This window comes from Phoxinus phoxinus (genome assembly GCF_949152265.1).
Source record: "Phoxinus phoxinus genome assembly, chromosome: 8".
Classification (NCBI taxonomy): Eukaryota; Metazoa; Chordata; class Actinopteri; order Cypriniformes; family Leuciscidae; genus Phoxinus; species Phoxinus phoxinus.
In genome coordinates this window covers 35,732,728-35,980,280 of record NC_136883.1, presented here as the reverse complement: position 1 = coordinate 35,980,280, position 247,553 = coordinate 35,732,728, and the positions used below count along the sequence as shown (strand labels likewise).

At 39.3% G+C, this 247,553-nt stretch overlaps 4 protein-coding genes and 1 long non-coding RNA gene across 16 annotated transcripts in view; 3 read left to right on the top strand and 2 right to left on the bottom strand.

Moving 5' to 3' along the window:
* The first annotated feature begins 5,448 nt into the window (after positions 1-5,448).
* lekr1 (Leucine-, glutamate- and lysine-rich protein 1) lies at positions 5,449-163,144 on the top strand. Of its 10 annotated transcripts, XR_013798682.1 has the most exons (16): positions 8,343-8,452; positions 8,949-9,031; positions 18,630-18,844; positions 31,378-31,467; positions 46,351-46,514; positions 55,346-55,510; positions 59,477-59,558; positions 76,270-76,335; positions 80,556-80,738; positions 90,151-90,244; positions 92,791-92,955; positions 94,834-95,067; positions 136,599-137,192; positions 141,898-142,074; positions 152,078-152,143; positions 153,025-153,382. XR_013798682.1 is itself a non-coding variant. In XM_079621609.1 (13 exons), exons 2-13 carry the CDS (start codon positions 6,359-6,361, stop codon positions 95,233-95,235), a joined length of 1,719 nt encoding a protein of 572 aa, XP_079477735.1. In that variant the 5' UTR covers positions 5,449-5,642; positions 6,312-6,358; the 3' UTR covers positions 95,236-95,572. The 10 variants fall into 10 exon arrangements, 3 of the variants coding, with proteins under 3 accessions (XP_079477735.1, XP_079477736.1, XP_079477734.1); XR_013798677.1 differs by lacking the exons at positions 8,343-8,452; positions 152,078-152,143; positions 153,025-153,382 and adding exons at positions 8,208-8,264; positions 163,060-163,144; XR_013798679.1 differs by lacking the exons at positions 152,078-152,143; positions 153,025-153,382 and adding an exon at positions 163,060-163,144.
* On the bottom strand, positions 97,832-110,532 carry LOC307002464 (uncharacterized protein). Its single transcript, XM_079620091.1, has 11 exons — positions 110,461-110,532; positions 109,673-109,723; positions 107,044-107,149; positions 106,627-106,697; positions 104,501-106,520; positions 104,234-104,314; positions 104,032-104,064; positions 100,313-100,366; positions 100,063-100,113; positions 99,921-99,953; positions 97,832-98,391 (listed from the first exon to the last, which is right to left on the bottom strand). The coding sequence occupies exons 5-11, from the start codon at positions 106,488-106,490 to the stop codon at positions 98,135-98,137; spliced, it is 2,499 nt and encodes an 832-aa protein (XP_079476217.1). The 5' UTR covers positions 106,491-106,520; positions 106,627-106,697; positions 107,044-107,149; positions 109,673-109,723; positions 110,461-110,532; the 3' UTR covers positions 97,832-98,134.
* LOC307003079 lies at positions 110,949-115,841 on the bottom strand. Its single transcript, XR_013798612.1, has 5 exons — positions 115,784-115,841; positions 111,808-111,928; positions 111,574-111,736; positions 111,232-111,424; positions 110,949-111,017 (listed from the first exon to the last, which is right to left on the bottom strand). It is a non-coding gene; the product is annotated as an uncharacterized lncRNA (long non-coding RNA).
* Positions 163,145-207,336: 44,192 nt separating the features above from the next.
* LOC307002877 (uncharacterized protein) lies at positions 207,337-228,088 on the top strand. 3 transcript variants are annotated; one of them, XM_079620822.1, is made up of 12 exons: positions 207,337-207,437; positions 214,729-214,770; positions 214,889-214,930; positions 217,253-217,274; positions 217,433-217,512; positions 221,853-221,990; positions 222,287-222,320; positions 223,791-223,816; positions 224,038-224,123; positions 224,246-224,466; positions 226,139-226,500; positions 226,583-228,088. In XM_079620822.1, the coding sequence occupies exons 2-12, from the start codon at positions 214,737-214,739 to the stop codon at positions 226,828-226,830; spliced, it is 1,293 nt and encodes a 430-aa protein (XP_079476948.1). In that variant the 5' UTR covers positions 207,337-207,437; positions 214,729-214,736; the 3' UTR covers positions 226,831-228,088. The 3 variants fall into 3 exon arrangements, 2 of the variants coding, with proteins under 2 accessions (XP_079476948.1, XP_079476947.1); XR_013798569.1 differs by lacking the exon at positions 207,337-207,437 and having other exon boundaries at positions 214,705-214,770; positions 226,583-227,027; positions 227,271-228,087; XM_079620821.1 differs by lacking the exon at positions 207,337-207,437 and having other exon boundaries at positions 214,705-214,770.
* A 12,220-nt stretch (positions 228,089-240,308) lies between these two features.
* cfap45 (cilia and flagella associated protein 45) overlaps positions 240,309-247,553 on the top strand; it is an 11,304-nt gene continuing 4,059 nt past the window's right edge. The window contains exons 1-10 of the mRNA XM_079621186.1: positions 240,309-240,625; positions 240,769-240,781; positions 241,723-241,842; positions 241,924-242,057; positions 243,843-243,987; positions 245,383-245,553; positions 245,636-245,814; positions 245,896-246,025; positions 246,112-246,258; positions 247,507-247,553. The exon at positions 247,507-247,553 is cut by the window's right edge and continues 67 nt beyond it. Coding sequence (XP_079477312.1) covers positions 240,779-240,781; positions 241,723-241,842; positions 241,924-242,057; positions 243,843-243,987; positions 245,383-245,553; positions 245,636-245,814; positions 245,896-246,025; positions 246,112-246,258; positions 247,507-247,553 — 1,076 coding nt within the window. The 5' untranslated portion in view covers positions 240,309-240,625; positions 240,769-240,778. The remainder of the gene's footprint in view (positions 240,626-240,768; positions 240,782-241,722; positions 241,843-241,923; positions 242,058-243,842; positions 243,988-245,382; positions 245,554-245,635; positions 245,815-245,895; positions 246,026-246,111; positions 246,259-247,506) is intronic.

Sequence of the window (247,553 nt, the reverse complement as noted above, 5' to 3'; positions counted from 1 at the left end):
GGATGGCAGCGTGGCAGTATTCAGATGAACTGCACTAACAGAGCAATTGCACCTAGGTTCGTTTTCGTCATAAATCGATTCTGATTTGAAGCTTTTGACATATAAATCCGCACATCAACCTTATCACTTTATTTAGCGATCATGTAAACACTGTGTTCGGATTCATAAATCAGAATTAATCAATTCCGATTGAAACAAAAGGTGTCTAAACGTAACGTAGCTATTGTCCCCTAAATGCATGTTCCTATGAAAGCCTGAATGCTAAGCTAACGTTAAAAGCCTAGCCAGATTCCAGGCCTGTGTTGAACAGATTACATGCCGCTGTGTCAAGTGTTGGCCTGCCTTGGTGTTGCTTTCAACTGTAACTTCCCTTAACCTGAGGGATCTCAATGCAGTCTCTAACGCCATAAAACATTCCTGAGTCTTAGTCAGTGGTAACAGCTTTCATTGGAGGCACACAGCACCTTATATAAACCCTCCACCAAGTGGAAAATGCATGACTTGCTTTGGACCACAGCAGATGTTGGTGCTTTTGAGTGTGTTGTTCGGTAACATTATAGAAAGGATTGTATCTTTAATCCAATCAAGCTTTGAACACGAAGGCCAAACAAGGCCGGCAATGGACACAGAAGAATTGTCTCCAAGTTACGACCTCAAATCCTATAATCATATTTCCAAAATATGGCTGAGGTTTTCCTCTCAGAGGAGTAGAAAAATAAAAGAGAAAAAAAATATGCATTTGTGTCTTACATTTGTTTAAAGCACCGCACGTGCGAAGCGACCAGGTGATAAAGTACAAACATCGGTTCCCTGCACTCACCTGATCATCAACATCTGAGAGCTCGCGCAGAACAAGCCCGGGCAGGTTGTCACGGCAACAGCGAGAGCACATAGTCTCACACTATACCTGCGTCACCGGAATTCAATGTATGTGTGTGTGTGTGTGTCAATTCAAGCAGAAGAAGCCTCTCTTGATCCGCCTTGGAGAAAAAAAAAGGCGGAGAACTTAAAATTCCCCTCACGTTCACGTCCCGATGTCGAGCTGGCGTTTTACTGCTATCGCAAGCAGTGTTTCCAGCAGTGCTTTAATTACGGATGCCGGGTTAAGTCTTAAACAATGGGTTTATTTCAGAACTTTCTGACACTGAAACTCTCTCAAAAGTTGATGGGGTCAAATAAATGTGCAATACACTCTAAAATGAAACTAATAATCCATGAAACTGTATTATAATTTGTTATATTTGTACACTCTAAAAAAATGCTGGGTTGTTTGACCCAATTTTGGGTCAAATATGGACAAACAAACCCAGCCATTGGGTTACATTTTTAAATTGCATTTTTAACCCAACATTTGGGTTTGTCCATATTTGACCCAAAATTGGGTTGAAACAACCCAGCATTTTTTTAGAGTGTACAAATATAACAAATTATAATACAGTTTCATATTTGTCATTTCCATTTGGCAGGAGATGTTGATTTAGAAAGTGTGGGCTTGAAACCAGTTCCTAATTAGAAACTAGAGTTTGAATTCAACCATGCACAACCGAAAACTAATCATAATCAACAAAAACAACTTAACCACATCATGGGTCACATGCTATGTCACATGGAAGCAAGTACTGTGAAAAAGTTTCATATGCAATGCTGACTTGAATGGAGTATATGAGAAGTTATGCATTGCAATGATACCGAAACCATGTCTAAAATAAAACTGGCTTGATTAATGTCAAATTACATGCAAAGAACCTTGTGAAATATTAAACTGAACTGTTTCGTAGATGCAAATGTACTCCTTAACGTTCACAAAGATAAACCTGTTCCACAGAAACAATCATGAAAAGTCTTTGTGTCCTGATACGATCAGTTATATTTAATACTGAGGCGCAAACTGAAACCTGCCTTCTCATTATGCATCATCACACACATTTAACTTCTAATCAGAGAGACACACACTACCACTTCCTTACTGTCAGCTTCAATCCATCCCTTTAATTCGCCCTTTCTCCCGTTTAAACGCTTGATTGGATTCTTTCCCAGCAGTCTCTCTCAGAGCTCATAGTAAACATGCACACAATAGCACAGCAAAGAAGGAGCTATTGTCGCTCAGTGTTTGCCTTCTCACAGAGGAATCTCTTTCTTTCAGGGCCGAGGGACTGCTTCTCCTTCATCAGGGGTGGTCTGGAGATAACCTCGCGGAGAGGCGCTGATAGAGATCACATTTGGGAGGACTGGCTGGAGAACGGCCCACGAAAACAGTCGCAGTTGAGAGAGAGAGATTTTAAAAACCCGATGAATGCTTATGAATGGAAAAAATGTTGCAGGGTTATGTTGTGGATTGATTATCTTAGATGATGAAACTCGAAAAAACTTAGTGCAAAGGTTCATTTATTTCAGTAATTTAACTTAAAAGGTGAAACTAATATATAATATAGACTCATTACATGCAAAGTGAGATATTTCAAGCCTTTATTTGTTATAATTTTGATGATTATGGCTTACAGCTTATGAAAACCCCAAATTCAGAATTAGAATATTATGAAAATAACAAATAAAGGCTTGAAATATCTCACTTTGCATGTAATGAGTCTATATAATAAATTAGTTTCATCTTTTAAGTTGAATTACTGAAATAAGGGATAGTTGGACATCTGATTGTTTAGATATAGCTTGACTTTTTTTAGCAATGAGAAAATGAACTACACTTGAAAAAATTATAATATTTTCATGATTTGTTATCACAACTTTTTATCTTTTGTCAAATCAACTTCGATAACTAATGTGTGAAGATAACATACTATTTTGAGTTTCTGTTTATTAAACCATTCTTCTTCATTGTATTAACTCAAATTTTTAATTACAACAAACTCAAAATTTTAAGGCAACAAGGTAACTTGGTTTTTTAAGTTAAACCAACATTTTTTTTTACTTGATAACTTTCCTTTAGCTCAAACTGTAGAGCGCTGGCGCTGGCGCTTGCAACGCCAAGGTCATGGGTTCGATTCCCAGGGATGCAAGAACTGATAAGAATTTAGCACATTTTTTTTAACCCTGAAATGTTATGAAAACCCAAGCACCAATTTTGCTTTTGCTGTGCTACTAAATTGAGTGCCAGTGCACTGTAAAAAATGTGTCTGCGATTAGTTAAAATTTGTTGAGATAACTTAAATATCCAACTTAACCAAACTAAACTAAAGTTAACTAAACTTAATATTTTAAGTCAAGCTTGAACACATACTTTTTGAAGTTGAAACAATGTTGGATTCTAAGTTGTGCTAAATAATCGCAGCAATTTTTTTTACAGTGTGTGAAACAATGAATGTAAATTGTATAAAAACTAAATAGTGCTTACTTTGGCTATTTAAACAGGCTCTGCATCCAGTGAGCGTTACTGACCTTTATATTAATATGCAAATAAGAACGTCAGCACAGGGTTTGCAACTGTAAAGTGAATATTAGAAATATCTAAAACATGGAGATGGGTTAACAATATCAGGTGTATTAAAATCCCCCTGTTACGGGTCATTTGAGATGAATGGTTATGGAGGGGCAGATTATATTTATATGGTTACGCATTCAGGAAAACCGCTTAGATCTTATCTACTCCAGACACACTCTGTCGATGATTAACAATACAATTTGAATCCACTATTTGACGTCATGCTTTAAAGTTTATCTCGGGTCACCATGTTGAGTCCAGACCTGTTGTTTAATCTTGTTTAATTACGTTGCTCAGCATGAACAGCAGCTCGGGTGTGTGTTGTCTTCTTCAGGGTCAGTGTGTTATTGGTGTCATGACCTGCTTGCATTCAACACTGATTCCTCCCTCATGTGATTAAAAAGCAAGAACTTCCGGAATTCATTATAACAATATAATATGGAAACTTTTTAACCATGTTTTAAAGAAGTCTCTTGTGCTCATCAAGGGTGCATTTATTTGATCAAAGATACAGACACAGTAATATTGTGAATTTTTTTTTATATTTAAAAAAATATAATTTATTCCTGTGATCAAAGTTGAATTTTCAGCATCATTACTCCAGTCTTCAGTGTCACATGATCCTTCAGAAATCATTATAATTTGATGATTTATTATTAATGTTGGAAACAGTTGTACTGCTTAATATTTGATTTCTTATTTTTAATCCTTTTTTCAGGATTCTTTGATGAATAAAAAGTTTAAAAAGAGCAGCATTTATTAAAATTATTTTTTTGTGTGTGTAATATATACACTAGGCTATACCGCACAAAAGTTTGGTGTCAGTAGTTTTTCTCTCTCTTTTTTTGAGAGAAATTAATGTGTTAAATTGACAAAAAAGGTCATAGTAAAGATTTATATTGTTAGAAAATATTTATATTTTGAATAGGCTAAATCCTGTTCTTTTGAACTTTTTATTCATCAGTGAATCCTTAAAAAAATATTACAGGTTATAAAAAAATATTAAGCAGCACAACTGTTTCCAACATTGATAATTAATCAACATATTAATTCTTGAGGATCACTGACTCTGAAGACTGGAGTAATGATGCTGAAAATTCAGCTTTGTATCACATATATAAATAATATTTTAAAGTATATTAAAACAGAAAACCATAATATAAATTGCAATAATATTTTACAATATTCCTGTTTTTTTTTCTGATCAAATAAATGTAGGCTTGATGAGCAGAATATACTTCTTTCAAACTTTTGACCTGTACTGTATAGCCTACTGTTACTGTGTGTATGTGTGTGTATATATGGCAAAATAATGACAAAAATATTTAAGATTCTGAATAATTTCTAATAAAACAAATTCCAAATAATTAAAATATTATACAAAATATGTTTTCTGTAAATGCACTAATTAACACCTAATGCAGTCCACATTGTTTTCTTTGTGGTGAAGAACTGCAGTATTTGTGGCAGTTGTGACGCAGTTGTGGAGGCCACGCCCCCTGCGCTTGATGCGTGACTGTGTTGTTCAGTGACTTCTTCAGTCAGTCTCTCTCTCAGCGGTTATTTGAACTGATATGGCGGGGGTTTGTCACGACATCCGCCGCTCAAATGTGTAACACAACGCGCTGCCGTGAGAAGAGCCGGCTCGCTTCTGCGTTTCTCATGCAAATCGATTCACAAGGGCGCCTTTAAATCTCCCTTCCTCCTCCATCCTTAAACACACAGGCACGCACGAGTACAGCTTGCTCCTTCAAAAATGCACGTCTGTTGCCTATTCTTAGTCTGGTGGTATTAATGTTAAATCATATTATGGGCCATCCATCTCACTCCTCAATTTCATTTAAACCAGGGTTTATTTCCGGTAACAGGCTGCTTGCATGTCAGGTGTCTTCTACTTTATAGCCCTCTCTCACGGAATTGGGACGAGAAGTGAGCAGCAGTCACGCCATTGCCTGATATGCGGAGCGACACACTGGCAATCAGCTTTAATTGATTCGCGAGATTGGGTTAACGCGCGTGTGCGTGCAGACAGCACGAAAAGACCATTTGGTGTTTTGGTTCCCTGGGAGGCACAAATCCCTCAGGGCTGAGCGCGAGGCTGAAAAGTTGTAGTGGAAACAAATAACAAACCTCAGCAAGCCTATTTATTGCACAAAGGAAAACATGCCCTGCTAGGCTATATAGAACAGATCGAGTAAACAACATGGTAAGCTATGTGAAAAATAATTAATGCACGCGGATATAGCCTACAAATAGACACATATGGCACACATTTTATGATATGAATTATTTAACCTTATGGTCTGTGCCTTACATCAGCTCCATGCTATTTTCAGACAAGAAATAACAATGCTGCTGGGTTGTTTCAACCCAATTTTGGGTCAAATATGGACAAACCCCAAACGTTGGGTTAAAAATGTAATTTAAAAAAATTAACCCAACAGCTGGGTTTGTCCATATTTGACCCAAAATTGGGTTGAAACAACCCAGCATTTTTTAGAGTGAATATTAAATCTGAATTGGTCATATTTCTATGTGTGTACTTTAAACATGAAAGCTTTTTATTTGTTTTCTTTAGGGCAAGAATTACAATTAATTAGTTATTGGTTCAATTAAAAATGACTAAATTAGAAAAAGACGCCAAATGGAGAATGATGATCCCACACGGCATGTACATCACGTGTTCTGGGGGTTTACGAGAGGGTTTGGTGAAAAACAAACCAAAATTATTGAAAGTCTTGTACTTATATCTGATGTGTATATGACTCAAGAGACTTATTGTGAGAAAGATGAACAAAAAAAACACAAAAAGAAAGAAGGGCATGGCATTAGAACAACACCAGGGTAAGTAAATGATGATTTTTTTTTATTTTAGGGTGAACTGTCCCTTTAAGCGGAAAGTGATGTGGCCTAGATGCTAACATGCAACATGGTTGGTAACATTATTTTGTTACATTTTAGGATTTTATCTTTGATTTTTCTGAAAAAGCATAATCAAGCTCCACAGTTCAGAAGATGAGCCGTTATCATTGTCACAACATTTTATTATATAGTTTGCTTGATCTGTTATAGCTGGTCATTTCTGAGATTTTCAATAAAAGGTTTTCAGCCTTCAATTAAAAACTAAATCTTACAAACATTGAAAAATAACATCCACAGACCACAATACAGGTCCGTGAGGTTGTGAGAAATACAAATACAGCAATACATCAGAGCATAAGGTAAAACATAAAGCATAATAGGAGCATATTCAATACCTCTACGTATTTACAAATCAATAAAACAGCTTGAGTGCCTTTTCATTTTTTTTATTGTAGACTCCACCCATTTCTTCCTACTCTCACGCCACAGCACGCACTAGGGATCGCACGCACACTCTCAGTCTAACGCACGCAAACACACTCATTCAGTGACTTGTCCTTTCGGCAAGGTTCTATTTACATTACACACTTCCCCACACACATAGCGTGCCTGGATGAACTCTATAAACGCAAGCTTCCCAGTCCCGCAGGCACGCTGCCATTAAACAGTGGTGGCTCTCTATTGGTTTAAAGGGATAGTTCACATAAAAAAAAAGAAAATTCTGTCATTAAATACTCACCCTCATTCATTCCAAACCAAGACTTCCATTCATCTTCAGAACACGAAATAAAATCTTTTTTAATGAAATCTGAGCTTTCTGTCCCTCCATTGACAGCTTCAAAAATATCATAAAAGGGATTGTAGCTAAAAGTAATCCACATGAATTGAGCGGTTTAGTCCAAATTTTCTGAAGAGACTCGATCACTTTATATGATGAACAGATTGAGTTTAGGCTTTTATTCACATAAACTTTCATCAAATTAAACAGAAGCTCAAGTATGTTCGCTTGATGCAATAACCAATGAGGTTCGTCCTCGTGTTACGCAGCACGTTTGAGCTTTAGCAAGTTGGGATGTTCGCTAATTAGCCTGTTTATATGTGAATAAAATCTGTTCAACATATTAAGCCATCATGTCTTTTTCAGAAAATGTGGAATAAACCGCTAAATGCATACAGATTAGTTTTACAATCTTTTAGGCTATATTAACTTTTTGAAGCGTCACATTTTCAGTTATGAATGAAAAGCTTTATTTCGAACATGTAAATAAAATAAAAATAAAAAAAACAAAACAAAAAAATAAAATAATAATAATTTTTTTTCCTTTAAAAAAAAGTTAGTTAAAGGTAATTTCGTAGACTGTTAATGGAGGGACAGGAAGCTCTCAGATTTAATTAAAACTATTTTAATTTGTATTCTGAAGATGAACGAAAGTCTTAACGGGTTTGGAAGGATCGAGGGAGTCATCATTAATGACAATACATAATTTTTGGGAGAAGTCGGAGAACTATCCCTTTTACACGACATACAATCAACCGATTAAAAAGCGGTGCAATATTTCATATATTAACTGCATTATGTAGGCTATATCATTATTTAATCATGACAGGATAAAAATCCAAAGGAGCCATTACACACAGAAAGAGCTTGAGAGTAAATCCCGTTGCGTGTCTTCCAGGGTTTAGCATAGAGATACACATAAGGTCGGGGTTTCGAGGATTTTCTCTGAAAAAAATCCCCTCAAAGCCCACTTGTTTTATTTTTATCACACACATCCGTGCTATTCTGCTGCAAAGGCGGATCAGCCATCACAAGGCACACAGAGCAGTCGAGCTAATCTGCGTTTTTAGACACGATGATTCACAATTCATCTCATTAACTCATACCAGTGTCAAAGAAGCGAAACATGGGCACGACAATATCCAGAGGATCCTTAAATAAATACAGTTCTGTCAGTGCGTGGGTTGGGTATGTGAATCATACATACCCAAGAATACCCAGCATTCTTCCAGTCTCTACGTAATTTGCGTAGAAACTTGCGCAGTCGTCGTGGTAACTACGTAACGCTGAAGTTTCACTTCTGAGGCGTGTTTTACACGCGCATTGATTTATCCGACTCAAATCTAAGTTTTTGTAGCAAACGGACACAATAATGGGTATGTAAGTACGTTTTTCCATGTAGTAACTAGAGTCTCTTCACTAAACAGTTGAAAGCAATCAGAAATCTCACAAAATATGTAAGTTTTAGTGTTTGAGCTAGCATGTTTTGTTATGCTTCGTTCGTTGCCTAATCTCTTTATGAGAAAATGATTTAAAATGAAAACAATACGACAACTAACTTAACCAAGCCAAATGTTTCGAAAGGATGGAATGAGACTAAACAATATTACATTTATTATTGTTCTATCCAATGTTTGAATGTGATGTTATTTTAGCATCAATGAGATACTATTATTATAGTTTTTAATAATATTATACATTTTTATGTATTTTTAAGTTAACGTTTATTTTATTATATCAGTAACAAAGATGTTTTTTAAAGTTTTAGTTAACTACAGTAACTTTGATGTGTGATGGTTGTTTGTATAATAGTCTCTATCAGTAAAGTCAGTAAAATTAGCATTTTTTCCCATTTTATTCTATATTCTATAGAGAAGATCCCTAGGGAGAGCGCTGATAAAGAGGAAATGGAGATACACACCCCCTCATACCCCCTACCCCTGGAAATACAGCAGGTAAATAACATTAATTTCACAGTTTTACACCCCTGCTGCGCAGATGTAATTGCATAGGTTCTCAGTTTTGTTGCTATTACCCTCCATCATAATTACAGACACTTCACATCTCTGCGTGATAGAGAGGGAAGTTTGATATTTTGTGATCCGTTTTGCCCCGGGGCAGCTGGCGAGAGATATGAGAAGACCAGCATTCATTCTGTCTGGTTTATCAGGTGCCTTTGTGTCCTAAAGAGGTCATGTTGCACTGGGTTGTTTATTATCAAAACCTTCTTTGAATAGATATAACATTCAGTCTTTCTACATTTGCCTTTTTCTTCCTGTCTTTTTCTCTCACAGCTTCAAAACAGGCATTTGTATTTCAGTATTTAACATTCTTGATAAATGTTTCATTGAGATCAACAAGATCAATGTTTTTGAAATGCCAAATTGATTTGACATGACATGAGAAATCAAATTTGACTCAATCTTTTGACATGGTCTTTGTACTATTAAAACATCCTGTAATTTTCATAGCTTAAAACGTCCTCCTCATTACAAACAAAGCATTTATTTAATCAAGCTCCAAAAATGGCTTGTTTGGATTTTGTGGGATGACGTCACATGGGCAAATACATTTGCATATGACTGCCTCCAACGCAATACATTGACGAATAGTTACACATCAACACATCATAGGCCCCGCCCACTGGCGTTCAGTCGCTTAACGGCCGATATTCGCCTACATTGGATATGAGCGTTGCGTCTAAAGCAAATAGAGCCCATTATTATCACTAGCCGCGTTTCCTTTACCCTTGAAACTGCGCAAATTTAAATTTAAAATTTAAAATACGCTCAATGGAAACACGTCTATTTCGCAAAAACTCCCATTTATCGCAAAAAGTTTTTATGCTCGCATGAGGTGTTTTTTCAGGCAATTCAAAAAAGGAATATTTTGCAAGACTGGAATGGAAACAGTTTTTGCGCATTTACAGGTCACCTGACGTAGATGACGTGGTGTGTTTGGACAGAATACACGCTACCTCTGGTTTCTACCGTTCACGCTACCTCTGGTTTGATGGCCTGACTTCTACACTGACCCGATAGAGAAACTGAGCGTAAAGAGAAACTGAGGGCATATACATCTTTACATGCTTATAACTATGTGCTGATAGTTATATGCTACAATACTTGTGGTACGACCCGGAGTTCTGCCGAGCCAGCGCCAAGGCCAGAAGACGACATTATAAAGAGTGACATTACGGTGCAATTTTAATTATGTGACTATTTTCTAGAAATAAAAATTCCAGATACAGCATATACATTTTTTTAACTATGTATTTGATTATTATTTCTTACCAGGTTCTTCAAAAAGTCTAGACACAATCAATCAAAACTACAATCATTGATTATTCACAAATAATCACAATAATTTAGAAAACATTATGCGATAAAATATAAAATTGGAGCCTGTAGTCCGTCGATTCTAGAACCCAACAACAAGTCAAGTCAAGTCATCTTCAAGTCATCTTCAACACAACAAGATGACATTTATTATTAATAATAATAATAATAATAATAGTAATTTAAGCTCCTTATTATGTAGTTGAATCTGTGCTGGTTTGTATTAGCCGCCACCAGTTTTCACTCTGTTTTGCTAGCTAGCGCCTGTGATGTCTGCGCAAAAGGGGTTTATAGAGGCGCAGTGTAATGGAGAGTTCGCAAAGAAAGTTTTGTTGTAAGATGAAGCAGCAACTGTATTGGGTCTGACAGCAGCTGCATCACAAACCGGTTAAATGGCAGTTTTATATGGATAATGTTTTCAAAACACTTCTCATGTGCAACAACGAGTGGGCGTTTCCTATGCATTGACGTTAGCCAATCATAACAGTGGCCGTTTACTGACAAGCCTTAAAGGAGCAGCGCCTTAAAACTGATCATTTCAGACTGAGGGTCAGAATGAGGATTGAAAATTAGCGTTTTCCCACAAATATATATTTTTTGTGTGCAAAAAAAACACAAAAAACTTTAAAGTAGATTTTAAAGTAAAACAACTTTTTATTTAAAGCCTCATAAAGGGACTGTCTACCAGGAACATCACAGCTATTTATATGCAATGCATAAAAGGATATTTTTTTGCTGTCTGGCTTCTCAAAGGAACTGAAACTCAACATGTGCTGACCATGTTTATCTCAGAAAATATATTTTCTGACATAAGTCACGTGTACACATTTTCACGTTTCACAGTTTATGCAACGTCTCTACATAGGGAGGGTCCCAGTTAAATGAACACCTTATGGTATTGTGTTCTTCGGCCCAGATTCATGGCGTGCCACTGAACACCAGCTCAAAACTATTATCCTTGGGCTATAAACAATTAATTTAATTATTTGTATATGTCTCGTAAAAAAGTGTCGTTCACACAAATCGTGTTTTTCTCACAGATGTCAAACAAAACGTAAATCTGACATTTACCAAACAGATACTCATACCCTTTCCTAGTGATTTCGGATTGAATTCCCTTCCTGTTTTTTTCCTCCCTGGCTTTAACCCACATCCGCCTGTTTTAAAATGCTCAGCCTTTCCACTATTCATTTTTGATGTTAGCGTGGCAAGTGGCTCCACTGTGACAAGAGAAATGATGGAGATCCCACTGAGTCTCACTATGGTGCCTCTCTCCAGCTCTGCTTCTCTCTAAATAATGAATGGGACAAAAAAACAGCCACATTTTCCAACCTTAGGAGACATGTGGGGATAATGGCGGCACATGTTGCGTGTTCAATGGCATGAAAGTATCCTCAGCTTGCCCTCTCCACGCACTAACAACCCTTCTCTCGCCTCTCACCTGTCTCTGCTGTGTGTGCATCACAGGCTGGGTCAAAAAACAAACTCCTCTGCAAGGATATATTGGCTTTGGTGTGCAAATTATACATTACATATAAGTTAATAGCTGGTAACTTTATCAGGAACTGCATGAAAGCATGCGGTTTAAATGGCAAGATGTTCTACTTTTACCGTTGTGGAAAATTTGGCATCAGAGGTTTATTGAGGATGTCTTAGGATTTTTTTCCATCCCGAAATCCATATGGCGACACATGACACACGACCAATACGTGAGTTTAAATGTTTTTTTTTATTAGAGGAAGCCTTTCACATAACGACTGGCTGGAGTTAAAGTTGAGTCTCAAATCCTTTATGGTAATAGGTTTCCTAGTTTTTATTCCAAATTTTTTAAAGGGAGATTTCCTTATTCATTGAGTCATGCATAAAATATAGTTAAAATGTAACTTTTTTCTTAAAAAAAAAAAAAAAGAAACTATTACTTTTATTCAGCAAGGATCATTAAATTGATCAAAAGTGACAGTAAAGACATTTGTAATTTTACGATTTTTATTTCAAATAAATGTCGATCTTTTGAACCTTCTAATCATCAAAGAATACACAAAGATAATTTGACGCTGAAGACCGCGAATAATGGCTTCTGAAAATTCAGCTTTGCCTTCACAAACATGTAGGCTTGGTGAGCAAAATAGTCTCTTCTTTTAAAAACATTACTAATGAAACATAGTGAAACATTTGAATGTTGTATATCTATGTTTTAAATGTGTTTTAGAGAACATTTACCTAAAATATATGATTATGTGAATGATACAATGACCTCTGCATTGCTATCATCTATATAATAATACAATATTTTTTACTCTCTGGTTCCACAAAGGAACTGATTTTATTTAAATATAAATAAATAAATATATATATTATTATTAGTATTTTTTTTTTTAATGAAAATACAATTTGACTAGTAAGAGAAATATTAATGGCTGACAAAATTTCTCAACATGTATTTTATTCCCATTGGCTTCTAAGTTATGTATAGATTATGGATTGAGTTGTGAGCTGAAATTTCCTCCTTTTAAAACTCAAAGCTTCATTGAAAAAGCCATTGCACAAAAAGAACTGTTCTTATTTCTCTTCCATAAGAACAATGGAAAGCAACGCTCCACCCCCATCACTTCCAGCTTGTTTGTCTCAGTGTGCGTTGGGCTGTGGATCAACATGCGGGCGAAGGTGATTCTTCCCAGCCACTGCCCTTCTTCTCCTTCCACGCGAGGAAGTGTGCGTGAAGGCGGAAGAGGATGGAGGGAATTGGGAGAACTCATCCAGGCGTCAAATTCACCCATGACTGCTGAAGGCCATCGTCTGCCCCCTCCATGCCCCAAGTCCTATAGTCTACATCCCCCTCCCCAATTCCCCAGTCAACGGCCATCCTGCTGTCATGTAATGTGTTGGCACTGTGGGTCCAGATGAGAATCTCAGCATTGGCTCATGGTACAGTGAGCACCACAGGGGGTCTTTATCACCATGAAAATCCACAAAGCTGCAGTCACGAACCATCCTCTCATTCACGTGCTCCACTCACTTACTCACAAACCCACTCACTTGCCCGGAAACATAATTTAGGGAATAACATGATCAGCAGTGTCCGAGACTATTGCATGGCTAGTAGGGGCAGAAATTAACACTGGGACCAGTTGTTCTGGGTTCTGGAGACTTAAAGGGATATTTCCCCCCAAATTTGTTATTCTTTTATATTTACTCACTGTCATGACGTTTCAAATAGGGCCGTAACCACCGTTGACATTGAAGGGGACAAGTCCCCCCAATAATCAGGATATGAAGAGAGTTTTAACCAGTATAACAAAAAGTGTTTATGAAAAACCCTACTTTTATAGTTAAATGGCAGTTTTATATGGATAATGTTTTCAAAACACTTCTCATGTGCAATAACGAGTGGGCGTTTCCTATGCATTGACATTAGCCAATCATAACAGTGGCCGTTTACTGACAAGCCTTAAAGGAGCAGCGCCTTAAACCGGTTAATGTCAGAATGAGGATTGAAAATTATTGTTTTCCCACAAATATATATTTTTGTGCAAAGGAAGAAAAAAAAAAGCATTAAGTAGAAAAAGCCTTTTTATTTAAAGCCTTATACGGTTTAAAGAGACTTGTCTACCTGGAACATCACAGCTATTTTATATGCAATGCTTAAAAGGATTTTTTTTGCTGTCTGGCTTCTCAAAGTAATGAAACTCAACATGCGCTGACCATGTTTATTTCAGAAAATATATTTTTCATTCATAAAACATTGCCTACCTTTAAATGTTACGTTTTTGGCTCTTCCTCAGTGGTCTAACCGCTCGACAATGGCAAATATTAACTACAAAATGTAAATATATATTTAAAAATGCTTGTGTCCCAAAATTAACAGTAGCATCACAAAAAAAAAGGTCTTAAATGCATCATTTCAATTCATTAGGTTTCTTTGTGTAGCGGTTGGAGGGAGTTTGGCGATTTGCCGAGGTATTGGGGGTATGTTGCGTGCCTGTAACACTGACCCATTTCTGACACGGGATTTGAGGGGGGTAGAGGAGAAGAGGGGAGGGGTGAGTAGAAAAAAAGATTAGGGGTCTGTTTTTTAAAGACTATGGCACATAAACCGCTCTTGCCTACCCGGTGTGCATGAGACGATAACCTCTGATGCTCCATGATGATGGCAGAAAGCTTCCACTTAAATTAATGATGGCTCTTTCCTTGATAAGACCTCCGCTGTTATTTTCAGCCCCCCTGCTATGTGTCATATGTTTAATTCATCTTGTGGCAAGTGCCATCATATCAATTAAAAAGACATAAAATAGGCTTGTTTTGGCTTTGATATGACCTTAAGTGGGAAGTGTGTATTTCTGATGAACTAATAGCTGACATCGATTTGTGTTCGTGTTTAAAACAACAGTGGTATACTTTGGGATGACCTGCTTGTCAGATGATAGAAAACAAGGGCTTGTCTGAAGTCATTATTTTTGTAATTCTCTTTTGTGCGGCTAATAGCACAGAAATTACACACTTCACTTGTCATTTGACTTCCCAGGCTATTTTAACATGTCTCACCGGCATAACCGCCCAGTCAAATAAGTTTACTGAATCTAAAAGAGTGATTTTTTTTACTTTTATGTTTTTCTTTTGAGAAGGGATGTAGAAGCAGGGCCTTTCCTGTCTTGAAGGATCCATCCAGCTCGGTACAAGGTATGTGTGTTAGCATGTGTGTGAGGAGGCCAGTGTGTTTGAGCGCTAAGTGGAAGTGTCAGTGCCAGGGGCAGAGGCCTCCCCGAGGGCCATCACTGTCACGGGAACACGGTCCTACTGGTGGCAGACATCGTCCCCTCAGGCCAGCATGTGCGTGTGTGTGTGTAAGCCTAGCATGCGTGCCTGTCTCTCAATGCGTGAGGGAGAGAGAGCGGGGGGATCAGGGCTTTCAGATTTCGTGCAAATGTCCACATTTCTCCGGGAGGCAGACGATTGCGTGTGCGTGTGTTTAGACAGTTAGGTAAGCAGGATCACAGACGGGCTTTAACTTAGACGGGGTCAGACTCATAGAGCCCAGTGTTTGTGTGTGTGTGTGTGTGTGTGTGTACGTGTGAAAAATCCAACCATGATCCTAGACACTGCATGATTGATTAAAGAAAAAGAGATTGAAAAAAAAACGTAATGACTTGTTCATGATTCCTGAAAATAAAAGACACTGAGGGGTGAAAATGACTGGTGAGAGATGCAAATAAATCATTCGTTGTGTCCACTCAGCGAGAACCTCTCTATTACTTCTCTTTTCACAAGCGCTATAATCAGAATGAGTCGCAGACCGTATATCTATTTACAGTAAAATGACTGGAACACACAGCTGCAGGTCCGGTCATCATAAACACATGTTTACAGTAAGTGTCACAGAAACTGATGCTGACACAAAAAATGAAACTGCCGTGCCTGACCTCTTCTGTTAATTTTTGCTTGTAGTCACAAATATAATGAAAGGGAAACGCATCGGCTACATTGTGCTGTTCAGATGGAGGTTTAATGGGCTTTGGTGTGGCATTTGCACTCTGACAGGCCTCTTTCACTCCGGGGAGGAGTAGCAAGGCTTGGTTGTTTGTCATTCTCAGACGGTCTTTATAAAGCTGCCACTGGATTCAGTGAAGTGTGACGAAGTACAGAACTGACTTGTATGATAGAGAAACATAATCAATGACTAATTTGTTCTCTCTGGACTCCTGGCAGTTTTGAGTGTGTGTGCAGCGGCAGTGCTAGGTTTGTGATGGATGGGTTGATAGATGGGTATATTTATTGATGATAGGAAGTAGGGGGGGGGGGGGCTAGATGGATGGACAGATGATAGATAGATGATAAGCAGGTAGGGAGGAAGGTAGATAAGAAGATGGGTAGATAGATGGATGATGGATGGATGGATGGTTGGTAGGTATATAGATTGATAGATGGGTGTATGATGGATAGATGGGTGTATGATGGATAGATAGATAGATAGATAGATAGATAGATAGATAGATAGATAGATAGATAGATAGATAGATAGATAGATAGATAGATAGATAGATGATGGATGGATAGATAGATGATGGATGGATAGATAGATAGATGATGGATAGATTGATAGATAGATGGGTGGATGAGTTAAATGAATGAAGGGTTGGTGGGTAGGTGGATATATAGATAGATAGGTAGATGGGTGGATGAGTCAATGAATGAATGAAGGGTAGGTAGGTGGATATATAGATGGATAGATAGTAGTGCTGGGCAACGATTAATCGCATCCAAAATAAAAGTTTGTGTTTCCATAATATGTGTGTGTATTGTGTATAATTATTTTGTATATATAAATACACACACGTGCATGTATACATGTAAGAAAAATTTGTTATTTATATATAAAATATTTATATTTCTATATAATATAAATTAAATATAAATCTATACACGGTATATACATGCAAATATTTCTTAAATATATACAAGCACGTGAGTGTATTTATATATACAAAATAATTATACACAATACACACACATATATTATGGAAACACAAACTTTTATTTTGGATGCGATTAATCGCGATTAATCGTTGCAGAGCATAGATAGATAGATAGATAGATAGATAGATAGATAGATAGATAGATAGATAGATAGATAGATAGATAGATAGATAGATAGATAGATAGATTATTATTGCACAAGTCATACATACATACATAAATGTTTAATTCTTCATTCATTACGTGCATGACGTGCATGAACGAACAAACAAAAAAGGAACAGGAAGAAGAAAATCTTATAATACCTGTCGCTTATTTGTGCACATCAAAAGAAACTAATAACAAAAACAAAACAAAACAGCTGCTTTATGAATTAATCAACCCCAATCCCCAATCCTCACCCCAAACACCAAACATGTTCAGTAATGCCTCTCTTTACACTTAATTATCATCATTTTAAGCATGTTTGTCATCATTTTTCTTGTAACATTCCTGTATTTTTTCCTTATACAATTTCTTAAATTTACAAACACCTTTGCAGCACTTCAGTTCATAATCCAAGGTGTTCCAAAATTTAATTCCGTAAATAGACAAAACACTTCTGTTTTTGTGTAGTACGTGCGAAAAGAGTTTTAAAATGATATTGCCTTCTATGGCCATCTTCCTCCGATACAAAATTGAATAAATTTTGTAAAACCATAGGCAGAACTCTCTGCTTAGCTTTCCACATACAAATCAAAATCTTCAAATCAACCAAATCTTTGAATTTTAGGAGTCCAGAATTTACAAATAAAATATTAGTGTGTTCTCTGTAGCCTGTCTTGTTGATAATCCTTAATGCTTTTTTCTGTAACAAAAACAAAGGTTTTGTATTACTAGGGTATGCGTTACCCCAGACTTCTGTGCAGTATCCAAAATATGGGAGTATTAGGGAATTGTACAACATATGCAACGAAGAATAATCTAAAACATCTTTAACTTTATACAAGACCCCAATACTTTTACAAACTTTACTCTTAATATAAACTACGTGATCTTTCCAATTCAACTTATCATCCAAAATAACACCTAAAAATTTTATCTCACTAACTCTTTCTATCTCAGTTCCTTCAATTGCTTCTTGAAGAAACAATGTAAGAAACAATTCTTACATTGTCGTTCTTTTTACTATTACCAAAAATCATGTATTTTGTTTTCTCCCAATTTGTTTTGGTCAAACCATTTCTTAATTTTTCCCATTTCTGAACTTATATTTTCTGTAATTTCTGACAGATTATTTCCAGAATGAAAAATTTTGGTATCATCGGCAAACATCAAAAACTGTAATACTTTAGACACTTCGCAAAGGTCATTAATGAACAAAATAAAAAGTAATGGGCCTAAAACGGACCCTTGTGGAACTCCACATATTATATCTTTTGACTCAGATCTTTGACCATTAATTTGAACAAACTGCTGTCGATTGTTGAGATAACTTTTTAGCCATTGATGAGCTGGACCCCTAATGCCATAGTTGTATGATTTTGACAAAAGCAGACTATGATTTATGGTGTCGAATGCTTTGCTTAAGTCGATGAAGTCAACACTGTGTGTTGCTTATTCTCAGTTGCAGATGTAATTTTTTTCTATGAGTTCAATTAATGCCAAAGCTGTTGATCTTTTGAGCTGTTGAGATACACTGTAGATGGATGGATTTGTGGATATTTGGGATAGATCATCTGTTTCTACTTGTGTTTGTGTTCAGATGGATCATTCAGAGAAGGCCTGTCGTTATTGTGGCGTGAGTTATTTGATCCTGCACGAGTTCCAGCGTCTGCAGGATCGTCTGTGGGAAGTGGAGAGAGAGCTGGAGCTGGAGAGAGGCGGTGTGGAGAGAGAGAAAACCCTGAGAGAAGAGCTTCAGGCAGCATACACTCATCTGGAGGAGCTGAGAACATCTGTGCTCCAACACGAGGAAACGTGAGTCTCATACCTGCAAACATCTGATGACATGAACATAAAACAGAACGTTTCGTTTCATCATGAATTTTTAGATCAGGGGGAGTGTTTAAATTAGGCTTTAGTTTTTGGGTATCAGGCATTTTCAGCTTTATTTATTCACTATTAGGCCTGTTGCACACATGCTGCTTCTGCGGCTCATGAGATTCACTTTGGCATCCCGAAGTGTTATGTTTGGATTCTTTGTTTTGAGAGGTCAGTGAATCCCTGCTGATAAATCCAGCATGTTGGTCCAGGCTGGTTTATGCTGGTTATAGTACTGGTCTAGCTGGTGAACCAGCATAGTCATGCTATTCTCAAGCAAAACTGAGCTGGTTGTAGCAGGTCCACCAGCACTCCTCCTTCCCATGATGGACCCAGCATGCAAAACACACCTTATGCTGGTATTTTCATATCATACCCTGGCTTGTTGAGGAGAGCTGTGCTTTGAGCCTACGATGTTCACCCATGACACTCCAGAATCATAATGGGTTTTGAATGGGTACTTATCACTCAGATTTTCTTCAGAAAGTGTACAAATCTTGTATCTATCATCCCATTGCAGTAAACCATCAAAGAGACTTTATGGCAAAGAGAAAGACTAAATGTTACACCAAATCCCATCGTCCCCTTAAAAGTGAAGTTATAACCTGTCAGTGCTGCAGAGGAACTATGATTTTATACCACCGATTTTCCTCTTGCTTCGTTTTCACACCGGCTGCAAAGTTGTTAAGCTCCCACTGACAAAGATATATGAATTCACTGATCTAGAAAATGTGACAGCCTCTGCATTACATACATTCAGTCTTTCACTTCATGCAGCATCCACCCACCTCTTACCCAGAGCGTTTACAGTTTGGATTTACACATCATCCTACAAGTCGAACTAGTTAGTGAGTCAGATCATGACTGAAAAACTAATTTTAATATATAGTCATCTGGTGCACAATCATATATATTGGTATGTCTGTTTGTAGACACATATAAAGCTTTTGCATATACAGCTGTCGTTAAAAGGTTCTGGTACAACATTTTTGTGGATGGAAACCTTTTTGGATAAAACATTGTCCAAGACAGTTTACAAAGGCCACTCATGTAGGCAAAGATATGTCTGGAGGCAATATATTAAAATAATAACATAAATGACATAATTATAAATTAAACTTTACTTTGACTTAGTGACGAAAGAATTGACATAGCTTTTCCAGTATTTCCTGATTACTGGTGAAGCCTTTTTTTTTTTTTACACACAAATAGCAATTAATCAGTAATATAAATATTTTAACATAAAACAAAAGTGAACATTATATATATTTATTTGTTCAGCAGCATGTTATGAGATAATTAACCAACATCAGAGAACCATTCATATGCGAACGTGTTGTTAAATTATTGAAATATAACTTTCAAATCTAAAGGGGTGCTTTAAGTAAAAATGTTTTGCTCTCAAAAACGTTTGGGAATCCTACAGGACCTCAGCAGGCCGGGGACTCCGGGCCCCTGATGATGGGTTGTGTGTGTATGAATGCACTTGTTAGTGCGATCACTTCGTGTTTATCTATTTGCGTATGTGTGAATAGTTCCTCGTGCTCTGAACTCTTCAGCTCCGGTTTCCCTCGTGAGTCACTGTGGGAAAGACGTGCATGTGTACGTCCTCTCTCCCAGCTGACGCGAATGCCAGGCATAATTATATACCGCCACCGCAATCAAAAATGAAGCTCTCAACACCTACGCCTCCGTAGTTTAGCTCAGACAGAAATTCAGAGAATGAGGAGAGAGGTGCGAAGCGAGTGTGTGATTGTGGATCCCGTTTGTGCGCTCCCTCCCGCTGTTGCTGATAATAATAGCAGGTTGTGTTCGTGTGAGCTCACGAGAATAACCCAACAGCGCAGCAGTCGTGCTTCTAGATCGGCCCACACCGATTCATTCATATCCAGCACATTCCAGATCCGACACGACTGAGCTGCGGGCGTGAGCGTGTGTGTTTGTTAAACGAGGACACAAAGTCACTTCTCTGCCTTTGGGCTTGTAAGTTCATGTTCTAGCTGCATTTCAAAATCAATTCAAGCTCTTTATTGTCATTGCATATATAATATATATATGTAAAGTCGGCACACCACGCCTCCAAAAAAATTCTTTACAGACTTTTACAAAGGTGACATTTCAAGCACAAAGACTCTTCATCACACTGACCTTGAATAAATTGCTATATTGTTTGAGCCGTGGTGTGCTGACTTGACACTTTTTCCTGTGCAAGTTATTTTTGGCCAAGCACCCACTTTGAGCAATGTGCATGCTTTTGTCTTGTGTATACATGGCATGTTATAAAGAAATTAGATTATAAAATATATTAAAATATATTTTTACTGTATTTTTTTATTTTCTACAAAACTATTAAGCAGCTGTTTTTAACATAAAGAAATGTTTCTTGAGCAGCAAATCATCATATTATACTGATTTCTGAAGGATCATGTGACACTGAAGACTGGAGTAATGATGCTGAAAATTCAGCTTTGATCACAGGAATAAATTACATTTTAAAATATAATAGAACAGTTATTTTAAATTGTAATATTTCACTATAACAATATTACTGGGTTGTTGTTTTTTTGTTTGTTTTTTTAAATGTAGCCTTGGTGAGCATAAGAGACTTCTTTCAAAAACAATATAATTATGTCAGGAATCCTGAACGAGAGAGGGCCCAAACGCAGAGATGTGTGAAGAATGTTTATTGACTAGATAAATTGGTTTAGACTAGATTGACTAGATAACGTATACACACTGGGAACTATATTCTCAGAAGCCGAAGCACTGGTACTTCTCCGGAGTGATTTGCTAGCAGCGCCTGACGCCCCATGGTGAGGAGACGAGAGTTCGCTCAGAGTGTCGCGCTATTCACTCCGCAGAAGTAATAGTGCTTCGCCTTCTGAGAATATAGTTCCCAGTATGTATACGGTTAGAAGATAGCTGTGTCTCATGTGACCTTGTTATTTGTACACGCTGTGACTATACAAATCACAACATGTAAATAGGAAAATGTTGCCGTTATTTTGTCACTTATAGGGAGCAGTATGCTAGCTGGAGCCATTTACCTCCAGTCTTTGTGCTAAGCTAGGCTAGCGGTGTGTGTGTCAGACAGAGTTACGGCACGCACGGACATGAAAAGGGTATGTATGGACTTATCTAACTCTGGGGGATGCGGCGAATAAGCTAAAGTCCCAAAAAGTCGGCGTGTTCCTTTAACATAATGACGGCAGAGTTGCGACAGTTCCGCGTGAATACCCTGCTACTTGAAAACAAAGACACTTTCGAAACGGCTTTGGCCGCGACTCTGGAGGACTTGGAGTTAAGCTTTTCTTTGAGAAAAGAACAAAGCACTGAAGTCATTCTTAAAAAAGAAAGATGTGTTTGGACTACGTCACCTTCTTCGTTGCTCTGGTTGGTTTTAGCGCTATCCTATTGCGTGCAGAGGGAATTTGAAAGACAACCGTTTATCCCGCCCCTCGGGTTGAGCCCTGCCAATGGTGAGTTCCCAGACTCTTGACGTGGGTCTGACTTGTCAGGCTAACAGATTAGCACATCTGATGCTAGATGAGTCAATCACAACCACCTTTAAAAGAACGGATGCTTTGCATACTATTTGATCTCGTGTTTCATAATATCTGTTCCGTTTCACTTTTGCACTCACTATTACGATCTTTTTTTCGAGGGAGCACTTCTCCCGAGAAAACAGTGCTTTTGCTCTTGTTGCTTCTGTTTGTATTTTGAAAGATTGCCTCCATTTTCCAACACCTAAAACTTAATCACACATATTTTAACAGTTCAAATCATGCATCACTGTGTGAAAAAGAATGGGGTCACAGCTTAATACGCTGATTGACAACAGCTCTAGTTGGGACTTTCGGTTTGACTCAGACAGTTTCGCGACCTGCTAGTGAACCCTCTGAGTGACGCAAAGCAAAACTCTTTGCTAGAGAAAGGAAGAGGCAGATGTGAGATGGCAGTAAATGGATCGTGGGAGAGACAGCATGTGGTAGATGTAGATAGTTCAGTGGGCAACAACATCCGGGAGAGAGGTGTGAGAATGGCACAGACGGGGTGCTGTGAATAAAGGCATTGGCTATAGGCTTAATGAATTCTGATGCAGGTGTTAGAACCTTTAGAACTTAGAATTAGAATTTAGAACTTTCAACCAAACAAAGGGAGGTGTGAGAATGGCACAGACGGGGTGCTGTGAACAAAGGCATTGGCTATTGGTTTGAAGAATTCTGGTGCAGGTTTTAGAACCTTTAGAATTTAGAATTGGAATTTAGAATTACAGCCGAATATGGAACTTTCAACCAAACAAAGGGAGGTGTGAGAATGGCACAGACAGTTTGCTTTGAATAAAGCCAGGCTTATTGAATAGACAGAATTCTGATGCAGGTTTTAGAATAACAGCTAAATAGGGAACTTTCAACCAAACAAAATGAAGTTAAAGGTGAAGTGCATCATTTTTACACCACTAAGCACATAGCTTTGTATGTGTGTGTCTGCGTGCGTGCGTGTGGCTTTCACAATGATATAAATGTATCGGGCGAACGGCACTGTACTGGATTTGGTTTTTTTTCACTTCCTCATCGTGCCTCTCTCTCGGCTGTACAGAGAACTTGATATCTTGGTACTTCTTGCACGCATGTTTACCAACTGCTGTGTGGCTGTGGTGAGCCTGTGTCAGCGTAGCTAGACCTCTGTCACTGTGAGGGTTAATGTGTTTGCATCATCCAGAGATGCAGCTGCCATATATGCACATGTACACGTACAGCATGAACAAAGACACGCTATTTGCCTGCGGTTGGCGCAGGAAGTGGAAGAGGGCAGTATATAGGTGTGCTATTTTTCACAGCATGCTTTTCTGCCCTGCAAATACACATAACACACACTTAGAGATTCTGAAATGTGATGAAAATCGTGTTGTAGAGGCACGTGAATCGAGCGTGCGCTTATTCCGATGTGACGTTCAACGTGTCGTATCAAGGTGTGAACATGCTTTATATGGCCGTACTTTATTTATATGCTAATGCGTGTTTGCGAGGTGATGGAAAAGGCTTTTGTTTTTGTGAAATTATGTCTGACAGCTTCAATTAGTTCTGAGATATGAATGTTGAAAGGGCCGAGCCGTGCTTAGCTTTGTTCTCAGCTCATCTAATAGAGATCGACAGGCCAGCTGTTGTACCTGCTTGTCAAAAAACATCCACAAATATTCAGATATCTTGTCTTTTCTAATAGTATTATTGTTAAAAGATTATTTTTTTAACTTCATATGCTTTGTTTGTGGTCGCCAAGCCAGTGAGCGGTAGAGCAGTTCCTGTTTTCTCTCTGCGTGAGTTCAGACAGAGGTCACAAACCGGCTTCTTTCATTATTGATAAGTGGTTCCCTTAGTCGTGTGAGTGTGTGAATTGAAACGACCCCCTGGGTCTCCCGGCAGGGCTTAAGTAAGACCCCATCAGCGTCATATCATTAATGGAGCTCTAAACAATGTAAAACCCCTGACTCATCAGTATCCATGTCAGATTTGCATGTCACGGGCAGGGTCGAAAGATCAACTGATGCATGATGGGATTGGATTTATAGATAGGTTTACAGAATAGATTCATCTAGTTCAGGTCTAGGGCTCTACAGGGGATCCGGCAGGTTTAAAAGGGAAGCGTGGAGAATGTAAATCAGACACTGTGGGCTGTTTGTGATGGTGTTCTTGATTTGCCAGAAAAAGAGGCAAACGAAGGGATTAGAGATTCAAATCAGGCCCGTGTCATGCCACTTTATCAGGGAACAGCGATGAGCCTTTGATGAGCGGCTGCAATGGGATTTTAATGCAAAACATCTGTTAGAAATGGAAAAGGAGGAGAAATGATTTTTTAGTGATTATGAAAATTACACTCCCTAATAATTACTCTGTAACACATAAACACTGCAAAGAGATCACTAATTATTCCTAACCGAAAATTACTTATTTTGATTTACCTTTCTATTAATTTCCCAAGTCAGAGTTTAGACAGTCAGTAGCGTTAAAAAAAAAGTAGGTTTTAATTATTAGTGAGGATCATATGCCAGATTAGTCAAAAGTGACCGTAAATACGTTTATAATGTTACAAACAATTTGTAATTCAAATAAATGCTGTTCTTTTGACATTTCTATTCATCAAAGAATCCTGAAAAAAAAAAAATGTATCACGGTTTCCACAAAAATATTAAGCAGCAAAAACTGAGATGTTCAGATGTTCCTCTCAGTGCTGGAGCTTTGACAAACACCATTCCTGTTCATCTTTCAATTCAAATTTTAAGTCAAATCGTCATGCTGATATTAATATAATTTGTATTGACGTTAGAAACAAATGCAAAATAGTTGAATTTTCACTCGTGGTCTCAAACTTTTCGACCCCGTTGTGCATTTACACATAACACTAGAAATCAGCACAAAGCACATTTGGGTTGAATTAGTTGAAATATACCAAAAGAGAGAAGGCTGTTGGAGGGATGTAGATGTTAGATGTTAGATTATACGCTTGTCCTGCTGTTACTGAGAGCAACCAAGCAAACAGAACTGAGTCAGCGCCAATCATGCTAATACACCCGCTCACACACTCACCCGCTCACACACACACTCCTTCCTTTCTTTCTTTTATTAATTATGATTTCTTCCATCTCCCATCTTTCGTCCATTCTTTCTCTTGTCCTTTCTTTCTTTCTTTCTTTCTTTCTTTCTTTCTTTCTTTCTTTCTTTCTTTCTTTCTTTCTTTCTTTATTTATTTTATTTATTATTTATTTGTTGTATCTTTTGTTGTTCCACCTCTTCTTTCTTTCTTTTTGTTTTTATATTTTTTATCCTTTCATTCCTTCATCCACTCTTTCATTCTGTTGTTCTTTCTTTCGTCCATTCTTTTATTCTTTTGTCCATACGTTGGCTCGCTCACTCGTTCATTAGTCGGTAAAGCGTGAGCTCTATTTTCCATCTTTTCTTCCCTCACCCCGTCAGCTCATCATCTCAAACCCCCGGCCCTGCTTGCTTTGCTTTTGCGTACGTCTGCTTACACTAGATGCGAATACAAAAGATATTTTGTGTATGCAAACCCAGAGGCCTCATTCACCCACCTGCACATAATATGCGTTTGATATGTGTCTTGCTTGTTTGGGAGAACATGAGTAGGCCACACATTTAGCTTCAGGCACACATTGAAGACTCAACGGTTGTGATGACAACGGCAACAACAACAACAGAGTAAACTGCAAAAGAGTAAACACGAATAAAGGCCTCCTGTTGTGGGTTTGCAGGAAAGGAGAGTGTCACAATGGTACATATGATTTTCATATTTCAGTCGAGTGTTTTGTGATCTCATTCAAGACCCAAATGCATAAACTTTGGTGAGCCTGGGGAAAAGCGGATGACTGAAACCTTTTTGACTGAAATAACATCAGAGGATCACACATCCCCGAGAGAGTGTGAGTGTGTGTGGTTTAGTGTGTCACCTCAGTGTTTGTGTGCATCTCATCTTGTTTGTGTTTTATGATGTTTGGTTTCCATGAATGATGCCATAGCAATGATTATAATCAAGGAAATACTTTAGGATGGGAAGGACAGGCTCTTTCTCTGTTTTACACATGCACTATTGGCCTTTTGAAATTTGCGTGCTACTTCTATTCTTGTTTTCACATTACCGCTTCATTTGCTCATCAGCGCCAAGTAATACAATTAGCCAGACCGTACATGTCAGTTCAGTTAATTAGGATAGGTTTTGTTTGTCTTTGCAATGATTAAAGCGTACTTGCATTACATTTCCAAAGGTTTGAGAGTGCATAGTCCACATAGCTGCTTCTCAGTAGCCTGGTTCTTTCAGTAAGACAGTGATTTAGACTGCCGCTCTTTGAACTTCTCGACTGATCGGGAATGTGACCATGAGTCACGTCTCTGTTCTGTGTTCATTACTCTAATGCTCCCCAGCTTCACACTGCTGATCAAAACCTCACGTTCAAGCGCTCACTGGGTCTTCCGGCACGCCGAAAGAAGCGGAAACGGCACATTCTGTTGGCATGATGCTGTATCGTACTAGGTAATCGTTGCATCATTGATTTGGTGTTAGATGTTGCTTCTGTTGATCACAATGACTGGCAAGAGACGGTTGGCAGAATAGACTTGAAAGCGAAAGAAGACGAAGAATGCAAGGAAATTATTTTTTAATTCAATAATCCAAAGGATACAGGGCAAAAACACGGGGTAACACATTCACTTAACAAAGAAGTGACCAGACGAAGACAAAACGGGGAGTATAGCCTATATACACTGACTAAATGAGGTAATTAACGAATGACAGGTGAACGCAATCATTAATCAAACACACTTGAAAACTGGGTCAGATTATAGGGCAAACAGGAACAGAACTAACACAAAGAAACTAAGCCAAAACTGAACATATGTGACGCTTATAAGTATATCTCCAAAAGATTGAGTACAGGTATAGGCCGAATATACTTTTCTGTCAATATAAGTCAAATATACTTAGTGAAATTTTTTGTTTATTCCTGAGAAGTACATAAAAAGTTGATTGAAAGTATATGATACTTTCATATTTTTAGTTTAAAAGAAGTATACTAATAGCACACTTGAATGAACTTCCTTTTTGTAAGGGTCTAGGGAAGGGAATGATTTTATGCATTCCAAGATGGCAAACATTTAAATTTAATGATAAAAATTGTTTAATGAACTCTTTTCCCGCCATTGATGATATTTTCCGACTTTCTGTGTTTTCACTGTTATACGGTAGGGGGCGCTGTTACACATCTTGTTATACGGTAGGGGGCGCTGTTACACATCTTCTGAAAGAGTAGAGAACCTCCTGATCAAAACACAGATGAAGAAGCAGAAACGAGTGATAGCATATGTAAGCAGACGCATATGTAAAATAACACGATCATCAACATTAAACGGCATATAAATCAAATCTGCCGAATGTCACTGAATGAAATGTGGAGCCAGGACGAGCTGCAGGACTGAAGCTTTGAGTGTGTGTGTATGGACTTGATCGACTCCATCTGTGTTTCGATCATCGTCCTGAATCCCATCCAGACTCGTTTTAGACAAAATCACCATTTTCTCAGCTTTTTGTTCAAATAGTGCTTTTTTTAATGAAACTTACCCATTGATAAAATAAGAATGCATAAAGCTTGAATAAAATGTTTGTTTGTTTTTTAAAGCAGAGGATCTGTTCTTTCTTTATTGCATGTTCAGATATTCATGCTACAAAATATTCTGTGGGCCGTGAAACTCCGTGAAACAACTTTTTTCAAAAAGGCTGGTGGGGAAAGAGTTCATTAAAATCTGACTATTTTAATGAATATTTGTAAGTTATGCATTTTTATGTTGTTAGCTTAGCAATATGGTAACACCATCTCTACTGAAAAATTGTGTGCTTCATATGAGGAGCTTATGCCTATGAAGAGTGTTCAAAATCACTCACTCGATGTAGGCTCTAGACAGCAAGCAGCTCACTTGGTATTGGAACGAAGCCAGTGACATAAATGTCTATAAGTAGCATAAAATCATTATAGTGATTCACCATTGCATGCACACTGATAAATGTGCGGAAGGACACGTGCACTCAGCCTCCCCGTAAATCACACATTAATAGAAAGAGCAGGTCGGTTCACCGGCTCGCTCACGCACAGCCAGTTGCTATCTGTTATCACGATTCTTTCAGCCTCCTACACACACACACACACACACACACACACACACACACACACACACACACACACACACACACACACACACACACACACACACAGTCCTGTAGACGAGAGAACAGCAGAGTCGTCTTTAGTCTGGGATTTGCAGCCCATTATCACGACTCTTGGTCCCCACACACACACACACACACACACACGCACACACACACACTGACGCTGTGCTCTAATTCTGATTGAGTAACGTGAGGTAATGAACCAGACATTGTGCACTATTGAACTGTCTCATTAAGCCTCGCTTTGAAACAACAAGACCCACATCTTCTACATTTACCCATGATGCAGCAGGACCGCTTGACAACGCTGACATAAGCCTGCGCTAAAGCGTAATGTATGGATTTATGAAATAGTCTGTAAGCTGCTCATCACTGCAAGCTTTCTAAATACCCATAAGCCCCGTTATTTACCTGTGTGGATGGTGGGAGTGTAAAACGCAAATAACAGAGACATCTGGAGATGAATATAATGTTTGGTGTTGCTCTCTCTCTCAATGCCCTTAAATAAGTGATGAAGAATCTGGAACCGGTCTCTCTTGTCCTTACAAGACTGTGGCGTGTGTAATTTTACAGACAGTACTGGGTACAGTGCATTCTGAAGCCATCTGTGGATACGCTATATATTTTAGCAGGGCTGGATCGTCTGACAGCAGAAGTGAAGCTGAGAACAGTATCTTCTCACTCTTCAGAATGATTTGTTAAGGGAAAAATGAAGAGTCGAAAGAGCCTCGTCTTTCATTTCCTTTGTGGGGTTTTTGAAGTCCTTATTTCACAGTATGAGCAGAGACCGTATATCAGATATGTCAGGCTAAGAATGTTAATCTGGAAGCAGTTTTTGCCACTTGTGCACTTTCAATTCCCATACACACACTAAAATAATATGAAAATAATAAAATTAAATTGATCTGGCAATTTATCATTATCCATAACAATAGAGTATATCCATTAGGAGAACTTTAAAAGAGTGGGTCTTTGTTTTTTTGGTATTTTATTGGAGTTTTCATAAAACCTTGCTTGTTGTGTGTGTGTGTGTGTGTGTGTGTGTGTGTGTGTGTGTGTGTGTGTGCGTGTGTGCGTGTGTGTGCGTGTGCGTGTGCGTGTGCGCGTGTGTGTGTGTGTGTGTGTGTGTGTGTGTGTGTGTGTGTGTGTGAGAGTGAATTCCCTTCTATTATCATCCATTTACGGTATCCTGTAATCCTGTCATTGTCCTTCACTTTACTGCTATTGAGATTTAAAGATCTTTAATGTCTTTAACGGGTTCATAACCCATTCTTGATTTTAGATATATGTGTTTGTGTGATAATATAAAGAAACATACTAGCTTTCATAAGATTTTTAATCCATTTATTTGATCAAACATACAGTAAAAACTATAATATTGTGAAATGTTACAATTCTAAATGTTTTCTATTTGAATGCGTTCTAATATGTAATTTGGCAAACATGTAATGATGGCAAAGCTGAATTTTCAGCAGCCATTAGTAACTCCAGTCACATGATCCTACAGAAATCATTCTAATATGTTTATTAGGTCACTTTATTTAAAGGTGTCATTGTTACAGTGTAATTATACATTTACGTACTGAGTAATATTAATTAACAACATGTACTTACTATATGTTTTGGGTAGGATTAGTGTTTGGTTGAGGGTTAGTTGCATGTAATTATGCATAAAGTACTGCTATTACTATGGTAAGTACATGTAACATATGTAACAAGGACACTGTAAAATAAAGTGTTACCATTTATTATCAATGTTGTGTATTTTTGTGGAGATCAACCACAGTTCAGCAGTCAGGAAGTGTAATGCTTTCAAGAACAGCACTGATTATTCCATTTAAAACCAGAGAAGTTTGAAGGGCATATCAATTTAATTAGAAGAATAAAAATAAATTTCTCTAAAGCAAACTAGTTTCTTAACTATTTTCCATTGCTATGGCTGTTAACTGAAGTGATTTTCTCAAAATGCAATTCAACAGCTGCTGCACACCAGAAGCTGTCGAAAACACAACACATCCGAAGCGTGTGCACAAACACTAGGCCTTTCTGACTTCAGCTACTGATTGAAGGGGAAACTGATCCATTGTAGATCTGCATGCATTCTGATTTTCACACACACAAGCAGATGGTGTGAATGAAATACATGACTTCGCTACAAGTACCCAAGAATCTGCAGCTGGGAATCTTCTGAAGGTCTAAATGTATTCATACCCATGTCTTTTACCAGCACAAACACAAACAATAACACACACGCGCACACACGCACGCACGCACACACACACACACACACTCTCTCACGCTCTTGTTCGACGCAAACACAATGGCGCTCCCAGTGATCTCACACTGATATACGTATCTATTGCTTCAGGTTTGATAATCCCCGTTCGTGATCTCCCATTGCAATAGCCACTATTTCTGTGTGAGATCCACAAAAGCCCATAATACTCTGCAGCCTGTATATATATATATATATGCCCTACATAAGTCTGTGTTTCATTTAGTCACACACACTCCACACACACAGCGCATAACGCAACCCTCCTGCTCTGTGGCTGGGCCGCTCTCCTGCCATTGAACTTTTATTGAGGGGAAAAAGAAAGGCTTTTTATATTTGGAAAATCAACAAGTGAAATGTTTCCACACAAGCAATATTGTTCCATATAAAGGAAAAAAACTCAATGTTATAATTATTGCGCCATTGCTGCTTTCTCTGTATCTCTCTCTCTCTGTGTGTTTTCCAGCACGAGGGCCCTTGACCTGCAGCTGTGCGTGGTCACGCGTGAGACGGAGAAAGAGCTGGACAACGAGCGCTCTCGCCGCCTGCACCTCAGGTAAGGAAACCAGGGAACAATGGTGTTAGAGAGACAAAAGAACGAGAGCGGCGGATTGGGTCGTGCGTGTGTGTGTGAGGAGTATTTGCAGTAGCCACTTCAGCCACGGCACGACAGGAAGAGATGCAGATGGGAAACAACTGTGTGTGTGTGTGTGTGCGTGTGTGAGGACACTTGTGGGTGTTTGCAGGCACAAGTGTGAGAAAAAACACAAAGTGAAAAAGGAAGGAGAACTAAAAAGAGAACAAGCGTACATTGATTTGAGCAGAATAGATTTCTGTGTAGTTGAATACTGGTATTATGTAAATGCTTGACCATTGAGTTTCTTATTTTAGTCACATTGCTCACGTAAAGACTTATTCGAGTTCCTTAAAGATATAATGTTCCAGCAAGTCTGCTTGATCAATCATCAAAGAAGCGTCAATATTATTCAGGAAAAGATTTTCTTGTCAAAGTAATACAATTTTGTGTTGCGAAAATGAGTATACCCTTCTGAAAGTCACATAAAAATAACATTTCTGGTGCAAATTAAAGGCATTTTTGATCCGTAGGTGAGTATGTTGAACTGAACGATTTAAATAAGTGTTATTTATTATTATATTTGAACTCGTGTTTCATGATTCATCACTCATCACACAACTTCCCATATTCTGTCCCATTCATTCAGTCTTTGATGTTTTTCTGAGACACCAGTGGCTTTTTTAAGTTGTGGATTTGCACTAATTTCCTGACTAATAGGTTGTGGTTAAGACGGTTTTGCCCAGGAGTGTGTGTATGTTCAGTTTGCTCGAGCTGGTTCCTGCAGAGATCTGCTGTTTGAGATGTAAACAGTTAATAATCAGATGCTGTGAAGTGAAGCTGTCATGAACGGCAGTGTCTCGGTTGACTGGCAGGTGATAATGGAGTCGTGAGCTCTCTGACAGGCTTTTCTATCTTCTCCAACCGTCTGTGGGCGGCACACACAAAGGCCATGATGGCGTCATGCTGCAAAGTGCTTGTCTATGAAAGGTGTGTGTCAGGGGAATGTAAGCGAGTAAAAGGAGTGTGTGGCAAAGTTGTATCTGTGGTTAGTGTGCATCAGCTCAGTGCCTGGAGTTACTTGAAAAACCTTTTTATAATTTGCTCTGAGTTTGCTCTCTTTGTCCCATTTTAAATTGGATTATTTCAGCTGACGTTTGACATCTGTGCAGATTTTTAGAAATCTGTCAAAAAGTCGTAGTTATAAGCTTTTAATATGCTGCCAAAACTATTACAATTCAACTTGATTTCCAGACTCAAGATCCATTGGAGAGAAAACTACATGCAAAATTACATGCAATACAAAACATTTAAAATAGACAATTATGCCAATACTTTCTCATAGATGACTGGTATCACACCACACTTTGCCTAGGGTTTGAGAACAGCATAATAATAGCATTCTGTGAGTTATCCAGCCGACAATTACATATATATACATCAAATTTCTCATTAAAGCCATAAAGGTTTTGCTCTAAAAAGGTTTATCTTAACCTAATCCGAACACATATAAAAAAATGTTCACCAACATATTAGCTTGGGCATATAACAATCAGCACTGGCTAATATACATATCGTCATCATCACACATTTCATCATTAATGATATGCCCCAATTATTTTGTTTTAGTGCATACGTTTAATACTTGCCCTGACGAATAAAAATCTGGAAAATTAAGGTCCTTATCCCTTTTTGTTCTACATATCATGGCAACACTTTTCTTTGCATTATATTGCACATCATATTTAATCCCATAATCAGAGCATACATTAGCAGCTGTTGAAAGCCAGCACTAAATGTTCTCCAGATTATCAAATATTACAGAAAAAACAATACTGAAAATTAACATAAGATCAAATTAAAGGTGCAATGTTTAAATGAACCCAGCAGCTGAATACAGTTGTCAGTCCTGTATTTGAGCCCTTAATACGGTTACGTTCACACACAGTTCAGTTATTTATGGGAGTGACAACCGCATTCTATAACCAACTCACACCTGTACATTTTCAGGACTCGCAACCGCATTCTCAGAAAACCCGCGCTGTGGGAACGGAAGCGGACTGGACAACTAGTTCAACCAGAAAGACTCGGGAGAATAAATACTGTGACAATTAAACATTTATTAACAGCCCAACAAGCAATCAAGTTCAGGGAAGAGACCATCCTGGTGGTATTGGGGAGGATGGAGGGAAGAGACCATCGGGTGGTGTTGGGGAGGATGGAGGGAAGAGACCATCCTGGTGGTGTTGGGGAGGATGGAGGGAAGAGACCATCCTGGTGGTGTTGGGGAGGATGGAGGGAAGAGACCATCCTGGTGGTGTTGGGGAGGATGGATTTAAGAGACCATCGGGTGGTGTTGGGGAGGATGGAGGGAAGAGACCATCCGGTGGTGTTGGGGAGGATGGAGGGAAGAGACCATCCTGGTGGTGTTGGGGAGGATGGAGGGAAAGACCTGTCTTGGTGGTGGTGGGGAGGATGGAGGGAAAGACCTGTCTTGGTGGTGGTGGGGAGGATGGAGGGAAGAGACCATCCTGGTGGTGTTGGGGAGGATGGAGGGAAGAGACCATCGGGTGGTGGTGGGGAGGATGGAGGGAAAGACCTGTCTTGGTGGTGTTGGGGAGGATGGAGGGAAGAGACCATTGGGTGGTGTTGGGGAGGATGGAGGGAAGAGACCATCGGGTGGTGGTGGGGAGGATGGAGGGAAGAGACCATCCGGTGGTGTTGGGGAGGATGGAGGGAAAGACCTGACTTGGTGGTGGTGGGGAGGATGGAGGGAAAGACCTGACTTGGTGGTGGTGGGGAGGATGGAGGGAAGAGACAATCGGGTGGTGTTGGGGAGGATGGAGGGAAGAGACCATCCGGTGGTGGTGGGGAGGATGGAGGGAAGAGACCATGATGGTGGTGGTGGGGAGGATGGAGGGAAGAGACCATCCGGTGGTGGTGGGGAGGATGGAGGGAAGAGACCATCGGGTGGTGTTGGGGAGGATGGAGGGAAGAGACCATCGGGTGGTGTTGGGGAGGATGGAGGGAAGAGACCATGATGGTGGTGGTGGGGAGGATGGAGGGAAGAGACCATCCGGTGGTGTTGGGGAGGATGGAGGGAAGAGACCATCCGGTGGTGGTGGGGTGGATGGAGGGAAGAGACCATCCGGTGGTGGTGGGGTGGATGGAGGGAAGAGACCATCCGGTGGTGGTGGGGTGGATGGAGGGAAGAGACCATCCGGTGGTGGTGGGGTGGATGGAGGGAAAGACCTGTCTTGGTGGTGGTGGGGAGGATGGAGGTGGATGGAGGCGTCAGCATCTGCGAACTCAGACGTGTGTATGTACCGATCTTTTATACCACAAGTATAATAATATGATTGGATAGATGAGAAGGTAATAAGTGACATAACAATTGAGTCTTCCTGGCAGAACTTATGCTAAATCTTAATTTTTCTGTCACACAGTGCGAGAGAGCCGCTCTGTGCTGCACATTCACGTGTCTACAGAGTGTTGCAGGTTTTCATGTGTGGTTTCGTTAACTTGCATCACCCGAGAGATGATGGTTTTAGATCCAGGCACTGTTCACCACCAGAGCTGCTCCCGTCTGTTTTGTGTTCTACGTGCGACTAATGCTCTGCTCGTCACCAGATATAAACGCTGCTGTCGGTTAAAGGGATAGTTCACCCAAAAATTTAAATTCTGTCATTTTTTTATCACTCTCATGTCGTTCCAAACCTGTAAGATCTTCATTCATCTTCGGAACACAAATTAAGATCTTTTTTAATGAAATCCCAGAGCTTTCTGAGCTTTCCAATGACAGTAACATCATTGCAACTTTCAAGGCCCAGAAAGGTAGTCAAGACATCATTAAAATAGTCCATGTGACTACAGTGGTAGTTGCGTACAAAAGGTATTCTCGTCGCTTCATAACGTTATATTTGAGCCACTGTAGTCACATGCACTATTTTAACGATGTCTTTACTACCTTTCTGGGCCTTGAAAGTTGCAATGACGTTGCTGTCTATGGAGGGACAGAAAGCTCTCGGATTTCATTAAAAATATCTTAATTTGTGTTCTTACGAGTTTGATAAGGTTTGATAAGTGATAAAATGATGACAGAATCTTAATTTTTTTTGGTGAACTATCCCTTTAATGACGATTTGACAGATGATCTAGTGGCTCGATTGGACTCTTGTCATGTCAAAACTCAAAAGTAAAAAAATTAAAATAAATGACACTTTTAAATGTAATGGATGTCGCCATCTTTGATATTACTTGGGTCACTGTCGCGATGGTTACTGGTAAGAGAATACGTGCTCGACTACCGTTGCATGTTTATATTGACGCTACTGTAAGTTTTTGTTTGAATGGAACATTTTTTTCAAGGAAAAACTTTTAAATATGTAATTTTGGTGATCAGTTTTAAGGGATAAAATGATTGACTACAGGGGGACTTTAAGACTGCACTCCATAGAGTCCTGCACAACCGGGACAAGACAAACAAAATCAGCGAGAGAAACACTTTAACTATCTTGAAACATTACAATACCTAACAGTACAGGAACACAGAATAGAACATTTTGTTTATCCAGGGATACATTTTGATGGGCTGCAAAGTAAGACCATAGAAATCAAATGTAATATTAACACACTCTATATACCACAACGTTTTTTTTAGATTGACAACCACATTTACTTTACTGTTTTCTTTCCTGTGAGTTTCGAAAGAAGTTCTTCATGCTTTAAAATAGCTCAGATGTAACTACCGTATTTTCCGGACGATAAGTCGCTCTGGAGTATAAGTCGCATTTATTTAGAAATTTATTTCACAAAATCCAAGACCAAGAACAGACATTTAATCTGGAAAGGCAAGTTATTCAGCTCCACAACAGCACACAGAACAACAGCTGAATATGTGTCCGGTATGTTAACGTAACACATTAACAGTTATTCATCTGCACAATAGCATAGAGAACATATACCTGGGAGGCTGAATAGGCTAAATTAACATTAGCCAGCGAGTCCAACAAGTTACCGGTAAGCAAGTTCACCAAGCTCCCGATCTCATTCCACAACACTGAATACATTGAGTTCTTCCTTGGTGTCGCTTCTGAACAACTCAGCCAACTAGAGCGCCCTCTCGCGGCTGTAGACGGTAATGTTTTCTCTTGGTTCATCTCAGTCAGTATGAATTAATTTTGATATATAAGTCGCACCTGACTATAAGTCGCAGGACCAGCCAAACTATGAAAAAAAGTGTGACTTATAGTCCGGAAAATACGGTATACACCCTTGTCTCATTTAGTATACGCTGTTCCATGAATATGCAAATGAGTCCCGCCTCCACTCACTCAGCTCAGAGATCCACTCGTTGACCATCACACGTTGATCTGATTGGTTACAAGTTGTGACGTCAGAAATACCAGCGATTTCAAACCGTGTTTTTGGTTCACTGTAGTTTTAAGGAGAAAATTTGTAGCATTGGTGTTGACATGAATTTGTGCATATTTTGTCTTAAAGGTCCAATGACATGGGGTTATTTTATTATTTTAGAATGTTTCCTTGGTTGCCCTTATAATGTTAGTATGTTTTTTTAGATCAAAAATAGTCATAATTTATAAATAAAAGGCATTTATCCTAGCCTGATTTTAGCCTCTGATTTGAACGCTCTGTTTGAAGGGGCGTGTCTGCTGTGAGATTCAGTGTAACCGGCCACTGCTGTGATTGGCTGACATGCTTGCATATGAAATAGCTATACGTATTGCATGTGAAACTCGTTTGAATACTTTTATTACAGCTATTATACGTTTTTACTATTACAGCTATCAAGATTAGCAAATCGTCAGAAGTTTTTAAAGTATTTAGATCTATTCCCATCACATAAAATGTTGTAGTTACACGAACAGTGGCGCAGTGCTCATTCAGTAAATACAGCTAAACAGATGTGTTTTATTAAAATGTGTCTTTTTTTTTTTTATAGCAACTAGAAATGTTTAAAAAACGTCTAACTCTGTAAAGAGCTCTCGAATGCCTCATAATCTCTTATTATTCATTTTTGATTTATTTGTTTGTTTCCAAGGCCATCCCGAGACGGCAGTTCACGAAGAGCATCCTGAGTAATTTCTTTTTCGGTAAACAAGTGACGGCTCCATTTTATCTTTTTGCACCGCAATTGCCAGGCTTTTAAGCTCCAGTACATGTTTTCACTGTTTACTGTGCATACTTCACACTTCCCTGCTGCCTGTCAAATCTTCCTTTTGAGATGTTAGCTAACATATTTCCACATGGATGTCAAAGCAGAGCGTGACCCTTGCGTTGATCAGTGTGTTGAAGCCGTCATGTGACCTAATGCACTGTAATAACAATTCGTACTACAGACAAAATCATGTGACTCATTTAGAAGAGTTAATGAGTTTGCTATTATTTTAATCAGACAAAAATGGAAATTATGTTATTGTTTACTCAGTAACGTTTGTCCATACAGTGAAAGTAAATGGGGTCCAATGATGTTTCTGACCCTACTGATCTTTATTGTATGTTCAAAAACAGTTAATTTTTTTCCAAAGTATCTTCTTTTGTGTCCCATTGAAGAAAGAAAGCCATTGATATGTCATGACCTGTTATATAGGAGTGTGTGGCGTTGTGGTAGCCTATATATTGACTTTCTCTAGGATGCCTTTCACACTTCTCAAAGCGTCAAGAAATAATCAAAGTGCTCTTGTGTGGTCTGACATTGCACCCTATCAAAATGTATCTCTGGAAAAACAAAATGTTCTATTCTCTGTTCCCGTGCTGATAGGGCTAGTAATGTTTCATGATGGTTAAAGTGTTTCTCTCGTTCTCTGTGTTTCTTGAGGAGAACTTTATGGAGTGCAGCATTAATGTGTCGTGCGCCAGTCAAACATTGAAACACAGTGCTCAACTTTCAAATCATTCCACTGATAATAGAAAGCCATGGTTGACTGATGACAGAAGTTTAGTTTGTGGGTAAACTATTCCTTTAAGGGTTTCACCCGGTGAATGATAAAACGAGTAAAACTTACATTAACACAAGGGCCTAAAGGAAGCTCCAAACATACTGTAGGTTTGGGAGGAGCCTAATAATTCAGTCCTGTCAATCATCATTACATGCGTATACAGGTGAAACTCGAAAAATTTGAATATTGCGCGAAAAAAGTTCATTTATTCCAGTAATTCAACTTTAAAGGTGAAACTAATATATTATATAGACTCATTACATGCAAAGTGAGATATTTCAAGCCTTTATTTGTGATAATTTTGATGATTATGGCTTACAGCTTATGAAAACCTTTTCACAATTTGGGGTTTTCATAAGCCATATTCATCAAAATTATAACAAATAAAGGCTTGAAATATCTCACTTTGCATGTAAAGAGTCTATATAATATATTAGTTTCACCTTTTAAGTTATATTACTGAAATAAATGAACTTTTGCACCATATTCAAATTTTTCGAGTTTCACCTGTATAAGCAGCAGTCATTTAGATTTCAAGTTATTTTTCCATTAAATATTAAGAGTGGATGGGCAGGCATATTTCTTACTTGAAATGGTGAAATCAGTGTGGAATCACTGTAAGCAACCGCCCAGAAACATGCTAAAAATACTTTTAACTCTATAGCAATGCTCTGGCAACCACCCACAACATTCTAGCAATATACGGTATTAAAAAATGAAATATTAATATCATAGTAATATTACACACACAATAGTATTATAAGTAAGCCAGCACTAGTAACTGGCCGACACTCCAAGATGCATGTGGGATTATTGCATCTTAATGCTGGTTTCCGCCCACCATAAAATGGGAAAAAATTTGGATGGAAAAGGTTGGATTCTGTAAAAAGGAAAGGGTGTTAGAATCCCAGTCATCAGTTAGGATTACAAACACTCTCTACATCTCCATACACTCATATTTTGTGTGTGATTCTTTGTTCATTTTGTGTTTTCTCTTATTTTGGGCCAAAGTTAAAGACAAATCTGACTGATTGTGTTATATTTTTGTCAAAATGTTAGATGTGTTAATGTTAACGTACTGAAATCTGATCTTGTGGCAACCCTACACCCCTAGCATTGTGGCGGACACTTGCATTGACAATCGTTACTCATATTTTCATCAGAAAATATAAAAATGTAGTTGAAGAAGAAGCCTTTCCCTGAAGGTCGGTAAAATGAGCGCTGAAGTACGCTTCCTTTATTCTCTACTTCACAAAGATATGAAGTAGATTTCAGCTCATCTTTGAACTGCCTCTGAACTGAAAATGAAATGGTGCGATTCTTAGATGTCTTTCCTCCTTAACCCCCGAGCCGTAGTGTTAGCGTCACTTTAAAAGCCCCTTTTCATGTCTGGTGTGTGTGTGCATATTTATCTTCTGGAGTGAAGTGTGCTCCACATATGGGCTTGTGCGTGTGTAGTGCGTGAGCTCCAGCAGTCTGTTCGGTCAGAAGGTTTATATCCTGATTATAGACTACGCCCCAGCGCTTCACAGGAACACACGGGAAGTATAAACCGTTTGATCCGTGATCACCCCTAGGAAGGTGAAGAGCAGCAGAATGCTGATAATGTTCATGATTTATAAAGACCGTTATGATGAAGTTAAGGATCTGAAACTGGTCAGGTTGGGAATGCTGGGAAGCATGGGAAAGGAGGCTTAAGCAGCTGGCCAGACACACACACACACACACACACACACACACACACACACATCAAAAACAGACCATGTGCTGTCCAGACACACTCCAGGAACACTTCAAACCCTGAGAGTGCAACGAGAACTAGAGAGAGTGCAGGAATGGGGAACAAAGACTGAAGAACGAAGGGTCAATCTGAACGGGTCAGCCGCTGCACTGCAGTCCAGTGTAACTGAGGAGCCAGATGTGCGTCCAGGACACACAGCTGTCTATCAGTTTAGTGATGAGCTTCTCCTCTCTTTTCTTCTCTCTGGTCTCGTCTCTTCTTTTCTCATCTCTTCTTTTCTCATCTCTTCTTCTTATTTCATCTCCTCTATTTATTTTATCTCTTCTTATTTCATCTCTTCTTTTCTCATCTCCTCTTCTTGTCTCATCTCCTCTTCTTTTCTCATCTCCTCTTCTTTTCTTATCTCTTCTTATTTCATCTCCTCTTCTTATTTCATCTCTTCTTATTTCATCTCTTCTTATTTCATCTCCTCTTCTTATTTCATCTCCTCTTCTTATTTCATCTCTTCTTATTTCATCTCCTCTTCTTATTTCATCTCTTCTTATTTCATCTCTTCTTTTCTCATCTCCTCTTCTTTTCTTATCTCTTCTTATTTCATCTCCTCTTCTTATTTCATCTCTTCTTATTTCATCTCTTCTTATTTCATCTCCTCTTCTTTTCTTATCTCTTCTTATTTCATCTCTTCTTATTTCATCTCTTCTTCTTATTTCATCTCTTCTTATTTCATCTCTTCTTCTTATTTCATCTCTTCTTATTTCATCTCCTCTTCTTTTCTTATCTCTTCTTATTTCATCTCTTCTTCTTATTTCATCTCCTCTTCTTATTTCATCTCCTCTTCTTATTTCATCTCCTCTTCTTATTTCATCTCCTCTTCTTATTTCATCTCCTCTTCTTATTTCATCTCCTCTTCTTATTTCATCTCTTCTTATTTCATCTTCTTCTTATTTCATCTCCTCTATTTATTTCATCTCTTCTTATTTCATCTTCTTCTTATTTCATCTCCTCTATTTATTTTATCTCTTCTTATTTCTCCTCTTCTTTTCTTATCTCTTCTTATTTCATCTCTTCTTCTTATTTCATCTCTTATTTCATCTCTTCTTATTTCATCTCTTCTTATTTCATCTCCTCTTCTTAGTTTATCTGTTTTATTTTATTTTCTCATCTTCTCTCATTACATCTCTTTTGACAATAGCAATTTTTCCTTGTTCCCTCCCTTGTTATAAAAAAATAATTCCCATGATTCTCTTCCACTCTCACTTTTTCTGCCTCTTTTACTGTTTACTGTCTGTCTCCTTTTCTCGTCTCGTCTCTGTCCTCTTATCTATTTTTTTTTTTTACATTTTCTCTTATTTTCTCATAACATCTCTTCTGAGCATCTTGTTTTTTCCTGCATCTCATCTTATCTCCTCTCCTCTCCTGTTCTTCCTTCTCCTCTCTTTGCATCTCCTCTAATACCACCTCTTTTTCTTACCATCTCATCCTTCTCTTATTTCATCCCATTGTCCCGTCTCCTCACCTTCTTTCATCTCCACTTCTATTCTCCTATCTTCCTGTTTAGTTTTATTTCCTATTTTTTTGTTCTTGTCTCGTCTCGTCTCATCTCATCCCTACCTGTCTTGTCTTTCTCATTTTGCCTTTTTACTGCAATTCTCTTTTTGTCTACTAGTCTCCTCTCCTTTGACAATAGCCATTTTTCATTGTTCCCTTGTTATGAAAAATGAATTCCCATGATTCTCTCCCACTGTGCCGCTCTCTCTTTCTCTGCCTCTTTTACTGTCTGTCTGTCTCCATGTCTCACCCTAACACTGGCATGTTTACCCGTTGCCATGACTGCTAGACAACTGGATGAGTGTGTGCTTGTGTATGTTTGTTTATGTGGTGACAGACTGGGATGGGGGGATGGATACTCATATGGTTGGTGTGTGGTCGCGGAAGAGGTTTCATACGTGTGTGTGTGTGTGTGTGTGTGTGGAGTTGGCGTCCTGTTTATCCACATTGAGACTTCTGGCAGCTCTTATCTGCCGCTGTCTCATGATGATGATGTAATGCTGGTGGGAATGAGAGGGGTGTGTGATGTAGTGCAGCCGATCTGACACACTTCTTCAAATCTACAAACCTCATTAAATCACCCGCCGCTGACACCCAGCCAGAAACTACGAGAGGCCAGAAAGACACAGACTGTCCCATTGAAAATGAATGCATTTCGAAATGAAGGTCCAGCAGGAGCGTGTTCATCTAATCCCGTTCATCACAACACTAGTGCGTACTGTATAAACAGCTGCTTACCAAATGTGTTTACCTTCAGCTCACTCAAGGATTATATGAAAATGTCAACTCATAACAAACGAGACGTCGCTTAAAATGAACAGGAGTACAAATATCCCACCCACCCACCCCCACACACACACACACACACACACACTGTAAACTCTATTTATCTAGGCTTATGTCTGAATATCTAGAGTTTTGTGTTCAAAGACTTCGGATCAAAACTGGTACACACAGCATGTCAAGGATTCAGAATGATTTCAACATTGATTTTTTTTAATCAGTATTGATTGAGCTTGTTAATCAGATCACAACTGAGACCTTTGTATTATCTCAATTGTTTCTCATGATTATCATTGAGATTGAATATTGAATGAATGTGCTCAGATTGGCAAAGATACAAAAGTGTGCAATAAAAAGTCACAGATTTGAATGTGTTCTTAAACGTCTTGATTTTTCTGGTCTCTTTGCTTCTATTCTCGTCTGGTCTCTTCTCTTCATAATTAACTTTATTATTCACGGCAAAAAAAGGTTTGAAATAAGTGAGCAGCGATGTTCGTGAATATCTCTATCCCTAGCACTTTATACAATAGATCGAGCAAACGTGTCTCGAAAGTTCACTCTGAAAAGATGTTTCGAACTCCCAGACTCTTCTTATTTCTCTTATTTCTTCTTAGACTCTGAACTTAGTTTTGGCCAGATTATGTTCAGAATAATGTCACACCGCTTTGTTGTCTTTAAAGTGAACTAAAATGCTTCATCTCTTCTTTTCTCATCAGCATTTAATGTCTCTCCTCAACTTTTCTTGTCATCTTCTGTCTTCTCTTCAAACTGAACTCAAATGTTTCATCTCGTCTTTTCTCATCTTTTCTCTTTTGTTCTCGTCGAACATTTGATGTAGTTTTTCTTCTGGTCTCGGCTCTTCTCTTTCTCTTTTCAAAATGAACACAAACTTTTAAAAGTCACTTTTCTTCTCTACTTGTCTTTTCTCTTTCTTTCTCGTCTTCTCGTCTTCTCTTAGATTGCCATATTTGTCTTTTCCTCAGCCAACATTGTTGTCGTGCACAAAAGCAGTGTAGTGAAGAAGTGTAGAATTCTTCAGTATAAAATATAATCTTTTGAGTAATCCTCATTGTGTGTGTGTGTGTGTGTGTGTGCATCTGTGCGTGTGTGTGTGTGTGTGCATCTGTGTGTGGGTGTGTCTGTCTGTGTCTGTTTGTGTGTGTGCGTGTGTGTTTGTGTGTGTGTGCATCTGTGTGGGTGTGTCTGTGTGTGTGGGTGTGTATGTCTCTCTGTCTGTGTGGTGTGTGTCTGTATCTGTGTGTGTGGGTGTGTGTGTGCGTATGTGTGTGTGGGTGCATCTGTGTGTGGGTGTGTCTGTGTGTGCATCTGTTTGTGGGTGTGTCTGTGTGTGTGTGTGTGTGTGTGTGTGTGTGTGCTCTTGTTTGTATGTGATTTATGAGGACACAAATTTGTATAATGATGTGTATTATAATGTGTATTTCACTGGTATTACAACTTAAACGTGATTAATGAGGACATTTCATGACTCCTCATAATTCAAATAGCTTAAAAAACATGTAAAAATGTAAAACGGCAGAATGTTTTCTGTGATGGGTAGGTTTAGGGATAGGGGCTGTGTGTGTGTGTGTGTGTGTGTGTGTGTGATGGGTAGGTTTAGGGATGGGGCAGTGTGTGTGTGTGTGTGTGTGTGATGGGTAGGTTTAGGGATAGGGGCTGTGTGTGTGTGTGTGTGTGTGTGTGATGGGTAGGTTTAGGGATAGGGGCTGTGTGTGTGTGTGTGTGTGATGGGTAGGTTTAGGGATAGGGGCTGTGTGTGTGTGTGTGTGTGATGGGTAGGTTTAGGGATGGGGCAGTGTGTGTGTGTGTGTGTGTGATGGGTAGGTTTAGGGATAGGGGCTGTGTGTGTGTGTGTGTGTGTGTGATGGGTAGGTTTAGGGATAGGGGCTGTGTGTGTGTGTGTGTGTGATGGGTAGGTTTAGGGATAGGGGCTGTGTGTGTGTGTGTGTGTGTGTGATGGGTAGGTTTAGGGATGGGGCAGTGTGTGTGTGTGTGTGTGTGTGATGGGTAGGTTTAGGGATAGGGGCTGTGTGTGTGTGTGTGTGTGTGTGTGTGTGATGGGTAGGTTTAGGGATGGGGCAGTGTGTGTGTGTGTGTGATGGGTAGGTTTAGGGATAGGGGCTGTGTGTGTGTGTGTGTGTGTGATGGGTAGGTTTAGGGATAGGGGCTGTGTGTGTGTGTGTGTGTGATGGGTAGGTTTAGGGATAGGGGCTGTGTGTGTGTGTGTGTGTGTGTGATGGGTAGGTTTAGGGATGGGGCAGTGTGTGTGTGTGTGTGTGATGGGTAGGTTTAGGGATGGGGCAGTGTGTGTGTGTGATGGGTAGGTTTAGGGATAGGGGCAGTGTGTGTGTGTGTGTGTGTGTGTGTGATGGGTAGGTTTAGGGATAGGGGCTGTGTGTGTGTGTGATGGGTAGGTTTAGGGATAGGGGCAGTGTGTGTGTGTGTGTGTGTGTGTGTGTGATGGGTAGGTTAAGGGATAGGGGCAGTGTGTGTGTGTGTGTGTATGTGATGGGTAGGTTTAGGGATAGGGGCTGTGTGTGTGTGTGTGTGTGATGGGTAGGTTTAGGGATAGGGGCTGTGTGTGTGTGTGTGTGTGTGTGTGTGTGTGTGTGTGTGTGTGTGATGGGTAGGTTTAGGGATAGGGGCTGTGTGTGTGTGTGTGTGTGATGGGTAGGTTTAGGGATAGGGGCTGTGTGTGTGTGTGTGTGTGATGGGTAGGTTTAGGGATAGGGGCTGTGTGTGTGTGTGTGTGTGTGATGGGTAGGTTTAGGGATAGGGGCTGTGTGTGTGTGTGTGTGTGTGATGGGTAGGTTTAGGGATGGGGCAGTGTGTGTGTGTGTGTGTGTGTGTGTGATGGGTAGGTTTAGGGATGGGGCAGTGTGTATGTGTGTGTGTGATGGGTAGGTTTAGGGATAGGGGCTGTGTGTGTGTGTGTGTGTGTGATGGGTAGGTTTAGGGATAGGGGCAGTGTGTGTGTGTGATGGGTAGGTTAAGGGATAGGGGCTGTGTGTGTGTGTGTGTGTGTGTGTGTGTGTGTGTGTGTGTGTGTGATGGGTAGGTTTAGGGATAGGGGCTGTGTGTGTGTGTGTGTGTGATGGGTAGGTTTAGGGATAGGGGCTGTGTGTGTGTGTGTGTGTGTGTGTGATGGGTAGGTTTAGGGATAGGGGCAGTGTGTGTGTGTGATGGGTAGGTTTAGGGATAGGGGCTGTGTGTGTGTGTGTGTGTGTGTGTGTGATGGGTAGGTTTAGGGATAGGGGCTGTGTGTGTGTGTGTGTGTGATGGGTAGGTTTAGGGATAGGGGCAGTGTGTGTGTAAGTGTGAGTGTGAGTGTGTGTGTGTGTGTGTGTGTGTGTGTGTGTGTGTGTGTGTGTGTGTGTGTGTGTGTGTGTGTGTGTGTGTGTGATGGGTAGGTTTAGGGATAGGGGCAGTGTGAGTATGAGTGTGTGTGTGTGTGTGTGTGTGTGTGTGTGTGTGTGTGTGTGTGTGTGTGTGTGTGTGTGTGTGTGTGTGTGTGTGTGTGTGTGTGTGTGATGGGTAGGTTTAGGGATAGGGGCAGTGTGTGTGTGAGTGTGAGTGTATGTGTTTGTGTGATGGGTAGGTTTCGGGATAGGGGCAGTGTGAGTGTGTGTGTGTGTGTGTGTGATGGGGAGGTTTAGGGATAGGGGCAGTGTAAGGGGAGAGAATATACAGTTTGTACAGCATAAAAACCATTACGCCTATGGAATGTTCTCACAAGTATAGCAAAACAAACTTGTCTTTGTGTGTGTGTGTGTGTGTGTGTATGTGTGTGTGTGTGTGTGTGTGTGTGTGTGTCAGATCGAGGTTCATACAGCAGCAGAGGCGTCTCAGAGAGGCTCTGGTCTTGCTTCAGTCGTCTCGTGGGGAGATGACGACTGTTAAGAGCCAGTTAACTCACTTCCTGGAGACATGGGACAACAGCGAAGCACGGATACTGCAGAGTTGCATCAGTGCTGACGCAGGTAATTACACACACACACACACACACACACACACACACACACACACACACACACACACACACACACACACACACACACACACTTCAGAAGACATGTGTATGTCTGTGCATGTCTATTGCACACGTGTTCTGAGCAGATGCAGGCAGTCTCATGCACAGAACACACTCCTACACGCCAAGGCTGACAATCACAATATATCTTGTCATGGTCTGGAATTAGAATAGAACACACTCTCCCTCGGCCTGTGGGTGTGTGTTGGTGACTGTGAGATGTAGGGCACACTGTTCCCGCTGTGCGGAGATAATTGCAGTATAATGATAATAGAGGATGTGAGACATTTAATATCAGGGAGCTGGAAGAGAGGAGTGTGTCAGTGGATGGCAGGGACAGTGTGTGTCTCACAGGACTGTGTGTGTTAATGGGAGTCTTGTGGGGCTGAAATGTATTAAGCAAATACACTCACCTGGACACTTTATTAGGTACACCTGTTCAACTTTCAACTTTTTGTTAATGCAAATATCTATTCAGCCAATCACATGGCATGTAGACATGTCGAGATAAGCTGCTGAAGTTCAAACAAAGCATCAGATTGGGGAAGAAAGGTGATTTAAGTGGCTTTGAACGTGCTTTTAATTTTCCAATTAATCGAATTATTCTGTACAGTTTTGAAGCTTTAATTTCAGAGTGTGGCTGTTCATGTTTGACTTTTTTTTTCTATAGTAAAACCTGACAGACATACTGTACACTGCCTTTTGGGTCAGGAATATTTGTTTATTTAATGCTTTAATCGCACTTTTGATCAAACGTGGCATGTATAATGTGAACGTATCTCGGTTTTCACAGAAATATAAACCAGCACGACTGTTTTCAACATTTATGATAATCAAAAATGTTTCTTGAGCATCAAATCATCATATTATACTGATTTCTGAAGGATCATGTGACACTGAAGACTGGAGTAATGATGCTGAAAATTTAGCTTTGATCACAGGAATAAATTACACTACTATATATTCACATAGAAAACTGTAAATTGTAATAATATTTCACAATATTTACTGTATTTTTGATCAAATAACCAGCCTTGGTGAGCAGAAACTACTTTTGAACAGTAAAACATCCTCTCGAAGAAAACCGCTTCATTAAAGGAGCTTAATGAATTTCTTCACATGTAAAAATAACTAAATGTGTGTTTGGGGTTAAAGGTTAAAGTTGGGAGAATCTGATGTTTGATGCTGTGGTTCTCAAACTGCGGTGGTACGCAGACTGCCAACATGTGTTATGCCACATAATGGGAAATAATAATAATACAAAATTATATATTTTTTGTGTTCCATGTTTGATTTATAATATAAACTTGATATATTTTAATATAGCTTAATATAGCATACAAGACTCTTGTATACTAATGTATCATGTATACTTCTGCTAGGATATACGCAGTTTGGAAAAGTATGGAATTTGATTTAAGTAATTTCCAGTTCTGGAAAAGTTTCAAGACTATTGCCCCTATTCAGTTTTCTAAAATATGAATTAATTCGTTTCTAAAAACATATTTGTCATACAAGCAGAATGCTTTCATGGCAAAAGTTTAGTGATTGTCGAACACGACTGAATTTCATTGCACAAAACTGTTTGTCTTTACCAAAAATCTACAGTCTACAGTTTGGAAATGTGTATTACTTTGAGAAAACAAATGAAGAATATATATATATATTACAGGTGACGGTACTATATACCAAATATAATGCTAAAATAATGCTGGATGAACCATTTATGATAAATAAGTCTGAAAAATGTACAGATTCAACGGTTTGGAAATTTGTGTCTGGAAAAGTATGGAGTTTTGAAAAGAAAATTCTGTACGGGAACCGTTTTCTGGATGCGAATAGGAATTCTTTTCTTCAAACTGTGAGCTGGCACAGCCACGCTGATCAAAACACCACATTTTTATTCAGTGCACGAAAAAGAGGAAACAAAAAAGCCACTGACAATCAAAACAGCATTATTCTGTTCATTTGATGAAGCGTATCCTTCAGAATGGCTTGTTTTGACACTGGATTCAGCGCTCCAGTTTGAGCACGGTGTCAGTAACCAGTCTGACAGCAGTTTCAAGCACTTCTTGGCAGATGTTTTTGTTACAAATTTAGTATTAAAGCAAATTTTGTATTATTGTGTTTTAATTAGACATTTAATCTTTTCAGTTCTGTGCAGTTTTGGTGCAAGTAAAATTTAAATAATGAATACAACTCTTAGCAATCAATACACCATATTCATAAATAATACTTTTTTATTGTACAGTAGATGTGCAGGGAAATTTACTGCCACGTGTCTCACAGGAACGTGTTGCCTTGTGGATGCATGATGCTTCACTGCAGCTTTGTTGATTCAAATGTGAGCAATCAAGTTTAGTTTACTGTAATTCTAACCAGACTGAGATTTTGTTCTGAAAAATACTTGGTGTTCCTTGATTCAAGACAACCGTAGTATGCTTGAGGGGTCGTGCGGATCTGCTTTTTCTGCTGTGTAATGGTTCCAGATTGGGCATGGGATTAGGGCTAGTTAGTTAGTTAGTTAGTTAGTTAGTTAGTTAGTTAGTTAGTTAGTTAGTTAGGGACATTCATGCAAATATGGTATATGTGTGTGTGAAAGAGTAAAGATGCACTTAGGCCTGTCATGATCATAATGTTTTGTGCCCACGATTAATTGTCATACAAATTGTTGTGATTAACAATTTAATTTTCTGTTTTGTTCATGTCACTTACAGTGTAGTACATTATTTGTCTATATATATTTTGTTTGGAAACCTATAAGGGTCTGTTTTGTAAATTGCTCAAATTAAACAAACATATCCTGTGACAGCTGTAATTTAATGCACAAAAAATGCACAGCCGTTTGCTTTTGTACTCTGCATCGATAATATATATGAATTAAAAAACAATGTTTTATTAAAAATGTAAAAATGCAGAATGTTTCCTGTGATGGGTAGGTTTAGGGATAGGGGCAGTGTAAGGGGAGAGAATATACCGTTTGTACAGTATAAAAACTGTTATATATATAAAAAAAATATACGAAATATATATAATTTTTAAGGCTTATTTTGTGGCATTGTTTTTAAGGCGTTTGATCAGTTAAATTGCCGTACAGATCGGTTACACTCACAGTGTGGATGAATCGTGTTTGTGTCGAAGACTGAGGATCTATTGAAGAGAACTTATGCGATTACAAAGCAAAAACTCTCAATTTTGACCGATTAATGAAAGTAAGCGATCTCATCAATGGATGACCTGCCATCATCAATGTGCCGTAAATAATTAATCAGGGCGTCTTCTCATAGGATGAGGATATAGGCCCATATTACAGTCCATAAAATAATATTTTAAAAGTTAAAATATTGTAAAGTCCACTTGGGTTCAAACTGGAACCCAAAAAACCCCTGAATAATATAATATAGTAGTCAACATTGGAAGTGGATCAAAAAAGTTCATCAAAGTTGTCCTGAGAATTCACATGTTGACTACTGTGTGTGTGTGTGTGTGTGTGTGTGTGTGTGTGTGTGTGTGTGTGTGTGTGTGTGTGTGTGTGTGTATTTACTTGTGTATATATATACACGCATATATATATATGTAGGATGTTTTTGTTGGTTTGACAATTACTAGTGAACGGATGACTACACATTAAGAGAGAGAATAGTTATAGTTATAGTTGTCACGTTTGGTTTGGGGTTTTGTTTTCACTTTTATGTTTCATGTCTATTATTTTGTAATTTGGCTTAGTCTAGGGTCCTGCTTCTGTCATGTGATTCCCTTCCCATCATGTGATCATGTCATGTGCTTTCTTAGTCTCTTGTCTTATTGGTTCATTGTTTTATTGTGTTCAGGTGTTTCTTGTTCATGTTCTCTGGTCTAGTATTGTCCGTGTAATCTCAGTTGGTGAGTTTTTTCATGTTTATTGACCATGTCAAGTCAAGTCTTTGTTTTACTCACTTTTGGATTAAAGTAAATAAACTACACTTGGGGTCAGCTGCACTTTCCCTTCAGAGGACTTATGTTCCAATAGTGAGGGCTAAAGTGTCAGGATTTTTCAGGTTTTTTTGACAGACATGTTTGTGCATGTAATTATGCTAAGAGATTGTTTGCATGTTTGAAGGCGTTTGTTCGGTTTACACATTGGCATGCAAATCGCTTCATGCATTGATACTAACGCATGCATACTTGTGTGTCGCTCAGCATTGGTTAGCAGACGATTCAGGTGCCGTAGGGTGACTTAACCTCTCGCTCACCCCATGGGGTATGTGTCTCCTCCCCACATAAAGCTGCCAAATTCCTGCAAGTGCCTGCGTGTGTGTGTCACTGAGAGGTGAATGAGTACAAAAGGCTCGAATCCTTTGAACCAAGAGACAGGTATTTTGTTTACAGTAGCCTAAGGAGTGTTGAGTCTTTGCTTTCCCTGCCTCCCTCTACCTGTCTCTCAGCATGTACGCGGAACACTTGCATTTTTGTAAATGTGCGTATGCTACGCTGTCTGCTTGTGTCGGTTCAACAGAAAGCACTCCTAGGATGTTATATTTGGCTGATTGTGTGCATGTAGGTTCTGATCTGCTCAAAAAGACAGCTTGTTTACAGTGTGTGTAAATGGGTAATGGCCAAACCGATATGGGTGTTGGCGCAACAATTATGCGCTGCTACCTGTCTGTCGGCTTTCACGGTCTTGAGACATGAGGGGAAGACAAGATGAGAGCAGAAAGTATATATATATATATATATATATATAAGGCAGGAGAAAATTAGAGAAAGGATGAATATAAATGTCTTGTGTGTTTTCTGCTGTTAGTAGGTTTGGTCTTACTTAAAGTATAAATAAACTATACAAATTAACCAGGTTTTGTATTTACCTACAAAATGAAGTTACCTGTAGGTCAATTACATGACATTAATTTTTTCTCGATTGATTTATTCAAAAATGCATACAAATTCCATTCATAGATATGACTTGAATCCAAATAAATCCTCATTAATTAATACAATTCTTGAAAAAGTTTTAGTGTGTTAGTAAAAGTAAGTCTGATGCAGAGCTCGTCTCAGTGCAGGCTTGGCAAAAGTGTGTATCACGCGCGCATGTGACAAACAAACGGTCTTGTGGGTTTAAAGGACACATGCACATGAAGGCCATTGTAAGTCCACAAATTTGTAAGCAAAAAAATTCAGTCATTAATTACTCACCCTCATGTCGTTCCAAACCTGTAGGACTTTCGTTCATCTTCGGGAACAGAAATGAAGATCTTTTTGATGAAATCTGAGAGTTTTCTGTCCCTCCATTGACAGTCTGCGCAACTACCACTTTGACGCTACAAAAAGTTCATAAAGAGATCGTAAAACTAATCCATAGTAATTGAGCAGTTTAGTTGTTTTATATGCTGAACAGATTGAATTTAGGCTTTTATTCACATATTAACATTCATCAACTCACACATCAGTGTGGTAAACAAAGCTCAAGCATGTTCGCTTGATGAGCGAGAACCAATGAGGTTCATTCTCGTGTTACGCAGCACGTTTGAGTAAAACAACAGTTGAACTTCTCCTTATATTCGCTGATCAATGCCCTGACCCAAATGTCCAGGTTTCAGAAAGATGCTCACATTTGCCAAGCCTGACGAGCTCCGCTGCAGACTTCTACCCAACAGTCAAAGCAGCATTACATCACAAAAGTGTGGACCCAGAGGAAGGTCGCGCGGGCGTTTGAGACGGGGCCTGTCTTTATTCTGGATGTTGGGTGTTTTTGTTGGTTTGTCCACTTTTTGCAATTACTAGTGAACAACTAAAGGGATAGTTCACCCAAAAATGCAAGTTATGTCATCAGTTGTGGTAAACGGTTTACAGAATTACTCAACCAAAACAACAACAACAGACATTTCTCAAAATGTCTTCTTTTATGTTCCACAGAAGAAATGCATACAGGTTTGGAAGGACATGAGGGTGAGTAAATGACCGCAGAACTTTCGCCCCTTTAACAGATTAGTAAAAAGTTGAATAAATTGTTTGGATAGTCAAGTCAAACTTTTATTAAGATCCCTTTTGGGCAATTTGGTTGCAGCACAGGTAAACAGACAAAAAAAACTGACACATACAATACATCATGATAGTAAATGACACATATTACAAAAAATAAAAATATAAAAACCTTAAAAATACCTTTAAGACTTATTTAATAGTCTAATTGCACTCGGAACAAAAGAGTATTTGTATCGATTATTTTTAATCTTTGGTAATCTATAGCGACGACCTGAGTATAAGACTCTGGGTATAAGAAGTGTCCACTGTCTGAAATCACAGAATGGACTCGACTCAAAACATTTCTGTTAAACAGAACTGTCAAGCTTCTTTGCTCTTTACCTATAATCTTCCCACTGTTTTTAGTGCATTTTTGTATTTCACACTAAGATTTCCAAACCAGCAGATAATGGAAAAGGACAACACTGGCTCTATATAAGACTTGTAGAATAATTCCATCAGAGTTTTGTCTTTGTTAAATGATCTTAATTTTCTAAGACAGTAAAGGCGCTGCTGTCCCTTTTTACACAGGGCCTCTGTGTTCAAATCAAACCTACATTTTTTATCAATAATTGTTCCGAGATATTTATAACTATCCACACATTCAACCTTATTGTTCTTAACAAATGTGTCTTGGGAAGGAAGTGTTTGTATTCTAAAATCAATACTCATGTCTTTTGTCTTGGATACATTAATCTGCAAACAGGCATCATCACACCACTTCACGAAATCATCAACCACTGGACCATGGCACGTTTCATTTTCTTCTAGAAGACTTATAATAACTGTGTCGTCTGCAAATTTGAAAAAGTACCTATTTTTATGTTTACTTTAAAGTAAAGTAAGTTGTTTTCACTGCTGTTTCTTGCAGGTTCAGCTGATATTTTCTCCACACTGCTGTTGTCTGTAGGAATACCTGCTATAAGCGCCTCTGAGGTGCACACGCCGTCTGCGGTGGTTTGTGCCAGAGTGAATGACTTCAACAAGACTTAACTTGTGCTCATGCTACATCCGTCATATACTGCACTACACTGACATTGAATCTTCACATTAGTGCTTGATCAGTGACCAGATCTGAGACTTGAACATTTGGTCTCAATCTCAGTATACAGTATTTGGTTACGATTTGGTGCTAGATAGCAACTCAAGTTACACTTTCTTAAAGATACAATAGTAAATAAAATACTTGAATTTTTAAAGTCGATATAGGTTTTATTCAGTAGTCTTTGCTACGGGCTTGCCTCCGCAGTTCACACAGCCTGGGAAAACCAAAAGCAAGTTCAGACATTTACACAGGGCAGGGCTTTAGATTGCACCCCCTATATGCGCACACACACACACACACACACACACACACACGCACGCACGCACACACATTATGCACTGGTATGGTAACGAGTTTCATCCAAAGCGTTCATTGAACCCTAACCCACGCTGGCTCAGCACTAGCAGCTGCTGTTCAGGTGCTTAGTCAGCTGAGAGAGACAGGTAGGGTGGGTGTGTGTGTGTGTGTGTGTGTGTGTGTGTTCATGAGACAGCAGGTTTGGAACCAAATTCAACTGAGTTGATGGTAACACCCCATGACCCGAAGTGCATCAATCAGCAGACCGAGGCTCGGCCTTTCTCTCTCTCTCCGTTCCGATCTGTTTATGTGCAAGCTCTTCATTGGTCCGGGTTGCTGACATGAGTTACTGCGCCCGCTGTTGTTGTTAAAAGTTCTCTGGTATTTTCTCACCATCAGAGCATTTCCTTTTGTAGTTGTCTTTGCTATGCCATGCACAAGCACTTTTCTAGAGTTATGAATTTGTATTGATTTACTTTGTGTGTCACTTACCTTACTTTATATGGATGGATCTCAAAGGATTCACACAAAATATTTTCTCAACCGAAAAAAAAGTGGAGTAAATCAGATTGACTATTAAAAATTACACTCGCGATTACAGTAACATTTAAAATATTGCACTTTTATATAATTTAAAAAAAACTCGTTCTATTGTAATATATAGTAAAGTTTCCTGTGATCAAAGCTGAATTTTCAGCATCATTACTCCAGTCTTCAGTGTCACATGATCCTTCAGAAATCACTCTATTAATATGATTTAGTGCTCAAGAAACATTTCTGATTATCAGTGCTGAAAACAGTTTATATTTCTGTGAAAACTGAGACATTTTCTCTTTTTTTTTCGGGATTCTTTGATGAAATTTCAAAGAACAGCATTAATTGGACATAGAAATCTTTTGTAATCTTATTTCCATTTTTGATCAATTCAAGGCACCTTTTCTAAATAATAGAATTATTATTATGTAATAGCATTAATTATTTAATTTATATACATTTGGTAGAAATATAGAGATTACTGATTAATTATTATTTATTTATTTTTTAAGCGTGGCCTACATGTCCATACTTTATAACAACAATATAATGGTATAAATGTTTTTAAATGTCGCATACGTGTCTATAATTTTTGTCCCATCGTGTGTATGTGCTTCAGCCCTGCCCCAAATATTCTGAACGCACCAGCATCCATTGAAACGTCCCGTTTACTGTGTCACACAGTCTGCTTTAGAGGGTGGGAACCGTGCTGACCGGATTCCCTGCACCTCACTGAACGCATTGTGTCTCCGGCAGGTCAAATTAGTCTACGCTCAGGCATCTTGTTTTTATCATTATGTTTAGCATTTGAATTAATCTCAGGAATACTTGCAGGACACAGGACTTCCACTACAAATGTTAAAGTTAGTGTGCATCTGACCTGATAAGTGTGCATGTATTTTCAGAGTGTGCTCGTCTGAGTCAGGAAGTGGATGGGTTGCAGGCGGAGCTGCCGGATCTGAGGTTATCCCGGGATACAGCCAGAGAACAGATGCTGCAGTTGCAGGACCAGGACCAGGCCCACAAACTACTGCAGAACCAAAACCTAGAAGCCCGGGCTCTCATACAGGGTGTGTAAACCCACACTTTAAAGGTGAAGCGTGTCATTTTAGCGCCGTTAGTGGCACCAAACAGAATTGCAATTATATTTAAAATGCTCAGGTTTCACTTTCATTCTGTCTGTTTCCTCCATGGTTGTCTGTTTGCCATCCATGGAAATCCGTGTGTGTGTGGGACAGGTGTTTTGGGGTTGCAGTCTCACACCATTTCAGTATCCAGACATGCTTATGGTGTGTTTCACTAGCTTTTTCAGTTCTTATGTGTGTTTGTGTTAGACAGGTGTTTAAACCCCCCTGCTTGTGTCTTTATGGAGCCTCTGAAACTCTCAGTGGTGCCGTTAACACTCTTGAAATGTTTCCCTTGTCAATAAGCCAACGGCTCCTAACCTCCATGAGCCGCAAACACAGCTTAAAGCTTAAAGAAAGAAAGATCACAAATGATTAACAAATGCAGTGGTTTCCCCTAGACAACAATGAGAATAAATGGAGACGTTCGTGTAAAGTTAAAGATTTACTGGTAACACTTTACAATAAGGTTCATTTATTAAACATTATTTAATGTATTAACTAACATGAACAATACATTTGTTACAGTATTTATGAATCTTTGTTAATGTTAGTTAATATGAATAAAGCTGTTCATTGTTTGTTCATGTTAGTTCACAGTGCATTAACTCATGTTAACAAGATTTTAATAAAGTATTAGTAAATGTCGAAATTAACATTAACAAAGATGAATAAATGCTGTATAAGTGCAGTTCATTATTAGTTAACGTTAACTAATGTAGTTAACTAATGTTAACTAATGAACCTTATTGTAAAGTGTTACCGATTTACTTTACACTCCAGAGAAAAAGTTTTGGAATAGATGATACAACACATTATAAAGTTGTTTATAAGGCATTATGCATGAGTTATAATGCATTAAGAATACCTTTTATAATGCATTATAAATACAGGCTTCATAGAAAGTGTTACCATCTTGATAACATTATAAACGTCTTTACTGTCACTTTTGAATCATTTGTTGTGTCCTTGCTAAATAAAAGCATTCATTTATTTTTCTAATCAATCATACCATCCCCAAACTTTAAAACGGTTCTCTATTCCAGGCCAAAATGATCTGAGCTGTGCCGTTCACATTCATTTTTTTAAGCTCTATCTCATATTGAATGCCAAAATGTGTCTTTTTCCCCACAAGAATTTGAAGAAAACCTCTGAGAAAAAAATGAATACCTAAATAAAATGCGGCTTAGAACTCCATTAAGTCTCCTGAACTATGAAAGAGCATAAAAATTGTCTTCTGAGAAGTACTTATTACCCTAGAATCATTATTGGAGCAGGTCGATTTTTCCTTCATGTGAGGCAAAAGAAAGGGGAAAAAAAGGGAGCAAAACAATGAGTGTGTATAAGTATACGTTGATCTCGCCCGGTCGTGTTACGGTGACCAGAGAGCAATTATCTACGCTTCTAAAGAGGAGAAGCCCCCCCTCCTCGGCACATCCAGAAAATGTCACGCTGACACGGGCAGCACAGTAGAGAGCACTTTCCCCAGAAGAAGCACGACGTCACCTTAACCGGTCTCAGCCTCTCAGAGCCAGCCAGACAGCCAGTTCACCAACAAACACACGAATAAAAGATCGAGCGTGTAGTGAATCGATCAGTCTTTATGCAGTTCTGGAATATATCCTGTTGTGCTTTAGCAGATCTGCTCGCCAACACAAGCAGCTTGAGGACAGAATGACCGCTTCCTCTGGGCTGTGGTTTCAGGTGTTTACGGCCTTGGCCCTCGGTTTCTTTAGATACGCCCCCCCTCCCGTAATTTACTGTGGTTTTACACCCCCTGTTCTCCATCTCTCTCGCTGTTTGCACACGGATGACGCAACAACCTAATTACGGTCTCGTCATTCGCTGAAGACAATGCTGTGGTGCTTTTCCTTTAGGAGATGCGCTTCAAAATCAGCCCCAGCGTCTTACTAATCATTTCTCCCTGGATCTCTGAAGTCTCGCAGCCTCTCTGGGGTATTTCTGTCCTGTGGTTTACGACGCTGATCATTAGGAGAGGTCAGAACGACCCGCTCTGGTCAATCTCATCGACCTCAGGACTCCTGACTGCGCTTACAGTACATGTGTGACTGACCGTGTGCTCCTGCTGGTTACATTCAATCATTCTTCATGCAAATTGGTTCATCTTATCTCTTGTGTGTCTTGTCTAATTTGTTTTCCGTTCATATAGGCACTCGAAAAGAGCCGTTTACCCATGCATTATTAATAACCTTTCATAACAGTCATATAACCACAACTCTGCATGTAGTTAGAATATAGGCAATAAGAAAATCATAATGATAGTACCACTATCCAAAGCTAGTATCACTTTAAGTCATATCTGTAATATTTTTGACAAAACATGTAATTAATGTTAGATTGTTTTTGTCACGATCTGTGATGCACTTGAGTTGGTGTTAGATTAGATTTATTAATTCATTTCAAATGTGGTTAAAAATGAGGGGAGTTTAAATCATACTTGTAATACAATTCATACATTTATATTACTTTAATGGCATTTATTTTAAGGATAGATAGCATGAGCAAACAACATTTTTAAGCAAAAAATGTCGTGATATAATACATATAAATATTACCATCTTAAATACATATTATTACCACCTTCTTTACCAGTGGATCTTTCCGGTCATTTTGATCAGGATTTTTAAAAATTATTTTAATTCTAATTGATTCAATAATCATTCAGGCCATTTTGTGAACCAGTTTGACCAATTTATTGAAAATGAACCACCTCAAAAGAAAAGCAAGCAAGTTTCACATTGCCGAGCTAAACTTTTGTGACTCGTTCTTTTCCATGATTTTTGACCTTTCCTCTCATATGATAAGGATTTTTTATTTTAAAGTTATTTGACTTCAGATCGATTTCATAATCATACAGGTCATTTTGTGAAAAATTCATTGATAATGAACTGCCTCAAAAGAACAATTCGCTCCCAAATCCAACATCAACAAACTAAGGTCTATATGAACAATAGCTGGTGAAATATGTCCAAAAACATATTATTCACAATAGAAATGTCCATATTTTTAAGCTCTTTCCAGGTTTCCATGACTCATGGAAGGTTTTTGTCCACGTCATTCTTCATACAGCCACTAAAAATCCCCTTGAGACCAGGTGGATATAAAAGTAATGCGAACATGACTAACGTGGCATTCGTTCTGAGAAAAGCTCTAACATCATTTGTTTGCAGACGCCTCTTGGTTTTGTTATCTAATTAAATGACATACATTTTTTAATATTAATGCTGCCATCAAACAAAACAAGCTGAAGATTGGCTTGTATGGCCATGTTTTGTGACTTGGATGTCCTGCGTGTCAGTGACTCCAGTAGCACAACTGTAAATCTGTGGCTAGTCCGACTCCTACGCTTTCCTGTCATCCTTCCTCCCTCTTGTCTTTAAAATGTCTCCTGTTTCAAGCCCTTGGCCGTTCGTCCTCTGTCAGGATAATGAGAGCGGGTCCGACTCCTGAATGCTGCGAGCTGAGATGATGAATGAGAATGCTTTCACTGGCCCGTGTTTGGGTGTAGAGTTCACCCTCAATTATGGCTTCTGGCAACCGATAGGCTCCAGATTATGCTTCAGTGCTTCATGAGAAAGACAAAGCAGAGAGAGAGAGAGGGGGGGGGGAAGAGAATTACATTTATTGGCAGGGGAGGAAGCAGATGAACGAGGAAAGAAAACCAGATGAACATTTATAGCAAGTGACAAAAGACAGTGAGACAAAAATCTGTTTGTAACTTTTGCCAACAGTAGATGTTGAGCCAAGCTGGATTTATTACCGTGAACATTTCACGAGTTTCCTGAAGCATTCCTTAGTCACCTGATCAACACTGTTAAGCCTGTTGAGGGCACACCGTGTCATGTTATGGATGTTTTACAGGGTACATCAAGGATTGTTTTGTTTTTACAGGCCTGAAGGAGGAGGTGAAGACTCTGAAAATAGATCTCCAGAACAGCATGCATGAAAAAGAGCATGTAAAGAAACTCCTAGAGTAAGTTATTTTTGAATAGTCTACACTTTCAGTGCATATTCAAATTAAAACATGGTAATATTTTGAGGATGATTACTATTTATCCATTATTTATATATATATTGTATATAAAAATATTTTATATTATATACATAAAAACATTGAAAAACAGTAAATAAATAAATAAAAATTATATATTATATATATATATATATATATATATATATATATAATATAATTTTTATTTATTTACTGTTTTTCAATGTTTTTCAAAGAAGTCTCTTTTGCTCATATATTTATTTTACTATAAATACAGTAAAATCAGTAATATTGTGAAATATTATTACAATTTAAAACATCTGTTTTCTATTTGTATATATTTTCAAATGTAATTTATTCCTGTGATCAAAGCTGGATTTCCAGCATCATTACTCCAGTCTTCAGTGTCACATGATCCTTCACAAATCAGTATAATATGATGATTTGATCTTTTGTAACATTGTAAATGTTTTTACTGTAATTTTTGATTAATTTAATGCATCCTTTCTGAACAAAAGTATGGATCTTTGAAAATACACACACACGCACATATATATATATATATATGATCAAATATGATTAAAGGACCGGTCACACTGAGATCTATAACTATAAAGATATTAGCATCACACCAGCGGATGATATCGTTCTGTTTATTCTTAGTGTGAAACTGCAGTTCCCTTTCGTAGTCACTTCGAGTTACGTCGAAATGACGACGAATGGGGTTCGCTTAGAAGCCTATCCTCTTCGAATATTAATAAAACGAGCCAATGGCAAGCAAATGCCATGGGTCTGCTGAATTTGCATAGCGTAACTCCGCCCCACAGTGTGGGTATATAAGGAAGTGAGCCGGCAACATGCAGATATGTTTTCGCTTTCGGAGCCAAGTTTATCCTTCACTCCACAAGCCATCCTGAGTATCATCTCTATTCCTCTTCGAGACGAGCTTCCCTCCAGGTGTTGGTGTGACAGCGAGTTCCAGCGAGTGCACATTCCCTGCGATCTGAGCAGTGATCTGCCAGTGTGTGTGTGTTCTCTCCCTGGTCGCTTCAGCATCTGCGGGGATTTCTCCTTCTCTCTAAAAGAGCAAAGCGCGTGGCACGTCTTTTTAAAGATGCATCGCCCGTGCCCTTCTGGTTGTGGTCACTGGCTGTCTGATTTAGATGGGCACAATCGCTGTTTTGCGTGTTTGGGCTTAGAGCACGCCAAAGCAGCGCTTGTGGATGACTCATGTTTTCATTGCGGAAACATGACCATCGCGACACTACGGTCGAGACTCAGTGATCTCGAAAGAGTGAGAGTCCCCTCATCCACACCCCGATCTACCCCCTCTAGTAATAGAGCTGGTACTTCGGCTGGTGGCCAGGGTGACCTGAGGGTGACGGTGTGGCAACAACAACCGACGATTCGTCCTCGGGCCACATCCCCCTCTCAAGTGCCGCAACCCGCGAGCCGACCAGATGATGCGCTCGATCAGTCCCGGCCAACGGTCGGCGGCGGACCGAGTGCGCCGTCTGGCGCTCCTAATGACGATGCTATGTCGATCACAGCATCACAAGGTGGGCAGGAGTCCTCGGGAGATGAGGGGTCGGCTGTGCTGCCGCCTCCGGGCGCGTCAGCATTGCCCGATCCTGATCCCGAGCTGACGGCCATGCTTTCCCGGGCAGCCGCGAGCATCGGGTTAGAGTGCAATCCGCCACCCTGCCCCGAGCGCTCGCGTCTGGACGATTGGTTTTTGGGCGCGGCCGCCGATTCACGTCGGCGTCCAACCCCAATGCCTTTCTTCCCGGATGTGCATGAGGAGGTCTCGAGGTCCTGGAAGACACCCTTGTCTTCCCGTGATCGCTCGGCGACCTCCTCCGCCTTTCCTCCTCTCGATCAGGCGGCTGTTTACGGGTACACTGGGGTGCCTATGGTTGAACGCTCTGTTGCGATGCAACTGTGTCCACAGAGTGCTTCTTCCCGTGGTGATCCTAAGCACCCCTCCAAGGCCTGTAGGTTTTCGTCGACCCTGGTGGCGAAGACCTATAGAGCTGCGGGGCAGGCAGCCGCCTCATTGCATGCCATGGCCACTCTGCAGGTCTACCAGGCCCAGATGCTCAGGGACATGCACGAGGGGAGGACTGACCCAGGGCTCTTCAATGAGCTGCGTGCCGCCACTGACCTCGCTCTCCGGGCGACGAAAGTGACCGCACGCTCCCTGGGCCAGGTGATGTCCACTAGTGTGGTCCAGGAGAGACACCTCTGGCTCAACCTGGCCGATATGAGGGACGCTGAGCGGACTCGTCTGCTTGACGCCCCCATATCCCAGGCTGGCCTCTTCGGCGGAGCGGTTGAAGATTTTGCCCAACAGTTTTCAACCGCCCAGAAGCAGACTGAGGCTATTCGTCATATTCTGCCCCGACGGCCCGCTGCTGCCTCCACCCAGCCGTCGGTTCAGACGCCTCAGCCTGCTCGCCGCCGAGGGCGCCCTCCCGCGGCTCCCGCCCCTCCCGCACGGCCCCAGCAGCAGCCTTCACCCGGGCCGCGTCGTGGAGGACGCCGCAGGCAGGCGCCCCAGCCCTCTCCAGCCCCGCGCCCCGCTAAACGCCAGGCCAAGCGGCGCTCCTGAGACGGGCTGCTCAGAGATGGCCATCAGTTCTTCTCAGGAGATGGTAGCAGGACCACTCCTTCCCCCGGTGGAGGGCCGGGGGAGAATCCTTTGTTCTCCACTCCCCGCTGCTCACCCACGGGTGGGCAGCACCCTAATGTGGTTAAAGAAAGAACTGATATCCCCATCTCTGAGCCCCCAGAAGGGAATGACAGTGCGCGCCGCCCACGGGCCCCGCCGCTCTCATCCCCTTCTGTCGCCAGACCCCTGCCAGAGCACGCCCCCGTGGAACGCTGGTCCTTCCCTGGCTCCCTCTGGCAGGACGCGGCTAATGACCGTGCCCCCACACCGGGCCGCTATGCCACCCACGTCCGGGCCGGTCATTCCGCTTCGCTGCACCCCCGCGGGGACGTCTGTCGTCCGCATGACCCCGCTGGCACAGTCCTTGGGAGCCTGGTTAGAGCTTCCCAACCTGTCCCGCTGGCTCGCGCGGACCATCAGGCTCGGCTATGCGATTCAGTTCGCGCGGTCTCCTCCCCGCTTCAGGGGAGTCCGCTTCACTATGGTCGGTGGCAATGCCCCTGTCATGAGAGCGGAGGTCGCCACCCTGCTGGCGAAGGGTGCGATCGAGACTGTCCCTCCAGCCGCAATGAGGTCCGGCTTCTACAGCCCCTACTTCATTGTCCCCAAGAAAACCGGTGGGTTACGACCAATCCTGGATCTGCGCGTCTTGAACCGTTCCCTTCACAGGCTTCCGTTCAAGATGCTCACGGCCAAGCGCATTTTCGAATGTGTGCAGCCACAGGATTGGTTTGCAGCGATCGACCTGAAGGACGCCTACTTTCATGTCTCCATTCTTCCTCGACACAGGCCGTTTCTACGGTTTGCTTTCGAGGGGCAGGCATACCAGTACGCGGTCCTCCCATTCGGGCTGGCCCTGTCTCCTCGCGTCTTCACGAAGGTCGTCGAGGCAGCCCTTGTGCCGCTACGGCAACACGGGGTTCGCATCCTGAATTATCTCGACGACTGGCTAATCCTAGCTCACTCTCGGGACCAGGTTTGCGAACACAGGGACCTAGTGCTCCGGCACCTAGTCCGTCTGGGCCTTCGGGTCAACTGGGAGAAGAGCAAACTTTGCCCCGTGCAGAGGATCTCTTTTCTCGGTATGGAAATCGACTCGGTCGCCATGTGCGCGCAGCTTACGAGCGAGCGCGCGCAGTCACTGCTGACTTGCCTGAGACAAATCCAGAGCAAGAGTGCGGTTCCACTGAAACTTTTTCAGAGGCTCCTGGGGCATATAGCATCTGCAGCCGCGGTAACGCCGCTCGGATTGCTTCATATGAGACCGCTTCAGCACTGGCTTCACGATCGAGTCCCGAGGTGGGCATGGCACCAGGGCAAGCTCCGAGTACCAGTTACTCCGACCTGCCGTCAGACCTTCTCCCCGTGGACGAACCTCAGCTTTCTACGGGCCGGAGTGCCCTTAGAACGAGTTTCCAGGCATGTTGTTGTGTCAACGGATGCCTCCTCCACGGGCTGGGGTGCCATGTGCAATGGACATGCTGCCGCGGGCTCCTGGACAGGACCCCACCGCCTATGGCATGTCAATTGCCTCGAGTTGCTGGCAGTACGTCTCGCTCTGCACCGCTTCCGGGCGCTGCTCAAGAACCAGCACGTACTAGTCCGATCAGACAATACCGCGACAGTAGCGTACATCAACCGACAAGGTGGTCTACGCTCCCGCCGTATGTCGCAACTCGCCCGCCACCTCCTCTTATGGAGTCAGAAGCATCTGAGGTCGCTTCGAGCCATTTATATTCCGGGAGACCTGAACTGTGCAGCCGACGAGCTCTCACGGCTTCAGCCTCTTCCTGGAGAATGGAGACTCCATCCCCAGGCGGTCCAGCTGATTTGGGATCAGTTCGGGGACGCACAGGTAGACCTGTTTGCCTCCCACGACTCGTCCCACTGCGCCCAGTTTTACTCCCTGACCGAGGGCACGCTCGGCACGGACGCTCTGGCGCACAGCTGGCCCCGGGGCCTCCGCAAATATGCGTTTCCCCCAGTGAGCCTTCTTGCACAGACCCTGTGCAAGATCAGGGAGGACGAGGAGCAGGTCATATTGGTTGCGCCGCACTGGCCCACCCGAACCTGGTTCTCCGAACTTGTACTCCTCGCGACAGCACCTCCCTGGCCAATTCCTCTGAGGAAGGACCTCCTTTCTCAGGGACGGGGCACCCTTTGGCACCCTCGTCCCGATCTCTGGAACCTCCACGTGTGGCTCCTGGACGGGACGAGGCAGGTTTGAGTACCCTACCACCAGCGGTGGTGGCTACCATCACTTCCGCTAGAGCGTCGTCCACTAGACATGCCTACGCGTTGAAGTGGAACCTCTTCGTCTCTTGGTGCTCTTCTCACTCAGAAGACCCCAGATCATGCCCGATCAGTGTCGTGCTTTCCTTCCTGCAGGATGGGTTGGAGCGAAGGCTGTCTCCCTCCACCCTGAAAGTATATGTTGCCGCTATCGCCGCACATCACGACGCAGTTGATGGTAAGTCCGTGGGAAAGCACGACCTGGTCATCAGGTTCCTGAGAGGAGCGAGGAGACTACAGCCTCCTCGCCCTCCTCTCGTTCCCTCTTGGGACCTCTCAGTGGTACTAACTGCCCTGCAGAGTGCTCCCTTTGAGCCTCTGCAATCAGTGGAGCTTAAGTTCCTGTCAATTAAGACAGCGCTCCTGGTTGCTCTGGCCTCCATCAAGAGGGTAGGGGACCTGCACGCATTTTCTGTAGACGAAGCGTGCCTGGAATTCGGGCCGGCCTTTTCTCACGTGATCCTGAGACCCCGGCCTGGATATGTGCCCAAGGTTCCCACCACTCCCTTCCGGGACCAGGTGGTGAACCTGCAAGCGCTGCCCCTGGAGGAGGCAGACCCAGCCTTGGCATTGCTCTGTCCAGTACGCGCCCTCCGTGCTTACGTAGACAGAACGCAATGTTTCAGGACCTCAGACCAGCTCTTTGTCTGTTATGGTGGGAAGCTGAAGGGAAGGGCTCTCTCCAAGCAAAGGTTGTCTCACTGGATAGTGGACGCCATTGCTTTGGCTTACCAGCAGCAAGGTCGACCGTGCCCCCTTGGTGTGACGGCCCACTCCACCCGGAGTGTGGCCTCCTCTTGGGCTCTAGCGCATGGCGCCTCGCTAACAGACATCTGCAGAGCTGCAGGCTGGGCGACACCCAACACATTCGCCAGATTCTACAATCTCCGAGTGGAGCCAGTGTCCTCCCGAGTACTCGCTTCAACCAGCCGGTGCTAGGACCCGCTCAGGTGTCTTCGCTTGCTCGCCATTCCACTCCACGGACTGGATACGTGCGATATTCTCCTCAGGTGAGCCTGATAAGCCCTGAGTTCCTCCAGCGCTGTTGACGTCAACGCCAGAGTTATGCCTCCGGCAGCTTTCGCGTTGGCTAGGTGCCACCATGTGCATGGTTCCCCCGCTGGGCGACCCCCACGTGTGTATTTCCACTGTAAGCCTCCTTCGAGCATGTGTCTTTCCCTTGGCAAGCCAGTCTGCCACCCCTGGGGTTGAAATACTCCACCCTACGGGCTGGACACCCCAGTGTTATCCGTATGCACCCCCCTCCGGGTCATATGTGTTTTCTTAAGTCCCCCCCCTTCGGGCGGGCACTGATTGCATATTTCCACTGTGATATGCTTCCCAGTGTACCTTGGTATTCCTGTGTTAAGTAGGAGTCCTTCGTCCGTGCTAGTCTCACGACAGGGAGCTCAGACTTACGCAGGGCACTGGAAGACAGCCGAGGTGGCGTGATTGGACTGGGAACCCCATTCGTCGTCATTTCGACGTAACTCGAAGTGACTACGAAAGGGAACGTCTCGGTTACGGATGTAACCCTCGTTCCCTGAGTAGGGAACGGAGACGTTACGTCTTCCTGCCACTTCCGCTGTACCGCTGGAACAGCCTGAGTTCAGCTTGGCTCCTTCAGCGAAGAAACATATCTGCATGTTGCCGGCTCACTTCCTTATATACCCACACTGTGGGGCGGAGTTACGCTATGCAAATTCAGCAGACCCATGGCATTTGCTTGCCATTGGCTCGTTTTATTAATATTCGAAGAGGATAGGCTTCTAAGCGAACCCCATTCGTCGTCATTTCGACGTAACGTCTCCGTTCCCTACTCAGGGAACGAGGGTTACATCCGTAACCGAGACGTTTTGTTGCTTTAAATGCTCGAGCTCTTTGAACCAGAATGTATTCTGATCCGCTGTCACTGTTTTTAATCATTCATCAGCTTAAAGTGATTCCAATGATATTGTTTCTCCGTTCTCCTAGTTTTTTACAACTATATCTTTATCGTTTTCATTATAGTTTTCGTCCTTGGTGTGAACGGACCTTTAAAGGGGTGGTTAATTATGATTTCACTTTTCTAACTTTAGTTAGTGTGTAATGTTGCTGTTTGATCATAAACAACATCTGCAAAGTTACGACGCTCAAAGTTCAAAGCAAAGGGAGATATTTGCTTTTAAAGAAATCGCTTTTTAAGGACTACAACAAACGACTGGTAGGAACTACACGACATTCCTCCTGGGTTAGTGACATTATCAACCCTAGAATTTACATAAACCCCGCCCCCAGAACTCGATTTATAGATTATCAAGACAGAATATGTTAATCAATGACTAGAAAATAACCACACATAAGCTAAATAAATTCACAAACTCAGAATGTTGTCTATGTCACTTCTTGAGTCTCTCCATCTTTCTGACTCTGTTTTGAACATAAAAGGCTAATAAAGGCAATGTGTGTGTGAGGTAAAAGGACACGAGCTCTTGAAGCTCCGCCCCTTGTGCCGGGAGCTGCAGCTCATTTGCATTTAAAGGGACAGACACAGCGTTTTTGCTCACCCACAAAAAGTGACAACTTTAACATGATATATAAAAATATCTGTGGGGTATTTTGAGCTAAAACTTCACACACACACTCTGGGGACATCAGAGACTTATTTTACATCTTGTGAAAAGGGCATTATACCACCCCTAATGTTATTTCAGAGGTTGACACACTTTAGGTGGAGTACTCTTAACAAGTGTTTCATCCTGATTTACCCAGAATTCAGTGTTCTATACTCTTCATCACACACACTACATCCAAACATCTCTGCATGTGCAGCTTCCACTACAGCTCAATACAACAGCATTATCTATAAAACACCCCCTCCTCACCCCGAGGATGATTTAATGTGTGGGGAAGAGCAGGAAAGCGCAGTGTTTTATGATTTGCTCAGTTGGGTAATAGCCATCCATCTTCCTCCCAGTCTGAGAGAAGCCGTTTTGTATTATATTTGCATACCAATGCACTGGCGTTCACACCAAACAAGAATATTTATTTAACCAAAGAGATGAGGATATCTTCCTTTGGAATATGTGATGTATCTCCTCATGAAGGGAGTTTATTTTCTTCTTTTGCCGGAGGTGCAGAAGGAGCGAAGACTCGCGAGCTCTGTGACCTGGCAGCGCTTGAGGAGGAAACATTTGTGTTGAGTGTCAGGTGTTGCTTCACACTCCGCACACCTCCCTCGGGTTCATCACATTACACACACTGACTCAACGTTGGCTCATGCTCCTTTTATAATCTATCCCAACTTCTGTTTTTCTGGCTGCTTTTTCCCCTTTGTAAGCGAAGGAGCCTCGCGGTGTGTGTGTGTGTGTGGATGAGCTGTCAGAACGCTCTGACAGGACAGTGTGTGTGATGTGACAGTGGGAGAGCTGGTGTCGCTGTCAGGGTCGCTCTGGCATTGATGTGTGTGTGTGTGTGTGTGTGTGTGTGTGTGTGTGTGTGTGAAGGGGCTCGTCGCGTGCTGGTTCTTCCTGCTGTCTGCGCTAATGTAGTTTGGAAGGTTGATAAACAGATTTGATGCAGCCAACATCTTTCCATCTTTGAAAAATTAACACTAAAGTTCAAAAGTTTAAAAAAGAAGAAGAAATGAATACTTTTATTCTGCATAGATGCATTACATTGATCACAGTTAAGACATTTATAATGTTACAAAAGATTTCTATTTTAAATAAATGCTGTTCTTTTGAACTTTCTATTCCTCAAAGAATCCTGAAAACAAAAATAAATCAGTTGCCACAAAAATATTAAGCAGCACGACTGTTTTCAAGATTGATAATCAGAAATTGTTTCTTGAGGAGCAAATCATCATATTATAAAGATTTCTGAGAAAATGCTGAAAATGCAGCTTTGATCACAGGAATAAATTACATTTGACAAGTGAATTCACATAGAAATTCATCTTCGAAACACAAATGAAGATATTTGAATTAAATCTGAGAGCTTTTTGTGCCTCCATCGACAGCTACCACTTTGACCCCTCAAAAAAGCAATCATAAAACTAATCCATATTAGCATAACACGAGAATGAACCTCATTGGTTCTCGCATGTCAAGCGAACATGCTTGAGCTTCTGTTTAACACAACTGATGTGTGAGTTGATGAACATTTATATGTGAATGAAAGCCTAAATTAAATCTGTTCATCATATAAACCGATTGTGGCTCTTTAGAAAATTTGGACTAAACCGCTTAATTCATATGAATTAGTTTTATGAAATTTTTCTGTTCTTTTTGAAGCGTCAAAGTGTCAGTTGCTCTCAGATTTAATTAAAAAGATCTTCATTTGTGTTCCGAAGATGAAGGAAAATCGTACGGGTTTGGAACGACATGAGGGCGAGTAATTACTGACAGAGTTTGTAGTTGTAATTGTAAAATTGGCAAAAGTGTGTATTTTTATTGGAATTTTAATATTTCACCCTCATTTCCTTTCATAAATCTATATACACAAAATAGTAAAACTTAAACTTTTCTTAATAGGCTTTCAATCTGTTGGCAAGGCTTAAATTTTTTTTATACAATTTTTATTTTATTTTTAACCAGATGGCTCCATTTTCTCTGGTTTGGCGTATAAAGCAAATACTCGCTTTATTCTTGTTTTCTGCTTCTGTTGTGTTATAGAGCCAATTGGATAAATTATGCAGCTATAATTGTGTGGGTGTGACGGTATGGATGTCAGAGTGTGGTGTGTGTGTGTGTGTGTGTGATGTTTGAGAGAGAGAAATTATACTGTACTGCAAATCAGTGAGGCTATGTTGGCATCTAAATGAAAAACTTCGGTAGTATGATCAAACAATCTTCCTGAAAGCTCATTTTTTGAGAAATCAACCTTAAGTTTGGATGCTGCAGTCTTCTGCAGAACGTAAAAGTATATATTTTTTTGTACATAAAATGGAAGTAATTAGGATCCAATGTTGTTTTGGACAAATGGACAAAAACAGTAATTCAAAATAAATTCTTAGATGTTCCAAAGAAGAAAGAAAGTTATACAGGTATTGAACGATGTGAGTAAATTATGACATAATTTTCATTTCTGTTTGAGCAATCCCTTTAAAACCTAAATTAAGTTATTCAAGCGAACAAGACAAGAATAACACCGGAATTATTCAACCGTCTTAGTAAAGACACTCCAATTACTTTTTTTTTTTTTTTTCAAGAAAGAACTTTAGACTTCATGAATTAGATTGCGTTCGGCAAATGCTGGAACAGCATGACATGTGTGTATGGAAACTTGTGCCAAAGCTTTGATATCTCCATATCAGGGAAGAAAGAGCAGTGTTTATATGCAGCATGTGTTCCCATGACAACTATGCAACCTCTAACCCTATTTCACACATATCACACACACACATCTGCCGAGCTGGTTTGTTTCCCTGGCTACGCTGATACATGTCAGGAATAGTTAGGGGCTATTTTAAATCCTCATGGAGTGACAGACCACCGATGTGATTAACCTGCGGGGAGAGAGAATGGAAAAGAGCAAGACTGAAAGCGATAAAGAGGATGAAAACTTTTGTAAATGAGCTGGACCTCCGCTCGGTGAGATGTGAAGTGATAAACAACAGTATAAGCTAAGAAATGTGAATATGCAAAACATTTCACTGGACCTTGTCAACGGATGAACTGAACTCCGTTACCTGGAGTGTAGATATCACACCCTGTTATATTCACAGTTTTTCAGTAGAAAAACATGATACCTGGTCTTGCATGTCTCTCAACGCTTCAGTAGTCTGAGTGTAGCGCCTCAGGGATGAAGCGTGTGTGTGTGTGTGTGTGTGTGTGCGCGCGCGTGTGTGTGGAACATCGTAACGCTCTCTAAGAAATAGACTCTTTCAGATTCCATCTCCATTTGTTACCCATTAATAAACCTCAAAGAGTGCTGTCCAGCCAAGCCGTCATTACAGGAGACAAAGAGAATGACAGGGAGAGCACATGTTATTATACCATTATTCTATTCTTGAATACCTTTTGCTTATATTTTTTTCATTTTGTATCTATGTGGACTGGAATGTATGGAAGCTTGTTTCCACCACAGAGTGAAAAATATAAAAGGTAATTGCGACTTTTTATCTCACAATTCAGACTTTTTTTCTCACAATTGCATGTTTATATCTCGCAATTCTGACTTTATAATACGCAATTTGGAGATATAAAGTTATACTTTTTTCAAGAAATATACTTGAAATTCTGACTTTTTTCTCAGAATTGCATGTTTATATCTCGCAATTCTGATAAAAATGTCAGAATTGCGAGATATAAAGACGCAATTGCAAAAAAAAGTCAGAATTCTGACTATAACATGCAACTTTTTCACGCAATTCTGACTTTATATCTCGCAATTCTGACATTATATCTCGCAATTCTGACTTTATAACACGCAATTGCAACTTTATTTCACGTAATTCTGACTTTATATCTCGCAATTCTGACATTATATCTCGCAATTCTGACTTTATATCTCGCAATTCTGACATTATATCTCGCAATTCTGACTTTATATCTCGCAATTCTGACTTTATATCTCGCAATTCTGACATTATATCTCGCAATTCTGACTTTATATCTCGCAATTCTGACTTTATAACACGCAATCGCAACTTTATTTCACGTAATTCTGACTTTATATCTCGCAATTCGGAGAAATAAAGTTCGAATTGCGAAATGTAAACTCGCAATTGTGTGAGAAAAAGTCGCAATTATGTTTAAAAAAATTTTATTCTGTGGCGGAAACAAGCTTTCATAGGAATGAGTGGCAATAAAAACTCATCCTGATTCAACTCATCTGAATAATTTGGGCCCTGTGGTTAATTATTCAAATTTAATTCATTGTAATGTACCAAGTTAGAAGGTTCCATTTATAATTTATACTAGCATTAGCTGATTTGAGTTTCTTTCATATGTGAGCAAAATATAACTGAAATATACCCGAATCATGAATGTGGCTAGATTCATTTCTTCAAAGTTTCTGCTTTTGGTTTGCCTTTTTCCCTGTCACATTTGAGGGATAATTCATATCTTTATTGCTTTGTGCCACAGTTCAGTGCGTATGGTTAGGTTAATGAAGTTAAAAGGCTCAGGGAAGATAGAGGTGGGAACAAACTTTAATCATAAAATGAACAACAAAACTAAAGTAAAGCGGCAGACCCTCACGGACGACTGCCGCACACACATAAACACAACACAACTTAAGCCCTGTCCACACCAACATGTGGTTTGGCTGTTCGTCCACACGCAAGCGCAGGATGCGGTCACTAAAACCGAACTCCTGCCAGGTTGAAGATATTCAGAAACTCCGGTTGTCGTGTAGACGGTGAAACCGGAGATTTTGCTTGTGACGTCGGAGTGCGCGCTGTTATCTCCTTTGTTTGACGTCCGATTGTGTGCCGCTATCTCGTTTGTTTACATGAGGCGCGTCTGTGCAATGGCGGACGTAGCCAAAATATTTCTGCTAATAACTGTGCTAACAGGGCTTATAACATGTATACAGATACATGCACAGTTCTCCCATTATATTCCGGAACAGAGGAGTCAGAGCAATATCACGTATGACAACATGTTGTTAGCCGACCTGAACCGGTAATAACCTTTTTTTCAGGCTTCTGCTGGCCAACGTGGCTTTAAGGTTAGGATTAAATCGACACCTATTGGTTTGGCATACTCTCGACAGCACTTTATAGCGTGTTTTTGTGTTTTCATGTGGACAGAGATTTCTTTAAACCGGTCTTGTGTGGACACGATTTTATTTTTTAAACGGAGGATAAAAATACCCGTGTACGTGTGGACTAGACCTTAAAGTCCAGGTCTGGTCCTCTCGTCTTGCACTGTCGTCACTCCTCCTTCTGGAGTTCCTCCGTGAGACTCAAGACCGGTGTGGGACGTACAGTAGATGTCGCTCATTTGCAATTGCTCCGTTCCCGCGGCTCTCGGCCCCGCCCTGCTTGCCACAATGAGCTAAAGTCAATTAAATCATTTATTTCTATCAAATCTGATTCATTCTTTAGGAGAGGCAGACTTCTAGTGAGCATGTGAGAGTTACAGATTGCGTTCTTGTTTTCAGGTCCACTTGACCTGACATCTGCCATGTTTTCATCCAAACGGAGACATCCATCTTTAACATGTTAATCCCATAATCACTTTCTCTTTTTCTCTCTCTCTCTCCCCTTTCCTCTCCCCCTCACTCTTATCTCTAGTGTCACAGAGATCCAGGGGAAATAAAAGGTTATCTTAACCCGCTGTCAGATAGCAGTGTGTCACAGAGCTCAGCGAAACCTTCAGGCAACCATAATAAACAAAGAAAGAAAGGTCTTCACCAAACCTCCATAAGACTCGACAACCATCCATCACGTTCGGCTCAGCTGCGAGACACCAACTCCCCAGTTTCTCCCGGACCGGCGTTGAGGGAGCCGATGGAGGAGGATGGGGAGTGTTGGTGTGAGAGGGTGAAAAATATTTGTGAGTTGGTCTGATGGGGGGATTCAGAAGGCTTAACAGTTGACAGACGACACCCGCGGGGAATCTGTACCGTGCCGACCTTGAGAAAGAATCGGAGAAACTAGAGAACGAGGGAATGAGACAGAGAGCGAGAGACTGATTGTTATTCAACGTTGCAATGCAGGGATTTCTCTGCTATGTTGTGCTTAACATCAGGCCCCAGGAGCAAGAGGAGAAGAAAGAGGAGAGGAGAGTTTCCCGTTTATTAGCAGCCGGGCTCAGACACGCAAGGTCTGTGCTTGTGTCCTGATCGACAGGAAGGTCAGTCTGAGAGCCAGAGGGAGAGTGTGTCCTGTGTGTGAAGTTATCTGGGTTGAGTGGGTCACATTTTACCTTCATCGCTGGAACGAGGGATGCACCGATATTACAATTCTAGCCAGGTCTGATAAGCCATGCAATAATTATTTTCATGTTTTATCCGATAACCAAATAGCCAAGGTCTATACTATACTATCTTTCAAAAGATTTTTTTCCCACAGGAGTAAATTACATTTGAAACTATATTCACAATATGAGTTATTTTACATGTTTATAATATTTTGATCAAAAACAAATGCAGCTTTGGTGAGCAGAAGAGACTTCTTTAAAAACATTCAAAAACTATTTAAAAATCATACCGACCCCAAACCTTTGAAGTTGTATTAATTTGTATAAATAAATTAAAGCACAAAAGACTAAAATCAGTCATTTCTAATGCAACATTATAATGTACAGTGTACAATTTTTTTTTTTTAAATAAAGGTACACTGTAATTTTGGGCCCTCTAGCAGTTAAAAAACAAAACTGCATGCATTTTGCGGAAGATGTCAACCTTTCTCACTCGATGTGACAACTAACCTCTGACCACACACACACACGCGCACACACACACACACACACGCGCGCACGCACACACACACGCGCGCACACACACACACACACACACACACACACATTTAGGGCTGTCAAAAGATTAATCGCGATTAATCGCATCCAAAATAAAAGTTTGTGTTTGCATAATATATGTGTGTGTACTGTGCATAATTATTTATATATATAAAAACACACACAATCATGTATATATTTAAGAAAAAATGGTTATATTTATATATAACATATTTATATATCATATAAATTATATAAATGTATATACAGTATATAAATGCAAATATGTGTGTGTATTTATACATAATAATTATACACAGTACACACACATATATTATGCAAACACAAACTTTTATTTTGATTAATAGCGATTAATATTTTGACAGCCCTATTATATTATATTATATTATATTATATTATATTATATTATATTATATTATATTATATTATATTATATATAATTCGCAAGTCCCGACCATGAAAGAAAAACTAGAATGTGGGTTTACATGCAGCAAATGTTTAGATGTTGCATGACACAATTGCTTGACTAGCATGCAGAATTTGAGAACGTCATGGTGAATTAATGAGTCAAAGCAATGACAGAGTGATGGACACACATGTAAACACTGTCTGGCACGCATTAAACGAAAGCACGCTCATGCACACACAGGCACATAATAGCCCCCTGTTAGCATATTAATAGTCTCGCTTAGCCAGACTTTTGACTGGCTGAAGTTTGGACCACTTTTCAGATTATTGTGGTTTGACATAAATGCTGTAAGAAATATATTGCTCATTATTAGTTTATGTTAGCTAATGTTAGCTAATCCAGTTAAAGGGGTCATGACATGGATTTTTTTTAAATCATTCTAATATATTCCTTGAGGTTCACTTATAATGTTAATAACATTTTCTGCACAAATTTTTTTTTTTGGAAAAAACTATTATTCTGACCCTCAGTCTGAAATGATCAGTTTTAAAGCGTTGCTCCTTTAAGGGTTGTCAGTAAACGGCCACTGTTATGATTGGCTAACGTCAATGCATAGGAAACAGTATCAACGCCAACTCGCTATTGCACATGAGTGAGTGTTTTGAGAACATTATCCACATAAAATGGCTTATCTTTTTTCTTTGGCTTTTAATTGTAGCTGATTTGTACATTGTGTCTGTTCTGTTCTGTGTTGTAATTTATGTTGCACATGGTGTCAAAGGTTAATGGTTTTTATATAATGTACAGCACCTTGGTCAACAATTGTTGTTTTTAATGGTGCAATATAAAATAAAGTTGAGTGGAGTTACAGACAAAGCAAAACAAACTTTCATTCACTGTTATCGATGTCAGAAGCTGAACACACATCTGTATACGGTATCAGTGTAGACAGCGTCAGTGATTATAATGGGTTCTTTTAGCTTTTGACGCTCACATCCAGTGTCGGCGAATGCCGACCGTTAACGCCAGTGGGCGGGGTCTATGGTGTGATGTATAATTATTCATTGAGAAGGAAGTCGTGCAAATGTATTTGCCGTCACAGATCCCGCAATATCTAAACGAGACGTTTTTGGAACTAGACTGAACAAATGCCTGGTTTATGAGAAGGACATTTTAAGCTATAAAACTTGCAAGATGTTTTAATGGTACAAAGATCTCTTGTCAAAAGATCAAGACAAATTCATGACCCCTTTAACAAAGACCTTATTATAAAATGTTAACATGATAAGTAAGTGAATCTGAAGAATATTGGAAATTAGCAGAAATGTGTGACTTTCAAATATTTGAATATCTTTCAAAAAATTGAATCTACAAGCTTTGCCAAATCCATTAATTATTTGTTCCCTCAGCAGAACTCATCATACTGTCACATAATTTCACTTGGCGCCACTGTTGCTTTCATTCTGTGTTTTATTAGACTCCCACATCCACACTTGTCACTTCTGTGCTCGCTAACCGAGTTTCATATTATTAGTCAAACAATAGCGCGATGTTACAAAAAAACACATAACACTTAACAGCTGCATGTCAGATTGTGTTACCATCTCCTTTCCACCTGCTTTCTTTTTTTCCCCTTCTCCGTCTCACTCGGGGAGATTTCAACACCCATTATACCCTGGATGGTACCTGCTAACATCACACGTGTGCGTGCCCTGGGCTACACTCGTTGTTTAGTTGCTCACGCTGAGATGCTGGTGTTGGAAGCGCATGCCAGAGGGACATGCTTGGGTGACTTTTTTGGGGAAGGGGAATTTTTTCAGTATCTTTTGCGCTCACAGGCAATAGAGGAAAGAGAGAACAGATGTTAGCGGCCGCTGCTTTAAATAAAAACACATCTCTGTTGTCTTTCAGGATAAAGTCCGTGGAGAAGGAGGATCTGCAAGCGTTGTGGAGCGAACAGACCGCCACCATAGAGAGGTACAACCGTAAGAATGAAAAATCACGACGTTTTGCTTCGGTTTGCCAAGATATCAAATTCTGGAACCAAAAGCAGAGATTTCAATATGAACTAAATGTATGTTATTTATACATAGCAGAGCTACTCCATCAAGACCAAATACATTAACATTGTAATATCCATTGCCATGCTAAATTCAGAGAGCTATCATGATAGAAATATTTTTTTAGAAATGAATTGTAACTTTAAAATGAATAATTCATTTATAAATGACCCGTAACAGATCTATACAGGTGGAGCTGGGGAAGGTGGAGGGTTTCAGAGAAAACTGCTACAGCAAACACTGGCCAACTATTCAAATGTTGAGCAGAAAGCTCATTGGCTCAAATGCAAAAGGAACCAATCAGCTTGTGGCGTGTAGTTAACGATGTAAATGTCAGCTGGTTGCGTTAAGGACCCATTAGCCTGTTGCATCTAGAGTTTCATGACGGAAATTTGTATTTAAACTATGATAGTTGTTATCCACATGTTGACAACTGATTCAATTTTTGTTATGGATTTTTATGTCAAACATAGAAATTAAAATTTGTCAAAACAATGACACTGCAACCTTGACAAATAATATTTTTCTCTTGGAAGTAGTTTCTCAGATACACACAAATACTGAACTCACTCACCAGGAAGTTATAAATAGGAGTATGTCAGGCATCTTTGGTCTCATTTTGTCTGTTTTGATTGATGTCATGGTCCACTAAACTGTGCACAACCATGAACTGTTGTGTATTTGTTTGACTAGGGTGTGATTATGTGTTTGTCCATGTACACGTGTGGTGAGTGTGTGTTTATGTGTGGCAGAAACAGAGTTTGTTAGTGTGTGTCAGTCATCTCAGTGGATTGATGCACATTCCTGCCTGTGGTTTGAAGTGCTGTGTGCTGTTTGTCACGATTGCTCACCAGTCTGAGATGGAGAGAGGAGACGACACGCAGATAAAGAAAAGCTGAAAAGACCTGAAAGCTTTTCACAGAGAGACCTTTGACATAAAGGCACACTGGCAAATACCACAAAACCCATTACGGGCATTAATCGTAATACAACACGTCATCATTTGGACTGTGTCTACAGCATGGATAGAAGACAAGTTAAATCTCATTTGATACATTTTTTTGTGCCTAGTACTCCAAAAGGAGGATAAAGGACAGAAGATGAGAGAAAGCGGACCTGATGAAAGAAGGCCTGATGCCTTTGAGCTTAGAAAGCGGCACGTATGTGCGTGATGATCTGTGTTTCGAGGTCTTACACCCTCCTCCTCCTCTCCATGTATCACTGCTCGGTTTCAAACCGAGTGATATTATTATATAGATATTAAATTCTGTAATGTGTCAGCAGGCTTAAGCTGCGTGTGAAGCTCTGTGATGGAAGATAGAAGCACTTCCCACTCACAGGGCTTCGGGTTTCAAAGGTTCCCGCACCTCACACACACACACACACACACGCATACACACACTTCACATCTCGGTTTTCAAAGCTCCTTTAATTTTCACCATCCCAGTGGAGCCACGATATCTGCAAAGTAGACTCGTATGTCACAGGCACTAATGATTTATTCTGATGACAGATATCAGACTGAATCTATTTTAACCACTTTAACCACGGTTCTCACTCTTCTGTACTCAAAAAGCTGAGTCCGTAGCGCCCACAGGGAAGCCCATGTGCTCCCCACACTGCTTTCATTTCGGATTTAGCTTTATAGTGAACATATGTTAAGCTTCAGCATTTTCTTAATTGTTTAGGCATTCCAAAGAAGCCAGTGTGTACTTTGGGGAAAATGTTTTATCCACGAGATTGAGGCATACAAAAAATCCACAGATGTGAGCGTTCCTGTGGGATGGCGCTTATCTTTTAAGGACACCAGCTCAGATCTAAGGCCATACCACTTCCCACCCCATTTTTTGGCTGCCTGGTTCCTCTTAGAAGGGCCAGAAGAGATCTTCCGTCTTATGGAGGAAACTGTCTGATCTTTAAGCGATAACTCTTGCTCATGGGAAGTGTGTCATTATCACACCTTTTCCCAAAGTGTCGTCCTCAGTCAGCGGGAGAGGAGGCTGGAGGCCAACAGATAAGATCGGCTGTGTTTGGGAATTTCCTAGTTTTGTCCTGCAGGGAAAAGATAAACAAAGAGAGATAAAAGGAGAGGAATAGAAATGTGACGGTTTCTCCAGGAAGTCCTTCTTCAGGCAGGTTAAGGATTTTTTTTTTCAGTGTGTGATAGTGAAGGAGACCCTTCCACCCCATTTTTATGTCATTGTACGTATGCCTATTCACTAAGGCATTCACTGCAGGATTGTACCATCGGAGTTTCAGGGCCACCGTAGTCCTAGGACCGCATTTCTAGGACACTAGTTGTTTTGTGACAGCGCCACCTACCAAATTGGATGTCTGAAAAAAGTGCAACCAAAGCAGTATTTCTACCAAATACTACCAACTTATTGTGCCAGATTTACTACATTTACAAATTAGAGTGACAGTGCAATTCCAGCCGGATAATTTCCATAATGACCAACACAGTCTACCAAGAGCAGCGCAAATTAGCGTCTGTTTTAAGACGTGCTTTTATTGGGCGTTAAATAATGGTGGAAATACCAGTACATTGAGGAGCGCAAACCTTAGTAAATCACTTTGCATGATTCATTTAAATACTCTCCTCCTATACATTTTGCGTCTGAAAGGGAAACTCCTACAAATGCATGTGCAATAACGTCAGCCGCAAAAATAACCTTGTCAACACTTTTTCAGTGCGTGTCTTTAGTAAATCCTGATAGTAGCTTTTTTAAACGCCAAGAGTGTTTGCGCTGGTGCAAATATGGGCTAAATCCGGCCCATTGTGTGGTAAACCCACGGTTTGTCTTGCAATTCAACTTGATTCCTAAGATGTCATGGTTTAAGTGTTTACATTTGCTGTAGTCTCACGAATCTAGATCTTCAGTCTTGCGGCAGATCGGCATCTCAGCTTTCATTGACTAATGACGTCTGAGGACATGTAACACAACCAATCACAGTTCGTTTTGTTCAGCAAATCTTTGTCTTCAAAGTCCAGTCATTTCAAAATGAATCCATGCAATCTGGAATTTGTGTCGAAAAGATTTGCTGCGTTTACCAACAGAAACCTTCTTAGTTTGAAAATGATTTATGAACTGTGCTTCATACGTCACTACACAATTGACAATAGAAAACAGACCTTTTTTTCCCACATAATTTTGCTAATATGACCACAGCTAAGGTCACATTCTGTACTCACACTGATTGTTGTCCATCTTGTATTAATGTCCTGAAACTGCAGCCTCTGGCACTGCAGACAGACCCTAATGATTTTGTAAGATTTCTTTAAGAGTTTGTTTGTGGACGAACACAAAAGCTATAGTTAGATGTCTACCTATCGATAGCATTTATACTCATCATAGGTGTGCTTTTTGGGCAGAGGTAGGTATTAACCAAGTGACTTTTCTGCAATTGCATGTTTCACCAGTAGGTGGCTGTGACGTGTCTTTGAGTTTGTCATTGAATAATTTTTTCAACCAATTCATTCAAACACTGATTCATTCACAAGCCAAACAAGTGACTGTTGCAATGAACCAGACATTAAATCATTCATTTAACCCGATTAATTTAAACAAGACTGGAGTAATGCTGCTGAAAATTCAGCTTTGCATGACAGAAATAAATTACCTTTTTAAATTATATTCAAATAGAAAACAGTTATTTAAAATATTTCATAATATTACAGTTTTTACTGTATTTTTGATTAAATTAATGCAGCCTTGGTGAGCAGAAGAGCATAAAAACAAAAAAATTTTACTTTTTGAACAGTAGTGTATTTCATTCAGTACTAAAACATATAGATAAAAATAATTCCATCTACTAATTATTTGACGCATTATCAGTGTGTGCTAAGTATGAGGTATTGTGTTTGCATAGCGACATGTACCAATGCCAACTTTTCCAATTTATTGGAATCAGCCATAAATATTAGCACATGTTAACCTGTTAGGATAACCAGTTTACTAGCATCCAAAACTCAACATATACTGGTCATTTCAGCACGGTATGCATGTAGGCAGTGAAACAAGACTCGTGGGTTCAGAACAAAGCTATTTATTGTGTGTGTTCAGATATCTAGCTTTTATGTGGTTGTAAACGGTTGCATGTGTCGTGATTTCAATGTGTTCACGCTTTTCCCCGAAGGCTGTCCCGAGACCTGAGGGAGGAGGAGGAGAGCCGGTTGTCATGTCAACGACGATGCGAGTCCATGCAGGAGCAGCTGTTGGCGTGGCAACAGAAAGAGGAGGAGGTAACCCGGAGACTGGAGCGGGCGGAGGACGAGATGAAGGACCTGAGAGTTGCCCAGTCCACTTTACAGCAGGAGAGGTCTGTTAGACAAACACACTCGCTAGTCAGTCACACTCCACAGCAGGAGAGAAGAAATAAAGTGTTGCTTTCTACACAGCCATGCTACAGCTGTACAGCTTTTTTTCTCTTTGCGTGTTGCATCCCTCCATCCCACCTGCTCCTCTCAGTAGGCCGTCGACACGTCGGGACCTGTAGGATATGACTCAGTGTTTGCGAACCTGTTTCCTCTCTATCTGTCTACATTTACAATTGTAAAACAAACCAACGAATGCGGTTATGCAGAAGCTGTGCTCCAACTAAAGCTGTGTGTTACTGGAATATTACCAGGATTAAGGGTTATTAGGCATGATGTGAAGCAGAATTAGGGCTGGTTCACACAGAACGTGATTAAAAACGTGAGACGCAGGGTAATTGAACGAGGAAAAACGCAAGGTCTCAAGATGCATTTTTTTTAAGTTGAACTTATTTTAACTTTACCAGGCGTCTATCTTCTTTGTGTGAACGACCCAGAACGTTTATGCATTCCACTGCGCTGCTGAACATTGTTTTTCTATGTAAGCATGTTATAGACAAATTTGACCACAAATGAAAAATGTCTTTATGCCATCCTGTATCATGCTTTTTGAAATGCACACAATTCCACTGCACTGATTTTCCATTGTTTCCACTGCTTTTTCAATATGTGCTTGACTGACATGGTTGACCATTGCGCTCACATCTCGCATCTTCACACATGACACATCGTTCTTAAAAAGTGACACCAAGGTAAAAGAAAGGGAAAAAATACCAACATCTTTAGACCTTGCACAAGGGTTGCCAGGTCTGTGTAATGAAAACAAAAGCCCAATCGATTATATCTATAAGCCATATGCACTAACTGCAAATAGCCTGTCTTGTTGGCAGAGGCTATTAACACTAACTCCGCCCAAAATGACAGAAGATGCTGTATTGTCAACATCAGCAATAGTGTAGAGGTTCGGCACACGACACACGGCACACGGCTCACGGCTGATGCAAATTAACCCGTGTTCGAATCCGCCTTTTGCCAAACTCGCTCTCCTCCCTTTTCCCATCACATATCATATCAGAAAGGCATTTATTTTCAATAAAAATATAGAAAATACTCAAAGTGGAAATAAAGTTTCTAACGTGTGTTTAATAATAAAGTGTTTATCGTTTAGGGTTAGAGATATGTGTAGGGAGGGCTTTATTGTCCCAATAAGGCAACGTCCATTTAATAATTTAATAAAAATAATAATTTACTTAGTTATTATTTCATGCCGTTTAATGTACAACAACAAGCCGCTATTTTATTAAGTATAAATAGCATCTAACTACCATTTACATTTATTGCAAAGAAAATAGGCCTACTGCTATTTTTACAGTGTCAATAGAATCTATCGCTATTCAAACTTAGTGTAAATATAACTATAACAATAATAATAAAAAACGCATTCTGTGTGTGAATGGCTCCTGTCCCTAAACCCCTCTTCTCCTCCTCTTCTATTGGATCTTCTATTGTTCTTTCCCACCTGTTCATCAGGGTAATTGCAAGTCAATTCACATCTGCCTTCTCCTTTATTAGGGCCTGGTTGTATCAATGGCCACCTGTGTGTTGAGTTTCAGTGTTTCTCTCTGTTAGTGGGCTTTTGTTACGTCCCAGCTGTTTGTGTGTTTGGATGTGTGATGTTGTTTGCATACACTCCTCCGTCCCTGAGGTCTGTTAGCAACCAACAGCACAGCCTTGTCTTCTCTGTCTTTTGCTTAGTGTTGTGTTATGTTCATCCTCAACTGTTTACACCTCAGCTGTTGCGTCGGCTAATGGTCTTGTTGCCATGCCACTCACTGCTCACATGTTGATGTCCAGGCTTGTCAGATCATGGTGTCGGGTGGATGCTATGGAATCGCTTTGGCATTTTGTGCGGTTGCTAAGTCATTGGCAATTATTTGGATCAGATCTGTGCAAGAAAATGGCTGATCAGCTCGTTGGTCATTTTCGAGAACAACTAGAACCTGTCACAGCAAGCATCACTATGTTTTATGAATGTTTTCAGTTGCAGTATGCAGTGTACTCTAGTAGTTGTCTACTCATGCCTGGCGTTCTTGTATGCTACAGCAAAGACTCCTTCTCAAAAATGCGTGTCACTTGGTCAAGTGCTATTCAACACCGTTCATTTCAGCCCAGGGCAAACACTTGCTTTCTAAAGATGTATTGATCTAGTCATTGAGCAGTAAGACAGGTGCTCTGTTCAGCAGGCTCATACTTGTGCTGCAGGTGAGGTGAGGTGGGGTCAGAGGTCGCTGGTGTTTGAGTAATGAGATGGTAAATGAGTGCTTAAGCTGTCGTCCTCTGAGAAACAGTGGTGTCGGACTCAGGCCAAAATAGCAAAATAATGAAAATAGCTTGAATGTAACTCGACACCCTTGCATCATTTAGTATACGCGGTTCTATGAATATGCAAATGAGCCCCGTCTCCACTCACTCACTCAGCTCAGAGATCCACTGGTTGACGATCACTTCAGTTTCAAGGAGAAAAAACTCAGCAATGGTGTTGACTTATGAATTTACACATGGTTTGTCTTAAAGCATATTAAAAACACCACATAGACATATAAACAACATTAAAAGCTTGATTTTCACCACGGGGGGACTAATGTTGTTAGCTGAGGCCAGATTTTGACCATTCCAATATGGTGGGCGCCTTATGCATTATTGTCTATAGAAACAGTTGCTAATGAGGAATTTATGTTTATATATATGTTCAACAACCCCAAAAATGGCGATTCAACTTGTTCAAACAGTGGAAAAAAGAGAGCCAACCAACTGCGACGGTACTGATCCGACAAAACCCGATGAAGTGCCGTCTGTCGGTACACTGTGAAATGGCTTTTAAAGACACGGCATTGAAAATCCAGCTTGCCCTCGGAAGCAGTAATAATCATAAATACTAGCAGTAAAAAGTGAGTCTACTAGACATAGACATGCACAATCATTATAGCCTTTCTTTTTTATTCCAGTTAAACTGAGCAGTTTTTCTATTATGTTTGATTTTGATTCTAAGCAGGGGTGTTTTGTCCGGGGAATAGAGAGGCAGTGCAGCCTCAAGACAATTTCCCAATAGAAATCCTAAAGAGTGGTGTGAATGTGAAGGGGATAATGAAAAAAAATGAAAAAAATAAAATAATTAATTTTGCCTTTAACCCTGTAAACATCAAACGAAAGCGGATTAAGAAAAACAAGAAGAGCGAACTGTGCCTTCCTTCACACGTCCACCACACACACCACTGTTTCTGAGGCATTGTGGGAAGGAAGAATAAACACTTTGTTAAAGTGCAAAGAAGTTAACAGAATGTCCTGACCATGTGCTTGAACTGAACGTGCTGTTTCAGTGCAGAGGAGCAAGCGCCGAGGAAGCACACTAAAAGGCATGTGCGTTGTATTCTCACATATTCACAGTCACAATAGCAGGGTTTTGCTGTAACCACGCTTTGCCAATTATCACAGTGCCCGCTCGTGCCTTTCCGAGCAGATTCTGACCCCTGTTCTGCTCTATAGAGGACATTTTGTCCCTCAACTCTCTATTCTCGCCCACCAAACAACTACTGCTTCAGCCTTTTTATAAGCACTGAGTCATACGAACAAACCCGTCTTTCATGCATCCGCATGGATCACAATGGCACTGTTGATGTTTTTCATAGACTCTGAGAGGAACACTTCACTTCTGGTCTCCCACACGCACAGCTCAGGGTCATACAACCACAATCACCAAACCCCTGACAACAACAAAACACACTTCAAAGAGAGAGAGAGAGAGAGAGAGAGAGAGAGAGAGAGGCAGGAAGATGACGCCAGCACTTTAGGCCATTTCAGAGACAACGTTTGGGGTCTCTATCGTTCAAAAGTTTGGGGTCAGTAAGCTATTTTTAAAGACATTAATAGTTTTATTTAGCAAGGATGCTGTTATTTTGAACTCCCTATTCATCACAGCCGGTTTGTGACTTCAGAAACACCAGCGATTTCAAACTGCAGTGAACTAAAGACAGTCTCAAAAACACAGTTTTAAGGGGAAAAAAATACTCATCAATGCTGTCGACTTATGAATTTATGAATCATTTTGTCTTAAAGCATATTAAAAACACCACATAGATGTATAACAACATTAAAAGCTTGATTTGTTTCACCACAGGGGGACTTTAAATGTTTTCAAATAGAGATTGAGATGGGAGAAAAAAATTTATTTCATTGCTTTTGCGTTCTCTCACAAAAGTTTCCCTGAGAATCTTTGTGTTCCCTTGCAAAACTTTTGTGTTCTTTGCGAGCGAACGCAAAGTTTCTGGGGGAACGCAAAACTTTTGTTAGAGAACGCAAAAGCATTGACATCCCATCTCATATTATTTTCTTTCAGCATGTCCCTTTAGCGGCTCCTGACAGATCATATGTAAAATGAAAAATGCAAAAATGTGTTATCAAGAGGACAACACTGAATCTTTTACCTGTTTTTTGTAATGTAAAATTGTAATTGTCACATTACGTGCCACATTTTTCCCCTCATGCCTGTGAGCGGTTACACATTTAGTAACGGTGACCTCAAAGCTGTATTGAAAACCCTAGTTACACTAATCTTCTCTCAGAACCTTTTTTTCCCCTCTTTCCTTCCAACTTCTTCCATTTTCAGAGCATTTGCTTTCTATCTGCCACTCCGATATTTTTCCATTGATTTGATTACACAAGTGCAGTGAAGTGTGCACATTCCAGACTGGGCTTATTTAGGGCCCGAGCACCGATGGTGTGAGGACCCTCTTGGAATTGCTCTGTTTATTATTATTATTATTATTATTATTATTATTATTATTATTATTCTTCTCCGCATTTAATCGCATTTTTGAGGGCCTAAACATGCACGAAAACTCACGAAAATTTGCATACGCGTCAGAACCGGCGAAAATTGACATCTGATATGCGTTTCAGAATTGGGCGGGGTAAAATGGCGCGATAGCGCCACCTATAAAGGTTCAACGGAGTGCGCCTCCCGCTACGTTTCACGTACGTGTACGAAATTCGGTACATACATGTAAGGACCCAATACCTACAAAAAAGTCTCTTGAAGCATAGCCTTAAACACAACAGGAAGTCAGCCATTTTGAACTTCCTCTCTGATTTTTGTGCCGTTTTTGCCATTTTCAGGCCTCGTACTTTAACGAACTCCTCCTACAGTTTTAATCTGATCATCTTCAAATTTGGTGAGTGTAATCTTAAGGCCTTTGCGACGTTAAATTGCGAAGATCTAGAGTTTTCGTCGAAGGGCGTGTCCTCGGCGGCCTGACAAATTTTGATGTTTCGCCATGAAACAGGAAGTTGCTGTAACTCAGGCAAACAATGTCCAATCTGCCCCAAACTTCACACGTTTGATAAGCGTTCTGTCCTGAACACATGACCATGCTCAAATTCAGTTACAGTCATAGCGCCACCTGCTGGCAACAGGAAGTGACATGTTTAACACTGTTTTGGACTCCTAATAACATATAAAAAATTGCCAGCAAGTGCTAAACATGTTAACAACATACTAGAAACATGCTAAAACATGCTAGCAAACATTAGCTAAGTGTTAAAGCATGCTATTACTGCAATTAAATAGGAATTTGCTGTAACTCAGGCATTGAATGTCCAATCTGCCCCAAACTTCACACATTTGATAAGCGTTCTGTCCTGAACACATGCCCATGCTCAAATTCAGTTACAGTCATAGCGCCACCTGCTGGCAACAGGAAGTGACATGTTTAACACCGTTTTGGACTCCTAATAACATATAAAAAATTGTCAGCAAGTGCTAACCATGCTAACAACATACTAGAAACATGCTAAAACATGCTAGCAAACATTAGCTAACTGCTAAAGCATGCTAATGCAATGAAACAGGAAGTTGTTGTAACTCAAGTAGGCAATGTCCAATCTGCCCCAAACTTCACACGTTTGATAAGAGTCCTGCCCTGAACACATCTACATGACACTTTTCAGTTATAGCAATAGCGCCACCTACTGGTGACAGGAAGTGACATGTTTAACAGTGTGATGCAGTACTAGCAACATATTAAATATGCCATTGAGTTATAAACATGTTAGAAACCTGTTAAAACATGCTAGCAATTCTTAGCTAAGTGCTAAAGCATGCTAATGCAATGAAAGAGGAAGTTGTTGTTACTCAAGAAGGCAATGTCCAATCTGCCCCAAACTTTACACGTTTGATAAGAGTCCTGCCCTGAACACATCTACATGACACTTTTCAGTTATAGCAATAGCGCCACCTACTGGCAACAGGAAGTGACATGTTTAACACTGTGATGCAGTACTAGCAACATATTAAATATGCCATTGAGTTATATACATGTTAGAAACATGTTAAAACATGCTAGCAATTCTTAGCTAAGTGTTAAAGCACGCTAATGCAATGAAACAGGAAGTTGGTGTTACTGAAGAAGGCAATGTCCAATCTGCCCCAAACTTCACATGTTTGATAAGAGTCCTGCCCTGAACACATCTACATGACAACTTTAAGTTAAAGTAATAGCGCCACCTACTGTCGACAGGAAGTGACACGTTTTACACTGTGATGCATTACTAGCGACATATTTAATATGCCATTGAGTTCTAAACACGCTAGAAACATGCTAAAACATGCTAGCAACTCTTATCTGAGTTATAACGCATGCTATTATCCCCATAATAAAGGACATTTTTGTAACTGACTTTGACATACTCCTATTTTTACCTACTTAAATGCACATTGCCCACCGTGCTCTGTCTTCCTAAAGCCACCGGGTGGCGGTGGCACGGGTGCGAGGGCCCTTTCATCGCTGCTTGCAGCTTTAATTAACACTTGTGTTTCTGAGAGCCACTTCTTCCAGACATCCCCCATTATAGGCCATCTCTCTGGAGAGCCATCACACAAGTGCTGTCAGAGAGCTGCGTGTCTGTCAGTCCCCGACCTATCTAACTTTAATAGTATACAGCCTCACGGCACGTAAACCCCGAGACCGGCGAGATGAAACATTCCCTCTCTCTTAGGGTGGAAAAAACGAATGAATACGCCTGGAATCTTTTGTGTGAGCGCCTCTGTCTCGGGGGAATTATGGCAACATCCATTAACACATACTAGGGTGAATCAAAGTTATTTTCAGTGCATTATACTCATATTTAAGGTCTAAAATATTCTGAAAGTCGTATTCAAGGCACGTTATAACTGAGAGGTTAGGTATGTAGGAATGCTGGTATGTGGCGATCTGATTCAGTCAGTCTGCTGTTGTTTTTGAGGACTTTGATGTTTCTCCTGAGCGGTTCGTGTTTGTTTTGTGTGTGTCTCAGTCCTCACCGATCCGGCATGGAAGTAGTCTGTCTGTGAAGTCGCAGTTTGGGTCTCGTGGGAGGAATGTTTGAGCCACAGAGGAATGTGCTGTAAAAATGGAAGTTGTGCCAAACTGTCTGTCTGTCTAGTCACCAGCGTTCCTCAAATCCCCGCTGTCTGTCTCGGCTAATAGCAGAAGAGCTGTTCAGAGGCGCCCAGAAGTACGGTTTAATGAGTCAAACTATAATCACGGTTTAAAAATGACGACAAACAGGAAGAGAGAAGCATCTCGGGCCAGGTCTGCTGTCTGTACATGACAAAATATCCTGTTCTCAATGTGGATTTTTCATCCTTATTTACAGTTAATGCAGTCCTTAAATTATTATATTTAGAATATATCTTTAATAAACACTCTAAAAAATGCTGGGTTGTTTCAACCCAATTTTGGGTCAAATATGGACAAACCCAAACATAAGGTTAAAAATGTAATTTACTAATTTAACCCAATGGCTGGGTTTGTCCATAGTTGACCCAAATTTGGGTTGAAACAACCCAGCATTTTTTAGAGTGTAAGTGTATTTTATTCCTCTTATATTTTATTTATACATTACTGTTTAAAAGTTTTGGGTGAGTACGATTTTTTTTTAAATATGTTTTTGATCGAAAGAAGCCTTTTGCTCACAAAAGCTGCATTTATATGATTAAAAATACAGTAAAAATAGTAATATTGTGAAATATGATTACAATTTGGTAATTTATTCCTGTGATCAAAGCTGAATTTTCAGCATCATTACTCCAGTCTTCAGTGTCACATGATCCTTCAGAAATCATTATGTTGATTTGCTGCTCAAGAAACATTTATGATTATTATCCATGTTAAAAACAGTTGTGCTGCTTCAGGAAGAACAGCATTTTTTAAATGGAAATCTTTGTAAAAGAACAATGTAAAAGTATTTTCTGTCAATTGAATGCATCCTTGCTAAATAAAAGTATTATTAAATCTGACTAACCTGAAACTTTTGAATGGCCGTTTATGTTTTTATACCTATGTTTTTTCCCTTATTTTTTTATTGGAAAACTCCGGAGCCCCTAAAGGGACACGGTGAAGAAGAAAAAAAAAGAAGATTATTTGGCAATGCTTTTGCGTTCTCTTGCAAATGTTTTGCGTTCCCCTGAGAAACTTTGCGTTCACTCGCTAAGTACAGAAAAGTTTTGACAGGGAATGCAAAGATTTTGAAGTTTCTCGGGGGAAACGCAAAACAATTGACTTATTTTTTTCTACATCTCATATTTAATTCCACCACCATGTCTTTAAGTGCTTCATAGAAAACAAGTTGAAAAAGACCAATAAACATTTGATTTATTTGCATTACACTGTTTATTTTTGGGGGCTGAAAAACAGGATATGGCGCAGATTCAAAGATGATAACTTTATGGGAAACAAACAGGTGCACAGTCTCGCCAGTTTTAGGAAGAATTAGGACTTTTATTTTCCTACATGTGTGTCTACTTGCCCCGCATGAGTGTGTGTGTTCAGTGTGAATGTGTGTCTTCAGCTGGGATCAGCAGTTGTTGTGAAATACTCATTACTCTGTCTGACTTTGTTGACCATGTTTTACGGCCAATTTCCTTCGTAACATTTTCTCGTCATCCCTGAGGCTGCAGACTAACATTAGTCATATAGTTTTATATAATAATGTTTTATGTCATGTGACAATTAACAAAAATAAGAATAATGTTTCCATAACAACTGTATCAAAATATTCTTGCTGGTAAATGCGTAACAGTAAATGTGTCACCGTGACTCTTTGAGGTCTTGTGCAGTTGTTAAAACACTTTGTGCCGTAATGGCCTGTACAGTATCTCTCCTGTCTTACCTGTAATATTAAACAGATCGATCATGTCGTAATGGTTTTAGATGATTCGAGTCCTGGCAGGTATGACAGCCTGAGTCAGAATTAGACCAGACATTTTGTGAATGATGCTTACGCCTGATAATTTGCTCAATTATGTTAAATGCATTTATGATATCCAATGTGTTCAGTTGATTTATATGTTTGGTGAATTCACTGAAGACTTTCTTTTCATAGGGAGGAGTTGAGAAGAAGTCATGTGGGAGAACTGGAGAGACTGGAGGAGAGCTTCGGAATAAGGCTGAAAGCTGCAGAAGAGCACAGGTCAAAGGTGAAGTCACAAATACAAATAAAAACCTGTTGAATGAATTCTCTCGAATGATTCATGATGGGTAATTTGTTCATAATAAAACACTTTTCAGTCATTTACAATATCAGAAGGAAAACATGGCCTTTGCACTATTCTGAAATTTCAGATTTTCACAATTCACAGCGTTCACATCATTGGACTTGTAGTTGGAGAATAACTGGTGTTAGTCACAGACGTCACACACACGCTGGCTGAACGGCTGGTGCATAAGACACACTAAATGGGAAACACTTTCAAAGTCGTCATCTAATTGGTTAAATTCTTAATTTCCTGGAGAAGCGTGTCTCGTTCTTTAACAAAAAGTCACTGTGAAGCCAAACCCCCTCATGGAAAAGGAAAGCCGTCATGTTTACACCTGTGACATTTAGCGCTTATCAGGATCAACTAAATGTATGTGAAGTTAGCGGCACCATTGTTGCTGTAAACTTGCACTACATTCTTGAATGAATAATTTATTAGATGCACGCCGGTCTGTTATCATGGGGACATCGACTTTACATGTTCACACGCTAAACAAAACAAACTTTACATGTCCTCAGACGTCATTAGCCAATGAAAGCTGCAGACCTTCTGCCGTCAGTCTGAAGATCTGATACGCAACACTAAACTCTCATAGAGCACTTGTGACTTTACTGAGGGATTATACAGTTACTGAGCGCCGAAGGAGGCGATGGTGATGGAGGAAGTATGAGATGAAATGCATTATTCACTAACATTTGACAACCAGAACATGCCAAAACCCTGTCTATTGTTTCATCATTTAAAATCTAACAAACTTCTTTTGTGTGAAATGTTTTGCTTGACAAATGTGCTTTGTGCTGCGTTTATATTATATATTTAGAATAAATGCCACTTGTTTATTCATTTATTCCTTTGGGCGCAATGTATCAAACTTTTACTGGAGAAATTCCCTTTGAACACTGAAGACACAAATATAGTGTGTTTATTCCGTCCATAGCGTCGCTACAGGCATATTTTCTTTATTTTCCTTCTGTCTGAAGTTTAGTATAGCTCTTTTTTTTGTTTTTATTATTTGAGTTTCATTGATTTTTTTTTTGTGGGTTGAGGTCTGCCCTCAGCATGCTAGTATTAAGAGGAATGCCGTTTGATTTAGTGCAAATTACATTTAAGACCCGCCGGTTTCCTGCCGTTAACACAGACATGCTAGTCTAGTGTCTAGTGGAAGTGGTCTCTTACTCACACACACACACACACACACACACACACACACACACACACACACACACACACACACACACACACGTCTGGTTTACTATCTTTGTGGGGACTTTTCATAGGCATAATGATTTTTATACTGTACAAAAGTATACTATATACTATATATTATCTCCCCTTGCACTAACCCTAATCCTATCCAACACACGCACACACACACACACACACACACGCACACAAACACACACGCGCACACAAACACACACACGTCTGGTTTACTATCTTTATGGGGACTCTCCATAGGCATAATGATTTTTATACTGTACAAAATGCATATTATCTCCCCTTGCACTAAACCTAACCGTACACAACACACACACACACACACTGACACAGACCCTTTTGTTTTCTCTCACACGCACACTGTCTGGGCTCCATGAAAAGCCTGGTGACCTTGGTCATGCACGAACACTAAAAATACATGGCATGCCACCATCACCCTCGTTGCTGTTTGTAATTGCTCTAACCGTTTTCTTCAGCTGCTGACAGCTCAATATTTCAACAGCCACAGTTGGTGAAAAGTCCTGGTGTTTGATATGAAGCGTATGGTCACTGAAAGACTACACACACAGCTTTATTTGCTTTCTTCCCACCACAGCAGGCCTAAATTAAACATAATGAAAGGAGATGAAATGGATCTCATAGCCATTCTGTCCTGTTTGCTGTTTTACTCTTCAGTTTTTTAAAGACAAATAAACATTGTGTTATGCAAGAACTCACTCCACATGTAAATGAGGCAGCATGTGATGCAAGTGTGCAGGTGTTCGGGGGATTTGCATGGGGCTTTCTATTTGGTTATGCATTGTCAATTTTTAATTTTTATTGTTTGTCCTTTTTGTCTATTTGGAGTATTATTTTAGTATTATTTATATACTATTATTGCATTTATTCATATTTTAAATGAGCTTTTATTTTTAGCTTGAGTAATGTTACCTGCTTAAGTATTTTATTTAGCTTAAATCAATTGTTGCAAGTTTTAGTTATTTCAGTTTAATAGTAATTTTAGTACTTCAACTAAAGGCAACATTTCTCATTTCCCTTGCTAAGTTTAAGTTTGTCATCTAATATTTATATTATATTTAATTTCAGCCTAATTTGAATTAACGAAACCTACTTTTAATAGTTTTAGCTCACAGTAACAACACTGCTCTTTTGTGTTGTGGCTGAAATGCACTACATGTGGTGTAATTAATAAATGCACTGAAGTTCAATTTATGCACAAATAATATTTTGATTGTCAGGAGATCTTCTAAACTTGGTTTGTCCCGCAGATGGAGGCTTTGCTCCAGCAGACACAGGCTGAGCAGGACACACAGCTGAAACAGCAGAAGACGGCGTTCAGAAGAGACGCTGACATTGAACTGGACATCCAAAGACAGAAAAACCAGGAGCTGCAAAAAAAATACCAGAGTGAAAACCAGCAACTGCAGAACAAGGTACATCTGGCTGACCTCTGACCTCCGTCTTGATCCTGGTTCAGTGCAATCAGATTAGTACAGTAGTTTTGTTTTCTAAAAAAAAAAATCTAATTTAGCTTTGCCTTTAATATAGTGTGCGTGCGTGCGTGTGTATACTGTACATACATACACACACACACACACACACACACACACACACACACACACACACACACACAATATATTATATATATATATACACACACACACACACACACAGAATATCGTGCAAAAGTTCATTTATTTCAGTAATTCAACTTAAAAGGTGAAACTAATATATTATATAGACTCATTACATGCAAAGTGAGATATTTCAAGCCTTTATTTGTTATAATTTTGATAATTATGGCTTAAAGTTTATGAAAACCTTTTCACAATATTCTAATTTTGAATTTGGGGTTTTCATAAGCAGTAATCCATAATCATCACAAATAAAGGCTTGAAATATTTCACTTTGCATGCAATGATTCTATATAATATATTACATATGTATGTATATATATATATGAAAACAACATGAATACACAGATTACAGGTCATCAAGAACATGGCACATGCATTTCAAACTATTTCGAGGAGTTTGCATCATCTTGGACACTCTTATTTGACCCTTTGATCTGAATTTGATATAATCCTGAGATGGAGAAACACATGTTTGACTTGCTTGGACGGTTGAATATGAGACTCAAATCAACGCTCTCAGTTTCCCACTGGACTCATTAATGAACCCTCTGATGCACGACTTATTAAACCACAAAGAAAAATATATCTTAGAGTTTTGTTTTACTGCACTTCAAAACAAGAATAGAATCATTCCCAGTTGCCCTCCACACTGTTGTCATCTGACCTTTGCAATAGAAGATAAGGGTCAATGTTGATATAATATATAATATGGTATAATATATATGTGTGGAATATAAAAATTGTCTATAGACAGAGGTAAGTGGCGGTTGATTGACATTAGACTTTTCATTTTACCGCACGCACGCACGCACGCACGCACGCACGCACGCACGCACGCACGCACGCACGCACGCACGCACACACACACACACACACACACACACACACACACACACACACACACACGTGTGTTCATGGCCATAAATGATGTCTGATCACTGTCTGTCCGGTGGAGCCTGATACACCCAGTGTGTGTGTGTGTGTGTGTGTGTGTGGCCAGAGTAAGATTGGTGGAGGCAGGTCTACTGGTCCAGAAGTGATGTTGAGAGGTTTTGTCTTCTGCATGCCACAGATGAGGAGTTGCTGATCACGGATAACATAAGGAGGGGATTTGGGAGTGAGGGGCGACTTTTTTAATGTTAAAGTTTTCCAAATATGTTTTAAAAAGAAGTCTCTTCTGCTCACCAAGGCTGCATTTATTTTATAAATAACACAGTAAAACAGTAATATTGTGAAATATTGTTACAAAATTTAAAATAGCTGTTTTTTATATGAATTTATTTTAAAATGTAATTTACTCCTGTGATCAAAACTGAATTTCAGCATTATCACTCCAGTCTTCAGTGTCACATGATCCTTCAGAAATCAGTATAATATGATGATTTAGTGCTCAGTTATTATCAATTATTGCTCAGTTATTAATAGTGGTACTTATTATCAATAATGAAAAAGTTTTTGCTGCTTAATATTTTTGTGGAAACTGAAAAGTTTTTTTTCTTTTTTGATAAATAGAAAAACAATAGCATTTATTTTATATAATTATAGTTATCGTCCTTGGTGTGAACAGGCCTTTATTTATGGAAACGCAGACAATGTCATTAGTCATAGTCATCAGCACAAATGTTTTTTGGTATGTTTTTTTTGCAAACTATATTAGTCTATCTGTCCCTGTAGATTCCGTCTCTGGTTAGTTCAGCCACACAGGAGCTCCAGGAGGAGTTGGCAGTTCTTCAGAAGCGTGTTCATGAACAGGAGGAGCAGATCCGTGAGAGCGCCACCCAGAGGCAGCAGCAGAGACTGCAGGAGCAGAGCACAGGAGAGGAGCTGAGGCAGAACACACACCAGCTCGACCTCGCTCAGAGGCACATACAGAAGCTCAGAGGAGAGAGAGACGCCCTGGAGGAAGAGGTGAGGCACGTCTCTACACATCTCACTGGGAAAGCTGGGAGTTTGAGGACGGTCATCGACATTTACATCAATCTGAGAACTGCTAGAGACGGATATAGTTTCTACATGGACAAATTCATGCTGGGAAATTATCGTTTCACTTCAACATCACACACGAGTTACAATTAAAAGGGGGCTTTTAAGGAAAGCATTTTAGGGATTACCTGTTAAAGTCTTGGGGACAAACATATTAAGCAGCACAACATTAATCATTTCAACATTGATAACAATATTAAATGTTTCTTAAGCCCCAAACCAGCTTATCAGAATGTGACTCTGAAGACTGGAGTAATGATGGTGAAAACACAGCTTTGCCATCACAGGAAAAAAAAAAAAAAGATTTTAAATTATAATAACATTTTACAATATTTCTGTTTTTACTTTAGTTTGATCAAAATAAATGCTGCCTTGGTGAGCATGAGACACTTTCTCTCAATAAAATAAATAAAAAAAACCTTACAGAGCCAAAACTTTTGAATGGAAATGTACATTTTTAACATTTCAAGTTATAGAATCATATACATTTTTAAATGTATATGAAGAACTATGGATTCAAGGGGTCATAATGGATTTTTACAAATATTTTGAAGATACACACACACACACACACACTCAAAATAGCTATCAAACTTGCAGGATGGTACAAAGACTTTGTATTTGTCAAAAGATCAAGGCAAATTGGATGTCATGACACCTTTAAACAATAGTACATTTATGAATTTATACATTGTCCATTTTTAGTCCACGATAACTAATGCAATAGCTAATGTGAACCGTATTATAAAATTACCAAATGAAGCTGGAATGAGTTCTTCCTCCGGCCAGCTGGCCAGCACAAGAAAAAAAGTTTAAAGTGTGAATCTTTAAAACTAATATTAATTTAATATTAATTGGGCATGATTGTATGTAATTGAAGTTTGGATATTGTATTTTTTACTAGATAAGCCACATTGAAGCAAAATTGATTTATCTGATTTTAAATGGTGTTTTATCGACCCCTAGGGGTAAAAAAGTGAAGAGCAAGAACTCTGACACAATTCTGCTGACACACAGCAGACCATTAATAATGAAGGCTAATAATAAATGGAGATACTAACAAAACAACCCGCGTGTGTTTATAACGGATGATGACCGAGACAGTCGGCAAACCTATTATATATATCATGCTGCAAAAAAAAAAAGTTCAGCAAGCAGCTCCAGACTCAGCACACACACACACACACACACACACACACACACACACACACACACACACACACACACACACACACACACACACACACACACATACTGGTTTTTGTGAATTACCAGGACACTGCAGCCCAAACAGGTGTGTTGGTGTATTAGGGGGACACCCCTTTCCACTTGCTGTACAGAGATGTGGTGAAGATCAAAAAATCTATTTTGACCCATACAACACAGATTTCACTTTAGAGTTTGTTTACACAAAACACAATCTATAATGTAACAACCTGAAAATATACACAATTATGAGGACAATTTATAATTTGATACACAAGCCCCACCTATGACACAAAACGTTATTATAAGGACTAAAGTGATTTCTGAGGACACTAGATATACAACACACAAAAGTGTCATTTGAGTGTATTAAAGGGACATACCTGATATATGAGGACTAATGGCTTAACACATACACAATAGTAAAGACTGTGTATTAAAGGGACATACCTGATATATGAGGACTAATGGCTTAACACATACACAATAGTAAAGACTGTGTATTAAAGGGACATACCTGATATATAAGGACTAATGGTTTAACACATACACAATAGTAAAGACTGTGTATTAAAGGGACATACCTGATATATGAGGACTAATGGCTTAACACATACACAATAGTAAAGACTGTGTATTAAAGGGACATATCTGATATATGAGGACTAATGGCTTAACACATACACAATAGTAAAGACTGTGTATTAAAGGGACATACCTGATATATAAGGACTAATGGTTTAACACATACACAATAGTAAAGACTGTGTATTAAAGGGACATACCTGATATATGAGGACTAATGGCTTAACACATACACAATAGTAAAGACTGTGTATTAAAGGGACATATCTGATATATGAGGACTAATGGTTTAACACATACACAATAGTACTGTGTATTAAAGGGACATACCTGATATATGAGGACTAATGGCTTAACACATACACAATAGTAAAGACTGTGTATTAAAGGGACATATCTGATATATGAGGACTAATGGCTTAACACATACACAATAGTAAAGACTGTGTATTAAAGGGACATATCTGATATATGAGGACTAATGGTTTAACACATACACAATAGTAAAGACTGTGTATTAAAGGGACATATCTGATATATGAGGACTAATGGTTTAACACATACACAATAGTACTGTGTATTAAAGGGACATACCTGATATTTGAGGACCAATGATCAGACTCAGAACATGGTGCACGCATTGTGCAAGTATGTAAAATATTTTTGTATAGTGCTGTAAATATGCTACCTTACCTTTTATAGTGTGTATTCAAGGATGTACTATTTGGGAGTGACATAAGGGATTGTCTGTCTGTCTGTCTGTCTGTCTGTCTGTCTATCTATCTATACACATAATGTAAATCTAGCCGGTTGTTTGCAGAAAAACCCAGAGTGGGTGATCATATTTAAGCGAAGAAACAACATTCAAACAAGCGGTGCAGACATAACAGTATGCACATTCTGTGAACAAAGAGCAAAGTTTATTTTGTTCTTGTTTACAGCAAAATTACTGTAGTTGCCCTTAATATTTTACATCACAAGATCATTTTGTGTATCAAGAAACATCCTGTGTGTACTGTGTGTAATGAAAAAACAAACGCTCTTACTGTAAGTGTAAAGAGAACAACTTAAATATTTTAACTGTTCCTAAGCATAACAGCTAAACTAAACATTGCTGAAAGCATACTGAATCCATGAACAAACTTTAACAGCAGAAGAATATTCTGCTTACATATAAACAAAAAGTAAAAAACAAAAACACCTAATGAGACTGTTTCTTTTTTAGGGTTAAGCCGCGATTCCTGACAAAATCCCTAATGTTTTGGAGCGTGCGAGTAGCCAAAGCTGGATGCTCAGCATTCTTGCACTGCTGGCATTCAATTTTAGTGGCGAGTTTACCCCTTGCTATGTGGTCGCGGAAATGCCTCTGTACTGCTGCAATTTCAGTTGGAGACCAGGCTTGTTTCTGCTTCCTTTTAGCATCATCCAGATTTTTTTCAGCAGAATTTTCATGATTCCCTACAAAAGAGGAAAACAGGTTCCTGAACCCTGGGTTGAACACTATGATGGCCAGAGCTCCTCTCCCTCTTCTCCCAACCAGCCACACTCTTACCAACCCTTGTCTTTAGTCAAGTCTCGTTGTATAGGTCACTAATCCGTAAGAGTAAAATTGGTTTTAACTGTTGGCCCAATGTTACATTCCTCATACATCAAATATCAAATTGTAAATAAAAGAATAAAATTAAAGACCTGACTACATGGTTGCTTATTTCCTAATATAGATTTAGGCCTGTCACTAGGGATGCAACGATAAACTGATTTCACTATTAACCGTGCTTTAATTCGTCACGGTTAATTAATCGTTAAGGCTTCTCAACACAGCGTTTCTTCTGCACGGAATAAAACTGCTGCAACTAAAAGTTTTTCCAACTGTGCGCTAGCTTAAAGTTCAGAGGTCAAGACTGAGCACTGAGAATGTGAACATGCTTACATTTCTGCACTATAATATGAACAGAAAGGACTGAAGATAAGTGTGCAATTTGAGGGCCATGTTGTATGTGGGTCCTGCAGCTTTTGACTCCTTGTTTTGTTCCAAAAGGATATGTATAGCTTGCTAATATTCAATACCAGAGATGTGTTTCTTTTTATTTATTTTCACTGTACTGCATTATTCATTTTCAAAAGGAGGCTATATTGTTAAGTCAAAAGCCAGTTAGAGCTTTTTTATTTTCAATGTTTCTACTCTGGTCCAAAAAAAATGAAAATACCAAAAATATTTGTAATATAGTTGATCACAACTTAAAGTGCATTTAACTACATTTGTCCTCTTTAATAGGGAAATACTTACCTAATATTTAGCTAAGATTTTATATAGACAAATACTATTATTTTTTATTCTTATTTTTATTTATTTATTTATTCATTATTCTGTTATATATTTTCAGTGTAAAATTATTACAGGAAATGGACTATTATTTGTTTTAACTAATAGTGTTTTGAAATGAATTAATGAATAATAATTACTGTGATAACTGTGAAACCGTGATTATTCCTCAGACTATAATCGTACAGCCAAAATCTATAATCGCTGCATCCCACCCTGTCACGATAATCAATATATCGACTTATCGCACAATAAATGTACATGATCTCAATTTTTGCCAATGCAATACATCACCATTTATATTTACATAAAAAACACAATAACATAAAACATAAAAAAAGGAAAAATCTGTAGATGGAAAAATCTCCATAAAAGTTCTTCGTCCATTTGTCTTTTTTCTCTATGTAAGAAAATGATTTTTTTGATGATCTAAATCATTTATGAATTAAATGTTTGTTTATTAATAGAAAGTGTGTGGCCTTCCTGCATTATTATGCTGTTATATTATTATTTTACATTCACTGGCATAAAATGGTCTTAAAATGACAATAATATCACTTATCACAATTATTTTAAGGGGCAATATATCGACCAACAAAAAGTTATCATGACAGGCCAATATAGATAAGTAGTTCTCATTATACTAGTAGTATTCTCATCATACCTTGAGATGAGCCTCCAAAGGAAGTCTCAATATCTGTGAATAGACAAATAAAACACTATAACAAACAGTAGTATTGCTTGGTCTGCATGAATTGAATCAAACCTTAATGGATATGCTGGCTGAGTGAGGTAGATGCTCATACCATCTGAGGTGCCTGTAGGGTTCACAACAGGCCGCCTAGCTTTCTTCATTCCTGTGGTATGAATAGAATGGCTCCGAATAAAGGTTCTGATGGAACATACTCAAACATTTCATAAATTATTCTACACATTTAAGTGGAAACTGTAAATCTCTAGCAAAAAATCCTCCTTTACTATAAAACCAGCTAAAATGATTGATCTAGAGAATTCCCTAGTACAGTGTTCTTTCTTTATATGATTGTGTGCTTTTACCAGGTTGTTCATGCTCCTCCCTCCTGCTGTGATATTTGTCCTTCATGCAATGATCTTAAAAAAACAACAAAAAAACACATATTCAAAACATGGTAACACTTTATGGCAAGTGTGAATCTCATGAATTATCAGGAACTAACACAAGCTCAAAGTCTTTCATTCATGACTTCATGGATGAAAACACCTTAAGGCTATGTTCACACTTAGCGTCTTTTTTCGAACTACCAGCGTCTGTTCTACATTATAACCCTATGGAGTAAACCGTTTTTTCAAAAAAGTCCTGAGCGCTTTTTTAGACGCCACCGCCGGCGTCTTTTTCTGCAGCTCAGAGCGTCTTTTTAAGTTGAAAAAAAGTTCAACTTTTATGAAAAGAACGCCCTACGTCAAGCGCCTTTTTGACAGCTGACCAATGACAAGCGAGTAGCGAGACCTGTCGTTTCCATAACAACAAGAAAAAATGGAGACGGTGCCGGTAGATAAACGTATCGTCCTTGTTTCGGAGCACAAGGAGCTCCATACAGTTTCCTTTCCCGTATAATGTCGTGCACCCACAAACGTCTTTGTGAACCGACATTCTCCTCCCCGGTAACTTCAAAAGCCAACGCAAGAGCCAACTTTCTCTTTCTCAACATTTTTTGCATCACACAGCACTAGGATACTGTTGCAGCTGTTGTTATAGCAACAAAAGACGCGCTCGGCTGCTATTTGTAACCGAACGCTGCCAGCGTTTTCTTTTTTGCTAAAAAAACGGCATTGTCAACTTTTTCTTGTCAAAAAAGACACTAAGTGTGAACATAGCCTAAGACATTAAGACAAGTACATCATCATGATTTATGTTTATTATGCATGATCATGATGTTTTCATTGTTCACAAAAAACAAGGTATTTACTATACATTGTAGATAAACCTATAGTCATGGCACATGATTCAAAATACAAAAAAAACATTTTGTGCATGTAAGACTACTTGAATTATTAAAAGGAATATAGAAAAATAATAAATATTACCTCATGCATGCATACAGGCTAGAAGAGTATATCAATTAATGTCAGAACTCATGTTTTTCATTAAAGATGAGGTATCAAGCATGTTCATGTCTTCTTCATAGTAGCCTGTAGGAATATGGACAGAGCGCAACACTGGCCAATCACAGCACAGTGTGCAAAATTTGTTGACATCTCAAACCATTCATCACCACAGGCACTCACAAATCAGGCAACCAACTGGATCTGGTTTACACACGCAACTGCATCACAGACAACATCTTGGTGAGACCTCTCCATGTTTCAGATCATTTCCTCATCACTTTCAGTCTACAACTCTCTGCCCCTGCACCACCAACCCCACCACCAGTCACTTTCAGGCGAAACCTGCGCTCACTTTCTCTCGCCCATCTTTCATCTGCCGTGTCATTTTCTCTTCCCTCACCCCCACAATTCTCATCTCTGGATGTTAATACCGCAACGGATACCTTCTGCTCCACTCTAACCTCTTCTCTAGACAATATCTGCCCTCTTTCCTCCAGGCCAGCACGCGCTACTCCCTCTAACCCCTGGTTGTCTGAGGTTCTTCGTGAACACCGGACCGAACTCAGGGCAGCAGAGAGGAAATGGCGCAAATCAAAAGACACATCTGACCTGAGTATGTATCAATCTCTCCTCTCTTCCTTTTCCGTTGATGTTCATGCTGCAAAATCTTCCTACTTCCACAACAAGATCAACAGCTCCTCCAACACACGATCACTCTTCAAGACATTCAACTCTCTCCTCTGTCCTCCTCCACCACCACCACCCACCTCCTCTTTAACTGCTGACGATTTTGCGAACTTCTTCACCAACAAGACAACAACTATCAGCAGTCAGTTCTCAGCTCCTCACACACAGGAGCACAGACCGACCCCTTCCACAGCCAATCACCCTCTCTCCTCCTTCTCTCCGCTAACCGAGGAAAAAGTATCTACACTTCTCCTCTCCAGTCATCCTACCACCTGCCCTCTTGACCCCATCCCCTCACACCTTCTACAAGCCATATCTCACACACTTCTACCAGCTCTCACACACATCATCAACTCATCCCTCCATACTGGCACTTTTCCTACTGCATTCAAGCAGGCTCTGGTAACTCAACTGCTGAAAAAATCAACACTTAACACATCACTTGTAGAGAACTACAGACCTACCTCTCTACTTTTCCTTTCAAATTACTAAATGTAAATGTAAATCCAAATACAGTAGTCTTACATCCAAATACAGACTGTATATGTCACTCATTGTTTACACAGTGCAGAGATTGTGAATACAACGGCTAAACAAAATTCGGTTGCAACAATCAGGATAAGCACAAGTAATTACCATTCTGATTAGCTGTAGTGACCACAATCACTCTGCACTGTATAAACAAATAAGTGACCTATACACAAGATAGAATACGACTATGCCAGAGCATGTATTTGGTTTAGTCTGTGCATGTTTGGGACCCATTGACTGCCATTATATCCCAGATGACACACGCAAGTCTGCAAGATGTCTGTTAAAGATCTCTTGATCTGGAAACATCCGCTGTCTAAAAACTTTCTTTCAGATGTCAGTTTTACATACATTCTAAATTATAAACATCTTAAAGACATCTAACAGACGTCTATGTGACATCTAAAAAGAGACATCCAATAGACGTATTGCAGATGAGCAAATAACCTAAATAATACATCTTGCAGATGTAAATGCAGACGTCAAATAGACATCTTCTAGATGTACGTGCGCTATCAGGGATATGACTGAAAGACTGCAGCGGTTTGAGTTAAAAATCTTTGAGTTCTACTGAAGAAACAAAGTCATCTACATCACTGACTCCTAGGGATTAGCAGTTGAACCTCACATTTTCATTTCTGGGTGAACTATCGCTTTAATAACACACTGTTTATCAGTATTTCCAGAAGACCAAGTTACCACTTTACTTGAGGGTTCACACACGATGAGGTCATAAGAAATTAATGCTTAGTTAATGATGACTACTGTATTTGGATGTCAACAGAATTCACATACTCTGTGCTGTGATTGGCCAGTGTTGGGGGTCTGTCCATTTACATGCAGGCTGCTATGAAGAAGACATACTGTATACGTGCTTGATAACTCATCATAATTAATGAAAAACATTAGTTCTCACATTAATTATTGTAACTGATATACTGTTCTAACCTGTATGCATGCATGAGGCAATGCAGATTTTTGTATATATTATTATAATAATTCAAGTAATCTTATTTGAGAAAAAAAATGTTTTAGTACATGTACCAAAAGCATAGCTTTATCCATAATGGATATTAAAAATCTTGTTTTCTGTGAAAAAGAAAACATCAAGATCATGCATAATAACCTATTAATCATGATGATGTATTCATCTTAGTGAATGTCTTAAGGTGTTTTTCATCTATGAGGTCATGAATAAAAGATTTTGAACTCATGCTAGTTCCTGATAATTGAGATATTAATGGATGAAGTAATTCATAATTCTTCATTAATTTATGCATTAATTCATGGTAATTCATGTACCCCTACTGTAAAGTGCTCCCCAAAAACTTGCATCATTTACACAATGTTATAATTTAAGCAATCAAAAGCAACCTAAACTGCATTTTAAACATTTCTAACAGTCATTTTGGTTTCAAAAGTATATATACACATGTGGGTTTGAAGTTAAAAAAGTTTTAGTATTGTCATACCTTTAGATGGGCCTCCTAAGGCAGGATCAGTATCTGTGAATAGAAAAATAAAATACTATAACAAACAGCAGCGGCGCTTGGTCTATATGAATTATGCTTCTGTGACATCTCTGAACTACTGTATAATGTTTTGGTGCATCATATGGTGCACTTCTTACACTGACTTTACTGATTTGATGTTTGTATGTTTATGTGCTTTTACCTGTTTCTGTTTGTGTCTGTGGATGCGCCTCCTCAGCATCACTGTCTTCACTATTTTCCGAATCAGAAAAGTCTAACTTGTCTAAAAAAAAAATTGAGTATCAAGTAAGCTTAACATTGCTAATGTTAGAGTAAAAATAGAAGACATAGTGATAACTCTAATATCTGGTGAACATTACATTAAGATCTACGTTAGGGATTATCTTTAGGATATGAATATACTTAGTTAACTTCAAAATGTCATTTGTAACAACTTTAGTAGCATTACCTTCAATTTCAATTTCTTCTAGGGTTTTGCCGTGGAGATTTGAAAGAGAATCTTTCTCCATAGCGAGGAGTAACTTTGAAATCTTGGCCAGCTGGGTTGTAGCCTCCGGAAGTCGATAAAATTCTCTGTGGACACGAATATCGTGGCCCAAGAAGTCCGCAACTTGGTCCAACTCGTGGTTTTTCAGGTTAAGCACCTGCGACAAAGTTGCCACATGTTTGCGCAGTTGGGTCGACCGGAGGAGTTCCGGGTTTTGTGCACCACACTCGTGTGCATAGATCCTCAGACAGTCTTGTCCTCTATAACAACTCAAACAGCTTGGTCGAGCAAACAGGAATTGGTTTTCCTCAGGGACTCCACATTCCCTTCTTTTGCTTATGAGGAGGGTTAAGGCATCAACCATCTCTGGTGACAGCAAAACTGCCACTTTTCGCCCTCTTTTACCCCTAAGTTCCACCCGACTGAAATGTGTACAAAGTTTTTGTTCAAACTTTGTTAGCCCAACAGCAACATCTTTGTGTAGGGGAGCTGTATCCCTCTCAAGAAAACCTTTGAGTTGCATTTTTGCAACCTCTCCTCCACGACGCCGGTTGAACACAATTATTTTTGCAAGAGTTGCTTTGCATAGGTCGCCATAGACTTGTGCTGATGGCATCTGTTTCAAGTTCTCAGAACGTAAATCAACAACCTTTTCAAGATGCTGGTGAAGAAGTTGTACATCCTCTGTGAAAGGGAGGGTAGACGGCTTGTTAAAGCGCCCCTCATTCAAGGTGGTCAAAGCTGTGTGGGAAACGAGTTCAGACCATTTAGCATCATACAGCTTTTTGAATGCTTGGGTTGACTTTATCCCCTCACCATCTTCTGCCATTAGAGCTCGGCAATGTACAATGTCACATATCTTATTCAGTGAGTGGCCCAACTTAAGGGCAAGGCTTGGAGTCTGGAATGAGTGTTTTACATCATCAAACCCAGATACCTTTTTGACAGCCTGGATAACCACATTGAAATTTTCAGGTCTCACAGCATCTTCAAGAGTCTGTACAGAAAATTCCTTTCTCAGAATCAGCAGAAGTCTTCCAACTTCCCGGAGCTTCTGTCGAATATAGTCAAATTTAGTGGGATCTTGCCCATGTTTATTGTAAAATGACTGGGCCAGCTGAAGAATACAAAAGTCACTCCGCACAGCAGCAGAGATGTCATCGTCTTTCATCACAGTTAGCAGTTTCCAAACACCTTGTGATATTTGTTGGCAGAGGGCTGCATTAGACATTGTTGCCAAAGACAAGACCCTAGTTCTTCCTGGCTCTGCCTGATCTTCCACTGGTTTGGAAAGACAATTTCTAACGTGTCTCCAGAGATCCCTTCGGAGAAACATTGCATGGCAATACATACAGTGCACGTAATCTTTTGAATCATATCTTTTCTTTGGCTTACGTCGTAGTTTTAACAATCCAGTCCCATTCGCTAAAACATCTGCATTGTGTTCATAGTTTCCTTTGTTCCGCAGTTTGTTCAGAAGTTTTTGACGCTCTTTGGAATGTTTTGGTAGAGCCAAAGCCCGAGCAACATCGACGTTTGAATTCTCATGTACTTTTAAGTGGCGTGTAAATTTTGACTGCGGTTTTCCACAAATGTAGCAGTAATTCTTCTTGCTTACTGAAGAGGATATATTTGAAGATTGTAAAGATGGATCTTCCCCTGTGCCTGTAATATCCTCAACAGTGCTTTCAGTATTGCCATCGCTGTGAACTTTCGATATTTGTACTTGTATGGCTTTCCTACTAGGCATTTCAAGCTGTGCTGTGCAGACTGGAACTTTTGGGAGTGAACCTATGACACTTTCTTGGCATGGTCTGCCATTTTGAATTTCTGCAGTAGATTTGATGCAGAACACTTCAGTATTTTTAATGTTTAAGAGTTTTTCTGGAGACGCTATGCTTACGTCTGAACCTTCTGAGACAGAATTAGGTACATAGTCCTCATCCGACATGTTCTCACTGGAAAATTCTACTTCGGAATCCTGAAATAGTAAACATATCTTTTGTACATACTCAGAAAGTTTAGTTCCAAGGAAGAAAATTGCTGAAAAATAAAACATATCTGACTATTCAATAAATCATACTTACGGATGTTGAGGGGTCAGGTTTGGGCTTCACATTTTTCTCGTAGCAAGTTTTATGCCAGAAGCGGGAACAAACTAGATTGAGCATATAATAAACAAGGTTGGTTTCATTTGAATAAAAGGTGATTCAAGAAAAGATGCTTTAAAAAGTGATAGATAAAGCAGTGATAGATGATCAGTGTGTTTGAAAGTGTGGCTATAAGATGGAAGAGAACAGAGAAAGGAGAAGACTAATATAAATATGAATCGATTACACAATTACACAGGCAGACAGACTGAGCAAGACAGAAAGAAAGAATGAAAAGTTAACTTTTTCAAGCTAATTTAAAGATGCATTTAGAACGTCAAGATTACACAGTTTTAGGGTTTCAATGGTAAAGCATTTTTAAAAGTATTAAAATTGTCTGAACAAAATACTTACCCTTACATCTCACACCAGCCCACTTAAAAGCGGAATAAGGACCAGTACAGCAATCACATTTATTCAAGCTTGATACTACTGTAGATATTATGACATGTTTACAGTTCTGTTGAAAAAAAAAAGTTATAATTGATTAGAGGAAATTATACTGTATTACTATAGTTAGGTGTTAAAGGCACAATAAAATGCATTAATACAATATTTAAATTGGTCTCTGATATCTATACAGAAGGTATGTGGCTTAGGTAAGGGCAAAAATGATTTAGAAACAGTTTTATCTTTCCATATTATTCAACAATGCCAAGGTAAATTTCAAGGTTTTTCATTATATGGCACCTTTAAGACATAGGGCTAAGGTTTGAACAAGTTATTTTAATTTCACAAATAACAAAATGTATATCACAAATGTACTGCACTGTAGTATGACAAAAGCAGTAAGTATGGGGACATGGTGCAGTTTGACAAAACACACACTGAACTTCTACCCATCCCCCACAACATGACAAAAGCAGTAAGTATGGGGACATACGACACACAAACCATGGTGCAGTTTGACAAAACACACACTGAACTTCTACCCATCCCCCACAACATGACAAAAGCAGTAAGTATGGGGACATACGATACACAAACCATGGTGCAGTTTGACAAAACACACCCTGAACTTCTACCCATCCCCCACAACATGACAAAAGCAGTAAGTATGGGGACATACGACACACAAACCATGGTGCAGTTTGACAAAACACACACTGAACTTCTACCCATCCCCCACAACATGACAAAAGCAGTAAGTATGGGGACATACGATACACAAACCATGGTGCAGTTTGACAAAACACACACTGAACTTCTACCCATCCCCCACAACATGACAAAAGCAGTAAGTATGGGGACATACGACGATACACAAACCATGGTGCAGTTTGACAAAACACACCCTGAACTTCTACCCATCCCCCACAACATGACAAAAGCAGTAAGTATGGGGACATACGATACACAAACCATGGTGCAGTTTGACAAAACACACACTGAACTTCTACCCATCCCCCACAACATGACAAAAGCAGTAAGTATGGGGACATGGTGCAGTTTGACAAAACACACACTGAACTTCTACCCATCCCCCACAACATGACAAAAGCAGTAAGTATGGGGACTTACGATACACAAACCATGGTGCAGTTTGACAAAACACACCCTGAACTTCTACCCATCCCCCACAACATGACAAAAGCAGTAAGTATGGGGACATACGACAAAAGCAGTAAGTATGGGGGACATACGATACACAAACCATGGTGCAGTTTGACAAAACACACACTGAACTTCTACCCATCCCCCACAACATGACAAAAGCAGTAAGTATGGGGACATACGACAAAAGCAGTAAGTATGGGGGACATACGATACACAAACCATGGTGCAGTTTGACAAAACACACACTGAAATTCTACCCATCCCCCACAACATGACAAAAGCAGTAAGTATGGGGACATACGACAAAAGCAGTAAGTATGGGGGACATACGATACACAAACCATGGTGCAGTTTGACAAAACACACACTGAACTTCTACCCATCCCCCACAACATGACAAAATGGGGACATACGACAAAAGCAGTAAGTATGGGGGACATACGATACACAAACCATGGTGCAGTTTGACAAAACACACACTGAACTTCTACCCATCCCCCACAACATGACAAAATGGGGACATACGACAAAAGCAGTAAGTATGGGGGACATACGATACACAAACCATGGTGCAGTTTGACAAAACACACACTGAACTTATACCCATCCCCCACAACATGACAAAAGCAGTAAGTATGGGGACTTACGACAAAAGCAGTAAGTATGGGGGACATACGACACACAAACCATTGTGCAGTTTGACAAAACACACACTGAACTTATACCCATCCCCCACAACATGACAAAAGCAGTAAGTATGGGGACTTACGACAAAAGCAGTAAGTATGGGGGACATACGACACACAAACCATTGTGCAGTTTGACAAAACACACACTGAAATTCTACCCATCCCCCACAACATGACAAAAGCAGTAAGTATGGGGACATACGACAAAAGCAGTAAGTATGGGGGACATACGATACACAAACCATGGTGCAGTTTGACAAAACACACCCTGAACTTCTACCCATCCCCCACAAAATGACAAAAGCAGTAAGTATGGGGACATACAACATATGATACACATGCTAGCTCAGAATGAACCATCATCCATATACCATTGTAAATTAAACAATTCCTATGACTGATGATACATGGGGCAACTTTATGAGCAACGTTGCGGGGCAACTTGGGTTAATGTTGGCATCAGTGGGCAACCAGAAGAGACACAGGGCCCATGACTGATTTAAAGTCTGAAAAATTTTTTTTTTACCCATTCTCAGTTGGGAAAGTGCCCAAGCAACATTGTTCAAAAAAAGTTGCCTGGCAAGATTGCTCAAAATGTTGTCCTGTGTATCATCAGCCTATCACTATCTTTTTTAATTCTTTAAGTTTGTAATTAAAAATCACTGTTGTTGCCAACTAAAGAACATTTAAGAAATAAATGCTTATTAAATGCTCATTTTTAATGGAAAGTACATTACCTGTTGAGTGTTGTCATGACATGTCAGCTGAGAATCAGACGTTGTTGAGATCTGAAAAGGTTTGAGTACTGAACATTCAATTTGGATAACACGGCAGTACATGGTGATGCTTTGAGTATCCAAAACAACTAATGTGAAAATGACATAATACAAGTGAATTCTTCGATCAAACAATCAGGGCATGTGAGAATTCATTGCAGCACACAGTCCTAATCGTCTGTAATGCTAAGGTAATGATTCTACATCATCTTACCAAAGTTAATGGAGATTTAACTACCTGTTGAGCATTAGAAACACACACTTACCTCCTTTGACCCATCTCCTGCTGCACAGCTGACCAAAGCATGCACCTGTTGTTCAATCTCAGAACAAACCTGTGAAATATGAAAGATTTGTGTAATCAGATTGACAAAAGGTCAAATATACTATGCTATAAAACACTTTTTATGAAAATGTTAAAGAAATCAATAGTTTATAAGGATTTTGCATCATCTTAACAAAGTTAATGGAGATTTAACTACCTGTTGAGCATTAGAAACACACACTTACCTCCTTTGACCCGTCTCCTGCTGCACAGCTGACCAAAGCATGCACCTGTTGTTCGGTCTCAGAACAAACCTGTGAAATATGAAAGATTTGTGTAATCAGATTGACAAAAGGTCAAATATACTATAAAACACTTTTTATGAAAATTTTAAAGAAATCAATAGTTTATAAGGATTTTGCATCATCTTACCAAAGTTAATGGAGATTTAACTACCTGTTGAGCATTAGAAACACACACTTACCTCCTTTGACCCGTCTCCTGCTGCACAGCTGACCAAAGCATGCACCTGTTGTTCAATCTCAGAACAAACCTGTGAAATATGAAAGATTTGTGTAATCAGATTGACAAAAGGTCAAATATACTATGTTATAAAACACTTTTTATGGAAATTTTAAAGAAATCAATAGTTTATAAGGATTTTGCATCATCTTAACAAAGTTAATGGAGATTTAACTACCTGTTGAGCATTAGAAACACACACTTACCTCCTTTGACCCGTCTCCTGCTGCACAGCTGACCAAAGCATGCACCTGTTGTTCAATCTCAGAACAAACCTGTGAAATATGAAAGATTTGTGTAATCAGATTGACAAAAGGTCAACTATACTATGTTATAAAACACTTTTTATGAAAATTTTAAAGAAATCAATAGTTTATAAGGATTTTGCATCATCTTACCAAAGTTAATGGAGATTTAACTACCTGTTGAGCATTAGAAACACACACTTACCTCCTTTGACCCGTCTCCTGCTGCACAGCTGACCAAAGCATGCACCTGTTGTTTGGTCTCAGAACAAACCTGTGAAATATGAAAGATCTGTGTAATCAGATTGACAAAAGGTCAACTATACTATGTTATAAAACACTTTTTATGGAAATTTTAAAGAAATCAATTCGTACAACCTCAGAACAAACCTGTGTGGGTTCAAAATCAAATACTAACACTTCTCCACATGTAACTGTAAACTGTGTCTTTAAATTAAAGTAAAAGGATTATTTCAATCTGTTAATACCTTTCTTCTCCATGGCCAGTCAGAATCTCCATAGTTATACGTTATCTCTTCCCCAGGACTTATGTCCTTTACTGCAAATAAGCACAGATGGGGCTTTCCGTCCACTCTGATTGTTTTCATTTTGCTGTTGGGAGTCACATGATCATCATTGACGATTCTCCCTAAAGAAGCATCTTCTCTGGCAGCATCAACCCTGAAACAGCAAGAACATAGTGCTATCTCCACGGTGTAATATTGACTGAATCATACAATAGGAAAGTTTCACAGAACAATAATAATAATAATAAAAAGTTAATTCTAGTTTACCACTGCTGCATCAGGAAATGCAAAGTTTATACATACCACAACTGTTTTCCATCACAACGAAATTCAAATAAAAAAACTTCAAGTGCAGCATGGTATACTCTGTGCCTTCTTTCATATTCTTTTTTAGATATGATTTCCCCTCGATATTCAATGAGGAAATCTCCCTTTTGAAAGTGGCGACAGCTGAACACTCCTCGACCTAACCAAGAGCAGATCAGTCAGGGTAGAAGTTAAAACAATACTTAAAACATAGACAATTGTGTTACTCACCTTTAAATGAATTTATGTATTTTATTTCAAATCCATCCTTATCTTTGAGCATGGAAGAAAAATATGCAGCTTCATCCTTTGGTTTTAGTTTGGCCCTCCGGGACCTTGTTCCTGCCATTTCCTGCAAAAGCCAGATGATGTATTTGGTCACTTGATGAAATTATAATAATTATATGTTTTTTTTAGACATCACTGACCTAATCAACAATGAGTTTATACTTTTATTTGCTGTAGAGGGCTTAAATATAAACAATAGGGATCATTATGTACTACTTGCAGGTCAGTAAACAGCACCAGTGAAACAGGAAAGCATCTTAGACCTTACAAATGTGTTTAGTATTTTTAACAATCTGAAACATGCTGCTTTTCTCCTTCTCAACTACACTGTGACTGTCACTAAAGAGAAACATTATGATTATGGCTATCAGACTTTTACAGGTCCTTCTCAAAAAATTAGCATATTGTGATAAAGTTCATTATTTTCCATAATGTAATGATAAAAATTAAACTTTCATATATTTTAGATTCATTGCACACCAACTGAAATATTTCAGGTCTTTTATTGTTTTAATACTGATGATTTTGGCATACAGCTCATGAAAACCAAAATTCCTATCTCAAAAAATTTGCATTTCATGAAAAGGTTCTCTAAACGAGCTATTAACCTAATCATCTGAATCAACTAATTAACTCTAAACACCTGCAAAATATTCCTGAGGCATTTAAAAACTCCCAGCCTGGTTCATTACTCAAAACCGCAATCATGGGTAAGACTGCCGACCTGACTGCTCTCCAGAAGGCCATCATTGACACCCTCAAGCAAGAGGGTAAGACACAGAAAGAAATTTCTGAACGAATAGGCTGTTCCCAGAGTGCTGTATCAAGGCACCTCAGTGGGAAGTCTGTGGGAAGGAAAAAGTGTGGCAAAAAACGCTGCACAACGAGAAGAGGTGACCGGACCCTGAGGAAGATTGTGGAGAAGGACCGATTCCAGACCTTGGGGGACCTGCGGAAGCAGTGAACTGAGTCTGGAGTAGAAACATCCAGAGCCACCGTGCACAGGCGTGTGCAGGAACTGGGCTACAGGTGCCGCATTCCCCAGGTCAAGCCACTTTTGAACCAGAAACAGCGGCAGAAGCGCCTGACCTGGGCTACAGAGAAGCAGCACTGGACTGTTGCTCAAATTTTGCATGTCATTCGGAAATCAAGGTGCCAGAGTCTGGAGGAAGACTGGGGAGAAGCAAATGCCAAAATGCCTGAAGTCCAGTGTCAAGTACCCACAGTCAGTGATCATCAGCTAGCTATCAGGAGATTTTGGAGCACTTCATGCTTCCATCTGCTGAAAAGCTTTATGGAGATGAAGATTTCATTTTTCGGCACGACCTGGCACCTGCTCACAGTGCCAAAACCACTGGTAAATGGTTTACTGACCATGGTATTACTGTGCTCAATTGGCCTGCCAACTCTCCTGACCTGAACCCCATAGAGAATCTGTGGGATATTGTGAAGAGAAAGTTGAGAGACGCAAGACCCAACACTCTGGATGAGCTTAAGGCCGCTATCGAAGCATCCTGGGCCTCCATAACACCTCAGCAGTGCCACAGGCTGATTGCCTCTGTGCCATGCCGCATTGAAGCTGTCATTTCTGCAAAAGGTTTCCCGACCAAGTATTGAGTGCATAACTGAACATAATTATTTGAAGGTTGACTTTTTTTTTATTAAAAACACTTTTCTTTTATTGGTCGGATGAAATATGCTAATTTTTTGAGATAGGAATTTTGGGTTTTCATGAGCTGTATGCCAAAATCATCAGTATTAAAACAATAAAAGACCTGAAATATTTCAGTTGGTGTGCAATAAATCTAAAATATATGAAAGTGTAATTTTTATCATTACATTATGGAAAATAATGAACTTTATCACAATATGCTAATTTTTTTGAGAATGACCTGTATACAGTATATGAAACCTCTACAGACACCTACAGCAAGGTTAAAACTAACAGCAGGTCTGATAAAACAACACCGATTACCCTTACTGTACTATTACAGGAATAACCTTCACAAAGAACTGTAAACAATAGAGCTCCGGACGCCACGTGACCTATTCTGTTTACCCCGCCATTTTGGCAGTAAAGAGGCCGTACGAGACGAGCGTGAACGAATGACGGCAGCATGAGTTTTAAGGCAACAGAGTTCACTGCGCACTTTAATTAAAAAGATATAGACCTGTACATTAGCCTGGGTTTCCCCATACTGCCTTTGCGTAGCGCGATTTTATTCTCGCTGAAAGGCAGTCTGGAAACCATGGACCTGATTTTCGCCTCGTTTAGGGAACCAATCACAGAACGGGGAGGGAGCAGCAAGACGATGACGACACAACTAAGCAGTTTGTTTATGGATTCAACATGGCAGCAGACGCGAAGCTACCTTTTGATGCAGCCTTAGATATTGTTCTAAGTAGTTTAGAACGCAAGTTTATTTCGAAAAAAGAGCAGCTTTTGGCGTCAGCTTTTGGCGTCTCTACATACGTCATCTGGTATAATGGAAACGATTGGCTATGAGCTACGTACAGGTGCATTTGATAGACATTCTAAGCACCCAATAAACGGCGCCGGGCATTCGTAAACCACGCCTCAAATACGAGAAAATGCGCATGTGGTTCCCAGACCCAAGTCTCAACGAGAATTGGGTCTGGCGTTAGCCAGGCTACCTGTACATAGCAAAACTTAATAGATTAAACATAACAGATCCCTATAATGCCCCCGGGGTGCTTTTCATGTACGTATTAATAAAGGAACTTATAGCTTTCCTGAACTGCAGTATCCTGATATAACGTTATATAACTAACGTTACTTCATTAACTTTTCCTCGGCCTATTCCGTAGACTCTTTAAAGGCCTACAAAAGCCTGTTTTTTTTTTTATGTTTATGGACAGTGTGTGAAAATGTGAGTTTATGTCCAATCATAAACCGGTGGGATAATGTATCTGATATATATATATATATATATATATATATATATATATATATATATATATATAAACAAACTGATATTAGTTTACACATTATCCCACCGGTCACAATTGTGACTGAACATTTCACACACTTTCCATAAGCATTTAAAATGCTTTTAAATGCTTTCCTCCACCTGTTCTGGAATCCAGGCGCACAGCAGCTGTCCACCATGTTGAAATAGTAATTGTTTTGAATTAGTATTCGACCCGACCGCTATCGATAACGCAAAAGCCGCTCTGGTGCTCTCCTGGTTGACTGCCAAAATGGCGGAGTTTAGATTGCATGACGTCAGCCCCCGGAGCTCTATTAAAAGGATCTGATCAGACACACAAATAGTTTACAACTAAACAGCTGTGTGCCCTGAAAAACCTCAAGTTCACCATTCCCATATGAAAAATACTGTAGTAGACTTCTGTACTATAGTAAACTAGAGTAATAATCCTAGATACAATAGGTTTTTTTAAACTTACCATAGTAAAAATTAAAGAATACTATGGTTTATCAATTCACTAATATTACAGGATACTGAAGTGCATTAACAAAGTGTAGTAATCACTATTATACTAACATACTGCAGTAAACTCCAATTTACTACATCAAACACTACAATATTTGTCCATTAGGCCTTTCATAGATTAACCCCATTATCACAACACTGAACTGCCCAGATAGCAAAATAAATATGATCTCAATCTGGCATCATGAGTTATTTAACCATTAGCCATTAACTTTTAAACCCAAAACATACATAATACAAGCGGTTTAGTTATTGCTTGTTTATTTGTCAGACTAACGTTAGTAAGTCAATAGTTAATTCCTTATATATCCTTATATTCCTTATATTTTGTGAGGAAACGCTAGATAAAAGCTTACAAACGTGACCAAAGCTAGTCTGTTTTATAACGTTAACTAATATAATATACTGTTTTATTGTTTATTGAGTTTTATCATCAATCTTACCTTAAGTGTCTTCAGGGTGACTTGCTGATTATCTCAGCCGGAAGAGACGCGGTCGGAGGTGGGGGAGGGGAGGGGAGGAAAATGATTCCAATGATATTGCTTCTCTGTGTTTTTATTTTTATAGTTGTGGTGTGGACTTTGTTATTCCTTTATATTTAGATCTATTTTACAAACATATCTTTATCGTTATTGTCCTTTGTGTGAATGGCTAAAACACAGTGGTTAGACAAAACCCGAATTTACAAGGACTTCTCACCTTTCAGCCAATCAAAACCCGCGATTCCATTCACAAGTGTGAATATTAATGAGGAGGTGCAGTACCAAGACCCACCTGCAGGAGCGCAGTTCCGATACACACTCTTAACACAAAGTCCGATGATTGTGAACTATAAGGACTTTTGGAGAAAATTTGAATTTGAGCTCCTCCCACATGTAGAAGCACTTCTACGTTGTCTGAATTATGAGGACACTGACACTGTCCTCATAATCCAAAATGTCCTCGTAGTGTGGCGTGTATTCATATAAAATGTCCTCGTAAATCACAAAAACCCACACACACACACACACAGTCAGTGGAGAGATGGGAATAAATATCCTGCTCCGAAATAAGAAACAGCAGAGGTGACATGAGCATGCGTCAGAGAGTGTGTGTGTGTGTGTGTGTGTGTGTGTGTGTGTGTGTGTGTGTGTGTGTGTGTGTGTGTGTGTGTGTGTGTGTGTGTGAGATGAGCGAATCCTTCTCGTCAGAGAGAAAGAAGAGTGTATTTGAGGCAGTGTTCTGTTGACACGCATGCCTGCGTCTCTAGGGGGCAGTCTGTGGTTTCAGTCACGACACTCTTGTCAGTTCTCTCTCTCTCTCTCTCTCTCTCTCTCTCTCTCTCTCTCTCTCTCTCTCTCTCTCTCTCTCTCTCTCTCTCTCTCTCTCTTACACACACACACACAGCTGACACACTCTTTTATGTGGCCCATAGCGCAGCGTCTCTCCCTCTCTCATCTCCCTCCCCGCTTACAAAGCAAATGGCTTTCTGTTGTGGGAAAGATTTCGCTGCATTTTAAGAATCCATTAAAGCTATCTAAGATCTGACTGTGATATAAAATCGATACCTAAGGGCATTTAACGCTTCACCTTTCATAAGAAGCACCTTCTTGATGTTCTTTTCCCTTCCTCCCCCTCTCGCTCTCTCTCTCTCCTTCTTTCATCTCGTCTTTGAACTGTGCCTGCGCTCTTCAGAGGCTTCTGGGATATTTTCAGACTTTGGTTGATATGTATGAGGATTTATGAGGTTGTTGCCGGTTCAAGAGCAGAAGGAAGTGGAAAGGACTGCGGCTCTGTTTCTAAATGAAGTTAGTTGCCTACCTAGGCAGTATTTTAAGACACCATAATGCTTTTGGCGCACGAGCTGTTCTAAGATAAGAGACCCTGCCAAGAGACTCAATTTTGGCCAGATTTAAAGGTATAATTTTGATCCGTAGCGGGTAGGCCAATTACAGCGACGAGTGAAATAATTCATTCAAGATGGCAGATGAGAAATAATTCAATCCAATTAGAAAATGACCAATTTTACTCAATATTTCTGTGTGCTATACATTTGTAGGCTTATCAGATGTTGCATCTTTAACTTAGCAACATGCTAATGTCGTTTTTGTGTCGTTAATGTCATTTCATAAAAAATAACGTGAGGGGGGGAAATATTTGCATGCATTCAAGATTTTATAATTTGGACAAGTGTGATGTGACCTACAAACCAGTATTATTATTATTATTATTATTATTATTATTATAGAGTGATTTAAATAGGCCTACTATTATATTATAATATATATATATATATATATTATTCAGGATTAATTAGTCATTTTATGTGCTTTTTGTCTTTTTACTATCAGACCTATTTGGTTTATTTTTATTTATTTATTCTCATTTTTTTTTAAAGTTTTTCATATTATATATATATATATATATATATATATATATAATTCTAAACAGGCTGTTAAAGTGATCTGTGTACTGCAGTGTCTCATTATGACCACTAGATGTCAGAGTTTCACCTGAAGACTGTATCTGGTGTCATCATGCAGATGCTCCTCATGGCCTGAGAACAGTTAGTGTAGGAACTCCCTCGAGCGTGAAGATGCTGGAGTTTCACACAAACATGTGAGTTTCCAACGGCATTCGTGACTCCTCGTGTGCTCACGTCAGCATCCAGCTGCTCCAGAGTCTTTCCAAGTGGACTTTCCCTGTTACACTTTCAAGTGAAATCATCTTAAAGGGGTGGTGGATTATGATTTCACTTTTCTAACTTTAGTTAGTGTGTAATGTTGCGGTTTGATCATAAACAACATCTGCAAAGTTACGACGCTCAAAGTTCAAAGCAAAGGGAGATATTTGCTTTTACAGAAATCGCTTTTTAAGGACTACAACAAATGGCTGGTAGAGACTACACGACATTCCTCCCGGGTTATGCTGGGCGTACACCAAAGGATTTTCACAGTCCCAGACTAAAGACCGGCAGTCTTTAGGAATCTTACTGGAGTCTCGGCGCGCTCCCGTCGTCTCGATCGTTAAATGTGAGGGGATAATCTGCAGTCGGCGACCCGATTTATGCCAGTCTTTCTCTAGTCTTTTATATCAAACAAGTCCTAGCGTAGTCATAGTGACGTAAAACAATCAACAACCAATAAATTTGTTCTCAGAAAATCGGAAACAGGAAGCCATCAATCACAACAAAGAAACATGTCGACGGACGTGGAAACACAACGAGCGCCAAGTAGGCGAAGATGGACCGTGGATAAAGAGGAGCGCCTTGTCGAGCACGCAAATGCTTCTCTAGCACGCTGCGCAGTGTGTTTATCGTGCAATTTATACGCGAAAATTAGATTTTACGTGGATATGATATGCAGTTTTGCGCGTGCATATGATACGCACTTTATTGCGTGATATACACACGCACCCCACACCACTAATCCTACCCAAGCGTATAATACACACACACCCCACCCTAAACCTACCCATGTGCTATCCATGTGTATACTATGCACGTAAAAACTAATTTTCGCGTATATATTACACGATAAACACACTGCGTGCTGTATCTATACAGACGCATTTGGTGTGATCGGGTTGGGGCAGAGCAGCCGTGTCTTTCTGATGTAAACTGCCATTTATACCACGACAGAGTGGAAAAAGAAAAGAAGTGATATTGCCGAAGCCATCGACATGCCTGCATTTAAAATTATACCCTTTCAAGACATTTAGTTCAAACTATTGTTCTCATCATATAATGATATAGATTCATAACCCCCATATACAGTCATGTGAAAAAGTTAGGATCATCCCATTAAATAGTCAACTCTTTATTAAGAGATGTTCACATAACAATGTCTAATTTTATTTTTTTCCTGGAAAAGAAAGTGATTTATTGTAAACAATATAAATAAACATATTTTACTCATCAAACAAAAAATATGCATAAAAATGCCTATTTGAATGGAGGAAAAAATGTGTTGTAATCTTGTAAATAGTGTCACTACAAGATTCAGTGTTTGTAAAATCTTTAGTCTGAGACTGTGAGTCTTTAGATGTGAGCTGATAATCTTATAAAGTCTTTTCTAAATCTTTTCAAAGTCTTTAGGTGTACAGAAGGCATTAGTGACATCACCAACCCTATAATTTACATAAGCCCCGCCCCCGGAACATGATTTATAGATTATCAAAACAGAATATGCTAATCAATGACTAGAAGATAGCTACACATAAGCTGCATAAACTCATCAACTAACCATTCAGAAATGTCCTGTTCTTCTACATGTTGTCACTTCTTCAGTCTCTCCATCATTGTCTGACTCCAGTTTGAACATAAAAGGCTAAAAGTTTTTGAAATGTTCAGTGCATGTGTGTGTGTTTGTGTGAGGTAAAAGGACACGAGCTCTTGAAGCTCCGCCCCCTGTGCCGGGAGCAGCGGCTCATTTGCATTTAAAGGGACACACACAAAACGGTGCGTTTTTGCTCACCCTCAAAAAGTGACAACTTTAACATGCTATATAAAAATATCTGTGTGGTATTTTGAGCTAAAACTTCACACACACACTCTGGGGACATCAGAGACTTATTTTACGAATAAGTTATTATGAGTAAGAAATTATCTTGTGAAAAGGGCATTATACCACCGCTTTAATGATGGATGATGTTTTTCTTTTTCTTTTATAGGCCTTTTGAGCAGATGATCAGTCAGTCATATTTTTTTATTTATAGAGCATATTCTTTTTTTTTTACTATATAAAACTAATAGTATTTATTTTAAGTAATGGTAACAAATTTCAGTATGGGTGCACTAATATAAATAAATAACTATATGTCAATCTAGTTCAGTCATGAAACTCTAGAGGGCGCAAGCTGATTGGCTTCTGCTGATCCTGCAGCCAATGAGATTGCTTGCTCAACATTTAAATAGTCTGGTTTACTGTAAACTAGTCTTTCAGATTTAATCTGAAATTCAACTTCTTAAGATAAGTGAACAGTCTTTATTATTCCAAATCACTAAACATTGTTGCATTATCTTCATATATCTTCATATATCATATATTGATTCATAAATGAAGCAAACAAAATCATGTCTGATGTTTTAGTTGTGTATAATGCAAGGGGTGAATCATTAAGCATATAAACAAGCATGAGAACATGTATTTTCAGTCAGCGCAAGAGCTCACCTTTTAAATTAAATTAACTTTTTTTATGAAGATATAATGTGCAGGTTTGCATGTTACCCTGTTTGTCCATAACGATACTTTTGGATTGGCTGTTTGACCACAGCAAAATATGAATAAATGCATGCATGCTTGCTCAGGTAACTGCTCTGGGTTATTTATCATATATATCAGCTTACAACATTATCTAATTTGTTAAGATCACACAGTGCACATTTTAATGATGTAATTTTGACCCATATTGGCTCAGGCACAACGAGCTGGTTTAGGTCAAACCTGAGGGTATGGCAACACATGGCTAAAGTCAATAAAAAATAACTTTAGGCCTCACACAAGTCAAACCACTAGATTTTTTGCCATTCGTAAAAGCGTGCCCGGGTACACACATAAGGCAAACATGTGGTTCTCGTGGCTCTTCTGAGTACGGTAGCAGCAGAACATACTGTATGTCTTGGCGGTAGATCTGCTTGTTTTGGGAGGCTGTAAGTCCTATTTCTAAAAAGTGACGTGGTGTGTAGCTAAGTATGGTGTCGCATACAGAATTTGTGCTCTGGATTTCACCCACCCAAGTGCACACACACAGAAGTGAGTGCCTGTCAAGAAGAGACTCGCTGATGACGTCTGAGTAACGCGCGCGCGTAGTTCGAGACACTGTGCGGAAGATGGCAGACCACTAAACGCTGAACAAACTATCACTTTCTACTCTCTTTTGTTGCTGTTCGTTTGGAACTATATTACACTTGAATTTACACTCCGCAACTGTTTTTTTTTTTTTATACCTCTCGCCACACTGGAAGAACTCGAGGACTTTATCGACTCACACTACAACAAATACTCCATACTGGAAGATCTTGAGGACTCTATCAGCTCACGCCACGAACAAAACATGTCACACGGATTATCTGCTACCGGTAAAGTTACCAAGAACACTCCTAAAAGAGCTCGCAATGAACGATCTATTTCGGAATCTCCAACACCTAAATGCTGTAACGAAAATAAAGAAATATTACTCTCCATTCAGACTCAACTCACCGGCTTTGAAGCCAGACTGTCACTCATCGAAGTATTACACAAGGAGATCCAAGCTCTACGATATAGCCTCGAATTCAGTCAAGAACAAATTGACACTCTCAAACAAGAAAACAAATCACTAACATTATCCGTTCAGTCACTCACAACACAACTTTCCAACAACACTGTTGACTTGAAAAATGTGAAAGCTACCATCTTAGACCTTCAAACACACAGTATGAGAGACAATATGATTTTTTCAAACTTACCGGAATCGACTCACGAAAACCCTGAAGCAACAATACGAGCGTTCATGTCCGAACAGCTCAAGCTCCCAGCAGAAACGGTGCAATCCGTCAGCTTTCATCGGGTACACCGTATCCAATCCAGAAACAACCGAAATGACCGTCCCAGACCCATCGTTGCAAAATTTGAACATTACAAACAAAAAGAACTGGTTCAACGTCAAGGTAAACATCTTAAAGGCACGGACTTTGGACTCAACGACCAATACCCAAAAGAAATACTACAACGCCGCAAGCAATTATTCCCCATTCGCAAGCAAATGAAAGAAGAAAACAAGAAAGCAGTTATAGTTGTCGATAAACTTTACATAAACAATCAGCTGTATCGGGACAAGATCACTACCCCCTGGCTGTTCTAATTCTCACACTGGTAAATATGCAACATCCATTTTTCATTTCTGTGATGTTTTCTCTTTCTCTCCCCCTCTCTCTCTTTCTCTCGTCTCCATCATGCCTATCTCTATATGATAACTATTGAAACAATAGCACAGGTCTTGTAACTACAGTTTACCTCCAGTAAACTTTGGCTACTATACTGTCATTTTTAATGTCTATGTTGGTGTATTTGTCTCCGGTGTTATTGTTATTGTTAGTTATATTATTGTATCACTGTCACTGTTATATTAAAGTATCACCAACTTTAGCAACCATGCTGTCATTATTAATGATAGATGTATTATTGTCAGGGTTAATCACTGTGTATAGCCTGGCCTATACACCTTCCCCACCACCACCTATATCCCCCCCTTGTTCCTCATTCTTTTTCATACTAACTTATGTTTTCATAATATATGCTCCCATGCATTCACAATCAATCATTAATAACATTTCATACACTCCCATCCACTCATGTTCATCTGTACATTACATTAAATTAGACAGAAATTATTACAGTTGAAGTATGACCAAACTGTCTTTCCTAACATGGAATATTCGAGGTATTGGGTCTCGGGCCAAGAGGGCCAAGGTGTTTGATCATTTAAATAAATTACAGGCTGACATTTGTCTCCTTCAAGAAACTCATTTGGCAAAATCTGATTGTAACAAAATTCAATCATCTCAATATAATCAGGTATTTTCTGCAAATTATAATACAAAACAAAGAGGAGTCTGTATACTGATACATAAAAAAATTTCATTCATTCACAATACTACAATTGTTGATACTGAAGGGCGCTATATTATCATTAATATCTCAATAGATAATAACCCAATTACAATTGGAAATATATATGGCCCAAACTCAGATGATCCAACTTTTTTCCAGTCTTTTTTTTCTGCCATATCAGATCTGACTGATTGCCCAGTAATAATTGCAGGAGATTTCAATACAGTCCTTGACCCTTCATTAGACCGTTCTGATAGCTCAAGAAAAAAACCAATATGGCAATCCACATCAACAATAAAACAATTCATGTCTGATTATGGTCTTGCTGACAGTTGGCGCTTACAACACCCATGCAGTAGAGAATACTCATTCTTTTCTCCAGTCCATCACTCATATTCCCGCCTGGATTTTTTTCTCACAAGTAACTCCATGATTTCTAATATATCTCAGTCATCAATTCATCCGATTATCATTAGCGACCACGCCCCTATCACAATTAATTGGACAATGACTCGTACACACAAAACAACACCTAGATGGCGTTTTAACACCTCTCTACTCCAAGATTCACAATTTGACGTCCTCATTAAGAAAGAGTGGACATTCTTTCTAGAAACAAATGACTCCTCTGAGTTATCGCCCTCTCTTCTATGGGAAACAGGAAAAACAGTACTTAGAGGAATTATTATATCATTCTCAGTCCACAAAAAAAAAATTGAACTGGAAAAAGAAACGCATTTAGAACAAAAAATTAAACATCTCGAAAATATTAACATGGCTAAACCAACAGTGGAAACCAAGAATAAATTAGATTTATATAAATTAGAACTCAATGGAATAATTAACAAACGAACCCAATTTCTAATACACAGGTTAAGACAGGAAAATTTTTATCATAGCAATAAATCGGGTAAATATTTGGCAAATCAAATAAAAAGAAACAAAGAAAAAACTATGATAACAGCATTACAGGACTCAGCAGGGAAGCTTACCCACTCACCAAGTGAAATCAATCAAATCTTCTATCAGTTTTACAACCAGCTCTACTCATCAGAAAAAGATCCAGACAATAAAGAAATTAACTACTTTCTTAAGAAAATTAATTTACCTAAAATTGACGAGAACCAAAAAAATGAGTTAGAAATTTCAATATCTCAAGCTGAATTTCAGGCTGCACTTATCTCAATGCCAAACAATAAAGCACCTGGTCCAGATGGCTTCCCAGCTGAGTTCTATAAACACTTTTGGTCAATATTGGCCCCACTCTTTATCCGAATGATAACCGAATCAATACACAACTGTAGGCTTCCGGCGACCTCCAACACAGCATCAGTTTCGCTTCTACTCAAACCTAATAAGGATCCGACCTTACCATCGAGTTATAGACCAATTTCATTAATTAATGTAGACACCAAAATCATGGCGAAGGCTCTAGCAATTAGATTAGAAAAGGTTATTCCATCCATAATTCATCCCGATCAAACAGGCTTTGTTAAAGGCAGACTAGCCGCAAACAATACACGTAGACTGTTCAATATTATGCATCAAGGTACAATTCAAGAAAATAACACAGTCATTGTCACATTAGACGCTGAGAAAGCATTTGACCGCGTCAACTGGAAATTCTTGTTTTCCACTTTAGAGCGGTTTGGCTTTGGGGAATCATTTATTAAATGGGTTAAACTATTATACACTTCACCGACAGCCACTATCACCACAAATGGACTGTCCTCACAAAGCTTCACGTTGCACAGGGGGACTAGACAAGGATGCCCACTATCACCTCAACTGTTTACTATTTTTATCGAACCTTTAGCAGCCGCCATACGCCAAGACATACTCATTACAGGCATCAGGACCAAAAATATGCATCATAAAATTAGTCTCTATGCAGATGACATACTACTATTCTTGGAGAACCCTCAAATTTCAATACAAGAAACAATCAAAATCATACATTCATTTTCCAATATATCAGAATACTCGATTAACTGGGATAAATCATCTGTTCTCCCATTACAATCCCAAAGCTGGGATGCAGCGGCCACCACATTACCTATACCCCTGTGCACTGACTGTATCACCTACTTGGGCATAAGAATTTCCCCCAGGCTGTCAGATCTTTTTACTCTAAATTTCACCCCCCTTCTAAAATCAATTCAGGAAGACCTCCATCGTTGGGCAAACCTTCCACTTTCCATCATGGGCAGGATAGCCACAATCAAAATGACAATACTACCCAAAGTAAACTATCTACTTTCAATGACCCCAATACAACCAACCACCGCCTGGTTTAAATCCCTAGACACAGCAATTATAAAATTCTATTGGAAAAATAAGACTCCAAGAATAAAACTATCCACCCTTCAGAAACCAAAGAGCCTTGGAGGATTAGAAGCACCAAATTTTTCTTTATACTGTTTAGCAAATCACCTGCAATATGTACACAGATGGATTCACCCCAACCAATCTGACGTTACCTGGCTAGATTTAGAACAAAATGTGTGTGATAACTTTCAGATCTCAGACCTGCCTTTTTTTACCCGGACAATTAAAAAACACTCCTGTTTCAAAGCACCTACAATCAGCTCAACTCTGACAGCCTGGTGGAAATTCCACAATATTACTAACACAAAGCTTTCCCATCTGAAACTCACCCCAATTTGGAATAACCCTGATTTCATTTGCAATAATAAAACACTCAATTTTAATTCCTGGAAAGATAAAGGTATTACTCATCTGCAACATATTTTCATCAATGGCAATTTCTCTACATTTGAGGACTTGGTCCAGAAATTTGGCATCACCGATAAACAATACCTACAATATCTACAGATTAAATCAACAATTAAATCATCAATTAAACCAACCACTAACACTCCAATGGTCAATTTAGAACTCGCTCCACCTATATCAAAACTAATTAATATTTCATCCTCAAAAAAACTACTATCTAAAATCTACAAAATAGTGATACAAACAGACATTATCATAAATCTCCCCACTGCTAAATGGGAATCGGATTTATCTATTCACACTGATGCCGATTTCTGGACTCAAGTCTGCAAAAACACTTTTTTCATGACCAAAAATACTAATTTACAGTTAATACAATACAAGACTATCCACAGGACTCACCTCACTGGACGGAAATTATTTCATATGGGCTCCACTTCAGACATCTGTTCACACTGTACTCAGAACTGCAGGGACACATATATTCATGCTCTCTGGCACTGTACTCCTATACAACAACTATGGGAAAAGGTTACAGGGATTTTATCCGCTTTCTTTGGTTGTTCCATCCCGTCGTCCCCATCTCTTTGTCTACTTGGAGACATCTCCACAATCAACCTAAATATCGTGAATAGTAAAACTCTGCTGGTCGCGTTAGCTGTCGCCAAGAAAACTATCTTCATAAATTGGAAAACAAAAAACAAAATTCATATCTCTATTTGGAAAAACCTACTTTTGGATCACATCTCAGTAGAAATATCAAATCACTCCCCTGGAAAAAACTCAATTGATTCACCATCCATTTGGCTAGCACTTTCTAAATTTCTAAATTCTTAGCTCCGTTGGCCCCCTCTGCCCGAGACTCAGTTTTCGAGACTCAGTTTTCGCGATTTCATTTATCACTCATCAATATTAGTAAACTTGCTCTATTGTCGTTTGCCATACCCCTTTACCACTTAGATAACTCATTTCTCACAATATAACATATCTACAGCATTAGGGACAAATCAGCAGGACGGGGATAATTTTTTTTCTCTCTCTCCACTACAAACCTTAAAACGCCTCCCTATATCCTATTTCCAGAATGGCACACCGACAACCTGTAATTTTCCTCTGTACGGCTTTAGCCTCCAGGGGCATGAGACTGGCTCCCTGGTGGGGGGTGGGCTGGGGTTACCTTGAGGGAGAGCATGCCTCACCTCTTAACCGCGCCTCCACGAACCTCCTCCTCCACTGTAACTGCTGGGGCCGGCTCCACTCTGCACACCTCACTTTTTAATGCTCCTCATTTTAGATGACCAACAATCACATACATATTTAAGAACTGGGATGTGCTGTGTGGAGGGCCTGAAGAAGCTCTGCACTGCTGTCCTCTACCTCTTTTTAATGCATCTCATCATACATTTAATCACACAATCAATAGGGAAAAGGGTGGTGCTTGGGATGGATCTGAATAAGTTCTACCCCCTGCGCTGCACCTCTTTTAATGCACTTACACCTCATTTAGACTTAGAAGGCACATATTACAGGGACAGTGGGGTGTGTAAATGAGCTGGCCCGTCAGTAGGACAACAACTGATGTTGGGAGCAGGGGAGGGCAGAGGTGGGGAGGATTTCTGGGTTTCCCCCATCCCCACGAAGCCCCACTCCACCCCTGGGTTTACTGTGTTCCTCGGCCCCGGTGAGGGCTGGAGCAGTCTGAGGAAAGATCCGTTGAGCCTGACCCAACCCAACCCAACTCATCCCCTCCTATAACTATGGGACAGTACTTTAACTTTAATTATAACAACCAATACTACACCCGTCCTGCTGATCTCAACATTCAAACACAGAACACTTAATCATACACAAACATACACGCACGGTCATGTTTATTCCTACGCACTCACACACACACACACACACACACACACAGGTTTATTCATACGCGCACACACACACACACACACACACACAGGCACTCGCACGCACATACACGCCCTCCTTTTCCACCCTTATGGTAACCAACCCCTTTTTTTTATTTTTATTTTTTTTATTTATTTTTTTTTCCTCTTTTCTTATGTTGAATGTGTGAAACATGCTCTCTCCATATTTTTCCATATAATATCAAACAATCATTGTATGTTGTATGTTTTATGTCTTTTACACTTTGTTTGGGTTTTGTACGTGTGAAGTTTTGCCAATAAAAAAAAAAAAAAAAAAAAAAAAAAGAAAAAAAAAAAAAAAAAAAAAAAAAAAAAAAAAAAAAAAGAAGTGAGTGTTGAACACACACACACACACACACACTGTGAATTATTGCTGATTGGTTGGTTTGCTCAAGGGCACATCAGTTGTGGGTAATGAGAGAAGAAGAGAGCGCTGTTCATTCACTCCCTCCACCTACATTTCCTTAAACTTGAACCTGTGACCTTTGGGTTATAAGTCCGACTCTCTATCCATTAGGCCACCACTGCCCCCCTTTCGAGAGTTTGCATGGTTTCTTTTCAGAAGACCACATGCCACTGCTCATGCCAAACATGTTAAGTATATAATGTTTACACAAGTGTACATGAGGCAATCTCCTCTAAAGTGGATTAATGTTTCCTCTTAATCCGTTAATAGCCATACATGCAGCGTTTGCCTGATGTGAGGCTGAAGTCCTGAAGTATTTGAGATGTTACATGCACCATTGCTCTTAAAATGACTCTTTAACCCCTGACTCTTTTCATTCATATCTAACATTTCTGTGTTTGTATAGTACGACAATTTTAGTATTTCTCCTTACACTTCATTTATTTGACAATATAAACAAGTGTCTTCTGTTTATCCATCCTTTACACACACACACACACACACACACACACACACACACACACACACACACACACACACACACACACACACACACACACACACACACACACACACACACACACACACACACACGTTCAGCAGCTATTACTTCAATGTCTCATGATCCTTTAATAATCATTATAATATGCAAATTTGGTTCTCAAGGAACATTTTCAGGATTCTTTGAGAAGAAACAACATTCATTTGAAATAGAATATTTAGTAACGTTATAAAAGTCTTTAATGTCACTTTTGATCCAATTAATGTGCCATTTCTGAATAAAAGTATTTATTTCTTCTTTTTTTTTAAACTGACCCCATAGAATGGTTATTTGCCATAAACTCTAAAATGGCCAACAGGAGTGAGCCAATGGGAATTATTAAAAACTTAATTTGCTTTACTTGATCAAATCTGTAATATGTGACATGTCTGACTCTTAGCTCTCGTCACTGAGATCATCATTCATCTCTCTCCATCCCCTCAGCTTTGCTCACGCTGTGATATCAACTCTCTGCGGCTTCATGTGTCAGACGAGCAGAAGTGAAGCAAAGGCCACTGTCTACACAAGATACACAAGCCCGTATAGCGTTTGACCTTTACACACACACACACACACACACACACACACACACACACACACACACATACACTCACTCTCTCTCACTAGTCTCTCCGGTACAGTTAGAGAGTGTATGGCTTGTTAAATGTGTGTGTGTTTAGATGAGCGGCATGCATGGCTGGTGTGTGTGTGTGTGTGTGTGTGTGTGTGTGTGTGTGTGTGTGTGTGTGTGTGTGTGTGTGTGTGTGTGTGTGTGTGTGTGTGTGTGTGTGTGTGTGTGTGTGTGTGTGTGTGTGTGTGTGTGTGTGTGTGTGTGTGTGTGTGTGTGTGTGTGTGTGTGTGTGTGTGTGTGTGTGTGTGTGTGTGTGTGTGTGTGTGTGTGTGTGGTTATGAGCTGCAGGGAAGAAATTGAGTGTATGTTTTTGATCAGCGCTGGTACATGAGCTACAGTCCAAATCAGGATTAACACACACATTTATTGTGTCTAGCATTATAATAACCTATATTATTTTGCCAAGCCATGTTATCAACATATATCTTTGAAATGATTGACAACAGACTATTACTGAAAATGAATGCACACAGAGATGCTGCCATGATAGGAAGAATATTTGCTCATTAGTTGTGAATGCATTTTTTTTGTATGTTTTTATTTGAATATGTTCTAATCAAAACAATCACTGAAACTGCCCTGCTTTTCATAGATGGACACAATATTTGCATACAAGTGTAATGTGACCTACAAACCAGTATTATTATAGAATGATTTAAATAGGCCTACTATTATAGTTAAAATAAAATAAAATATAAATAAAAGCTAATATAATAATATCAGCTAATAAAAAAAAGCTAATATATATATATATATATATATATATATATATATATATATATATATATATGTGTTTTTTTTTGTATTAGCTTATATTATTATATATATATAACCTGAAAATATAAGAATAAAAGCTGATATATATGATATATATATATAGGCTATATATATTAGCTTTTATTCTTATATTTTCAGGTTTAATTAGTAATTTTATGTGCTTTTTGTCTTTTACTATTAGACCTATTTGGTTTCTTTTGATTGATTGATTTATTTCCAATTAGTCATTTTAGTTTTGAAACTCATTTCCACTATTTGCCAACATTTCGCATTTTTGTTTTTCATATTATATTATATCATATTTCATATATATATATACAAAAAAAAAATTCCAGCTTTATTTCCCAAACAATTAAAATAGTTTGTTAACAATAATAACTTTAAAAACCTGTAACTGCTTCATAGCTTTGCAGTTATAGAACGTTTAGAACCTCTGTCAGCCAATCAGAAACCAGCGTTAATGAGCGCCATTATGAATTAATTTCATAAACCAGGCTGAGACCGTGGAAGTGATCTGTGTACTGCAGTGTCTCATTATGACCACTAGATGTCAGAGTTTCACCTGAAGACTGTATCTGGTGTCATCATGCAGATGCTCCTCATGGCCTGAGAACAGTTAGTGTAGGAACTCCCTCTCCCTCGAGCGTGAAGATGCTGGAGTTTCACACAAACATGTGAGTTTCCAACGGCATTCGTGACTCCTCGTGTGCTCACGTCAGCATCCAGCTGCTCCAGAGTCTTTCCAAGTGGACTTTCCCTGTTACACTTTCAAGTGAAATCATCTTAAAGGGGTGGTGGATTATGATGTAACTGGATTTAATGGATGATGTTCTTTTTTCTTCTATAGGCTGAAAAGATGATGATTTTGAGCAGATGATGACTCAAAACAAAACTTGATAAATCATTGTCAATGTTTAAATTTTTTTCGTTGACATTTTCGGTCCTTTTTTCACATACAGATGACAACATTATCAAAATGTTCACACAGATCTGCAAAAAAACAAACAAAAATGCTGTATTTTGCTGTTTTAGGCTATGCAGGCCAGTAGTTAGCTGTCACTTTGTTGAAGAAACATTATGTGCCTAAAGAAACACATAATACACATGCGTTTTTGTGGTTTACACAGACACAAAAGCTTTCAAACGTTTGTCTTTCAGGCCCAAAACGGTATAAATGAACAAAAAGCATTAAAAGTTTTTAGTTTTCTGAGCGAATTATATACACAACAACTAATGAGCTAATGAGCGACAGGTGTGAGAAATAACTCAAACAATTAATAACCATGACAACCCAAGACAAGCGGGAACATGTGAACAAAGGAGCCAGGAAACAAAGAGAAACAAACTAAAAGTCATTGAAAATGAAACCAAAACACGTGATGGGAAGAAGGGCGGTTATTTCTCAATTTACTGTACAACTTTTACTGTTCTTTCTATAGCTATAAAGGTTGCAAAAGCCAAGGCATTTTCTTTATCTTCAGATGTTTGAACATCGTCTGACATCTAACGGAGTCATTATTGGGTTCGGGTGAATTCTTCATTTAAACGCTGTGTTTAACATCTAAGAAACTGTTCTCTGCGTAGAACATGACCGTAACATATGGGTAACATCTGCCTTGGAAGCATTGCAGCGATCGCATGTTTCATCTGTGAACAGTTTAGCCAAGTTGCTTTTACTTTAATGAACTTTCATCTGACTCGGACTACAGCTTCATCTCAGCGGACTTTAGATATGCTCTCCGATGATGTGACAAACTTGAAGATATCGAGAGATAAAAATCAGTTTTTGAGGATTAAATTGAACAAGATTACTTTAATTAGCAAAAATATTACCAATAAAAAAGTCATTAATCGTAACTTGGCCCAAATGCTGCCATTGTTTGACAGTTGAATCTAGTTTGACAGCTGAGAAAACATGAGGATTTCATGTGGGAGTTTCCCAGGGAAAAGCCTTTTTTTTTTTAAAGGACTTTGGCAAGAGAATCGGCAGACTCTGAAACAAATACAATAATCTGGGTTTTTAACATTGATTTTACCAGCTAAAGACATAAAACACTCCACCCTCGGAAGTAAGTTAAATTCAAGTTTAAGATTCAAGGATTGTAATTTGCTTTAAACCGAGCAAGTAATATTAATTCCTAAGTACTTACATCCTGATTTTGACATACAAAAGGGCAAGTCTGTTTCCAAAATCTGAACGTCAATGGTTTATAGGGATGCAAATACTTTTAGTGAAGTTTAGTTTATAACGTGGAAAGTATTTTAATATTTTCACAACTTGAGAGACGTGTGATAGATTTTTGATAAGGAAACTTTATACTCGACACCCATTCTGTTCAGACCACCAATAACCAATCTGAGTGATGATATGGCTCTTTAGCCAAACTAAACAGCGAAGGGTTCAGGCTTTCTGTCAACAGTTTGTTTGGTTGATAAAGCAGGCGAGTCCAGGGAGTGAATTTTGAGCCCAATCCAAATTTGTCTAATGCAAATAAATATTTCCATTCGACTCTATAAAATGCTTTCTCGGTGTGTAGAGAAATAATCACTAATGTCTGATGCAGAAGAATACACAACATCAAGACGTTTTTAAGTAATAATGGAGTGACGTCCCTTAATGAAGCCCGTCTGGTCTTGTGAAATATCTGGTATTATATGCTCTTTTTTTTTTTAGCCAATACTTTAGATAATATTTTAACATCCACATTTAAAGGGAAAGTTCACTCAAAAAATTGAATTCTGTCATAATTTACTCACTCATCCAAACCTGTATGAGTTTTTATTCTTTTTTGGGTGAACTATCCCTTTAATAAGAAAATCGGCCTATAGTATACAATCAATGTCTTTATCTGGCTTCAGGAAACTGGGATATGGTCCTGTGTAAAGGCCTGTTCACACCAAGAACGATAACAATAAAGATAACTATATTAGCTAACAAAGGCGTGCTTGTCTGTCACTTTAAATGCTCGAGCTCTTTAAAGCAGGACGGATTCTGATTGGCTGTCAATGTTTTTATCATTCATCAGCTGGATAAAATCGTTCTGAAAGTCCAAGTAGTTTCCCTGTGCCGTTATTTTTATAGTTGTGGTGTGAACTATATTCTTTAATATTGAGAATGATTTAGAACTACATCTTTATCGTTATCTGTATAGTTATATAGTCCTTGGTGTGAACGGGCCTTAACACTTGATGGACTGTTCAAAAGAATAATTGAACATATTAAGAAGACAATTTTGAGGATAATTTTCTACAGATCTTGACGGGGAATCCGTCTTGTCCCGGGGCTTTACCGCTCTGTGTGGATTTGATTTAATCCTTTAATCTCTTGTAAGTTGTAAAGGTTTATCTAGATTTCTCTTTTGATCGTCTTTAACTGTGGGAAAGTTTACATTAGCCTGGAATGTTAACATAAGAGAATCGTTATGCGTAAATTAATAATAGTTTTGAAAAATATAATTAATTTCCTGGGGACCAATTGTAATTTCCTTTAGATATGTTCCTAATCTTCGGAATAAGTTGAGATGCTGATTTACTTTTTAACTGTTGTTAACCTAATCACACTGTTTTTTCTGTCAATAAAAAATCAAATGAAGCCGTTCGCCGGAGATGTGTTAAAAGAAATCGGAGTGCATTCATGATTATTAGGCTACCGGTATAATAATCCTCCTGGCGCTGGGTCTGAGTGAGTCATTTACTCTCTTACCTTTGTTCTTTGATTAACATTAATGACACTTTAAGACCAGCCGCTGCTGACAGAGACGCGATCCGACACGCGTCCCATTTTCTCTACGTTCATTTTAGACTTTATTTAAATCATGACTGCTCTTATGAGGATACTCGATAAAACAGGCATTTTGGCATAATTTGTGTGTTATGGTTTGTTCAAGCCCGAAAGAGAACTCAATAGGCTACTGACGCGGGTCTCTTCTGTGGGTCGAGTGTGTGTGTAATAGGCAGGACTTACAGCGCGGTCTCTTTAGTCTTGTCACGCTTGAAGGGTTTAAAAGCATTCACATTAATAATAGCGTGATCATACAACGCTAGTCAATTGCGTTCAATATTTTTAACACTTTAAACTGTTTTTATTTTTATGGTGCCGCGGTGGGCAAGTGATGAAACTGGTGTTGTGACTGAACACCGTGTAACACCGGTAACACCGACTATCGTAGCAAGCCTAGTGCTCGGTCAGATCCACTTTCAACAGCGTTTCTCAGAAATTGCTTACTGCACCTTTAATTAGCACTGAATAAGTAAAGTGTGTTATAATATAGCAGACCTCAAGTCAAGTCAAGCTTTTATTAAGATCCCTTTTGGGCAATTTGGTTGCAGCACAGGTCAACAGACAAAAAAAACTGACACATACAATACATCATGGTAATAAATAACACGTATTACAAAAAATAAAAATATAAAAACCTTAAAAATACCTTTAAGACTTATTTAATAGTCTAATTGCACTCGGAACAAAAGAGTATTTGTATCGATTATTTTTAATCTTTGGTAATCTATAGCGACGACCTGAGGGCAACATAGAGAACTCTGGGTATAAGAAGTGTCCACTGTCTGAAATCACAGAATGGACTCGACTCAAAACATTTCTGTTAAACAAAACTGTCAAGCTTCTTTGCTCTTTACCTATAATCTTCCCACTGTTTTTAACTAATGTTTTTAGTGCATTTTTGTATTTCACACTAAGATTTCCAAACCAGCAGATAATGGAAAAGGACAACACTGGCTCTATATAAGACTTATAGAATAATTCCATCAGAGTTTTGTCTTTGTTAAATGATCTTAATTGTCTAAGACAGTAAAGGCGCTGCTGTCCCTTTTTACACAGGGCCTCTGTGTTCAAATCAAACCTACATTTTTCATCAATAATTGTTCCGAGATATTTATAACTATCCACACATTCAACCTTATTGTTCTTAACAAATGTGTCTTGGGAAGGATGTGTTTGTTTTCTAAAATCAATACTCATGTCTTTTGTCTTGGATACATTAATCTGCAAACATGCATCATCACACCACTTCACGAAATCATCAACCAGTGGACCATGGCACGTTTCATTTTCTTCTAGAAGACTTACAATAACTGTGTCGTCTGCAAATTTTAAAAAGTACCTATTTTTATGTTTACTTACACAATCATTTGTATATAAAATGTACAATAAGGGAGACAAAACACATCCCTGAGGAGAACCTGTAGATGTTGTCAGGGGGGCTGAAAGACTGCCATTTACTCTCACTCTCTGAGTTCGATCGGTTAAAGCATGTCACTTAGAGCATTTTAAACCTGCTATCAATTGCAGGATCAATGACCTACTTAATGAATTATGAAAATAGGGCATTGAAATTGTAAACACAGAGGAAAGCATATAAACACCCTAAAACAAAAAGTGCACTTAAAAAAAAGGGTGCACTGAAATTTTAAATGTCTCAGGCCTGCCTATAGTAGTTAACATGACTCTTCTGAAATTCCCAACATTGCTGCAATAATATCAAGAGTTAGTCACGTGTAGCAATCCGTTGAGCTTCATCAGGCGTATTAAAAAGCAATGTTTCATCCTCCGTGAACTGGTAGTCGTACTGGAGGAATGGCAGCTGGAATCGGACATCCTTCAGCAACTGTTTGACGGGTTTAAAGCGAGATCGGCGGAGATGGACAGATCCTCAAAGAGTCTTTGTATTTTGCCTCATGTTGTCCGACCCATTCCATAGCGCTTTTTCCTTCTCCTTTCTTCTTCTCCGAATTTATGAAAGCACACATCGAGGCGAGGGGGAGGACCTTCCCGTGGGTTTGGGCACAAACATTGATTCCAATTGGGCCTTTCTCACCGTTCTCTAGACTGTTGATCCTGTGATCCGCTGTCGACCGGATTTAGAAGTCATCATCTCAATCCAGTCATGTCGAGTTTTGTCTTTCAGAGTTTTATTTCATCCGCAGCCAGCGCTGTGAAGTTATCGCCCGTGAGTGTGTGTCTGTGCCTCACAAGAGACACTGGAAACTTGCCCAAGTCTCCTTTAGACCAGTCACTGATTCTTGTAGAGCCACCATTGACTTGTGGATCGAAGCTGAGATGTTTTCTTTTATCGAAGCTTGTTGCTTTGCTCGCTCCTGGCTCATTGAGATGTGACCGGGCTTCTTAAGACTTCCCAGCACTATACCAGTTCTCGTTGTGGGCTGGGCGTTTTTGTTCTTACTCATTTCTTCTTGTTTTTTTATTTATTTTTGCTACTGTAACCCTAATAAACATGATTTAGAATATATATGATTTCGTGTATAAGAAACAGTCAGCTCTGCCGACACGCGTCTTAACCTCACATTGCCAAAAAGGAAGAATGCTGAAGTGTACTTCTTTTTATCAAGGGTAACCAACAACGTATACAAAACATATTAATTCAAAGGCATGAAAACTTAACTAAGCAGCAGAAGCATATTAGACACATTCGTTATAGACATTTGAATGAACTGCTTGCTAAAAGTGTCCCAAAAAAAATGGGTTACATATTTACTGTAAATTAAGGTAAAGGCATTTTATAAGTTTAAAGCTATTGTAGCTACTTTTCATTTAGTTTGATTTTTGTTGTATGTAAGGGTTTTATTGGCCTGTGAGAAGGTATGAAGTTTTCTGTTTCCATCCCTCCACCTTTTTTTCTCTCCTTGATTTGTAGAAGTCCCTTCTTGAGGAAACCGTAAGGCGTGAGTGTGAAGAAAGGGAAGAACTGACAGCAGCGCTGACACTGGCCAAAGAGCAGCTTCAGGAACTCAGACACTCCACCCTTAAACCACACGAGAGCCAGTCACACACCCGACTCTCCAGATCCACAGTTATGAACTCAGACCTCCCCGTCCCCAGAGTCAATCCCAGCCCTTCCCATCCTCCGATACGCAACCACAGCAGCACCTCATCCAGACTGTGTGTGGCTGGGAGTCGTTCTGCTAGCGTGGGAAGAAGTGAGGCGTCCTGGCATGGATCATCCCGGCCAACACCCACCCTGCCCAAAATCAGCAAAGAGAGAGTCTCTTCAGTGAACGACCTGTGCAAAAGCTTCGGCGGGGCGAGGAGCAGACAGGACAAGCTCTGATTCTCCCTAAACACAGATGGTGTGCTCAGTATTCTTCTAGGAGTCACGTCTGTTCATGTTTTGATGTCTTTTATTTTGTATATTGTCTAGTGTCATGTGACTCGTGTTTCCCGAGACGCCAGTAGTTTCGACATGGCGTGAACGCAGCATTTAGCCCTCATGTTTCCATTGTGCCTGTTGGTGAGTTCTGTTCAAGTTCTGTCTAGTCTGCTCAAATCAAGTTCTGTTTACTTTGTGTTTCAATGAACTGCATTTGGGTTTTCATCTCAGCTCGCCTGCAGTGGATTTCCGCTAGGCTCCGCTAGGTCCGATGTCACCGATTAGAGTGGTCCAGATTCTGATTGACAGTCTCTCAGACCCGTGTTTCTCACAGAGAGACTAAAAAACATCATTCTAAATGTTTTACCGATTCAAGACTTTTATTTTGAAAGTCGTGTGGGAAAGCTGGTGACTGTTCTGACCTCTGTAAAATCCATAGGGAGAAATAAATACAAAAATGTATTTGAAATACATTTGTTTTATGCGAAGTATACTACACATACATTTACATATATATGTACTTAATATAAATACCCTGCAATGGAAATTTTGGTATACTAAACTGATATACTTAGTCTGATAAATTGGAACAACTAATTTAGTGTTTAATGCACATTAGTTTTCCAAACACACGGTGTCATGAGGACAACACTACGATTCACTGAAGCGCCGTCGTCTTTGCGCATGCCTTTGGGTGGCCATTATGCTAATATTTCACCTTGTGACACAGACGTTTGAGAAAGTAATTATCTGGTCTTCGATCGAGGTATTTTAGGCAGGTCTGCTCTGTTAGATCGAATACATTCCTTTGTGGGAGACTGTGAGCTTTGTATCTTTGCAGATTGTACACATACAGTACGTATACAACCAGATACATTACACACTAAAGGAACACATTATCCAGCAGATGTGTTATCCAACAATACCTTTACCACGTCCATCCATCATCATCCTTGTCTTATGTAGTGCACCTCTTGACACATTCAAATGAATGTGTTTTATGTTTGTGAGAGAGATCAATGGTTTTCTGCATTCTTCATAACGGCACACACTGATGCCCCTCAGCCAAGAACACACATTCTCACACATATTTGAGCCACCCACAGATGTGCACACTCCCAGTCCATAAAGATTACCCACACAAACATTCCCATGAAATGAAGTCTCAAAAATGCTCGCCTACATCCACCCACACGGATCTACTGTATCTGGCACACGGATACACACACTCTGCTATTCCTCTTTCTGGAGGGATTCTTGCTGCTTTTTTCTCTAACTAACTTTGATCTCTTTGTACCAATGTTTTTTCTCTTCGGTCTGTCTATCCCTCCTCTGACAATGGCTGTGTGTGGCATTCATATCACTTCCTAAATCAAACTTAGTAGAGGAAGCACATGTTGAAAGATTTGTTGTACTTTATTCATCAAAGCATCACAACTGTTTGATGATGAAAGAAATGTCAGCATATTAGAATGCTTTCTGAAGGATCATGTGACACTGAAGCTTAAATTCAGCTTTGATCACAGGAATAATGGCATTTTAAAACGTTAAATTAGAAAAGTTATTTTAAATTGTAATAATATTTCAAAATATTATGTTTTACTGTATTTTGATCTAAACAAAGGCAGCCTGGAGCAGAAGAGACTTAAGAGAGACATAAGATTATTACTGTCTGATAAGAAATGACACAATTTATCAAGACGTTGAAGCAGAAGCAGACGTTGAAGCTCTCGTTGTAAGAGGCTTTCCTTGCCATTAATGCTTGGATAACATTACAAATAATGGCTGTGATGTACATAAACCTATAGGCTACCAACATCCGTTGCCATGATTTTTGGCAAAAAATACACACAAAAAAACACATTAGTCACATAACATCGGCGTCATTTTGCAATCATTTTATTAACATTTAGAAAATATCGTTAAAAGTTTTGTGCAAATTTGTAACGGAAACCAGGATATTTAATCGCCTCTGACTTGCTTGGGGACACTTAATGTTCTCTTGCATTGAAAGACTGATTATACAGAGATCATACTATCTTTATTAATAGTGATATTAAACACATTTTAGGCTTAATATTAAGAAATGTGCATTGTGCAGTAAAGAAGTACTCCAAATAAAGTTTAATTATAATATTTATATAAGTAAGTCTCAAGCGATATGTCAGTTAATGGTTTTGTAGTGTACTTTGTATGAAATAAATGTTCTTTTATTACTTTTTAGATGAAATGCACTAATTTAATAATTGTAGATCTTTACAACAGAAGTGAATCACCACATGACTTCAGCTGAACAACAGCTTTATTTCCCAGTTATGTAATGATGACTTGACCTGACATTGCTCTTAATCAGTCACTTTTTCTGCTGAGGTATTTTGGAGTGTATAGCTATATCCGTCTCATTCTTGGACAAGCATGATGTTTACTCCAATCTGACTGTCATAAGTTCAAGCTCACATCCTCTCTTCCTGCTGAACTCTTGAACCAGAGACTTTATTCTTCCCTCACAAAAAAAAGTTCAAGTGTGCTATTATACTAAATACAAAAAGCAGACTACACTAAAAAAAGTACTAAAATGAATTTGAAGTTAGCTTTATAAAACGTTTTTTTGTCATTAGCTGAGCTGTGTCCTGCGATCCTCCTTCACACGTCCTGCTTTTGCTCATCTAAACTCTTAAACTCTTTCTAAAGTGAATGGAAGTCTTTAAATGAGTGCCAACCGAAGTCACAGAGGAAGCATTTGTGTTTTTTTTTAGAAATGTCAGTCTCTTAACTCAGAAGTCAGGAAGCCGAAGAAGAATACAGTTTTGTATGATTTCATCATGTCTATGGAGGCGAACAGGATCTTAATGTATCTATAGATATTGAGCAGAACTTGTTCTGACAGGTTTTTTGTTTCATTTTTTTGGACTGTAAAGCAGCAGGAAATATTAATCTTCATAAAATCGGAAGGCAGTGTAAAATGTGAATGAAAAAAGAGTGCTTCATTTTTGTTTGGATGGATCTGTGCTGATAATAATTTGCAACTTTATATCTCACAATTGCAACTTTATATCTCACAATTGCATCTTTATATCTCACAATTGCAACTTTATATCTCACAATTGCAACTTTATATCTCACAATTGCATCTTTATATCTCACAATTGCATCTTTGTATCTCACAATTGCATCTTTGTATCTCACAATTGCAACTTTATATCTCACAATTGCATCTTTGTATCTCACAATTGCAACTTTATATCTCACAATTGCATCTTTGTATCTTACAATTGCAACTTTATATCTCACAATTGCATCTTTGTATCTTACAATTGCATCTTTGTATCTCACAATTGCAACTTTATATCTCACAATTGCATCTTTATATCTCACAATTGCATCTTTGTATCTCACAATTGCAACTTTATATCTCACAATTGCAACTTTATATCTCACAATTGCATTTTATATCTCACAATTGCATCTTTGTATCTCACAATTGCATCTTTGTATCTCACAATTGCATCTTTATATCTCACAATTGCATTTAGTATCTCACAATTGCATCTTTGTATCTCACAATTGCAACTTTATATCTCACAATTGCATCTTTATATCTCACAATTGCATCTTTGTATCTCACAATTGCAACTTTATATCTCACAATTGCATCTTTATATCTCACAATTGCATCTTTGTATCTCACAATTGCAACTTTATATCTCACAATTGCAACTTTATATCTCACAATTGCATCTTTATATCTCACAATTGCAACTTTATATCTCACAATTGCATCTTTGTATCTCACAATTGCATCTTTGTATCTCACAATTGCATCTTTGTATCTCACAATTGCATCTTTGTATCTCACAATTGCAACTTTATATCTCACAATTGCATCTTTGTATCTCACAATTGCATCTTTGTATCTCACAATTGCATCTTTGTATCTCACAATTGCATCTTTATATCTCACAATTGCATCTTTATATCTCACAATTGCATCTTTGTATCTCACAATTGCAACTTTATATCTCACAATTGCATCTTTATATCTCACAATTGCAACTTTATATCTCACAATTGCATCTTTGTATCTCACAATTGCATCTTTGTATCTCACAATTGCATCTTTGTATCTCACAATTGCATCTTTATATCTCACAATTGCATCTTTATATCTCACAATTGCATCTTTGTATCTCACAATTGCAACTTTATATCTCACAATTGCATCTTTGTATCTTACAATTGCATCTTTGTATCTCACAATTGCAACTTTATATCTCACAATTGCATCTTTATATCTCACAATTGCATCTTTGTATCTCACAATTGCATCTTTGTATCTTACAATTGCATCTTTGTATCTCACAATTGCAACTTTATATCTCACAATTGCATCTTTATATCTCACAATTGCATCTTTGTATCTCACAATTGCAACTTTATATCTCACAATTGCATTTAGTATCTCACAATTGCAACTTTATATCTCACAATTGCATCTTTATATCTCACAATTGCATCTTTATATCTCACAATTGCAACTTTATATCTCACAATTGCATCTTTATATCTCACAATTGCAACTTTATATCTCACAATTGCATCTTTGTATCTCACAATTGCATCTTTGTATCTCACAATTGCAACTTTATATCTCACAATTGCAACTTTATATCTCACAATTGCATCTTTATATCTCATAATTGCATCTTTGTTTCAAAATTGTGACTGTATATCTCATATTTGTGACTTAGGCTACCTCATAAATGTGACTATATCTCAAAATTTTGGCTTTGTCTCGTAATTATGACTTTTATCTTTCTCTCACAATTACCTTGTGTATTTTTACTAGGTGGAAACGAGCATCAGTCATTAGTGCTGACTCATGAATAAGTCACATCGATTAGAAAGTCCAGGACGTTTCCCTGCTTTTGGCCCGAGTCGCTGGAATAGGATTCAGCATCCCTGCGACCCTACATACGACAAGCGGTTTGAAGAACGGATGGATGGATGGATGGACATGGTAAAGGTATTGTTTGATAACACCTCTGTCTCCATCTGGTGGTCTAGTGAAATCATTACAGTTTCTCTTAAAAACCCCTCAGGATATTAATATGGCATTTAGAATTTGACTTAATTTGACTTTGTCTTTTTAACCAGCTCATCCATCCATTTTTTTTTAAACCAGCTCAGAAAGTACAAACTTCCATTTCAGCATATTAGCTCGTACTCATGTGAAATCCAAACAACATAATGTTAGGGAACCGGAGGTCCAAATAATTTACAAATGGCTCCCATTTTGTAAAAAATGTCCTTAGAGTTGATTAGACGTGAAGTAGACTGTCGGATCCGCTCCATTAAGTCACTCTATTAGTAGCATTAGCGCTAAGTGTTCAAGTTAAAGGGTAAATATCATGAAAATCTGACCTTATCTACAGCCTGTAAACTGTTCGTGACAATTTTAGAGAGGCTAGCAATAGCAAGCTAGCTTTGTAAGCATTTGATGCCATCCTCCCTTCAGAGCGCTTTTCATAGCCATGGCAAGGAAAGACTCTTAGGAGACCAGGGACAGTTGTAACGCTTTTAGCAATTTTTAGCAATACATCAAAAAACATTTATACTGGAATAACCAATTTATTATATTATAAACTTCAATCTGTCAACTGCTGAAACAATGTATTTAAGTGGTTTTATGAAATATGTACAGGTTGCAAAATTGATTTTAATACAGTCTCTCCTCTGTTACAACCGTCCCAGTGTACAGGGACGGTTGTAACACATGTCAGGGACGGTTGTTACATGTCTAAAATATACATAATGAATCAATCATATACGCAAAATGGAAAATATTGTTTATAAATCATGTTATTGTGACTATTAATTTCATGTTTTTAAGTAATGATTACCTTTTTTTCATACTACATGACAAAAAAAGAGGTGCAACCGGGAAATTATAATGCAAGAAAATGATTTAATGGGTAGAACACCTCAAAAAAGTTTACATTTAAACTTTTACATTTAATTTGCAATGCACAGTGCTCATTTTACTTTTAATTAGCAAATTAAAGGGAATTTTTTTTCTTCATGATTAGTTTTTAAAATATAGGCCTAAATGACACTTGGTTGGTGACACTGGGACAGTTGTAATGGGGCGTTACAACCGTCCCTGTAACACCAACCATGTTTTCATCTCATGTGAGCTAGCTTGACTGCAAGTTTGACACTTTTTATTTTTAGCTTACAAAACAGTGATTCTAAATAATACTTGTTTGAATTCATAGACATTTGATCTTATAACAGTATCCAAAAAAGTACATCAGAAAAAAAAGTTTTTCTTTTACTCAAAAACAACCTTTTGTAGATAACTCTGTCAGGAAGTTTCAAATGTGGCTCCCTTTTTGGCAAAAATGGAGGGAAACTAACTAAGCATGAGCACAGTGAGTGTCATCACTCTAGGTTGTTTCTGATGGGAGGAATTCAAGGTGTTACAACTGTCCCTGGTCTCCCCTACTATCTGTGAGCGGTTTCTGGGTGTTTCTCTCTCATTTCTGCTCCGAGGTCTTGATTGTGGCATTTCTTTGAGGTTTAGAATCCAGTATTCCTGTAATTCTTTTGTCTTTTATGAATTTAATAAAGAACTCTGTCTCGTATTCTGTCCAAACACACCGCATCATCTACGTCAGGTGACTGTAAATGCGCAAAAACTGTTTCCATTGCAGTTTTGCAAACTATTCCTTTTTCGAATTGCCTGAAAAAACCCCTCATGCGAGCCTAAAAACGTTTTTGCGATAATGGGAGTTTTCGCGAAATTGACGTGTTTCCATCGGGCGTATTTTCAATTCGCAATTTTAAGTTGCGCAATTTGAAGGGTAATGGAAACCCGGCTAGTGACTGTTTTGAATTGATTGACTGTTTCAAATGTTTAGTGGAAATCCCATGGCTATTTTAATATTGACATGAGATTCACATGAATGGGGTTTGAATGATCTCAGCAAGACACTAAAATATGTCGCACCATAGTATTAAAATGTAGATGTGGCATTAGTGACTGCTGCATGATATGTAAGAAAAGATAACAAGTGAATTTGTTCCTCCTTACTGATTTTCACAAGATTTAGTTAGTCATAAACATTAGACTTTTGTGCATATTGATATTGCAGATGATATAAATGTTCAAATTAAAAGAGCACTGGTCTAGATCTTGATCATCAGATTATACAGCTTGATTGATTTAAACTTCTAGTGGGACTGGTTTAAATCAATCAAGTTGATTATAAACACAACAGGTATAATAGAAAAAGTTGTTAGTGACTGAGCGATCCAAAACCATTTAAAGGTCCCATGGCATGAAAATGTCACTTTATGAGTTTTTTAAAGGGGTCATGACATGAGAAACCAAATTTGCCTTGATCTTTTGGTATATAAGAGGTCTTTGTGTCATTAAAACGTCCTGCAAGTTTCATAGCTTAAGACGTCCTCCCCATTATAAACAAATCATTTATTTAATCAAGTTCTAAATACAGCTCGTTCTGGATCCATGGTAAGAAGTGACGTCACGGTACGAAGTGACGTACCAGCGTTTGCATGTGACCGCCTCCAGCACAAGACAACTACGCTTTAAGCGCAAGACAACTACGCTCATTTCGTATCGCCGCGCGCCTCACAAGTGTTCAGTCGACGGACAGCGAGTGGGTCTGTGTACAGGGAAATTACGAAGCCGCAGATGTGCTGTTCCTGGCTGTGGACAAACAACATCTTTGAATACGCTGCGAAAGATCCAGTCGTCAGGGGAAAATGGATGCACTTTATTTTTTGCGGGCATCCCAGTCACGGCAGTGTTAATTTAAGCGTTTGTTCTATACATTTGAAGGATGACTGTTTTGAGAACAAATCCCAAAATGATGCTGGCTTTGCCAGAAAACTGTTGCTCAAAGATAAGTCCGTGCCGACTATTCTGGGCTCAACAACGACGACGCAAACTGTAAGTAATGTATTTAAAACTTTTTTTTAAATACGCTGAATCCGCAAATGTTCTGGCTGGGGGCGTTAATAATTGATGCATAGGCACTGATATTAGCCAATCATAACAGTGGGCGTTAACACTGAACAGACTGTTTGAATCAGAGGATGAGAAACAGGGAAAAGGTCATAAATCACTACATTTTAAAAGTTTTTTGTAAAAAAAACTATAGTAATACTATAATTGCACCTAAGGGAACATAATAAAAAAAATTAAAAAACCCATGTCATGACCCCTTTAACATTAATATGAGTTCCCCTGCATATGTCGTCATACGGGGAAAGGTTACCTCCCCTTTCTCTGCTTTGCCCGCAAAGAGAATTTGGCCGCCTGTGAGAAAATGAACTACGTAAGCGGGATTAGTTTTTTTCCTCGAGAGACATCAAATGTAAAAATGAACACAAAGGTATTTTTTTTAGTTCTTTCATCCCAGCCTCTGAAGAACCAATGGGTTATGTGAATTTCTGATGTGTAATTGTTCAAGTTCAGACAGATAATCAGTTTATGTTCGCTCATCTGTTCTTGTGCTGCTTATATACCGTCCTCCAAAACCTAATCCTGTATTTTTCTCTGAGTTTACGGAGTTGTTGACACTTCTTAGTCCACTCTGTCCTGCTATGGTGTTGACTGGTGATATCAATTTTCACATTGATAATCCTAATTGTGTTAATACTGTTACATTTTTGGACATCTTGGATGGTTTTGATTTTACACAGCATGTTACTTTTCCGACCCATAGGTTGGGCCATATTTTGGATGTGGTTTGCTCTGCTGGTGTTGATATTCAATCTCTGGATGGTACTGATATGAGTATAAGTGACCATAGACTTATTACTTTTGACATGAATGTCATGTCTCCACGAGACATTTCTAAGCGCATTATTAAATTTCGTAACATCAAGCACATGGATTTCACTCTTTTTTCTACTTCTCTCTCTGGGCTTCCCATTACTAATTCCGTTGAGCACTATAACTCCATACTATCTGCACTTTTGGATGAGTCTGCACCTCTGCGTGAACGGGCTGTCACATTTAGGAAATCCTGTCCATGGTATACCCCTGAGTTGCGTTTAATGAAAGCTGCTGGAAGGCGTTTAGAACGGCAGTACAAGAAATCTGACCTGACGGTACACCAATCTCTCTACACTCAACATCAGGCTGCCTACCATTCTGCTTTAAATACTGCACGTAAAACATATTACTCAAGCATCATTGGGAATGCTGCAACAAATTCTAAATCTTTATTTAAGACTGTTGATAATCTTCTCAAACCAACTAAGGTCACGGTTCACTCCTCAGTTGACCAGTGTAATAAGTTTCTACATTATTTCACTGGAAAGATTGATCCAGTTGACAATCAGCCTTTACATCCCCTGAAATTTACCTTTTCGAACTTTGAAATGGTTGGAGTCGATTTTATTACTAGTACAGTTAAGTCTATGAATTCAACCACCGGTATTTTAGATCCGGTTCCCTACTCAGTTATTACGAACTGCCTTGCATCAATCTGCCCTCATATGACTTCCATCGTGAATTTATCATTGAGTTCTGGAATTATTCCTCCAGAATTAAAAATAGCTGCCATTACACCAGTCCCTAAGAAGCCTGGTTGTGATGTCACTGATTTGTCCAATTACAGGCCTATCTCGAATCTTCCAAAAAAGGTGCAAGGCAGTTCGTAATAACTGAATCACTTAGCACTGAACAGTCTTCTTGAACCTTTTCAATCTGGGTTCAGAAAAGGGCACAGTACTGAGACCGCTTTAGTGAGGGTCGTAAATGATCTTCTTATTGCGGCAGATTCTGGTGCATGCAGTATTCTGGTCTTATTAGACCTTAGTGCTGCCTTCGACACTCTATGTCACTCTTTGCTGCTGGACAGGCTGGAAAATTGGCTGGGGCTTTCTGGAGTAGTTTTCAATTGGTTTCGGTCTTATTTAACGAATCGTGCCCAGTTTGTAAGCTTGGGTAATCTTAAATCTGATACCGTGCCTATTCGACAGGGAGTTCCTCAGGGTTCAGTGTTGGGTCCAATTTTATTTAACATTTACATGCTTCCACTTGGGCAGATCATCAGAAAACATGGCCTTGGGTATCACTGTTATGCGGATGATACGCAGATTTACATCACTACTAGTCCTGATGTACATTGCTCATTAACAGCTTTGCATAGTTGTCTAGCAGAGATTAGTATATGGATGCAAAATAACTTCCTGAAATTGAACGGCTCCAAAACTGAATTGATGCAGATTGGTACAGTGGCGGCTACTCGTAAGGCTGAGCAGATAAATGTGATTGTTGACTCTAGCATGGTAATTCCCACTTCACAGATGCGTAATCTTGGTGTAATTTTTGATCCACAGTTAAGATTTGAAGCACATATAAAACACATCTCTAAAACTGCTTTTTACCATCTGAGAAATGTGGCTCGACTTAGACCTTTTCTTTCCTTTGCAGACTCAGAAAGGCTCATACATGCCTTCATTACAACTAGGTTAGACTATTGTAATGCCTTGTTCTCTGGCCTTCCAGCTAAATCACTGAACAGGCTACAGTACATTCAAAACTCTGCCGCCCGGGTGCTCACTCGTACCTCTCCTCGGGAACACATTACACCGGTGCTTTCACAGTTGCACTGGCTTCCCATAAATGCGAGAATTGATTTTAAAATTCTAATTTTAACATACAAGGCACGATATGGGACTGCACCGGAGTATCTTTGTGATCTCATTAGCCCTTATACTCCATCACGTTCTCTCCGTTCATCAAACTCTCTTCTACTGCATCAGCCTGTGTGTAAGCTTAAGACCATGGGGGAAAGAGCTTTCTCACATAAAGCCCCCAAGCTATGGAATCTGCTTCCTCCGATAATTAGAAATGCACCAACGTTGGGACACTTCAAAAGGTTGACTAAGACTCATTTGTTTAAGGCTGCTTTTCCTTAATTGTTTTATTATCCTTGTTGTTTCTGTGTTTTGTTTTGTTTTAGTTTTTTTTTATTGTACGCGCTTTGGGTTTAAGAAAAGCGCATTACAAATAAAATTTATTATTATTATTATTATTATTATGCATCAGTAAATCAAGCCAGTGACTAAAATATCAACTTCACTGCAAAAAATGCTTTTCTTACTTAGTATTTTTGTCTGGTTTCCAGTCCAAATATAAGAAAGAAAAAATCTTAAATCAAGATGCAATTACTAGATGAGTAAAATGACATAAGATATTATGTCCGAGGGACTTCATCCAAATGAAGTAAATTGATGCTTAAAAAAGCAAAATTATCTGCCAATGGGGTAAGAAAAATAATCTTAATTCAAACAGAAACAAGATTATTTTTCTTACCCCATTGGCTGATAATTTAGCTTGTTTTAAGCAAAATCGCACTTAATTTTGATTTATTTCCCCCCAAAAAAAGTCTTAATACCTTAGTCATTTTACCCATCTAGTAAATGGATCTTGATTTAAGAAATGTTTGATATTTGGACGTGAAACAAGACAAAAATACTGAGTAAGAAAAGCCTTTTTTGCAGTGACTCCGACCTCCAACCAGATGGAAATGGATAAATTCTCTAAATGTTCTGATCCGATCTGACTTGTAATGCTGCCTGAATCATACACTGTTAACTTGGCTCGTTGCCAGAGGAGAACTGGCCCCCGAATGAACCTGGTTTCTCCCAAGTTTTTTTTCTCCATTCTGTCCCTGATGGATTTTTGGTTCCTTGCCACTGTTTGCCTTGGATTTTAGCTTGCTTAGTTGCAGACATTTATTATTCACAATATTATTGATCTGCTTTACTTAAAGGGATAGTTCACTTTGAAATTAAATTTTGGTATGTTTTAGCTTACCTCAAGGGCATCCAAGATGTAGGTGTCTTTTTTTCTGCAGTAGTTTCAATTTTGATATTTTTAGGTCAAACCGTTCTTGTCTGACAGTCATATCATGCAGGTCTATGGTCACTGTCTCAAAGAGCATACACAGAGTCCAAATTAAAACAATTCCCCATCGTCCAAATTAAACAATTCCCCATCGTAAGTGCACACTGATGGCCTAAGACACGAAACGAGCGGTTTGTGTGAGAAAACGATATTTATATCGTTTTTACCTCTTGTAACACAGCCACGACCAAGTGATCTGAGGGCGCGGGCGCTTCCTTCTGTGTGACGTGTGCGCAGACTGGTGCATAGATGTATACATTAGATGTATGCTCTTTGAGACAGTGACCATAGACCTGCATGATATGACTGTCAGACAAGAACGGTTTGACCTAAAAATATCAAAATTGAAACTACTGCGGAAAACCTACATCTTGGATGCCCTTGAGGTAAGCTAAAACATACCAACATTTTATTTCAAAGTGAACTATCCCTTTAAGGTGGATGATGATGCAATTTTTTTTCTAGAAAATAAACTTTGTTGTATTATTTTCATGTTATCACTGTGAAGCTGCTTTGATACAATCTGTATAAATAAAGGTGACTTGACTGTATTTACATCATGTTTGCATTGATGAAAGAATTGAGAGTGCAAAAACGTTGCAATGATAAGATCTTTATACACGCGATCAACAGACTGTCATCTGCTCAATCATCACTGCAACCTTTTATGTGACGGGGAAATAGGTCTAAATACTTTAAAAACTACTTACGATTCATTAATCCCGATAGCTGTAATAGTAAAAACCTATAATAGCATTAATAGTAAAAGTTTTTGAGAGAGTTCCACATTTCATATGTCAGCCAATCACAGCGGTGTGCGTTTACACTGAAGTGATTGATTGATTGATTGATTGATTGATTGATTTGATCTAAAAAAAAACATACTAACATTATAAGGGTCAACCAGGAAACATTATAAAATAATAAAATAATCCACCTTTAATAATCACAGTGATGTGTTTATTGATGTTAAGCTGGCTAGACTGGTTATTTCTAATAAATCCAAGCATGAGTTTTTCTGGCAGTCAGTAACACAGATATGAACAGATGGCGCTGTAAGTGTTGCATTATTAATATCATCAATGATTTAAAAAAAAGAAATGGCCTATCTAAAAAGAATATGACATTCTCAAATAACACATAGTCAATAATGTCGGGCATTGCATTTGAGCTGAAACTGAAGAGTGAACGAACACTGGTCGGTTAGTCATACACATTACACTTTGTGCATATTGATATTGATTGATTTAAACTTCTAGTGGGACTGGTTTAAATCAATCAAGTTGATTATAAACACAACCGGTAGAAAAAGTTGTAAGTAACTGAGCGATCCAAAACCATTTAATAATCACAGTGATGTATTGATGTTAAGCTCTGCTAGACTGGTTATTTCTAATAAATTCAACCATGAGTTTGTCTGGCAGTCAGAAACCGAGACTACTTAAATTATTGAACAGTCTTCTCTTATTAAAAATCTATAAATAAGGTGTTCTGTAAAAAGGGTCTTGGATATAAACCTTTCCACACTCAGGCAGTTCATTAGTCATCTTGAATTGGCAAAATGTCTCCTTTATGATTGGGCCAGGATAGTGACAAATTTCCATCACATGTCTTGTCATTTCTCCTTCGTTGCTTGGTTGGCTGCACGGATGAGAAAGTATGACCAGAGTCTTCTGTCTCGTATGTCATGAAACAGGCCAGCTCCTGACAGACCAGTCCATGTCGTGATATAATCCAACCGGCATATCTTCCACAACTAAAACCTTCCACTAACCCTGTTGCACTAATGCTGCCTTCAATGGCATCGCCTAGTTGTCTCATTACATGAGCAAAATAGCGTAACTTGCAGGATTTGATGTGATTCAGCCAGTTTAGCCAGTTTGTGTCTGCTCAGTTGTCATCAGTTTTGTCCATGGAATTTATAACAACTTTCTAATGAACTTTCTTGTTCTCAAAAGCCTGGATGTGCCTTTTTCTTCCTCCTCCTTTAATGTCCATGATTCGCAACCGTATGTTGCAACTGGCCAAACTAGGGATTTCATCAAACATAATTTAGTAAGAGTGCTTACAGATTTGTTCTTCCATATTGTTCTTCGTAAGCTTCAACATTACCACCGCATTGCCAATCTCGATTTCACTTCGGTTGTACAATCGGCATCATACGACACTCGACTACCCATGTATGTACAGAAATGAACCTGTTTGAATGAATGAAACTTGTTTCCATCCACTCGGATCTCAATTTCTTCATCAGTACTCATCATTATTTTTGTATTGATTGGGCCAAGATGACAATGTTTCCATCAGGGTTCCTCAAATCCGGCCCTGGAGAGACGCGTATCCCAGGGGTTTTGCAAACAGACACATTTCATTTTTTTTTTTTGATTTGCCTTAATGTGACATTAAATGATTCTGAAGAACAAGAATTTTACAAAAAAAATATTGGTGATAAAGAACTGCAGTGCAATTGCTAATTTACAAATAAAAAAGGAGCAATTTGTTTCACTGCAAAAACGTTTTATCTCTACAGAATATGCAGTTTGAAAAAAAAACATAGTTAATGTACACTACACTTACAGTACATGTTGTAAACGTGACTTTGTGCACCTTTAAATACAAGCCAACACACTATCTCCTAAAATATCTTTCAAGACCTGTAATCACATGCCAACACAAGCAGATGTGTGTGCACAGCATATCCAAACAAGTCCCATTCACTATCCTGTTGACAAAAGCATTACTGAACGGTTCAAAAAGGTTCCTTTCACTGAAAGATTTTTACACATACTATGAAATATGTTCACAAGAAATGAACAGTACTTAAAAAAAAAAAAAGAGATAAAGACTAGTCATATTAGTGACCTAAAGCAATCTGGTTTATTCTACATGGAGGCCGATGAAGGCCAGACAAACACTTTTCGTTGGTCCAAGTTTTTGACTTGTGTGAGATGCTGAATTTATACCAGTAGATGGGAAGTCAAGTCACATTTATTTATATAGCGCTTTTTACAATACAGATTGTTTCAAAGCACTGTTTTCAAAGCATTGTTTTCAAAGCATTGTTTTCTCTTTACAGAGATAATAGGAAAATAATGCAAAAAAGTTTGTTTCCAGAAGAAAATAGCATCACAGTCCAGCTTAAGTAAGTTCAGTGATGTTTCATTTTTGTGTAAAACATTTTTATTTATTTATAAATTTTACAATTATTTTTTAATAAGTTATTTAGTTAATTTATATATAGCCCCTCTGAAGTAAACCATGATGTGATCATCCAGCTCAGTTCAGTTCTTGTATAATCGTGTCAATGCAGGCAGATCAATAAACTAAACTGTCAGAAAGACACACACCCTGTTCACTAACACACCACATTTCAGAGTTGTGGAAAAAATGAGGCATTTTGAATTTGTTTGCTATTAAACTGATCTGTGGCGGATTAGTGCTCGAATTACTGTCTGAGATGAAATGCCAAGACACATGGAGTCTGTCATACAGTATCAGCCATAGGTCACAGACAAGCTTTGGTTGCAGTTCTGTCTTATTGACCTTTATTGACCCAGGACATACAAATTAGAAGAATAATTAAACCATATTTATACATGGCCTTCTGAAATACTCGGTTATTATTAGTCAGTTGCATTATCAAGTGGTTGGATATTTCTAAATAACAGCTGCACATCCCGAATATGAATCTTCATGTTAGCTTTGAGACTAAAACAGGTAAAAAGCAAAGAGTGTTTCAATATGGTTTACCCTAGTGCATTATTGACCTCGCATTGTGCAGACAGTTGCCTTTACATGTCTCATAAATGATTGATTGAATTACTGCATTCCTGACATACAATATATATTTATAAAATAAATCCACATTGTCATCACTTTGTAGTGCATTCATGTTTTATTTGAAGAGTTATTTCAATTGACTGACTGACTGATGGATCATGTTCTGGGAGACGCTGAAGAGATTTCAGACAGTCTGGAAACATTTTTTATATATTTTTTCTTTCTTTCTTTTTATTGAAACAGGGCAGTACAGAAAACTGACAGGAAACATAGTGAGACAGAGGCGACTGAGTTGGGAAAGGGCCACAAGCCACGACTCGAACTTAAATCAGCCGGAACAAGCCAAGACTGTTGTCTGTGTCTGCAGTCTGGAAACATCAGTCTCGACATACAGTAAACCTGCTCCTGAAGACGTTTTTCTGAGGGAAGAGCATGAAAAGTTGAGCAATCACATGTGCTTTGACTAGGAGACACCGCGTAGACATACAGAGCAGGATGCAGCTGCTATCGTCTGGGAATTCTGGGAATCTGGGACAAAGTTCTTCATGGCAGACCCCACGTATCTTGGCATTTCATCTTTCAGACAATAATTCGAGCACTAATTCGCCACAGATGGCAAATGGTAAACAAATTCAAAATGCCTCATTTTTTCCACAACTCTAAAATGTGGTCTGTGAACATGGTGTGTGGGTTTTCTTCTGATCTGACAAAGCACAAATATCGGTCCCACTTTATATTAAAGGAGAACTCCAGCACAAAATGAACCTTTGGTCTAATTACACATTGTTACCTAGTCAACCGTTATCTGAGATTTGTTTTCATGATTATCGAATGTAAATAGTTTTATCTCTAAAAACAGTTTAGCCTATAACGCTAGCATAGCGCTAGTATATTGGGCATAGAGTAATGACAAATAAAAACCGCTTGTTAATACCACTAACAAGGCTCAAAATAGCCCCACACTAACACGGTAGCATAATGAGGGTCCCTACATGCAAACCGAAGCATTGAGAACTTTGACAGTGTCCAGACAGTTTAATAAGAAGATATTTTATACATAGTCAACTTCACGTATACAGGCAGAAGCCATCTTTGAAAAACAGTCTCTATCAATCGATCTATGAACGCCGATCCAAGTGCGCTGAACTGTGTAGAATCTCATATGGTCCAGCGCATTTGGATCGCCGTTTCGTTGATCGATTGATAGAGTCTGTTTTTCAAAGATGGCTTCTGCCTGTATACGTGAAGTTGACTATGTATAAAATATCTTCTTATTAAACTGTCTGGACACTGTCAAAGTTCTCAATGCTTCGGTTTGAAGGTAGGGACCCTCATTATGCTACCGTGTTAGTGTGGGGCTATTTTGAGCCTTGTTAGTGGTATTAACAAGCGGTTTTTATTTGTCATTACTCTATGCCCAATATACTAGCGCTATGCTAGCGTTATAGGCTAAACTGTTTTTAGAGATAAAACTATTTACATTCGATAATCATGAAAACAAATCTCAGATAACGGTTGACTAGGTAACAATGTGTAATTAGACCAAAGGTTCATTTTGCGCTGGAGTTCTCCTTTAAGTGGCTTTAAGTATTATGTACTTACATTGAAATTAATAATTTAATACAATGGACTTTGTTGTGGCAAAAAACAATTACTAAACAAAAAATTGCATCACGGCAAAAGAGACGTCAAGATCCAAATTGTATTTAAAAAGAAAAGTAATTTATTCATGCAAGAAAATGGTTCCCTGACCCCAGCCCTGCAGCCAGGCTGCAAGGCCAGAGTCAGAGACAGACAGATACTGGCACTCCTTCTCAAGAGAGCTTGGCCTGCTACTTTATAATGCAAGGGGAATCCATCACCCCCACTGTTTACACAAGCAGGAACAGCTTCCCCCCAGCCCGGAAACTTAAGATACAGATCATTCTCGGGCTCACACCTCTCTCCAGCTGAACCAACGTTACATCAGGAAACTCAGAATACAGACAGAGAACATACAGCATTAATCTGTTAAATCATTAGGAAAGATTAAAAATGCCATTACAGACTTATTGTGTACATACATGTTTTTACATTGTACTTATATTTTTTAAATACCTGCATGTAATTACAGCTGTAATTAATGTATGTAATTACATTTGTAATTACACTGTTGACCTGTCCCTTATACCTTAACCCACCCTTAAACTTAACCATACCAGCACACCTGTCCCTAACCTTACCCGTATCACACCGCAACAGCAGCAAAAGTGTTTTACAATAAAACATGAACACAATAAGTACATTGTACTTATTTTTCGATGTAAGTACATAGTACTTAAAGCCACTTAATATAAAGTGGGACCCAAATATCTTTAGTTGCATAATTTATGTAGGCATTATAAAATCACTCATGCAGAGCTGCGTTGAGCCCTGCGTGATTGCGTCGTGAAGCACGTGTATAATCAGTCCAATGGAAAGACGAGACGTCATAGGCGGGTGACGTCATCGACCAGGAAGCTATAAAACACCCCTGAAAACAGACCGCGACAGCTTCTGTTGCCTTCAGCAAGCGCTTGTCACGGCCGATAGCAGAGAATTGGGTGGATCCAAATGCAGCAACATGATAGTCAGGGCAATCCAAATTGTCGTCGTCCATGCAAGAGTCGTAGTCCAAATAATCAGAATCGTAGTCATCCATCTCCGTGTCGAAAACCATTTAATCAATCAGATACAAATAAACAAAACAAGCAAGAACAAAAAACGAGAACAGACTACAAACAGACCTTGGAGTTGACGTGTGACATACAATACAATGACTCCGTGACATGAACTAACACAGACAGGGTATTTATACACACAGAACTAACAGGATGATGAGAAACAGCTGAGTGCAATGAACAGATGATGAGTGCAGACAAAGGATTATGGGAATTGCAGTTCATGATGAGTGGGTGACGATATGGGGAAGAGACCTCTAGTGGACACCCAGGGAACCACACACAAGACACTGTGACAGAACCTCCCCTCTACGGAGCGGCTACCAGACGGCTCAAGAACTGGAACAGACACCACCGGCTCCGGCTCAGGAACAGACACCGGCTCAGGAACAGACACAGACACCGGCTCAGGCTCAGGCTCGGCAGACGTGACTTGAGGCTCAGGCTCGGCAGACGTGACGTGAGGCTCAGGCTCGGCAGGCTCGGCAGACGTGACGTGAGGCTCAGGCTCGGCAGACGTGACGTGAGGCTCAGGCTCGGCAGACGTGACGTGAGGCCCAGGCTCGGCAGACGTGACGTGAGGCTCAGGCTCGGCAGGCTCGGCAGACGTGACGTGAGGCTCAGGCTCGGCAGACGTGACGTGAGGCTCAGGCTCGGCAGACGTGACGTGAGGCTCAGGCTCGGCAGACGTGACGTGAGGCCCAGGCTCGGCAGACGTGACGTGACTCCTCCATGCATGCAGTACCGCCACTGCATAAAAGAGGAAGACAGCCCTCTTGGCCGTGGCAGGACTGATGGTGGGCAGCTCCGAGACGATCTCAGGGCTGACAGCGGGCTGCACGGGGACGACCTCCGGGATGACATTGGGCTGCGCAGGAACGACCTTCGGGAGGACAGCGGCCTGCACGGGGACGGCCTCCGGGATGACAGCGGCCTGCATGGGGACGGCCTCCGGAATGGTCTCTGGGTTAGGAACCACCGGACAAGTCATTGAGGAGACCTTTCTCCTCCTCCTCCTCCTCCTCCTCTGTCTCTGGACCACCGGAACTGGGACCATCGGACTCGCGACCACCGGAACAGGGACCACCGGAACAGGGACCACCGGGACAGGGACCACCGGGACAGGGACCACCGGGACCGTCACGGAGGAAGTCTTCCTTCTCCCTTCTGGCGAGGTGCTGGTTCAGGACGGGACAGGACCTGCGGCGAAAGGTGTTCTGGGCTGCGCGTCACCGGATCGTGGTCGAAGGAAGACCGAAGTAGAGACTGAGTCCGGGACTCACCTCTAGTACTTCCTCCTCTGCGAGCTCCACGGGTCCCCAAAAATCTGGCCAGACTCTCTCCTCTATAGGACTCTCTGTCGTTGAACGAAAAGTCCTTAGGAAATCTGAGCGTCATGGCCTCCTCCCTTTGTCGAGCCACAAAAGCAAATGCCTGCAAAATGTTCATGCTGCTGGATCCATTTGGTGACGGAGTCATTCTGTCACGGCAGATAGCAGAGAATTGGGTGGATCCAAATGCAGCAACATGATAGTCAGGGCAATCCAAATTGTCGTCGTCCATGCAAGAGTTGTAGTCCAAATAATCAGAATCGTAGTCATCCATCTCCGTGTCGAAAACCATTTAATCAATCAGATACAAATAAACAAAACAAGCAAGAACAAAAAACGAGAACAGACTAGAAACAGACCTTGGAGTTGACGTGTGACATACAATACGTTGACGTGTGACATACAATACAATGACTCCGTGACATGAACTAACACAGACAGGGTATTTATACACACAGAACTAACAGGATGGTGAGAAACAGCTGAGTGCAATGAACAGATGATGAGTGCAGACAAAGGATTATGGGAATTGCAGTTCATGATGAGTGGGTGACGATATGGGGAAGAGACCTCTAGTGGACACCCAGGGAACCACACACAAGACACTGTGACAGTGCTCTCTGTATACTGTCCGTCTATTTATTGTTGTCTGTCTCAATATCTATATATATATATATATATATATATATATATATATATATATTAGGGCTGTACGTTAAACACGTTATTAACGGCGTTAACGCAAACCCATTTTAACGGCGTCAATTTTTTCATCACGAGATTAACGCCTAGCAAACTTTGTATTTTTTTTACATGCTTTTGCAACTACTAGTAACGTTATTAAAACTACACCACCACAGCGGATCTAGCTAGACCAGAAGCAAAACAACAGGCGCGCCGCACACACTTGCTTAGGCTTGCGATGCGATCCGGCCAAAGAGTGAACGAGAAGCGCAGCGCCGAGCCGCGTCTAGCACAACTCGTATCGCACATCGGACGCGCACTTTCTCAGTTTATCGCCAGCAATAAAAACGCAGAATGGCGCCACCGGTGTGTGTACACTCATAGAGAATAATGTGTTCAAATTTTAAATACGAGGTGTGCGACCCCCTTTAACGTTACATTTTTAGTGGATGAATGATGAGTGCGAGACGCCGAAATGGATGCCAATAAGATTCTGAATGGAAAGTTTACTTTTAAAAAGTTGCCAAATGGTTCAATTGACAAGACCAAAGTGATCTGTGTGTTGTGTCGTTGTGAACTGAGCTATCATCGCAGCACGTCCAGTCTGAAATACCACTTGATGGCCAAGCACACACACCGCTGATGCGTTTCTACGCCCACTCGTCATCAGTAACGTTTCCTTGTCAGTATTTCTTTCACCCTTTTATTGATGGACAGTGTTACATTGTGTGAGAGATTATTTGCTCCAAGTGAGAATGTTAGTGTGAAATTGAACACAGTATCCCAATGTTGTTTTCAATAAAAAAACATTTCCACAAAGCAAGCCGATCCACTTTTCCATGTTGATAAGAGCATTAAAATGAGAAAAAATAATGGGACAAAAAGAAATCAAGAGACATTTAGAATAGATAAAAATGTGCGATTAATCGCGAGTTATCTATGACATTAATGCGATTAATCGCGATTAAATATTTTAATTGTTTGACAGCCCTAATATATATATATATATTATGGAGAAACAAGAATTCAAACGTTGTGTTGTTCCCTGCTCTCGTTTTATCTCGGGTGGGGACGCACATCAGCTTTGTGTTGCTTGTTTGGGAGTTGAGCATGCCTAGTCTGTCCTCGAGGGGGCTGACTGAGCATTGCGAGAGGTTGTCTGTGACGATGCCTCGCTCCCGCCGGGCGTTCTTCGAGGAGGGCGGTTCGGTGCGCGGGTCCCGCTGCTACCGAGCGGCGACACGCATCTTGGGGATCTCAAATGGATTTAACAGCGGGGTTTGAGACGGGCCCTGACCCTATCTCTGCCTTCACCTGTTAGATCCAGTGCCGTATCTCACGCGCTGCGGTTTCTTCTCCCCGGGATGAGGCACTCATGCTGCGATTTACAGTTCCGAGGAATTGGTATCGTTAGTGTTTTGTAAAAAAAAAAAAAAAAAAGTATGACAGTGCCTCGGTATAAAGAGACGCTTACTTGCTATCTCTCTCCTGAGTCGGCGTCATCATTACTCCGACGTTACCCACCGGCCATCATAAATAATAGATAAATATTATTAGGCAGCATTGGTAGGTAAAGTATATAAGGACATGGATGTGAGGATGTCAGCACTGACACTATTCGAGAATTGCGTCGCGCAACAGATAAACTATACCGGGGAGGGACGGCTTCGAGAAATCGTTTCTCCTCAGCGTCTCAACGCAGCGTCTCGTTCCCTCTCAGGAAACCAGGGTTACATACGTAACCTAAGACGTTTTGGCATACGCCCCAAACCATGGTTATAATACTGTGGTGGCACCATATTACAATAATGGTATATCAGATGGGACTTTGATATATAGTGTACACTAAAAAAAAAGCTCTTTGGCTGAACATGATTCGATCATGGACAGTGGTAAACCCCAATAGAATCAATGTACAACTAACTAGAATCAATGGTTTTAGTTTAACTTAATTTAAATGGTTTTCATTTCAATTTAATTATTCAAATAATCCTACAATTAATGCTTCTTGTCAGTCCTGTGAGTTCAACAACAACAAACTAAACATAACTGTTCTTTACACGTGTGCCGTTATTCAGTGTTGGCAGTCTAAGTACCATAGTGGTTGCTTTATTATTAAAGACAATTTATTTCTTGTTATCAGATCCTCAACCCAACCACAAGATCAACACTTTTCTCACCCTAAAACCACTAACATAACAGAAACTTTTAAATATCAACATAATAGAACATTAAACATGAACAAGTCTCTCCATTTTCTCATCTTGCTAAAAAAAAGAGCATAAAATAACATTGTGATTCAACATTTACTCTCCCAATTCAGCCCTGTGATGGGAACGCCTGTTTGATTGGGTTACTTAATTGAAACCAAACTTTGTTATGTGTATGTTATTTCAAAATGACAACATCAAGTTAAGTCAAAGAGTAACCGTTTCAAGCAATCACATTTGAACCAGAAACCTGATACAATGAAAATGAATTGTTTAAATAAAGTGAACAGCATTAAAAAAAAGTGTATTTTTTTTGTGTATGGTAAATATGTGGTACCATGTAGTATAACGTGTTATGCCCATTGAGACATCACATTTAAGAGTCAGTGGATTTTCAGTCCCATCAGAAGTGATGAATCGAGACGCATTACTTTTGGAATTTAAATGCATCTCTGGTCCACATATTTTATGAGCCTTCAGCCCAAGATATCCAAAAATAGAGATCCAATGCTTTTATATTTCTTGAATTTAGTTATTTTGGAAGTGAAAATGCTGTAAGCTGTGCTTTGCAGTAAAAAAGAAAAAAGAAAAATTACACTGTTTGTGAATAAATTGACCAAGATTTATTTTAATATGGTGTGTAAAATCAGATTACATGTGACTTACAAATTCTACAAGCCAAGAAAGATGCATTTACATGAGATTTTAAAGTACAGTTTTCATGTAAAAATGTAAACGGACATGAATTAATAAAAAAAAAAAAACAGAAAATAAATGTATATGCAGAGCCAAATTAAGGTAACAGGCAAAAATAGCACAAAATGTAGGTGTGACTGTCAGTTAGACTGTTCACTGTAACCTGAAAAAGAATAGAGCTGAAGGTATTTACAGTACGTGACCTTACATGCTGTCGCATTATTGGTGTTATTGGCATTATTGGTACAAGATCAAGCGTGTAAGATTAAGTTGTGCTTTTATGCCATTTTTGTGCACAGATTACAGTAACTACAAAAAAAAGAGATAAGTTTCATGCCAATTAAAAAAATTAAACGTTTACAATAGTGTTGGTGCCTTTGTGTAACCTAAACTAATTTATCATTCATAATCAGTCACTCAGTGGACCATGCATAATGAAACTACTGAATGAATATTGCTTAGTAATAATATGGGCAGATATGCAAAGTATAAATTTCTGGTCCCTTTTCTCATTCGTTTCCCCTCAAATTCCTGTAGCAAAAAATAAATAAAGCCTCAAAGTATTTTATTTTCTGTTCCTGGGAAAAAGAAGCCTACAATATTTTTAAAGCAACATTTATAAGTGAAGAGAAACCACATCTAACCCACATTGGCTTAAATTCCTTTGTGCAAGCAAATCCTAATGGACCGCCTGGTACTGTTGGCATTTACACAGTCACTTACTGTATAAAGCTTTACTCACAAAGGACAGTCCACTGTGTAAAAGCTGTTATAATAAAAGCACACATTTCAAACACAATACATTAAATGAGTCAAATCCTATTAAGTTTGTAACTGAAATGTCAGAACTAAAAATAGTTGTAATTGATGAGATAATGTTATACCTTAAAACATGACTCACTGACATAAGAAACCAAGTAAATGCATGTGTACTTTTTGTTTTATTTATGATAAGATCAGTGTGTGCTTTGGCTTCTTCATCAGTGACGAAGGAAGCATGACTGAAACGAAATGATGAACTTGGGCCGGCATATAGCGATGAAGCAACAGGTTCTTACAGCAGGTCCGGTAACTGCGCTCAGCCCTCATGTTCTGACGACACTGACTTTATTTTCTTTATGTTCGGGGTACTAGACCCCAATACTGTGCTTGTAAAGATAATAATGCTAACTTTAAATTCGTTTTTAAGATCTTAAAGAACTTATAAAAATAATTATTCAAGTAGAAGTAAAAGTAATAATTATTATTTAATGTTTATTTGACAGGGACAAATGCATAAAACATTCCTTTATAAAAAACACAAAGTAGATGCCATGCATACAGGTTTATAGCCATGACTAATTCGCAACACCTGTCCCTGGTTAGGCTTGTAAAATTAAAACAGAATTTACAGAGTATTAAATTAAAATGTGTAACTATTAAAATACATACAATAAATACATCCCATACATAAAATAAGATATGGGCTTAAATGGATGTAGAAATCACTATAAAACAGAGTCTAGACACATTTAACAATACAACAACACAAAACACACAGTGTGCATACCGGTATGTTTGTGCATGCTAACATATGCATCTTTACGTTTGTATGCATTGTGTTGTATCCTGTATAGTCAGTGTTCACACAGTTGTTTCAGTTTTAGCCATTGCCTTAAATGTGTATTAAAAACTTTGAGTTCTGTCAATGTTTTAATTTCTGATGGTAAGGCGTTCCACAATTTTATGCCTCTTACTGTAAATGAGGTCTGTGTAAAAAATGTTGTTCTACGTTTTGCGGCTATACAGTTTCCACTTATTGTGCCTCTAGTTCTTATTCCGCTCTTTTGACAGAATATTTCAGGTGCAGAGTTGTTCACACACTTAAAAAGTAGTTTTAAAAATGAATAATTTACAAAACTGTCAAAGCTCAAAACGTTATGCTTCCTTAGAATGAGGCAATGGTGCCATCTTACAGGTTTCTGGTCCATTACTTTTAATGCCTGTTTATATAATGACCTAACGGGTGTAATTGTTGTTTGATTGGCCTGACCCCAAACAGTAATGCAATACGATAGATGAGAAAATATCATAGAAAGCATAAACTGCTGTGATGCCTTAATGGGTATATATTGTCTTATTAATCGGAAGCAGTTTAAATTGGTCTTGACAGTTCTGCACAGTCTCTTTACATGACTATCAAACTTAAGATGAGAATCCAGAGTAACCCCTAAAAATGTAAATTCATGTACCTCATCTATCTCCTTCTCATCAATCTTTACTCTAAAATTTTCATTGACCTTTCTTTTTATTGAAAAGCACATAGAGACTGTCTTATCATAGTTCAGGGTCAGATGATTATTTCGGAGCCACTGTGATACACCATCCAGTTCTTTCGAAAGCATCTCAGCTGCAATCTGAGGGGTTTTTGCTGAGACATATATAATTGTGTCATGGATAGGTGTAAAAAATCTGATTCACAACAAGCAAGATGATGATGATGATGAAGCATGTTTTGCAATAGAGATGTTGCCTCTCCATTATGTCCAAGCTTGAAAGATGGCGTGTCAAATCGTACAGCACTTTTTAAAATAAACAAACTAAAATGTCACCTCTTTGTTAGTAGATAATCGGATTAAGTAAATAATGTCTGATGTAAATGTTTTTTTTTTCTGCAAGGGCCTGAACCTGCGGGTACATCAACGACAGAGCAACATTACAGCAGTCTAAACAATCTATGATGATCTGTGGTTTGGCCCGCTGACGTTTTTTGGACAAGTCACTGACATGGTATGAAATCCATGAATTTACACACTCCCAAACACCCACTTCACCACTTCAGGCGTCAGTCAACCCACACACTGGCGTAGTGTTCCCATTAGCGATTTCAAACACCTGAATCAGACACTTGTCATCACAGCAATGCCTTCTCGCCAAACTTTCTGTTGATGACATTAGTGTGGTTATGTGCATGAAGGGTTCTTGAGTTGTTGAAGTGGACTTAATTAGACATATCTGGAAAATGTAGACTAGCCTATATATTGTTCCATTAAAAATACACCGTTTTAATCTATTGAGAATGTAAAGAGTCACACAAAAGTTTTGGGATGGACATGTTAGAGCCAGATTTGGGCAGACAGATTTTTTTCATTAATCTCAGTGCAGCGTCTGACATTCCAGACATTAATAAACACCCACACACACACACCCTGGACGATGCCAGAAATGTTTGGAATTGTTTTTATATGGAAAACATGAAAAGGGAAGGAATTCAAATAAATGGATTGTGCATTTAGTTCATCAAGGAAGTAAGCTATTTTCTGAGAATGTGTGAGACTTATGATTCATTAGGAAAATAACTTGAATGAAGTGCAGTAGCCTAAGTTAGAGTGAGATTGGCATCCGCAGTTGGCAAATTGCAGGCGTTCAACAGATCTCCCAATTTGAAATGGTAGTTATTTACACACTATACGCTCCATATATCTGCAAAAAAAAAAAAAAAAACATTGTGAGGCTTGTGATAGAAATATTTGATGTAATGGGTATTTTCAACATTAAATGTACAGAGAAATGCAGACTAAGGATGCTTAGGTAAAAAAAGGCCATATATACTTAACCAAAAAGTGCGTAACACAGTAGAACTAACAGTCATATGATTAGCTTAGAATCTAATGATTTGTTCTGGTGATTGGTTTGTAATGATCTAAGCCTTAGGCAGAACAAATCACAATGAAGAAGACTTGAGTGACGTTGATTTTTACTCAACTGTATGATATAAATGTATCTTTCTATTCCAGGGACTCACTTGGTTGTTGTGATCAGTGATCTCTCGGCCGTGAATAAAACTTCATTTCGACAAAGAGCAACTTGGGAGTGGTGTCAGGTATGCGCAGCTGAGAAACAGATTCTACGCTCAAAAGACAACAACAGAACATCTATTGAGGTAGTGATAGTAGCTTCTTGGCAGGACGCCGTCACCTTACTTCAGGGAAGTATTGTATTGTTTTGCAAGTATTCAGGTAATTCAGGGAATTACCTCGAGATACTGTAGTTATTTTAACAACTGCAAGCTGTTTAAATTGTCCGTGGTAAAGGAGTCAGATTAAGTATGTATTCGTAAAATTTCCACGACAGGCTAATGGTACAAAACCCCTGTCCAGGAAAATGTGAAACAGCCTTTTACAATTGTACTGCACATGTTTTTTTCTAGAACTTTCTCCTTATTTTATACAGTGGATAGTCCATTGTAAGTAAAGCTTTATACAGTAAGTTTCTGTGTAAATGCCAACAGTCTCTGGTGCACCAGTAGGATCTGGGGGCACAAAAGATTTCCTGAATGTGGGTTAGATGTGGCTTCTCTTCCCTATAAATGTTGATATAAAAATATGTTGGGCTTCATTTTTCCAGGAACAGAAACAAATTCTTTGGGGCTTTATTTAACTTTTTTTGTTTTGCTACAGGAAATCAAAATGGAAAAGGGATCAGAAGTTGATACCTGCCCACATCTGTACTAAACAATATTCAGAGACCTTTATTCATTCATTCAGAAGTTTAACCAGTAACCACTCCACACCACTCCTTGGTCAGTGTCCATAGAGGCCAGTCTAGCGCAGTGTCCACAGGAGTGTCTGACTTTAAATGTTGGTACCAACATTACTCAGATTATTCAGGATGGCTTTGCTGGTGATCCTTGGAGATTACGAGTCTTGTCAGTGCAGGGGTCACTTTTGGCGCCCTACCACGTCCTTTTAGATTTTTTACAATGTAAAACTCCTTAAACTTTCTAATAATTTTTTGCACAGTGGGCACTGGTATTTGACAATATTTGGAAATACCTTTGTATCCTTTCCCTTTCTTGTGAGCATCCACAATGTGTAACCGGTGATCCTGCAAGCTCCTTGGTTTTAACCATGATTTGCAATTGACCAGAAGCTGAGTAGCAAACAGGTGTATCCGCTGTTCTGAATTTATAGTTTATAGACCACTTCCATAATAATGCTAGAAATTACCTGGAGCATTTAGAATGGTGCAGGAGATTGCATTTTACTGCGAACTTTGCGATAAGATCTGAGATATGAATAATTTTGGACATTGTGTCAAAATGTAAAAAAAAATAACGATTGATCTTGGTCATGGCATAATTTTGTAAAAAATGTAAAAATTGTGTAAAAAAATTTTTTGGGTAAAAAAAAAAGTATCTTGGCATTTCATCTTTCAGACAATAATCCGAGCACTAATTCGCCACAGAAGGCAAATGGCAAACAAATTCAAAATGCCCAACTTTTTTCCACAACTCTAAAATGTGGTCTGTGAACAGGGTGTGTGCTTTTTCATCTGATCTGACAAAGCACAAATATCTTTAGTTGCATAATTTATGATAGGCATAATAAAATCACTCTTGCAATGAGAGTTTTGGCATACGCCCCAAACCATGGTTATAATACTGCGGTGGCACCTTATAATAACGGTATTAGATGGGACTTTGATATACTGTACACTCTTTGGCTGGACATGATTCCATCATGGACAGTGGTAAACCCCATAATAACGATTATTTTTCATTAATAGCTCTAACACAGTGTCTAACAGTCTTTTCCGCACTTTCTTGTGTAATTTCCAGTCAGAAGATACACATCATTCGCCAAATAAAATATTAACTTTAACTCCAAATTTTGCTTGGGTATGAATAATTTACATTTTATGTAACCCTTGTTCACTGAGAGGGGAACGAGAGGTTTCCATTTGTGTAACCTAATTTATGTCTAGAAGAAACATTTAGGATGATCACTTTTTATTTAATTTTTTTCTCTGTGTATTTATATTATATTAAGTTTCGCTTATGTATCCCTGTTTTGTAAAATTTGCTATATATATATAGTGTTGATATGCATCCCTCACTTAATGTGTGCAATCTCACAGTTTGAAGCATGAATCTGTCATAGAAAAACAACACGTGCTGTCGTGTGTAATAATTAAGAGATGAATAATTATTTGACACTTATCACTATTATTTGACAGTCATCGATGGACTGCAGGTGTAAGAAAATTTCCCATCATGTGATGTTGACCTGAAGAACATTGTCTTCTATGATGCAACACTCAGTTAAAATCTCAGAAAATATCAAACATTTGACATCACTAATGGGAACTTCTCAAACCACAGTTGTTTTTCCCCTTAAGACACTGTATCCAGCAAAATGCGTCAGTACTGTTGCTTGGACATGCCCTCTATTCTTTGCTAAACTGTGCAGATATATTTTGAACAACATTATTTGGCAATGATCTTTCTCCCATCGCAGGAAGTCTAACCGCACAGTGCTGAAACTATTCAGTCTTGTGATCTCAATAGTTTGATTGTTCTGCCCACTCTCCACAGTTATACCCTGAGGCTGTAGTAATGTGGGTGCACCTGTATTCATTTCAGTTTACGGTTGCCGTTTAGTCTGATGCTTAAGGTAATCAAAATTAAGATCTTGATCTCATCCAGCACTATTCCACACCTGATTTACAGAACAGAAAGCATATAGCCCTAACCCAAATGACACGTAAAACATACAGATGTTTTTTTGTGTCTCCATATCTTCTACAAGTGATGTTTCAGTGTTGTCTGTCTGGGTATATTTTACTAAATTTCCTTCACTATAAGTAATTTTACACCCTGATTAAAAAGTAATATCACCAAGAAGGTGTTAACAGTAACCCTTAAAGGGTTAGTTCACCCAAAAATGAAAATAATGTCATTAATGACTCACCCTCATGTCGTTCTAAGCCCGTAAGACCTCCGTTCATCTTCGGAACACAGTTTAAGATATTTTAGATTTAGTCCGAGAGCTTTCTGTCCCTCCATTGAAGCTGTATATACAGTATACTGTCCATGTCCATAAAGGTAATATAAACATCATCAAAGTAGTCCATGTGACATCAGTGGGTTAGTTAGAAGTTTTTGAAGCATCGAAAATACTTTTTGGTCCAAAAATAACACAAAATAAGACTTTATTCAGCATTGTATTCTCTCCCGGGTCTGTTGTCAATCCTTCACAGTTACGCTGATGGCGTAAGACGCTGATGACGTGTTATCTGGTGCGCCCGAGCTTCATTTATAGACTGAGGGAAACGCACGCTGTAAAAGTGTCTCATCCGCGACATGCACATTTACGCACCATTAAAAAAATGATATCCACGCAAACAATGTAGAATAGCTTGAATATAGCGTGCGTCTCCCTCAGACTGTAAACGAAGCTCGGGCGCACCGGATAACACGTCATCAGCGTCTTACGTCAGCAGCGTCACTGCGGAGTCCTGAACGCAGATTGACAACAGACCCGGGAGAGAATACAATGTTTATCCTCCTGACAGAGTCGGGCGGAAACAGGATTGCAGGCAAGTCATTGGGTGAGTCACAGGTATGAGCGATGAGACCAGACAGTGGGTATTTGTGAGAAGTTTGTTTATGTGGCAGTCTGTGATGAGTGACAAATGATAACTTAATCATGCACAATTTAGGCCTACTGTTACCCGTTTTTTTTTTTTCAACCAGAGCCTGGATTCCCAGCAGTTGAGTTTTTTTCTTCTTCTTTTACCAAACTAATAAGCGCACAGTGCCTCCACCAGGGAATAATTAAGCAAAATAATTTACTTATAATTTACTTCCCCAGAATTTCCAGATTTAAAAAAAAAATTTAATTTGTTACCCAAACAAATAATAAATCAATACAGCAATACCAAATAAAGGGAAAAGAATAACAAAGATTTATTAATTATTTTAAAATAAAACGATTGACCGTATATACCCGAATATAAGACGACCCCCCCTATTTCGAGACTAATTTTTGGGACAAAAAGAGATTTTTGTGGGAAAAATTAGGTTTTCAACAGAAAATAATTTTATTTGAATATTGCACTGATAATTCATGCTCACGCGCGCACCTTTCTCTCTCTCTCGCTCTGCGTCTCGCGCGGCAGAGAGGCGCAGCGTTTCAATTCAGTTAAACACAGATATTATGTTGCTTCTCTAATTTTACATGCAAGTATAGCCGAAATCACAGCACAGATGTGAAAAACAAGATGTGTATTTGATTTCATCAGACGACGGCTCGATTATCAGGATTTTTGTGCAGATTAACATCTTGGAAGGGAAAGCTGGTTTTGTCTTAATGGGTCGCGTTATAGTCACTATTTCATATTAATTCGTTCTTTCTCCCTTTCCCCCCGTGATTTTGTCTATATCGCGAATATAAGACGACCCCATTTTTCAGCCTATTTTTAGGACAAAAACCTTGTCTTATATTCGGGTATATACAGTAAGTTTGCGGAGTGTTGTCAGTGTGGGGTCACACTTGGACTCCCTCTGCAGCTCCTCCAGGGAGACAGATGCTTTCAGAGGTTCATGGAGCATCTGGATGAGTTCTGGCTCCATGTCATCACTGCCTGGCGAGGCTGTCGGTGGGGGTGCATCAATGGATCGAGATAGAAGATCAGCGACCACGTTGTCCCTCCCTGGAGTGAATTTGAGTTTGTAATCATACTGCCTTAGGTGCTCACCCCATCTGTGCATGGTAGACGTACTGTAAGGGTTTATGACCTGAGCCGGAGGCTGACAAGAGCGTGGTCAGAGCCTGATGGTCGGTCCGGAGGATGAAACGACGACCATAGAGGAAAAGGTGCCATCTTTCAGTTTCCCAGATACACGTGAGGGCCTCGCGGTCACCGACAGAGTAGCGCTGTTCCGTGGGGGTCAGAGCTCTGGAGGCGAATGCTACTGTTCTTTCCACTCCATCTTGCTCCTGTGACAGCAGGGCCTGTCTAGATGCATCACATGCAGGATGCGATTTGTGAAAAAAACAGAGGGGGGGATGTTTTGAAACATTTTTATTCATAAAAATAAATCATGAGAACATGAACTTCATCACTGCATTTGCAGGAATTGTAAAATCAGTGAAATGATAGAAATGACATTATCTGTGATAGCAATTCACGCGCTAAACACCGCGCCGCAGGACCTCTAGACGCGCATAAACGCGTACATTGACTTAAAATTGAAATCACTCGCGCCAGACGCTCGAGAGTGAGTGAGTAATCATTTTAAAATAAAATTGACTTTGATCAAACCACGGATCCGTGATAAGTTTTGTGATCCGTCTCGCCACTATGTAGTAGCACTATGATCACTTTGAGGGGAGGATAAATGTATCCCCACCGGGGATAAAAATAATTAAGCAGAGGCAGGGATACATTGACCAGAAAGGGGGGGGGGTCCGTTTTTTCCCTTCCCAAAACCGAAGTAAAATACTGACTAAGTGTCGTTTTTGGATTAAACTGTGTGGACGTCCTCAGTCAGCGAAACCCCTCAAGGATCAACAAGCACACTTTTGTGCTCTAAGATACATTTCGCTTTTAACCTTACTGTGAAGTTATACTAGTTAGACAGTTTTATGTTATGATTTCGGTTCTCTACCCTAATTGTTGATACGCTAGCACACACTACTAATAAATACAACTTTATACTGGTGTAGTCCGTTTGCTTTGTAATAACGATTATAGAAGTGAATAGAGACCTAATGTTATCCAGCTTTGCATGAACAGTGTTGCTCCTGATATTGTGAGTCCCAGCCTCCGTCTCGATTAGGATATGCGATGGTTCATGTTTTGACTGTGACCGTTATGCTTTTGCCTCTATTTGGATGCCTTGTTGTTGCTTGCGTTTCACCGGTATGTCTTGAATATAGCCTTCGAACGCACACTGCAGCCCCTTTTGCCTACTTCTATCGGACACTTTATTTGCTGCTTTATAAAAGTTTGATAAAATTTCAGCAGGAAGAGTCACAGCATAAGCCATGTTGATACCAAACCAGAGCCTAGAAGAAGTTGACGGACGTAGCAACAGTAACTAAGGGGGGCTTAGCCAAAGGTGAATTCCTACATGTCTCCCCATGAGTAGGGCAATTTTGGGCTCTTGAATTATGGAAACTACAGCCGCAGTTGCCACAAACACTTGAACTGCATCGGTTTCTCTGCAGCTGTGCAAAATGCACTGGAAAACCTGCACCCTAAAGGTGCTTTCACACTGGACGCACAAATAATTCGCGCGATGGTTTTATATTTTAATCAGCTGTTTGTGTAATGAGTGTTTCCACACTTCTGTGTCACCAAAAAGGGGGGCATCAGCGAGTAGTGTTGAGCTTTCGACAGCTGCCTCCACTTGCAGCGCAATTACAACCGCTTGATTTAGTTAGTTCGTCAGATTCTAACAACAGGTTTCCCCTTGTCTTTTCACACAGTATACCTTCAGTAAGCTGATCACGAACGATCTCATCTTGAAGTGTCACATAATTGCACGAGTGTGCCAGATTAGTTATTTCTTGCACGGTTTTGTGACCTTAGAGAGCGTGATGGATTGTAAGGCGATAGAAGATCAGTTTAATACACAGGAACTAAATCGTGTAGGGCCTTATAGCTCAGTAGCAATGCTGTGTAACTGATACAGAACGTGATAGGTAACCAGTGTAGAGATGATAAAATTGGTGTTATATGATCATATTTTCTTGACCCAGTAAGAACTCTGGCAGATGCATTTTGGACAAATTGTGGCTTGTTTATTGAGGATGCAGGACAACCAGCTACTAATGCATTACAGTAATCTAGTCTAGAGGTCATGAAGGCATGAACTAACGTTTCAGAGGTGGAAGAAGGCTGTTTTTGTAACATATAAAATACGATTCAAGTTGACAAGTTGCTGTCTAATATAACTCCCAGGTCTTTAACTGCAGAGGATGAAGTTACAGTACTACTGTACATCCTTCTAGATGCAAATTGTATCCTAAGAAATTCTGTGTACAGGTTTTTGGTCCAATAAGTAATACCTCAGTCTTAGCTGAATTACAGACAGGTGATGCAAACAGAATGACCATCTAAATGACCATCTAAATTACCATCTAAATGGTATCTAAATATTCTAAACCATTTCCACAATACTCTTAACAAGAATAATATAATTTGGGTGCGGGCTGTTCTTGCATTTTTGGGAAATGATTTTTATATCCTGTAGAGGATGTGATGAGATCCAAATATAAATCATTCACTGAATGCTTGATTTGTATGCTCGGTATTGTGAAAGTCAACAGATCTTCCTAATTATCAGCTGGAAGAACAAACAAACCCTGTAGTTTCCGCAAGCTCTCAGAAAAGCCCTGTTGCCTTTTGAAATTCTTGTGGTTCATTTATTTTGTGTGTGCCACTGCTTAAAACTGTTTTTATAAAAACAAAACAAACTGAGATTGATTTTCCCAGATAAACAGATGAATACATATGAAAACACTCTTTGTCTCTGTCAAGATGGCCATGACCGCCGAAAAATGCGAGTTGACCATGATGTGCGTCAGTAGATCTTAGCCTTAGTCAGCTCAGGTACACATAACCAGGATAAGTTACTAGATAAATAAGATGCCGAGATTCATAGCCCATGTGTTTGGAGGCCAGACCTGCAGAAATAAATAAATAACTTTTTTTTTTTTAGGTAACATTTTACAATAAGGTTAATTAGTTAGCATTAATTAATGTATTAACTAACATAAAATAACAATGAGCAATACATTTATTAAAGTATTTATTCATCTTTGTTAATGTTAGTTAATAAAAATACAGCTGTTCGTTGTTTGTTCATATTAGTTCACAGTGCATTAACTAATGTTAACAAACACAACCTTTGATTTTAATAATGTATTAGTAAATGTTGAAATTAAATATTAACTGAGATATGCTGTAGAAGTATTCTTCATTGTTCATGTTAACTAAAGTTGTTAACTAATGTTAACTAATGAACCTTATTGTAAAGTGTTACCTTTTTATTGCAGGTTTAGGTGTGCACTAAGACACTAAGGGCCAGATTTATTAAAGGGGTCATGACATGAGAAACCAAATTTGCCTTGATCTTTTGGTATATAAGAGGTCTTTGTACCATAAAAACGTCCTGCAAGTTTCATAGCTTAAGACGTCCTCCCCATTATAAACGAATCATTTATTTAATCAAGCTCTAAATACAGCTCGTTCTGGATTCATGGTAAGAAGTGACGTCACGGTACGAAGTGACGTACCAGCGTTTGCATATGACCGCCTCCAGCAGAAGACAGTTACGCTTCAAGCGCAAGGCAACTACGCTGATTTCGTATCGTTGTCGCGCCCGCGCACCGCGCGCCTCACACAAGTGTTCAGTCGACGGACAGCGAGTGGGTATACTCTGTGCACAGGAAAATTACGATGCCACGCAGATGTGCTGTTCCTGGCTGTGGACAAACAACATCTCTGAATACGCTGCCGAAAGATCCAGACGTCAGGGAAAAATGGATGCAGTTTATTTTTTGCGGACGTCCCAGTGACGGCAGTGTTAACTTAAGCGTTTGTTCTGTACATTTTAATGATGACTGTTTCGAGAACAAATCTCAACATGATGCTGGCTTTGCCAGAAAACTGTTGCTAAAAGACAAGTCCGTGCCGACTATTCTGGGATCATCGACGACGCAAACTGTAAGTAATGTATTTTAATTTCATTATGTGCACATACTTCGGGGGTCTCCATGCAGCATTTATGTTCTTGCTCAGTGGGCATTGCACCACAATTGCCACAAGTGCACCTGTGAATGTTTAAAGCAATCATAAATGTGTTTGATATGACACCTTTTTATGTAGAATTGTCATTTTAAGGATATTTACACTATTACTTTTTATCACTGGCTAATATAAACACATTTGTATAAGATAATCGTGAAAATATGTAGCCTTTCTAGTAGGCCTACATGTGATAGAAAATTAAAAATGTTGCCATATCAATGCTGCATCTTCAAATATGGCCTGTGCATGCATTTTTGTCCGTGGTACAACCTATCATTTCATTGAAATTAGTTAAATAATGTTAAACTGTTAGCAAATTAAGCTATAGGATAATTATGCAACAATAATCCGTTTTCAAGTGTCTCGGGTTACAATTTTTTTATTAGTTCAAATAGTTACACTTTCCATGTGGACACGGACTGATCCAGTCTCCGTTGTTGTGGTGATGGTTCATTTTCCTCGGATTCCTCATCGGATTCCGGCTCAAACATATAAGGTCTTATCATTGCAAGAGCCATCGCTTCGCATGCATCACCCGCTATTAAACAGTTACGCTGTATCCGCAAATATTCTGGCTGGGGGGCGTCAATGATTGATGCATAGGCTCTGACGTTAGCCAATCATAACAGTGGGCGTTAACACTGAACTCTTAAAGGGGAAACACCCCCAAAACAGACTGTTTGAACCAGAGGATGAGAAACAGGGTGGGAAAAGGTCATAAATCACTACATTTTAAAAGTTTTTTGATTTTTTTTTTTTAGAAATACTATAATTGCACCTAAGGGAACATAATAATAAAATAAAAAAAACCATGTCATGACCCCTTTAACAGCTTGTGCCAGTGCAAACCCTCTGAACTCAAATACAGACAGGTTGATAACTAATTAATCAATAACCATGCAACAAATAAAGAGCGGGAAAATAGAACAAAGGGAACGGGTAACTGAAGAGAAACAAACTAAAAGTCCATGAAAATTAAATGAATGGTAGGAGGAGCCAGGGAGGCAAGGATTTGAGGAGTAGCCAGGTGGTGATCCAGAGCAGAGCCAGGATGAAAGCTCAAGGCAGAGTCGACGAAGGGAAGAGGCATTGTGGAGACTTGGCTGATGACACCTGGCTGACGGAGAAGAAACCGATGGTGCTGAAGCATCCAAGGTGGAGCCAGAGTCCCTGAGGCGGAGCCAGAGTGACAGAGGACCAAGGCGGAGCCGTAGTGAAGACATAGCCTGGTGGAGAGACGGAGTGCAGTGGACGGCTTGTAAATCTGTGTAGGAGCCCGGTGGAGCCTTGTATGTTGTGTTGTATGTTGTATTGAACATGAAGAAGATTGAGTTCCCAAGTAAACAGAAGTGACTCAACACGGCAATCGTCTCTGCTTATCATTGTGTTATATAAAGACAAAGATATAACATTTTGGCGACGAGGAAAATCCTTATTGAACCCATACTGCAGATCTGATGCATGTAGTGAACTTGTTGAATGACACCCGACGAAATGGCTGTGTTTATCGGTTGTGTTGTGCCTTCGATGAGTCAGCCGAACAGTGGGTTACCTACATAGAAAGGTTTGAACAATTTGTTGCTGCTAATGACATTGCAGATGAGAAACAAGTTGCTGTGTTACTAAGTGTAATGGGTGCATCTACATATGGACTGCTGCGTAGTTTAATCGCTCCGGATAAACCGGGTGGGAAGTCATTTGATGACATTGTGCGTGTTTTGAAAGAACATTTCTCGCCGAAACCGATAGTGATTGCAGAAAGATTTAGGTTTCATAACCGCAATCAACAAGAAACAGAAACAGTAGCACAGTATGTTGCAGTTTTGAAAAGAGTGAACACTGCGAATTTGGGACACATTTGAGAGATGCATTAAGAGATCGCTTTGTGTGCGGGCTGAAAACGGAGTCTACACAGAAACGGCTACTGACGGAAGCAGCTCTCACATTTCAAAAGGCGGTGGAGATTGCAGTGTCTATGGAAACGGCCACGAGGGAATCTCAACAGTTAAGTGGCTCTTTTAAAGTGAATGCAATGTCCTTGCAAGAGCAAGGGGGCAGCAAATGCTACCGTTGTGGAAGAACAAACCACAGTGAAAAAGATTGTTATTTTAAAGAGCAGCAGTGCCACAACTGTGGTAAAAAAGGCCACATTTCCAAAGTTTGTAGAATTAAAGCAAAACACACAACTGAATATAAAAAGTTTAAATCAGTGACGATGAAAAATGCCCAACAGAAAAAGAGAGTGCATCACATGAATGTGAAAGATTCGTCAAGTGATGATACTACTGATACGGAACTGGCACTGCATGTGATGTCTAGAAAGGAGGATTTATCACACATCTGTCTAAAGCCAAATGTAGAGGGTGAAATGTTGGAAATGGAATTAGACACTGGAGCTGCAGTTTCTTTGATTTCAAGAGAACTTTATAATGAACGACTAGCCCATAAACCATTGGGAACGACAGATGTGATTCTGAAAACCTATACAGGTGAGGCGGTGTCTCCAGTAGAGTTCATCATGGTCAAAGTGACAATGAATAAACAGAAAGCAAAATTACCACTCTATGTCGTGGAAGGAGATGCCCCACCACTTTTCGGGAGAGAGTGGCTCAGGAAAATTAAGCCGAATTGGCGTGAAATTAAAAGTGTGGGTAAAGGGTCAATGGAAACACTGCAAGCAAAGCACAAAAATGTCTTCAGAGAAGGACTGGGCTTGCTAAAAGGTATTGAGGCTACAGTGTCACTCAAACCACAGTTCCAGCCACGATTTTGTCACGCACGCAATGTACCCTATGCACTGAAACCGAAAGTGGAGGCAGAATTAAATCGTCTATTGGAGCTGGGGGTCATCTCCCCTGTAACATGCAGCGAATGGGCTACCCCTATCGTACCAGTGGTAAAAAGGAATGGGGATGTGAGGATTTGTGGAGATTTCAAAGTAACAGTGAATCCAGCCCTTTGTGTTGATCGTTACCCGATTCCACGAATAGAGGACTTATTCTCATCATTGGCAGGGGGTCAACGTTTCACCAAACTGGATCTCTCAAATGCTTACTTACAAGTGCCTTTGTCAGAAAGCTCACGCAAATGTCTCACTATCACCACGTCGAAAGGGCTGTTCTGCAAAATAGAGCCTAAAGTTTTCAAATCAGCATGTTTTCTCCATTGTTGTATTGGCTTTGTTGAAACAAACCAGCAACACGTGATGAAAATGAGCAAACAACAAAAAGAAAATTCTAAGTTTGTAAACAATCGTAAAACGTGATTTTATAAATAAAAAGGCAAAACAGGGAAAAACAGAATATGATGCACAGGTTAAAAATCAGATCTACATTTTTTTATCTTGCACTTCTTCGTTTTTTTTTTTTTTTTTTGCTCTGTCATTCCCCCTTTTCTCTTATTGCATACATTTATAGCTACACAAAGTCTTCTGTTCGTTTGTTTGTTTGTACAAACGACTTTCGTAAGATGAACCCAAAAAAATGACATTTGCATTTAGTCAATTGGCATATCCTTTTATCCCAAAGGACAACTGAGGAACATCACAAGCAAGTTATCATACAAGAGAGAACAATACTTGCAATACCGCAATGCCAAGTTTTCAGGAGTACAAATACACATGCAAGAACACAAGTGACCATTTAGAAAAGCAAAAAAAAAAGACAATAAGTTTTATTATTATCATTAATAGAATTTATTCATAGAAAGGTGCTTTGTGATTCCCATGCGGTTCGCAAATAGTGCATGAACATCCATTTAAATGCAGGGCAGGGCTTTGATTCTCCTTCTCTTACGCTCTTTTCTCCGTATTACCTCCCCTCCCAGTTTTTTTTCTTTATAATTTTGACAATATTTTTCAGTCTTTATATCTGCTGCAGGACACGAATACAGACCACAATGCAGTCATCCCAAAATCAAAGCCTGCATTTTAGAGATGTTATTATAAGAAGACACCAGATCTTATTCAAGTAAGTCTTTTTGTTTCAATGTCCCACTTTGTGTCTTTGAAGCCCTTGTGTTGTGCTATATTTAACATCAGCTTCATGTTAAATGTTTCTGTTCAAGTCGGATTAATGGGGGCATGTTTGCATGATTTTTTATAAGAACCCTACATTTCTGAAGCTAAAAAAAGTGAAGTCCTCATATATGTCGGAGTGCCCCAAAACAAAACATTAGAGAAATGCAAGTGTACATTTCATTAAAGTAATGAGAGCATGAATTAAGCATGTGTAATTCCTCCTGAAAAATTCAGCATTGCTGGATGTTTTGCATGCTGGGATGCTGATGGCTGGTGCCCAGTATAGAAAGTGTGAATGCTGGTGGACCAGCTACACCAGACCTATACAGCTCTCACCGGCATAAACCAGTCTGGATCATGCATTCATGATGGTTTGCTTGATTTTTCAGTAGAGATACAAACCCCTTCCACTCCACCACCAACACAACTATTTCCAAGGCTCAGTCCTTGATGTACACCATCTCACTCATTTTACACTTAAACACAATGTTTGTACATTACGTTGCCAAAGTGAACAACTAAAACCTTACTGAATATTAGAAGCCTGAAAATGTCGAACTGCTAATTTGTATGAATATGTACATTTATATCAGCATTTCTATTCCAACTGGTCTCTATGTCGATTTATGGTTTATGACATTTACTTCTGTTGTCTTTCTGATTCTCTCCTCATTGCTAACTACCAATCAAAGCACACAAAAAGTACAGAAAGAAACCCAGTAAGAGAGAGGAGAGAGGAGAGAGCAGTTCAGTGGGTTTGAAATATGCTGGATAACCTTTCCGAGTTTCCAGACAAACATGTGTTAGATCTGTTTACTGATTTTCTACCCTCTTGAATACTGTGTTGGAATTTGGGTGGTTTCTGTTATTTATTATGTTTTTTTAATGTCTTGTTGGGTGTAGTCGCTCTCTCTCTCTCTGGTGTTCACATTCCTTTGGAGTTCACCTTTGGAATTCTAAGTATACAATAAGTTTTGCTTGAAATGTCTGGAAATACTGGCCAACCGATGGGAAACAGAGAGGGAAAATGATCATTACATTTCTGGCAGTGGCAACTAATGAATTCCACAGATATCTGTATTCCCACAACAGGAACCAGCACACTGTTAATGTCTTATTTTGTACAGACTGCATCTAAGAAGAGAAATATGTAGAATTTCTTAAATGCAACAGTTTCTGGTTTGGGTGTGCCTTAGTGCCTCAGGTTAATAGTTAGTTGAAGATATTTTCCATTTCAATCAACGCATGACTGCAATCTTTCATCAAAGAGGTCATTGGGAGTGTCTTCCAGTTAATGATGTGCATTCATACAAAATATGTTCATATTTTACAGCTCTTATAAAACATATAACCTCTTTAGGAATTTGCATGGTTTATTATCCTCAAGCAATGGTTAATCCTGACCTGTAGCTAACCTCACAAATGATTAAAGTTCGTAATTTTTAAAACCTTTTATTATTAACCCCTTAAGTGGCACCCCCTTTTTTTAATAGACATTAAAAAGCACATTCCGAACTTAAAGGTAGGGTAGGTCAGAATTGTCTAAAAAAATGTTTATTCAAATTTGTTTAAACTGTCTTTATATACCAATACATAATTAAAATGCAAGTACTCTGAAATAGAGAGTATAAAAAACTGAGTGACTCTAGTGTATTTAATCTTCAATAAACACAGCTCATTAATTCCATTCGCACTCCCACCTAAAAAACGGGTGTGCGACTGCGCGCACGTGGGCAGAGCCAGTAATAGAGCTGGTAAGTCCCGCCCATCTGTGAAACTCCAAGTGGACCTCTAGGTTGAAAAAGCGTCAATGCAAGTGAATGAGAGAAAATAATTATTTTCTGATCCCGTTTGAATTGTGCCATGAATGTGAACATATGTTGTCTGTGAATTTTTTATATAATTTCTCATGTAACGAGTTTGACAGTATATTGTATGATTCTTTGGCTAGCAGTTGTGGAATAGACATAACGAGAAAGACTACACGTCGCATATGTGACGTCACCGCATAACACATTTCCCCTCCACAAATCACGGTGCGATAATCTAAGGAATTAGATCGAGATGCCTGTGTGTTTTGTACCCAAAGTGCACCAAAGACACAGGCATGTTTAGCGGGATCCGTGTGCTAGTGGTGGTGACGTGTATCAAACGCGTCGAAAGCAGTGAAGAGTTGTAGTCCACAAAGTGCTCTCACACAAAGGCTAACCGTATGAAAATTATACCCGCTAAATTGTAGCATTCTTTACACAAAACATTATATAAAAAAATCACAGACAACACATGTTCACATTCATTGCAAAATTCAAACAGGATTAGAAAATAATTATTTTCTCTCATTCACTTGCATTGACGATTTTTCAACCTAGAGGTCCAGCGGGGTTAGAGGAAGGGGCGGGACTTACCAGCTCTATAGCGGCGGTAGTCATGGCGACGGAGAGTGACAGTCGCGCAAGCCAATCACTTGTTTCTGCCTTATATGGGCAGTAATGTCAACTTTTCCACTAGTTGACATTACTGCCCATATAAGGGCGCCACCATTTCCATATGTTGTTTGAGTGATCTGAACCATTATTTTTACAATTTTCATTCAATTTATGAAGTAGACATCACATTCAGAAGTATAGAATGGTTTGGCAAAAGTTTGGCAGATTTTAAAATTAATTCAACCTCTAAGAAACACAGAAAGATCACGTGTGTGCATTATAGCTCGCTGCCACAAAATGTTGAATCTATTCTTTTTTTCTTTATATTTAAAACATTTTCAGAGCTTTTTTTTCTAAAATAATTGAATGGATGCTATCTTTTGAACTCTTGGCATGAAAACAAACTGAGGTTTCTACCATTCTTTCATGATTTTTCATTTTCATCACTATTTCAAAATAAAGGTCTGAACACGCCTTAGGAGTATGAAAATATTCTTGTTATATATAATATCTATCCATCCATCTTCTTCCGCTTATCCGGGGCCGGGTCGCGGGGGCAGCAGTCTAAGCAGAGATGCCCAGACTTCCCTCTCCCTAGCCACTTCCTCCAGCTCTTCCGGTGGGACTCCGAGGCGTTCCCAGGCCAGCCGGGAGACATAGTCTCTCCAGCGTGTCCTAGGTCTTCCCCGGGGTCTCCTCCCGGTGGGATGTGCCCGGAACACCTTCCCGGGAAGGCGTCCAGGAGGCATCCGGAACAGATGCCCGAGCCACCTCAGCTGACCCCTCTCGATGTGGAGAAGCAGCGGCTCTACTGTGAGCTCCTCCCGAGTGACCGAGCTCCTCACCCTATCTCTAAGGGATCGCCCAGCCACCCTGCGGAGAAAGCTCATTTCGGCCGCCTGTATCTTGTCTCCGCCTGTACCCAAAGCTCATGACCATAGGTGAGAGTAGGAGGTAGTCAAGAAACTCCTCGGTGGCAAGCCACCGGGGGTGGATGAGATCCGCCCCGAGTACCTCAAGTCTCTGGATGTTGTGGGGCTTGGCTGACACGCCTCTGCAGCATCGCGTGGCAGTCGGGGACAGTGCCTCTGGGATGGCAGACCTGGGTGGTGGTCCCTCTTTTTAAGAAGGGGGACCGGAGGGTGTGTTCCAACTACAGGGGGATCACACTTCTCAGCCTCCCTGGGAAAGTCTATGCCAGGGTACTGGAGAGGAGAATACGGCCGATAGTAGAACCTCGGATTCAGGAGGAACAATGCGGTTTTCGTCCAGGCCGTGGAACACTGGACCAGCTCTATACCCTCTACAGGGTGCTGGAGGGTTTGTGGGAGTTTGCCCAACCAATCCACATGGGCTTTGTGGATTTGGAGAAGGCATTCCACTGTGTCCCTCGTGGCGGCCTGTGGAGGGTGCTCCGGGAGTATGGGGTCCGGGGTCCTTTGCTAAGGGCTGTCCGGTCCCTGTACGACCGAAGCAGGAGCTTGGTTCGCATTGCCGGCAGTAAGTCAAATTTCTTCCCGGTGCATGTTGGACTCCGGCAGGGCTGCCCTTTGTCGCCGGTTCTGTTCATAATTTTTATGGACAAAATTTCTAGGCGCAGCCAGGGGCCGGAGGGTGTCTGGTTTGGGAACAACACGATTTCGTCTCTGCTCTTTGCAGATGATGTTGTCGTGTTGGCCCCTTCAGACCAGGAACTTCCGCATGCACTAGGACGGTTTGCAGCCGAGTGTGAAGCGGCTGGGATGAGAATCAGCACCTCCAAATCCGAGGACATGGTCCTCAGTCGGAAAAAGGTGGCTTGCCTTCTTCAGGTTGGTGGAGAGTTCCTGCCTCAAGTGGAGGAGTTCAAGTATCTTGGGGTTTTGTTCACGAGTGAGTGAAGGATGGAACGGGAGATTGACAGACGGATCGGTGCAGCTTCTGCAGTAATGCGATCGATGTACCGGTCTGTCGTGGTAATTTATAATTTATTTTGAAAATCAGTCACCAAATATGCAAACTAGAGATTGTAAGCTTTCAAATGATATATAATTTGTCAAGATTAGTTTACGTTTAGTATAGGATATGACTGTTTTTAATATGTAATGGCTGTGGCAATATAAGGGGTTAAAGCGTAGAATTAAAATCTACATAGGCATTATTGATGAAATAATTATTATGACTGTATGTGTAGAGACTCCAAGACCTGAAATGGAAGAGTCAGATAAGGGAGATAATCTGCCTTTTATCTCTTTATTTCAACTTCAGGCCTTTTTGATTTATTAAACATTTCAATCAGGTTTTAAAGCACATCATAGGATATAATCTGCTCTCCTAAGAGTCTTTAATAACATATTTTTTGCTACAGATTCTAATAAAGCTATGGATCTGGTCCTATTAGTCTTAGATTTGATTGACCATAACATCCTCCTTCTGCAACGCACTTCTGTTGTGGTGTACCACATGGCTCTATTCTCGGCCCTGTATTTTTTCTTTATATATTCTCCCTTAAGGCTTTATTTTCAAAATATATGACATACTGTACGTCCTTCCACTGTTATGCAGACAATACCCAGATCTATTTCCCCATAAAGCGTAATGATAAACATGCCTTACGGCTGCCATAAGCTTGCTTAGAAAAACTCAAATTATGGCTTACACAACATTTTCTGAACTGAAATTAGGCTGTTTTGACCGAATAAAAAATCTTGTTCTGGGCTCTCTTGTTATTAAAATCTGTTTTAATCATCTTCATTTATTGGCTAAAGTAAAGTCCTTCCTGTCCTTGAGCAATTTCTAAACGATGATTCATGCTTTTGTTTCCTCAAGCCTCGATTACTGTAATTCTCTCTATTTTGGAATTTCTTATTTTTCTCTCTCTCGTGTTCAAGTAGTCCAAAATGCCGCTGCCAGACTAGTAATGTAAACGTAGGTGAAGCGTAAGTTTGACAACATCAAACTAGTCCTGATTTAATTTGTTAAAATGTTGCATTTTCTTCTTGGTTCAGTTCACTTTCACAAGGGAGCATTTCAACGTACCAAAATGTGTTTATGCAAGTCACATGTGAGTAAAGGTGTCCTCTTATTGGTCAGAGTTTTCTCTGCGTCATCCATCAAGATGGATTGACACGTTCGTTCTGCGAGGTTATTGTGGCTTTTTCTGCAGCTGTCGATAACATAGAAAAACATCATGCCTGGTCTAATTAATAAACTCTTTGGTTTTCAACTGCAATAACTAAAGTGCTCACTAACAGGATCAGACACTGCTGCTTTTTATATAACACATTTCCCGTTATGAATTATGATACCGCTTGGTTCGTTAGGTCGGATTGCTTTCTCACCTCAAGCGAACCACCCCAGAGTTCGTTTTCAATAGGGCCGAGACCACCTCATTCAGGCGATCTCGCGATCTCGCGGAGACTGTCGCGTTCATCTATACCTAAACGAACCGAGAAAATGCACCAGGTTTCAAAACAAACACTCCAAAAGAGTGAAAACACCCCAAAACCCAACTTAAAACTCATATATTTTCGCTGGTTGTTAAAGCTGCAGTCGGCAAGTCTGGCAGATTGAGGGGACTTAGCCAAAATGTTTAATGTTTACAACTCTCATGCCCCTCCCCCACTACCGCGAGCACCCTTCCATCGAGTTTGTGCTCGTCAGCGCATGTGCACTTTTTCTCTAGGCCATCACGCTTAGAACAATCCAACACACCTGCGAACTTCAGGCGTGTGCATGTGATATTGTAACGTGCGTGAGGGGGGATCTGTGGCGTGTGCACAACTGTGATTGACAGTCAGATCTCACACAGCCCTGCGCTGATTGGACCAGAAGAACCGGGAGCGGTGGATTTATGCAAAACAAATAACAGGCTCTAGCTGGAGATAGAAGCGCAGTTTTTTTTCTTCTAAAACCGGCTGATTTATGTTGTTCTGTCGGAGCAAAGTGTCGGTTTCAGTGAATATGATAAAAAAAATCTTGCCGACTACAGCATTAATTTGGTTTTAAAAAAAAATAATCTAATTTTTAAACCCAATGGTTGGGTTTGTTCATATTTTATCCAACCGTGGGTTAAAACAACCCAGCAGTTAATAAACCCAGTGTATAATCTTCTTAGGCTTACAATAGTTTTAGGGGGAAAAAGTTTAATATTGTAGTGTTAGTTTTAGTTCTACTTTACTTTGTTCTTGACCACCAGAGCGCTATACTAACATATCTATTGAAGTCTTTCACTAGTGCTCATATCTTCCCTGAGAATCAATATCAAAGTCGTCACTCCCATGCCATGACCATGACAGACTAGACTATAAATGCATGTTGTTATGTCATGCTACGTTCTCTTTCCAATTCTCGTGATGCCTCTCGTCAAGCCGCATTGGTGCTGCTAAACATTAAATCATTTTGTTAGAGATATAGTGATTAAGCTGCTTAGCTGTTCTTATTTGCAGTGTTGAAATGATGTAAAAAAAAATCCTTTTCTCTCTTTGTTCAGTGGCGAGCTGCACGCTGTGTGACTCCCCTTATGGATCATTGTCTATCTTGTTTTCGGATCTGAGCAACTAAAGCAGGCCCTTTCAGATCCTTATCCTAGCTGTATTGTTTTATGCCATTGGCAATTCATGAAGACCTCATTGCACGTTAGGATGCTGAATTAGATCATTACCCCCAAAGAGTGCAAACTCTTCAGTACGTGAAGTTAAAAGGGTGGTGATGGCAGTTACTCTGACTCCTAAGAAAAACAAACTGAAGACCCTTTTTGTTGGTGCACAGAGTGGATCCGCTGGCTGAAGGTTTGGGCCAGATTCAGGCATTTTTGACTTCTATGACACAGCATAATGGAGAATTATGTGGTTGCAAAGACAGTTGTAAGTCCAGTATCAATGCGTTCAAGTAGTTGACGGAGTTCAGATAGTGACTGTGAGCCGATATCAGCTGCAAATTCATTGTGTGCTAAATTAGAAGCGCCTTTGGCTAGACTTAACCTTAAAGGATAATTCCGGTATTTAACACCTTGAGTCTATATTGTAGTTTGTTTTGGATGAACAAGAGTGGTGGACAAAATTTTTTTGACAATGGTTCCTCTCTCGAGTTTTTGACTATAAAAGAATTGGCCATGGACCCATTTAACATTGGAGTCAATGGTCATGTCCGAAAATGTCATTAAAACAGCCAATAATGTTCGTTTACAAAATTGTTAAACTCACCGAGTGGTTAGTGGTGTTCGTTGATGATTATAAACAATATATCGTCGCAATATATGATTCCAATCCGTTTATTTTGCTATAGTGGAACTATTTTTTCAGAACCGTGTAACTTCCGCTCAATATTTGAATCTGAAGCGTTAGCACACTCCCGACCACTTGATGGCGATAACCGATGTTTATGTCTCGCGGGACACTTACGGTCACAGTCGAGTTCAACTTCATATTGCACTGGTCAGTGGTCACGTCTTTCAATATGGTTAGAATTTGTGCGGTCAAAAACTGCGGTAAAGAGCTCTGCTCGCTAGCCTTATGAGAAACGGAAGCGAGCAAAAAGACGACATCGACCAAATGTAAACAGCCACCTTTCCGTTTCCGTTAGCGCATTTATATTAACGAGCACTCAGTCCCTCAACAGAATTCAATGGGATTTTACAAAATGACGAATAAAACACGACAGAAACTGTATTTCGCAACACTTTTTGTTTCTGGAACATCAACTAACATCACTAATCACTCGGTGAGTTGCACAGTTTTGAAAACTAATGTTAAAGGTTGTTTTAATGACATTTTCGGACATGCCCATTGACTCCAATGTTAAATGGGTCCATGGCCAATTCTTTTATAGTCAAAAACTCGAGAGAGGAACCATTGTCAAAAAAATGTTGTCCACCACTCTTGTTCATCCAAAACAAACTACAATATAGACTCAAGGTGTTAAATACCGGAATTATCCTTTAATGCTTCACCTATTGTAACTAATCAGGTTCCTAACCTGTTTTGCAGTTCTTCTGGTCATGTTAATGATTTAGTTGTCCCACAGTGTGGATACTTCATTAAAGAATTATCATTTGACTTCAAGTTCTCGTTGACCATGCCTGATGATAAGGCAACATGCATGCTGTTTAGTATGACAGAGGCAGGGTCGATTGGGTTGCATTTAATTGCCACCAGTAGAAATTGTAGTGGCATCACTTGTTATAATATAACAGCCAGAACATAAATGGACTAAGACACTTGTGCATAAGACTTGCAGTGCTGTGGCCAATCTCGGTGGATCTCGAATGCATTGACACATTTGCTGTTGACATTCAATGCTTCACTATAATCATCAGGATGTGTCAAAATATAGCGATTGGGCCAGCTGCATCAGACTGTGTGTCTCAGACTCTGGGTCTTCTAACACAGCTGGGAAGGAAGATGTGTCTGGCCCAGACCCCATTCCCAGAATCTGTTGTGGAACATTTTACATAAACATCCCCTTGTTCCGGGACAGGTGTTTGGTCCAAAGCTCAGAAAGTATTAGACAGACATCTCCTTACGTCTGAAATGCATTCAAAGCATGTAAGGCAGCAAACTACCTTCAAGTGTCCTGCTCTGTATTTTCAATAAATAAATAAAAAAACAGTCAGGGCTGGCACTGTCTCTATATCTCCTAAATCCCAATAGCAAATATTGTTCAATTTAAACTTTGATCCCTTTTTGTGGGGTTAGGCGGCAGAAGACATTCCCTTTATTAGAGACACACAGCTGTGGCATATTGTAAAGGTTATTTGAAGTTCTCTGTTTACCTGAGAAACACTTGATGTCTGATGAAGGCCTTTGAATTGTCCTCAGTGTCATTGTTTTTAAAGAAATAAACGTAAATATATGTCTGTACAGTGATTGTTGCACTATTTTTTTCTAAAGTTGAAATTTTGCTTTTCTGATCTGCTTTTACCATATTTAAAGCTTGTATCAGCGATTTCAGGCCCAAACATAAACTATCACATTCATTTAATCTTTCCTAACGATCTGCTAGCTGCCCGCCCCATAAGCAAGCAGTCAAAAAAACCACATCTGTAGGCATCCTAGGCTCTGAGATTTGCACACAAAAACAATTGGTTTCACCACACCAACCACTCAAAACCAAAATAAACAGTGTTCCAACCAATCACCGACAGGGGCTGGGTGTTGTGAGGTTTTACAATCGTGCACGGTGACGGCTGCACGCGAAGTCGGAGCTGAAGAAGAAGCCAGCGTCTATCAACAAGAGAAGTTGAACATGGCTGAGCCAATCCCCAAGAGGAGGAGGAGGAGGAGGAGGAGGGAATACCCTCGAGTTAATTCTATAAACTTTTTTTTTTTTTAATCGGACGCCGAGGTTGCACTGTTTCTTCTGGACAGGTGAGTAGCTGCTAGTGCTGATTTGTTTGGATGTGAACTGTGTGTGAAAATATCCTTCTTGAAATAATATGAGCGAAGCTCGACTAAACTTGGGTAGCTCTAGCTAAGAAATGCGCGTGCATAATCGTTTTTTTTCATGATGCACGAAACGGGAGGGAGGGGCGAGCTAACTTGGTTTGTTTGGGATCTCGCTTCTAACACAAACAGAAGTGACGTCACCCACAATCGCTGATACAACCTTTAAGCTTTACTTTGTCTGTCACTACAGTTACAGACAATATTCACAGATAGTGTGAGAATGGAATACAGGCTTGACTTTGCTCATTCATATATACAGAACTCAAGTCAAGCCACTAACTGTGTGAACAGAACTCAAGTCAAGCCACTAACTGCGTGAACAGAACTAGGCTACTGTATGCTCACACTTGTCAAACCCAAACAATGAAAGTGTAAAATGTAGCCCATAACTTGGGCAGGACACAGTCCTACTAAATCAGAGAATTAAACCCTGTTCGGACGGGACTAGTTTTCCAGGGGGACATTAGAGAAATTCATGTTTCACAGACGTACTTTGCAATTTTAATCCCAACCAAATTTGCCAAATCAGTGTTTTTCTCACACAACATCTGTACAAATTCCAAGGCAAATTACCATTTGTTTTTTTTTGTCAAACAATCTAATCACATCCGAATGCAAATGTCTGTGATTGCTGATGTTGTATTATTCTAACTCTTCTCCTCATGTGTTTTGGACCTACCTGAGCTACTGTTTGTGCACCAATCTTCTGCATGATTTCATTTAGCTTCAATATGGATGGTATCCGAAAAAAAGAAAAAAAATAGAGCCAAATCGCTGGAAACTGTCTATTTTAATATCACTGTCAGGTAAGAGTATAACGATACTTGTCTAGATTTATCTGCTCACTTATGCAAGTTTATTATAAACAGCCCCTTATAAACTTGCAAAGTTTACTTAAATAGGGTTTTATTACAAATTAAAATTATATGAACAAATAATATATTAAAAAACATATATGCCGCACTGTAGCACAACACTTGACCTTCTGTAACGCCCACTTCTAGAAAACACACTCCCACCTCTGAAATAAACACAGAGATGTTACTCTCGTCCGAATCAGTTCATGAAATCACAGACATCGAGTGATAAAAGTTTGTACCTCAAACGTCATTTAGTAAACTAGTCTCGTCCCAATAGGGCTACTCTTAATGTGACCTGGTGATGTCATACTTATGTGACGAAATTGTTTATACTTTGCTCTGATCAGAATCACTGCAATACAAATGCAGGAAAACCCCTGAAACCCCTGATCCTCTGTACATAGGAATGCTGTCACCACTCACCTGCCACCGGTGAACTGGTGACCCCCAAATCCCTCACACACAGGTGGTTTCCGTCTAGCTATTTAATACTTTTATATTGAACAGTCTTTCTCTGGTGATCATTGTAATTCAATTCTGTACAACAAAACATCAAAACACTTTCACTTGTGCCCACAGTAGATGATGCAAGTTAAACAAAGGGCTGAGGTTGTGAAAAAATACCTCTTCTTTTTTATCTTCTTTCACATGACTCTAGATTTTCATAGCTGATCTCAGGGGATTTTTATGGCATACATACTGGGCAATCGCAAGCCTGGCATGATGTCATACGTGGTGTTTAAGATCATTGGGGGTTTTCCTGCAATTATCTCACACATTTTACAAAAGAACCATGCAGTGCATCTTAGCGAAAAGTATAAATATTTTCATCGCATAAGTAAATACACTATCCCCGAGTTAGATTAAATCAGTGAAAAATTCAGCAGGTGCAGATTGCCATGCACATCTAGATGTACCTTTGAGTGCCCAATAGGATGCCTGCCTTTATCCGTTTGTTTGTTTGATTTGTACAGTTATTTAGCAGTCAGGAATGAATGGGGCAAGTTCCAGATAAAGCCACAGCATTGTTTCAGAATGAATCAGTGTTCACTAATTGCTTGAGTGAATGATTCAATGAGCCCTATAAAAACACACCCTGTGCCCCAATGTGTATACTATCCACCCAAAATATGAGATTAGAATAAGTGTCACATAGCATAGTATGTTGAAAAGAGTAAGCCAAAAGTCCCCAGATGGTCTACTGAAAGCTATAGATCTGTGGAGATCTGTGGATCATGCTGAATCTGCTGATACCAAATTTGCTAACAGATTAATCACCTGTCCGTAGAATAAATTATGCTATTTTTTTAACGCTTTGACGTATCTGCACAAACATTGGTACATATCAGTGACCGCATGTACTGAAGGTATCTGAGACGTTTGAAGACAGTGCCACCAAGTGTTCTGATTTTTACAAAAACTCTTGTAACGTTAACAAATATTGTCCAAAATTCATTCATGATTTATGCTGATTCCGATAATATACCATTTTCAAACCTTTTGCTTGTTTATCATTTTGAAGTAAGTGAAAATATTTTTACTTCTCCTACAAATCTTTCCCAAGAACAAAGGAAGAGCTTTCTGAAGTTGACTCTGCCTGGTTTAGTTGACTTGTTAGATTTATAATGCCAGAACAATGATTCAAGTCCTGCCCTGGGTGTGACGTTTTCCTGGGTGGAGGATACATTCACATTGACGTAATAAAACGGGGTGGGGGACTATCTGTAGAGCAGCTGGAGGGTGGTATATAGTCTAATGCAGCATCAATCATACATAATGTTATAACATCAGTACATCACATGAAATTAACGCGGGGGTCACATGAAATGAGGTGGACATGACAATATAATGAAATTAACTTGAAGATGATTTTTTTAAGCTGCTGTCCCCCAATTTTTGCACTTTTTTCTTGACAGTGTTGAAATGGCAGATGACAAATTGTACACCATTATGTCAAATCAAGTTTATTTATATAGCATTTTATTAAATAGCATAATCTTCATGTTATTTTTTAATAGATATTGAAAATATTGTGCTATAATAAATAAGGAATTGACACTTTTCATATTGAAAAATGGGTGACATTTATATCTGTCACGGGTGGTTGCCGGCAGACAGATGAGGAAGACTTATACGATCTAATACAAAGGTTTATTTACAACAGATCGAGTGGCGAACTGAGAGCAACACACACACTTAACATAGACGACACCGGACACTGAACTGAAACAGAACTGAACATATGTGTTACTGATGGTGACTGATGAGGTGATGACATAACATTACGAGTCCAAACTAACGTGAATGTGACAATATCGTAATGTACTGTATGTAATTTTATATTCAATAATACACTTATATACATAACATAACATAATATAATATATACATGTGATAAAATATGGTACTGTTTGTGTATAAATACATTTGAACATATAGCCTACTATAGCCTATTCACAGTTGAGGGAACATGTATGTGCAATATATGTAGCAAATATATGAGAAAAGTATATATGATATATGTAAAAAAAAAAATAAATTTATATAGGCTACCCATCATACATATTTTCATATGAAAAGTGTAACTGCAAACAAAGTGATATAAAAGTTTATGAATGTGTTCAGCTCTAAACCCATGTGTTAATCGAATATATATAAACATGTTTATCAATATATAATATAGTCATATGTGGTTCATGCATATATATTACAGATTTGAAACTGAAGTGTGCAGGAAGGTAACCCTCCAGGAGAAGGGTTTACCTCATGGTCTTTTTTTTTTCTTTTTTTTTACCTTATCTACCTAATACTTTTAAACTTTTAGGGATCAGCTATAGCGAAAGGCCACATCCTTAATCATCTGTTGATCTTGTGTTATCTTATTGCTTACCTATCTATGATATTGACATTTGTGGTGTTCGTTTTACGGCTCACAAACCTTTTTACAACCTCGCTCTGTTGTCCATGTAAACAAAATGGTCTCGGCCTTTAAGCTTCCACGTCTTGTAACCCAGAATGTCCTCATGATACATAGAGTGCTGAAGATCATCTTACTTCTACCTTAATTGTACCTGTGTAAAAATTTTGGATGATATTGCTCCTTTGAAACCTATAATTGTTAAACAGAGATTAGATCTCATATACTTCTTTGTTTGATCCGTCCAACTCTGTTTGATCCAGTGTTTTTTAACCCTAACCCTTTTCGGTTTGAACCCATTTCCTCTGAAAGTTGAAACCCTTCAATAAGTGGTTAATCAGTTAAAGCCTATCCACCATGGCAAAACTCCTACATATCTGTTGAAACAGGTGCAAGATACTGTTGGACATAGTCTACTTTCCATAGTTAATAAATATCTTGTCATAGGGACTATGCCAGAGTGTTTTAAACATGCTATTGTCCAACCTCTTATTAAGAAAACAAATCTCGATCCTACTGTTTTGTCAAACCTTATAGGCCTATCTTTAAACTACCGTTTATTTCTAAAATTATCGAGAGAAAAAAGTATTCCAACAATTAGAGAGTCATTTAAAAAAAAACTTGAAACATTCCAGTTGGGTTTTAGGAAATAGTAATACCATAGCACTGAGACTGCTTTGCTGAATGTTTTTTAATGACATTCCTTTGTGGACTTATGTGATCATGTTATTCTCTTATTACTAGACTTGAATGCAGCATTTGATACCGTAGTAGACCATAATATCCTCATCTCCCGCCTTGAACACTGTGTAGGGAGATAAGAGATAAGTGTTTAGCTCTTATCTGTCAAACAGAAGTTTTTCAGTTTACTTGGGGATTTTTTTTCTGCTGCGGCTCCCTTTATGGTGTCCCACAAGGATCTATTCTTCATTCATACTTTCAAAATCTTAATCTGGAACAATTATCTTGCTTGTATAAACCATCTGTAAAAAATGTAAAAAAAAAATAAAGATTACTTGGGAGTTCTTATATGCTGCGGCTAGACTTTTGTTGGGTGTACACAAGCATGAACATATTATCCCGTTTTTAATGTCCCTTCATTGGCTTCCAGTCTGCCATAGAATTGATTTTTAAGATTATTTTCTTTGTTTTTGACTGGCACCTATGTCTTCTGTCTATGCACAATCCATTGAGATCCCTCAGATCTTCAGATCCGAGGTTGTTGACCGTTCCTATAGGAAAAGACTAAAATTGAGAGGTGATCAGGCTTTTTCTGTAGTTGCCAAAAAACTGTGGGACAGCCTTCCACTGTGTGTTGACACTTCTCAAAAACCTTCTGATTTTAAATCTAAGATAGATAACTCATTGGTTTTCACATGGCTTTTAATGCATCATAGAGAAGGTCATTTCATGTACTATGTTTTGTTTGTTTGGAAGTTGTTATAATTTTTGGAATATTTTCTCTGTAAAGCACTTTGCTTGACTTTTAGTTGTTTGAAACTGTGCACTAGAAATACATTTGACATTAAAGGGGTCATGAACTGTCTTTTTTATTTTTTATTATATTGTTGTCTGAGGTCAACTTATGACGTTCGCTTGGTTTTTACATTAAAAAACATCAAAATGAATAAGTAATTGTCAGGGTTTGGGGTTGAGGAGATGAAGCGAGGACTCAATTGCAGGAGAATGGGTTTTATTAATAATAAAAATTAACAAAACACAAACAAAAACAAAAACTACCCCGAAGGGGAAAACCAGACAGACTTTATCCTAGGCTTGACTTGACTTGACTTTGACTGCAGGGAAACACACGGTGTAACAATAATAAAAGGCCATGTGCTTGCACACGAAACATGGGTCTGTCATGATCCTGCCTCAAGACTAGAGAAAATCAAGGACAAGAAGGCAGAATTACAAGTAATAGGCAATTTTCTACCCTGGCTTTGAGCCTTGCTCCTGCTCGGCCTCGGCCAAAAGAAGAACTTTTATCTTAAATAAATGTTATTTTTAAATCACCCTACTACAGTGTGACATTTTACCATATTATCATGCTTAACACTGATAATTTGAATTATAATGTGATGATCAGATATCTAAATCAGAGAATTTCATCATGGGCGGGTGGATTATTTATTTTTAACAGCAGATTCTGGTGACTCAAAGTGCACCGGATTAATGAATTTATCTTTAAAATGTACACAATTTTCTTACGGGTGGGCATGCCCCAGGACCCCCCTAGAGGTACCGAGGTCCACCCACAAAAGTACTGTGGAAAACACAGTAGGCTAGGCTATATGTTGGTATATGAAAAATACAAGTTAAATTATCTTTTTAATAAAATACATCATCAGAATTTTATCAACTCCGCCTAGTTTTGAGCCAGGAAAAAAATCTTGCTTGCAGCTATTGGATCGATTCCGACGGCCAGGACGACAGTACAAGGAACGCCGTCATTTGATTGGCTGAAAAAATAAGGGGGTGGTGTGCGGGTGGGATGTCCCCACCAAAGCTGAGACCAAACCTACGCCCTTGGTCAGGAAGTGCATAAAGACAAAAGCTAATGTCCGACACCTGAATTGCTTGACTTAATCTTCATCTAGGGGAAAGTGGGGTGAGTTGTGCCAGTTTTTACTCAAAGTGACTTTAAAGTGAGGCCATGACAGTAATGCCTTCAACTTAAAGATGTACATATATTTCAGGATGTGCTGCATCCCTGAGAACCATAAATTTGGATCTGAAATAAATTGTTTCAGAAATATAGCTTTTTGGAAAAAAGTGGTCTCGTGGCACAACTTGCCTCTGGTGCGGGGTAAGTTGTGCCTTTGAGGGGAATACGTTGGGGTAAATTGTGCCAGTGATTTCTGAAGTAAAAAAGAACATTTTAATATTATGAACTGTAATGTTATTTAAAAGCAAGACAAATTCTATACAAAACTACTCATTTAAGGTTTATTTAGATATTGTCACCCTATTAAACTGTTAGAATACCATAGCATGCGTTTTTTCTATATGGTAAATTGCATAGGGATTTTGTACTGAACATAACTCTGGATCACAGTGTCACAGAGACAAGAGGGCGGGCTCATTTTACTCAAACGACCAATCAGTCTCTCGGGATCATTGTAAAGCTATCAAGCCACGCCCTAGCAACCATTTAGAGCACCAAAGCAACACAATATATGATATTTGTGAATCATTTCAGGCAAAAGGGCTTTGGCAATAGATGCCTATTGACATAGAACGCTGTCTGTCAATTATGTAACATATAAGAATAAAGTGACTAATTTCTAAACATCCTATTTTGACTTAGGCCACTTACAAACTTAATAAAACTTTTCTTTAATAACATAGTGCAAACTCAAAACTGAAATCAGTGTTAGCTAAATTAAACAAATGGCAGGTAGGCCTAAGTCAAACACTGATGATGAGGCATGCCCATCTCCTCACTTCTCCAGATTATACCCTGTCAGTATGTAGGTCTAGGTGGTCTGGATCTGGCACAACTTAACCCAGGCCCTTTGACACAAATCACCCCAGACCCACAAGTTTGAAAAACTAGCATGATCCAGCAGTTAAGAGCTAACTTCATGCTAACTGTATAGACTCATTGTATAGCCTGCTAAAGCACTAAAACATGTGTGAAATGTTTTCAAACTTGTCTATATTTGTTCAGACACTACAATCCAAAAACCTTAATCATAGAAATTTTACTTTGAAAGAAAAAAAACAGTTTTTTGAGCTAAAATGTGTTTACCTCTCATGCCATGTGTCTCTCTTCTTTGGAGGATGAGTAAAATTGATTGCTTTTCAAAATTATGTGGTCACATGACCAATTTCTTCTATGGTTTTCCAAAAACAAGGGCTGGATCTACTTCCCCCCTGGCACAAATCACCCCACTCTCCCCTATGCCTCAAATGCTAAAATCAGTATTCTTCACCGTGATGTTAATGTAAGGAAGCATATCTGAAATAGATTCTTAAAATTTGTTATTCTTCAAGGGGGTTGGTGAATGAGTTACGTGTTGTGGTCATTGTGTCTCAAGTACCAGTATTTGTGTGTAAACAATTGAGAAAAACTGTAAATGCAGAGCTGACGTCCATAAAAAATAATCGAGCATAACCTGATGGATTTTCAAGGTGCTTTACGTAAGATAGTGTGTACAGTTGTAATTGTGTATTCACACCTGCCTTGTTTGGTTCGATTGAATCGAACTCTGGTTCGTTTCCCCCCTTGGTGCGGACCTTTTGGGCAGGTGTGAATACAGCAATCGAACTCGGGTGCGGACCAAACAATCGAACCGAGACCCAGCTGAAGAGGTGGTCTCGGTATGGTTCCAAACGCTGGTACGGTTCGTTTACGATGTGAACATGAACCGACCCAATTGCAAGAAAGCTCTGCGCCTTTGAGTTAACAGGCCTCCATAGTCGGAGTTGCGTAATGGGAAAGTGATCTGTTGTTGATTTACTACATTTTGGCATAATGGTTTGTGTTATTGTTCGTTCAAGTGCGAAAGAGAATTTCATTCCGGCGCGCTGTCTGGCCACACGATACTGTTGCGCGTCTTTCTGCGCGTCGTGAGTGCATCATTGGAATGGAATGAATGAATGAGTGTGTGCGCATCAGGACATTCACATACAGAGCGTTCTCTTTAGTCTAATGGCGCATAAATGCTTTAAAAGCATTTGCATGAATACAAGCGAGTTCATATAATGTAACGATAGTTACAATACAAGGATGGTGGGTGGGTGTGTGTGGGGGGGGGGTGCTGCGTTAATTTACGTTAAACTGGTCTAACTTAAGCGTTAACGTTGACAGCACTTGTTAGCAGTATACAATAGCTTTTTTTTGCACTTCCTAATTTCCCTACTTGAGAATCCTTGTCTAATGAATGGACGACCTTAGCACACGTGTGGTTTTGTTTACAAATTTTGGTTCACTTGCAAAAAGAGCAGTGTGAAAGCAAACTGTACCAAACAACAACAAAAAAATTTGTATTTGGTCCGGACCAAAGCAAGTGAACTATCGGACTTTCCTGGTGTGAATACACCCTGGCATCGTCAGTACCCCTGCCATTATTATAGGCAAATTGGTAAGGGTCCAAGAGATGCTGTACCTCACTCCTTAAATTACCAACCATTATGCGTTCTAATGATTTCATCACTATTGATGTCAGCGCTACTGGTCTATAATCATCATTATGTTGGGCAGGGTTTTTTAGGCACCGGAATAAAAACCGATGTCTTCCAGATAGCTGGGATGGTATGTATCCACAGAGGGATACATACCAAGCAGTTAAACTCGTTTTCAGAATAAATGATGAAATACCATCAGGCCCACAGGCCTTATTTCTGTTCAGCTTTTTAAAAACGGCAGTGACAGCATTAGAGTTAATTATTATTCTGTCCTGTATTGGGTTACATGGTATTGACATAGACAGGTCTTTGCAGCAGGTCACATTTGTTACATAATCCAGAACAAAAACGTTTAGAGAAAATATTGAGATCATTAGCCTTGTCTAAATCATTCCACACATTTAAAGCTAGAGTAGGTAATGTTGGAGAGCTAGCCAGATTTGAAAGTGGCACCTCTTCTAAGCTCCGCCCCCTCCTGTCAGTGCTCCGTCCAAAGCTACGCCCCCCCCACAAACATGAACGCGCATCCACATTTGGAGTCAGCTGCATGTACCTACCAGTGTTGCGCGGGTTGATCCAAAATGAGCGGGTGCCTGCGATTACCCGCAGTTACGAGTCATCCAAAAATATTTTTAATGATATTCGGGTCGCGGTCGGTCGGGTCGTTTGAAATACAGATGCCAATTAAACCTTTGTAATTTATATAGTACTAGACACAATGTTCTATGAAATACATAGGTCTACACTTTATTGGCTGAATAACTGGCGCGAGGATGACGCACGAGCTCAGTCTGCAGAGATGAAAGTGGGAAATCCTTATTTACCTGAATGTTGAGCGTGTTATTAACTTTTGAATAAAAGCTGACGCGGGACAAAATGCCCGATTTCCCAACACGTTGAACTGAGCAATGCCATTGTGCCATTTTAATAGGCTACTTTTAATCGCATATAGCTCAGTAATGTCAGTTTTATGTATTTTCTGAGAGGGGGCGGGGGGGATTTGTGTTGGGAAAGTCGGGGGAGAGACGCACACTTCGATTAGACTGGATAAACACATGCAGCATCTTAATTGTTAAGAAAATGAAACGAAATAAATGAATAAATCAAGCCTTTATTACAAAACACTAATCATACAGCATTCAGAAAAATGCGCACCCCTAGTTCCTACGATGAGCATTTACAATAGCTACTTTTAAAAAACGCGGGTCAGGAACAATATTTTATTTTATTTTTTTTGCGGTCCGAGTTGCGGGCGGGTTAGTTGAAAACGTCGGTCGGGTGCGGGTTGTTTATACATTGACCCGCGCATCACTGCTGTGCACGCAGTGGTGCTCGGGCACGAGACATGAAGGCATCTGATTGGTTCTTTACATTCGCACCGAATGGCAGTGATTGGTCAGAGTTTTTACTGTCCTACAGCTGCTAGAGGTCAGATTTTTTTCATTCCTTTTTCTGAACACATAATGTATTGACTACTATCAGAATGGAAGGACCATTTCACCCAGTATAAAAAAAAATGTTTCTGAACAGGATTACCAACCCTAGCTTTAATTCCTTCTGTCCAGAGTTCATGTTAGTCATTCCTTTCACAGTGTCCCAAAGTTTTTCCGAGTTGTTCATTGGAAAAGCTTCCCTAACACGTGTGCGGTGTTCCTCCCGATAACTTTTTTTCCTCCTCAGGTCTTTTTGAATTGATCTCAGCTCCCTTATATTGGGCGACCCACAGCCATTACATATTTAAAACAGTATCCTATACTAAACCTAAACTAATCTTGACAAACTACATATCATTTGAAAGCATACAATCTCTAGTTTACATATTTGGTGACTGATTTTCAAAACTCCTAAGGCGTGTTCAGACCTTTATTTTGAAATAGTGATGAACATGAAAAATCATGAAAGAATGGTAGAAACCTCAGTTTGTTTTCATGCCAAGAGTTCAAAAGATAGCATCCATTCAATTCTTTTAGAAAAAAAGGTCTGAAAATGTTTTAAATATAAAGAAAAAAAGAATAGATTCAGCATTTGTGATGTGGCAGCGAGCTATAATGCACACACGTGATCTTTCTGTGTTTCTTAGAGGTTGAATTCATTTTAAAATCTGCCAAACTTTTGCCAAACCATCCTATACTTCTGAATAGGATGTCTACTTCATAAATTGTATGAAAATTGTCAAACATAATGGTTCAGATCACTCAAACAACTTATGGAAATGGAGGCGCCCTTATATGGGCAGGAATGTCAACTAGTGGAAAAGTTTGGTATTGCGCCCAAACTAAATCTCACTGAAAGCTTATTTTTTGAGATATCAACCTATAATTTGAAACACAACTTGTTCAGATTTTTTTTTTTTTGTGCATTTTTAGAGTCCTCCATGTTTTGAAAATATATATTTTATATAAATATGAATAATTAAATTTTTAACATTGTACATTTTCATAAACTCAAACTTCTATAACTTTTTTTCTGTTTAACCTCCCTTAATTTTTTTCACTTCTACAAAAATGTCTTCTTTAAAACAAGACCAATCTTACATCTATATTCCAAAGCATTCCTGAATTACAACCATTTAAGTTCGGAATGTGCATTTTCATGTCTATTAAAAAAAGGGGGCGCCGCTTAAGGGGTTAAATCATTGTTCCGGAATGCTTGCTTTTTCCTCCTGATCAGGGGCCGTATTCACAAAGAATTTTATCTTACCACTAGGAGTACTCCTAAATCGCACTAAAAGATTTTAGCTAGGAGTGTTCTCTTAAAAGTTATTCACAACGCCTTTCAGACCTACTCTTAGTAAGGAAAAATGACAACTCCTAAACTAAGAGTGAGTCTTCGTTGCTATGGATGACGTCAATTCTCATGCACGAGCTTCCTCGCAATGATCACGGTGATTGGTTGTTAGATGACAGGGCCATCATGCGGAACATAACACAGACGCACCAAATCATGGAATTACGACATCTAAATATGTCTGTGTCCTACACAAAATAATAATAATAATGTCATCGAAATGCAAATAAAATGACATGTTTGTGCAGGCCCCAGTGAAGTGTAATTCTAAAAAGGCAGAGAGAGAGAGAGAGAGAGAGAGAGAAAAGTTGTGAATTAAATTAAATCAAGGTAGCCTAATACCCTAATGAAAACCGCTACTTGCCTAATAATGAAAAATGACACTTGCATTAACACTTGCTTGGTTAATTGACAAGGAAAAGACTTAAAGCAAGGAAATGTTGCTCCTATTGAATTAATGTAATAGTTGAATGACGGTGGATTATGAACTCGCCAAAACAGAAAAGAAAGCCCAACTGGACGCAGGATCAGTCACTGCTGCTGGCCCAGTTGGTGCTGAAAAAAAAAAAAAAAACATAATAAAAGGGAAATTCGGCACTGGGATACAACATCGTGAATTGTGAAGTTTGCATCGAACACAATCTGGGTATTGATGGAGTGTGTTTTCTTTCTATTCACAAACACGTCCTCATCCTGACGTGGTGCAATTATTTTAATATGTGTCGATCCGTCTATAGCAAAGACCACTCCGGGCACACCGGCAATATCCATAAAGCTGGCTTTGTTTCTTTGGAGTTGGGTTGGCGAATGTCCGGAAAACTTATGAACTGTCGAATAATATGGGGTCTACAGAGTGCATTGATGGTTTGGTGGATGGATCTGCTTACCGATGGCTGGGATATCGCTAGATCGTCGGCATTACACAATTGCATTTTCCCCGTTGCCAGGTAGCGAAGTGTTATCAAACATTTAAATTCGGCACTGATTGGGTTGTTGCGATTAGTTGCCACTGTTATTGCATCCCTCACAAGATCCACAACAATCAGTATTCCCTCACTGTTAAGGCGGTGTCTTTGTAATAACTCCGTGTCATTGAGTGTCTCCAACACACTGTGTCGCGCGGCTATTTTAAGATCCTTTGTGAATAGGTCTTAGTGAGTTAGGAGTCCTCTCGACTTCTTTTAAGCTGTCCCAGACTTAGGTGCTACTTTTAGGGCTAAAATGCTTCGTGAATTACTCTTAGTGAAAAAAATTAGGAGTCCTAAAGTTAGGAGTGACACGCCCATTATTTTTAGGAGTTGCTCCTAAATTCGCCTGTTAGGAGCTACTTTTAGTCTTAAAATTCTTTGTGAATACGGCCCCAGATGTTTAATTTCAGGTGTGATGTAGTCTTTATTGTTTGGATATATAGTGATCGTCTTTACAACAGTATCGACACAGAAATTGTGCATAAGAGTGCATAACGTCTGTCTATCCTCTTTTTAAGGCTAAAAAAATGTAATTTGCAAATGCCACAGATATTCTGTTTTTCATTTATGGTGTGAGAGAACACACAACTAGCAAAATTGGATCACTCGCATCGCAAGTCCTCAAATGTGCTGGCCAAGCTTGATAAATGATACTTTTCCATGTCCCATTGCCACGGTCTTGGAATTTGTAATCAAAGCTTCCTCTAAAGAACACCACTGATCCTGGAAATCCTGTAGAAGTCATCCAATCTGATAAACACTGTCTTCCTTGATAAACCATTCCCAGTTTAATGTACCATATGCTTGTCAGCGAACGGTCTTTGTGTGTTTTGTGGAGGTGCGCTGTCTGAGGCCTGGACTATATCAGTAAAGGACCAATGACTGGAGGACAAATAACGGGATGCAACTTTCAAGCGGAAGGAACTGATGAAATATTTTGAATGATATCAATCCACAGTCTGACTTGAGATGCAGCCTTGATTCAAACAATGCATCCTTGTCTTCCGGTATATCACCCATAATGACTGGTTGGTGACAGAAGTGAGATAAAACCATGGGAGAAACCAGGCTCAGTCGGGGGACCAGTTCTCCTCTTGCCAGACAAACCAACATGGTGTGGTTATGATTCAAGAGCCTTGAATCACAGCCCTTATTATGCATGGGTGATATACAGGTAGACATGATGATTAAACAGCAGAGATTTTGGACTATGGTCTATTGTGATTACGTTCACGTGAAGTTGCCGTGATCACGAAAGCTAATCATTTGAATGCGTTTTTAAGTTTTGTAGTTTAAAAACAAGTAATTGATACCATTCAAAGCTCAATAGGCAGCGAAAAAGGATTCATCTTTAGCCTTTTAGGACTTGAATGGTCAAATACACACGCTTATGTGTCAAAATGGCCATCTTTCTGAGTATCCTCAAACACAGTCGCATGTCTTAAGTGAACGTAATTTGAGAAAGAATAATCTCATTGCTCTTGAATCGCTTTGGAAACTTTTACAAGAATACATTTACATAGTGACTATGCAGTTTTTTTGCACATTTGATTACTTTATAATTTATATAGTAGCCTATTTCTAGGTCTATTTAGAGCTTGAAGTTTTTCAGGTAGTTATATTTCATTTGTGTCTTTGTTCTATTGCTTTGTTCTATTGCTCTTTGTTCCTATTTTATCACTGGCTGTTTACTTTCTGTTTTTTCTTATGTTAGTTAGACTATAAAATATTTGTATAGCCTAAATATTTTGTGACATTGAAATTGATGAGATTTCTGTTGGTTACACAATTCCCAATTATTTCCATTTTTTACAATTTCTAGTATTTGTACAGGCTTTACATTTGCATTGTAATTAGCAATTCCTTTAATTTTACATTCTTAAGGGTTAATAACATATTTCTAATGGCACAGCAGACTTTTTAAGGTTCTTCTTAAATCTTGTAAACGTGAAATAAGCTGTTCCTGACCAGGTTTGTGCTTATGGACTTGTTGCTATTGCAACTCCATGATGAAATTCTTCAGGATGAAAAATCATCAACAGTAAAATCCAGATGACTGAGTCATCATAGAACAATGTTTGGAGTTTGTAAACAAACTGGCAAAGAAATCCTTTTTTTTTTTTTTTTTTGAAACTTACTGTAAGATAGTAGATATGAATATATCATGTGTGATCATGTTCTGATGTGATCCCCTCTCTTGTACAATACTGCAACTTTTTGCACTGTTTTATGCAATGTCCTGTCCAATGAAGGTTACTTAAAAACCACAGAAGGGGCACAATGCCAAACTACATTGTTTTAATAATGAAGGGTGTGTATAAAGAAAGCAGTAATAGTTATGTTAGGACAAGTCAGGAAAATACCTATCATAGTGGCATTTTATTTGTTTTTAAGAAAAGGATAGAACAGTGAATCATCACAGCTAGAGGCTTTCCCCTGCTTCAAGCATTTTTGGTGGAGTATGCATGTTTTTCCCACAATGTTGGTTTCAGAAGGAATTCAAAAACATGCAGGCAAGGTGAATTGGAGGCACTAAATTGTCCGTAGCTGCATTGAAATCAACAAAACCAACACACCCCTACCATGATGCCTCTGCCCGCACACTAATTATACATTATGCAACACAGGCAACGACTATGGCAGAATCTGCTGTGCCTGCCGCCCGAGGGTGTGATTTCATCAATAAGTGAAAGCAATTTGTGTTACTATGATAATAATCCCGGTCGAATTTGTTATTTAGCTCCTCTACTCCTTCAATGGCAAAGTCATCCCTTCCATAAAAAAAAACAGTTTTCATGAACAGCTTCCTACATAAGACGATAAGACCAAATAAAAAGTCACTTTTAAAAAAGTGTTTGGAAACAGTTCTTCTAACCCTAAAGCCCCGTTCACACCGCCAGCGACACGCAGCGACAGGATCCCATTCATTTCAATGGAGCGCTGGCGACTTCACTTTACAGTTTCCCCTGCATTGTGTTGACTATTAGGGAAAAGAAAATGTATTATTTGTCAAATACGAATGACGTTTTAGTAATTTATGACCGTATGAGTGAGTTTAATTTGTTGCTTGACTGATCGTTAATCTAGTAAATGATTTAATCCACTGAATACTGCTATAAAAACACTCTCCCAACAGCATACTGATTCTTTTGAGCCTATAATTTCTAGTCAAATTAAAATGATATAGTTGTATCACTTGTGATGGTATTTAGTATAGAGCTGGTAAGTCCCGCCCCCTCCGTAAAACCCCGCTGGACCTCAAAGTTGAAAAACCGTCAATACAAGTGAATGGGAGAAAATTATTATTTTCTGGTCTCGTTTGAATTGTGCCATGAATGTGAACATATGTTGTCTGTGAATTTTTTATATAATCTTTCATGTTACAAGTTTGACAGTATATGGTATGATTCGTCGGCTAGCAGTTGTGGAAAAGACATAACGAGAAAGACTACATGTCGCATATGTGACGTCACCACATAAAGTTGACTTACCCGTGGTTTTCGCAAACCTCAACGATTTTGTCCTCTCCCTGAAAGAAGGCGGTGAAGTGCACCAAAGACACAGCCATGTCTAGCGGGATCCGTGAGCTAGAGCCGTGAGCTAGCGGTGTTGACGTTTCAAACGCGTCGAAAGCAGCGAAGAGTTGTAGTCCACAAAGTGCTCTCACACAAAGTCTACCCGTATCAAACTTCTACCCGCTAAATTGTAGCATTCTTCACACGAAAGATTATATAAAAAATTCACAGTTAACATATGTTCACATTCATGGCACAATTCAAACGGGACCAGAAAATAATTATTTTCTCCCATTCACTTGCATTGACGGTTTTTCAACTTTGAGGTCCAGCGGGGTTAGCGGAGGGGGCGGGACTTACCAGCTCTATAGATATGGCCAGACATCCAGTCAACCAATAACATTAGAGCGACAGCACTACCAACGCCCACAAGCGACTTCACAGTACAGAGACTAGCGACATACAGCGACAAAATCGCTGGCAGTGTGAACGGGGCTTAATTGATGGTGTGTAGCTTTTCATTTCTGAAACAACCATGTAGGAAGACACATCATGGCCGTGTTCAAGGAGGACAATGTCAAGATTCATCAGGCTCAGATTGTAAAATAATGGTTGGGAGGGAGCATGAAGAATCATTTTCACACATTATTGGCTCCTCTGAGTCTAGACCTTAAATTCTTCACAAGTCTTTGCGATGATCTGGAGGAGACTTTACAGAGTGCTGGACTTGAACCATCAATTTTTGGTCTAGATCTTGGTCAAGTGTTGGTTGTTAGTCGCCAGCCGCTCCAGACAAACAATGACACTCAAAACTATCCTGTTGCTACAGCTAACATCAGAACAACAGCATTGGCTCTATGAAACATATAGCAAAAACCCATATTACTCATGTATAGAGCATAAACAATGCAACCCGTCGTTTTCAGGCCTTCCCACTTAGGTCTCTCTAGTGCCGGAGAGCTTTACTAAAATTAACACGGGTCCTAAAGATCATAACCCTTCTTTTTCCAGTTCATCAAGTCAGGCTTATTTGAAACCTATACACTCAAAACAATACCTCATCAGTCGATGTGTGTTGAAGCAGGGTTGCAACTAAACTGTGACCCTCCAGGAACTGAGTTTTGCACCCCTGCTGTATGATTTCTAGAGCTGAAATAAAGCAGTTTGTTCAGCAGAGTGATGTAAGCTTTGTTATGATTGCATCATCCATGACTTCTGGAATGACATGATATAATTCATATCATGTATACTGCAATACCAGCTTCCGATTGCATCATTGACTGTTTTGCCTATACTGTCCAAGCTGAGTCATAGATTTGTTCATAGATCCAATCAAAGATGTATATTAGTCATTTTCAGATCCCTTTACTTTGTTACTCACTTATCCTCTACCATTCCCAAGTCAAGGACCCAGTAGCATATCTTGAAAACTATATGCTAGTTAGCAACTTACCATTAAGACACCGCTTGTCTGCTTGTCTGCTGCTGCCTGAACAAGAGACCTCTTTACTGAAGTGAAAGGGTGGGCTGGTGTCACTACAGTGACCTGGATCGCCAGTAGCAAACAATGGAGCGCGCTCTGCTGGACAAACTACATAATTGCACAATTTACAAGCATTTTATATGCGTTATATGTTCTATAAAAAAAAAATCAAATCGGTGGCATATCTGCGGCATACACGCCCGATGCAGATATATCTGCGACAGGCTCATATCGGCCGGTAATAATGAAAGTACAGTAAACAACTGAGCTCTTACTTGTACCACCTGACTGCTGCAGATTCATTTTGCCATTGATAGTGCTGACATATACACAAGTCTGAGGATGTGAATAGCTCCGGGTAAAAGGCCACAGGTTGCCATCTTGTAATTACGGTAATTACAGGTTCGTTGTTTTGGTTCAGGAGGAACTGTAAAAGGCAGCTGATGTTTTTTTGCGGCACTCTATGACTGTCCACAACTTTTTATAGCCTTTTTTTATGAAACACGCTGATGACGTGATGTCAGGGTGTGCGGAGGTATGGAAATACATATGTTAACCATATATGTTGACAGACAGGTAGGACATCTTATCATTGCATTCGAACAAACATTTTGGTCCTAATAAATAATAATAATTCATTTTATTTGTTGGCGCCTTTCAGGACACTCAAGGACACCTTACAGAAATAAAATACAAAATTAAACATAAAAACAAACAGCACAATAAACAATAAATACCTAAAATCAGTACCCACCAACATTACCACAGTCAATCAGGATAAGCTAATCTAAAAAAGTATGTTTTAAGACGTGATTTAAAAATTGAGAGACTAAGACTATTTTGTATGTCTTGTGGTAAAGTATTCCAAATAGTCGGAGCTGTAAAACTGAAGGCTCGACTCCCCATCGTAGTCAAACGCACAGATGGTCCTGAGACTTACCCAGAAGATATCTGTAAAAAAATATATATTCAGACCACCTTCTATTATTGATTGCTATCAGGATGTAAAGAGAGTTTCAACTTGAATAACCAAGAGTAGTTTCTTGCAGCTGTGTTAAAGCTAGACCATACAACACTTACAGATGTGCATCTGTTTGGCACAAACCAGCTGTTTGGGGTTAGGAGTCCTCAGGGACATGGCTGAGCCAAGATTGACTTTAGTTTTATAACAACAAAGATGTATTTCTGTAAAATGATTCACAAAGGCAGCTGATGCAAGACTCTGCAATGGCTTTCTAAAATAAAAATAAAAAAAAGTTTTATCCACAAACCAAGGCAAACAAATAGCGACAACAAAAGCTTACTGTCTCCTCACGTCTACTGCATCTGTGCCAAATAGTTGATCACACAGCAGAGACTTAAACATGCTTGAACACACCGCAAAGACAACAATCAGCAGAGAAATAGCATGTATGTCTGCACCTGTGTGAAAGGGATTTATGCATACCGGCAGCCGGTGGCAGAATAGTTAGGACTGCAAAGATACAAATGAAGTATGCTGAATCAGCCAAAAAAAGTCACAGATGGCAGTTTAATTGGTGCACACACCACAAAAACTGGACCAGATAGGCTTAACATTGACCCTGTTTTATCTTGCACACATTTGTGGCCAGTTTAAACACATTATAGAGATTTTTTGGGAGGAGATTTTTCCGTAGCACCTTAACCACCATAGTCATTGAAATAATCAGATTTGGCCAAATTGTCCAATTCCTACACATCAAAGCGACATAAAAAAAACAAGCGACACAGAAGCTCACTGTTGAGTCTCCTCACGTCCACTGCACGAGATGCACTTAAACACAGAGTCGGGGTTCAATCTTCAGCTGGCTGGCAGGAGCTGCCACTGGCATATCACGTGACCTGTCAGTGGCTGGCTAGTTGTCTGACTCTAGCATGTTTCAGAAACCATTGCTTTTTGGCAGTTTTTGTGTTTTGTGTTCTTTCCTCTCTAGGTCATTTATCATGCATCTGTTGATATGATTATGCTCTTTTGCATAATTGGCGTTTTAAAGAATTGTATCCCAATTAAACCAGTCAAATGGCCGTGATCAGACTGGTTGCTTACTGACGCTTTGCTGGACGCTAAATCCAGTAAGCCGCGGCTGAACTGCATGTATAACGCTTTGTCTGATACTCGCTCTAAGGAAAAACATTGTTTTCTTTTTATGAATGTAATCGCATGCATTTATTCTTTAGGTACGAGTGATGTTTTAGATAATTTTATCCCAATTAAACCAGTCAAATGGCCGTGATCAGACTGGTTAAGGAAAAGCGTCTGTAAGCAACGGTTGATTACGGCCATTTGACTGGTTTAATTGGGATAAAATTATCTAAAACTTCACTATACCTAAAGAATAGATGCATGAGATTACATTCATAAAAAGAAAACTATGTTTTTCCTTACAGCGAGAGTATCAGGCAACGCGTTATACATGCAGTTCAGCCGTGGCTGACTGGATTTAGCGTCCAGCAAAGCGTCGGTAAGCAACCAGTCTGATCACGGCCATTTGACTGGTTTAATTGGGATAAAATTCTCTAAAACGCCAATCATGCAAAATAACATAATCATATCAACAGATGCATGATAAATAGCCTAAGCTAGAGAGGGAGGAACACAAAACACAAAAACTGCCAAAAATCAATGGTTTCTGAAACATGCCAAAGTCAGATTGCCAGACAACTAGCCAGCCACTGACAGGTCACGTGATATGCCAGAATCACATTGGCAGCTGCCAGTCAGCCACTAACAGGTCACGTGACATGCCAGTGGCGGCTCCTGCCAGCCAGCTGAAGATTGAACCCCTGCTGTAAACACATGCACCGCAAAGACAACAACCATCAGAGAACTAGCACATCCGTTCTGCACCTGTGTGAAGGGGAATAACTATCAGCAGGAAGGCTGTCTACACAATCTACAAAGGTTCAGGGATTTTAGGGGCTCTCTTGACTTCATTATTTGCTTGCTTTCATTACTTTAATTGTTGTTCTTGTGCACTGGTTAGCAAAGCTGAACAACCAAACAGAGTAATTAGCCGCCGAAAAATCCACCGAAATTACCCGGAACTTTTTTCCCAGGAACTTTTTTTGCCCCAGACCGGTTGCTCTCTGCGTTTACACCGCGGTCTAAAGTACCGGGAAGATTATAAACTGCACGCGACTGCACCTCCCAGTCTGCGACCCACAGTAATCAGTTTTGAGCGCCACATTTATAATAAGTATGGACGAGATTCAAACTGTGCTGTAGTTGTGTTTGTGATGTATTGCGGACATTGAATGTGAGATGGCTGGGACGAACGCGCAGAAAATTTCCTGTTACACAAATACGCTTAATACAGCCTGAACCTCGTCGTCGGTCCAGCTGTTTTTTTTATTTTATTTTTTATTAAATTCCATATTTGCAGACAGACAACTCTTGATGCATGAAGCCACGAACCGCAATAGATTTTTAAAAATGCCGGTTAAAATCATAGACAGTATACACGGTTAAAATAGAATGCTGCGTGGAGTCCTCCAGTCAAAATGCGGCGTGAACACAACCAATCAGCATGTTCAGCGCACAAGTCCCACCCCCGAAAGTTCCTGAACTTTGAAAATGTACTACCTCGCGAGCAGGGACTTTCGGAGGGGGAAATATTTACCCGGAACTTCATTTAGACCCTGGTTCCTGCGGTGTAAACACACCGAGTACCAGCCCAAAGTTCCTGGTTCCTGGGGAAAGTTCCCGCGGTGGAAACGGGATGCTGATTCAACACGCTGAATCAGCCAAAAAGTCTCATGGCAGTTTAGTGCCAACACACCACAAAAACGACCTATTAGACTCAACATTGGCCTGACTTTGCCACGACCCCAAGCTTAAAAAAGAAATATGAATTTGATTTGATTTACAGCATTTAAATAATCTAATTTATACCCTCTGAACAGTTTGCAAAAATTTATGTCCAGGTGTGTTTACACTTGGCATTAACATGCAACCTGTATCCAGATGTTGTCCACATACACATTGAAATGTAAATGCGTTTCTGATGGGAATGTGATCCGATCAACGTGCTCAGGTCCGGAGGTGGTCAAGGACACATTGTGATCGGATCTCAGTGTAATGCAAACGCAATCTAGCCAACGTGTCTGCATTCACAGGTGGACGTCATATAAATCCCCGCAGTCTCCCCACGTGCTCTCAGAAAATAATGGCCAGTTTAGACAAATGAAACTTATTCCCAGTGACTTCAGGTTCGTCACGTCACCAAAAGACTACCAAAAGTGACCCGTCGTGACCCATCATCTCGTGACCACAGCGCTTGGTCGCTTCCTTAAGGCCAATTTATACTTCTGCGTTGGGTGCGCGCAGTAGGTACGGCGTAGCATACGCATAGACGTGTACCATACGCCGTACCCTTTGCCGTACCCTGACGTGCACCTCTCCAAAAATGTAACAACGCGTCAATTCTACGCGGACGCAAGCACTGTGATTGGTCTGCTAGAACCCCTCCAGCGCACTTGGATCGGCGTTCGTAGATCGACTGATAGAGACTGTTTTTCAAAGATGGCTTCTGCCTGTATACGCAAAGTTGACTATGTATAAAATATCTTCTTATTAAACTGTCTGGACAATGTCAAAGTTCTCAATGCTTCGGTTTGCATGTAAGGACCCTCATTATGCTACCGTGTTAGTGTGGGGCTATTTTGAGCCTTGTTAGTGGTATTAACAAGCGATTTTTATTTGTCATTACTCAATGCCCTATATACTAGCGTTATAGGCTAAACTGTTTTTATAAATAAAACTATTTACATTCGATAATCATGAAAACAAATCTCAGATAACGGTTGACTAGGTAACAATGTGTAATTAGACCAAAGGTTCATTTTGCACCGGAGTTCTCCTTTAATTTGTATTATCTTTACTCTTAATTTGGTGTCGTGCTACAGACCTAATTTAAATATTATGCAGAAACAGAAATCCGATCAGTTATCCAGATACAGAGGTTACTTAATATGAACAAATGTAAACGCACCGTGTCCTGATTGGCTAATGATCCGATCTGCTTGATCGTGTAAAATGCCAAGTGTAAAAGCAGCCAAAGATGTTCCAATAAAACCACAACCCATTAACCCCCATTATCATTGAGTCACACAAGTCCCACGAGTTCGGTTCTGATTAATTCGGTTCGGGAGTAGAGATAAAAGCCCGCTCTTGCTCGCTCGCTCTAGATTCCGGGAGATTTTGCGGGCATCAGGGAAACCTCTATCAATATGCGGGAGACTCCCTGAACTTCCGGGAGACTTGGGATGTCTGATTACGTCATCTGAGTGTCCCGAGTGTCTTTCACGCTGGCCCTGTGCCATTGGGCAGTCATTGTTAAACCCTGAAAAGTACATGAAAGTATATTTATATTACTATAAGATAACTTATATTCTCTATTCTAACTTAAAAAAAAAAAGTTGGATTGTACTGTGAAGGGCCATAGCACTTACTGTTGGTCTACTGCTAGTTTAATTGCTTCTATTGTTTCTCATTTGTAAGTCGCTTTGGATAAAAGCGTCTGCTAAATGAATAAATGTAAATGTAAATGTATAGCCTTTATTACTATAATTTTAGCATAATCTGTGTTCACACTGTTCACTTAGCTGAAAATGCGGTTGTGACTCGAGTATTACCAAAATGAAAGTTATTCTCCCCGTGCAGAGAGGGTGTGTTTGAGAAAGCTGCAGTTGCCTGTCTTTTTGCAACAAAATGTGATGCTTCGCCTTCTACAGAGTTTAAACAGAAGCTCAACAGAAAGCGCAAAACATTTCATGATGAAGTGAACTGTTAGGGGGTAACAGTTATAAGACCCGAGACCAGATATGATGAAAGAAGACCAGGAGTCGTGAAGTTCAATCAAAAGGATAAAAATTTACTGAAGAATAGTTTGCAGTTTCATTGGTAGAGCGAGCGTCAAAGTCTCACGAGGAGGTCGCAAGCCAACTCTACCTTACACAAAATAATACACCAATTATACCATTTTGCAAGGGCAAGCATCGCATCATCATACATCTGATTGGCTAAGAGAACATAAAACCCTAAACAATTTCACACGTGTGAGCAGATAGAGGTGACTATCGCCATTAGTTAGGCAAGGCAAGGCAAGGCAAGGCAAGGCAAGGCAAGGCAAGGCAAGGCAAGGCAAGGCAAGGCAAGGCAAGGCAAGGCAAGGCAAGTTTATTTATATAGCACATTTCATACACAGTGGTAATTCAAAGTGCTTTACATAGAAGAAATAAAAATAAAAATAATTACATAGATAATAAAAGAAATAAGAATAATTAAAACAGTTTAGAAAATAAAATACAGTGCAAACAGTCGGACGAACAGTGGCACAGTGCTCATTCAGTAAATGCAAAGCTAAACAGTGGTAATTCAAAGTGCTTTACATAGAAGAAATTAAAATAATCAAAAGAAATAAGAATAATTAAAACCGTGTCTGAGATGGAAGTGACTGAGCAGGTTTGCGGTGCCACTGGACCTACAATCCAGGGACGTCCTCTGCTGGGGTGGTGTACCACACCAGTATTGCCCCACTGGGCCCCCACAGAGCACGTTTCACTTTTGCTGTTTTAAACAAACAGCGAACCTCTATACTCTCCGTAGTATAGATAATCTTCACTCGCCTCGTCGGAGTGAAGCTCTCCCGTTCCCCTTCAAAATCTCTTCCAATCAGACAGCCCTGATAATTAATAATCACCCCTATCTGAGATGGAAGCGATTGAGCAGGTTTGCGGTGCCACTGGACCTAATCCAGGGACGTCCTCTGCTGGGGTGGTGTACCACACCAGTATTGCCCCACTGGGCCCCCACAGAGCACGTTTCACTTTTGCTGTTTTAAACAAACAGCGAACCTCTATACTCTCCATAGTATAGATAATCTTCACTCGCCTCGTCGGAGTGAAGCTCTCCCGTTCCCCTTCAAAATCTCTTCCAATCAGACAGCCCTAAAAATTAATAAAATCTTCCTGAATCACAGTTTGGAAAATAAAATAAAAAAATAAAATACAGTGCAAACAGTCGGACGTATTTTATATCGACCGGTAGCTATTATAGATCTTTCTTTTAAAAGGATCTTCTTACAACTTACATGCATCAACTTTCTTTTCTCTTTCAATCTTCTTACCATCTATCAACTTTCTATTCTCTTTCAATCTTCTTACCATCTATCAACTTTCTATTCTCTTTCAATCTTCTTACGACTTGCCATCTATCAACTTTCTATTATCTTTCAATCTTCTTACGACTTGCCATCTATCAACTTCCTTTTCTCTTTCAATCTTCTTACGACTTGCCATCTATCAACTTCCTTTTCTCTTTCAATCTTCTTACTTCCTTTTCTCTTTCAATCTTCTTACTTACCATCTATCAACTTTCTATTCTCTTTCAATCTTCTTACGACTTCCCTGTATCAACTTTCTTTTCTCTTTCATTTACTTGCACATTCTTTTCACTTTCCTTAGCCCAGCATTCACATTCTTAGCTCTTTCTCAGACTAAAACTTTAATATCGAACAGTGGCACAATGCTCATTCAGTAAATGCAAAGCTAAACAGATGTGTTTTGAGTCTGGATTTGAATGTGGCTACTGTAGGAGCACACCTGATCTCTTCTGGAAGCTGGTTCCAGCTGCGGCTGGCATAATAGCTAAAAGCGGACTCTCCTTGCTTTGAGTGAACCCTTGGTATTTCTAGTTGATGTGATCCTAATGATCTCAGTGATCTGTTGGGTTTATATTCAGTGAGCATATCTGCAATGTATTTAGGACCTAGGCCATTAAATGATTTATATACCAGTAATAATACTTTAAAATCAATCCTAAATGTGACTGGAAGCCAGTGTAAAGACCTGAGGATAGCTAGTTAGGATAGCTGTCGCCAATCCTTAGATGTAGGTCAGTTTTGACCTCGCAGGTTAGAGGAGAGCGCCGATGAGGCTGAGCGTTGTGTCCCAAATGCCTACGTATAAAGTCAAACGCACACACACAGAACACCACCAAATAACATCGCCAAGGCCGAAGAGTGCTTGAGCTTCGTATTATCAGTTAGCCAAAACATAACTCCTCAGGAAGAAAAGCAGAGAAATGGCATTGCTCTAGAGAAAATATATAATTTCACAAGCACAAAAGAATATAGAAATGATTATGTGATAATGCATATATATATTTGATTATTGATTTGTATAAAAGTAATGTAAGCATTCAAAAGGATATAGAATGAAATATATATATAACTGACTGAAGAGACAAGGGATTTTGACCAACCCTTCAGAACCATAGTTCAAAGTTGAGAGATGTACGATGCCAGTCCCAATCTACTGGAGAGGAGTGACATCGTAAAATCAAATGAGCTAGGCCTATACCATTTGGTTATCATCCCAGTAAACACAGAACGTTGGCACAATGCTCTAACAACGTTTGTACAACATGGCCAAAAGGTTGCTAACTACGTTGCGTGATGAAGGTTGTTACAGCGTTGACACAATTGACATTAAACCACCGTTCAGGGCCATTGCTTATGGTTGTGCCTATGGTGTCTGGACAACCACTGGACTACATAATGTAGCCTACTCAATGCCCTGAAGTGCGAAAATCAGCCTTTTAAATTCCAACCACCTGTTGGGCTCATCATGTTCTCATTCATCGACCAAGGCCTACGTGTGTATTGCCAAACACAAACTACAACTTTAATTTAATGTGACTAATGTAGCCTCGCTCGCACTGTTTTAGTTTTTCATTTGATTTGTCCGCTATTTAGTCTCATTCGTTTCTTTACTCTGGATTTGTGGATGTTTTCCCGGTTACCGACCTTTATCGGCCGACTTTCGACTAACGTTAAGTCTGCCATACAGAACCCGGTTTTGTTCATTAAATGTTCTGATCTGCCTTTGCTTTTTATGTTTTATTTATTATACTTAAAATAAATGTTTATGTTCGTTTTTTTTTTTCACAAATGTATGACTTTAGTACGGAGCCCGGGAAGTCACCTGTGGGAGAGAAAAAAAATCAATCCGTGCGCTCAGTTTATAAACCGTACACACGAATTCTCAAACTGTTCCCTCGGTTTAACAAATCGTGCCCACGGGTTAATAAACCGTACCCGCGCTCTAAGATGTAAACCGTGCGTTCAGTTTTTGCAATCTGTACCCACAAATTCATAAACCGCGTGCGCACGCTTTCGCAATCCGTTCCCACGGGTTTGTAAACTGTACGCACGGATTTGTGGCTCCCCAGTCGGTGCCGGCAGATTCAACCAGGCCCTCTGTTACGTAGCCGACGCATTGCATTGTGTTTATAAACTTTATTTTCAAAAATGGATAATTTCCTGAATTTTCTAATAAACGAGAGAGTTGGGTGACGCGACTGTGTCAGCGTTTCGAGAGTAGCATATAAGGTAACACGCAATTTTGGGGGGAATAACCTCAGTAGCTATAATATAATAATCAAAAATCACTTCACATATAAAAAAGAAATATATTGTAAATATATAATACAAAAACATTTCCAAAACTGTAAAATGTTAGGTTATTTAACAATTAAAAATAAACTCAAATAATAATAATACTAATATTAATTACATTAGGCTATATGTAAGATGCTTTTATCTAAAACAACTTACAAAAAAGGAACACAGCAAAGTTTCCATTATGACTATGTCTATATCTTGTGTGCACACGTCTTTATCTTGTGACCATTGTGTACAAGTGGAGAACATATTTTTCCAGTAAAAAAAAAAAAATCTAGCCACTGCTCACTCCTGCTGAACGGAATTTTTAAAATACTTAAGTGAAATATGATCCCCACGAATCCGGGAACAGGGCTGAACCACTGGCTTATAATGTAATGATATTAAACAATGCCCAAAGGATGCATTTACAACAAACTTATCAAAAACAACTAGCACTAGAAACTCTTCAGAGATCATTACTAAAGTATCTCAGTAACTGTTCAGTTCACTAATCAAACTCCCGTGCAATGATGCAAGTGGTGCCAAACGTCTGACAAATGAAATATGAATTGGTCTACTGTATCATGTCCATACTTGTAACTTCCGTTGTGTGCTGTTGGGTATCACAATCTGTAGTCCTTCCTTGTTTCAATGGTGCACCCTGAAGAGAGGCGGGGCTTAAGTTATATTTTAGAGTGAATAAATTCTCATCGCATCATCTTTGGATATTCAAACTTTTTGGAACAGGGTTGACCATGGAGGGATTGTCCATCTACACATCCACTTCATGTATGATAGCACATTTTTTTAATTTTTGAGTTGCCTTATAGATTTGTTTTGTATAAATATTATTTTTAAATATTATTATTATTATTATTTTTATTGCATTTATTTTATTTTATTGCAGGTGTGACAATAGTGTGCATTATTGCCACATTATCTGCGCAAGGTAAGTAGCCTAAACACTCAAATTAAACTTTAGACATGCTTGTATTTAGGCTACTATTAATTTTTTCAGTGTTATATAATTGTTATTTATATGAGTAGGCTAGTTCATTCAAATTAATAATTAAGTCATTTTAATATTAGTGGTTTATATAAAGCAGTGCCTTGTTAAGGATTTATATCTGCAACCACGAATGTGGAGATTGATTTGCCACAATTATTTAGTGTGTCAGAGTTTTTTCTGGATGGAGGCGGGGACGTTTTGATGCGCTGTATAAGTAGGCTAATGCACATTTTTTTCAGTAGCCTAGTTTAGTCGAGTGATGAAGTTGCTGCCGGTGGAGCGCGCTCAAAGTAGAGAGAGAAAGCTGATTTCGTATCTGGGAGTTTAGTAAACACAGACAGCCAGTGAACAAGGGAAAGTAAGGAACTGTTACAAACCCACCGACACTGGATACGGGTTGACTGGGCGTCAAGGGACCGTGTTTTTGTGGTAGTGTAGCAGTTGATTAGTCTTGGCATGATTTGGGACCATTTACACAGGACGCGTTTTTTTATTCCACTGCGCTACTTTGTTGTTGTTTATCTTTGAAAAACGCGTGTTTTAGCGTCTTTTGCAGCGCGACACGGCGTTCTAAAAACGCGGCGCTAAAGTTCAACAACGAGTTCAAGAAGTTCAACTTTTAAAAAACGCGCCTCTAGGCAATAGGCTACGGTGTTTTTTCTCTCGTTCCCCCGACCTGAGACTCTCGTTGTTGTAATTACGCGAAAACATGTTTACTGTTCCAAACTTTTAGATTATATTTTGTGATGAATTCCGCTGTTTTGCTTTCTGTTTTGACATGTATTTTTATGCTTTGTTGAATGCTTAGCATAGAAATAGTCTCATTCTCTGTTTTCAGAAAGAAATAGCCTTTAAGTATTGATTTTATCATCATTTGCACACCCTCAAGTGTTCCAAACTTTGTATGAGTTGCTTTCTTCTGTTGAGCACAAAAGAAGATATTTTGAAGAATGTTGGTAACCATTAGCCTACAATTGACGGTAGCCATTGACTTTCATAGTATTTATTTTCCTACTATGGAAGTCAATGGCTATACTGTCAACTGTTTGATTACCAACATTCTTTAAAATGTCTTATTTTGTGTTCAACAGAAAAGGAGAAATCCGTACAGGTTTGGAACAACTTGAGGGTGAGTAAATTATGTGATGGGTGAACTATCCCTTTAGGGACAATTTACATTGCTCTGACAGTCACCAGATTACACAAGATATTCCAAGACCAGAGAAATGCTGAATCAATCAACCCGATCACACTAAATGCGTCTCTATAGCACGCAGTGTGTTTATCGTGTAATTTATACGCAAAAATTAGTTTTTACGTGCATACGCATGGGTTGGTTATAGGGTAGGTTTAATAGTGGTGTGGGGTGCGTGTGTATTATACGTTTGGGTAGAATTAGTGGTGTGAGGTGCGTGTGTATTACACGCAATCCAACAGAAGCCAACAAACGTGTCTGTTGCTGGTTGGCTTCTGTCAGAGCAGTGTGTGAATTGGTGTTAAGGTGAGAGTACAGTAGGGAGTAAGGTGAGAGATTTAAATCATTAATATGTGGTGCTTAAAATACTTCACATATTAAAAGAAGAAAAGCAGACCCCACATTCAACCCCACAACATGATTCCCATTAATAAAAGTATGAACTTTTGCAAGAAAATTCACTGACTCCAGTGGATTAGGTTAGGTTAAAAATGTTAGATAGTTCGGCTAAAAATATAAATACTTAATTTTTTTAATGTATCACTTTATCATTTACTCACACAAAGGCATTACAAACCTGTTTGGCTTCCTTCTGTGGAAAACAAAAGAAGATATTTTGAAGAACTGTTTTTGTCCATTCAATGAAAGTATTTTTGGACCTCTCTGACCATTGTATGAATGAAAAGAAAAAGAAGAAAAAAACATCTTGACATTTTTCTTTTGAAAGATGAAAGATACTTGAGTTTGGAACAACATTAGGCTTCACAATGCTTCTTTTTCTTTTTCTTTTTTTCACTAAAAATGTAGGGAGAGGTTTATTTTTTACTGTCAGGCATTTTGAAAAGTGTGTGTTACACACCAGAATAGGGATCTCCCTTCTCATTCCCTTTTTCATGCCATTATGATGACATCAGCAAAAAAAGAGGCATATTAAGTTATTGCATATTGATTCAAGATTACAAATAGTATTCAATTGTTCATAATAAGGAACTTGCATTAAGTACATTTCATATTCAAAATGACTCCAGTTACCACTTTTTATAATGAATAATCTCTTTGTTCCTCAGGAATTCCTGACACTGGAAGCCAGTAAGTGACCATACACAGATCCTTAAGAATAAGAGAGCCTCTGAACATGGTTTCAGAGAGATTTTTATTATTATTGTTCATTTATTTGACCATAAACCACTTACAGAATGTTTTGGTAAACATAAAATTAGACTGATTTGTCCTGTTTATAATGTCAGCAGCAACACGGGTTCCAGTGGGCCTTGGCTGCCATGTGGAAATGAGTTTTACATCAGCTCAACAAATTCCTGCTGTAATGGTAGGAAAGACTCTTGCAACTCTCAGTTTGTGGCTGCTGAGTCACTGTAGGAAGATGTGATTCACAAATAGTTTAGGAAGTAAACCGTTAAAGGTTGGACAGTGAAACTGAAACATCTGGTTTTACACCACAATAAATCATTGGAATAAATGCTCCCAAAATTATCTTTTCCATTGTCTTGGGAATGACAGATACAAGTCCCTTCACAGCGGCCGGAAGGATTTTGAGGCATTCCTCTTGCAGAACAGTATCCAGGTCACTGCGCGGTGATGCTGCTGGAGGAAAACACTTTCTGACTTGCTCCTCCAAAACACCCCAAAGTGGCTCAATAATAATGAGATCTGGTGACTGTGCAGGCCATGGGAGATGTTCATCTTTCATGTTCATCAAACCATTCTGTCACCAGTCTTGCTGTGTGTATTGGTGCATTATCATCCTTATGCATGGCAACATGGTCCTCCAGGATGGTTCAGTAGTTCTTGGCAGTGACGCCCATCAAGAACTGTAGGGAATGGCATGATATTGCAGCGCAAACCATCACTGATCCACCGCAGTGCTTCACTCTGGCCAGCAGCTGTCCGGGTGTTCAGCTTCTTTGAGGATTGTCCACACATGTTTCCCTTTGTCCACAGCCCAAGTTTTACACTGTTGGATCCAATGAAACCGACTTTTTCCATTGGCACGAGTGACCAAAGGTTTGGCTCTAGCAGCCCGACCATAATTACAGACCCTGTGAACCATTTGACGAACAGTTTAACCGTTTTTGTGAAAACAGAAAAGTCGAGATGCAAGTTTAATTCTGCATTGAGTTGGGCGGTTGTGGTTTAGTTTTTTTGGGATACAATCCGAGTTAGTATGTGGACATCCCTGTCAGACAGCTTGCTCTTGTGTCGACAGTTACTCCTGTTGGATGTGGTTCGTCCTTCATGGAGGCATGCCAGCAGCCTGTAGCCCAAGACTGGTTGCCCACTGAAGCTAAGCAGGGTTGAGCCTGGTCAGTACCTGGATGGGAGACCTCCTGAGAAAACCAGGTTGCTGCTGGAAGAGGTGTTAGTGAGGCCAGCAGGGGGCACTACTCACCCTGTGTGGGTCCTAACGCCCCAGTATAATGACGGGGACACTATACTGTCAAAAGAGCGCCGTCCTTCGGATGAGACATTAAACCGAGGTCCTGAAACTCTGTGGTCATTAAAAATCCCAGGATGTCCTTCGGAAAAAGAGTAGAGATTTAACCCCGGTGTCCTGGCCAAATTTGCCCATTGGCCTCGGTCCATCATGGCCTCCTAATCATCCCCATATCTACTGATTGGCTTCATCACTCTGTCTCCTCTCCACCAGTAAGCTGGTGTGTTGTTGGCGTTCTGGCGCAATATGGCTGCCGTCGCATCATCCAGGTGATGCTGCACATTGGTGGTGGTTGAGGAGATTCCCCCGTCGATATGTAAAAGCGCTTTGAGTACCTAGAAAAGAAAAGTGCTATATAAATGTAACAACTTAATTATGCCGACTTTACCCTGGATATCGTGGCTCTCCATACACCACAAAGACTTGCTGTCCTGGTCCCAGATGAGCCAGCGAAATGCGCACCAACAATTTGTCCTCTTCTGAACTGTTAATTGCAATATTTTATGTACTTCTGTGCTATCGCTCTGCTAATTCAACCGTCATTTGGAATCAATATCCAATCAGTGAAGATGCAATTCAATAAAAAAAAACGTTGTCTATCCCCACAGGGCTCAACAAACTATACAATACAATACATTAAAAAAAAAAACTAAAAAAAAAAAAAAAAAAACTGCATAACATCATTTTTAAACCCTACAACATTAAGACCTACACAATTCTTAAGAAAAACAATATTCATCTTAAAGGTGCTCTAAGCGATCTCGGTTTGCGTAACCTCTTGTTGATGTTTGAATTATTATCAAACAAAACATAGGCTAGCTAGAGGCTCCCTCCTCCTCATCCACGCAATAACCCCCCAAACCCCACCCCACATCATTCTTGTCGGTTATTGGCTGGAACAGTTTGTTATGTTTCGTGCTGCGGGTTGCTCTGTTTATTGATCAGTTTGTTTTTGCTGCTGTTTGTGGAGCTTGGGCTGTCTGCAGAGACCGCGTTTTTTTACAGTGTGTTCAGGGGACAGGCAGCTAGCGTTTGTGAGATATTTGCGTTTGTGAAAAAAAATGTTTTGGCCTAAAAAACGTCTGAGATCGCTTAGAGCACCTTTAAGATCCCATTTAAAATACCAATAGCAGTTGGAATAAGTCTTCTTATATGTGGTCTTTTTTACCAAAGGTACTTATACCATCTGCTAGAAGGAAGTAACTGTATAGAAGATGGGAAGAATCCGTCACAATAACTTTCCTTTTTTACTCCCACTGTGTAAAGATCTGTAAGCGATCCTTGTTTCTCCCCAATTGTTTTACTAGCCAAATTTACAATCCTTTAAAGTCTGTTTTTACTTTTAACAGAGAGAGAGATAGAGAGTTGAACCAAGATACAATATTAAATGTGAACACAGATTCAATAAGTGATTTATATACTACATCACGACATCAGAATGTCCTTTTCAATATCAAAATTCCTCAGTTTCCTCAATAAGCCTAGACGTTGATAAGCCTTCTTAATGCATATCAAATGTATAGTTGTGGTCAATTTCTGTACCTTAATATTTAAAAGATCCTACTGTACTTGCTCAACTTCCTCTCCATTAGTTGACAAAGGCTTAAAAAGCATACCTGCATTATTAGTCCCACAGCACATTTCTTTAGTTTTACTAGTATTACGCTGCAAAGAACTTTCCTTCATCCAGGTTGTAAAAAAATAACAAATAACAAATTATCCAATGATTGAAAATCCTTCACACATCCCACCAATGCCATGTCGTCTGCGTATTTTATAAGCATCAAATGATCCTTATTACACGTCATCTCAGTTTTATAAATAGAAAAAATAATTGGAGATAAAACACATCCCTGTGGGAGACCAGTATTTAAAACCACATTCTCTGACTCTCTGCCATTAACCAGCACATGTTGTGGACGGTCCAGTAAGAAACTATTAATCCATAAAATCAAAGTTCACACACAAAGTTCACAGTTTTGACATGCACATGCAATTCCTCCAAATGCCACAGAAGTGTGTTTATATTCCCCATATTAAAGGCAGAAGAGAAGTCTATAAATAAAATCCTATAACAGGAGTCTGCCGCATCCATGTTTTGCCACCTCGTCCAGAAGAGTGAGGGTGGCCTCTTCGCAACCCCAACTCTACGCAAATGGTCTCGGTACGCTTTCAAACGAACTCTGTGGTGAGAACATGATCCGACCTCGAACAGACCCAACTGCCAAAGAACTGCGCATTTTTGGACTAAACCAGCAGCCGTAGTCACTGTGTTTATGTCACTGTTTAGCAACATTAATGCACTCGTTGCCTCCTCCTGAAGTGACTCGCCGCGTAGCCTACATTGCATAAAACATTATTTTCAAGCCGCATCCTCGCTTTATTCTCAAATGTTATTGTTTGCCTAAAGTGGTGTAGACAAACTATAGAATAATAAACTATGACCAGAGATACAATCAGCCCACGCAGTCGTTTCTCCATAGTAAAGCGGCGTGTTGTCTGCCGGATTTTCCTCCTCTTTGTTTACTTCCGTCAGTTCTGTTGGAAGTTCAGTTATGAAAATACGTTCGAGACCCATCTAGCCAAAGAGTGATGTGGATGTTGTCACGTGACTGTATTTGGTTGGTTTCATCAACTGATTGGGACCACAGTGCTATGCTATAATTTTTCTCCCTTGATCTGGACCAAATGAACCGAACTACAGATGTGAAAGCACCCTTACAGAGCACAGATCTTAAAGCCACTGGTCAATAATCCTCAAGCTCCTTATAGCTTGTGGGGTTTTTTTGGCAATGGGATAATGGTAATGGTAAGTTCCTTCCAGGCCTGAACTGGGCTGGGGTACAATATTACAATCAAGAGTCTGTTGTAAAAGCTGACAACACTCCCTTCAGCTGAATTGCACATTCCCTCAGTACTTGGCCTTTATTCCATCAGGCGTCGATGTCTTTTGGGGTTTGACTTCCAATAAGTGCTTTTCCACAGTCAGGAAGTAAAGCTCACTTTGGATTCCTACCCTGGAATGCGTCCTCCGAAGACAGCATATATTGGCCAGTGTTTCAGTTTCCTTGTCCAATTCCTATGTGACATATGTAATTCATGTAATGATTTATGGGAAGGAAAAGAAAGGAAATCTGAATTGCAAAAAAAATGGCAAAGACTGAACACTGTAGTATGTATTTTTTTATATATTTTTTTACTTTAATGTGTTGCAGGTGTCATAACTTCTGGATTAAGCCAGCTGGTGGCTGACTGCTGTGGATCTGTAGCTTTCAATCCCCTAAATGAGATTTGCTGTAATCACAAAGTTGTCACTCGAACCAGTGCTCGCATGACATGCTACGGGGACAAAGGTAGACTTGATGCGACTTGAACACTTTGCATTGTTCAGTTTTGACATGGCTAAGATTTGATCAAGATTGTTGGATCTTCATACCATTAGATCAAGGATGTCTTGTAATCACTTATTTTATAATGAAGTGGAGTATAACTCCTTACACTCATTTACAGCCTTGTACCTAATGATGACTCATTTGTGTTGTGGTATGAAAAATATAACTCTGCTCTGATGTGTGTCTATATATAGCACGTACAGTTTTATGTTTGTTTCTTCTTTTTGTCAGTTATATTCTGAATCTTTTTCTCACAGATTCTGAAGGCCAGAAAGGCTCTCATCCGACCGGGTGAGTAATACAGTCCTGATCAAAAATGTTTACATGGCATCTTTACACAGCTGATTTAAGGCTGCTCAAAACTCTGTGTAAAGATATGCTACTTAACAGCAGGACTAAGTTATTCCTGCTCTGACCCACCTTAGCCCCTATAGTATAAAAATATATTATTAAAATTGCTGTGTAAATGCATTTATGCCACCTCTGAGCAGCATTAAACAGTGTGCAAAAAACAAACACATTGCCACTTCAGAAGCGCTTCTGTGCCACACAAGAGACAACAAAGTAACAACGTTTCTCTTGAATACAAACTTTACTTTAGCACTTTTCATTATCAAAATTCTTCCGTAATTTAATTAATGATTAAAGCAACCCAAAGTTTAAATTGATTTGCAAAAATTGTTATGCTCAGGTTTCCCAAAACCATGGAAAATCTGAAAATATCAGTGATATTTTTTTAAATAGTGAATTATTAGCCATACTCTTTGTGAGTGCAGTTTCTATAAAAATGATTTTTAAAAATCCATTCTAATAATCCCGTACCACTGGGAAAATGTATTATAAAATGCACAAAATCTAAACCCTGTCTGTAAAATCAGCCCCTAGAGTATCTAATTTTAACAGTACTTAAGTGTTTTACTCATTTTGAACGTTGGTTCAAAGATGCACTAGTCCTTGACACTTAAGAGACATGCCAAGACAGTTGATTTGTGAGGAGAGCAAGCACTTGTTTATTTTCTAAAGTTGAAATAAAACACCTCAATATTGCAATAAATCAAGGGCTGGTGTGGTTACACGTTGTCTGCGGTTGCGAGGCCTGTTGGATGTACTGCCAAATTCTCTGAGGCGGCTTATGGTAGAGAAATAAACATTCAAATCATGGGCAACAGCTCTAGTGGACATTCCTGCAGTCAGCATGCCAATTGCACGCTCCCTCAAAACTTGCAACATTTTTGGCATTGTGCTGTGTGATAAAACTGCACATTTTAGAGTGGCTTTTTATTGTGGCCAGCCTAAGGCACACCTGTGCAATAATCATGCTGTGTAATCAGCATCTCGATATGCCACACCTGTGAGGTGGAGGGATTATCTCGGCAAAGGAGAAGTGCTCACTAACACAGATTTAGATTTGTTAACAATATTTGAGAGAAATAGGCCTTTTGTGTACATAGAGAAAGTCTTAGATCTTTGAGTTCAGCTCATGGAAAATGGGGGCAAAAAATAAGTGTTGCATTTATAATTTTGTTCAGTACAGTACCTTCAATGCCCTGTTGATGCAGAAAAAGTTTGGTGCCATGAAAAATGAGTATATATACTTAGTATTTAGTCAAGTAGAGATTAAAGGTTGCTTTGTATCTTTGAAACAGTCAAACTACAACAAAGTAGCCAAAAATATACTTGCGTACAATAACTAATTCTATTTTCTCAAATACTTTACACCACTATGTGTTTGTTTGTGTGTGTGTTTGTGTTACTGGACAGCTCTACAAGCAGTCCCACCAAACCAGGTAAAGCTCTTGGCATCCTAATTGTCTATTATTTTTGACAAATCTCCCTCTCTCGATCAGACAGTGATTGAGAGACTGTTGCGTTTCAGTATCTTTTGATAGTTGCCTAAGCTGATATTTTTCAGGCATTAACTTCTATAAATCGTTCTCAACATCACTGGTAATTTTGTGATTATTGTAGCAATTAATTCCATGCTCTCACTAATTCCTTTCTCTTCTAGAATTGAAGTGTGGATCAAAAACCTACGATCCAGAGAAATACATGTGTTGCTCAGGGACTCAGTATAGGGCATCAGCACTTCATAAGGTAGTATTGCCTTGTAACACTTAGATTAAGCATTATAGAACATCCCATTCAAATAAATTGGGGATTTCTGTGAACACAAAAACCCTGCATGCATTAATATACTGTCTACCTGTGTCCTTCAGTGCTGTGGTACATATATGTACACTCCGGTCGATGAACATGTGCTGTGCTGCAATGGAACCCTTCACATCAACGTTTCTAAGAAATCCGAGTGTGTCGCAGGTGTTGTATATACTCCAGCAAACACTACCTGCAACCTGTCTGCCCGTCCCCGTCTTGGCGAGCACTGTTGTGGAGAAAAAACCTTCAGTCCTACAACACATATTTGCTGTAATGGACACAGGTAGGAGTACAAAAGTTTGATTTGATTTGATATTTTTTGCTCATGTTAATTTAATTTTGAAACCAAATATAAGTAGCATTCGACTGGTCGTGCAATTTACATTCTCAAGGGGCAATACTTCGCATTACTTTACAATGCACGGCTACTTTTAAATGACCTTCAATGGGCAAAATGTCAAAATATTTAGATGGTACAGGGATAAGATACTAAACAGCCAAACCTTGACCCTTGATTTACACGTCCACCAGGAGGGGGCAACCTTATGTAGAATGGCATATTTGTCTAAAGTACTGATCTTTTCTTCAGGGGTAAAGCACTTTATACAATATAAAAAGTTACTCACTGGTTTTTCTATGTAAAGTCCTGCTCAAGGGAGAACAAATAGCAGTCCCTGTGATTCTCTGAAAATCTAGTAGCTTTAGGAAAAATCATGAAAAATGAGTCATTGTCTCCAACTGGAAATTCAAGTCTAACTGATGCATGTAGAGGCAAATGCCAAGGATAATTCTGGCACCGCTCGAGACCGGGAGTCTCAACCAATAAACCAACAACCCATTTTAAAACCACTAACAACCCTAAAATGACTTCTTACTGTCAATAATTTGAATAAAAACTGAATTAAATTATTTACTTATTATTATTATATAATCAAAAATGAAAGATACCTGAATTAATTATAAAATTGATTGAAAAAAAATTACCTTACAAGAAAATGCGAAAAAATACCTAATGTTACCTAGTTTGATGATGCAGAGTTAGAAAAACTGTCAATAAAAACTTTCCATTGTCTAAAGTAATTTTATTACTTTAATAAAGTAGATTTTTTTCACAAAATAATATTTTTTTAATTATATATGTGTCAGTATCATGCACTTATCTAAATAACAAAAGCAGTCAAAAAGAAGGATTCAAAATGTATAATTTAACATACATTTGCAAAGGAGTGGAAAATATGTTCAAATACACACAAACTTCACATAAATACAAACAAGATTATACATATGCTTTTTTCACAAAATCTGTAATTTTCTGTCGTTTTTTGGATGGATTTGGTCATTTTTGCATTTTCTTCTGTCACTGGCCATAATTCTTTGTGGCGGTTTTTCTGGTGTTTAAAGGATAAAGGGCCCAAGATACTCACCGCAAAATAAATTTTTTTTGCGCTTGGGGATAAAAATAAGTTTTAAATGCGTTTGCAGCTGTATACTGTTAGCGAACATCCCAATGCCGCCATAAAACTAAAATAACAGCAGTGAGAAAAAAACAATTCGGACAGCATCTGACCACAGCACTATGGATTTGTTTGAACAAGATCTGCATTTCTCGGGCATAATGCCACAGATGAGGTCATTCAAATTACAGTGTTGATAGTTTGATTATAAAGTATATTTGAGACTATAGTTTGAATGAATCCCTTTTCTTTGCAGGACACATTGCCATTACAGCAAAGAATGGCTCTTTCAGCATTATCCTGAACATGTTGACATGTTATTTTTGAATCAACACCCCAAAATTAGTAAGAAACAAGTATTGGGGTTCATTGCAGATAACTGCAATAATGTATACAGACCACAGGAGTGCTGTGAAGGAAAATGTCATGCGCTGGTGCAATTGACATTTGTATCTGTGCTGCCTATTGAGTGACTTTTCTTTCCAACTTTTTTCTATTCAGCCACCACAAGAAGAGTGGTAATTTCTGCTGTGGTTCAAATGTCTATAACCGCCACAAGCAGTTCATGAAGTGCTGCTCGGGTCATCTCCACAACATTTCCCAATACAAAGCGAAACCTGAGTGCTGTGGAAACCTCTTGCTGACAGATAAAACCAATCAAATTTGCTGTTCTTCCTCAACCCATGCCGTTCTTTATGACACCAAACCAAATCACCAATGCTGTGGGTATTACTACTACAACACGTCCCTGTGGAGCTGCTGTGCTGAACATCTCAAACCAACACCAAGCCCTAATCGCTCTCACGCAGAAGACGGACTTAAACCACTAATGGACCTGATTCCTGACATATGCAAGAAAACAGGTATTGTGGTGCAACCTAAAAAACGAAATAATTTTTTCGGGGAATTTGACTAAATCTTGTTTGTTTGTGTGTGTGTTTCTAGTGTTCTTTGCTAAAGTGGAGAGTGTGGCACTTGACGCATGTATGCGTCACATTGTGTTGAAAGTTGTCAATGTCGTCAATGACCCTTGGCTTAACGTGTCCCTGGATCACTGCAGCTCTCCTGCCCTGGAGATCGGCATGACATACCTTTGGGAGAAAAACAGCACTGTGTACAAGCCTCTCTCCGTCTCTTTTGACCTAATCTCTGACATTCACTTGTTCCTTACTGTATGTAAACAACAGTGTTAGAAAAGACGATAGAAATATGGATTGAGGTCTATTTCCAGTCATTTCGAAGCCCATCCATGTTGATTTTCATTAGAGGTCTGAACTAAAGAGAAATATAATCTTTCATCGTTAGTGCTAAATGACCACTGAATGTGAAAGCCATTATATTTGAAAGCTAGAACCTTTAACAATATCTCAGCATTATGCAATTGCATGTTGTGCATCTGTGCTTTTTTCCCTCATTGGAATTTTGTTTTCATCCCAATGGACTTTATGCACAGCTGCACTACTTCCTGAACTTTAGCCAGCTCCTTTGTTCCTGTCTGCCATTATTGGACAAACTGATTAATCCAGGTGTGTCTGATTATTGTTGTTGGTCAGGCACACCTGGATTAATCAGTTTGTCCAATAATGGCAGACAGGAAACAAAGGAGCTGGCTAAAGTTCAGGAAGTAGTGCAGCTGTGCATCAAGTCCATTAACGGATGGATCCTGGAGTGATGCATTAAGCTATTTAGTCATTCAGGTTATTTTAAGGTTTGTAATTCAGTATTTTGTGTTCTCTCCTTTAAATTTGCTGTGCAATGTTAAATTTTATGTATTACAAGTTGCACTGCAATACCTAAGCAATTTCAATCGTACTGTATTTTGATATTTTATCAGTCTCAGGTCTATTCCAATGTCTGTTCGGGGTTTAATTGGCCTTTATGCACTATAGCTCAAAAGTGCTTTTAACATTTAACTGCAATTGTGTGTTTAAAAGCAATTAATGGGTTTTATCCTGATTCACAAGAAGATTATTTCTGACTTATATTTTTGGATATTTTCACATTCGTATGGACAAACTCAACTGTTAAGTTGTAGAAGCTATTTCTTTTTATATTCTTATCATTTCTTTTCATTGAATGACAAATCTACTGTATTGGTTTGTAACTATTAGCTAAACGATGGTTCTCCTTCACTAACTGCAAACACCTGATTTGTATGTAAAATCTGTGTGCATTGCATTTACAGTACATATGTACTGTAAATGCACGCAGATTATATATATATACACACCATATTAATTAACAAATCTGTGCATGTCTCAATTTCCATGTATTAACTATATATAACTGTGAAGACAAGCTAATCACGCAGTTTTCATATTGTTGTGTGAAGTTATTCAGGTTAATTATAGAAATACAGATATGGAATTTTGCAAATATTATATAATATATTGGCATTTGTGATTGTATTTCAAATCTATTATTTCTAAATAAAAATGTTTGAGAAGCACAAAGACTGCTTGTTTTTTCAGGCTTCAAGTGTGTTGAGTACAGTTGGAGATCAGGGTTGTCATCTTTCCATGAATTGTAATAGTTAGTGAATTTTAAATAGGGAAATATCTTTGTTCAGACGTGTTTACTCATTTATGCTGAGTACTAAATTTATATACACTTATAAACTATATAATTTTTTCATACTGTATTTTAAATATAATTATGTAAAATCCATATAAGATTTACAGATCATTATTGAAAACATTTACAATGTTCTTTATGCTTATTCGATAAACTATAAGCTAACGGTTTACAGACGGTAGACACTTAAGGTCACAGCTACAATAACTTAGGACACTAAAGAGACCTTTCTACTGTCTCTGAAAAACACCAGGAGAAAGATTTCTAGGGTCCCTGATCACTTACTGAACGTGCCTTCTGCAGGAGGCTTGAGGACTGCAGATGTGAACACAATGTAAGATGCCTGAGACAGTGGCTGCGTCCCAATTCGCATATCCGTCCTAAATAGTGTTCGAAAGTAGTATTAGTACGTCCCAAATCGTAGTATGTTGAAATGTGTTCCAAAGATACCCGGATGGTCTACTATTTCCGGTCAGAATCCGAAGTGCAGATCGATGAATGGCTAATATTGCCAACAACCCATCGAGCGTTGGGCGAGGATTCGGTTAGAACTACAAGTGTTAAAAAAACTACATACATGGAGGACGTGCGAGTCCGGCGTTATGTAGAGAGGTTTAGATAAAGGGGTTTGAGTGATTACCGGTAATTATCAGTATCTAACCTGACGAAAATGTATTTATTCAATGTTGTCTACATTATATTGCATCTGCAGCAGCATTGTGAACTTTTGTAAAGACACGTTTAGCCATTAACTTTTAAATGCATCATTATATTCAAACTCCGAAACGGTAGGAAATTAAATTAGATTGAATGGAGGATTTTAACTGTGACAAGATGATTGACAGGGCAGTTTACTGACAGGATGCACGCGACAGATCTGTCCGTTAAAGATGACGAAGTAGTAGGCCTATGTCTCAAAGCTTGCCTACTTTTTTAGTACATACTTTTAGGTCGTAGTATAAGTAGGCGAATTGGGACCCAGCCAGTTACAGGGAGACGGACAGCTGATGGTCCTTGCAGTGCCAAATGACTTGTAACTATGTGTCCCATCAGATGTGTGCAACATCTCACAGCAAGAATTGGCAAATCTGCTGCGGTCCTTGCAATTGGTCCAAGCACAAGCCGAATTGGCCACACAAGATACTGTTACTTTTGATATTGACCGCGCTTTGTTAAGGGACTCATTATTCCATTTCTGTTCGTCAGATGTCTGTGAAATTTGTTCAGTTTTTGTCTCAGATGTTGAATCTTTTTATGCTCATTTACATGTTGAGAAATTTGAAAAAAAAAAAACATATGTTTATAACCCACAGTAAATTAGTTGAATGAATACAGACTTAAAAAGAAAAAGGTTTTACATTTATTTTTCATGTGGGTAGTGAATACAGAGGACTCTTGTTCTCTAAAGGGCTCTTCTCTCTCTCTCTCTCTCTCTCTCTCTCTCTCTCTCTCTCTCTCTCTCTCTCTTTCTCTCTCTCTCTCTCTCTCTCTTTGAATGAGTCTTTATGCTTTCGAGGTTTTTAAATAAGCTTGATATGTGTTTGGGAAGATGTTCTGTTTATGTTTTGTTGACATGTCGAGTGTTTTCGGTATTATATTTATTTTTTTAGACTAATGCTAATTACTAATTGGGATATAGTTCAGCAGCTAGCCAAATTTGGTCACCTACTGTAACGCAGTAAGACAACAGAACCCGTATGGACCTCGTCACGTCGCCGAGTGTGTGTTAAATGCTCTCCTACTTGTCGCTTTGGATAAATTTGGATAAATAAGACATATACATTTACATTTATAGGCTATATGGATTTTACGTCATAGGAATAATTATATCATAATTCAAACCTGTGATAGGTTTAGGGATAGGGGAGAGAATATACCGTATAAAAACCATTACGCCTATGGAATGTTCTCACAATTATAGCAAAACAAACTTGTGTGTGTTTGTGTTTATGTAAATTAGGTAATTTGGTTACTGTTGTTCATGGGTGCACTTTCGGGTGATGTAGCCTATGACTCTATTTTCCTTTTCAATGATTTCAATCATATTTCAGGCATTTCAAAACAATCATGATGAACAGTGTGCATCTGAAGTGTCTCAGCTGAAGGAAATAATCCATTATTTATAAGGTTTAAAGCTGAAGTAGGCAAGATTTTTTTTTATCATATCAGGGTTGCCAACTTTGGGACTTAGTGGGACTTGGACTCAGAATGGAAACGTGTACAATTAATTTATTGATTGCACTATAAAAAATAAAGATAGAGGTGATTAAATAACAAACATGTAAAACAACAACATCAAAACAATAAGAAATCTCAAAACAAAAGGGACACATAATTACTCCACCTCCCCAGAAAACCACAACACACAAGGAGGTTCGTATCTGAAGCAGGGTTCGAACATGAACATTGTTCATTGAACATCTGTCACGTGACAAATGAACGAAAGACTCGGAAGGTAAAGTAATTACTTATGTTCCCTGTAAAATATTTTTGACTGCATTATAATGATTTCTTAATTCAGAATATGATAAAGACTGTGTAGGTGGATGTGTTTGGGGAATTTGGCTGTTAAAAGTATAACATTTAAAGCCCCTTAAATGAAATGACTCGAAAAAAGATTAGTTAATTTTAATGAACGAGATCGAACAAGCGAAATGATCTGAACTTCAACTTCCCATCACTCACAGGGTGCCATCAGGTGACAGTCTGTTCCTGGTGTCCCTCTTGTTTGGGCCAGTAACTGAAAAGGTTGGTTCAGCATCCACATTTGATGTGGCAGGCTCAACACAATCAACAAATTTGGGGAATTTTAAAATGCCATTGCCCGATTTGCCAAAAAGTAATTTGAACCATGAGCCTATTTTTATTGAGCAATTAGCTAGCCCACATAACGCACGTCAGAAAATGTTTGCAACTATAGTTGAAGTCTGTACTCTTGGCACACAGACTGATTAGGCAAGGCTATGTCTGTAGTTCTTCTATGTAAAGCACTTTGAATTACCACTGTGTATGAAATGTGCTATATAAATAAACTTGCCTTGCCTTGCCTTGCCTTGTAGTGACAAGGCACACCATTTTATTATTACTTTATTTTTATTATTATTTATTACCTCGATTGTCATCCAAACTTTCAAACGCGCATCAGTGGCTCCGACTCCGAACCTATGCTCTGAACTCTCTCTGAACTTCTCACACGCAACTGACATATCAGGTGCAAGGTTTTCAGCGAATCAACGAGAGGAACGTCTGCACCTCGTCCACTGACCACGATTCAGCCATTTGTTGTTTGATTTTTTTAAACTTTTTTTGTCAAGTAAAAACTCTAAAAACAGGTGCTACCGCGTTTGCTGTTGTCTGGCTATTTAAAGGGCACCTATTATGGAATTTTGAAATTTACCTTTCATGTAGTGTGTAACATAGATCTAAGTGAACAAAAACATCCTGCAAAGTTTGAAATATGAAAGTGCACCGTATATAAAGTTATTGTCTTTCAAAAGTGAGAGTCGACTCTGAGTCATTTTTATGAATCGTTAGAAGACCGAAGCTTTTTCTCTGACTAGATGACGTCAACTTGTCAAGTTATTTGAATACGATACGCCCACTTATTGCGCTCCAAGGCCAGCAGGGAAACATCAGGGCGACGAGACGCTGTGTTCTGAAGTGCGGCTCAAAAGACAACTTTTTTCATCTGCCCAAGGAGGAGCATTTGAAGACTAAGTGGCTACAATTCACTAAACCACAGAAGTGTAGTCCGAGCCTTGTGCTTTGTTCGCGTCATTTTGAAGACGATTGCTTTTTAAATGCAATCAAACTTGGATTCGCGAGCCGGCTGATATTGAAGGAAGGTTCAGTTCCAAGTGTATTTGCATCAGCTTCCTCCTCCGTATCACAACCTGTAAGTGTTATTAATAATTTTTGCTTTTATATTTTATGTAGCATGCTTAATAATTATTTTGTTTGTTGTGTAAGCACCGTTTAGCTTCTAGGTCTTCAATGACAATTGTATTGAGATATGTGAAGTGTTTGTCGTTGTTTTCGGAGTTGTCTAAAGAATAGAGTAATACCTCGTAACATAACTGCATTTTTTTTTTTTGTAAAAACGTTATGTTTATGCATCGGGCTAACGCAAACAAAGACTGATTGTGCTTTTACAATATGAACTCTGGGCAATGCTCGCTAACATAACATTAAATTCTTTATCTTATTTTTAGTTTTTTACTACAAACTATAAAGCAGTGGACTATAATCATTATTATAATACAATTTAATTGATAAAAGCATCATTGCACTCCGTGTTAAAAATAAGTATTATCTCTGTAAACACTGCTGGGTCATCTGACCAATCAACGCAGATTAGCGTCGCGCAGAGGAGGGGTTTGAAAAACGAGTCGTTGAACGAATCATTTGGGAGTCGGTGAGCAAATCAGGTAAAAATAAATGCATATTATACGAAAACAAAAGTGTTTTTTGTCATTGCATGCATGTAAAACTGTTGTTGGGGACTCCCACAACAACATTAGGAACATTTTAAATGTCATAATAGGTGCCCTTTAAATATAGCGGGTTTAGTGTCTCGTGTTGCAAATACAATGACGCTGAAGTGACGATTCTGTCTGACCAATCAGTGATCTGCAGAGTTTTCACGTCACATTTAGTATCGGTACGGTACGCTTGAAACCTCAACAGAGGTGGTACCATTTAAAGCGAGCCGTGCCGTACCGTACCATGCAGTGGAAATGCGCCATAAGTGAGCCGTACCGAACCGAGCCGTATCGTACCATGCAGTGGAAAAGCGCCAAAGCGTGCCGTGCCGTACCGAACCGTACCGTACCATGCAGTGGAAAAGCGCCATATGCTCCGACAGAACAAAATAAATCAGCCGGTTTTAGAAAAAAACCTGCGCTCCTTTTACCTCCACCTGCTGGTGTTATTTGTTTTGCAAATATCCACCGCTCCCGGTTCTTCTGGTCCAGTCAGCGCAGGGCCGTGTGAGATCTGACTGTCAATCACAGTTCGTGCACACGCCACAGATCCCCCCTCCCCCCTCGCGCACGTTACAATATCACATGCACACGCCTGAAGTTCCTCGGTTAACAACCAGAGCTAGGAGGTCAAAAACAACCAAAGAAAAGAAAATGATGCTTTGATGTTGAAGAGACGGGCACGTTCACAGAAAATCTGGGAGGTTGCTCGCAGTAGTGGGGGAGGGGCATGAGAGTTGTAAACATTACAAATTTTGGCTAAGTCCCCTCAATCTGACAGACTTGCCGACTGCAGCTTTATTATATTAGCTGGATTTTCTTAGCGGCCCGATAACGATAACATTAAAAATTATAATATATCGGCCAATACCGATATAGTGGCCGATATATCACACATCCCTATTGATGAGGACATGTTCATGGACTATTAGTCTGTTTTTCTTGTTTTCCTGTTTTATGTGTTCAGATCATAGCTTTGTTGTCATGATAACTGATTATGTGGTGCACCTATTTCTTGCTAAGTTCCTCAGTTTCCTGTGTTTATAAGCTCTCATTTTGATTCAGTCCTTTAAAAAAAAAAACATTTATTGTTCTTACCCTACATGTACGCTATTATGTTCTTACTCACTGTTTGGATTACCCTCTTTGTTTTCTTTTGTTAATAAAGTGCGAAAGCTGCATTTGGATCTATATTTACTCTTGCTTGCCTCCCTTGTCATCATCATCATCATCGCCTGCGCCGTGACAGAACACCAAACCACAAGAAGTATGAAAAAGCATTTAAATGCAGCTACTTACCTTCACCCAGATGTTCAGATCATGGACTTACTGCAGGGGGAATGTCCTCTGGAAGATTTTGTGGAGGAATTTTCAGACTTGGGCGATCAGGTTCCCTGGTGCAAGAACACACTGAAGATGTGTTTCTGGAGTGGTCTCGTTGACCACCTCCTGCAAATTATACTGATAGGGTAATCCAGCTACTCGCTGCAGCAGTACATCGATTACATGTTGTAGCTGGTCAGTTCCCCCCGACTGTGGGGGTGGTCGAAGAGAACTTTGACACCATCACTTCTGTGTCCACTTTCCCCGTTCCAGGGCCAGTCCATCCAGAGGATGTCCCAGAGCAAGTATCCCTAACATGTCTCATGCAAGCCCTCCCTCCTCAACTGGTTCAGTCCAGTAGCCAAGCTTCTTCGTTACTGGTCACTCCCGGCTTCCTGACTCCACCACCTCTGTTGGTCTCATCCGGTTCTCTAGCTGTCCTCGGCCCTCTGTCTCCTGGTCTGCCCATTCAACCATAGTCAAAAGATTCAAGACCTAAGCCAAGGTCTCGAGACCATGTGGCTCCACTGCAGTCTTTTAAGGCCATTGCTCAACCTCGGCTATTTGACCAGTCCTTCCGGCTTCACCTTGGTCCATCGACCCCCTGGTTCCACCACGAACTTCCAAGCCACCAGAACTTCCAGGACCAAACCCTTTCGAATTCACTGGGTTTTACCATCCCTTCGGCTCCACCTTGATCCTCACTCCCACCGGCAGCACCTCAGTCCTCTAAGCTCCTGGCTCCAACATGGTCCACCATTCCTCCGGCTACAGCTTGGTCCACTGAGCCTACGGTGTCGCCCTGGTCCTTCATCCCTCCATCTCTGCCTGGGTCTCCAGTCCACCTTATACTGCTTCGATCCATCATTCCCCTGGCTACGCCCTGGTCCACCCTGGATCCATATCTCCTCTTCCCTGCCTCCCTTGTCATCGTCATCATCATTGCCTGCACTGTGACCGATGCAGGTATTTTTAAAAGTACAATGTAAAAACTTGTATGTACTGTTATGTGCACAATAAGTGCATTTTATGTTAGAAAAATTCCACATAAATGTAGGTTGTGTAAATGTTGCTGATCATTCATGGCCTATAGAGGGCGAAACAGGATGAAAAATCTTCAAAGTCCACTTTTACGCTCCGTTTCAGTTAAAATGACAAATAAATACTCAGGGAGCACTCCATAAGATATTTTTGATTATACCATCTGGATGCTCAAAATTGATCATGTGAATGCACGTTTTACACAGCTTATTGTGCAGGTAAGTTAATCGCCGTTTTAAGCTGCTGCTGCATTACGCTAACACTGAACTCTGTTCTGTGATTTATCAATAAAATAGCTTAGAAACTGAAACGTTCTAGCATATAATTTCTTAGTAACTAAAACTCACAGCTTCACTAGTAGTAGAGAGACGCTGCCAGGTTCTATTCATGCGCAATCGCTCTCTATCTCACACTAATACAGAATACAAATGAAATCTTTACTGTGCTGCTTTATCTATATCTGATTTAGAATGAGCAGAAAGCTGTGAGAAATATAGGTTCAGGTTTATTTGTTCATCAATGGTGTCATCAGCGACTACTCGACATCAATTCGACTTTCATCAAATAAATGTCGACTTTAAAAAATCTGAAGTCGTTCAACCCCTAGCATATAATACAGACAACATTTATTGCAGGTTATAAAGAGTAAATTATCCTCTATTACATTTCTTTTGTGGGGTGAATAAATACGTATATGGATGTTTAGAGTGAATGTTTTTTGTTGTTGTTGTTTTCACTTTCTATGAAGTTTTTTTGATGCCTTAGTTGAAGGGTTCTCATACAGTTTTATTCACAAATCCAGAATGTTTTGCAGGTCAGGTTATTCAATAATTTTGAAGAGATTCACTAATCAACCTGTATTCACCCTATAATATAACTTGTCCGCTAACAGCATATTTAATTTATTCTCTTAAAAATTGTGTGATGCACGTGTCAATTTCTTTAAAAAAAATCTAATTTACATATTGTAACTGAAAAAGGCAAAGAGTATACCTATTTTAATATATGTTATCATATTTCAATTTTGAATTAGTACCGGTATTTAGCCATTTAGTGTGTCTTTGTTTCAATTTTATAAATGGTATCATAGTCCTGTAATATAGGGCAAAGGTTCTTCTCAAATAAATTTCTGCCTTCAACCCCTATGTTATGCTTGGACCTCATTTTCTTTGCTGCTTTCATTACATATTTACCTCTTAGTTTGGCAAATGTGTCTATACCTGCATAAGCAAAATATCTGTTAAGGATTTTCTGTTAATGACATGTATTTACTTCAGGGTGTACTAAAACACCTCAAAATGTTTTAAAATCAAATACAAAATGGCAGTGTCTGGATCCTGAACCAGGTCTCCGTAAACACCAAAAGGCCTGATTCTCTGTATTCAGAACAGACCTGTACTTTAATGCAAAAAAGACACCTCTGTGTCCTCTCCTTCTCAAGAATATTTTATCTGGCTGTGCTCTCTTAGCCCTCAGCAAATCCACATGGTGGATGGTGGCTCCAGCAACTAGACTGATCAAAGGGCATCTCTTGCACATTAACAGTGGGCCACTATTCATTGCTGTTTGAGATCATAAACACGGGACCAATGTTCAAAGAAGTATCTGTTTGTATGCCACTATTTGTGTAGACGAGCGTGTCAAAATATTCCTTATTTAAATAATTCCCACACAAGGCATATGTAACCCCTCCGGTCCTACTCGCCCCTGCTTTGAGTGGTACTCGAACTGGCGTTTTCGGCATGGGAGGTCGGCATGCTAATAAGAACAAGGCCGCAGTCTCTAGTGTCAGTCACTAGTGTGCCTCTTGAGATCAAGGGAGTCAGGTTTACCTGCATTATCGGCCTCTGTAACACACACGAAATGGGACAATGTCTGGGTGAGTTGCGTTAGTAGTATGTTAAAACTTGGAGTTCTGATAAGGGCCGTGACATTTCTGAAACACACTCAAGCGGTTGACGATTGGGGGTTGAATGGGGGTTGTCCCCCTAAGTTGAAGTTGCGGGGCCCGTGAGAATTGTAACCAACTTTCTCCCTTCTAGCGACAGCCCTGCATATGGGACTGTATAGGTGCAGACCGGCCAGAGTACCCATGATGACCCCTGTCGAGAGCAAAGAATAGGCAAACAAGCATCAAACCTGACCTTGGAGCAGTGGAAGAAGGTAGCCTGGTCCTGTTTTCTTGTAGCCTACATCACACGAGCAGCTGTGAACATGTACACCATTTAATTGGAAGTGTTGACATCATGATACACTGTTGGAAGATGACAAGTCAGCCGAGGGACTGTGATGCTCTCGGCCATCATGTGAATGTCAATTTTACACATAATAATAATAATAATTCATTACATTTATATAGCGCTTTTCTTGGCACTCAAAGCGCTTTACATAGAGGAGGGAATCGCCTCAACCACCACCAATGTGCAGCATCCACCTGGATGATGCGACGGCAGCCATATTGCGCCAGAACGCCCACCACACACCAGCTTACTGGTGGAGAGGAGGAGACAGAGTGATGAAGCCAATTATTTTATATATATATATATATATATATATATCATAATCCATCATAGGAGGCCATGATGGACAGAGGCCACTGGGTTACACCCCTACTTTTTCGAAAGACATCCTGGGATTTTTTATGACCACAGAGAGTCAGGACCTCAGTTTAACATGTCATCCGAAGGACGGTGCTCTTTGATATAGTGTCCCCATCACTTTACTGGGCAGTAGGACCCACACAGAACACAGGGTGAGTAGCGCCCCCTGCTGGCCTCACTAACACCTCTTCCAGCAGCAACCTGGTTTTCTCAGGAGGTCTCCCATCCAGGTACTGACCAGGCTCAACCCTGCTTAAGGCTGATTTATACTTCTGTGTCGGACCTACGCCGGAGCCTCTACGCTGTAGGCAACGCGTTGGTTTTAATTTATACTTCTGCGTCGTTGTCCGCGTTGATGCACAATTCACCTTTGGCTCAGCCCCGCCCCCCTTAGTTACTGTTGCTATGTCCGTCAACTTCATATGGGCTCTGGTTTGGTATCAACATGGCTAAATACTGTGACAGATCTTCCTGCTGAAATTTTATCAAACTTTTATAAAGCAGCAAATAAAGTGTCCGATAGAAGTAGGCAAAAGGGGCTGCAATATGCGTTCGAAGGCTAAATTCAAGACATACCGGTGAAACGCAAGCAGCAACAAGATCCAAATAGAGGCAAAAGCATAATGGTCACAGTCAAAACATGAACCATCGCATATCCTAATCGAGACGGAGGCTGGGACTAACAATATCAAGGAGCAACACTGTTCATGCAAAGCTGGGTAGGTCTCTATTCAGGTAGGTCCTAAAGCTAAATGTATCTTAGAGCACAAAAGTGAGCTTGTTGATCCTTGAGGGTTTCGCTGACTGAGAGGATGTCAACACAGTTTAATCCAAAGACAACACTTGTCAGAATTTGATTTCGGTTTTGGGAAGGGAAAAAAACGGACAACCCCCTCCAACCTCTCTGGGAAACGCGTATCTGTGTTACAAATGCCCCAGGCACAGCGCTTAACCGTATTTTATATAAAACTATGACGGTAATAGTCTGCCGAGACCAAATATATGAGACGCCGGTGTTAAAGTCAATGGAGCGCTGTGAAAAAGTGTCGGACCTCTGTGGGAGCTCGTTCTTGGCTGCGCTGTGATTGGTCAATCTAGTGTAGAATGACGCTTTGTTACATTTTTGGTGAGGTGCACGTCAGGGTGAGCCGAAGGGTACGCGCGCTACACACAGCCTACGACGTAGCTACGGCGGGAGTCCGATGCAGAAGTATAAATTCGCCTTTGGCTAAGCCACGCCCTAGAATGTAGATTGATCAATCACAGCGCAGCCAAGAACGAGCTCCCACAGCGGTCCGACACTTTTTCACAGCGCTCCATTGACTTTAACACAGGCATCTCATATTTTTGGTCTCGGCAGGCTATTACTTTAGTTACTTTTAGTTTTATCAGAAATATGGTTAAGCGTTGTGCCTGGGGCATTTGTAACACAGATACGCGTTTCCCAGAGAGGTTGGAGGGGGGTGTCCGTTTTTTTTCCTTCCCAAAACCGAAGTAAAATACTGACTAAGTGTCGTTTTTGGATTAAACTGTGTGGACGTCCTCAGTCAGCGAAACCCCTCAAGCCTCAAGGATCAACAAGCTCACTTTTGCTCTAAGATACATTTAGCTTTTAACCTTACTGTGAAGTTATGCTAGTAGTTAGACAGTTTTATGTTATGATTTCGGTTCTCTGCCCTAATTGTTGATACGCTAGCACACGCTGCTAATAAATACAACTTTATACTCGCGTAGTCCGTTTGCTTTGTAAATAATAACGATTATATAAGTGTATAGAGCCCTTCCTAGCTTTGCATGAACAGTGTTGCTCTTGATATTGTTAGTCCCAGCCTCCGTCTCCATTTTTTGACTGTGACCGTTATGCTTTTGCCTCTATTTGGATCTTGTTGCTGCTTGCGTTTCACCGGTATGTCTTGAATATAGCCTTCGAACGCACACTGCAGCCCCTTTTGCCTACTTCTATCGGACACTTTATTTGCTGCTTTATAAAAGTTTGATAAAATTTCAGCAGGAAGAGCCGTCACAGCATAAGCCATGTTGATACCAAACCAGAGCCCAGAAGAAGTTGTCGGAGGTAGCAACAGTAACTAAGGGGGGCGGGGCTTAGCCAAAATTAATGTCAATTGGGCTTTAGCTTCAGTGGGCAACCGGTCTTGGGCTACAGGGTGATATGGCTGTTGGCATGCCACCTACCTAAACATCATTGCAGACCATGTATACCCTTTTCATGGAAAAAGCATTCCCTGATGGCAATGGCCTATTTTAGCAGTATATTGTGCCCTGCCACGCTGCACACAGTTTTAGCAAAAGTTTGAGGAACATAATAAAGAGTTCAAAGAGTTGTGTTGGTCTCAATTTTTTTCAGATTGTGCAAGACCGGCTGCTGTTTCAGGACCGCATTTCTAGGACCCTCGGTTTTTATTTTTTATGTAGCCTACTAGCAGTTTATACTATTTTAGAGCACTTACTATTCGATTCTGTATTTGTGTTATTAATTTTCATGAATGGTTTAATTATTTACATTTACTGTCCTAACCAAACCCTAACCCTAAACACATCTGTTGGAAACCCTCTTGTAATATTTGCTCTATGCATGATCGCAGTACGGAGTGTTGTCTCAGCCCGCCCAGTTAACAGTTACTTACATCCGGTGCTGCGTCGGAACGGAATCCGTTTTTGCATTAGGTGGAGATGGGAGATAATGGCAAATTACACTCGCTGTTTACAAGAACTTCCAGCGGCGTTAACGGGAATCAGAGCCATATAGAGATCTCTATTCATAAAAAAAAAAAAACGAGGGTCCTATAGATGCGGTCCTGAAACGGCAGCCCCCGGTCTTGCAGGAACTCTTCTATTCACTGTGCGGGCTTGTGGCGTAACCGCAGTAACCGCGTCTCCGTGGAAACGCAATAACAAACTACCACTGTTGAGAGTCGGCTAGTAACTTAGGCTAGCTGTGGTCAACACAGGTGTTATTCTCTATTTCTTTTAATTTTAGCACCATTTTTAAACACATATATTAGAAATACTTGAGTGGCGTCCCTTTTCACTTTGTTGTGGCTCTGTTTGTATCTGTGTCATAACGTCTATCCTATGAGCTTTTTCACGTCAGCTCGATAGAAATGGTAAGTAACGTTACTTTTACACACCATATATATAACGTTAATGGGCATTAATATGATCAAATGTTCTATTTTCTGGCTGTCAAAAGTTTGGAATGAGTAAGATGTTTAAGTGTCTTATGCTCACCAAGGATTCATTTATTTGATGAAAAATACAATACAATAACTTACATCATCCAGAAATCATTCTAATACGCTGATTTGCTGCTCAAGAAACATTTTTTTTATTATCAACGTTGAAAACAGCTTTCCTTTAATTTTTATTTATTTATTTTTGGAAACGAAATAGAAAATAGAAATAATAATTGATTATTAAAAATAATAACCATTTTAAATAAATGTATTCAATATTTATATTTCAAATAAATGTTGTTCTTTTAAACGTGACCTGTGGGGAAAAGTATCACATTTTCCACAAAAATATCAGTATTTTTTATTTTATTTTACATTGACAGCAATAAAAAACATTATTAATAATTGAGCACCATTATAACTGATAAATTGAGCACTAAATCAGCATATTAGAATGATTTCTGAAGGATCATGTGACTCTGAAGACTGGAGTAATGATGCTGAAAATTCAGCTTTGACCACAGGAATACATTCAATTTTAAAATATATTTACAATGTAAACACTTGTATTCAATTTTGATAATATTTTACTATTTTTACTGTTTACTTGTTCAAATAAATGCAGCCTTTCAAGATACTTTAAAAAACAAGAAACTTAATTAATAAATAAAATGATTCCAAACATTTAACCACCTGTGTATATTCAGCAGTCCAATTCCAGAACGAATGAATATTATGAGTCAGTTCTTTTATAATAAATAAAAAATTTACCAGAAACTAACTGTTGTTGTTGTTGTTGTTGTTGTATTAAAGACTCCTGAGACTTAAATCACATAGTGACTCACTAGTTGGTAATTTTACATGCTTTTCAGCCTCAAAGCGCCGGGTCATCATCTGGGAATCTGTCGGGCAGCAGCGGTTTGACTCGCCGCTATCGCACACGGGCCCTCACCTCTCATGTGGACGAGAGCCTTTTTGGGACCCCCAAACAGGTAGAAAAAAGCTTACTTTATGGTCTAAAACATTAAATGAAAAGTAAAGGAAGATCCAACAGTCTATTGAATCTTTCTCAGCATTCTGCTGTTGATATAAAAGATGATGCTGAGGGCAGACGCGTGAGGTCAAGGTCACTGTCACGCTCTGCTCCTGCAACCAAAGAGCCAGAGACAGTCCGCATCATCACTAAAGACCTCATCAGAGACCTCAGGCAAGTAGAAGCAAAAGGTTTTTACACTGTGGAGACAAACATGTAGTTATCCTTATTGAGATATTTACATTACTTGTTCAAAATGTTGGTGTAACCTGAATTTACTTGAATAAAACCAGTAAATTTGTATATCCCTGAACTGCGTATATATTGGCCATTTGTGTTTTCACTTTTTTTAAAGGGGTCATGAATTGAGAAATCAAATTGTCCTTAATCTTTTGACATATACGAGGTCATTGCACTATAAAAACATCTTGTAAATTTCCGAACTAAAAACTTCCTTGTTAGTCCAAAAACAGCTTTTATTGAAACCAAGCTCTGAAGACAACTAGTTTCGGATTTTGTCATATTATGACGCAATAGTGCGATGAAAGACCGTCTTCTACATCATCGCATCTTTGCTCACTGGCATGTTAGTGAGATGAGAAGAGAAGAGAGATACAGAATCACTGGACTAAAAGTAACATTACCTTCCAAAGGATCCTAATGCTAGGAATGTGCATTATTTGTTTGTTCAGAACATTTCACTGTGGATTCTTTGGTAAATCAGTCGCAATTTCGGCGCAGGCTTTGCAAGTTGACTTTTACTGCAAGATATGAACCCGACAGTAATGCAACAACATGTAAGTAACCGGGTTCATTCTAAGGCCGTGTGTCCACCAAAACGTTTTTTTTTTCAAAAACGCAACGCTCGTCATTGTCACTTTTTACCCAACCGTCCAATCACAGTGGAGGAGGGACGGGACTAATACCACACCAACGGTATTAGTCCCAAATACCGTTGGTATTTACCGTCCCAAATACCGGTATAAACACAAAAGCGTTTTTTCACGCGGCTGGCGTGTTTTTTCAATGGGAGCTGAAGCGCTGAGCGTTCGGCGTATTTTACAGGACGCCGAGAGTTGAAGAATGTTCAACTTTGGGTAAAACGCAGTGCTCATCACTGTCACTTTTTACCCAACCGTCCAATCACAGTGGAGGATGGGCGGGACTAATACCACACCGACCAACGGATATTCTGTATAATAGCATCGAAGCGTCTCAACTGGAAAAAAAACCTGCGCTGCCAAAACTGATATGTTATGATTCATGCACAGTCAGAGACGTTCATTGTTTATTGCCGTTTATGCATCAGTAAATCAAGCTAGTGACTAAACAGTCAACTTCACATCGTTTCTCTTAGTAGCAATCTGTTATTTAACCTGTGATTAAATTACATTCAGACAGGGATCAAAGAACGCTCCCTTTATAGTCGCTGAAGCTGCCAATCACACAGCGCAAGTTTATCAGTGACATGAGTCCATTATAATCAAGAACGCTGTCTTCACTGCACAATGAATCTCTTATTCACATTGTGTTTGCACTGTTACTTATGATGAAAGTTTTCGTAAGAGTGCAGAAATCAAGTTGAATTGACAAGATCACTGCATTCATGTGTATCATCGGCTACATGCTCATCGCTGCAACCTTTAATGCGACGGGAATAGATCTAAATATAATGCTATAATCAACACTTTTCACAATTAGTTTATCTCGACAGCTGTAATAGTAAAATAGTAGTAAAAGTTTTCGAGAGAGTTCCAGATACTTATTTAATATGCAAGCCAATCATAGCAGTGGCCGTTTACACTGAAGCCTCACAGTAGACACGCCCCCTTCCAACAGAGAGCTCAAATCCTACTAACATTATAAGTGCACCTCAGGAAACATTCAAAATTAATAATTAAAAAATGCAGTTCATAACTCCTTTAAAGCCTGCTCTTTGCTCTTGTTTTGTTGAACCAGAATCCCAAGTGAGGACCCATCAGGACAGTCTGTCATCCTGTCTTCGGCTCAGTTCAGGCGGATCATGGTGGAGTCTCATGTTCCTAGTGAAGAGGAGAAGGCATCTATGCTGGAGGTCCAACGCCAAGCCCGCGAGGAAGCCATGGTGAGCCAACCATATCAAACTCTCAATCAGCAATTTGTCTTAAATACTTTTTGATTACACACATGCAGGAGCGGATCTACCGGGGTTGTATGGGTGGTGGGCCACCCTAAGAAAAAGCATTCCAGCCCATATGCCACCCAGAATTATCCCAGTATAAAATATAAACGTTTCCTGTATTGCTTTTTAATAGCGGTGCTCCAGAGACTATTTACTCATTCAGTCCTTTCCTTTGAATCATTACATCATGAGAAATTATTTTAAAAAAACCACAACATTTATTATTTGTTCATGCATCCACATTTTTCAAAGAATGAATTATTAAAATAATTCACACTTCAAATTATATGTAAGTGTGAACTCGTGAAACTCAATGAAACAACAATACTAATCTAATATTGATAGAATAAAATAAAGAAGCCACTGTTATGAGAAATGGGACAACTTAATTATAAGTGCCATCATTTACAAATAAATGAACTAGCATTTGTGACAGTCAGAAGCTGACTCAAAAAGTGAATATGTTGCTGGATCTTCATGAAATGTTTTATAGAGTAAGCATAGACAGCTCAATCATTTTCATAATATTTAATTTGTGAAAAGACTTCCTGAACTTGTGAACTTGCAAAAATGTGTTCTGTATGAATGGCCCCCACAATATTCTGTGGCTGTCTTCCAAGCACTGGTATATGCTACAGGAATTGTAAGTCTAGTTCAGTGGCGTGCAGTAGTGTTCTGATATGAGGAGGCAAAGTCCTTACAGTTTTTTTTAAATGTTTTTTTTTATTTTTATAAATCAATTCATGTCCCAGTTACACGTATTATTGTCACATTTTCCTAGTTAAATAAACATTACTCTACATTACATCAAAAAGAAAAAAGAAACAAATACAATTCTATTTTGTATTCTAACAATGTAATTATTGTTCTATTTATTAAAACCAGATATAAATCTCATTGGGTTGTCACATTTATTTCAAAATAATAACTAAAGGCATGTTTTCAGGCCATTTCAAGTTTGAATTTTGAAGTGACATAAAACGGTGTTATCTAAGTGGCAGAGCTGTTTAATTACTTTTTAATTAGTCTTCCTATTAATGCATTAATTTTGTTCATTCAAACTGATTTGCGAACGTGGAATACGCATCTAAACTGGAGGCGGGATTTATCACACGAACCAATCATAGCGCGATAGAAGGAGGCAGTACCTCCTCTCACATGACTTTCCCCCATTCATTCTCAATTACCCCCCACTAAACCCACCGCACACTTTAGGGGGTCTGTTAACATTTTGAAATATTTGCGTTGTTTTATTTTTCTCATCCTATTTTTTGAGGAGGCACTGCCTCCCTTGCCTCCTCTGAGGAAACGCCCCTGATCTGGTTGTTGTCATATCAGGATTCTGCAGAGCAGAGAAAAGCACAGATGCGTCAGGCGGACCTCTCTCGGCAGAAGAACCAGAACCTCAGTGAGCTCGAGATAGAGGCAAAGGAACGCGCTCAGTACCTGTTGGAACGAGCCAACACCCTGAGAATGGAACAAGAGGACGAAGTCAAGAAGCTCAATGAGGTAGATAGGACCACACTAATAAGCCAAACCATGACACACTGGTTATTTCCTACATGCAAATGTTGTCTTTGTACTCCTGCAGCTGATTCAGAAAGTGCAGTGCCATGTTGTCCGGGATGCGCAGATTGAGGAGAAGAAACAGAACCGCACAAAGTGGCTGGAGGAGGAGAAAAGGCTGGATGCCATCATGGAGGTGGAGCGTCGCCGGGCTTTAGAAACTCAGGAACAAATCGAACAACTGCGCAAAGAGCAGATGATTCAGTAAGGATGTTTACGCTCTATATTCTATATACTCTACATACAATGTATTACTCCCTGGTTGATGGGTGAGTGTTGTTAAAGCGGGAAGCTGCGCGTCCTCGACCAGATCCAGATGCGTCTGGAGGATAAAATGCTTGAGGATGAGATGAAGGAGCAGGAAGGTCAGCAGTTGCTGGAAAACATGGAAAAGATGCAGATGGAGGAGCTCAAGGTACATGCAATGAATCTCTAGATCAATTTGAATCAAAAGTTCCGGTAATTTTCAAAACTCACACTCTTTGTGTAATGTTATCTCAGGTCATTGAAAGGAAGAAGGAGGAGCAGAGGATTTTGCTTCAGGAGATTCAGAAGATAAATGAGGAGAACCTGCTTGCTAAAGAGCAGAAAAAGGAAGAAGAGAGATTAGCAGATCTGCGTGCTGTAGAGTATACAACCAAGAAGTTGGTAAGAAAAGTCTTTTTAAAGGGTTTCTCACTATCGCCTCTCTTGTCGTCCACCACTGTAATCTTAAACTTTAAAATCAGGGGATTAATTATAATCATATTTAAAATCATAAATAAGATTAATTAAGCATTCATATAGGCCAATTCACACTGCACCGACAGACAGCGACCAACGTGGACAAACACCAGATTACAGTACGTCACTTCTCAGACATTCCACAACCCGACAAGCATGATGATTCAGCATGTTAAATCGGCAAAAAGCCCTATAAGCCCATGCCAATAGATGTCAACAGGGGTAACGCACTGATCCGACAACACCCGACGAACTGTCTGTTGCCGTCTGTCTGTGCAGCGTGAATGGGCCTTATAATGTGAGATCAAATTTTCCCTGATCCCTTTTTTGTAAAAAGTACTAATCCATACTAATTGAGTGGTTTAGTCCAAATTTTCTGAAGAGACTCGATTGCTCAGTTTTTCTTACATTTGGCCAAAATCTCAAGTAATAAACTGTGAAGTGCTTTGCACAGGCAATTGGGCTTGTACAGGATTGGCTATGACTCGACAACACATGCTAGACGAAGACACTCTTCTCCGTTCCTCAAATACATACATACATAATTATATATAACCACCCATTTTACAGAAAAAGTGTTTAAATATTAATATTTCAGTGCAAACATGCTGGTAATTCTTGTGCTCATTGTTTTCATTAAGATCTGGTCGGGTGGTCACATTATGGTCTAGTTGCAAAAGTTAAAATTTAATCAGAATATTTATGCATATAAGTCAGACTTCCATGCTACTGGACCGTAATATTCTTCATTGGAAATTTATTATTTCCAGTCTGTCATTTGTCTGTAATGGGGAAAATGCCACTCTCTACAGCTAAGCATGACATAAAATTATCACATTTTATGTATTTGTAAAAATACACTATACCCAAATAAAAAAAATTATTAGTATATTCTGGTAGCTTTGATAGGGTAGACCAGTCACTAGTCTGGGTGGGCCATTGCTACTCTGGCCATTCCATTGATTTTGCGCAATATTAGAAGTGGACCACAAGGGAAAAAAATGATCTTTTTCTGACCTACTGATTCCAGATTACCGGTAATCATAGGAAAATGTTGAGACAAGCTAAACAAAAAACTTCAAGGGCCTGGCAACATCAGCAGCTGCAGTTGACTTTCCCACAAAGCCACATTGAATAGCCACATTAATTCCAGATGTGTTTAATGACCTCTAGGAACGAGAGGCAGAGTATGAAGCTGAGCAGATACGAATCAAGAAAGA

What these genes read in the sequence shown, in the direction of transcription:
- lekr1 (XM_079621608.1), top strand. An exon ending in AGCCCGGGCTCTCATACAGG is followed by an intron (nt 55,511 to 59,476) that starts GTGTGTAAACCC and finishes TTGTTTTTACAG; the next exon opens with GCCTGAAGGAGGAGGTGAAG. An exon ending in CAGAAGAGCACAGGTCAAAG is followed by an intron (nt 90,245 to 92,790) that starts GTGAAGTCACAA and finishes TTTGTCCCGCAG; the next exon opens with ATGGAGGCTTTGCTCCAGCA.
- LOC307002464 (XM_079620091.1), bottom strand. Translation starts at nt 106,490, where the DNA reads ATGTCGGATGAGGACTATGTACCTAATTCTGTCTCAGAAGGTTCAGAC. An exon ending in ACAGACACAAACAGAAACAG is followed by an intron (nt 104,065 to 104,233) that starts GTAAAAGCACAT and finishes TTCTATTCACAG; the next exon opens with ATACTGATCCTGCCTTAGGA. An exon ending in CTTAGGAGGCCCATCTAAAG is followed by an intron (nt 100,367 to 104,031) that starts GTATGACAATAC and finishes TGTTTTTTTAAG; the next exon opens with ATCATTGCATGAAGGACAAA.
- LOC307002877 (XM_079620822.1), top strand. Translation starts at nt 214,737, where the DNA reads ATGGAGGGATTGTCCATCTACACATCCACTTCAT. An exon ending in AACAAATTCCTGCTGTAATG is followed by an intron (nt 217,513 to 221,852) that starts GTAGGAAAGACT and finishes AATGTGTTGCAG; the next exon opens with GTGTCATAACTTCTGGATTA. An exon ending in AAGCAGTCCCACCAAACCAG is followed by an intron (nt 223,817 to 224,037) that starts GTAAAGCTCTTG and finishes TTTCTCTTCTAG; the next exon opens with AATTGAAGTGTGGATCAAAA.